General features: G+C 43.9%; 7 protein-coding genes across 7 annotated transcripts; 1 reads left to right on the top strand and 6 right to left on the bottom strand.

Moving 5' to 3' along the window:
- Positions 1–15,593: 15,593 nt before the first annotated feature.
- On the bottom strand, positions 15,594–27,902 carry wnt5a (wingless-type MMTV integration site family, member 5a). The gene is made up of 5 exons (XM_041945079.1): positions 26,961–27,902; positions 23,849–23,997; positions 21,275–21,522; positions 18,099–18,391; positions 15,594–17,521 (listed from the first exon to the last, which is right to left on the bottom strand). Exons 2-5 carry the CDS (start codon positions 23,983–23,985, stop codon positions 17,063–17,065), a joined length of 1,137 nt encoding a protein of 378 aa, XP_041801013.1. The 5' UTR covers positions 23,986–23,997; positions 26,961–27,902; the 3' UTR covers positions 15,594–17,062.
- A 1,913-nt stretch (positions 27,903–29,815) lies between these two features.
- Positions 29,816–173,740, bottom strand: LOC121612182 (ERC protein 2-like). The gene is made up of 19 exons (XM_041944894.1): positions 173,590–173,740; positions 172,877–173,427; positions 168,481–168,567; positions 167,806–168,129; positions 160,832–160,906; positions 157,954–158,109; positions 155,209–155,376; positions 141,456–141,623; positions 123,810–123,947; positions 118,477–118,665; positions 114,335–114,367; positions 113,851–114,044; positions 106,838–106,931; positions 102,513–102,665; positions 98,745–98,905; positions 73,676–73,823; positions 69,142–69,303; positions 65,162–65,227; positions 29,816–31,044 (listed from the first exon to the last, which is right to left on the bottom strand). The coding sequence occupies exons 1-18, from the start codon at positions 173,738–173,740 to the stop codon at positions 65,201–65,203; spliced, it is 2,979 nt and encodes a 992-aa protein (XP_041800828.1). The 3' UTR covers positions 29,816–31,044; positions 65,162–65,200.
- A 4,020-nt stretch (positions 173,741–177,760) lies between these two features.
- On the bottom strand, positions 177,761–181,759 carry tlr9 (toll-like receptor 9). Its single transcript, XM_041945277.1, has 3 exons — positions 181,676–181,759; positions 178,458–181,415; positions 177,761–178,341 (listed from the first exon to the last, which is right to left on the bottom strand). The coding sequence occupies exons 1-3, from the start codon at positions 181,694–181,696 to the stop codon at positions 178,135–178,137; spliced, it is 3,186 nt and encodes a 1,061-aa protein (XP_041801211.1). The 5' UTR covers positions 181,697–181,759; the 3' UTR covers positions 177,761–178,134.
- Positions 181,760–182,150: 391 nt separating this feature from the next.
- Positions 182,151–191,121, bottom strand: apeh (acylaminoacyl-peptide hydrolase). The gene is made up of 23 exons (XM_041945508.1): positions 190,951–191,121; positions 190,327–190,456; positions 190,103–190,229; positions 189,929–190,016; positions 189,655–189,730; positions 189,455–189,546; positions 188,777–188,851; positions 188,517–188,654; positions 187,609–187,700; positions 187,444–187,484; positions 187,122–187,243; positions 186,862–186,922; positions 186,670–186,767; positions 186,455–186,506; positions 186,180–186,268; positions 185,885–186,023; positions 185,418–185,501; positions 184,864–184,944; positions 183,824–183,912; positions 183,434–183,624; positions 183,044–183,146; positions 182,846–182,952; positions 182,151–182,739 (listed from the first exon to the last, which is right to left on the bottom strand). The coding sequence occupies exons 1-23, from the start codon at positions 190,960–190,962 to the stop codon at positions 182,634–182,636; spliced, it is 2,193 nt and encodes a 730-aa protein (XP_041801442.1). The 5' UTR covers positions 190,963–191,121; the 3' UTR covers positions 182,151–182,633.
- A 422-nt stretch (positions 191,122–191,543) lies between these two features.
- capza1b (capping actin protein of muscle Z-line subunit alpha 1b) lies at positions 191,544–195,077 on the top strand. Its single transcript, XM_041945654.1, has 10 exons — positions 191,544–191,621; positions 193,010–193,073; positions 193,209–193,260; positions 193,493–193,556; positions 193,650–193,856; positions 193,959–194,038; positions 194,195–194,273; positions 194,363–194,434; positions 194,598–194,660; positions 194,771–195,077. The coding sequence occupies exons 1-10, from the start codon at positions 191,583–191,585 to the stop codon at positions 194,909–194,911; spliced, it is 861 nt and encodes a 286-aa protein (XP_041801588.1). The 5' UTR covers positions 191,544–191,582; the 3' UTR covers positions 194,912–195,077.
- A 1,359-nt stretch (positions 195,078–196,436) lies between these two features.
- LOC121612812 (CTTNBP2 N-terminal-like protein) lies at positions 196,437–212,052 on the bottom strand. Its single transcript, XM_041945932.1, has 6 exons — positions 211,959–212,052; positions 211,468–211,772; positions 209,044–209,151; positions 200,887–201,138; positions 200,352–200,459; positions 196,437–198,998 (listed from the first exon to the last, which is right to left on the bottom strand). Exons 2-6 carry the CDS (start codon positions 211,471–211,473, stop codon positions 197,700–197,702), a joined length of 1,773 nt encoding a protein of 590 aa, XP_041801866.1. The 5' UTR covers positions 211,474–211,772; positions 211,959–212,052; the 3' UTR covers positions 196,437–197,699.
- A 2,484-nt stretch (positions 212,053–214,536) lies between these two features.
- Positions 214,537–219,982, bottom strand: LOC121612444 (cytochrome P450 3A27-like). Its single transcript, XM_041945330.1, has 13 exons — positions 219,843–219,982; positions 218,458–218,551; positions 218,316–218,368; positions 218,092–218,191; positions 217,863–217,976; positions 217,630–217,718; positions 217,344–217,492; positions 217,125–217,252; positions 216,914–216,992; positions 216,128–216,288; positions 215,796–216,022; positions 215,545–215,707; positions 214,537–215,432 (listed from the first exon to the last, which is right to left on the bottom strand). The coding sequence occupies exons 1-13, from the start codon at positions 219,929–219,931 to the stop codon at positions 215,337–215,339; spliced, it is 1,542 nt and encodes a 513-aa protein (XP_041801264.1). The 5' UTR covers positions 219,932–219,982; the 3' UTR covers positions 214,537–215,336.
- Between the last annotated feature and the right edge of the window lie 68,376 nt (positions 219,983–288,358).

Raw genomic sequence — 288,358 nt, forward strand, 5'->3', positions numbered from 1 at the left:
GACATATAAACTCTATAAAATCTCTCCCTCTCTGGGCTCATTGTCCCACTCTCGCTGTCATGGCCGCAGTTAAGGACACAGGATGGAGCTCCTGCTCTATGCAGCGCCTCCCAATCAGCTCTGAGGCCTGGAGCTGTTTATCTGAGAAAATAATTCCATTGTAAACCATTCAAACCAGCCCAACCCAGTCTCACCAGCCAAATGCCTTGCCGTTGTGTTGATGGAGAAGAAATGGGCCTGATCCTAATAAACTATGTATTTATGGACTGAGGGTAACAAGTTGAGTCAGAGTGGTAATTTTGGCCAGCATTTGTTTATATACTTTTTTTTTCCTCCATGGTGTAAACAGTGTGTGTGGTTTGCAAGCGCTAAATGCCTGCTCCATTAAACAATCAGATCTCTGCTACTTCTAAGAAACTGCATTGATGTGAGGGCATAAACCTAATGATAGCCTTGTGCATAAAGTTCTTCTGAGTGATTTCAGCTTGATGTGCAACAGTGAAAAGTCGAATTGTTAAAGGAAAGTAACACGAAGAAGGAAATGAAGAAGAAACGCTCCCATTGCAAAGTATATGTAAAAAGCAGTAAAAACAGTAGAATAAAAGCAAGACTATAATATAGTAAGAATATAGTGTGTGTGGTTGGAACAAATGAGGGAAGGATTTTCTTCATAAAAGAAAATACACTATGCATTGGATATGACTTCCAGAGTATATTTTCACTGTGCAAATCCAGAAAAAATGTCTGATTTATTATTCTGGGATAGGTGAGAAAATATGCCTGGTTGTTTGGATTTCTTAAGCCACTCAGAATAATCAGGAACAGCACTAAATTCACTAATGCCCTTACTAAACAGTGCTGAGGGGCTCTGCATATGGGGGGAAAGAATAATGACTTGCTGTGTGCACAATTCAAGCTTTCGTCAGAATGATTCAGCATTATCAAGTTAGGCTGACTGACTTGTCCTTCTTTCTCTTTGAAAACTGCGAGACCAGGAGGTGAAGAGGATGGAGGCAGAGCTAGACAGTTGCTCAAAGGGCGGCTCAGTCAGTGATTAAGAGACGAATGGCACCTAAAGCGCTCCAGCTGGTCAGTGAGGTCCTGTCGACACAAATTTTAACATGCTGAATGTGAGTGTGCCTGGAAAGAGGAAGCCGGGTACCAGTTCTGTCATTCTCCTGCATGCAGCAGCCCGTCAGTAGGGCCCCCAACCCCCAGGAGGCCTTCAGGCCGATGCAGATTCAAACAATCTCCGATGCAGCTCGGGAAGCCCTGATAGCTCAGGTGGTTAAAACACAGGGTTGTGATCCTGTCTGAAAACTCAACTAAATGACTTGTCTTTATTTAAAAAAAAAAAATTACAACATATCCTACATTTGAGGAAAACATAATCTTTCCATTCTCCTGCACCGCTGGAGATCCAAATTGCCGCTGCCACTGCCATTCAAACTACCACATTTATATACTGCTCAATTACCATTATGGCTTTTTTGCTGTACACTGTCCAGGTCAGGATGTCAAGCTAAGTGCAACCCTGTCTCTCAGAAATTATGTTTATATACTACTAATTTGTGTTGAGTGCCAAAGGGTTACGTAGCATAAGCAGTGTGTTATGAACATGAATCAGACTATAATTGTGGAGTCTTGAGTAGTTCCCAGATGTCTCCCCCAAAGTTGAAATGTAAATTACGCCCTTGGGTGAAGGTGAACTGAAGGTGAAAGAAGGCATAAATTGCTTAGGCACACCTCTGAATCTCTCTTTTGCTTCTCTCACTCTTGCATTGCATGTTTTTAAGTTCATTTAGCTGGTCTGGCGGACCTCCTGGCCCGGCGCCTTGTCTCCACTCAACAGCTTTGACAACAGGGGCAGGTGTGTTTGTGCCAGGTGTGTGTTCAATCACATGTGCATGTGTAAACTGCCAGGTGTGCACCTTGTCATGGGAGAGCAGGAGCTGGACCCAGCAGGCGAGCGTGCCTCTCGTCAGCCTGATCGCAACGGACAACTGCAAGACCCACCTCTAATCATCAAACGCACCTGTTGTGGAAGCAGGCGGCTCTCCAAGCAAAACTTGAACGCTCAAATGAGGAACGAAGACGAGACGGTCATCCGCTGAGTCAGCTCACTGGGCTTTAGGAGGTGTGTGCATGTGTGGATTATGGGTGGGGCAGCTGGAGCAGAGTGAGAACGTGAGTCAGTTGATGATACACTGATCTGTGTGAGCAGACACACTGTGCAATATATTATTACAGTTTTCAAGTCTAGCAGTCCACTGGGGCCTCCAGCAGTCTTGAGATTGACAATACAACGATTTGAGGTCATTCCTGAGGTGAACTTTGCACCTCATTCCCGCTCTGCTGCTCGACAGAAAAAGGCGAATGTCACCTATTAGTGTGGTTATCCACGAGTTTACTGGAACAAAGTCAGAACACTTCATTGTTGAAGATTTTAACAGTTTATAATACGTTTGTGTAGAGTCATCCACAGAATGAAATGTCCGGGCAAAGCACAGCAAAGCACAAAGTGGAAGGAAAAACAATCCACCGGGGATATTGTTATGGAGTTGAAAACATTTTGTCACTCCTTTGAATGGCCTCTCGGGGGATAATGTCTGGCAGGCAAACCCCAGCTTTTGTCTTTCATTTTTCTGTATTTGACGTCGTCATAGGAAACACAAGTCCACATATTAACGCCTGCCTGCAGAAACATGAGCAAGCAATGGATAAAATAGAGAAAAAGTGGTGTTTTCTTCAAACTGCTATCATGATTGTTAGATAACAAGTATAAATGGCATGTCAAGTACAAATATACTTTAAACCGTGGTCACACAGTCGTCTTTACTGTAGGTGTAGTTAAACTGAACGCCTGTGCTGGTGTTGAGCTCCGCTGAGCGTCAGCTGAACACCTAGAATGTGATGTTTTCATAACATGAACTATGTTCTATGATAAAATTCACCAGAGTTTATTTTTGTTAATGTTTAATGAATACCCACGTCCCTCATTAATCTCCCGGCTAAGCACAAGGAAGATAAACAGCAAAGCTGTTAAACAGCTGAGCTGTCCCACGTACTCATACCTTCTTATAAAAACCTGGAGGGCCGATACGCGCTCCAAACTTGGCACATCAGCCGAACTTTGGTCTGAGGACTTCCCGAGTCTTTTTCTCCCTTTCTCTGTCTCTCTCTCTCTCTCTTTCTTTCTTTTTTTGGAATTCACCTCCGTAATTTATTTCATGCAGGAAAAAAGACATTGTGGGCTCATAAATCAAAAGCACTTTATATAAAAAGAAATGAAAGCCGCCTGCATATGGGATGTTTTAGCTCACATTCTTAGCAATTTGACATGTAATAAAAGAAATATGGAATTTTCACCTCAGGTCTCTATCAGTAAAACAAATGTGAGCACTGAATACAGTATGCTCTGTGTTCCTGCACCCGCACCGTATCGTGACATTTACATAACGTGATTTGTTAGCCACAGGAGTGGATGTCTGCAATAGTGAGGCAAACAGAGTGCATGTACACTAGCTGTAAGCGTGATCTACACCCGTGCAAAGATAATTCTTATCGCAGCAGATATATGGTTTAAGACCCTTTGATGACCGAGTTTCCCAGAACACTAAAAAAGGTTCATCCACCGACAGGTTTATACTGCAGCTTAAATCTCATGCTTAAATCTTTTGCTCTGGACATTACTTGTATGCTCATTTTTTTGTTTCCAAAAACAAAAAACCAGATAGATAGACTAAATGCACTAGCTGAATTTTTTTTAAAATCACTCATATATCTGAGAGGCAATCAAAATAAATGAATCTTCAGACATTTCTGATGTGTTTACGCCCTTAAAGAGCCTACCTGTGGTCTAAAGCTTATCTGGGCATCATACGTGGCGACTTCATTTTATTTTCCCCTGTCAGACTGAATCTATCATTCTGCATACCATTTGACTTATAGCATATCTGCCAGTCTACTAAAGCCAGCCCTGATCACTTAAATCTGTGCTGCTGTTTGCGGGTTTTAAACGATCAAGTTGTATGAGGCTGCAATGATCTCCCCCCGTGGAGAGATCGTGTTTCTCTGGGATGCCACTGACAGCTCCTCCACTACCTTCTCTCGCTCATTTATCATTTGATGGTGCTAGATAGCCACTTATCCTCTCCATGACTTAAGCCATGCGAGGGAAAACACATGATTTTCTAGTCGTGCGAAGGCGAGAGGAAGCGCATCATGACTGATGAAAATTTGCCGTCATCTCTGCTACTTCAGTCTCGTCCTGTCACAAATGTGGGCTGTTGCTTTAAAGTGTGCCTCTGCTGGCTAGGCAGGGTCACGGGCTCATCCTAAACCCCGCTAAGGCTGGAAGGCATGTCTGTGTAGATACTTGGGAGTGTGTGTGCATGCTCGCATCGATGCAGGGTGGTGATTTGTGTTCTCTTAAAGCCCTCTGTGCTCAGGGGAACAGCCATATATTACCACAGTGGAGAAGACAACCATGTCCTCCTCCTCTGTGTGTGTGTACCCCCCTCACCCTTTTCTCTGCACAGCATAAGTTTGAAACTGCAGACTCTGTAGTGGAAATACTGTGCCGTGCATGTTATGCTCTTTGACTTTTACTGCAGAGGCTGCGTAACGCATTTGATGACACTATGACAGCTGCAGCTATACGTCTGGGAAAAAACACATCTCTGCAATGCTGTGAAATAAAGTTCTGTAAAATAACACTGTAAATGAACGGCAAAAAAGTATGAGTTGGTGACTGCAGTAGGTTAACTTAGTACACAGTCTCCCTAGAGCTACAGTGCAGTGGGACAGGTCTAAAAGGAATGTCAGTCTCTTAAAACCCTTTGGGTAAAGACTTAGGAACCACGGTCTGACTGAAAACACCTGCACCTTATAGAGGCCAGTTTACAGAGAGCTTCAACATCCTGGTCCAACATACACATTCATGAATGTACGCTTTCACGCAAACACACATGCATAGGCTAAAGCACACATGCACACACACACACACACACACACACACACACACACAGAAATATGCATAAAAGCCATTTGTGCTCACACACAGCAATGCACAAATCCATACAAATACCGCATATATAGCTTGTGTCATCTTTTCCACGGCTACCTAACCCTTTCTAACATCAGTAACATTTTTTGCATCTTTTCCTTCAAAAGGTAAAGTGCAATGAAATACTATCCCCGCGTTATAGGGATGGACAAGACCCAAAAATGCTCTACACTCCCAAAGAAACTTCCCCTCTGCTCCTTTTCAGACTTTCAGTAGGGGAAAAAAGTCTCTCCTGTAGACAGTGAGTTATTTGTACAGGTCTGCAGCATGTCTGCATGCTTGCACTGGACTGTCGCTGGGATGGGTGACTGGTTTTACTGGTCTAACTCTGCTCCCCTCAGAGGGGCAAAGTGAGCGGATCTGGGCGTAGCAGTGGAAACTGTTTTCCTGGGCAGACCTGCATGTGGGGCCTTACAGGCAACTTCCTAATTAGTGCTGCTTGCTAAAAATCCCATTGATTGCGCAGGTTGTCTTCAGACGGACTTCAGATTTATTAAGTCTGAGATTCCAACACAATGTACAGAAGCAAGCTCAGTCCTTGCATGGCAATTCAAACTGTAACACCTGGTATATTTCAGGTTTCTCTCCTCAGGACGAGAGTTTAGCTAAGTTTCAAACAACTTCCAGCATGTGTGTTTTGGTTCCTTGCCATCTAATGTGGTCCCATCCAGGGGTATAAAAAGAGGTGGCACAGCAGGATACCTTTATAATCTAATCGTTTCTCATTAGCCTTGCCTCAGGGCTGATGGCAGACGGCACTATGCATCAGGTTAACACACTGCCTTAGTTAGTCTTAGCTTGTTTTCCTGGGCAGACTGCACACTGTGGCGCTCCAGTAGTCATTAAGAACCACAGCACGAGTGATGAGCTAAAGGCTAAACTGGAGACAGGCCGGGAATCAGAGCGCTAAAAACACATACACACGGCTTTCGCAGACAGTGATGGCTGGGCCTCATCCAACACCAACGTTTGACACTGTAGCACCTGATGTACATAGCTGCACACGCATGAGACTCCACAAAGGACGGGATGAGGCCAATGCCCTACGCTGTTTGTGGACAGAGCACTGTTCTCACTCTCTTTTATGGCTGTCTTCTGTATAAACAGGAAATCATATTTCTCTTTGTTGACATCCAACAGAAAGTTTGGGAGAGCCAGGGGATAGCGATACAAGGGATTGTGTGAGAGTGGAGCACATAAAGAGTGAAAAGTGAGGGGCTGTGAGGAGAACGGAGACAGTGAGGGAAATATTGGGACCAGATATTTCCCCTGTTTTGCTGCAGGGCTGCATATATTTTGTCCACGTTGTATATTTGAGCTTCGGTGTCAGAAAGACTTTCCTTATTGCATTATCCACCGGTAGTTATTTTTACCTCCGAAGCCAATGTGACACGTGTTCAGGTTTTTATCTAAGTGGCTTTTTGTTAGAAACCGCAGTTGCCATGATTAGATTTTTCTTTGCAACGTTGGAAATATATACATTAATAATCAATAAAACAGGATAATAAGAAAATAGCATGACAGCCACATTAAATTTGTGCCTTGAACTAGTAGTGCTGAATGTGCTTTAGGGGATAATATACTGTGTCACATGCATTTTACATTCAGAATCCAAAAGTCAAACATGGTTTCTATGGCATTTACAGTTGCTGTTTCATCTTGTTTGCTGTGAAATCAGCTTCCACTGCGGCATATATGAGCTGGAGAGGAAGACAGACAGACATTCCAGGCGAATATGGGGTATGTGTTTCTTATAAATAAGATAACTGGCCTTTCTCTAAGCTCTGAGCTCAAGTCAGACTGTATGAATTCAAGTCAAAGTATATGAGCTCTCTGGACTCATTATTATTCTCTGTCAGTAATGAATAATGTTTTCCATCTCTCAAGAATGAAGACTCAGGAGAACGTTATATGTAATGATGTGCACTGCTGTGCAGTGTGTGTGTGTGTGTGTGTGTGCATGCATGTTGGTGGGTGTGTACATGCATTTCTGGATGTGTCTGAGAGTCTGGGGGACCCTGGGGAAGCCAATTTCTGGGTGTAAGAAGACCTAAAGCTGGTCCTCTCATTCTGCCTGACACTGTGGCCAATCATAACCTTTCCCTCTGTTCCCTCTGTAACTCAGATCAAGCTTAAGGGGGCCCTGAAAGCCACTCCATGTGCTTGTACACACACACACAAACTCACACACATCACCAACCCAGTGCCAGAACCCATTCATCAGACCCTCATAGCTGGGCCCTGTCAACCTCCAGCCCCAGGCCTGCAGGCCTCAAGCCAGGGGCTTGAGTTCCGGGCTCCCCGCCAGTCTGTCATGGCGCTGGGCCACGGGCCAGCCTTCCGTCAGCTTTGATGTGAGCTGCATAACCAAATGGCTGAAGAAGGGTGGCCCCTCAGCACAGGAGTTACACAGCACACTGAGCGGGTCAGTGAGCTACCATAAGCATTCAGCATGTGCATACACACACATGCACAAGCCAGTTGTAAACTTCTCCAAAACATGGTGTAGGGAGAGGTTTTAGATTCTTTTATTGAAGTTTCCATTGCATATGCTCCTTGTTATAAAATTAAATGAACGCTTGAAATATTTTGTATTCTAATATGATTAAGTGGGCTTAATTGTTTGATTTGGAGGCTTTATAGAACTCAACCTAATTAACATTGCAATAAATACTCTTTTTTTTATTGCTCCACATGCTGAGCTATAATTTGTCAGATTTTCATCATGTTGAAGACTGAAATATAGCGTTTTATGGCACTGGAGGCCTGAGAGATTGATTGCATTGGAGGAGAGCAGGCAAAGGCAATGAACTGTTGAATTATGTCGTGTTTGAAAGTAGTGTGCCAACTCTCATCTGCATAGACAGGTTAGCCCCGCTCTCTCTCTCTCTCATTCCCCTAACACATAAATACCCGCAGGCACAAAAGCCTCACATTTGCACCCGCATACGGCACAGCGCAAATCTAACAACGGATTGTGCAATGCTCACAGCAAAAGATTTTGGTGGACTAAAAACAACATTCACGTTTCAAAAACAACAACCGTTGATAAGCATGCATGCGCTGATTGACAGTTGTTTGATATTTCCAACGTGATATGAATTATGAATGGAAAAATTGTGGTATTTCGAACTAATCTGAACCACAGTTTTGCTAACCGTTGTCTGACCTTGATATTGCTAGAGGAGGAAATGATTTTACCAAAACACTGGACCGCTGCATCACCTCATATCTCCGGCTGCTTTTTTTTGTTTTGTTTTGTTTTTGGTCCCTCTCTATCTCACTTTCCCCCTTATCTTGCGGTTTTTGTTTCTTCTCTCTCTCTGCTTTGTATCACGAGGAATGTTTCTGAGCGGCTCCTCTGTCAGCTGGTTAAAACAGAATCAATTGGAGATGATGAGGAAGAACATCCATCTTCCTCTGAGGTCGGTGAGGCTCGACAGGCTACTGGATCCACCGGCTCCAGCGCGTTGTTCATAAACTCGGTTCCTCTTTAGGGAACCTGATCATCTTGTATGAAAAAAATCAAATTCTTTCCCCCAGTGTTTATCTGTAGGTGTGGTCTTAAAACAACAGCAAAGAGGTACTACAAATATGTGCCTGACATTTTCTAGACAAGCTTTCGCCCTCGCCAAATTAGACAAATAAACACGAAATACAATATGTGGGGATAAGACGGCCTTTCTGAGCCTCCCTCTAAGAAAAGTCAAAGCCAATAGGAAGTGCGAATGTTCCACGAGCAGACACAGGGCCTTACAGAAGGATATTCACCTTTAAAAAGGTGTTAGGTTTATTGGATCTAGCGGGACATTACCTGCATATCCAGCTATGCCATTTTTTTCCGTCTGCACTGTGTTGATTCATTAACCACAAAGACCTCAGTGTAAAGACCCTGTTTAAACACCTTATTTCATTAAGTGCTTTTTAATGAGGGCGCTAACTAGCCCGAGTGTCAGTCATCAGGAAAAAGACGGCCAAAGCTTTCGGAAAAATATGTTTTTCTGTGGTCTATTACATTTTTCCCGCGATGGTAAAAGTTATGATGAGGGCGTGTGTGTGTCGACTCTTCTCTAGTTCTCAGTCCAAGTGCATCCTGTGTGACCCGTGTGGGGGACTTTTTGCAGTGCTGTTCCTCAATAAAGGACCTGGCGGTGGCACAGTTCTCTCTGTTCCGTAATTGCACGGCTGGGCCTCCCTACTCACTTGCAGCAATGATGCGGTTCATTTACCGTGTTTGTTTTCAACAAATTGGTGAGTTTGTCCATTCCCTGAATTGATTTGACAAATCTTGAGGCGGCGGCTCATCTTCACTCAGGACTTAATTCTTGGCAATCAGCTTCAATCCATTTTGAGTATGTGGTTTTCCCAATGCTCGAATATAAAAAGGCCACAGGGAACACACCTGTCATTTATAATTCTAGCTCTTCCTACCATATATAATCCATTATTTCATTTTCTCATTCAGCATAACCAATTTCATGTCCGTGGCAGGCGGAAAGATTAATTCTTCTTATTGTTGTTCTGTTCTCTGTAATATATTTTAGAGCCTCTGCACAGATTGGTGGGTGGAATGAGAGTCTATGGGAGAATGGGCTCCCAGTTGATTGATTGCCACCGGTGGCCAATGACTCACAGGGATCCCCCTCAAACCTGAACTTCAACACTTCACTGATACGCTTCATTAATACGAGCATTAAAGCAAATGACTTCATCTCAGAGAGCGGCAGTGCATCAGTCACTGTCTGTCTGCTTCCTCTGCCGTTTCCCCGCTGTGTTTTTTCACATGTTCACCCCTCAGCGCTGTGAAGGTGAGTGTGTTCACATCATTGTAATGTCACACACAGCCAGAGTGGATACAGCTTTGTCTTCTGCACCTGCTGTTGTCCTGTGTCAAAATAAAGGCAGTTGGTTCTAAGAGGGACGACTTCGACATCTACAGGGCTGGGGCTCATGTAAGATGAAACATGAAGAAATGCATGTATTTATTACAAATTTTCATGAATTGATATTTCGAGGTGGGTTTGACATAATTTGTTTATAACTGACATTTCTATTTTATTATTTTGCTGATGTGAGAAAACGTGACAGTGTAAAAGGGTTGCTCATGGTCATGAATGATGGTACAGAATAATTCAAGAGTGCTGTTTCCTATGTTGTGAGTAGAGGCGACCAAATGAAATGCACCATTAACTTAGATAACATCATGTAATTCTCTGGGTTTGAACATTGGAGATAATGGGAATAATGTTGGGATAATGTAAATGTCAATAAAATGTGTAATATAGGTCTAGTTGTTTTTAAACATTTTGATATGGAAGTGTTGTGCATTTACGTGAAAAATCTCTCTCTGCACACCACCTGCTCAGCACCAAACAGCACACAGACACACCACGCAGCTAGCTGGAGAACGAGGTGGAGCATTTAGCACGTAAAGAAACAGATATGTCCCTCAGACGCTGGTAGAGACCAAACACAGAGCTAAAAGAGAGCGAGTAGCAGACTTACATTTGCCTGGTGTGACAGAGAAGTGACTCCAAACGCTGCTAAATAAGCACTGAAGGCGTAAATAAGCAACTGTTTGCTACCAAGTTTGCTGACTTAAAAGGCGACGACATACCAGTGCTGTGTTCACAAGTTGTTTCCGCTGCCCCAGAGTGGCCTAAAGAAGCAGTTATCGTAGGTTAAGATCACATAGGCCTACAGGATATATTCTGCACTGTGAACACCTCAGAGGGCTGCAAGAGAGATTATTTTCTCACGGAGATAAGTAACAGGTTGTCCTCCCAGGAGCTCTCAAATATCAGCCAGTGTTCCCGCTTATATCTGGAGACTGTTTTCATAGGTTTCATCTCTTTCAGCTACCTTTTTGCTATTTGTCGTGTTGTATAGCTCAGCTTTGTGCATCTTATTCAACCACCTCTTGTAAATAGCGGGAAGTCTGCATGTAAAGTTAGTGATATTGAGGATGAGGATGGAAAAGGAAGCTCAGTAGCAGCCGTATGATAGCCTAACCATAACTGGGCTGAGCTGCACTGATGTCGGAGCAACCCCAGGGGCCCACTTTAGTGTAATCCACGAAGGCTTAGCAAGCTGACAGAATCACTCAGCTACTGCCTCTGACCTGGCATTCAGCTCCCTGTGGGGCAGAGCTATGCACACACACACACACACACACACACACACACACACAGACATAGACACACACCACTACCACCACCAGAGAAGAGAAAAGAAAGAGAAGATCCAATGGCAAACCACAAACAAGTACGTTTGTTCTGGGCTTGTAAACATGTCTCATTGTGTAATATACTGCATGCACTCTGAGAGGAAGCCACACTAACTTGAAAATGGAGTTGTGTGAGAGCGGCGCCGTGAGATGACAGAAACGCAGAGCATCCGCGTATATAAGAACAGCAGATCAAATGTCGGACTGGAATTACTCCACCGTGAATGTTTACCTTCTTCATGAAGGCTCTGTTAAACCGATTAAAATGAAGAAAAACTTCATTTGGCCATACGGCCGTCCTGTATGACGTTCAGGACAGAATAACAGATTGTAATCTTTTACTGTCCTGTGAAGGTGAATATGTTTCCACATCTGCAAGCAATAAAGCGAGATGAGCTGCACTACCTCAGCGCTGCACTCACACACCAAAAGCTATTCTGCCGTGTTTACATTTCCAATTGCAATTATGTCCTCAATTCTGCTGCTTTGCAACTGTATTAAGTAGTAAAAGCTCTGATAGATGACTATAGCCAGTCCAGCCCTGCAGAAGAACTCACTTCTGGAATAAATGTTGTTATGATGAGAACAGTAATTGAACTGATCCTACTCTCTCTTAGTAGTCCTTCTTCTCTCACTTTCTCTCTTACACACACACACACAAAAGCCTCAGTCATGCACATTGAGAAATTGTGACCTATATGTATAACCTTTCTATTTTCAGCTGGAGTTGTGCCCCATTGAAACAACATGTGGTGCGAGTGGTTTCTGGGGGGACACTGGGATAGAACTGGCAGGGAGAGAAGGGGGAGCTGGTGACTCTGCGGCACCGACCCGTCTCTCTGATCCAGTCCAGACTGTTTGCGACGTCACGGTGCCGTGTCCTGCCCTCTTTCTCTAAAACACGCAACCACAATCCCAAATAGCTCTAAGTGCAGCTCTGCGGAGCGCTCTTATTTTGGCCCCGTTGACGCTTTATGAGAGTTTTACAGTAAGAGCTGGGGAATGGAACGAGCTCCACTTTGGCTCGGAGAGATGAGCTTTGCCAGAGCCGCTGCACTGACAGCATGTGTACTCTGTTTTCTTACGCTTTAGAGCACAAAGCACTGATCAATGGAGAGTTTGTGTTTGAAAGCAGTTGTTTTCTGTTGTGACAGTTTTAAAATGCCGAAGGTGGAGTCATGCTCTGCTGACATACAGGCCAGAATTCACCAGGCGTGAGGTAAGAAAGGGGGGACAGGTCAGAGGTCAAGTTGAGGTTTTGTTTCACAGATGGTAAAACATGGTGCAAACATATGACATCAATATGTGCAGCCTGGTATATTACAGCTACAGTACAACATTAGTTCAGCCTTTTCCACTGCAGGAACAGAATTGACAAAATATTTATGAATCTACAAAGTTGTGGTCAGCAGATCTGGCTTCAGCAGGGGGAGGTTGCCTTATATCAGCCAGCTGCTTTGTTTTAGGAAAACACAACTTGTCACGTAATCGTCCCGAAGAACCTCTGAGGAATTTTAATGCAGGGCAAGAAGAATAGAGCAAAACCACTTGATAAGCTGAGTGAACCTCAGTTTTTACCCAGCCTGTTCCATTCATCATCATAATTATCACCTTTGCATAAATATGAACACGCATACGCACGCACACAGATGCAACCAGCATTTAACGCGCAATAAATGCTTGAGTTATTCGCATATTTCAGGATTTTGAAACCTCCAGTGTTCTTTCCTGTAAACTTTGGTTTCTGTTTGTTTTCTGTGAGAGAAGGAGATTAAAAAAGCAAGAAAAAGTGAGCGCAAAGTGGGATAAATGAGGGCTCACTCAGACAGGCTGCTGTTGTCTTAGATAAACTGTGAAGTGCGGATGACAGAGAGATGCTGTGGTTTACACCAGCTTAAAATATCTGCCAAGCACCTCCTTGAGTGTGTGTGCACTTGTGAAACTACAAAGCGCTCCTGCGGTGAATGCTTAATTGTGTGTGCAAAACCCAAATCACAGCCTTATCACCCTGCGACCACAGCCAAAAAAAGACGGTGTTGTTCTCTGCAGAACAGGCGTATAAATATTTACACAGTTGCCCGCACTATCTGTCAGAGTGTAGGTGGGAGCAGAGACAGGCGCAGGTGGAGGAAGGCCCGCCAAGACCAGGCGTCCGAGCGCCACGTTTGAACATTTGGAAGCATCCGTGCCTGTACCTGTGGCTGAGTGTGTCAGGTAAGTCATACCTGTGCACCTGTGGGTTTCGGGTTGCCTCCGCCTGGCGTATCAGCCTGCTGTGCACCTGGGTTTCTGTTTATGCTACTGCTGGAGGAGTCCTGCTGGTATGAAGTCAGCCACTCACTCTGACATCCGCCGAGCCTCGTCCAGCATGTGGAAGCAGTTTCTCACCTTCATGTGCATAAGAAATCCAAAGTTGAGGGGTCATTAAATATCCTTATAAAGCCTGCTGTTGACAGAAGGTTTATGTTAAAAAAAAAAAACTCTTGCTAGCCTTGGTCTCCTTTTTACACTCTTTCTCCCCACTTGCTGGCCTTGCATCTTTCTCTGCTGCTTGTCCTTATTGGCCTACCTGACACCAATCAGAAATGTAAACACTTGTCATGATGTAACACACTTTGTGCAAGTGAGTGCACATGCACCAGCGCACACACACACACACACGCACACGGGGGCCAATTGACAGGGTCACATATGGGATGTGCTCCTAAAGTCAGTATCCTTTTACCAATGTAAATATTAGTCAATGTCAGGACCGTTTATGCTGTAATGGCAGTCCTTCAGCTCTACTTTCCTTAAAGCACTTTCTCTCTGCTCCTCTCCCCCGGGCCTCTCCTCTCACGGCCCCTCTCCTTATTATTCCCCTCTCATCCAGCCCTCATGTAATCCCCCGTTTCTCATTACCCAATCTTCTCTCCTGTTCTCTGCATCTCCTCTTGAGCTCCAGCAGTCTCTGACAAGGCCCAGTCGTCTTCCAGACAGCCCCGTTCCTCGACGCTGAAAATCCCCCTCTTCCTATTCTCCTGACACAATATGATTAATCATTCCATTAACTGATCCACCGTCGCTGGATCGCCGAGGGCCGCTTATGATACAACCTCAGCCATCCTCCTGAGAGACACCCAATCTTCAGGCCATCTTCCAAAGCTCTCGAACAAACTCTCCTCGTCTTTGTTCGCTGCACGCCTAAAACAGCTGTCATCTAATGTGGGTTTGACCGTCTGTCACGAAATCTGCCCGAGGGTGAGGAGACCGAATGAAGAAATGCAACCTAGTTCAGAAATGCTGCTAGAGTTCATAGACAAGGAAGAATTAGATGTTTTTTTGTGTGGAGTAAGTTGTCAGATCTCTTGAAACGGCAAGAGCATCTAGCTGTCTATCTGGAAGCAAGAGCATCTAGCATCTAGCTTAGCAAACGTTGATGGACGTACCCCTCATCTGGCCCACATAACAAGGTTTGAGGTGGCAAACACCCGAGGACACAACAATGCACCATGCGGTTGCTAGCTAGCTAATGAATCTTAGCTGGTTATGGTTTTTCTGGTTTTCTTCTCTATGGCCCAAAACTCTGAAACACACATACACAAGGAATCCTGCTCACTAAACAAAAAAAGCTAAAAACTTATCTCTTTAAATTAGCATTTAACTAGCTATGACTTCTTTTAAATTGATGTATTTTACTTAATTTTGTGCATTCTGTGGGATCTATTTTTACCTATATTTTATTAGTATTATTCTGGGGTTTTATTTTCCATCTCATGTATGCATCGTCTTTATTTTCATCCTTATTCTGTCTTACTTTTACGATCGAGTGGGTTTTATTCTCCATCTTATTTCACATAATTTTTTTTATCCCTGCTTTTTATGTCCACTCTGTCTTTTCTATGTGAAGCACTTGGTGCACATGATTTCTTTGTCGTAAAGCACTTTGAGCTGCAATTCCTGTATGACAGATGCTATGCAAATCAATCTCATGTACACACCAGGCATATTTTGTTTTACAGGGAAAAAAGGAAGAAAAAATGTTTTTGTATGTACACAAAGAAATTAATGTTTTTTGGCATATATTGTTGAATATGACCTACGAGTGATCTAAAAGCCATTTAAAAAGACATTTTTTCATTTCATCTGGACTTAAAAGCATCCTTTCAGGAGGATAAACTTATTTAGTCTTGTATATGTAGCGGGGAAAAGGTTTTATGACAGATTGAAAAAAAAATGTAGTCAAAGGCACAGACAAACAATACCTGAATCGTATAATACTTGAATAATAACGAAAACTGTGAGTAAATACTTCTCTGCTGGTTTTACATTAGATATTTATTGAAACAAAGTAGAGCATTGAGCCAATTTGTAAAAAGTAACAAAATATCAGCTATAACACATTACGCTTAACAAACCTCAAATTCATGGAGAAGCTTATAAATATACATAGTTGGATTGGTAGAGATAGTTTGTCAATGGAGAATCATCACAGGGATAGTGAGCAGTTAACTGAGTGGTACTGGAAATCTGTGATCAAATCTGAACATGTGTGATATATATATGTGTGTGTGTGTGTGTGTGTGTGTGTGTGTGTGTGTGTGTGTGACAGTAAAGCTGAACATGAGTGAGAAGGAAGAATCTGTGTTTCCAAACAATAAGGTGCATTTCCCTTTACAACAACAGTGAAGAGACGCATTAGTGAGAACAAAATTTTTTAAAAGTGACATTAAAACTTGGGGATGTCCGACTATGACGCTTTTCTGTTGTAAGCGTAAAGGAGGATCTGGTTAAAGAAAATAAATACAGTTTACTGATTGGTTGGATAGACATACTATATACACAGAGCATGGAATATTTCACCACTGTAACCACAACATTGCCCATATATATTCAAACCATGTTAAGTATTGTAGAATAATGTTAAATGGATAATCTGAATTAATATGGAAAAGAATGTAGGCTATAATATTGATATATTTGCTGATGCACTGTCTAAAAAAACAGCCGAACAGACACGTACAGACAGGTTTAATCCTCTGTATCAAAGTGCATAATGGTGGAGGGCTTGTTGCAGCACCTGGGGAACTCTAAGGCATCTGGGACAGCTTAATAAAAGGCCCAATCCCCAAAACAGCCCTCTTATTGTACCCATTGTACTCTAAGGACTCGTACGCACCAACAGTGTTCCTTACTCTATATGTGGTGGGAGGGGACTGAAGTAGACTTCGGTAAGGATGTGAAGGCTGGCTTTGGACCGGGCCCGTAAAAACACATCCATAGGCTACAGCACACAAGTGTTCTCCTCTCAACACAGTCATCCACAAACAAACCAGGACCTCTAAGTCAACTACGCCACAAATATCAAACTCTACTTTCGTTAGGAAATGGGAAGCACAGTCCAATTTCGCAATCAGCGTGACCCATGTGACAAGAAAAATGGCATCTTCTGAAATTAAAAAAGCGTGAGGGGGAGATTTCCAGCCAGTTTTAGGCACTTGACGGGGTTAAAATCGGCTGGTGATGACTGGGCCAGAATAAAACATAGCGATCTCAAAATAAATATTTCACGATACTCTCAGTTTCTGAAGACATAAGATTTTTTTTGAAAAAAAAAAAAAGAGTCAGTCTTTTTGCAATGGCATAATTGTTTAACTCTATAAATATAATTTATATAGTTTCTTTCTTCCATTCTCTCTCTGTGTTCAACTCCTTTGCTCCTCTGCTCATGAATACATGATGTATGCCCATCGTCTGCAAGCAAACACACACAGGCAACACTCCCCTTCTCACTTGCAGACGAATTGGTCTACGATTTTGGTGCAGCGCTTGCACTTGACGTAGCAGCACCAGTGGAACTTGCAGTGGCAGCGCTCCACTATCTGGGCCTTGTACTGGTCGTATCCGCGGCCGCAGCACATCAGCTCGCACCCATCCATGCCCTCTGAGGTCTTGTTGCAAAGGCGCCCCACTGTGCCCAGGGAGCCCGTGCTTTGGTTCTTCAGGCAGTAGTCTGGACTGGACTCGATGTACACCAGGTCGTGGCTCGTGGGAGCGTTGAACTTGCTGTGCATCTGCACCATCTTCCCACGCGAGTTGAGCTTCATGGCAGCAGCGCTGTCGTACTTTTCCTTCAGTGCGTCGCCCACCTTGCGGAAGTCAGCCAGCTGCAGCCAGCAAGTCTTCAGGCTGCAGGAGCCCGATACCCCGTGGCATTTGCAGGACACGTGGGCAAGGTCCGACACCGTCTGAGTGGGAGAGGAAAGAAATAACCAGATGAAGAACTTCCAAAAACGTTTATTCTCATGTGGCAAACTGCAGAAAAAGAAATGTGCAAGTGACACATGCTTCATATTTCCAATTTGACCTGTCTGCATAAATATTTGCGCAAAGTGCTGCTCATGATCTCATACGGCGTCACTTTGCCATAAAGGGCCGAATGATCCTCTCCATGTCTCCAGTGGAGCATTGAATAAAACGTTGTCCACTCATTTGTCCCACTTGAAAGAGAACAGCCTGGCAACAGATATCTGGCATTACGTTCTCTTAGAGGTGGTTTCAAGATGTTTGGAAAGGAAAAGAAACCCCAGAGCTGCCTCCAGTGACTCCATCTCCCCACAGATCAAAGCCTCAGGAGGGGAGAGCTGACAGAGCTGTTGCACAGATGATCAGCGGGGACCTATCTGATTGACCTGGACTGTCTCAGTCCAGCTCCTCTTGTTCTTTTTTATCACTGCTTGGTTTCATACTAGGGCCTGCAGTCTATATCTTATCTGCTGACGTCTTAAGATCTGTGTGAGCTTGCATGTAACCCTAGTTTCTCACCCTCCTTCCAGCCTCATTATTGTGCAGATTCATCAGCAGCCGGGCGCTCTCATATGAGCCTTTGGGGTAGCTCTTCTCCCTCTCGCGCGCGTCCACAAACTCCTTGGAAAACCTGTAGCCGTAGTTGAGGTTGTCTCCGCAGCCGCCCCACAGCCAGTCTCGAGGCAGGTCTTTGGGGCGAGCCGCGCGGCTGCACCCACAGCTGGAGAGCTCCCCCTCTCTGCAGGCACGGCTCACCGCGTTCACCACCCCCGCTGCGCTGATGGCATAAGTGAACGCTGTTTCTCGGCTGCCTGCGGGCACACAAACAGGATCATCGTGTCACGTCTGATACAAAAACAAACAAAGCAAATGCGAAACGTCTACATGCATGTTTATCATCTGGCATGTCTGTCCGCTGCTTCCACTTTTGTAGGTTATGTATGTATATTTTTGTTATACTGAATGTGTGTAACTGTCATTTTGCTTTAAGTGTGTGTACAGTGTTATGAGATGTGATGTCATATGACAGCATTCACCATACATTTAAGATTACAGAGCACTTCAGCCAAGTGCTGCAGGCTCCTCATCACCATCATGTTGAACAGTTGAATCTGGTTTGCTGTTATTGGGCCTCCGCCAGAGAGAAGAGAGCGCCCTCCGGTGACAGAGATCCCTCTTAACAAGCAGCTTCCATCTCACCCAAATTGTAACTGACAAAAGCTCTTTTATTTTATCTGTCATGACTGAATGATTCTGGAGACATTGCTCATTCAGTCCGCTGTTTCTACCCTCTATAGAGACAAGAGTGAGAGGGAGGTTTTGCTATCTCCGACCGCTCGATCCATTACTACCAGTGTGCAAAGCCACATACTGCAGGAGAAAACAGAGATGAGGAGATAAGGCACTATAAAACAAACAGACGACCAAACTACAAGGTTGCGTGTTGACATTGAAGACGGGGGGCTGCTACAAAATAAAAGCGCACAGCTCAAACCTTTAGAGAGTACGCTGGAATGACAATAACAGATGGACAGAGAGCGGGAGGAGAAAGAAAAGACGACCTGAGAGATAAGTCAAGAAAAAGACAGTGAAGGAAAAAAAAGAGAAAACAAATGGAAAAGGAGACACACGCACTTAATATCGCAAAAAAAGCAGTAAAAGACAATGTCAGGGTGGGGGAATGATGAATTAATAAAGCATTTGGAAAGTCTGAAAGATGCTCAGGTGGGGAACTCTGGCAGGAGAAGAGGTGTCTCATGCAACTTTTAATCGAGCCTGAGGATGTTGGCCTAATAGTAGACCTGTAGACGGACAAACAGCCGTTCTCCCACATTGCCTCCCTTCTCCTGCACCCCACCCTGGAGCTAGTCAAGCCAGCCAGGGGAGAGGGTTTGAACCCAACCACGCCAGCACCCCCTGGAGCGCCGCTTTAAATCACCAGCAGCGTTCTAAGCCAGCATACAGACGGATGGTAAGACAGGCTTCCAGATAGACAGCTACAGAGGGGAGGACGTGTTTACTTGGCCCAGAGCGGGCCGAGATGGGATGTCGGGGAGGGAGAAGAGGAATGGGAGAACGGCTGCTGATGAGGTTTCTATGAAGACTGATCTGTGCGAAGGGAGTCAGCAGCGGCGGAGGCGCAGGCAGACAGAATCACCAGGACTCATGTGAAAACATGGTCACGCACGTGTGCACGATGTCGTGCAGGGTGCCGCACTTTAAAGGGCCGGATCACTCACAGCGTTTGCCTCTTGTTGTATCGACCCACGCCGGCAGTGTCAGTACTATGTGCTGAAACTCCCAAATACAATGTGAGTGAATGAAAGTTTGTTTTTGTTGAACATCAGCCTCTCTTTCCATAAACAATGTCACTCTGGATCCTCGACGGAACTTGCCATGATCAGTTTTCAGTGGAACTGCTTTCTAAAAAAAAAAAAAAATTGTCATCAAGAAATCTGCTGACAGTGCATTCTGTGGATTATCCACAGTAATGGGAACATTATTTCTGGAAAGACACGTTGCTGTTGAGTGCATTAAATGTTATTTTTAAAGCTGTGAGCACCACAAACGAAATTCCATTCATTATTTATTCCATTAATTGCATTGGGGTGGGGGAAGAAATGGATGGATGGATATCCCATAATGTGGACAAATGTGTGCAGTCTGAGTAGGTGAGAAAATGTGGTGAGATATTTTTTTTTTTAATAAATTTGGGTGAACTGACCCTTTAAAGATGCACATCCCTCTGCACGACTTAAGAGGAATTTGAGATTCCCAAAATGTGAGCACTGGTATCAAAAGCACAAAATGTGATCCATTCACGTTTTGATGCTATGCAGCCGAGCGTGCTGCAACTCTGCTGTAATCGCAACACTGACGTTGCATAGATTCATTATGATTCACCTGAAGAGTTATGATGAATCAACAGTGATCCACCTTCACTTTAACCCCTGAGGTAAAAGCTTGTATCCCAAAAAACTTAAACAAGACATGTTAGATGATCCAAGAACAGGATTCGCTTTGAAAAGAGGATTGTAAAGCTGTTGAACTTTCTGTTACAGATCTTAGTGCACTGCATGTATGAGCACACACAAACACACACACACACACACACACACACACACACACACACACACACACACACACACACACACACACACACACACACACACACACACACACACAGCAATCTCTGATAGGTGATATATTGGTGCATACACTCACTGCACTCCCATTACTTGTAAATACAGGGCAGCTACAGTCCAGCCCCACGGTGTGTGTATCTCTGTGAGTGTGTAAGTGTGCGTGTGTGTGTGTGTGCGTTAAATGAGATTAGATTGTGTCCCATTCATCAGGGGAAAAGCAGATTCCCTGCCTCCCTCCTGCTCCATGTCGGGAGCTGGTTTAGCAGGCCAAAGCCACATGTGATTTATCCAGCAACCTCACCCACCAACTATTCCCTCCACACAGCTGCTGAGAATCAGCAGCCCCGTACATTTCACACACACAAAAGAGAGTGAGTGAAGAAAATAAAAGACACAGAATGTACAGATTCTAAATAACAGCGGTGAATATACGGCATACATGTGCGTATGTTGGCATCTGTGCACACACACTGTGGCTGTATCTGCCCCTGTGTGTGTGTGGTTTCTGAGAATATTTGCCATTTTATACATCCTTTGCTTATTTCTTACCTATTTGCATGACCCGTCCAAAAACAGAGGAGTTGTCCACTGTGCTGCAGTTCCAGCGACGATGTCTGAACTGGTACTGGCACTCTCTGATTCCTGTCTTGGCACCTTCGCCGATGTACTGCATGTGGTCCTGGTAGAGCTGGCACAGCTTCTTCTGGCCCTGCGACAGGCCCACCAGCTGGCTGCACAGAGGTTGGGCACCGATGATGTAGGCCTCCGGGATCAGTAAAGGGTTCATGGCCAGAGACCTGGATGAGGGGGACACATAAAGCAGTTGTTTTCACTCATTACGCCATTAAAACTCAAACGTACGCAAGTTTTCGGGCCAAATTCACAACCAAACAGCTGATTTCTCTTGATTAGTTCCTCCCTCACATGAATGAAGCTACACAGAAACTTAGCGGAGTAAAAACCTGCATGCTCTTGGCTCTTTATGACACTGGACTTATGGCCATGGGCTATTTCAGGCCAAGAGCATACAGCAAATGGAAGCATAGACAAGCAGAGAAAATAAGAGTGAGGGTGGGAAACAGGGGAAAGATGAAAAAAATTCAAAGTAGAGAAGAGAGTAAAATAAAGAGTGCAGGAAGTAAAAAAGGGCTGAATAAAGAGCAAATCTGACACAAACACATTGTTTTTGTCTTCTCTCTTTCTCTCTCTTTTTTTTTTTTTTAACTTGTCACAGTTTACAGCCAAGCAATGCCTGTTAATGACCCTCATTACAGACTGCATGTAATGTCTACAAGTTCAACCAAAGAGTGATGAAGCTTCTAGCGGCCTTTGGCGGCAAAACTCTCCAGTATTTTTTTTGTTTTAAAAGCAGAGATTTAAGAAAATTCTGAAAGAAAAACAGAATTTTGTGCAGCAGAAATGCGTTTCCTTCCTTTCTCAATGTGTTAAAAAGCTACCAAACACTTGCATTTATCTTGCGACTCCTTGGAGGGGTGCTGAGTCCTGAACCCAGGTGGGGAAGCCAGTCTTTGAGGAGGCATTTAGCTGACTGAAAACACTGTATACTCATTGAGAAAAAACACAAAGGCGACTGTTCCCTCACGCCAGCTCAATGCACCTCCACAGTAAACTCCACTCTGTGAAAGTTGGACATATTTTAACAATGCTACACAGCTCCATTCAATTTTGTATAAGAGAAAGAAAGAGAAATAAAAATAGAGTGGAAGAAAGAGAGACAGGGAGAAACGCAGTAGAAACAGAGAGAGAGAGAGGAACACCACTATGAGCATCTGGTTCCAGGCCACAGGACAATTAGAGCAGCCCATCCCTGAGCCCTAAGAGAAAGACAATTAGCCCCCAGTGTAACCTGATCGACTGAGGAAAGTCAGCAGCGAGGGAACCCAGACTGAACACACACACACACAACACACACGCATAAGAAAAAAAAAATCAACACACACACACACCGTTTGTGTGCTCAAACACACATGCAGACTGACACTCACACAGTCGGCCGGCCCACTGCTCCGACACTCTAAATCATTCACACCTGTGGGTCCTCTCACAGAGGAAACTGAAAGACACACACAGTTTGAGCTCCAGACTCAGTTTTCCGAAGGGGCTGCGGTAATGCGCGAGTCCTCAGCTGGGTCCGCGGTCCGACTCATTATTTGAACTTTAATGTAGCCGCCTACTGAGCTGAGCCCATTAAAACACGGTTGACTGTATAAATCCTCTTCAAATTATTTGTTTAAATTATTATTTTCATGTAACTGGGCCATCACCACATGATGTCAACACTGGCTTTGATCTGCTCATTTGAAGTAAATAAAAGTCTTACATGGAAAGTGTGGGTTTCCTGTAAAAGCTCGTCTACAAGCACTCAAACTGGGATACAAGTGCACAATTAGACAAAAACACAAACAGCCACAGGATGTAAAGAGTTGTGATTTGCTTTAAGTAGTGCTTCTATGGTGACGGGTAAACACTATTTCCCCCTATCAGAATGACTCTGTGTGTTTGACTGCAGCGTGCTCAAATATAGACTTTTCTAGGACGCGTGTCTACACACACACACACACAAACATGTACGCGCACACACAGTGTTCGTGTTTGCACATATTTGGACGGCGACTCATAAACCACAGCATTCTATGTTTTCTATAATATTCATAATTTTGGTTTGGCAATATGCGAAGAAAGAAAATAAGGGAGAAAAAAGGTCTTCCTGAAAAGCTAATGTGCAACAGTCAGCATGTTGTGTTACTTCATATGTGGTGCAACTGAAGCTGAGGAGGCTTACTTTGCAAACACGCACACTCTCTCTCGCACACAAGCCTGAAATTGACTCTGAAACTAAGTAAAAGATAAATACAAACACTAACAAAATGTTTTTTTAATCAATATTACCCTAAGTCTTCAGCTTTCTCCGTGTCTTGTTTACTCTTTTTAGGCACTGCGACCCCATCTACACACATGACTCATCTGTGAGTGAAAAAGCCTTTTGAAAGCTGACAATCTCCACCGGCCATGTTGAAAGTGAACACGCACGCAAACACGTCGTGCACAAATTAAGACACACACAGAAATACTGTACATATGGAGGGAAAAATTAATGCATACCACCATGAGTTGGCCTCCACCACCACCTGCATGAGGAGCGTGAGGAGCGTGAGGGCAAAGACACAGTGTCTGGAGTCCAACACGCTGCCAAAGGGCCAGCAAACTGGCCGACACACACAGCCCAGGCCCAGGTTCATACTGCCGCCGATCTGAGGGAGGACAGAGAAAAGGATGCATGTCAGTGTGCCTGTCTGCCTGTTTGCTGGAGGTCTGTCTGACACACAGTTTATTGTGCTGAATGCAGAAAAAGACAGACAGATATCTGGGATGTCGAAATGTATGAAGGGAATGCCGGAAAAATTCTCTCTTTTCATGCAACCAGCACCGTGCTCATGTGTCTGTGTGTGTGTGATGAGGAGCCTGAGGCCATCAGGGCTCGCACAGCAGAGCAGTCATTTGGCAGCAGGTCTGAGTGTGAATCACATAAGACTGATAGACGTGCAGCCGGAGAAGACACAGTGATCATGAAACCCCATCTAGACACATTCCTGACAGTTCACTTTACTCAGAGAAAGAGACACACAAAGGCAGTGTGTGTGTGTGTGTATGTGTTATTTTAAATTCCTTTTAGCCTGCATATTTACTGTTGACATAAAGGTTCAGAACTAACCAACAAGCATGACTGCATTTTAATGCAAAGATGGTTAACTTCACCAAAAAATAAGATTGAAAACATGATAGAATAAAACACATTTTGTTTTTATACCCACTCAGTCTATAAGGCCTGTTGTATCTGTTCCTGTGACAACATCTCATTTTGTTCAATTAACACTCTTGGAAAATAATACTAAAAATGTTGTACAAATTTAGGAATTTTGTTTTCACTCTAATTAATTTAAAACACGGTAATGGAACTTAAAAGGCATATTTATAAAAAATAAACACGCAAATCAAACAAGATTGTTAATGTTTCTTTTATGGGAACTGTGACGTATGAGCCATTAATATGTAATTTGACAAATAACGGTCGATCCATAATTATATTCTAATTAATTTTCAGATGTATCAATAGAGTGTGGATCGGACGGAAAGGAGCCACGTCAGCGGATGATGGACCATGGCCTGCTTATTTCTCTGCAGCCTTTTGATTGAACGAAAACTACAAGGAATTAAAAAGAAAAAAAAAGGTCAATTATCTGCACACAACTGCGTGGTTTCGGTGATATAGTTTGGCTGCAACAACGGCAGAAAATGAGTTAAAATAATTACCCCTGAATCTGCGAGTTCAGCCGGTGTGCCAGCCTTCCAGTCGGGCCGTGTGTGAATTTTGGGACTCAGAGCAGTTCTAATTTGTCACGCTGCGTTATTTTCCAGGGTTGAGTCGTGGAGACCTGGGCCTGCCTAACGCTCATTAAAGACGAGGCCAAGTTCACCATCGCTCACCCAGCGCGCGCATTACGCGCACACACACACGCGCTGGAGCATGTGCTTTCAGTTTGTGTGGCGCTTTCACTAATAGTTGATGAGGTTATGTTATGTTTCTTGTAGTTCTTCCACATAAATTAAAGCAATAATCTACAGGGGCGGCGGTTTTCCACTGATTTTAACCAACTAATTGGAACCGTTAAACCCACCAGGAGGCGGATTAACAAATCTGGTTTAATTTACGGATAATTAAGTTTTACAATTAAATATAAGTTTTGCACCAAGCGGTGCGCTTCATCAGGAGAAAGTCAACTGCGGGGGTCACAACTGCCACACAGGTTTCACCCTGCATATTCACACTGAAATTAACTGTCAGGATTCCACAGGTGCTGCAATTATCTGACATTCCACAAGTGTCAGCCAATCAGAGCAGAGAACAATAATTATTCGTTTCAGGAGACACAGATGCGAGGTTTTTATTTTTAGCGGCATTCAACACTGCACATTCCTTTAGATTTGATTTTCTTTTTAAATTTAAATACACCTTCATGCATTTGGCCTCCCCACACAAGCTGCGTAAATGCTGCGCTCTGTGACCCCTGGAAACGATTTGACCCGAGTGAAAACGTTCAGAGAAGCTGACTGGCTGACTGACGACTGATTTGCGGATTTCTGTGGGTAAAAGTGCCGTCAAATAGAGAACAACACGAATGATAATTTAAAAAAGGACGCTAAAGCATCAGGCGCTGCTGTTGCAATGGATCATTTAAGAGGCTATTTTTAAAAAAGGGGCCATACAGCACTAAATCGATTTACATTAATCATAAGAGTTAAAGAAAAAAGTTGCTTACAATTTATTTCAAATGAGAAAATTGTTATTGAATTACTTCAGCTGTTAGTCAAATTCGGGTCTGTCTTTTCTCAGTTTTGGTTTTCTCTGGCTCCAACCTTTGGCCCAGCGATCTAAATCATTACTACAGTTCAATCTAATAGTATTTTAATTATCTCAGCAGCAAATGGTTGTGACAGTGTGAAGGGAAAGGCATTAGTGTGCGGTGAGTGTCAGATCATGACAACTTTTAATGAATGACTGGGGGATTTTTCAGCGGCTGCATTTACAGTATGGCCTGCATCTTAAAGTCTCCGGATAACAAGGCAGGGTGACAATGAATCTGAAGTTCGGTAGGCTGTGGATGTGTGGGGTGGCCAACACATAAAAAATACATGCAAGATTTAAATAAAACGGTTTCACCTTTTCTCAAACTGCATGGCACCGTAATTTACTGAGTAAATGGTGAAATATTATCCGCATCAAATAGCGCAAAGTGAGGAGTCTCTTTCCTCCCTGCCTGTCCTGTTGTTTTAAAAAACCAGGAGAGGGAGCCAGGTACAAGGATTTGATGAGGGGAAGCAGCACAAAGAACATTGTCTGACCTTTACTGTGGACCGTTAACAATGGAAGGAGAACGCAGAGCGTGTTTTCTCATTTAGATGCATTTAAAGGAAGTCACTTATGCTTAATTTTCGCTTAATCGTTTGCCCAACAGGACACTGACCTATAGGCCACAGTCAATCAGGGGGTAGGAGGGGGTTGCAGCATGTTTCACACATCACATCTGTCAGGAACTTTTGTCCACATCCAAGAACCAGCACTAGTCCCTGAAACACGCATTTCCACTGTATAAGATATATAAGTCTGCGGCTGCATGGAAAAGAGAGTGAAGCAGGAGACCTGCAGGCTACTCACCGGGGAGCACTGCCCGCTAGAAGCTGTAATCCACTTTCTGCAGACGATATCAAACCAATAATCCCAGTGCAGGCCAGGTGGATTTAAGAGTTCCTCTTCTGCTGCACCGTGGACAAGTCTCGTCGTTTTATCCAGACCTCTTGGAAAGTGCTTGGTTGGGCGAAGAGAGAGCCGAGCTGCAGCTGAGAGCTCTTCAGGTTTGGTGTTTGGGTGAGCGCGGACGCCCAGCAATCATTGAACGCGCTCCGTGCGCCAAACAGTTCAGAGGGCTGGAATTAAGCAGCGGGATATACAAACTGTCCAAAGACAACGTGAGGAAATGATCAGTTCCTACAGCGAATCAGTGCGTGACTCTGCGGCAGCTATTAACACATAAAACCATCTACGGCAACCCAAAGTGCCACTGGCGGAAACGTCGGGTGTATGCTTTGTCGATTATCTTCTAATTGAAAGCAGCCTACTTTTACAGCCCCTACTCAAGTAAAAAAAAAAAATTGTTCCAGATTTAAGATTTAACCCCAAACATGGGAAATCTCGTTCTAATCATCAGATCCAGCCGCTGACACGCTCAGGTCATAGCGCGTTTTACCTGCGGAAAGATCCACACGGTGATCCTCGCCACAAACGACTTGTCAATTTACCTTCCATGCTGTCCAAAACAAACCAAACGACTGGGGCAATTCCTCCGCTCGGATTAAAAGTCCTCACATGCAAAAAAGTAAGTCATCCGCCTCGCAAAAAAAGAACCAAAAAAACAAAAAAACAGATGCCACAATTAATCGGCTCCAGACAGTATGCTCCAAAAAAACTTTCCGCGCGGACTATCTCCAAACAGTGCGGCTTGGCGAGCGCGCACGGTGCCAGGGGGAGGAAAAGAGCACAGCGTGTGAACAACAGCGGCTCTGCGGAGGCTCCGAGTCTGTCGTCCTCCCACACCGTATGTGTGCGTCTCTGCGCGCTGGAAGTGCAGAAAAGTCTCGCCGACTATCCCTCCCTCCCTCTCTCCCTCTCTCTCTCTCTCTCCCTCACTCTCTCCCTCACCTGCTTCAGTCGCCTCCTCTCACAGACGAGCACACTGCAGCATGGATGCGCAGCGCAAAGCCTTCAGATGGCGCATGCGCTTCGCATTTATCCACAAGTCCCCTTTTTTCTTCTTCCAGTCACCAACTTTCACGAACCGAGGAATTTGAGTGTAGGTAAAATTGGGGGGAGAGAGAGAGACAGAGAGACAGAGAGAGAGAGAGAGAGAGAGAGGGCGGAACAGGCTGTAACAAAACAAGCGTCTCTATTACCTAAAATAAACTTATAAAGCACCCGAGGCTATTACCCTATCCATACCGCTGCAGAGTTAGGATTTTCACCAGCAGCAGATCGAGTTACCACTCAGTAAAATCAAGACAAGCGGCTCCATATCGTGTGCTTATACAGGCTGCTCTCATCACCTGAAGGCCTGTGAGCATTACGGTCATTACGGTAATTATTATTTTATGGTACATTATCTGAAAACACGCTGCAGGAATCCGCCGGCTCGAAGTTCGATATGTCTCAATGAACCCGATGATGAGTGTCAGAGGGCAAAGTGTTTAATAGTTTCACGTGTGTCACTGTAGATTTATCAGTCCGCGCACACTGGAGGCATTCAGGGGCGAAGGCCGTGTTATTTTCAATCGCGCCGGACAGAATTTCACCCGGATGGAGGAAATAGAGATGGAATAACAGTCGGCAAAAGAAGTAAAACAATGCTAAAATTAATGGAGTTGGGCAGTCACCTGAATATCTGGCTGCATGCCCGAATAAAGACTTGCTTCAGGTGATGGAGGGAGGAGAGGGAGATTAATACAGACATTTTTATTATACTGATCTTGTTGTAGGCTCAGTAACGTGCAGTCAGTCTTATAGGTGTGCCGCAGATCTCATTTAAAACCAGCAAAAGCCCCTCAAACCTTGTTTAAATGACGGGAGAATCAGTGTTTGGTTGAAGCAGCACTCAAGACAAGCTGCATTTACCTGTACATGCGCTGTATATGGCCACTGCAATATTGTACAATTCTGTCCATATCAAACAGAATTATACATGAAAAAGTTAATTTTAAGCCCCTCTAGTGTGTCTGGAATGGAGAAAAAAAGAAGATCAGCAATAAATGACAAAACAGCTGATTTCAGCCCTCCAAAAATTCTTTAACATAACTCCTAATGCTTTTTCAAGAGGCATCATTTTGCCACACTTTCCCACAAACTCTTCATCTCCTTTAGGAATGAAACTCTCCGTGCGACTGTGAATACCTGCGGCGGAACCGAGCGCGAAGCGCCCTGCAAATCCTGCGAAAGTTCTGTTCCCAGCTAATGTTACCGCAGTGGATGCTGGAGGCTGCGACTGCGTCAAAGAGCACTTAAAACATGCTCAGCCACATTTCTGATCCCTCACCATGCCCCGCTGCCCCTCCCGCCTCCATCAACCCCCCCACGTTCCCCTAGGAAGAAAACTGGGCAACATCTGGCTGAGTTTATGAGAGAGAGAAAGAGAGAGAGAGAATTGGTAGACCATGAAAACTGGGGAGAATTCTTTCTTGGGCAGTGCGAGAGTCTATTGTTGTAGTTGCCATTAGTGGCGGTGAAACTTTAATCTTGTGAAAATACCCATTGTTGCACTCAAATTTACCAATAACACCGCCGATGTCAGTGTTCACATTATTGTCTTTCTGATAAAACACATGTTGCAGCTCTTGTGAAAACAACTTTTATTCAAACAACAGAAACAAGCTGACCACTGCAAAACACTGTGGAACAAGTCAAGGGTGAATAAAGTTACCCCCAAACTTTCACAGTCCTCACAGTCACGAAACCGCACACGCACACACACACACACACACACACACACACACACACACATGCTGTACAAAAACTGTACATATTAGGTAAGGGCCAGATGGAAACAGTGTTACACTATTGAGTCGAAACACAATACTGTACGTTATCGTCAGGTCAACCTCCGGTACAGTGAAAAAGTAATGACACAGTGTTTTAAAATGCAAGTCACTTCATTATAAACAGATTAGCCACTCAGATTCACAGGATCATTAAATAGACACCAAAACAATACGTCGCTCATCAGCATAAGTCACACACAGCTGTTAAAACTTCCCAAAAAAAAAGAAGAAAAAGAAGAAGAGTGGCACTCAAAACGGTTTTGGATGTAGAAAAGCAAACAGAACATGATGTCGGTCCATTAAACAAACGCACAGCAGGCTAAAAGAACACGAGGAGAAACGTATAAACAGATTGTTCTTAACAGTAAGCTGGCTGATTTGAGGTCAGCGATGTTTCCTTCCCGGTTAATAAAGGTCCCGATTTTTTGAGGAGGCGTGAGCCGATCCTCAACCTGTTTTTGTGGGGCATCTTTAAGCCTGAATTAGCCTTTCCTTGCTGATCTCCCCACAGGGCGGGAGAGTTAGTCAAACAAATGCGGAACTAGGGCGGTTTTAGTGGGTAGTCCCACGTCAGTAATTTGTTACAGCAGACAGGGTTGTCTCCTTTGGCACAGTACATTAAGAAGGTCTCTGTGGATTGTGGATCTTGAGGTCCATGTTGTGATATTTACAGAAGTTTGCTATTTAGCTGCAGATGTAAACACATTCATGCCATCATAAACCAGTCCGGGATTGGCATGGGTTTACTGCTAGTTCCACTGGCTCAGCTTAGCCACACTGGTAGTCGACAGTGGTGGAGTGATTGTCGGTTGATGTGAAGCCAGAACTCTGTAGCACCGCAGTACTGTAAAACGAATCCAGCTCCCAGTCAATTGAAAACAGCTAGAGAAATGAAGGCAGTGGACTGCTTGCCAGTACCTTGAAGCTGCACACTGACGCTCTGGTGAGGGACATTCACCCACGATGGCCTTCGGTCCTCGGTGGGCCACTGCATTTGTCAGTGAGGGTGACATTCATCGGTAAGGTGGGGACTTTCTGACTTCGAGAACATGGTTATGTGAACGTCTGTTGGTCGTGATGGTGGGATGGTCCAGGCCAGAGTGTGCATGCTTGCAGTTGAAGCTCTTGAACCTCTTGGTACCTGGCTCTACAAGCAGCTGTGGAGAGAAACATTGAGAAAAAATAATCAGTATGAGAGGACAACCGCAAAAGAATGAAAAACAAATGCTACAACCCACACAGGGATATGAAAGATGCATCATTTAGCCAAGGATCTTAAGTTGTTTTTAATTTCCTCCGTCGTCTCCCAAAAGGTTACATCATACAATTACATTGCTCGGTAATGGACAAAGGGAACTCACATCCAGTGTAGCTATTCTGTCTTTTTCTTAGCTTTAGGTTGACCATTTTATTCCTCTAACTGTCTGGCGAGTCTCCAGAGCTCCTTAAGAATGCTCTAAATGCAGTTGGCAGCGGCCCAAACATCAAGTGCTCATTAATAAAAAGAAAGGGAAAAAAAAACTCTGTTGGAATGTGTCTGTTATTCAGGCCGCACAGCAGTCAGCAACAACTCACTTCTTTCCTGAGGGTTAGGTTGTGAAAAAAAAAAGGAAAACAATGATGTATGTCTAGCTCGCTGGGGGCGCCTCATTGGCTGAGCAAACAGGCCCCAAAATAACTACCAATCACTGAAGACGTTATCATCAGTCACTCAGAGAGGGCATAGCGAAACAACTTTAACGCAAACTTTGCATGCAGGAGAGCAGACGCGGTCACAGGTAAAGTTGGGGAATATGTCGCGTTTGAGGTGATTTGAGCCGTGTGGTGACCCCAAAACTCTTGAGCATAAGGGGATTACGAGTATTTAATGGCATCTTATGTTAGTGTGTGTTGTGTATAACGCGGAATGTCAAATCGGGCTGCTCACACTCTTCCTGTCTCCCTCTGATTGGCTGCGAGGCAGAGAAAGACCATCCATTACAGCCAGGAGTAAATAAACACACGCAGCAATTAAAGTGCCATCATTTGTTATGCAACACAGGGCTTGGTGTGTGTGTGTGTGTGTGTGTGTGTGTGTGTGTGTACACATAAGGCCGCTTGCGTGTAAGTGTGGTCGAATGTGTGTCTGCGCGTGCTTGTGTGTGTGAACTTGTGTGCATGCGCTGGACGCCACTCTCGGGTTTCTTCGCCGTCGTCTGCACTTAAATTAATGATTCGGGGGCCAGAGAATCAACAAATATGGCCCCCGGCAGCGCATAATGGAGAGCACGACCTGCCTGCGGATGTGTTTGAAGACCGCTCCTCTTTCTTCTCCGTCAGCACCTCACTACCTCCACACAACAGACGCATTCACCACACAAACTCACGTACGACGCCCGCGCTCACGCCGTTAATGAGGAAGCGTGTGTCGCTACTAGTCACCAATGTGTGTACGCTTATCGGCCTGTGATCATTTTACGTGGCGGCGTGCTGTGACAGAGTGTTAAAATCACATGGGATTTTATGTTCCTGCGTTTGCGGCCGTGAATACGCCCGCTTCAGAAACATGTGACAAAGCAAAGCATATTATATCGGCCGGGAAAGCTACAGCCACACTCCGGATAACTCAGTGAGCTCGAATGGCTCCGACAGGCTGCTTAAAGCCTTTTCAGCCCAAAGGTCATTGTCCACAATTTTCTGCATCATCAGCTGCTAAAGGCAGCAAGAAAAGCCAGCTACATGCACAGTACTCTGCAGGGCACAAGGAGAGCATTTCACACAAGTAGGTAACTGATGCAAAGAAAAACCTGAAATAAGCAGAATGTGATTGAAAACAACTGAGCTTGTTTTTGTTCCTTTAAGCGACTTGTTCCAATGGACGCTTTCCAGTGCTGGAATGATGTTTGATAGAAAATACCTGCAGATAATTCTTTAGGCAGCAATTCACAAGAGAGGACATTTGACACAGAGTCATAAACACACATGGAGATTCCATCTACCCAACAGACAACGGGAGATGTGAGGCAGTTTGGCTGCTTAAGGACTGTATGGGTAGCAAAGTGATAAACCGCACTGTATTATTCAAACCGTGACCTGAATCTTCACGGGGACAGCTACTGATAAAACTGACATTAGCACTTGACACTCACTTCAACCCTCCCATTATCACAGCGAGCCACTTCAGCTAACGCAGGCTTCGGTGAGGGGGGGGGGCACATGTGCTTCCTTCGCACACACACATGAACGTACATATTTCTGTTTCTTTTGAGGTTTGTTTTAGGTCATCAAATTGCTGCCATATCAATGCTGGCAGAAAAAAAATTCCCTCTCGCAGCACTCAGCCATCATCTCTCTCTAACTCAAATCAGCCATTCCTATCTTCTACTCCCTGCGTAACCCTCATCCTCCTCCCCACTCCTCCACCCTCAGCGTGCTTGATGGTGGGATCAGACGGGGTGAACACTTTCTCATATTAATACTGGCTTAGCCAGCGTCTGGAGTCAGGAGAATGATTGACTTATCAAAATTTGTAAATGCCCTTTTCAGAAACAGAGGTCTAGTTAAGCTGAGGAGCCATTAATACTGCCTGGCAGCCCTGTGTTAATTAGAAAGTGTTCATATTGTGACCAGTACTGTGTATGTACATACACAACATATAAAGTCTATGCAAGCAGATACGTGATCTAAATGAAGCTTTAAGACGTGGACTTTTTCGTTAGTCCACCGATATTTCTCACAAAACGTATGCTTTGTCTCTCTGTCCACCTGTCTGTCTTTGTCCTGAGGGCACAGTATCAAGCCTGAGAGTCAGGACGTGAGCACCTGAACCCTTCTTGTCTCTAAGTGCTACTAATATAAACCCTGTGGTAAATGAATGCTTGCAGAGTTTTCAGACCACCAATGTTAAAGTGCTGCATGTTCACCTGGAATTACGCTGTGGTTGGTGTCACTAACACAGAAAAAGAGAAATGCACCAAATTTAATAACCGCATCCCACCCCCCCAAAAAAAAACCTGTCTCACCTCACCAGGACAGGTATAAAACAAGCCATTGGGTGGTAAGAAGGGACAGATACTGGGGTTAAAAACGGGGAGTTTCTGACTTTCTCACTGTTCTGTCTGAGTAGTCATACATATTTCTTTTTGTTGAGATACTTTGTGAATGCAGGCCTGGTGTGCGACCACAGAAAAGATCATGTTTCTAATAGGATGGTCTATTTAACGTTGGAAGAGAAGGTCAGAAGAGAAGCAATTTTGACAAAATGCCTTGCAGTGAAAACAAATCGCTGCTCTTATCGTATGTCTGATTTATTGAACGCACTGAGTGAATGTAATGGAGATTCAACATGCTCATTGACTGTGAAAAAGACACCATGCTGGTAATTCATACTAGGAATAAAGTAATTCACATTTGATCCACTTCTAATTCATTGATCTGAGGTTGCAAGTTCACATGAGCTAAAAACTGAGATTATGTATTAAATGGGTAGGAAAAAAAAGATCTGCGAGCACATTCCCATCCAATCATTCTGAAACCATAACCCTTTAAAACCCTGAATAAATGTGGTCTACATCAAGCCGTCCCGGGAAGACAGAACATCTCTGCAACAATTGCTTCAAGAGTTTGCTCTTTCTCCCCTACGTTTCTCCCTTTTCTCCCTCTCTCGTTCTTTTTTTCTGCCTGACTTTTACAACTTCCTCCTGGTTGGGGCTGCAGCTCTAACCCAAACAAAACTCCATTTTTTAGTTATTGGCCCTCATGGCATGTAATGGAGAATCAAGCTAATTATCCCTACAGCTGTTTTCACTTGCTTTTTATGTAAGCAATACCTGGCTGATCCAGAGAGCAACAGTGAGGCCCTTCTTAGCGCTCCAGGCCTCCAGGCCGGCTGGAATTAGAGAGCAAAATGCCAGGTTTTCCTCCCCCCCGATACTGCCCATGTGTACCCCTGCACCCATCTCCAAGCACACAACCCGACCCAACCAAAGGCCAGCCCGACACAACCCCCTGCACACCCAGAGCTTCCATTTCCACTCCCTCACACACCTCTCAAAACTCCCCCTTTGATGTTAAACAAAGCTTTTCTTCAACTGCTAACATGGATCTGTATGACAAGCGCTCATTTTCTTCCACTGATGGTCTCTGACAATTAATGAAGGAGGTGAGCTTGGGCGTGGCTCGGATTAAATTGAAACCGTCTCCCGCTGTCACAGGACTAGAAAGAGAGCGAGTGCGGGAGAGGAGGAGGGAGGGGAAGAAAGACAGAGAGGTAAAGGCGGGAGAGTGGGAAAGAGGGGGGTAAAGAGTGAAAGAAAACAATCCCTCAAAGGCTAATTACATAATTTCCTTCATCTGAGCAAACACATGCTGGGTGAAAGCAAGTGTGAGCAAGCCTCACAGATGCCAGGCGAAGAGGTGCTGAGGAGACCTTCTATCACAGTCCACAACTCCTCTGCCTCTGTGCCACAGAGGCAACATTACCTGCACTGTTTGTAGCTTCTGTGGGACTCACATCCAAAACCTTTGTATTGATCCTCTATTCTGCAGCAATCTCAGCATAAAGTGACTCCATGCAGATAAACAATTGCTGGTGTAATGTTTCCCTCATTACCGTTCATTCCTCACTGCAGCCAGAAATCTGTTCAGTCCAAACACCACTAGGTGGAGTTGACTGTTGATGAAAAAATAAATAAATAAATAAATCTCATGTATCAAACCCATTAAACTCCTATGGAGGGGCAGCGTGCATCCGTAAGTGAGTCACATGCCATTTCTGAGAGCTTGATTCTTGTTAAAACACTAGCGTGCATCGACTCCTTGTGCCTCCTCAAATTGACATCTGGTTTGATAGTAACAGAGACGGAGAAGGAGAAAGACAGAGGGAGACACTGGTAGCAATTTTAAGACTTCTATTATTTCAGCTAAATTATAGTAAAGACTCTGCCAGCTACAAAAAGTAAAAGAGCAATCCCTCCCTTGAACCCTCTCCCTCTCCCGTTCTCTCTCTCTTTTTTTTTTTTGTCTCTAATCCTGTGAGGAATGATGGAGGGCTCTCTGTGGAATGGTGGTGAGTTTCCCCAAGTCCAGCTAAGGTGTGCCAATGTACAAATGATACGGGTGGAATCTGCAGCACCTACTCCTCATGTGGACGTTGTTTTGACATATTTTGCCCACACAGACACAAGTACCCCTGCACCCACATACACGCATGTGCGTATGCTTGCATAAAAACGCACACAAATGAGAAGGTACAATCATGAGCGTTATTGGCAGGTCACGTTCAAATCTTCATTTATCACTAAAAAGCCCCAAGGTGAAAAAGAAACTATGTTAATAAAAGTGCATAATGTTCATGCAAGTCCAAAATACAGGTTTGCGCAACAACAATAAAAGGTGCATGGAATTCTCCCTGCTCCCAAATTCCTCGCTCCTTCTCCTCCCCCACTCTGTCTTTCTTGATCTGTCTCTCTTAGCGCTCAGAAGTTCCTCTGATTAATCTCACTCATTTACTCCTTCAAGCCTTTTTTTTTTAATCTTATCACAGCATTCCTTCTCTTCTCCTCTCTCGAGTAGCAGTGCTTATGTTATTGAGAGAAATGCTGAGAGCTCTACTGTGGGCCAGCTGTATGTGTGAGTGCCTGAGTATACAACCCACCATTGCACCTATTTTTCATAGTAAGAATAGTCCCTGGTGAGCTTGTGTCTCATAACAACACCTTGATCATCTGGAAGAAGCCTCGAAGTGGAGCAGCGGCGGCCCAGAACCCAGGCTGATGAGCCCTGAACGCGCCTGCATCCTGACACCAGCGCAGGCCCAGCCAGGCAGGGGAGACGAGTGAAACCCGAGCCCACATTAAAGCACCTCCATCAGGTAGGAGATCAGGGGAGGCCTCCATGCTCTCAGTGTCTGCGGGGGTCCGGGCCTCTGAGGCCCTATCTCACCTCCATCTGGAAAGAGAATCTGAGGGTAGCGTGATGGTCCGATAAGAGGCCATGCCGACTGACACGGTAACAGCCTCTCACCCCCATTCGCAAAAACCCGACTGGATGCAAGCCTAGCTGTGGTGCACTCTCATGCGGGTATGGGAGGGAGGGTGGAAGGTTTGGTGTGTGTGTGTGGGGGGGTGTGGGTACATGGTGGCATTCGCTTTGCTTTGAAGGTTTGACCCAGTGCCCTGAAATGTGTGTACAGGCGCCACGCTTGCAGAAACAAGTTTACAGAGTAAAGTTCAAACATTAAGACCTTCTCTTGAGCTTTCTTTGCTCTCAATGCATTGAAACACAAGAGTATACACACACAAATGTGGGAAAAAGACATGACGGACATGATGTCATAATTCATATTTGTGTTTTATGAGGGAGGAAAGTTTCCATGCAGGAGATACAGTGTGGGCTGGAGTCAAGACCTCGTTCCCAAAAGATGGAAAAGAAGGACAGAGAGCCAGAGCGCTGGTGGAAGGCCTACTCTGCACAAACCGCAATGTTACCGAAACAGATCTTTATTCGTGGAAGTGTTTCATCTCTACTATCTGTCTTTCTTCCTTTTCAGAGTTGTGTTTGCATACTGCAAAAAATATGACCGTGCTCATTCAAGCAGCCACTCCTCCGTTGTTTTCCAGGGTGCTATTAATGCTCCGCCCTCCTCTTGATGTCTTCTCAAGATGAGACCAACTCCACTGACCCATCAGTCCTCACTCCTGACCCGACTCGTTGCTTCCTCTCTCTCGCTGCCCACAGACTCACAGTTTCTCCATCTGTTTTTTATTGCCCGTAGTTCAGTTCCCTCTCTTAACTGATTTGCCCTTCTACCAAACCCGGCTGAGGACATCTTTCTTCCTGATCGGTGTTTCTACAGTATAAAAACTGATTTCTAAAAGCTGAGACTGAATGCACAAACCTGACAGAAAACAGACAAGAAAACACTGCACCTCACATTTAATAAAGTCCAGCCTGACTGGTGTAACACTCTGGAATAAGAAAAAGGCTGATTACTGAGCTGCGTCTTGGCCATGGCAGTAGAGATTTTTGGACATGAGCCTAATATGTAAGTAGACCTGGGAGCAAAGTGTGTGTGTGTGTGTGCGTGTGTGTGTGTGTGTGTGTGTGGATGTGTGCTTGCCACAAATGGGCACAGAGACAATGAAGCTGGAGCTTTGGATTTAAAATGGTTTGGTTTGGTCTGGTTTGGTCATCTCAGATCTATTTAGGATCACTTGAACCAGTTAAGCAAATAAATGTGATCCTTCAGATCTCAATCTGCTCCGAAGGAAAAACAGGCTCACCTTTACATAGGTGTGTGTTGGTGCGTGTATCTGCCCCTGCATGTGTGTGTTTGCCTATGAATCTGCGTCTGTGTGTGTGTGTGCGGGACACTTGTGTCAACAAAATCCGATAATAATGTCTATTCAGTAGCTACAAGTATTTGAGGTCGACAAGTTCAGACAGAGATTTACACAGTCAGCTAAGATTCGTGTTTGGTCATCAAACATTAGAGCCCATGCCCATCCAACGTTAACAATGTGTTCATTTATACATCCATCCCACTTGGACGAGGGATTAACTGATTTTGTTTTGTGGCTCATTCTCTCTTTAGTATGCGTGCGCCTCTGTCTTCCACATCGCGGCTAAGCTCTGCATATTTTACCTCTATTTTTGAAACCACATGCAAAACGTGTCCACAAACCGGATCTGAGACGGAGTGACAAAGTCGAGGCTGATGTCAAGTGGAGCGAGTGTGTTTGTGCTAGCACAGCTGCACTGCGGTGCTTAATACTATTTAAGTCCGGTCTCAGGAAGAACCAATCATGTTGTTGGCCAAGTCTGTTTGGTGCTCCTGGGGTCAGTATAGCCTCAGGACATGAGACACATAGGATACATGTGGGGATAAAGGGGGAGGCTTTCACATCGCCTGGTGGTCTGCGAGAGATCTCTAACTCAGTCTGACCTGTGTGTCAGCGGATGAGAGGAAAGGGGTGAGCGAACACTTAAAAAAGATGCAAAATAGCTGCTTTTAAAATGGCTAATTGTGAGCGGTGAGATGAGCTGCAGGTAATGAAATTGCTCCAATTTAAAGCAATTAAATGATAATTGATAATGTGCTACTGGTTTACCAGTAGATTCCTCCAATAAATTTAAGTGCCACATCAAATGGAGGGGGTGTTTTGTGTGTCTGTGTGTTTGTATGTTTATGTGGGGTAGGTACACCAGGTTGTGCGGTGTCACTGCCAGCAGGCATGCTGTGGGGCAGTGAGAGGAGTGAGAAGGGGATAATCAGAAAAGTGGTAAGGGGGATTTTTTTTTTTTTTTTTGGGGGGGGGGGGGTAACCAACCTTTGTGGTGGGGCAGATTCAGCAAGAGAGAGAAGGGGAGAGAGAGATAGGGTGAAGTAAACCTAATAGAAGAAACACACGTTTAAGAGAAAAACAGTCGAGCCAGTTATGATTCCTGAGACTATCCTGAACCATAAAAGGCCTCTGGAACGCTAAACCCCAACACATGTAAATTGTTCGCAGTGACTAAAACCACCGACACTCCTCGTGCAGCCATCTTGAACCTTTAACAACCTTCTGGAGTGCTCTGTGCGACACTGTGGAAGGCTCTGCCAGTGAAACTTAAAGGGAGATCCTGCGGATCGTAAATATGCATCGTAGAAAGTGACAGAGGTTTGGCTCTGTGCGCAGATAGAGAGTAAATAATCCTCATTAGTTCTGACAAAGCGACTCATAGTTTTGTGATATTTACTGCCAAAACACACTGTACCCATTAAATAAGCACTGATAGAGCCATCCACACTGACAGCGCTAAGGCTTGCACTTAACATTTAGTCCTGCTGTGGGATTAATGCAACAGGTTATGATGCACTGGCTAGGCAAATGCTCTTTGTTATGATAGCCTAAGATGATATACAGTGGAGCTGGGACTGCAGTGTCTGTAAACCTGTCCTCACTCTGTTTGTGAAAGTCTGCGATGTGGCATATTGATGTGCTGGCTAAGTTAGGGATCACTTTTCAACTCATTGGACTCAGATAACTAAAACTCATAATGTTTTCTTCCAGACATCTCACTGATATCAGGACAGAAAAACAGATCCTGATATTTCACGCTGAAACGACCTGTGAAAAGTGTGCGCAGACTTCCAGAAACTCATAAAATTTGCAGTATGAAACGTCGGGGTGTGTGTGTGTTTGTGTATGTCTGTGTGTGAACTCCAGTCCATTTTGTCTGGGTGGTGCTGGGAATAGTATCGGCTTAAGGCTGAAAGAATTCAGGCCTCCCAAGCAAGGTCATGTGCTGATGTTTAGTAGGAGCTTTCTCAGGTCACAGACTGTGACTTTCAACCATCACTCACATTACCCCACATCTTTGAGTAGTTCTGTTGAACTGGCATACCCCACATCTCTCCCCCAGTTTGCTGTAATGACAGGTGACAGCCGTCTCAGTCCACATGCATAGTTGAAGGAGAAGTCAACCCAAATAGTTGGTAGACATAAAATGGACATTGCATAGTGGATTTGGTAGCCTATGGGAACTTTAGGTTGGGCAAACATTTGAATTGAACTTTAAAACGTCTAATTTTAAATTCCTGGAAAGCACTTTCATGCCCAATCATAATATTTCTGTATTAAATAAATAAATAAATGAATGCAGAAAAATGGTTTCTGGTCTCAGATTCATTTTTGATTTTAATTTCCCTCAATACATAAACACTTGAGGCTAAAAAATACGGCTATTGATGAGTATGATATGATATTAAAGCGGTTGGGCAGTGCACTCAAACCTAAACAGCAGTTTTTCCAAGTCTGTCTTAAAACAATACTCATGCCCATATGAACATTGAAACAAGTTTTGCTTGTTTTAATCATTCCTCTTGTTCACACAGGCCGTTTTAAGACATTTCTTCCGAATGTGCTTTCTGTGTAACTGATGGGGGGCAAAATCCACAGTCCACATTTTGTGCAAAAGTGCATTCAAAGGTTGAGCTGAAGTCAGCCTTCAGCAGTCTGAGTAACACAGAAAAGTGGGAATGTCTTTTTAGGACAAAATTTCCCTTTTTGTGTTTTGCTGCACAGTGTTTTATCTTGCTGAGCTACAGCTGATGGGCAGTAAGACTAAAAATCATAGTAGAAAGAAACCACGTCATATTGGATAAACACTTGATTTATCTTCAGCTGAACGTTTGAGTATATTTTGGCACAAAAGGCCTTAAAACAGCCAGTATGAACAGGAGGAATGATTAAAGCATGCAAAACCTGTTTGAATGTTAATATGGGGTATTGTTTTAAGACAGACTTGAGCAATTGTAAACCTGTATCTCTGGCTACACAAGCCCGCTGAGTGGTAAACGTGCACAGTGGTGGTTGAACAAACAGGGATTGCTCTCTGAGGTGCCCTGGCACAACTGTACCCGCTGCTTAGCTTGGCATCACCTCTGCTGCACTCTGTATAATAATGCTCCACACCACTGTTCTGATTCCTACTCTTTTGGTCTAAGGAACGTCACCATTTCTCCCCCCCAGTCCCTTCAACTCCCATTAGGTCTGCAGAATGGAGCATTTAACATAGCACAGCTCACCGCAATAAATTAGCATCAGCCCCTGTAACTGCCGGTACACATGTGTACAGTGTTTGTGTTACATGGGTAGTGTTTCACAGGCGTAATTGCATTGTGTCTCTCTCCACCTGGACTCTGACACATGTTCAACAGCTCAGACAGGCACGCCCATCCTAACACACTAAGGTCAGAGAGGGAGAGGGAGACGTTACGCTTCTCACGTCTTACCTGGTAAGAGTTATAAAGAGACGCTACATGTCATTTCTCACATCCATGAATACACTCGCGCATTCAAGAACAGACGCAAACATGCAGCAATAGCAGAAATGTCAGGTGTATGATTGTATTAGGTTTAATTTCACCTCCTAGAAATATGGATGTAATGATAAAGGAGAATAAGCAACATGTTTAATTCCATACCTCCCTCTACACATCTGTTCTTTAGCAAGAGCATGGGTAGCCTTGGCTTTGACTGCAGGAATAAGTGGCTTTTTGTCTCCAGCTACCACTGAATGCAATGGCTTCCGCGGTAAATATTACAGAAAATCCCCTCCAATTTAAGATTTATGTACCCTTACAAGCACATTCATAGCACATGTAAGGAGGCAGCAAATGACAAAGACAGAACAAGACAGGGAGAATAAGAGAGAGAGGGAACAAGAGACGGAGACACAAACAAGGAGTGATGTTTAAAAAAAATGAGTGTAATAACAGTGGTTAGGGCCTGCTCTTTCATTGAGTAAATCTGGCCGGGGCTATTTCACACTGCAGGAATCTCCTGTCGACCAGATCAAAGGCTCGCCCAGAGACAGGGCTCGTACAGAGCACAGGGAACAGGTGACAGCTCCGACACAAACGGAGGCATTTACACATGCACACACAAACCCTCCATCACCAGCAGCACACACACACGCGCACACGCACACACATATTTGATTGAACACACAGTGAGATCAGAAAAAGCAGAGAGTGACAGCTCCTTTGTGTGTAGATGAGCCTGTGGGGAAGCCTTTCTGAGGAACCCATACGTCTATCATCTGAGCTTCAAAAACCACTTAAAGAGACTCAATACAGGCTACACACGCACAAACACATACTTTAAGTATGCAGCGGGTATGACAAAGTACATTCAGGCTTTACAAGTATGAGCGTGACATGTACCATATGAGTAGAACACTGATGAGACTAACATATGTACAGTGGACATCGAGCTTCGAATGGTATAGGAAGCATGTGGGACTGGAGTGCAGCCTTATGATGGATAGATCTAATATAGAATGGGCCATATCCAGAGGGGGTGAACATAAGGCTATGTCATCACTGGCCCATCTCTCTCCATACCTTCCATCACTTTTCACTCCCTCCCATAAACAGCAGGATGGGGGATACTGTAACTCCCACACACAAGGACACACAAACACGCGCGCGAACACGCATACACTTGCAGGAAAACACGCGGGGATTCAGGCGTGTGCGCGCACAGACCCACTCCCTTTAATTGCAGAGAGTGGAGTACAGACGTGCACACAGACGCACGCATGCATATACACAATAACATTTTCACAAAGAGAAATTAATCCCGGGTGGTCTCAGACGCAGCGATGTTTCCACTTGAGAAAGCTCTGGTTTTGAAATCACGCGATCCAGTACATAGTGGGTTCAAACTGCATTCACACACGCACGCACACACACCCACACGTGCTCACACACACACACAACTGTCGAGTGATTTCAATGGAATAGAATAAAAAAGAAATAAATGCGTACAGTAGAGCATGGAGACAGAATATATGACTGCAGGGCTTCTGCTGTACACCCAACATCACACACCCCACCCTCTGTCTCAGTCCCAGCCCGTATCAAGCTAAGATGCTGTATGTTTAACACGGGAAGGTCCCACCTTAAACAAGGCCATTACGGCCAATAGCTTTGGCTGTTTTCATAGAATATGAGAAGATTACACAGCACTATGACAGGCCAATTACGTCCTTCACTAAAACACACCTCTGCACCAACAACTCTCTAATGATGATGGCTTAAACGTTTTCACCAATAGAGCCCTTTCAGCTGCCCTGGCAGTCACACACAAACATACTGCTGGTATAGTTAAATACACACACACACATACACACATACACAGCCACAGATGCTGACAGAGTCAAATTGAATCCTTGTGTTAAGTGTATAGAGCATCCCTCCATACCACAAAGGGCTGTCTGTTTTTGTGTGTGTGTGTGTGTGTGTGTGTGTGCCATCCCCACGGGCCAACTTCTGCAATCAGGTCAAGGATTGCTTAGTACTGGACCAGAGGAAGAAAGAGAGGGAAACTGAGACAGACTAGAAGTGCCAGCCTTCCTCTCACATCTTCTCAACATCCTTTCTCCATCCCCCTCACCACTCAGACCTGCGCCACCTCTGACCCAGGTCCAATTCACTACTGTCATTATGCAATTAACACCAATTAAGTCATTTGACTGTAAGAATGTGTGTGTGTGTGTCTGCATGTATGTATGCGCATGCTTGTGTGTGTGTATGCGTTAAGTATGTGGATGTGTGTACGCGCGCATGATAGGGCAATTACAGCAGCACAAGGGAGCCTTTTGGAAGCGGAGAGCACTGCAATCAACCAATCAGCCTTCAGATGGCTTTGACATGAAAAGAGAGCGTGGCCCCCGCTAACCCCGGGGGTCAGCCCCAATTTACTCTATTTACCCACTCAGGAATGACTCTCTGTGTGTGAAAGAAGGAGACACAGGGAGGGAGGGAGAGGGAATGATGAATAGGTATGGAAATATCGAAGTTAGCGAGTGGGAGCGAAATAGAAAAAGGGGGGGAGGGAGGGATGAGAAGCCTCAGGGTTGTTGGGCAGGTGAATTGTGGTGGGTGGGAGGGTGTGTGAGGTGGGGCTGAGAAGGAGAGAAGGGGATGTGGAGAGAGGCCTTCAGGTTGTGTTTGCAGAGCTAAAAGGCCAGCAGTTGGAGCCCATTTGCTAACAATTTCCCCTCAGAGAGTGGCTCCACACACACACACACACTCCACACACACTTTTCCTATTCTACAGAGCACAGATGAGGAATGACAACTTTACACTCGGCTGGAGCTGCTAAACAGTGAGACGCTCCATCATGATAATAGGGCTGTTTCTGCTAAACAAATTGTAAAAAATTGCTAATACAACAGCAAGAGATTATTAGATTACGCCAGGTTCTGTCAGTTGTTTGGATCCACCTTGTTTATAAAACCATGCTTTTGCATGTTTTATCCAATTAAGCTCAAATTCTATATACAAATACAAATCATATTTACATTACAGCTGACCGTTGTCCAAAGGATATCTTAAGGATTTAGACTGATTGTCGATCTTATGTGTTGCCATGTGATATAACTGTTGTATGGAAATAAGCTTGGAAATACTTGAAATGTGCTAGAGACATGTAATCCATCTGTGAACAATATTTTCTCTTTGTTTGTTGTTGTTTTCTTTTTTTTTGGCAAGTTGCATTAATGTTGGTAATGTATTTGGATGCAAGGACCAATTTGGAAGTTCTACTCGGTGATGCATTCAAGAGCACTCCAACAACAAAGAGTCAGCTGCCAACAACCTTTGAATTCATGTGCTATGCAGTCAGAATATTAAACTCAGAAGACAAACAATAAGCACACAAAGAGGCTGTAAAAGGGTAATGCAAATGTGCTTGTTCTGACATCCCAGAGGATTCTTGAATGTCCCAACTAGAATGAGTGCTTAAAGCAATCACTGCATTATCATGCAACAATGCAACCGTGACAAAACATACAGACATAGTAGATCTTCTATCTAAGACACATTTGAAGCACTTTAGGCTTAAATGAATGGAAACCAATGCTGGCTGCAAATAGCAAAAATAGTTGGCATAAATTTAACTGTGTGTTTTCTAGTGTCTAGTGGCTAAAAATGGCAAAACCACTGATATGGTTCTGCTACAACCAGCTCTCAATGAAAGTCTACAGAGGAAGAAAGTTTGTTTCTTTGGTCTCAAATGGGACACTAGTACACCTGTAATGATTCTACCATTGAAAAAGTCACTGTTTGTGTAGCTTTCCCTACAGAATAAACCAACCTGCTGATCAATAGCCCAGCTGTGAGGTCTGGTGCCAGGGCTGGGCTGCAGAGCAGTGAGTACAACAGGACCAGTCAGCCCCTCATCACACCAAACAACCTCCTGGCTACAGAACAAGGGAAGGAAGAAAAACCAGAAACAGGCAGAGAAACTTAAAGAGAAAAGGAAAGAGAAGTAAACACAGATGCTCAGTATTTCCAGTGCTCCTGGTCAATAATATCACATATCTGACAAGAGGGACACAGGTTATTCTATATCTATCGTGTGTGTGTGTGTGAGCACGCACGCACATGTGTGTGTGAGTGTATCGGAGCAAAACTGTCCTGCTCCAGGGGTCTTAGATGTGGACTGTAATCAGGACCACATGACTCTGCTACAGGAAGTCCTCCAGCAAAGGACAGGAAGCAGGAACACAAGGACCACATCATTAGTCTCGCTAGTCCCAAACCCAGCAGCCAATAGGAGCTTTGGAGGAGTGGGAATGGGCGTGGTTGCTGGTGTGTCCACAAGTGTGCAAAAGAACCATATGTTTGTATTTGTGTGTGTGGAGCCTGCAGGCTGGTATTAATGACTTATTTGTTTACTGAGTGTAATGAATCCAGGTTGTGTGTGTGCTTAGTAGAGTAAGAGCAAAACTCTGGAGTGGGGTTGGGCCTGCAGCCAGAAAACTGAGGCTAAATAGCTACAACACACACACACACACACACACACACACACACACACACACACAGAGAGAGAGATATCCCCAGACAGTGAAGACAAATGAGAAACAAATGGTTCCATTGTATGGTATATACCTTGTCTCCCCTTCTCTCTGTCTTATGATGGCGCAGTGAGAGAGCAGTTTTAAAATGGTCCGTCCAAATATCCTGCGCGCGCACACACACACACACACACACACACACACACACACCTCTAACCAACAGCCCTCCTACCGCATTCTCACCGCCCCTTCCTCCTCTGTTCTGCAACCCATCAAGACTAAAGAGGCTAATTTCTGTCGATGGCTTACAGGTGGCCAGTGCAAGGTGAACCACATCCACTCTGCTGGCCGGCAAACACACACACACACACACACAAACACACACACACACACACCAACACTTTGAAAAAAAATTCATGCCTCCAACCAACTCTTTTATAAACCCAATGCCAAACATCAAAGGGAGAAACACACCTTAACACACCTCAAAGGCACCGGAGACACACAGTTCCGCATATGTGCAAACACACACACATGCACACACCCACGCACACATTAAAACATCCAAACTCAAACATATGCACACTCGTAAACCTTAAAGCATGAAGGATTTCCAACAAATGGTTTGAGGGTCAATCCTAGGCCTGGGACTATCTCATGTTTCCAAACAGAGGAAAAGCCTTCCAGTGCTTTCATAAAAATCTCGTAACTGTTAGAAATGTTCAAGCTCCTCAAAGACCTTTGCAACTGGTGCAAAAAAAGTTATCAGCATCAATCTGAAAATGAGGCTTTGAATCTTATCTTTATCCTGGAAAGTTGCCTTTTGGAAATAGAAATTCTTAAGCTGACAGCAACAATCGAGTGAGTGCGAGGCGACTGTTACAAATGACAGCAATATTATGTGGAATGAGGTTCGCTCCAGCTCTTGGCTTTGTGTAATTCGGTTCCCACAATTTGCCCATTACCTCTGAAATTTCATCATTCTTCCAACTTAGCACATGTCACCTTCAATATCCGCGTGCTGCATCAGCCAGGGTGCATGACGACACACAGACATGCATAAACACACACAAGCATGCACACAGTTACATGTAAAAAATATAAATGTTTAGTGCAAGTCTCCTATCTCTGAGTCTGAAGACAGGAGAACTGCTGCAATGTTTTGTTAAATTTATCAGGTTGTTCATTTTATGCTTTCATCATGATCCACTTTCTTGGATGTCCATCTGTCTCTCTCAGTCATCTTATAAGGTTAAGAAGCATGCCGCTAAATTACAAGACCGAGCTCAAAGTATTACATTCGTTCCAACCAGCAGAGGTGCTTGTGTGTTGTGTGTGCATGTGTGTGTGTGTGTGTGTACTTCTGCACATGTAGATTGGATTGCAGCTCTTTGAAGCCATGCCCTTGCCTTCATTAAACACAGTCCCAGAGCCTGGAACAGCTTTCTGGGAATGTGTCGATAGCTCACACAGACACACACACGCACACTCTGCAGCGCCAGTAAAAAATGACCAGCTCTCTTTGAAGCCTGTGTCACCGTGCAAAGTGATAAGATGAAAGCTGATCATCCCCCTCAAAGAATCTTGCAAAGCCTCGAGTGAACACTGCGCCGACAAGCCTGCACCTAGGCCAGCAGGGCCTGACGGGTGCCAAGCTAACTGCTACATGCCACACTTATCGTTTGCTATCTGATTGGACGGCGATTGTCAGCTGCCACTTGGCAATTCTAGATTAAAAATGGACAAGCTCTTCTGACAAAAAAGTTGCTTTGAAGTTCTGTGGCGCACATGGATTCCAGATCCAACTCTGACAAACAGGTAAAGGGGTGAGATTGAAAGAATGTTAGGTACAATCTCTGGAGACAAATACATTTATTTGTGTGTGCGCACATGTCTGCGTAGACGTGTGCTACTTGTGTTGTGGGGACATACACTTGTTTACAGAGTCACACTGTGGGGACTCGTCTTCCTTAATGCAAGTCTCCATAGTGTAAATCATTACATTTTAGGGTGAAGACTTGGGTTAAGGTTAAGGTTAAGGTTATAGTGTGTGTGTGTGTGTGTGTGTGTGTGTGTGTGTGTGTGTTTGCATATCATGACTGGGAGCTGGGAGCAGACTTATGCTGATTAAATTGAAACCTGCAAAGATTACACACTCGACACATAATGACCACCACATTTTTTCAGTCCTGACAATCAGAAACAGACATATACTGAACAACCAAGTAAATGCAAAAAAAGAACACAATAAACTTCCATTTGCAACAGTTTGCTGTGATTTATCTCTAAAGGCAAAGAAAGAGAAAATGTAACATTTGGAAACTAATTTCACATTAGCTTGCTGTGTTCAGCCATTTAAATTATTATCATTATTTCTCCTGCTACCTTATGTCAGCAACTGGGATAACAGTCACAAAAATCAAACATGAAAATAAATAAAATCTATAAAAATAATCATGAGAATGACGAGCAGCAATCTGATATGAATATGAACCAAGTGCCAAATCTTACTGTGACTTTAGCAACAATCATCATGTGTGTTTTCACCTTTGCTGATGCCCAGCAAGCCAGAAGAGTCTGACACCAGAGAGCGTAATCCTGGCACTCACACACAAACGCAAAACTGAGAACCAGGGAAGAGAGAGTGGACAAAAGAGATTGCGAGTGGGAAAGAGACACAGAGGAAGGAAAGATACAGTGAAAGTAAGGAGGGGTAATCCCTGCTCTCTCCCTGTAGAGGCGTGCAGGCAGTGATGGAATGGCCTGCTCACACGCATTTAAACAGAGGCTTATCCCAGCACTTTGATACACCTCTCTATAATTGCCTGTGTACATTTCTGTGTGTATGTTTAGAGTGTATATGTGTGTGTGTGTGTGTGTGTGTGTGTGTGTGTGTGTGTGTGTCTGTGTAAGCGCACAATGTTGTCTTGTCTGTCAGTCTTGCTCATTATGCTTAATCCCGGGGATGACACTCCCAATCCTCTCTGTCAACCTGGGCCTTTGCAGCGGCACTCAGGCGAGGAACTGGGTTTAGCACTTGCTCACTCTCTCCACACACATACACACACACACACACGCGCACACACACACACGTACATACGCACTTGTCAGGCAACACCAAAGCTGGTCACAAAGAGAAGAAAGCATTTTTGCTTGGCAAGAAAAGCAAACAACTATCCCACATCTGTATGTGTGTGAGAATGTGAGAGAGAAAGGAGAGAGGGAGTCAGAGGGAAAGAAGACACACACACACACAAACGCACACACGCACACACACACACACACACACACTTCAGACACAAAGAAAGAGGAAATCAAGCAACACTTCCTGTGTTTGGAAATTCAAAACTGCCACAAAGCGATGATAGAGAATGAGTACAACGAGTTACACCGATCACTGAACAGCAACACAGTTGGAAACCCACAGAAACATCTATAGCTATTCATTACTCTGCTGACTCCCCCTTTTTTCCTCCCATCTCTCCCCAATTCTCTCCTCTCTCCCACTCATCTCTCCCCATTTTTCTTTCCACCAAAAGGGAATCCGAGAAATGTCCACAAAACATCTTTCACCAGTTGTTAATACTGTTTCTGCTCTGCCATGATAAAGTCACGGTATGTTGCCTCATTCCACCCACCCACCCACACAGACACACACACAGACACACACTCACACACGTATACAACAAAGGTAGAGCTCATGCGTGCAGGCATATAAAGATGAAGTTATTTTGTAGTATGAGGATCAGCTCACAAAAGCGGGTCTTAACCCATTGGAACAGTTTAAAAACTCAAAAATTCTGAACTTCTGGCTGCTTTGTCCAAAATACACAAAATTGAATCAGTCTCTCCTCTCGCTCTCTGACATCAGAGCATCAGATGAACATTTGGGTGTGTGTGTGTGTGTGTGCGTGTGTGGTGGTAGGATGAGGCAGAGGTAGGGCTGACCGAGCTGACATAACAGCTGACATCACTGATAAAACGTTTGGCCTGTGATCTCAGTGCGTGTGTGGTGCTGGACTCGCCGGTTGGCAGCAACAGCTCAGACCTGGCAACCCCTTAGCTGATCTGGCAATTACTGGCCCCTGTTGACCCCTGATATTGAGGGGAAATATGCTCTCAGTAGGTGGCATGTGTATGTGTGTTACACTTCAAAAATCCTCCCGCAAGATCAATGAGGCCTATCAGTACGAACACAATGCTGCCCGGTGTACTTGGACATTACTGGTGCACAGAGGCAGTATTTTGCGATGCCTTTTTAACAGTCAGTTATTCTAATTGCTGTTTTGAGGGAGCAAACGGAACGGGAATAAAGGTGAGAGAGAAACGAGACTTGGGCAAGAAAAGAGACAAAAAGGCATTCATTTGTGGATGGCTCGCTTCCAAGTTCAAAGGGGTCGGGGCTTGTCTTTATGTGTAAATGTGCAAAATGCAAGAGAGTTATTCCTTTGAATGTGCACACGCACACGCACACGCACGCACACACACACACACACACACTCAGATGTGCACGCAGACAAACATACACACAAACAAATTATGGCTAAGCCTAGTTATTACCTAAGCAAACAGAGTTAGTCTGAATGGAATGCCTGCTGTGAGACACACCAGTTCCAGACACAAAGCCTTGCGTTACAACAGGGGAACAGACACACACACTTTACACACAAACACTGTCTGAGAGAAATAACTATGTGTATATGTAATTAGAAGGCAAAAACAAAGCAAACACATGTTTGGGTCTTGTTCTCTGGCCTCCACTTCAGTTCATTTGCACTGTGGTGCAGAAGGTTCTGCTAAGCCATTGTTTTTGGTGCTGCTAAACACATGGTGGAGTGGCAGGAGGCTGAAGTTGGCCATGGATGAACAAGCTTGTGTGTGTATGTGTGTGCTATGTGTGTATGTGTGTGTATGTGTCAGTTGGCTGGAGAATATTATTAGCATAGAACAATAAATGCTGTAAATATAGGTTTTATCGAGCAGAGATTGTTTGGATTCTGTTCCCCAAAAGGTTTTTGGTTTTCTTTTGTGTTGACCCAAACTAGAGCGCACACGCTCACACATGCACACATGCTGTCCGCCAGCAGACAAACTTTATGAGTTAGGAGCTGTCGCTAATTAGGAGCTATGTTTCACAGCTAGGAGGTATTTGTCACATTTTTGGTGCCTGTTCACAAATTCTTCTTCTGAAATACATCAGAAGGAAATTCAACCACAGGGTTCAAATAACTTTAAGCTTACATTATCAGTTACAAAACATCCTCCTAATGAAACTGATGTCAAACTCAACTCTACAAATTGCCTCAACACTGCTCTGATTCACCAATTGTTGAGCATTTGTTGAATAATTACGCCGCACAGCCATCATTTATGGCGAGAGATTAAAACAGAAAGAGAGGGAGGGGGGAGGAGAGAAAGAATGTGACCGAGAAAGAGAGGACGGCTGAGAAATTAAATTGAGACGCAGAAGAGAAAGACAGATTGCGTCCGCTCTGGAATGCCATCTTTACGATCTGTCTGTGAGAGAGCTCGCGAAATTGAACTCAGGTGTAGTGTGATCCCGAAAAAGCCATTTCCCCATTAGGGCTATGGAATCTCACATAAACAAATTACACAAATACTTTCTCTACAAAGGAGAGGGTGAGTTTTCTCTAACTGTGCAGTGAAACCTGAGCGGAGCCTTGTTTATGTGTGTGACAGAGTGTTTACATTGTCCTCCGCTCCCATCCCTTCAGACTGGGAGAACGCCAGGCCTCCGACAGCTCTACTCCTGTCACACTACCTGTCTGTCTTTGGGATTTCTGTTATGGAGAACATGTGCTGGTTCTGTGTGTGTGTGTGTGTGTGTGAGTGGGAAATGCCAACCAGAGCTCTGTCCTCATTACAACCAGCTTAACCACTCAAGAGTGATGAGTTCAAGGATGGAAGGAAAGGTAGGAAGCCAAGGAAGGGAGAAGAAAAACAGTGACTAATGGCCATGACTCTGCCCGTGATTATGACTCTCCTATGTAACATCACGCACTCGTCACAAACATGACAAAGCTTTCTAACCTTTAATTTATCCAGTAGGTTTATTGGTGCCAGCAAAACCTTGCCTCACCTCTCCAGCTGTATTCTAGCTGACTAAAGCAGCGGTCGCACCAAATACGCTCCCCAACTATTTCATTTACATCCTCCTGTGGACTGATTCCACCTCATTCAAAACAGCAGCTCCAATCGCAATGAGGGCGAGACTGACCTTTCATTCGGCGGGTACAGATTTTTGCCTTTTCATGTTTGCATAAGTGCACAGTAAAAAAATAACAAGCACCATCTGCTTGGCTGCCGGTGAGAACAAGGACAGGGTAAATCAAAAGTTTGATAAAAAACATGGATCGATTTCAACTTGTGGAATGCTAATGTTAGCTGGCTAGCTTGTGCTTGCATTCCTGCCCACACTATATCCTGTCCCGCCCGCTGTTTGCCACAGCGAGCAAGTAAATTTCACCTTGCCAGTTCTGGTCTGACCGCGGCATAATGCAACCGCAGCTTTCGAATGTTGGCCACTGAGCGGTAACACTAGAGCTCAGGCAGAGCCCATTTACCCAGCCAAGTCTTCCCAACGAGACTGGGGATTCAATCCAACAACCTTAAAGTCACCAGACCCGTCCTCTAGCCTTGAGGCTTTTCTCTGATCGCTAGATCACAGAAACAACTGCACTATGTAAATGTATTCAAAGCAGGCCAAACATCAAGTACAATAAGCTTGCAATGCTCCGACACAAACCTCAGTGACCTGACCCGATTCACAATCCCGACACCTAGAATGAGTGCGCAGTAAAGTGCGATGCTGCTCGGGGATCAGCAGGAGGAGGACCACCCAGCAGTGGAGGTAATCCCATAGCTGCAGGGTTGAAGCCTTGCTGCGTACACACTCTGACAGGCTAGGCCACTCCTGGATAGGATATTAGAGTGGAGCGAAAGTACAATGGCACCTATTGATGACTGGTGTTAGGTTTTATCCGGCATTGCTCTACTCTGCTTTTGGTGAGACAGAATAATCAAGCGAGTCTCTCTTGCTCAGTTACCTTTCTCTCTCCCACCCTCTGCCAGCTGGTGTACAGTTCAACAAAGTTTTAATTACAGGTGGGTGAGAGCAGTGTTTTAAAGACCAGGTTGGCTGTCCCAGGAAGGTTAATGTGGCCCCTCTGAGAATTCTGATATCATAAGTGAATATCTTATTTAGGTAATTATAATATATTTAGGTATTTAAAATACATGCAAAAATATATTCAATATAGTCAGGTAAGTATAATGTATCTGATATTTATAGAGTTTTTTAAGTCTTCTCCTGCCAATAGAGTGTAGTATCAATGAAATACTACAGTCAGCATTATAGTTTTGAGTCAATTTTTCAAAATCAAACCATCAGACATTAAGTTTATAGTCAAACAGACGGACAAAGATCACTGACATCATAGAAATTAAACTGGGTATCGCCCAAAATGTGTCCATAGAGTACCAAAATCTGTCATGGAAAGCTGGATCTTTTTAGATCTTGTCATTCTTCTGAAATACAGTGCCTAAAAAAAAATCATTTTACAACTCTGATTTTTTGTCTTTAAGGATGGTGACATTACAGGCTGATGGAAACAGAGGTAAAGAGAGGATTTCCAGAACTTGGCATATCTTGGTTACTTAACCATCATAGGCACCAGGACTCCCCTGAAAGACGGGTTTTGAAGAAAAGGATGTTAATTTTTCTCATTGACTTTGGTATTGGTACCAAAACTCAGGTAATGTAAGAACACTGGAAATTTAAAATTTCAAACAATATTACGATGTAAAAGGCACCCATCAGCATCCCGAGGGAAAGCTGAGAAACTTCATGCAAATGTCTGCTGACACAATGCTTGCAATTGTTAACAGCTCCAGTTGGAGATCACTTCCAGCACAGATACATGACCATGATGCCAATCAGGCCAAGGCGTCACTGTTGTATTAAAACAGTTTCAGTAATGCATGTGGTTAAAAAAGACAGAAAAAAGCTACTCTTCACTTGATAAACAAAAGGAAATGAACATCTTATTTATGTGTTGTATGGCGGCTACGTCAGGAAACAACTGTCCAGTCGGAGTATGAAGAGCATGTAAATTACGTACTCAACGCAACGCGGCCACAGAGTTACAGCTTCATGAGAGGCCAGAGTCTGCCTACTACTCTGTCTGTACAAGCAAATGCAGCGCAAATCAACACAACAAAAGCACGTTGTAATTGACCACTTAGCACCTCAGGTTACTGTGAGCAACCACCTCCACTTTGAGCCTCACCAGATTGGCAGACACGCAGAACAGCCTGCTGCTGGTTCTGCTTCAGCCCGTCAAACACACTCAAATCAAACACTCAGCCGCCGGCACTCTGCAAGATACAGAGATGGACAGAGAGAAGAAAAGAAACAGAAAGAAATAGAGAGGGAATGACAGAGATGCACTGATTCAAAGCAACCCCCAAAGTGGAAGCCTGGGGATAAACAACCAATCAGGGGACGGTTGCTGTCCAATCAGAACGCATACCAATGAGAATCCTCTCCAGACCCAACCAACTAACCCACGGAGGTATGCACAAAAAACATGACACATGCACACAATGTGACCTAGATATACAGCAGCGAACTATCTCAGGTCCTGACAATGTCTGGCCTTAGCATGACTAAAACCCAGAGAGTCTGTCTTCAATCTGCCCTCAGTCTCAATCCCAGCTCTCGACTCTAACTGCTCATCTCAGCACAACTGCAAACAGTGTTGTACGTACGTGAGTTTGTGAGTGTGTTTGTGTGTGTGTGTTTGTGTGTGTGCAGGGGAATCCATGATTCCATTGCAGACAGATGGGATTGGTGTCTGGGCTCATTCCTGGCAAAGGATAGCCTTGTTTCAGGGAGAAGAGCAAGGAGGATAGTTGCGGGATGCATCACAAAAGGATGTCAGTGTGTGTGTGTGTGTGTGTGTGTGTGTGTGTGTGTGTGTGTGTGTGTGTGTGTGTGTGTCTGCGCGCACATGTATTTTTTTTTAAACCATACTTTTGGGGGCAAATTTCAGACTACAAACCAGTTAAATGGGGACGGCTTGTCCAATTGGGGATAAAATCTACGTCCGCAGTTGGAAGACAGCAGGTTTGTGGGTCCGTGGTTAAGGTCATGGTAAGGGTTAGGGTTAGGCAAGTAGTCGTTATCGTTAGGTTTAGGGTAAGTCTCAAGGAAATGAATGAAAGTCTATGTGATGTCCCCAAAAGTGAGTGAGGTCAATGTGTGTGTGCATGACTGTGACTGACTTGGAGGATACAGACTTCCGTTGGTTTGGAGTAAAAAGCCTAACATGCTAAGAAATAAAGGTGCAGGGATTTGAGTGCGAGGCCGTGTGCACACAAACAAGTTTGTGCTTGCCTCCTTGCAGTATGTGTGTATGTGTGTGTGTGCAGCTCTGTCTCTGCCAGTGTTGCATGAGAGTGTGTGGTTGTATAGATCCCCTCTTGGCAGCGGCAGTGTAAGCCGAGGAGGGTCTTACATGGGCTTTAATCCTGTGCTGAATGTCATCGTACAAGTGTGGCTTTTCCGCGGGCCTAGATAAGAGAGAGCGAACGAGAGGGAGAGGGAGCTCGGCTGCACATGTGTTAGTCGCATGCATGCGTGCATGCGAGTGTGAGTGCGAGTGCATGCATGTACAGGAAAGGCACCCTTTTAAAGCAGCCTGACCCATTGGTTTGATGTCAAGGATTACAGCAGTGACATACAGAAAGCTGTGAGGGACAGACAGAGAAGCTACAGCACTAATCTGCTTGTCTGAGCTGATCTAGTGACAGAGAAAGAGGCCATACTGGCATCCAATTCTAAGGTTTCACTGGAAAACACAACCTGGCTGAAAACACACCACTCAGCCCAACAAGCTGAGCTGTGTTGGACTAACTTTCGTTCAGGCCAAGGGTTTGTACACTTTTTTTCAGCGTGGGGCCCAAATGAAAGTTTATTCTGTAGCTCTAAGACTCAGGGGCTTTAAAACATTTTACTACCCATGTCGTACGGGTACCCTGCAGCAATAGGCCGGTGACCCAATTTGGGATTTGAAGCCTAAGCTCAACAAACATTATTCAGGTTTGAATAGGTCACTGATATAGAATGTCAGCAGATCTTATTTTGAGGAAAATAACGCCATCATAACTAATTACACTGCAAAACATCAATTACGGAGGAAGGTGTCGTTGTTTTGACAAATGGCAACACAGCACATCTTGCTTTTTACAAGCTTCCGAGACGTGGATGACCTTTGGGAAAGTGTTGGGCTAGCGTGAGAAATAAACTGCAGCCTACTGTTATACGAGGCCTAATTAGTGGTCAGCCCTTAATTCTGAGTGGCAGTCCAAAGGTTGTTGATGTTATTACAGTAGCTCCCCGATAGCCCAAGTTATGAAGCCTCTCCGCTGACTCCGCACTGGGATGACTTTCAGCAGGAGGAAACAGGTAAATTCCTGTTAGTTTTCCTCCTCAATTCTACAAGGAGTGTCCGATAGCAGCTCTGGCATTTCTAGAATAGGGAAAGAAAATAGTGAAATTCCTTCTGCTATTACTTATTAAAATAGATTTAGTGTTATTGCTCCGCCACAGTGGTTCCGTGGGTGTCAATCTTGATCAGAAATGTTTGCTTTCTATTAGGCAATGTAAGTGCATGTATGTGTCTGCCTATGGGTGTGTGTGTGTGCGCAGGGGTGCCGAGGCATCACGAGTGCTGTATGTTGCAGGGTGTGATATCTGTAACTGTAAGTGAAAGGTACAAAATCAGTAATGGTCAAGTGTCACATGTAGTAAAGTCAGCAGGTGTGAGTCCTCTAGTTTGTAGCAACACCCTCCCCCACCCCCTGCCCCATTACCCCTGCCTCAGAGCGGTGGGCACGTCTATGACTGGCAGCCTAGGGGTGGTTCTATGTGTTAAAAACCCAGTTTGGGGAACAACACAGGACTTACCCAAGACCTGAGGCTGTGTGGTGCTTTTAGTGGTTTTACTGTGTGTGTATGTGCATGTGTCTATGTGTGTTTGAGGGAGAGGAGGGGGAGCACAGGAAGTCTGAGGAAAATAACAGGTTTAAAGTCAAAAGGCTGTGATTCCCTTTTCTCTGTCTCCAAATCCCAATACCTCCCTCCATCAGTGCCTCTTTGTGGATGCTCAGACTTTCTCTTTGGGATGTAATCCAGCTTGAACAGGGGATCTGACCTCCAGAGCATCCCGCCGAGAGTTCTCCTCATGCACAATGATTTTGCGCTCTCTATCTCTCAAACATAAACATATACGCACGCAAACGTTCACAAGTGCTTCCCCAGGTGCGAGTTTCTCCCGAGGGAAGGGCTTTTGTGTGCTGCCATCTCCATAAGCTCACAAAACACCCTCATAATCCTGCCAATCTCTCGCTCTCTCTTTTTCTCTTTCTCGCTCTTTCTTTCATACACGCACACACTCGCAACTGGCTACGCAGTAACTAACGCTAAAGACGTGCAATCGGCCTGTTTTCCCCCATTGACCTTGACATCATATGGATCCAGCACAGTGTTAAGATACGCATTTCTAATTCGTTATCCAATTTCTGATCTATTCTTGATCTCTGCCAGCCAACCACATAAAATACTTGGATGTATCTTGTGGCAATGGCGTCTGAAGGAGCAATAGAGATAACTGATAAAGAGTAAAACAGAGCAAAAAAAAAAGGAGGGGGTGAGAGGTGAAAAATAGCGACAGCTTGAGGTGTATTGATTTACGACTGTGGGCTGGCTCAGCCGTTTCTGCACAGAGGGCAAAACCAGAGAGGAGCTTACAGACACAGACTGAATCACACCTGGCATGTTCAGACAGAGAGGGGAGGATGAGGTGGTTCAGGAAAAGTATTTCAGCTTATAGTTGTAGACCTAGACAAACTTTGAACGTTTCAACACAAATTTAAAAAAGTCATCACACTTCCACACCATGTAAAATTGCGTGTATATGACCAGCCAATCAGGAAAGGCCAATTATTTAGGGTTCATGTTACTTGTAGCGTGTTTTGAGATTATGAACCTGAGCCAGTGAATTAGTGGTCACAAATGAGAAAGCACTATAGTGTCATTTCAATTACATACTCGAGGAAGAAAAGTAAATGCTTATTGTCCTCTGGCAGACGTGTTTGCACACTTGAACTGAAAACCCCAACAACAATGACTGGGAAAAAGACTTAACTACCACAATGTAGCATAATGCTTTAATAAAACGAGTGCGGTCAAAGCACTCAGCGGTGCACGGTACAAAAGCAGAGACAGGCACTCAGATTATTTGTTGAACCGGGAATGTCGACCAAAGTGTATAAAATACAAATCCTGAAAAGGCACCAGGATATGCTTGACCTAAAATGTCCTGCCTAGTTTATTGTTATATTGAATATGTAATCCACATTTACTTAAAGAGCAATACCTCACAAAACAAAACTGGAACTAAACTGTTAATAAAATGAAATCCCTAAACAATATCAAAGCAAAACTCATTTTAAAAAGTGCAACTGAAATAACCTTGGGTGGACAGCATGACCAGTGATAGCCTCTGGGTTCGTGGTCCAGTGCAGGTGCAGAGGACGCCGACTGAGGCCGCCACCAGCAGGCTTCTAGAACACAGTGTTAGAGGACAGGCCTCCTGCAGTGTGCCATCAAGTGGATAGCAGGTCAGCTGAGTTAAGGCAGAGGTGGGGCCTATTCAATGAACTGGCTCAAACATGTCGGCTGTGCTGCCCTTCACCCACCGGGATGCCTGCATGGGACTGCGCAGATTCATTCTGATTAGATGAGCACACACATGCAAAGTTTCACTGCATGGATAAGCACTAATGAATAGGGATTTACCGGTGATCATAAAACTAGAATTACAAAATCTAAGTATTAGTCTGTGCTTCTCCACATTGGCACGTTTGCACGAGTGATTGTGTGTGTGGCCATGTCTCTGCGTGTGTAATGAGTGTGTTGTGGGTGGGGAAAGGGAGTTTACTCAGACAAACTGCCTTATGATCCACACATCAGGTGTCTAACTGTCCTCTTCTGTGTACATCTTCAAGAAAACCACAAAAAAAAAAAAAAACATGAATAAACTTGTCTGCCTCACATTGCCAGCCCTTCCTTCCCCCACCTCCTCCTCCTCCGTCTCCTCCTCCTTCTCTGTCTGCCGGGGCTGAAGAAGCGTCTCTGGGTCCTGTCTGTCTGCAGCTTCATAAACCGACAGCGACAAAGCAACTCACCGCTCTCCATTTTCCTACTTAAATAATAATGTGCGCTGTTTTTTAAAACAGCAATGCATCATTGTCAAATTAATCATGATGCCACAGTAGAAATGCAGTACATAAATACTGGAGATGATTAAGACTGAGGCCCTGTCTCAAGCCAAAAACCACTGCTTCCTTTCACAAACAGGGTTTTCTGATGCCAAAAACTGTGCTGGTGAGAAGAATCTGAGCACCTTTAACCTTAATGTTTTGTAAGCATTCTCAAAAGCTGCAGCACCCATTAGTCGTGCACTTGTGTGCTATCAGATCATCATGGGAGGTGTCATTTTTTTTAATGCTAACAGCTAACATAAAACACCTTCAGCAGCACGACACTTCACAAGAAAAGGGCCCTCTGGAGAAATAACTCAAGTGTTGTTTCAGAATGGACTGAAATAGATACAGCATACAGCGCACACAGATGTCATTGCTCAGGTGTTGTTGAGTTATTGACTTCTCTCCACTCATGTTCAACCTGGTGGAACAACCTCTGACCTCACAGACTGATGATGCTGACAGCTGGCTGAGGGATGGCCTCGGTCAGACGCCTCTGCTGACCCCCGAGCTGTGGTTCACTGGTCACCAAAGACCACATGTGTTAGGAGGTACCCACATCCCCAAATGCACACACACATGTATGTACATGTGCACATAGGTTGGCAAACAGTCACACTAGTAGACTACAGCTTAGACAAACATATTCTGAATAATCAAGTAACAATAAACCATTGTCTCGTATTCCCTCCTGAATGTCTAACAAGCACCAGTGTACTCATTAATTAACACTTAAATGAGGTGTGTTGATTACATGATTACAATATGTCTTCAGGTGACTTGTAAATTTATGTGCCATCAGTTTGCAGTGATTCATGCGCAGGGTAATAGCTGTTTACGCTGGAGACTCTACCTGGCACACTGTGCAGAAAAAGCAGCAGGGCCAGTTTCAGATGCTGTCGGCAGACTTTTCTTTCAAAGCCGACCTTGAATCAAAAAATTACCAATGACAATTTGGTAGACCTGATATTTAAAGCATGGCATTTTGTTTACTGTTGAAAGGAATGTGAACACAGCAACACTAAAAACACATGTGAGCTGCAAGCTGCCATTATCATAACTGTAAAATTGTGGACAGTCATTACTGTGGGAAATGACATATTGATATTGGTTTTGAGGTTTCATTGTCAACCTGAAGATAAGAGAACACAAAGAAGAGAAGCCTCAGAGCCTGCTGGCTGTCGGGGGGTTGACTTTTGTTTGTGGTTCCTCTCCCCCAGCCACTACAGCTGCAATGATTATTGGATCAGTTGTCTGTCTGTTGTCATCTATTTTTGATAATAAGAATAATAATAAGAATGAAATTATATTAAATTAATAAGAAATAATCTCATTAGTTGCAGCCTTACCACTCACTGAATAATGTAATAAGTCATACTGTTCCTAAACACAGCATAGAAATTCCCAAAAGCATGCCTTTTGAATCATAAAAAAAATCTGACCATTAGTTGAAAGCCCTGTGAAATATTGGTATAACATTACCAACATATCCCTGTCTTGACTTGAGAATACTGCACTACATGAAGTACCCTTGATTTATCATATGACATGCGTTCTTTTGGGAGTTTAGTGAGCGTATGATATTTCTCTCATACAGAATGATATTAGGATAATACTAGTTTCTCCAGATATTAGGGAAGATATTTGTCTGCCAGTTGCTGCTGCAGCAGTCAAAGCTGAACCGAGTTAGCAGAGTATTTATAAAACCCTACATCAGGATCACCACACCCAGCCTGGCCTGGTTACTGGCCTTTACTACTAGTTCACCAGCAGGAACAAGGAGCCAATCCTCACAATAATCTGCCGAATGGACACAATGTCAACATCACTTCAGTGCCAAGGAGCGTGCACGCCACAGGTCTGATCAGGTCTTCATCAATAAACAAGATTTTACTCTGCATCTTTCTCACTGTCATAATTTTGACTACAATATGGATAAAATCAGTTATGTTTAACTAAGAAAATTTCAGCCACAAGATCCACTAAACTAGTTCTCTGTTCCTGAACTAGCTCTGTATGTTCATCAGTGACGCCTGGTTCAACCCCATGACGATGAGTTATTCAGTTGACTACAAACAACAACAAATACAAGTTAATGTCCAGTTTTTTATGTCCACTGCTCTCTGTTTCATGCTGGAAACCTACGAAGGACTGAAAAAATGAGAAGAACACATGACAAGACAAAAAAAAGCCTCTCTGTCATAAGACGTCTGTGCACCAGATTTTTGTTTTCTTTCCATTTTTGCAGCTTAGCCCTTGCAGACTGTAGACTGCAGTCATCATCTGAAAAAAATCTGCCGCTGCTAATTCAAAACGGGACACGGATCTGTGTGAAATATTTTATGCGGCTTATACATTGCTCATTTACAGTATATCAAAGTAAATCTGTGAAAGATCTTTTCTCAGTGTTTTGAAATGAATCCTAAAGACTACTGAGCCCAACAAAACAGCAAAGCAAAACAAAGGTCACAGGGCCCTGGAGTTCATTTGGGGGGTTGCTTTGCACAATAACAGTGAACTGTAATAGACGTGCAGCATGTCTCTCATTAACCAGCTGCTATGACCACAGACTTGACTGACTTTACCAATTTGTATGAGGATGTTTAATGTGCATTCTGCCTTTTATTCAACTTTAACTTCACAGAAATGCAAATTCAATCAAGCCTATGTGGCTAATGGTTTGATATACAGTGAGAAATATAATCTTCTAGCATGATAAATCCTAATTGAAGGCTACATATGTTTAGCGGGATGAACACCTCATAGAAGGCTTATCTGCACAAGGCTCACAATCAGTTTTCTACTTCCCCACAAAACTCCTGGCAGAAAGACAGAAGAGGGGCCACCAGGTGCCTCCCGCAGTCAGCCACTGGTGGAGGGGGATCTATCGTCTTGTCAGCCAAATTCACAGTTTCCTGCTTGCTTTGCTCCCATGGCTGCTGCAGTTTGGGCTCATGAGTCAGCTTTGAAGTCGGTTTTGGTAGGGAGGAGCCCTTGGACTCAAGGGCAGAACCAAACAATCAGAATCAGGCTGAGAGACAAGCACAAACATTTCTGTGACACTGTAACTAAATTGTATTTCAGAATAATAAATGGGATTGAGTATCTGCTGTCCAATTTCAGCTTCCCACTGAACTCAGACCCCTTCTTCTCGGCTTGCCGCACACAAAAGAGTGGGATACTTACTGGCATATACAATGTACACATACAAACACTGTATTCAGTGCAAACACAGCATGGGCAAATGAAAGCCATCTTCTTGACTTGTTTTAACCTGAACAAGGCCTCACTCCTTCCTGCACGCACACACACACACACACAAACATATTTCTGTCCCCGCTTGGAAAGCCTCTCAGCTTCTTTTCGCTTCATTCAGTACAAATAACTTCACGGTGGGATAAAAGCATAATGTTTCCAGAAAACCTCTTCCCCCCGCTTTCCTTCACTCTTTTGGCCCCATGCTCTCTTTCACTTTTTCCTCCAACCCCCTTCTCCTGTGCTCTCTGTCCAAAAGGACATTCTTATTTCATTAGAGGGGGGTCTGGGAGGCCAAGAGGGTAAACAAAACCTCTGTAATCAACAGCAGGACATACACAACCACAAAGAGCCAATCAGAGCCCGGCGTCCTGTTAGACAGAACCACAGCTAACCAATACAAATCCACACCTGGACGCTCAGAACTTGAACTTGCCAACTCAAACTCAGCACGTAGGTTTGTGCAGAATTCAAAATGTAGCCTAGTACCAGGAGTCAAGGTTATCCATGAGAAACACCAATCATAGCGAGCATGTACGCCTGCAAAGACACCGATACATGCACACAGATCCCCGGCTATTTGTCTATCGGTGCTGTCATCTCTGTTTGCTCATATTAGAGAGGGCTCACTCAGGGACAGGATATGGGGATTAGGTCTGGCCTTATTGCGCTGTAGCTACACACCGCTAAATGGCTCCCATCTGTTCTCACATAGAGGATGGCTAATACACGTTAGCTGTGCTCGCATCGTGCACTGCCAGAATAACAGCAGTGGATAGATGAGTAGCACTGATATCGCTAGCCACAACACCACTCTGTGCTAAAGGCTAATGTGCCGGGCTTATTCTATTAGATTGGGATAAGAGGCACTAATACACACACACATACACGCACACACACCATCGTGGTATCTGATTGGAGATACCGAAGCAGTAGGCTAGTCACCGGTCCAACTCTAGGTTTACCTTGAAGGAATATACAGTACAGAGCAGGGCAGGCTGAAATCTGGGGAGAGGTGGAAAGAACAGGAGTGATGGAAAAAGATGGAGAGATGGAAAGAGAGGGAGAAAGGGGGCAGTGTGGTCTCTTTCATTACGGTGAATCCTGACACTGCTGCATTCTCAGCACACATGGACTGGATTATAGGCTATGTGGGCTGCTCCGGCACTGTATGGCTCGGCAACGCTCTCTTGCACACGCACGCACACACACACTTGCAAATGCACACACAAACATCATAGCTAAACACACTAAAGCTTTGCGCTGCAGGAAGACAAACCATTTGCTCACACACAAGCTATAGGACTCTTAATCCCAAAAGCAGCATGAGGGCAAAGTGCACAACTACTAAATCATTGAGGTTAGAGACAGAATCTGCTTGTGATGGTCCACCTGTGGATTACTGGGGGAAAAGAATGAGATGCACTGGAAACTATGAGTGTACCATGCTGCCTGCTTTTCTCTCCCCTTCCCACACAAATACATACACGCATTTCCTCTCTTTTTACATCTCTATCTCTCATCTGTGACAAATACATTTATACACCTCTCTTTGTCTCTCTCTGTCTCACACACACATTGTAGCTCCGAGCAAACCATAACCCTCCCTGCACAGAAATCTTTCCGCACATCCGCTTTCAAAGGCATCCTGAGTCTATGGGGGGCTTCGATATAAAAAGCCCAAAACAGGAATTATCCTTTATGACTCTACATTCTTCGTTTTATGCTTTTTCAGCTTGCAGCCTTAAAAAAAGAAAAGAAAAAAAAAGCTTCATGTCTGTTCTGTGCTGTATTGCAATTAACTACCCCACACACTGGCTCACAACGGGGTGGGGTAGCGCGGTAAAACTTTAATACGACTGAAAAAGTGGGGCGCGGAGAGACAGACATGTCCATCTCTGGCTTTTCTCACTGTGTCGTTTTTATCACCTATGGGCCCTGGTACGCTCGCTTGAGGCTGCTGGGTGTGTATAGGTCTAATACCACAGGGTTACCTATACGGCCACAGAGTGCACACACAGCACGCGGCACAACCAGCATACGAGCACTTCACAGAGGGGCAGCCATAAACCTCTGAATAAACTGAGGCTCCTTACTCGAATGAAATTCATAAGCATTGGGAAAAGGAGCCGGGTTCTATTACACTCCCTTCTGTCAGAGTTGGGTAATGCTGTGGTTATTGTGGTGCCATCAGTGTTCCCGGCTAATGGTTACTTGAGCCCCCTGAGGAAGCCTATTGTGTAGGAGATCATTAAAATATTTAGAGCAGATATACAGAACTGCATCCTGGCAAGGGGCGTATTAACTGCAAAAAATGTTGTTCAGTAGAAACTCACTGTGGACAAATGGATGCAGGGTTACCATGGTGATCGCCATCATGCCCATATTCCCTCTTCATCATCCTGTGGAAAAAAAAAACAAACATTATTGTAATAACCATCAGTTTACAGCTTGTTGATACTTCATGTCAAATGTCTCCAAACCTGCCTGTGTGTTGTAGAAAATGGCTTTCTTTTTAGACCAAACTATTTACTGTACAAACTCTGGCCCAGTGGTTATGTCTTCACAAGTATAGTCACATCGCCTAATCTTATGTTCCTCCAAACCCCCTGTGGCTTTTAATCAAAGCAATCCTGTCTATGTTCCTCACTCACAAAAGCTGTGTATGATATCATGAAATGCTTTCCTCGGTGTGATTGTTAGGAACCAATAACTAAACACACAAGGGGTTTCCTTAGGGCTGAAACTGTGCAGGCAAGAGCACTGCTAACGGGAAGGCTAATTCACTCAGACACTAACATTACAATGGCTAGCATGAGCTGGCAGCTCACAATAGCCAAGCCCTTTCCTGCACAATGCTAAACTAGGCTCCAACAAAGCGGAGTCTACGCTAACGCAACACAAAAAAACATGAGGGCCTTGGCTGCAGTCCACAGTGGCTTTGGTTGGACTGAGTGGTTGTGACAGGCTCAGTAAACTCAGTAGGCTAGACTAAGCAGCTAAGCTATAGATGTAATGGCCTTTCAATGGAACATGCTCGATGCTAAATGCTAACATGCAGTGAATGGCTGTGACAGGCCCTGTAAACAGAGCCAGACCTACAGTATAACGACTCATTCTGCCAGGTTAAAAACACACACAAACGCATACACACGGAGATGCACACACACACATGCACACGCAAACAGGCCAAATACCATGTGCTACTTCTCATAAACGTGAAGCAGGCAGCATGTTGAGGATTAGAAAAAAAGAACAACAACCCCAAAAGAAAAGGTTGTTTAATTCTGTCTCTGATAAACACTTTATGGCTGTTTTCTATTTCCTTCCGAGGCTACTGCCAAGTATCTGGCAGTGGTGCTGGCATGGCTAAATGAGAACAACATGAACACAACATGCCCGTCAAACTGCACACACTCCATGCAGAGATACGGACCTGGGGTGCATCTCAAGAGGCTAAATCGACTTCCAGTGCTTGTCTCCTCTCATTAGATTTCACCTGTCCTCAGACTAAGTCCATCACAGTTTAAGTAGAGGACAGGGAGTATACAACTGTAGTTAGAGGACTGGGATGGACCCACTAACTGTAGCAATGAGCTTTGACTGACTGACTGCGGTTTGGCTCCCTGAAAAACTTTGAAGTGTGTTCTTGTGTTTGTGTGTCCACTATTCCAGCTCATGTGCTCATGTGCCTTAAATGAGCCAGTTGGGTGTGCATGTGGTATGTTTGTATAATGCAAATGCAAATGCGACAAAAAAAAGGCATGTGTGGTCACTGTTATGTTATTCATGGCACTAGCTGTATCTTGGAAAGGCATTGTGGTCTCCAGGGTAAGCGTGCAGACCCTCTTCATCATCATTATCATTATCATCATCAATCATCCTTCGAGTGGCGTCCCTGGACCCGGCAATGCACTGAACCACTGGCCTGGCCGCACTTGGATATTACATTTGAAAGGGGAAAAATGAAGGGAGAGAAGGGACTGAAGGAAAGAATGAAAGAGACAGGCATGGAGAGAAAAATTGTGGGTGGGAAGGAAATAAACCAGGAAGGAAAGTGATGTGAAAAGAAGAGACAGTAGAGGTTTGATTAAAAAAAAAAAAAGAGTAGCAAAAGCATTGTAAGAAGTGGAGAAAGGAAGAAAAGAGGTAGAGGAGAGATAGTGTCCATCCAGGCAGTGTGACCTGACGTCCACCATCTGCAACACACACACACACACATACAGACACACACCTTGAAGTCCCTATCCTGACCTTTGCTGAACTTCCCCATTAGGTCAAAGATCAGATATGAGGAAAAGCCACGAGGTGATTGGCTGACCTCTATCAACAGGGTCTGTTGTTTTTGAAGTGTGTGCGCTTGACACAAGAGGGTGAGCGACAGAGAAACAAATTAGCTAAATAATGATCAGTTTGGCTGCTTGAGGATATGTTGTTCCTATGCTAAATCTATGCAATATGAAGTATTTGTAGGCATTGTCTTTTATCTAACCTACATTTAATGTATTTCTATTTTTTCCCTTTAAAAAACAATTCAACTTTAGTTTCCCCCCAGTTGTTGCACACAGAGTGTGAGCCATCACAGCTCCCTTTTATAGACATAAAAATTCAACTTTAATAGAAAGCATAATTCAGCCAATCGGCTCAGATTTATGAGTTATTTTGTTATTCCCCACATTCTCAACAAGATTTCCCAGCAACCCTAATAATACTTTCTTTGCAAGGCTTTTTCAGTCCAACTCGAAAAGTTGAAATATCATTTGCACAGAGCTACTGTTTCATATGTCAAACTCTATAAACACTGCTGCAGTAAAACAGCGCTGGTTAGTCATACTGAGGGAAAGATATTTATAAGTGCAAAGCAAAGGAGAGTAATGTGTGATACTACACACTGACCCCCTGCAGGTTGCAGTTTCATGTGAAGCCTGCTGTGGTTGTAAGTGTTCTACAATACAATAGAACAATGCAGAGACTTGATAGCATTCTAATATTATTTCAGCAAGTCAGATGCAAAACAAAACATAACCTAATAACTGCAAAACTAGAAGAAAACTTCCACACACTGAAGCATATGCTGCAAAAAACTTCAAAATTAGATGTAGATTCATTTTATAGTTGAAAAGGAGGCAAATGTTAACATAAGTATACCCTTCTGTAATATATAGCTCAGAGGGAAACTTGTGCATATGGATGTCAATCAAAGAGCAGACCCTCACATTACTTTAGGAATCAAAAATAGAGTCTTTCCACAGGCGTAAAAGGTCGACACAATGTTAAAACCAGCTATTCTGTCCTCTTGCATGTTGCCAAGGTGTGTGTGGGGTGATGCGTGGACATGATTGTGTGCATCTGCGTGTTGGCGAGGCATTAAGGACAGGGGATCCCCTGTGCATGTCTGACTGCAATTTAGGCAGCAGTTTCAGAAACATTTATAAAGTCGAGAAACATGTAATAGTGCATTTCAAATAGAACAGATGTGGGAATCTAGAGGTGGAAATCCCCAGGTATTGGTCTTAAACCCCCAAACACGCATTCATACACACACACACCCAGACACACACCCACACACGCCTCATCTTCATAGCTTGGAATCCCCCCAGTCACAACCTCTTGACAACAATAGAGCTGTGATGAGTTTATATTGCATTCAAATAACTCAAAGCTTTTTTTATCAGCTAATGGAAATACTGTGAAATCATCTCTGTCTTTCTTTGAAGATTATGTTCTCCCGTTAGCGATTTCATCTGGGTGCGCAGTATCAACAAAGACTCAGGTGTGCGTCTACACACGCACACGTGCAGGCATGCACGCCCGAAGCATGCACACATGGATGCATGCAAGCTCGCACAAACACACAAACATTTTGTGCTGATAACAACAACAGTTTGCCCTTCCTCAGCTGCCTTCAAACAGACACATCAAGTTTGTCCTCGGGGCAGTGTGGATATGATCCCCAGACAGAGAGAAGAGGCTCGTATGAGAGATGAGTGATGTATAAACTAATCTCGCACACAAATCCCATCGATCAAAAACACTCATTTGGCAGCTTTCCCCTTCAGGCTCCTTATCTAACTGATATGAATAACTCTGACTTGGCAAGAAGTAAAGGGGCTGAGGACGAAGAAACAGAGGAGAAGAGAGAGGGGGAATTTTATGCTGTTGAATCCGACCACAGCTGACTGCTGGCGGAGACAAATATGAAATTGTATCAACTTTAAAAGCATGGAGACGAGAACCCACAACATGTCAACTTGTGTAAACAAGCCCAAGCTTTGAACTGGTCGGCGTGGGTGAGTGTGTGCAGATTCATACTGACTTGATCCATAGGGGGTCGGTGGTTGGCGTGGGGGGGTCCTCTTGGCAGGCTTCGGTGATGCACGTTTGCTGGATGCAAGTGGTGAGAATGGTGGGGATGATGCTGGGGATGGATGTGATCTTCCTCGTAGTTATCCGCTATCAGCTTCATTCTGCTCTGAGTCTGCCAAAAAAGAGGAGATAAACAAGAAAATTTATAATGCATAATTACAACACACGTACACTGGGCCATTTATTCTTACAACACTGCTTATTTGTTTCTCAAAAATGTTCGCGGGGTCTTAGAAAGATTAGGCTGAGGGATTCTTGGATGGGGGGAAAGCATGTTGAAAGCCATCAAAGACGATAAAAACTGTGCCGCTAACAACACTTGACAGGTCATAAATTGAGTGAGTCGGAGTGCCTGATGAAAATATTGTAAGTCTGTCAAATGTCATCCATATTGCAGATTATCATTTAATTGGATTAGACGAGTCCTAGTAAGAACAGTTAGCGAGTGTTTCATGCAGCCTAAGGCCACAGGCGTTCTGGCCCGGCTGAAGTAACCTCATTTTAGATGTCATTGATTAAAATTACACTCAAGTATGCATGCCTGTAAATGTGTGAGTAAGACTGTGTGTCCTTTGTTTGTGTGTGTGTCTGTGCATGTGTGTGCATTTGTGCAAGAGGCTGTCATCCCTCCAACTTCATTGTGCTGGAGAGAGATAACAGCCTAGGCTGACTAACGTTAACAATCAGCCTAACTCCAGCGAGGCCAGCTGTCTGGGAGACAGACAGAGACAGAGTGGGTGCAGATATATTGACAGGCTCAGCTTTATTCCCTCAACTGCGGATACTTCCCCCGAGGGCGGACATGACTGCAGAGCAGGAGGTGGGATTGTGTATGGGATGAAGATGATTGGAAGGAAAGATATGCGCACGTCTCTCATCCCAAATGTTGCGGCTTTCCTGGTTTAAATGAGAGACAGCCGTGGCAGGAAGAGACAAAAAGCCTGAGTCAGCCGTGAAGATGCAAGGGAGATGGTGTTACAGTAGTCAGCAGCCTGGGGCCATCGCTGCTGAGATAAGGAGCTGAGGCCTAATGACTGAGGAAACAAGCCAGTCGGGATCATAGAAGAGGATGTGGCTGGTATTAAAGGGGTTAGCAATTAGCTTAAATTGGCGTAGACCTGCTTAGTTAAGGTGAGAACTTTGACACCGTGGCGAGACTGGGAACAGAGAGAGAAAGAGAGAGATGGAGAGTGAGGGATGGAGTAGGGCTCAGACAGACACCAGACTGGTGGTTAGAGCAGTTAAAGGCTAGGTTGAGGTGTACGGCCCTCCTTGACCTCAGGTATTGACACTAGCAGGTGTGACTGGGTGGGGCTGGCTTCAATGCAACAGTTACCGAGCTGACACCTGTCATTGAGGTGAGGACAATTACTATGATATACCATGCAGCTGATAAAACTACTGTACTTCTACAGAACACATGCTGTAGGCACTTCCACACAGACTCGTCCCCGACGCTTAACACTGCAGCTTAATTCTCATAGAGCAACATTTTCAAACTGGATTTGTGGCCGAGGGTCCAAAAGACTAATGTGTGTTTAGTCCTTGCCGCTAATCTAATAACAAACATGTTACTTCCTGTTCGTGTTCATCTAATACCAACCATATTTGGTAGGATGAGAAGCAAAGCTTCCTAGAATGTGTTTGCCTGTGTGTGTGTGTGTGTGTGTGTGTTTGTGTGTGTGTGCACATATTCAATATTTAATGACCGGACACACACACACACACACACACACACAGACACACACGAATGAATGAAGTGATGAATTGCTTCTGGGAGAATCTGACTGTGTGGTCAGAGCAGCCCACATGTGGCCATCCAGTTCATTCATACAGACATACACACACATGCAAAAGCACACATATGAGCGCTCTTCTTACAGGCATACTCCTGTGTGCACGCACAAAGAAGCGGCGCGCATATAAAATGCGTGTGTGGTGGAATGTGTGCGTTTTAATTAGTGATAATTAGGGGCTTTGCAGAGTAAACAGCTCCGTAATGACCTCCAGGCCTGTTTCAAGATCAGGAAGCCTGGAAGAGACACAGGTGGCAATCCTGGGGGAGGCGAGGAGAGAGGAGAGTTCTTCATTGACATCTCTAACCATAACAGATTTGGCCTGTACTGTGTGTGTGTGCGCAGTGAGTGGTCTCTGCATGTGTATCAAAGTGCAGCTGCTGGTGTAAACATGGCAGCGATGATCCCGCTGCTGTGCTCACAGCTGCATCCCAAACCTCAATCCGAGCCCTCTGTAAATCACAAGCTTGTCCTGATTAGAGCGGAGCTGTATTAACACATATGGACACAGGGGCCTGACAAGAAAGGCCTTAAACAAACAGGCAGCTGGAGAAAGGCTGCACAACGTTCACAACACTTAAACACACTGCTTTGATCGAGTCTGTGTGTGTCTGTGTGTGCGTAACGTCGCCATGCTATCCCCGCGAAACGGAGCGAACCCGCTCCGAGCAGGCAGATAGTATTACATGAGCTGTTCTAAATGGCACACCTCTGAGAACACAAAATCCATCTTTTCAGCACAGAGAGAGGATGGATGCTCCAGTCAGTCCAGAAAAAAAGAGGGAGAGACGGAGCGGAAAAGGAGAGAGAAAGTCACCAAAAAGTGGCACACCACGGACAACTCCAAATCCATCTTTTCTCAGCTTCAAAGCACCAATGATGTTTGGTCATCCATCATTACGAATGAACCACTGAGAGAATTCCCACATGGGGACACATTTGTTCTGACTCTCTCCTAGAGAAGTCTAAACACTGCACCCTTCATGTGATGTCTGTGTGTGTGTGTGTGTGTGTGTGTGAGTGGCTGTATCTTTGTATATGTGTGTTTGTCTGTGCTGAAGAAGGCCTATGTCTCACAGGGAAGCAAACTGTCTGAGTAAGGAAAGTTTGTCTTAGACCGCTGGCTTTATGCACACACACGCAGACACACGCACACACACAAACACACAAGATCTTCCCAAAGAGGGATGTAGGGAGGTCAGACAGGGCACTGCTATCTGTAAATCTATCTGCTGTCTACAGATCAGCTTTCTCCTATGAGACTCTGAGTCCCATAATTCTTCGGCATTTCCTGGTCAGTTTCCTTCCGCCATTGGCTGGTGAGGACCTGAGGAAGGCAACCTCTCCTGATATATGTGTCAATGGGTCAGAAGACAGAGAGCCGGTGTGTGTCATGTCGAACAACATAATCTCCGGGGAACTTACTCTGTGGAATGGATGGAACCCAAGTAGTGCAAAGACTCCCTACTTACTTTACAACCTCCATAACATTAATAGATGACCCACACACTTTAGGGCCTCTGTGCAAGGTGGCCATAGCACTGCCTGGTACACCTTTCCACTTAGCAGTAGCACTTACACAGATTTATACGCATTTGTGCCGGAGGACTTTTTCAGAAAACCAGGCTTGCACGTATGAGAAAGAGGAGGCAGGTTTGTGTAACTGCTGCCCATTCCTCTCCCATCCCTTCCTGTCTTTTCTTCTCCTCCTTTTTCTCCGCTCAACTGCTCCAGGCCCGGAGGCCACATCGTTGCAATTAGAGCTCATCACATCATCAGGTGGACTGTAACCGCTGGTTACCCAACGGGAAAACATGACGCATCCAATGGCGATAAACAGATAATAGGCTTTCCTTGAAATTCCTTGAATAGAATTGCACCCCCTAGGAACTGTTTACCGTTTACGAGACACGAACAAACATAGGTCCGCTCTTAAATGCACACCCAGCCACCGCATCTGTTGACTTTTAAATGCACCATGTTTCCCAGAAGCCCCTGTGACTCAGGAGACTGTATATGTAGACTCCCTGCTGTTGGCTCATTATCGTTAGCATTCACGTTAGCTCAGTCACTGATGTGGTCTGACCAGACCTTAATGACCCACATACCTTCATCAGCCTCAGGTTGTATTAAGAGCTAGGGTAGTATGGGAAATGGGCGTGTGCACGTCAGACTGTGTGTGAGTGTGTGCTGGGATTTATATCTGTTTGACCAGAAGATGTGAAACTGAAAAAGTCCGCCGCTGACTCAGCAATGATACCTACCTTGAGTTCATCTAATAACTCCGACTGCAACGTAATTGTTTAGAGAATAGCTCCGCTCATGTGTTTATGTGCCTGGATTTGGAATCACAGCTCCCTCTTGACTGGTTTTGGCTTATGATGACTGAACGCAGTGAGTGCGGTTTGAGGCGGGGAAGCCGACTCTGCTAACTACCAGGAATTATTAACCTCTATCTGTTCCTGGTTTTAAAGTTCAAAGGTCTGCCCATGAGGCTGTTTTAGTGCAGGGCTTCACCATCTGCAGCAGGTTTGAATTTGTGCTTTGATTCACAAAGTCAGAGCCAGTCCTAAACGGTGACCACAAGGGCCAGGCTCCATCGCCCTCTTAGAACAGGAGTGCTGTGAATTTAATTCATAGTTTATATGCCCATATAAATAGCTTGGTGGTCGCATGTGGTGGTTGTACCTGTTGTTTGAGCTGGTGCATGAGCCTGTCTTTCTCCCTCTTCAGAGCCATCACTTCCTCCTGGGCTTTTTTTCGTTTGGAGGAGGATAACTCCAGCAGGGCGATGTTAGCATCCTTCTCACTGATGGCTGCCAGCAAAGCCTGCTGCCTGAGGGGGTGAGAGCAGGAAATGTGGAAGAAAGGTGCAAAGGGTAAGAGGGAATGTTATCATACATGAATATAATATACAGATAAAAATGGTTCATATTCACTCTGCACAAAATTTGTTAAAATCTGTTTTACAGCCAGAAGACAGGTGGACACACAGCACCAACATCTGCAGCTGTGGGCCCTTATATGTGTGCAGATGTCACAGCAAACTCCCTCATTCCAGAGCTCCTTAGACTCAGACAGAGATTCCACAGAAAAGAAGCAGACATCTTTGAAGTGGTCTGCTAAGAGCTGTCTTAGTGGTACCTCAGTGTGACTCATGGACATGTCATCATGTAATGGGGCCTAATGGAGCAGGCTGAGGAGGATATGACATCCTTCCTCTGTCACCGCTGATACCACAGTGCATGTGTGTGTCGGCGATTGCGTGTAGGAACGGGGGTGGCAACAAATGACTGTCTACAGGTGCAGAGGAAATATACCACAGAGCGTCATCATACACACACCCAGACGTACAAATTCGCACCCACAGGACTCGAGGTCCTTGCGTAACCCCTTTCGAAAGAAGTCTGAGTCCTCGGAGCAGATTGGTGATAACTATCCTCGTCATCAAGCAGGATGTCGTAAATCCAATGTTGTGACAAACACACGTTATCCGCCCACTCATGTAAACACACTCAGGAGCACAAACATGTCCTCATAGACAGCCAGGCACACACACCTCTTCAACTATGGCCATTGACCCCAGGCACACTGTAAAACACACTTTTATGTGTAGTTCTTTGTCTTTGCAAAGGTCCTCTGAATGACCATCGCAGGAGTCTCAAGCTGTCTAACTAGTGTAGGCACTGACGCTATTTTAGGCTGGCTAAACATAACGTGGCTGAACTCCAGACTCTTAAATCGAATTGGAAATTAGGAGGGCATTAAGCCAGCATGGTTAAGGTAATGTGTGGGTTTGTGCGAGGTGAGGGGTAGAGGAAGAGGAGAGAGGGAGGGTGCATTCAAAATACACTTTGGACTCAATTAAAAATTGACCTGCATTGGAGTGTTTTTATTTCATGATTTAAGTCCCTGCAGAAATAACTCAATTGCGAAAATAAACATGCTGAACTCCGAATAAAGTCCTGCTGGCCTGAGACTCCACATTTGGTGTTTTTAGTACAATTATCTGCATGCCGCATCTGGATTCTCCCATTCATGGCCATTAATAGGCCCCTGTGTGTTCGTGTGTGCTCAAGTGTGTGCATGCATGTTGTGCATGTATTTGTGCGTGCATGCATGTGGATTCTGACATGGATCAGCAGCTAATCACACCATTAATCACAGAGCAGGGCCGACGTGACACTTTTCGTCTCCCCACACCTCCGCTGTTATTCCTTTTAATGCTCACTGTAATGGGAATGAACACACACACATACACTCACACACACACTCACACACACACACAGACCTACACTAGACTTGTACCAGAGCAAGTGCTTTAGACGAAGTGCTTTAGACTGCAGGCTTATTCTGCTTGACCTGGCCAATCACAATGTAAAATTGGGAAAAAAAACTCTTAAAGTAAAAAAAAACACATCAAGAAATCCACAGTTAAAATCCACAAATCAAACACCAGAGGGATTGGTTTTTAAATCCCTCTTCATACGGTCCAGTTTTACACCCATGGCCTAACAAACCCAATGATGAATTTTACATTTTAGAGCGTGGCACAGCAGCAATCCCACTTCCACTACTTTATCTTTGGCTGTGTTAAAGAGAGCAAAGAGGTGATGCCTCGAGTCATATATGGGCAAGGAACGCAGCACACTGTGTCACTGTTCATAAACAGCGTGTCAGATTAACACCTACTCGCAGGATGGCCATCTTTACACCACACTACCAGACATGGAAACTCCAACCTCCAGCCACATCCCATTAGTCTCAGAGTCACACTTCTCCTTATCTAATTTTGTCTATTTCTGCCAGCGTGTGACTGTAAATGCACACAGCAATACTGCACACTGAGTTGGAAAAACAGTCAATGCAGGGTCAACTTAGTGGAAGAGTGCGGCCAAAGGTTAAGGGAGCTAACCCCCATCCCAGTTTTAAAGGGGAGGTTTATCTAATCTGTGAACTCATCTGAAAAAGACAAACAGAGATCCATCTCCCTCTGACCACCGCTGAGTCGCTTCATCAAGGCTGGTTACACTCCCATTCATCAAGTTTCCTCTGCTGAATCAACTAATGAAAGACACAGTTTCGCTGTTTGAAAAAAAAGAGAGATAAGAATGATGTGATGCTTTGTTGATTCCAGCAATTGCTGCAATGAGACACCGCCTGGTGCTCCAGCTAAAGAAAAAGCCACACACTAAATCCAAGCTGTGTCTGTACAATCTGACGTTTTAGCCTGTGGCAACAAAGACGCTATGCTCAAAGAGAATGACTATGTTGTCTGTCTATGACCAGAACACGTGCAGCTGTCTGTGAAGACACGGCTGTCACGTCCGTCTCAGCTGCATTCCTTCGCACAGGTACAAACTAAAAATTACTGACTGACCCCGAGACGTACTGAGCCCGACTGAATTAAACCTCCGAGCCACAGTGGCTGCCATGCTTCAGTGCAAGCTAAATCACTTCCAGGCTCTAAATGAACACAGCAGATTACAGAGCTGTCTCTCTGTGGGTGCTCTCTGACTGGTACTGCAGGATTGTGCTGAGTGATGTCTTCCTAAAACAATAAAAAAGGGGACATTATTGTGATTAGCCAGCCTGTAAACTTTATCTCCCACATCCTCAATCAGTGATTGTGTGTGTGTGCATGTGAGTGTTTGTGTGTGTGTGTCTGCGTGTCTGTGCTGATTAGTATTACTAACAACCTTTGAACCCGAATCGCACAGGAGTATTTAATCACATCTAATTTGAGTGGCCATTTGGCCTTGGTTGTAGAAGACACTCACAAAGTACATGAATCTAGCAGACAGGATTCATCTATCAGTGACGCAGACACACACACACACACACACACACACACACAGACAAAAGCTCGTACTGTATCTGCTGGCTGATCTTGAGTGGGTGAACTCTCTCTCTTTCCTCCCCTCTTGTCTCACTCCCTGCTTAACTTTGACTTGGCTTGTCCTGGACAAACAAAGGATTATCTTAATTTCCCTTCTGACTGAAAGGGCGACAATGAAATGGTTTTTCATGACAAAATTGTGATTAGTCTTCGTAAAAGTCAGACCCCATGCACTGAGAAGTCATAAGGCATTCCAATAAAAGGACAAATAAATCCCACTGCTGCATCTCCGGTGTCAAAAATCTCATCTACTTTAGTTTTCCTAGTCTGCGAGGTGACAGTATTTTGGCTGACAAGGTAAACATGACGCTCACATAAACAGTCGTGCATATCTCACATTGCTCATATTTACTTTCAGTATTATAAAGGAGGATAGAGAGAGCATGCAAGGCTGAACTGACATCTTATTCATGAGGGGTGAAATTCTCAGCTCGACTACAACATATGATTCCAATTGAACCTTCATGGTCCCTGGGACATATTGAGACATTTGGATCTACAAAGGTGGGAGATGGATGGCTAAAGTACATGACCATGCGATGAGAGGTGAGAGTGGGGGTGGGGGGAGATGATATGGAAACAAAAAAAGGAATGCAAAGAGTAGAAGAAGAGAAGGGTAAGGAGACGTGAGGCGGAAGGAGATAATTCAGGACAAAGGAATGACAAACGAGGAGAGAAGACTTTGATGAAGACATCTTTGAGGTGCGGCTGCTGTCGAAGGGACTGTGCAGGCACAGGGCAGATGATAGACTGGCAGGAGGGTCGCCCAGATTTCTGGGTGACGAGGGGTTAAGATGGGGTCAAGAGTGAGCATAAACACACATGCGTACATTTACCCAAGAAAGAAAGAGGATGTTGGGGGGTATACAGTGGCTGTGAAGGGGGAGAGAAAGCACGGAGAGCGACTGGGTCAAGGATAAAAATGTAAAAAAAGAAGACAGGGCAAGAGATGAAAGTAATAGAGGAGAGAAGAGAATGTGTTTGACAAGAGTGACTGCCACCTGTGCTGCAGGAGGGAGAAAAGAGTGAAGAAAAGGAGAGCAGGAAGGGAAGAAAGGAGCAAAGGTAAAGATTTAAGAGTCCCAGCCTACCCTAAATCAGCTCAGCGCACTCCATGTTGTTATTCCTAGGCGTCACGCTTGAGGGATGTGTGTTTATAATTTGTGTTATGACTTACTTGAAATTATGAGTGTGGAGAGTCAGCAGGACAGAAACAGATGCGTCCGCGTGATGCCCGAGGGAACCATCAATACTGTCTGCCCCTAAGTGCAGTGTGTGCACGTGTGCGTGCGTTCGCCTCTCCGTGCACACGTTTGTGCTTTCATGTCCTCGTGTGCACGTGTGATGTATTTTGTTAGCAAGAACATGGGGAGCCCACTAATATCTGTTCCCAGAACATCCATTATGAGGTCTTCTAGTTTGTGATCATGCCTTTCCACCACTTAACTGTCCAGCGCTGCACAGACATTCCACGGGCACTTTATGGCCGTTCCTTGATTGTGAGCGCGTAAAGGTGCGGCACAAGGCCGGGGGCCCCTGGCTAGGCGGTACTAGAGGCCTGTGGTGAGAGCAAGCAGAGGACATGAGAATGGGGCATGGTTGAGTGACACTATTATTTATGGCCTTGGAACACTGTGTTATTTACAACTGAGAAGGTACGGAAAATGTCTATTTCCAACATAAAACACACGCGCTGGCTTCATTTGGTAAGCTTACTGCAAAGCCAGTTAAGATGGTAAATCTGTGTTTCAACTCTAAATGTGGGTTAAATGTATTTTATGAGGTCCAACTTTTGGCTACGTTAGGCAGGATTAGCTCCATGCTAACCTGTAGCTGCTAACCTGAAGCCACATGCCAGATGCACCTATTACCCACTTCCCTCTGTGCGCCTGTATTTGTCCTAATCTATGAGATAGGATTTGCCCGTATGCCCACAACAAATAAAACATGCGTGCCTGTCTTGTTTGAAAATTCACGTCAACTCCAATATTCCTCTTGAGCAGCTATATTAGACAGAACATGCTAATCCTGAGCTTCAAGCAAGAATGATAAACTTTACATGCTAACCTTGAGCTGTGCTTCCCGAGAAAGATCCATGACAGCAGATGGTTCTCCCAGAACTGGGCCAGGTTGTGTGTGTTTTCACTTCACTAATAAAATATACATCCCACTTACTCTGCTCACCCCCCCCTCCCGGCTCCCACACTAGCGCTCTGACCGGTGGAAGGAGGGGGTGGTCTAATTGAAAGAGTATGCATCAGTTTTACAGCAACAAGAGGAAAAATACAAGGGGACAAAAATCAACAAATCTGCCAAAACTAGCCAAATGTTTAGAGTGGTAGCAGGGACGAGGAGAGATGGCTGACTGCCCCCGGAGATGAGCAGGACCAGACGGCCACCGCTGCATTCCAGCCAGAGGGAGAGAGAGAGAGAGACCCAGAGAGAGAGACCTGAGAGAGAGAGAGAGAGAGAGACCCAGAGAGAGAGACCTGAGAGAGAGAGAGAGAGAGAGAGAGACCCAGAGAGAGAGACCCAGAGAGAGAGATAGAGACCTGAGAGAGAGAGGGAGAGAGAGAGAGAGAGAGAGAGAGTGAGAGAGAGAGAGAGAGAGACCCAGACAGAGAGAGAGACCCAGAGAGAGAGAGAGAGAGAGAGAGAGAGAGAGAGAGAGAGAGAGAGAGAGAGAGAGTGGGAGCAGGGGCAATAGCTGGTCTGGCTCTTTCCAAAGTTAAAAAATATGCTTACAAACATCTCTAAACGTGACTGTTTTAACAGTGAGGTTGCCAGGTTTGACACCATCATGCCTGGACACAGACCATAATCTGAAACCTGTAATCACTGACTGTATTTGACAACGTGCACTGAGATGCTGCAAGAAGAACTTGGAGGATGGGTAAGCTGTCAAAATAGGCTCCCACACTCATCTCCTCCTAAAAAATGTAGACTAATGTTTTAATGCGTTCTGTTCCTGTAAGGATTAACAAAAATACATTGTGATAATTAGCAGTGTCCCCCTGCCCCCACTCTTTATTACTGTTGATCCTCTCATCTCAATCTAAAGCAAATAAACGTCCATAAATTTACTATTCCCTCAACAAGCACAAGCACTGGCTGCAGACAGTCTTTAACTAGTGTGGTTAAGTGTCCTCTCTCGCTCCATTGCATCACCTTCGGAGGATCAGCGAGGGGTCGGGTGGATCCCTGTTGTTGTAAAAACAGGAAAGATAAATAAACAAGGCCATTTGGTCGACCTTGGGTGTCTCCATGTGTGCGCGTGTTTGTATGTGTAACTTTGGTCTTTCACATCAATGCACAAAAAACACAATCCACTTCAGTCCCCAGAGCTGTCCAGCACAAGGCCCACCTACACCGTCACCCACCAATAAGGTGAGCTGTGACCCTAAACCTCCAGGGATCCCGCCAATAGCTGAGCAGCGTTTTCCACTCTCTTAATGGGGAGGTTTGTTTTCCGCCTTCATCAGCGCTCAGCTGACTGACAATGTCTCCCCGAGGCACAAGAAACGAGGCTGGGGGCTGTACTGTACCACACACGTGTAGGGCTCCCCTGCCTAGCAGTCAGAACAAGTACAGACACACACTCACACACACACATATATACAGCAGCTGGGTTGTTTAAAGCTCCCTGTCATCTGAGAGAGAGGTGAGGGTCACAGAATGAGTAACACTGCTCCAGTCACACTACTGTAAGATCACACACACACACACACACACAAGGAGAGAAGGGGGAACATACACACATATGCAGCCTGTTACGAAAGAGCACTAAGGCCTCAGTATAAACACTGATGAGCTATGCACCCCCCCCGTCTGACTCTGATCCAACCAGAGCACTGTCCCACAACCCTCTCCCATCCATTTCTATTAGAAGAAACTACACACGCAAACGAGAGGGTGTTTTGTGGAGGTCAGATTAGACAACTGCACAAATAAATGCAGAGCCACCTGCCGCACACACACATGTAGCTTTGATAAAGGATACAGAATAAGTGTTCTTATTACTGATTTATCATTTAGTGCGTAAAATGCAGAAAAATCCTTGTTTCCTAGTTGTATGTCCAAACCTTCAATATCCAAAGAAAACAAAGAAAAACAGTGAATCCTCACATCCACACAGTCCACACAAAAGTACAAAGAGAGTTATTCAATATCAGATTTATTGATGATGAATTTTCTGTCGACCGACTGATTTATTATGCGGCTAATCATTTCAGGCCTAAACACTTTCACTTCAGTTCCCTTTCTATCTGAATCAATCAAAAAACAAAGACAGTAAGATAACTGCGAGACACAATATGCATCTCATTAGAAGCATAACTAATTAGGAGCATAACTCCCACGCTCCCTCTTTTTTTTTTTTTTTGTACCAGGGTGAGAGGAGCTACAGTTGAGCCTGTGCTCCTCACTGTCAGTAATGTAAACTGGAAATACCAGAGGACGCACTCTGCTTTGCGTCATTTAAAGCGGGGGTCCTCTGCATTGTCCCGTGTGCTCTCGCGTGTTAAAACAACCCTCTGTCAAACAGTTCATCACAGGCCCTCGGACAGGAAGGCCACCACAATCTTTTTCTCGCTCCATCCTCATTCCATCACTCCTCCTCTCCTCCCTTTCTATCGCGAATCAAAGAGGGGAGCCACTCATCGGAGGAGAGAATGGAATCACCTCCGCCTTGGACTTGGACCTCTCTATCATTTGACTTCTCTCTCCCTCTATCATTCTCTATTTGGCTCCGTCGTGCCCTATACTCACTCCAGAGTGGGGCTAAATATTAAGTTCAAGGAGGTTATGCAAACACGTTGAAACAGCCATCCTTGGCCTAAGTATTACCCTGAACCCTTCAATTACCCGCCTTGCTTTCCTCTCTGCTCATTCCTCCTGCCTTTCCTGTCCTCCGTACGGGTTTCTCTCACTCCGGTCATCTAACTGCAGCTTGGAAATACAGCGCACACTCATGACGTGGGGCCAAAAAGCCTTAAAATATCAGGGGCAGAGAGTACAACATAGTGGCGCACTATTACCCATGCACGCACACACACTTATTCACACACAAATGTGCACCCAAAATACACACGTACGCACAAACGATGAAAGACGGGTCCAGAAAACAGTGGGAGCAAGTACCCCTGGTGTATTTTCTCTGTGTTCCAAATGTAGGGCCTGGCGGTGGACCACAGCTGAACCACAGCCGACATGCGGTGGAATGGGAGGCCACCACACTCACTTCCCTTAAAGGAGCCATAGAGACACACACACGCACACACACATACAGGCGATCGCGGAATTACACACGCACACACACGCGCTCAGACACACATGTTCAGCAATTTCCTGGATAGCACTGTCATGACGATGGGAGTCCATGTTTAAAAAGTGGTTTGAGGTGAAGGGACAGATCTGTATGGGCTGTTTCCCACAATGCTTTGCCAGACAATTACACAACCCAATTAATGTGGTTACTACAGCACAGCGAGGACTTTACTCTGTGCAAGCAGAGTGTGCGTGTATGCGTGCGCCACACAGAAGATGTGTGTACGCTCCTTTGGCCCGTGTTACTCCTTGAATTATAGCTTTCCTTGGAGCTTGGACCAGTCGATTTCCCGTCAGTGTGTAAAGGACACACAAGGTCACACTAACATTCACCCCACACTCCATCAGCCAATCACAGTTATTTCCAATCACAGCCACATGAGCTCAGCGATTATAAAAGCTGCATACCCGGACAACTACAATACCCACAATGTGTTGTGTGTCTTTCCAGCAGAAAGCTCCATTTCCTGAACTATAACTAAATGTTGGAAGAGATGTTTTTAAAGAGTAAAAAATGGCTTTGAAACTGAATTATACATCGTGGTAAGATGTCTTATTTTTTACAGTTACTGTATATCCCTGAATGATGTGCATGTAAGAACATATAAAAGACACTCTGTCATGCTCTATAATACAGGGCTTCAAAGACTCAGATATACACAATGGTGAAGAAAGCAGGTGCTGCCGGTGTCTTCCGATAGGTGTTTTTTTTTCCATTCTTATGTTTATATATACATATATATGGTACCGGTGCTGTTGAAATTGCTGTGGAAATTAACTGATGAAGGTGATAAGTAAACCCTGTCGACATCATCATTTCAGTGAAAGAAGATTCCACAATGTAAAAAAGTACTCCATTCCATCTGATTTAAGTAATAGAGCAGTATCAGAAGTAAAAGTACTCATTCTGCAGAATGACCCCAATGTTACATTATATTATATGTTACATTTTTGATTAATGATTGTATTATTTTGACTGGTGCATTAATGTGTCGGCAGCATTTTGAATGTTTTAAGATGGCTGAGGTGGTGCGAATCTAAATTAATTTAAAAAGATTCTGTTGGGTGGGTTGATATATGACAAAGCATCATCATAATCATGACCTGATCATAGATTTGACATGTAAAATCTCCATCTGCAAAGCAATTTGTAACAATAGCTCTTAAAGAAACTCTGTAGTGGAGTGAAATACAGTACTTCCCTCTGATATGAAGTATATAAGTAGTGGAGTTAAAAAATTAAGAACCTAGCAGAGGTATGAGTATCCTTAAGTGCAGTACTTGTGCAAATGTACTGCATATACAAAGCTGCACGCGTGTGGACTGAGCATGCACATACATACACACACACACACACACACACACACACACACACACACACACACACACACACACACACACACATCTGCTTATAATTAGCCGTCCTCTGATTTCAACCTTGGTTAAGCATTTTCTTTTAATGAAGGATGGTAAAATGTAAGTAAAACAGAAGAAAGCTCAGAGTGCTCTGCTTTGTGTTGAAGCAGCAGGAACCACATGCTTTCTTTACAGTCTGCTACACAAACACACTGCGACCACATACTAACTTATACAGACTTCATTAGCCCAGCTTTCAAGTGCTTTAAAGTGCACGGGGGGAAAAATATATTCAAAGCAAGACGTTATGAAAGAGAGGTGCAGACACAGAGAGACAGACAGAACGTTGCGCACACACACACACACACACACACACACACACATACATACTGTACACACTGTGGGCTCAGTGAGGGTGCTGATTAGAGGAGCTGTTGCCAGGTCTGGACAGGTCTGCTGTATATTTAGACAGATCAGTGAGGATCATGGGATCAAAGAGTAACATGATTACTACCTGGCCTTCTGATAAAAAACCTCACTATTATTTCCCTGTCAATACACACAGGAATACACACGTTTCAGAGTACACACATATCCGAGCACACGCACACACTCAGATAAACTTGGGTCCCAGCTTTAAAAGACACACAGCGTGCACACTGATAGACATAAGAAGACACACTTGCACATACTGACATGCACATTCTCTCTCTCTCTCTCTCTCACACACACACACACACCCAAACACAGACATATACACCCACGCCGCTCTATAATCTGGGTAATTTGTACGTTGAAGCTAGTGTAGACAGATCATGCCTCTGGTACATCGAGCCTGTTGTGTCATTGCATTTGCTTGTTCATCAGTTGGTGTGAATTCCCAATAGAGACATACCCTTGCTTGTAAAGTATAGTGGTTGTGAATGCATTTCGTGTAAAGAAGTCGCGCTGAAACAACTTCTTGTTGGTGGAATACGGCGCGTGTGTGCGTTTCTACATTTTTACGAGGGCATGAAAATTGAAGCCGCGAGCGGGAACGCAGGAGCACGTGCACGCAAGCATGAAACAGCAAAAGTGTGCGCCTTGTAATCACTGCAGCAAAAAGTACACTCACTCTTTGACCTTTCTGCTCTTTGCCACAAGTTTTCTTACTGGAGTCCAGCGTCCTTTCGCCTTTACTATGTTTTGTCTGCAGTCTTGCTTTTTTCCTCACAAGCATGCATAAGAGTAGAAACGTATCCACAGTCAGCGCACACACAAACGCAGACAGTTGGGGACTGTGGTAAGTGCTCAGCTGGCCCTCCCACACACCTGTGCGTGGATTCCAGCAAACGTCTGGTTTTTAATAAAGAAACCAGTGGTAGTGTGCAGTCAGATGCTGCTGACAGACCCACTGATTTCCAGATAGATAACACACACATACATACATACATACGCAGGCCCGCTAGCTCCCTTGGCAGATTACATCACGGTTATTTTAACAATGGCTTCCACTCAGTCCATTTGCTGGCTATGGTTACACACAGCAGTGTGTGTATGTGTGTGAATGCATTGTTTTGTTTTGATTTTTTTCCAGCTCTTGAATCATTTGAATGTGATGCTTAGAGTTTGAGTGAGAATTTAAGTTATAATGCTGCACAACATATACAGCGGGCTCCTTAAGAGGGTTACATAGAAAAAAATATAAATATGTGTTAGTGTTTATATGCAGAAGAGGGACACGGCTTGATGTATCTGCCTCTGTGTGTGTGTGTGTGCATGCTGTGACCAGGCTGTAAAGAGTATTACGAAGTGTTGCTCTGCGCTCCACTGACATTGCAGGGTTGCAGGTGAGAGTGGACTCATTAACTAAATGAGTTCCTAATGTACCCTCACTTTTGCACTGTTTTTAGACACACACACAACCAAAGCTGCTGACTTACGGGGGCACTGCACAGTGACCTTACATCACTCCCCTCTTTGTGAATGCCATTTAGACTAAGACTTAGATTTAGACTCCATTTCCCTTTCTATAAAAACATCATTCTCACTGTAAAAGAGTTTAGCTTGTTTTATGGTAAATCTGACAGGACTTTGCTTACAGATATTGAGACTATTTGTGATGATATCCTGATGACAGCAGCGGCATAGAAGCTGTTAGAAAGCGAAGTCAGAATAAAGCGCATTTAAAGTGAAACTGAAGTGAAACCAAGAAACTTTCCAGTTCTGGTTTGACAATACATTTTTGTATTTATTTATTTATTTTTGTACTTTTGTGTTCCATTCTTTCGTCTGTTAGCAATTATCTGAACAGACAAGCACCATGATGCCGTTTTGCAGGCTCTAAAAACACTAGTGAAGACATAAAGACTCGAAGTGTATTAAGTGCTACTGTGCTTTCAATGTGCTTTTAACTTTAATTGACTGATCTACATATTGCAAAATCACACAATTGACCTGCAGTATATACAGAACGTCTTCTTTCTGAGCGGTAAATAATGCTAAATCCAATTAGACTGTACAGACAGACCCCCCCCCCCACTGTGTCTGTATGCATGCATGGCTTTGTTTAGGTCTGAGTGAGGGTGTTGTAAATACTGCAACCGTGGTGTCTGTTTCAGGGTTGTTAAGTCTCCCGCCACTGTCAGAGAGAATGCAGGTGTGTTTCTGAGATACTACAGAAAGAGAGAATTACAGAGAAAGTGCAGATATGGCAAGGAAGGGTCCAGACAAAGAGTGTGCTCTACTTACAACTCATTTTACAGCCACGCTGTGATGACATGGCACGCATTAACAAACAGCTCTCATGTTGGAGCAGAGGATGGGCCGGAGACCACCTCAGAGCTACAGCAGATCCAAGAGAAACTCTGCTGGGAGGGGAACAGACACACATGCAAACATCCTGCGTGTGTGTCACAGAACAGCAACTTTAAAAGGAGGTGACGGGCATGCAAGGAACACAAGTTAGCAAGTAAGAAAGATATGTTTATTGCTCTTTTATCTGCAGTCATGCAGTCAGACATACCAGGAAGCGGCTTAGAAGTTTGGGGAAAGACTGGCACGAAGCACGCTGTGACTGACATGTCGAGATGTCTGCAGTGTGGCATGCGTGCAGACAGAATGTGGGCTTGTGTTTCTGTGTGTATGTGCATGACCGCTTAGTGTTTATCCTGCATGTGTACTGTTTTTGCTAATGTGTGTGTGTGTGTATATACGCGTGTGCATGTGTGTTTATCGTACACTGAGCTCCCAAAGTGACATGTCAGGACACTGATGTCAGGAAACTGAGACACTCTGAGCCTGACAAACAAACCATGCCAGGAGGAGGATCTAAACAATGTGCCGCAATTGCTTTATTACTCAGTGTTTGCCCTAGGTGTCATGTTACTTTAGCCTTCAACACCATAAAAGCCTTCTCTATGGTTCAGCACTGTGTTTGTGTGTGTGTGTGTGCTAGCTCTGGCAGAGGCTCCCCTATGACTGGTTATATTGGACATGCTCAAACAAAGCCAAACACACAACAGGAGCCGCAAGCAATTAGGGCCTGCCATAGTGCATAACTCCCTCTGGTTCTCCTTTGCCATCCACCAGCCTCTTTCTCCTCTAGCACACATTTGGATGATCATGCTACCGTGACCCTCCCTCCACAACACACACACACACACACATCAGTCTCATCAACATTTGCATGCTCAGTCTGCGCTGGCATCCTGTGTGGCAACACCACTGTTTGTGTGTATGTCATCTTCAGGATTAAATGGTAACCTCGGTGGGCAGAACATCACTGACTGGCACGAGGACTCCTGTAATGCTAGCGGGCAGCCTAATCTTCTGGATTAAAACACACTCGGATGGTTTAAAAGAGAGCCGGGTGGGCCCCGTGTCTCCATTTCATCCTGTCATTTGGACACATTTGTCTCTGTCCACATCACGACGATACGGCCGCTCGCTCCCCTGACCGTGCTGTTGTTTGATGCGGTTTAAAACATACAGTGTGTACGTTTCTCATCATGGTTCTTCACTCACTTCTGCACAAGAGATGATTAAGACATCCTCTCATAGCAGAGCAAGGCCGGTCATAGTGAGTGATGGACATCCAGTTCGAATCAGATCCTCTGGAGCCTGAGCAGAGGGTGATATCTCACTGCCTGTGGCTTGGACAGCAGACACGGTGAAGATCTGTTTCAAATCAATGTAAGAAAAATGGGTAAACTCAATCTGGGTCAAGCTCTTTCTCCCTCTGCTCCCCCCTAAGCCCCCCTCCTCTTCTCTCTTTGTTTTTCTGCCTCTCTCTTGCTGTATTTAGGTGTCTCTTTGGCCTTTTGTCACTAGACACCTCATAAGAGAGACGTCTCTTTCTGGGAAAAGTGAAGGAGGACAGGATAGAGATGGTGCAGTGTTCCAGTTGCAGAGAGATTGTTGGGCAGGGTACGAGTGTGTGTGTGTGTGTGTGTGTCTGTGTGTGTGTGTGTGTGTGTGTGTGTGTTGGGGGTATGTCTGTAGCAGTTGTGTACTAATAAAGCTAATGATTGCCATCTGTGTAACAGTTATTTGTAGTCCAGTTTTTTCATGTCACCACGCCATTATTCCAGCTTGGCCCGTGAGCCACTTTTTTAAAGCAGACCATTACTTACTGCTTAAGACCCAGTTGGAATGTATAAAATGCAGAATGTGCTCAGATGACACTGACGAAGCAGAACCATCAATGTTCGGTATGAGTGTTTACTTCTGTGGATATGCATGTGCACATATGCATGATGCAGGAACTATGAGCAATGACACAGTCCTTCTTACACCAGACACACACGCAGCAGAGTTCACGTGTGCAGGCACAAGTGCATGTATGTGCATTTGCACCAAAAGTTGCATCAATTTGGGAGTATGTCAGGGGACCGCATACCACTGTGTGTTTGTCCTATGTGCGTAACCCTTTTGTAGTGGCCTGCGTAGCTCTCTTGTTACACATGCACATGTTCTTTATGGGCTGGCTAATGGAGCTGAGCTCTTCCTGCCTCTGTGATGTGGTTTACTGTTGTTTGATGTGCTCAGGAATCCTGCATAGGAGAGCACCCCGAGCCGATCTTATCACATAAAAGCCCTTGCAATGGAAGAGGACACTCAACTCTCTTTTTTAACTTAATAGAGATCTGTGTCCCTGCGAGGCTGTGTGCGTGTGTGTGTGTCTGTGTGCGCGAGCAAGCGAGCGCATGTGCACGTGTGCACCATTTCTCTAATTCAATCGAGTGTGTAACCCAAGGCCAAACACACACATTTGATTTCAGTAAACGCTGAACCCGGAGACCTGTGGCTTGAATGCACCAGAGACATGTCAGATATGTCAGTGCACGTTGAGTGTGTATGTGTGTGTGTGTTTGTGTGTGTGTGACAGAGGCAAAGTAAAGGTTTGAGGAAAAAACAGACTTCTGTTGTTTCTTTTGAGGTTTTACATAGAAATCATATAATATGTGATGACTGTGTGTATGTTTACGAGCAGAGCTTGGCACATATTATTATTTTCTCAATAAGTTAAACCAATCAAAACCCGTTATTGAGCCTCTGAGTTGTACTACAATTTACTGTAAGTTTGGGTTTTACACAATTTACAATGGTCTGTATGAACATTCAAATGTTTTCACCACACAGTAATTATCTGGATAAGAATGAACAGTGAAGACTGGAATGTACAATAAAAACCATGTGAACAATAACACACCAAAGGATTATTTTGCCACTCTTGCTTTCCTTTTATTTCCACACTGTTGAGGACAGACACACTGTAAATAAAGCACACTGATCGACAGCTTGCAGAATTTTTTGGTTCTTTCACACTCACAGCTTCTGATCAACGTCATCAACTCCATTGATTTTTAAAAATATCTGCTTATTCTTAATTTGAAGCAGCAACACGTCTCAAACAAGTTGGGACAGGAGCAACAAAAGACTGAGAAAGTTGTGAAATGCTCCAAAAACACCTGTTTGGATCATTCCACAGGTAAACAGGTTGATTGGTAACAGGTGATAGTATCATGATTGGGTATGAAAGGAGCATCCTGGAGAGGCTCAGTTGTTCACAAGCAAGGATGGAGCGAGGTTCAACACTTTGTGAACACATGATTGGATAAAGGATGTTACTACATGGGCTCAGGAACATTTTGTAAAGCTGTTCTTGGTAAACACAGCTTGTTTGCAAATTATTGCATTCTGTTTTTATTTACATTGTACACAGTGTCCCAACTTTTTAGGAATCAGGGTTGTATATGAGGTAAAATGTAGCCATTAAGTCAGTGAGATAGCTGTAGGCTACACCTACCAGCATTAAAGTATACATTTAACGATAATGAGGGGAAAAATGTTACACGGACTGTATTTCTCATTTCCAAAAGCTGTCACTGACAGAGTAAACTCTGCTGCTTCCTGCATTGTTTGTAAGGCATCTGTGCGTTCCACTTCGACTGAATTGTGAGTCTAAATGTGTGGTTTTTGCTGCAGGACGCATCAGTGGCTGCTACAGGTTAAGCATGAACACGGACAAAAATGACAGGAAACACGCCACCACAGTGACGGTAAAGTCAAACTCGTGCTCTCTCTGAATGCCTCACACGTCATAATAACGGAAATTGATAGATATTAAACAATCGACTGAGGTTTTGGTGACAGTAATGTCAGGATACACACATACCGTCTTGCTCAGACTTTGATTATTGTATGTTAAAATGACACCACGTGTTCCTCAGTTCTCTGATCTCCTCTGAAATTACTCCAGACATAAACACACATACGCTCACATCAATCCACTCACTGTCTATAGTCTGTGTTTCATCGACAGGCTGAAAAGTCGTGCCATTGTCTTGTTTGCTCACACTCCCTCTAGCCATTCTTGTCTCTGCAGGATCCCTGTGTTGTTTATTTAGTGGTGACCAGTCCTGTCTCTATGCAGTCTGTCCGCCCACATGAAGGCCTTTTCTGTCTTATTGATGCTAGCTTTAAAGATGAAGGACTACGCAGATTAAACTGCGGTTGTCATCTTGAATAGATGTGACGCTCGCTCCAAATAAACTCTGGGTTTGAAGTTTGTGTGTGTGTTTTTTTTTCTCTTTCTGTCTGTTTTCGGTGGGTTCTGCTTTGCTTTTTCTTGGACATCAACTCTGATATCGTAAAAATGAGACACAAGTTTTATTGCGGAGTTGTGAAAGTTAACAATGTCTGTGATGCTTGTGAATTGTAATTTCTCTCCGCAAACAAATAAGACAAATGTAGTTTTGGTTTTAATGAGATCTGAAATCCGAGCGGTGAGTTTAACTCCAGTGACCCCTACTTTCTCTCCTGATTTTATTTCGGTTTTCTTCTTATTCTCTTTCCACCCTTCATTTCCTCTTCTGCCTCTCTTCTCTCATTTCTTCTTCTCTCCTCTCCTTTCCAGTCCTAAACTGTGGATACCCACTGGCCCCCGAGAGAACAGTCATGTTTCCAATATGTCTCCATTTAGCAGAGACCAAATGAACAAGAGCAGGGCCAAAACAAGAGCAGGAAAAATCATCACATAGCCACTGGCACAATCTGCTTATCTTTCACTGCTAATAGCTCTCATGCTCTTCACATCATTGCTCCTCTGTGCACACATGCGTGCACGCACGCACACACTAATCGACAGCTTCATGTATGCACATGTTGTTCGTTGCACACAAACACATTCAGCGCGCAGCAGCGAGGATACACACGCTCATCCAAACTTGCTTGGGCTGTTTCCTGCCACTGCCGAGAAGTACATAATGATAATTACAGTTTGGGTCTACATCCCTGAATTAACCAGATCAGACACACACACAATCCAGAAGTGCCAGGGGCTGCTGTGGTGTGTACGCTGACTGGTGTGCAGTGTTGGAGCAGCCTGGTGCTGGGAAGTGGCCCATTCTACTATTGTTCTCTATTAAAACCTCCTGGGAACCATCTCAGCAAGACAGAGAGACGTGCAGCGCCAATAAAACTCCAGTCAAACCAACAAAGAGTCGCAGACTAAGCCCTTACTGCGGGCTTCATGAAACAATATATTACTCTGATTGAAGAAAACTAGGTGAGAATGTGAAGAAGTGAAACTGCAGAGAGAGCTCTCAACATCCCGCCATGAAAGCTGCTTTTTTTTTAAACAGACACAGACGGATAGAGACAGAGAGACACTTATACCCAGATAAAGTCAGACAGACGTAGTCAGAGAAGCCGCAGAGGAGAAAAACAGGAGCCGGAGCTCAGGTGTGTGTGCCAACCACAGAGGCTTGGAGGTGTTTACAGTGTGTGAAATATATGCCAGTAAGCCCCATTGACTCACTGGTGTGGGTATACCAGCATTTCATGTGCCCATAATGGTAAACCATGAGGGCATTTCACTAAACCACTGTTTTAATGGTTGTTTTACAGCGCAACAACACATTACATACAGCTGCATTTAAAATAACTCATCCCTTTCTAAAATCTCCCACTGCTGCGAATTCTCCTTGGGCTTTCACTTAACCCTTTGTGCTCCATCTCTGCTACTATTTATCAATTTACTCTGTCTAGCTGCATATCTGTGTATTTAAATTCAAATTTACTTAAGTGGCCTATCTGTCCATCTACACTGACAACACCTCCAACCCCCCCACCGCCCTTCTCCTCATTCCTTTGGTGACCCCTGAGGGCAGGACCGTCGTTCAGGAGGCCGCCAACGGTCACCTCTGGGTCCCGTGTCCTGGGCTGCCTCTTTACGGCTGCAGGGCCCACCTAATCAATCGCCCACTCATGCACGCACTTAAATGCTCTGACACACATGCGCGCACACACACACACACAAACACACACACACACAGACTTCCAATCAATTAGTCTTGAGATTTATACAACTGGGTAAACTTGGGGGTGTTAGTCTCCCTGAGGCCAATCAGATTGGGCTTTCCCGAGACTTCTACACCAGTCAAATGACACTAATTAGCTGTGTGTGTGTGTGGGTGTGCGTGAGTATGCGCACGTGTATGTGTGTTTGCGACTGACACTAATTAGCAGGGCTAGTGCACCTACTTCCTCAGAACCATTTCCTGTGATAGTAATTATTAGGTATGTGTGATAAATTCCAGGCCTTCTTCCACCCGTCCAGAGATAGAACAAGAGTTAAAAAAAAAGACAAAAAAGAGAATGAGGGGGAGCATTTAATAGTCAGAGGAAGTTAAAAGTGGGATGAAGTAAAAATAAGAAGAGGGAATAAAAGAATGTTTTACTCTAGTTGGACAAACTGTGACTCAGTATGGGAGCTGAAAGATGTTTCCACATGCAGCATCTTCCCATTGCCTCCTTGTCATGGCCACCCTATCTCCTTCTCTGGATGTCAATCACTGCACTACTTTTTGTTTTTGTGTGTCACATTCACCCCATCTTTGCTACGTCAATCTTGCGTTCAAGACAAGAAGTTCTTTCCGTCCGTGGAAAGACTCCTCCATCTCCGTCTATCTGTCTGTCTAACCAAACACACACACACACGCTCTGCCCCCCCCCCGCTCCACCAGTGTTCTCCCAGCGTCAACGTGTCTTTCAGCTCAACATCAACTTCACAGGACAGCTCCAGCCTTCCAGTCATATGCTCATACTTCAGGAGACAATGCCACTTCACTCGGCCACTCCACGGCTCACAAATCCTCTCCGCGATGACAGCAGCGCTGCAGTTACCGTACAGCAGGCAAACAGAGGGTGTGTACGTGTGTGTGCCAGTGAAGTCAGGGTTTACATGCAGTACGGGAGCTAAAAAAAAAATCCTCTTCATATTTACTGGGTGGGCTGACGCATGCCAAAAATACTATGTTCATATAAGTGCCAATAAAATATTAATAAGTCGTGATAAAAAATAACCATAATTGTTGCTAGAACAGCCAAACCCTGAGAGAAGTGAGTTCAAGACATGACGCTTGCATGAGCGCAGTCCAAGAGAATGACATGCTTGGGGGAAAATGGGTCAGAAAAGTTACATTTGAGGCATTTGTCCTCCAGTTGCATTAGCTTAACGGCGCAACAGTCAGTTCAAAAGCTTCACACCAGTGTATCTCTGCACTGTCCTCTCCACCCTTGACGTTTAAAGCATGGGACCCAGGTAAGTTGTCTGTCATGACCCTACTGTGCTGAACAAGGACTCAGAAAAGTGTGATGAAGCCCTCCATTGACAAAACCTGAAAGGAGGAGGAGTAGGGTGGAGCATGCCACAGCCCTGGCATAATAACACGCATACGGGCCCGACACACATGTCGAAGGTAAACACGCGTGTCAGAGGGCACGGGCGCACAGACAGACATGATGAATGGCCCGAAGTTCCCACGAGGCGACACGCACACAAACCGGCTCGCAGCGAGAGGAAAGTGATGTGTGGTCAGCCCCCTCCTCACTCGCTGCAATACAGAGAATCCCATTCACACACCGCACCAGCCTCCTACGTCTCATCGTTGCTTATCACAACAATGGCGCCGTAACACCATACGTGTCTGCGTGCGGCTGGGTGAGTGTGCATACACGTGTGCATCTGCTCTGAGCCCTGGCAGACGTTTCCGCATGCTCGTACGGGATGCTTGAATCCGTAGAATATACGAGTGTGTTAATACGCTTTTTCGGCGCACATGTGTTTCAATGAGTGCGCGTGTGAGTTTGCCAGGGTGTGTATGTGTCCAGGCCCCTCAGAGAGATCAGTGAGCGGGGACATGACCTTGCCAGTACAGCTGGTCTCTCTGTGTGTTTAGTCAGAGTAACCATGGCAATTGCACTGTGCAGACAGGATGTCTACGTTGGGGATTTGAAAGTCATAACGTCGCTACTGCTCTAAGCTTCATTATGCCATGGATTACTGTAACTAGCCAACAAACGGATACATGAACACACGTCACAGACAGAACTGAATTTCAGAGTTACAGGTTAGGATTTTTTTTAGATTTCCACCAAATAGAACAGCTGATTTGCCTTTGTGAGAGGGTGCTGAGTTAATGACATGATGTGCAAATGAGTGAGAATTACACAGTTGAGATATTGCTTAATTTTGCTTTTGCAGAATGTCTCTAAAAGTATATTTCTCTCCAATTAATCCACAAATGTTGACCACATGTCCAAGATTGTAGTAAAAGAAGTTGTGAAAATGTCAAATACAGTACAAATACAATAGTTTTTTTCTGTGAATTATTGCTAAGCAAATTTTGAAGGCATGGGCATATGATGTTACACTGATTTATTAGTTTTCTTTGTCTATGTGGCCTTCTTGAAATAGAAAACCATGTTCAGAAAATCTGTTTCCACTGCCTTTTTGTGCACTCTTCAGCTTCAACAATACATTCTTATTTTCAATTTCTTGAAAATGCAGATGCAGAAAACACAGAATTTTCTATTAAAAATGGAATCAACTGTAAAACTCGGGGTGTTGGATGTATGGACGGAAATTGCCCAAACGTGGACGCAATTCATAAAAAAATCAGGGTTTTCCAATTCCCTTTTCTTCACAGCACCTCAAAAACTATGCTGCTATGTTTTGGTCTCTCTCTCTCTCTCTCACACACACACACACACACACACACACACACACACACACACAGTCATGTCAAAGAGGTCCTCTGAGAAAGAGGCAACCACATCAACAGACGCGAGTTCATTGCAGACTTGGTGGCTGGATGTGCAGTCAGATATTGTGTTGGAAAAAAAGAAAAAGCTCCGTCCATTTCTGGTCAAGCATTGTAAACAAAGAGGAGCGCTGCCTCCGTCAGCCCCGCTTACCTGGTGTGTTGGTCAAACGATCATGTACATAGTCATTACATTTTGAATATCTTCTTATTGAAAATTATCCATTAATTCATTTCCAATGACAATATGTGCTTCAATCATAAAACACAGAATTCAGAAAAAATTCAGAAAACGGAAAACATGGAATTTGGGGGGAAAAAATGATAGAAAATGTGAATTAGATTAAACAGATTTCATAGGGCCATACTCATGTGAAAATCCAAATGGGAATGAACAGGTGGATGTTCTTTATTGTCGGATGTGGTGCAGGTGTTTGCTGATGGTGTGTTGTGTTTAGTGGTTCAACCTTAACCCATTCTTCTCCCTCTCGTCTCGACTAACCAGACTCCGCTCCCTCCCACCCCTTGCAGCCCTCCTCGATCTTTTCCCCGCTCCTTCTTCCACCACTTCCTCCATCATTCTCCTCCCCCCTCCCTCCCTCCCTCCATCCATCACCCCTTCCATCAATCACTCCCTCACTCTATCATCCCTTTTTTTCTCCATCATTTACTATTTCCTCCCTCGCTCTGCGCTACAACCTCTCTCTTTCCCTCCGTCTACTGTCTTGCAGTCTAATGTTTGCACGATTTTCCCCTCCATCTCTCAAATTGTCAACTCTCCCCTTCCCTGCGCGAAAAATTTCCACTTTGTCAACTCCGCGTCTCTTTATGTGCCTGCCTCAAAGTTGCCGCTACATTCTCTTTGCTCTATCATCATTTTCCATCACTAAAATGTAAACAGAGATAATATCAGCGACATTCCCAGTGTCTACAGGAGGATCAGGTTCAGTAAGCCACTGCAATGTTGCGGCATGTAGTATTATCCCATTCAGACTATGGAAACATCTCAATGAATAGCTATTCAAAATGTCCAAACACATAATTTCTCTATTGTGCACCTACACCCCGTGACCCTAGACTCATTTAATGACTAGCTCCTCTGGAGACCATCTGTGTCTATGTGTGTGTGTCCATGTGTGTGTGTCTATGTGTGTGTGTGTGTGTGTGTGTGTGTGTGAGTGCTGTACAGTATGGTGGAAACTCAATCTGGTGTGGGGTGATAGAGCAGACCTGCACCACTCCTTATACATCAAGTATTCAGCTCTATATCTGAACAAGGCAAATATGAAAATGCTCTCTCTCTCTCTCTGTCACACATACACGCACACACACACACACACACACACACACACACACACACACAGACTACAAACTAGGAAACCCAGCATGCAATGAGAGGATATTGAAAATGATTTTTTCCCCTCTTGTCTCTTTCATTAACAGTGTTGAAAAGCCAAGAGTCTGTTCTCTCTCTTTCTCTCTCCCTCTGGCTCACACACACACACACACACACACACACACACACACACACGCACACACACACACATTAGAAAACACACACAGAGAGCTCCCTAGTTCACTGGGGAACGTGCCTCACATGGTTTGCTTCAGCTGGTCTTCTTGACAAATGCCACATTACAGCGGGGAGAAGGAGAAACTTGGCATGCAATCAAACTTCTCTCATGATTTCTAAGATTTGAAATACTTCAGTTTGCGTAGCCCCTCCATTCCATTCTCCCCTCCCTCTCATTTTCTCTGTCTCATTTTTTTCTTGCTTTCACTCTTAACTCCCTCTCTCTCTCGTTACCTCTCTTTCTCTGCCTTATCTTTCCTGTTTAGTTTTCCCTGTGCTAACTTGGACCAGAGCTGTGCTGTGGGAATATGGCCCCTTTTAAAGCAGAAAGCCAAAGTTTGTGTAAGTATATGCACGTCTGCAGACGTGAGTGATTATATGTGAGTCCCACTGAGGTTGTGTGTACATTCTGCGTGCGTATCTTTGTGGCTTGTTCAGATGTTAAAGTCAGTCTCACGAAGCTTCGCCCCTCGCAATTCAACAGTCCTTTAATCCTCATCATCAGTGACCCCAAACCCCTGCCTCCGACCTCTTCGTACACAGAGACACACACAGAATCCGGCACACAAGAGACCACACACACACTCGTGCCCCGTGTGCCCCCTCCATTAGCTCTTACCAGTGTAGACTTGCATTCAGTCAGAGTCTCGAACACAAAGGAAAAGAATCCCATCGACTTTGTTGCTGTTTATGTCAACCAACCATCACACTAACCTTCCTCCTCTTCAGACCTCTTTCTAATGGTAATATAATAATGATTTAAGCCTAGTGCCAGTGAAGTACAAAAGTATCATTCACATGCCAGGTCCGTGAGCGTTTTCCTAATTTCACGTACATACCTAGAAGCATGGATTGTGTCTGTATCATATGTAACACATTTCCTCTGCTAAACATCCCTGGTAATGTTTGGACGGTGGAAATTGGAGCAGACAGGAAGATGGTTTGTATCACAAGGGCGCGTGTGTGCTGCATGGGAGAGGGCGCTCGGTCTCCAGCGCACCGTGCACGTACACATGCCGCAGGCGCACACGGACGCGTGCACGCATTCTTTCAGAGTTAGTGTGATCAGAGGGGCTCGTGAGGCGTAATGGATTTTAAAAGTTGTGTTTTCAATACATATGTGCCAGCCTTCCCTTTTGTACTGCGCTGAGTGGCCGACATTAAAGGCATTTCTCTGCGGCACATGACAACCAGATATGTGGCTCCATGCTCCTTCAATCAGAGCGCTCAAAGCAAACACACATGTAGGCGCTCCACTGACAGATCACTGAACTCACTCACACATTCATGCATACCCGCCGACACACACTCACACATGGGGATTGTTTTTTTTTGGTTTCCCCCTTCTTCTAACTCTCTCTCTGTCACACACAGACATACTGTACAATATATATATATAAAAAAAAAAACAGCTGCACACACATTCTTCTGACCTGCTGTCTAAGACTGAACCACCTGTCCTCAATAAATGTAACTTTTCACAAGGCAGCGATAGACAACGGCTGATCCGGCTGCTTCACAACACACCTCAGCGCTGATGTCTATATAACACTCATGCACCGACACACATGTGAACAGGTGAGCGGATAAATGTGCTTAATTCTAGTGTTAGGCACAGGTTTCTGCTGCAGCAACGAAGCTGCTGTGCAGGGTAATGAAAATGCGCCTGATGAAGCACTGCACGAATCATGCCAATGTTAATAAAAGGTCCTTCATCATATACTTTTAAGAGCTGGGTGTGTCAGTCGCTACGGCAAACAGTTGCAGTTTATTTTTTCTGACTGCCAGTACTGTTGCTCTCCGTTTCACATTGGGCTTTTTATCTTAACATACATACAGTTTAATTCATTCATATTGCTGAAAGAGCTAAGTTGAAGTCTTTCATTTACTGATTAGAGGAATGCATAGCCTTAAATGTACGAGATATAGCTACAGAGTATGTAATTGTCATTGTGTGTGGCCTGATTAGCTAAGTAGGGTGATGAAAGCAGAAACATTGTGCAATGTGAGACTAACTTCATCTCCAGAATCTCCTCCAGCTGTTTGCGTCTCTCCTGGCGAAGACTATTAAGGTGTCTGTCTCTCTCATGCAGGGACTGCTGAGTGGAGGACAGATGCATCTTGGTGGCGTCCAGCTCCTGCCGGGTCTTCTCCAAAGCCCCCATCAGCTCCTCCAACTATTCAAGGGGAGACATACACACACGGGGTCAAATCATGCAAGGATACTCACCCACATGGCCCTGTTCTCAAACATTAAATCATATAACATGTTACATAAACTTCAATATCCATGATGAATTGTATACTTGCATGCACAGGCACACGCACGTACACATGGACATGGTAAAGTAATCAGATGCACATTCATGTGCACTTTTATTTGTCTGCATGCATGTATTTCAGTGTGTGTGTTGGAATGCTGTGATGAGGTGAACTGACCGCCTAACCACTAGAACAGAAGGCTGGTTGACATCGATGAAAGCCGCTTAGGCTCAGAGGTTAGCTGACCCTTGTGCTGGAAACAAGTGTTCCCTCTCCTCTCCCACCTTTCTCCACTTATTTTATCTCGCTCTCAAGTGTGGCTCTACTTCAGCACAGGTGAGAATAATGCTCAGCCCCTCAACTACATCTCCTCCCTCTGCACACCCAGGCCCTCCAGCCATGCAGGCCTGCGTGCCCAACCTGAGTGTCTGACATACAGGATGTGACCTCAGGGCGTCATTATCCTAAGACAGGAAGTGTATAATTGTCTAACAACAAGTGCTTTACAATAGGATGCAGCACTAGGCAGGTTTGTTCAGACGGTGTAAATGAAGAACTGCGAGAATGTGAATTTATCTTTGTGCAGTTCTGACGATTTGCAGATTTGTGATATGAGATAGTCAAATAATAAATTCTGAAGTGTTGGATGTCAAATGAACAAAGGGAAAGAAAGTGAAGGAGAAGCCAAAAAAAAAAAAAAAGGCATTAAGGGAAAGCACTCCATGGGGTAGGACATGAAAAAAGGAACGGGCCTCTTTTATGAAGGGGCCAAATCGTTCACACATTTTCAGGACACTCTCCATCTCCGCCGGTTTTCTAGGTGTGTTTCACAGATGTCAGATAATGTGTTCACTGACTGTTCATGAATATCACATATGGAGTGAGAGAAGAAAGGGTGAAAGCCAAGCGCGTGGGGAATACAGAAATCCGAAATGGTGGGAAAGTGACAACTTCCAGTCATAACTTCCTCGCATTGTTTTAAATAAAATTCACTCCACATCCCTGCCAACAACAACTGACCTCAGTGGTATCCAGCAGGTAATACACCCAATATTAACATCCAACTGTCCAAAATCACACCATGTTTCATGTTTGATGTCTTCTCTCAGGCTTAAAACAATCCAAAAACAGTCTTTTCATCTTGGGAGTCAAGGGTCACGCACGCACAACTCCATTTACGGCCAACACATGTCTATCAACCCTCATGTGCCAACAGCCTACCTCCCACTCCCCCATTAGTCCACCACCCAGGCTAGCCCTCACTTCACAATCACATCATTAATAAGGAATACAATGCATTTTAGTGAAATTAGGGACCTAATCGGCTTAGCGGTGAGCCTGTGCGTGCTAATTTAGCTCAACTTCAAGGCAAAGCCCCCCAGCCGGGCTCAGGCTCGCTAAGACTGGCCCAAAGCCCCTTTAGTTGCTAAGCTGATTGGGGGCTCAGAGGTAAGGGCCAAATCCCTCTTGTTCATTTGCGTCGGTGTTGCTGGTTCAAAGGCCTAGTTCAAACGCCACAGTGGGGGGAAAGAGGGAGAGAGACAGGCACAGAAATGGAGAGAGAGCGTGGAGATAATTGGGCGAGACAACTTAAGAAGGCAGATGGGAAAGAACGAGGCCCGGGATAATGGGCGGACAGTAGAAACGATGGCAGGAGAAAGACGAGAGACAGAGAGAGGCCGAGACGGAGTGAGAGACTTAGAGAGCCGGGGTGTGAAAAAAAGTGACCCAGGGCATTACCCATGCTCCATTTCAGCAGCTCAGGCTGATGGAAGACTTTCAGCGCATTACACATCATGAGACTGATTACTCTGGGACAGAGGGGAGAAGAAAGAGGAAAATCAAGGAAGGAGTGAAGGGGAGGGGGCCGGGATGTGAGAATGCGAGTCTGGCAGGGCGCTCTGAAACAGTGCCAGGGTCAGGTGATGTTTCAGAAGGACCTGTCGCTCTCTCGCTTTTTTCCTTCGAGGCAACAGAGCCAGTTGACTGACGACTGTGTAACTGCACGTTAATGGCATGTTGACTCGCCGCCTCCTTGTGCGATGACGTCATGCAGGCTCGCAAAGTCGTGTTGACAGCACCTTGCAGTGCACATCAGCCACTGAGCAGCTTGAGTGCCAGGCCAAACGGGGTATCTCGCCCCGAGTCGCGACTGCAACTCTGTTCTCAATACGTGTCAAGTGCGGCCGCCAGTACGACTGCATGCCGGCTCATTACGTTCTCTATGTGTAGGGTCTGGATTGAGTTGAAATGAAAGTAAGTCAACGATGGCTTTTGGGGTCAACGAGTGCTAACGTGTCACACGTCAGGGAAGGATTTCCATGATTCTTTGGCTACACACGGGTAAACTTAGGTCAAAGCTGAATCATCCACTTCTATGCGTGCAAAAAGTCCCACAGACATAAATATAATTTTCTTTCGGACTCCTCAGTGGATCAGAATATTGTTTGATAAACACAGTATCCATGCTGGCTGTAAGTCGAGCGTGGGAAGCACAGACATTGAAAAAAAAAAAAAAAAAAAAAAAAAAGAGGAAAAAACAAGCCACAGTTAGCATTGGCTCTCACTGAATTTTCTAAACTGAGTTTGACCTTCTCTCACTCTGTCCACCAATCTCCGAAAGTTATTCTCATTATCAGCTTCTGTCTTCGAATGTGTGTGCGTGTGTGTTTGAGGCAATACAGCCACCATTCTGCCTCAAAATGTTAATTCGTGTTTTAACCACAGATTGCTCTCATATTACTTGTGGCACTCATCAGTAATGCGAGGTCATTCTCATTCGAATGCACGCTCACACCAGGAGGAAACACACTCCCTCGCCGTGTTTCTCTTTCCCACCACAGACACACCTACGCTCACACACACACACGTACAAATGCACACACATACACTCTTTTGGAGCCACTTAAAGACGTAGGCCGACCAGCTGGCAGTCGGACAGATAGATAGCAAGTCGTACAGAGTAAAAGGGCGGCCTGTGCTCCATCAAGGCTACAGGCCTAAAGTCTGCAGATTTGTTAATGAATTCTGATTGCATGCACATAAACTCACAATATGTTAAACATTATGCTCAGATTTTCAAGCATGCAACTGCAAAGTTAACAAGAGACAGAAAATGAAACACTGCAAGTTTTTGTTTCAGGTTTAACTTTCAGTCTAGAGGGAGAAAATAATCAACAGCATGTTTAGAGAATAAAAACTCAATTAAGAAGGAAAGGAAACAAGAGACAGGAAACAAAAGACAACTATCCATCTTGGAATAATGATATTTGTTGGTTAAGAGCTACATTTTAAGTGATTAAGGATCATTGAGTGGCCACAGTCTGCCTGCAGTTACACTCTTAGCCACATGGGGGTGCAGTTAAGTTCCTCACATTCCCTCAGTGGTCTCTCAGTACTAGGTGAGCTGACACCTGCACTGCGCATTAGAGGTAGGCCATGCTGCCTGTGTGTGTATGCGTGTGTGTTTATGTTCACGTCGTATCTGGAGTCTTTCATCAGTGTGTGAAACATCAGGTAAACCTGTCTCTGGGCCTGAACACGAGCACCCTCTTCTTGAGCCCAGAGAGCTTCCCTATGTGCGGAGGTGTTCATGCTCTCCCTCAGTGCCCTCTCCAGCTCCCTGATCCGCTCCGCCGTCTCCCGCATGGCATCCTGGGAAGCTGAAAGAGGAAGCTGGGGAGCAATAGGAGTTCAGAGGAGGAGGACGAGGAGGAGGGTTGGAAGCAAAGTAGCAAAAGCCGGGGAGAGAGCGTTTTTCTTCTCTCAGTATATTTTGTTTTAAAAACTCATCCAGTGTTTCTGCATTGGAATCATGCTGTATTGACAAACAATAATTTGACAAAAGGTGTATCTGTAGGTCCGTTTGCATAAATGAATCCAGCCCATGCAAAAGGGAAACAAAGGAAAGACTTGAGGAAGTCAAAAGCTGTGGTGAGAGAAGAACAACACTTCTCTCAGAAAAAAAAAGAAACACAGCCAAGACAGAAGAGAGCGATAAGTGATGGAGAGAGAGAGTGTGTAAGTGCTATGACCTTTACCGACATCCGTAGGAGTGTGTGCATGTGTGAGTGTGGGTGTGTGGAGTCGACTGTGCGTGTTCACGTGCACAGTTTGTGTGTGGCCTCTCTGACACCCATGGTGAGTGGGGGGAAAAGGATCCCTCTCCACACTGGGTGATGGAACTGTGAAAGAAAACACCGGACAGAAATAATAACCCCCCTCCCTTTCTCTCTTTCATTTTTTTTTTTTTTTTTTTTGAATTTCTCTCCAGCTCCTCAAAAGTTGACTCGCCTTCAAGTTCACACGTTCACACTTTTGTGGGGAGCGTTGCAGGAGTCACATGGGGGAGGAGACACTTTCAAACTGAACAAAAGAGTTCAGTTATGCTTGTTGCAAACAAGGGGATGTGCCAAATGGATACTCAGCAACAAAATGCACGCTAAACATCATGTAAACACGTATACAGCCACAGCTTGTGAAATCTTACATGATAGAAGTAGCAGCACTGGACACTTAATAACAACGGCTACGTTGCATGTGAGCGAGAACAGCAGAGCTGCAGTCTAAACAAGGTGGCAGAATGCAAAATGGGGGTCTTGAGGGTTTGAATCGATGCTGGACGCTTCAACAAACACATGAATACTACACAGTGCAAGGGGTGACCGAGCAACACACACTGCTGGAAGCAATGAGGACACATAGAAAACTCAGCAAAAAGAGAAGTAAAACAGAAAATTGTAAACGTTGTTGTGAATTTTTTCACTGAGCCTCAGTACAAACTCTTAAACAGCTCAGAATGCTTGCAGAAGCATCGATTCAGAATGGCTGGAAACAACTGCAGCTTTGAAAGCGTATGGCTGATATATGGAGCTCAACGTGAGTGTGTCTAACGTTATTACTAAATCTGTATATAGACTCATTTTTTCTATTGCAGAAAAGGAGCTCCAGGCTAAACAGTACCATGACTCACACATGGTGAATCTATTGTGACGGCAAGTCAAGGTCATTTTACGAGAGACTGTCATGAGCATGCAAGATGCATATGATGGTATCTTAACTGCCCCTAGTAAATATTACAGGGGAAAAAATAAGTTGGCACCCGTATCATGCATATAAATACTTAACGCTGCGGCATCAAGCCAGCTCACCAATATCAAATGACTTGGCTCCTTCATGTAAAAAAGACTATTTATGACCAAAAAGGCTAATTATCCCACTAATTCAGCGATACTGACTGAAACAGGAGCAACAGGATTATCCCTGAGCGTGGTGAAAAAAGTGCCAAGCCAGCCAAATCGCAGGCGGATGCTTGTGGCTCGTCACGTCAGCACGACACAGCTGGAGGTGAGCGACAAACACCCGCACACACGCGCACAGAGGCAGGCTGTGTGCGTCAGCAGTCCAAAGCTGTAATTGGATGTGACAGACGGGCAGTAATTCGATGCACCAGAATCAACAAGTACTGGTCTGACCCCGCCCAACAGACAGAAACGCACACATGCACGCACGCACACACACACGCACAAACACACACACACACACACGCACACACACACTCATACTCACGCCCCACTGAGATGGGGCTGCCACCGCTGGACCCCCGAGTGAAACCTGACCAGAAAGCTGTGTCTGCCTGTGTGTGTGTGTGTATGTGGAGTATATGTGTCTGTCTGTCTGTCTGTGTCAGTGCATATCTGTGTGCTGTGCAAGTTTTATTAGTAACGAGAGAATGTTGCTGACTTCTAGAGAATATAAAGAACGGGAGAAGGGGCAAGAGAGATAGAGAAATGGAGGGAGTGGGGAGAAATGGAAAGATAATTGCCTCTGCAGCGCCAATCATCACCTAATGCCCTCGGGAAGGATCGTTATGGAGTCTTTCTTTTGATGTAGGGATTATAATCACTAAAATAAACTAGCGGAGAGTGAGAAAATGCACATTTTCAGCAGCTGTGCACCTAGAATCCTCAGCTTCACGCACACGCACACACGCAAAGCATCAACTTGTATGTGTCTTATTTCATGATTCAAAAAATGTTAAGTACATGTGCATGGCCAGATATTTCATATAGAGTTTCAATGAAGTGCACAGACTGTGGGAACAAGCTGAGAGCAAATGAAAATCCTCAAATGTGTCCATCCTCTTCAACTGTCCCCAGATTCCATAAGTCGCTGAAGCCTCTCCGTTATAGATAAAAGAGGAATAAAAGGCCTGTGTGAAGGCTCGAAGTGAACATTTCCGATGCGTGTTTTCTCTGTGTTTGTGAAGTGCAGCGTGGCGCGATGGAGACGATGGAGCGGAGAGATGCTATCGCTCCATCCCACATAAACTCTCCTGGACGGACGGATGGACGGGGGTGGGGGGCAATGAGGGAAGGCCCTGTTTGTTTGTGTTTACCCTCGAAGCGTGCTGTGTTCCTGATGGGCCTGGAGATAAACGGGGGGGGAGCAGGGGGAAGAGAGCGAGGTAGAGGCCACAATGAAACCAGACTGCCGAGCGAACACAACATAAAGGCTGAATGCATTTATAATTTATTAACATCATAGATAGTGAGCCCGGACATGTGCTGGTCACTCTGGCTCTTATGTGCTGCAGTATTGATACTAATCTTTTTAACATATCACTGCTGTATTTTAATGATGCAGTTTTTAATATTAATGATATTGAATTATATTATGTACAGGCTGGTCAGGGTCTTGCTTATTTGTTCAACATTTTATACTTTTATGTGGATTAGAGCCAAATGGATAAGATGATCAAAGATTACTGACATGCTGTGTATGTTGACTGATAAGAACTAAACACAAAAGAAAAAATTGCAGTTTTGACAGTTTTGGCATGAAATAGTTGATTAGAGAGCATAATTAAGTTTATTCTTCAACTTGAAAATGTTACGCTCACAGCACATCTGATCACCCTTTTTTAATTAGCAAATTTACTTTTGTTAAAAATGTTGTGCAAGAATCTAAAGCCAGGCCAGCAGCTCCGTGAGGCTGCTCTTAGGCACAGCGGTGCTTCGAGCTAAATGCTAACATGCTCACGATCGCAGGATTAACACATCTTAGTTCAGTGTGTTGGCATGTTAACATTTGCGAATTAGCACTACAAAACTAACAATAGCTGAGGTTGTCCTTCAAGCATTTGGTCAAGGGTTGGACAAATTCAACTTTTGTCCTGATGGTGGCGCTAGGTGAAAAGTCAGGGGATCATCACCATCATCATTTAAAATAGTTTTTAAGGTGAACCAAAGAGGTGGTGCCATAGCACCATGCTGCTAGCGTGCAGGATCAGCTGGGTTTTGGTATGGATGAATGGAAATAAACTTGAGCTTGGATCCCTGCATCTGCTCTAACACTCGTACCACCTCTGGTCAACATATGATAATACTATTTGATAATACATGGTACCAATTATGGTACATGGTACGTCAAGAATCTCTCTCCTGCCTGGTTAGACTCACTCGTTCCCATGTGAGCCATCAGGCCACCGCTGGCGTATGGAGCTGATTTCTGCTGGACTAAATGCCTGTCTTTTCCACTTAGGACGGACTCTGAGATGCACGGAGGGAGGGAGGGCAAGAGACATGAAAGAATGGAAGAGAAGGGAGCTCTCTCTGCTCAGAAGAGCAGAATTATGCAGGAGTGAGAAGAAACGTACAGAGATACGGGAAGAAGATAAGATTATCTAGATTACCTCTGAGGAAGAGGTGGTGAGGAGAGAAGAGGGCAGGAGAAGCTCAGGATGAGCCAACCTGCCCTCTCTGGGATGAAGAGGTGATGAAGAGCTTAACTAGAGGCCCAGGAATGTACAAAAGTGCGCGCACACACACACACACAAACATTCAAACCTGCGATAAAGAGTGCGGATGTCCATCAGTCAGGGCATCCTTCCTCATCTCGCCCGGCACCGTCTGCTTCTGGATGTTTGGAGACTTGATTTGCCTTCAGACAGAAAAACAACAGACAGAGATGCTTAATAAATGAATGTAAACCAAACATTAAAACCATGGAGTACAAACAGATGTGTATTTCACAATATATGACCATGGTATGTATCCTGTACGTATGCAAACACCCCATGCACAATATACAGTGGCCCCATTTCACTCTAAACACATTTTTAACCCACAGATTTGAATTTGTGGTGCTTTTGTTGGCCTGTTATTAAATGCAGTGTTATTTAAACCGTATATATAAATGATGTTGTTTAACTTTATATTCAGAGATAAAGCAAGGCCTGGATATTGCATCACGCGGATAAATGGCAGGGTTACAGTGTGTGTAGGTAAAGCAGAGAAGCACTGTGCATACGTCTAGTCTCAGTAACATGGCAGACTGGGGCAAGACAAGACTTGACCGATGGAGGTGAGACACTGCAGCGTAAATCTTTCACCGGCGCGGCACACAAACACACGCAGACAGGAGACGCATGCACATGCACGCACGCAAACACGCACTCTCAAAAATAGATATGTGCAAGGGGTTAGTCAACTGATAGGAAGACACAGACACACACACACACAAGGGCTTGTGTTTTTATAAAAGAAATTTGGCGCAAGTCTATAGACACTGCAAGAAACACAACACGGGATAATAAATCTGCCGTCAAGGTTGCTGAGGTACTGATTACAGAGCTACACCATGTATTAACCAGCCAGGATGGCTGTGTATTTACTAAGACCTCTTGTCATTTACTGAACTTACTTAGCCAAAGAACTATGACACACACACACACGCACACACACAAACTTACTGGTAGATACACATGAACCAACAAAACCCATGCACCATAAGACACTTAGACACAATCTATATCTTCTCACAAACACTCTCAAAAAAGAGTCAAAACACACTCTTTGAGCTCCCAGTCCGGCCTTCACACATTTAAAGAAAAAAAAAAGTGCGAGGGAGCTGACAGTGACAAATTAGCGCTTAAGAGAACCCTCCGACACTGTAAACAGGCTGCGACCAAGCAGCTGCTAAAACGCGCCACATTATTATTCCATATCCACACTGGTGTGTTTACTCTGGGCAAAACCTACAAGCTGCCCCCACATACGGGCAAATATTTGCTGTCACAACCTTTAGAATGGTGTGTGTGTGTGTGTGTGTGTGTGTGTGTGTGTGTGTGTGTGTGTGTGTGTGCGCGTGTCAGCTTTTATGAGTGATGTTGGTGTGTAATTATGTGAGATAAAACCAACAAGATGATGAATAAATGTTGTACACACACTCACCTTGCCCCACACACACGTACACACACGTACACACATGCACAATACACACACACACACACACACATACACACACACACCAGTTCCTTTAAAAACCTTTGAGGAATTATTTGTTATAACAAGTGAAGACAGAGCAGGACGGGAGTACTTTATGTCAGTATTTATATCTGATATTACGCATCCTGTACAAACACACACACACACACAAAGACATTGGTCAGTTTATCAAGCTTGTCATTTCACTGGATTGTCTCTGGTTTACTTCTTTTATTTCTTTTTTAATGACCCTGCTGTTGATTTTACAAGTTATTTTTTATCATTTTTACGAGTGGGTTTTGAAAAGCGCTGCGTAAATAAAGATAATCATTCAATTCTGTTACCATTATGGACGAAGTGTAAGTACACACATATGCACATGTGCACACATATTTACACAGTGAGAAGGAGGAGGAGGAGGAGGAGGAAGAGGAGGAGAGGAATCTGTTTATACTCAGATCTTTGATGTCTGTGTGTGTGTGTTTTTATAAACTCAGAGGCATGTCCATGGAGAACAAACCTGCCATGAGGGCATATCAGCTATCACACACACACAGCCGCTACTGGTACAGGTGTATAAACCAGCACCCTGGGCCCTTCTGATAGCTGATACACCCCCATCGACCCATCAGTGCAAAATGAAGTAAGTGTTTTGACCAATGTGAAGGCAAATGAGGGCACGGAGAGTGTGAATAAGGAGCAGACGGGCTGGGCTGCATGTGAGTGGAAAATATGAAGGAGAACTGTGATTTGTTGATTGCCGAAATGAGCAAATTCATGGGGGGAAAATAGTATTTTATTGCCGTGACATTTTTTAGAAAGATGAAGTGAGAGAGAGAGAGAGCACTGTGCATGAGTCCAGCCATTTCCTAAACCGAGCGTAATAAGTAATTTTTCACATTTCCTCTTGCTTCTTTCACCTGGAGCACTCCACGCATCCGCCTTCCAACACAAGCAGCTCCGCTTTACTTCTGGCTGTCAAAGCGCAGCACTGTTTTTTTTTTTTTAACCATGTATATCTCCATACATACTTCTTTTATTCTTTCTTTCCTTCTTCTACTCTCTTTTTCCCTTATCCCTTGAACGTTCTTTTCCTCTTTTCGTTCGTTTCTCATGTTCTGCCTCTAAGAACGCGGGGAAAAAAAATAAAACGAATGAATAAACCTCTAACCTCCCTTGAGGAGTATGCTGACGTGCCCTTGAGCAAGGCACAAAGAGCCGCTGAATGGCTCCAGTGGCGCTGCCGAGCGGCCAACAGCAGGAAGCTGCGGTCACACTGGGACGCCCTCAGATCTGAATGTGGGAAACTGCAAATATTAAGTAGGGTGTTTCTGGCAAAGAGCATGCATTCTCGGTTGACTTTTCCTGGGTAAATAAAGGTCAAAAGGAGTAATAAGCTTATTAGAAAAAAAAAATCCAGATTTTTATCTCCCCTTCATAACTCTTAATTCTTATTCTGCCTCTTCCTCTTCTCTTTTATTAAACAGAGAGTGGAACAAAATCGTCTGATTTCAAGCAGACGGGGACACCCGGGCAGTTACTACTCAGGGTTGTGCAATATATGGGACAACAGGCTGATATGATCTGAATTAAATAGATTTTCTCTGCAGCGCAAAAAGAGAAGTCCAGGAAAAGGAGAGAGGAGGAGAAAATGAGGGACTATGTAAGTGTAACGCGAGGCGGTTGGATCAACACTGGAGTTTCATCTGACGCTTGTCTCGATGCAGTGCTGAGAGATCCAAACAGAACAAGTCTGTTTATTACTGATAGATGCTTTACGGTGCTTGGACGTGTCTTATCGCAATACAAATACAGTTTCACTGTTGCTTTAATGCGCTGTCTGCGTATGTGTGACAGGGTGAAACAGAGAGGAGGTTAAAAAGGAAGAAGTGCTTGTGTGAATGTGAGAAAACGTAACGTGATTCACTGGATGCAGAGCATTGTGCACGTATTTGATATTTGTGTTACGCAACACCTCCGCTCTGGTGCAGGTGCGACTTGTCTATGTTTCCACAGTAAAGCAGGAGGTTGACGGGTCTTTCCCAAAGCTTAAATGGCCATTTAAATTGTATGGACACCTGCAAAGGCACAGAGAAAAGCACACAGTTTACAAACATTTTCATTTGGAAATATTATATACAAAGCCTTAGGAGGAGATGTGTGTATTGGCGTTCATGCATACAGTGTGTGTCTTTTCCAAAGATTGATGCTCTGAACATCTGGAGTTTGATTATGGTCATAGGAATAAGGCCAAAAGTGATATGTGTGTGTTTATGTGTGCAAATGGTTGTTTGTGAGAGTATGAATGTATGTCAGCCAACAAACGCCGATTCCTACCAGCCAGCAGACCCTTTGCTGACTCCACTAGCAACATGTATTCTCCTCAGTCTCACCCTAGACACACACACACTCACATAAATACTGTACATACGTACATACATACATGCACACATACACACACACACACACACACCTCCCTTTTCCTGAAACCCTCCCTTACATACCAGAGTGCTTACCACGTCAATAGCTGTGATACGGTGAGACTGGGAGGCTGATTTATGTCTCAGAGTTTAGCTCCCACATCACCACAGAAACATTAAAACTATAGGACTGTAACAGCATTAGGAAGACTGTACAAAATAATTCCACCGCTTCACAATATATAGCCACGAAGGAAGGGGTGGGGGGAAAAAGAAACAAGGCTTTATATTCACCCAGCATATAAAAAAAATACTTGAATCTCAAATTTATGAAACTGCAGATGTTTGAATGCAACAACCTCTGAAGAATTGGTCTTGTTTCAAACAGACCAGTCACTGGGCTCATTCTCTTGCTCTTTCAATACCATGTTACCAGCTACATAAATTGCAGAAACACGATGGAGGGCGAACACTCAACGCATTACTGAATTAACTGCACAGGGTAAAGATTAGAATGCTTCACTCCCAGTGTGCCATACTATCCATTTGAGTCCACTATATCTGCAAGAGATCAGTAACCATGGCTTTCAGAGGTCTACTTAACAAATCCAACTATTAGCATTAGTGTTAACAGCTGATACGGATGCTTTCCACAAAGCCTGTTCCGTGTCTCTGATCACTTAGGCAGATTAGTTTGGAATTACACCTCCACACACAGCAGTAAATAAACCACCAACAATAAACTACCTAATGTTATCTATGATGACTTGCAGTAGATCTCCAGCAGATCTAAGCTATATGAAATAGCTGTGAGTGAGTCTCCCCTGTGCTGGAATGTATTTATTACAATGACCTGCTGGCTGCATTCATCTTTGACTCGCTCCGCTTCGCTGCCAACAGGATGAGAAAGTGTCTGTTTCCTCATCTGTTCTTCTCGCTCGCCATCTTGATAGCGGTTAATAGGCCATCTGACAGCGTTCCAACAGAAACACTCTGATTAAAAAGACATTCATCTTCCGCCCAGACACATCTCGCACAGTCTTACACAGAAGTCCAATCAGTACATGGAGACACTCGTCCGCCCATGCTGTCACATAACACATGTGCGCAGGCACATGTGCAAAAGATTCTTGTGTCTGTTGTATGTTTAATGTCTTTGGTAAATCAGAATTTCCACTGATAGTGAAACTACGAGAACTTGATGCTCCATTATTCTGTACAGCAGCCAAACGCACCTACAAAAAAGAGCATGAAGCACATGCTCATCTGCTTTTAACTTATTCTATTCTGTTCTTCTGTATGTGTTTTTGCAGCCGGAGTGGATGACTGCAGTGCATCCTCTGATAACCTGCGGTTGACCTGCATGTGACCCCCGACCTGCACACGCTGACCAGAGGGGAGGGGTCAGACTGATAGGACTGACTGGCTGACACTAATGAGACAGCCGCCCCGAGAAGATGGACGAGCTGAGGTGCAAGAAGCTCTTCCAAGGCTCCATCCCGAACACTCTTCGTCTCGCAAATGGCTGTGCGCGCTCACGCACGGAAACTGAACGCGCAGATTAACACACACATACGAGCTGCATGTGAGTAGCAGACACATGTAGAGGTAGGGGCGTGACGCATGCACGCACACATGGAAACAGAGAGTAGACTGTGTGAACGAACTCCGCGGGAGCTACTGTATCCCTATTATTCTTGATGCTCATGCGTTCCCACACAATTTGAGTCAGCACACGGTTTCCATGCCAGAGCGGAGAGTCTGTAAAACGGGTAATGAATGAGGCAGGAAACTGTGCTGGATCCAGTACATGCAGCCCATCCAGATACATTCTAAACCATTCAGGACCGTAGCGAGCGTTAACACACCTGATGGGCCAATGTGTTTTAAAAAATTGTTCTTTCACATACCTTTTTCACACTCATGGCTTCTTCTGTGCAGTTGGCGATCCACCAACAGAGAAACCACCCACTATCAATCTACTTACGCAGACGAGGCAGCCAGCATACAAGAAACTGCTCCAAGTAAAGATGCACTCGATGTGCACACACACACACACATACAAAAACATGCCTCTTGCTTCTTTTTCACACATGCACGCACACAAATATGAAGTAAATATACACGCAAACACTCACATGCAGTACCTCTGCGTTGGCACTGAATAACCACTCATTTGGGTACATACTGTATATACACACCATGCCAATCCATAAATCAGATGATAATTGAGTAGCACTGTGCCAGTAATAAACAGAGTAGTATAAACAGCCAGTGTCTGGGCTGGATACACCACCTCCCACTGGCATGCTGCTGGCTGCCTGCCTGGCAAAGTCAACCTCACACACATGCACACACATGCACACACTCTTGCTGTATGCACTGACAGTAATGCAAAGACAGAAGCAAAACCATTTACCTGTTGGGTTTACAGACACATATGTGAAAACACAGTATGATATGATGAAAAACATGCATGATAGCACTCATGATAGCAATGAAATGTGAACAAGCCTTTGCAGAAGTCAACACAACAGAGAGGCTATATGTCTCCGGTGTTATAAATCAGGGAAACATATAAAGTCTCTCATTCTGTTGTTGCTGCGACAGCAATGACGACCAGGATTGTTTGCTGTAAATGCATTGTACATTTACTGTCCCACTGGGATAGTCAAACCGGAGCTTCCTGGAAATCAGATTTGAGCCAAAAGGCCTCAAATTCCAACTACCTGGGAAAGTTTGAAATCAACCCAACAACCATGGCATGATGTCAAGAGTGACGGCTATGGACAGTGCTGGTGGTGGTATGACGGCATGTTTAACAGGCACACCAAGAACTACTCACCCAGGTCTGCTGATGCTGATACACGGAAACAAATGATAAAACAGTAAGCCCGATGATTAAAAACAACACGTGCACATAGGTCACAGTGTGCATTTATAGAGTGTGGTTACATCAGGCAAGAAGCATGACAGCGTGGAAGTGGTTTCAAGTGCTGGGAGGACACAATTTAGACAGTTTATGTCTCGTGGATTACTCCTTTATAAATAGAGCACTTAGGAATGAATTGAGATCTTACAAAGATCCGGTCACTTGGAAGGACGCTGCTCGCTGAGGACACCCACATGGTGTCTTGTGATGGATATGATCGTCACTGAATTTTTGACCCTCACCTCTCAAGATCGGCAATTTTCTTCTCCTTGCACGATTTTTCAATCTCAGCATCCCTCAGAGCCGCCATTAGCCTCTCCACCTCGGCTTGTGACTTCCCAGATTCCTCTCTGTTGCGGGCCACTTCCTGCTCCAGAAGCCTCAGACGGTCTGTGATGTCCGGACACTTTCGGGCTGCCTCTTCTGTGTTTTGTGTCTTTCAGGGGGGACACAGAGAGGGAGTGCATTTGTTAGGTACAGCTCCTGCTCCTTTTTTTTTTTTTTTTTTAGATGATTGTCATACTTAGCTAAACTTTCAGTTTGAATGACAGATAGGTCAAATGGATGTTGAGCTAAGCGTGACAAAGCACAGCTCCCAGCAATTAAGGTTAAGCCAAGTCTGACAACAGGGAGCTGAGTGAGTCGGAGAATTCCTATAATGGCCTCTGCACACACACACACACACACACACAAGCACAAATAAACGCGAGGCATAACAGAACCTACCGTGGGGCTTCCTGCTGGCACTCTGCCTGGCACCTAGAAGTTAATACAAAAACAGATCAGTTTTAGCATCGAGGACTGAGAGACAATCACACAGGGGTACTTGTGAGATCATCCTGCATGGGTAGCTTTGAAATCTAAAGGAAAAGGTAAGTCAATCCTAAAGATGTGGTTAGGGTCACAATCTAGCTCAAGCAGAGCCAATCTGTACCCTGATCTGCTGCCTTCATGCTGCCCCCCCAGTTTCTCTGCTGCCTGCTTTTCTGTGGTTTGCTTCTATCAGCTGGCTTCCCCCGCGGCGTCCGCCATGTAGAGTTTGGAGTTCAGTCATTATCATTATAAAATTACCGTCTCTCTCTGTTTGGCTGCGATTTTATGAGACCACCAAACATCTCCAAATTCTTTTCTAAGTAAAATGTTGAGAAAAAAAAAAAGAAAACACACAGAAAGGTTACACTGCTGAATTCTTTGTTCTCTGAGAAAAATATCCCAGAGGAAGTTTGCAACCTAGAATTATCTTTCTTTCGACTTCTCCCTCTTTCTCTCGGTCTTTACTTCTCTCCGTCTACCGTGTTTGCGAAGATAGTTTAACTTGTTGAAACAGCTGAGGCCAGTCGTTTAAACATCATCAAGTGAGCGCACACTAACGCATCCACACACACACACACACAAAGAGCAATTTATTGTCTGCATAAGTCTGGGACTGTACATGTTGCTGTGCTTGAGTCTGTCATTAGAAAAAAAACAAGGAGTGTCTGTTAACTATTACCACTGGCTAATCCGAACAAATGCCCTCTTCCCATTAAAACAAACCCACGGGATCAACCGTTTGCATGAGCAGGCCCCTGCATATGTTGCATACAGCCATGGGCACAGCATATGTAGCACAACTAAATGACTGAAAGGTCTCACTTCTTGCATGCACGTGTAAGCTTAGCAGAACACATCTGTAAATGTTAAAATACTGTACACTCAAAATGTTAATGATGACATTGTTGCAGACCACGTGTTTCAACATTTGTGTGCAAAATATGCACTCCTACTGGATATGTGTGGCCATGGATATGAGTTTGACTAACCTGTCTACACTATATGTGGCGTCATGTGACCTTCCAGAGCCCCATAAGCTTGTCACTGTATGCGTAAACCCACGGGCCTGTGCTAAAGGATTAAATACTGTCAAAAAGGGAACACTTGGCCCTCAGGAAGGCAAGCAGAGTCATTGTTTACCTCGTGTTCACCCCCCTTACATCCACACCTAGCCTCACACACTCATGCACACACATCAAACCAAATCTAAGCTTGCACAAAATGCATTAGGCCTAAGTGGACAAGAGTTTGTTATGTTCTTTTAGGGGAAAACACAGACAAGAAGAAAGCAGGGGCTGAGAGCACGGCGGGTCCAACAGGAATTTGTGATATTATGACAGGAGGGGGAAGGCCAGTAAAGATTCGATTACATATATGGTCAGTGAAATTATTATTATCATTCCTGGAAATGTCTCTGAAGTGTAAATATTACAAATAAGTTAAATATGTGTGGCCACCAGGATCTGCACTGGGTTATTCAACTCCTGGTCAGAGGATTCCCAGCCAACGCAGAGGCTGGGCAGCATCTGAAAAAAGTTCTGACTGGGAAAGGTAATATCTGTCTCTAAATAGATAATGACAGCACTGGAAAGGTAAGAAGATATGACATCCGCCTTCTTTGAAAAGACCAAACAGTCTTTTGAATAGGACTCAAAAGTAAGCTGTAAGGTAAGATGTGGTGCCTCCTTGCTGATTTAAGCCAACCCTCTGTGGAAAGGTCACTGCCTTCCCTCAGGATCTTTGCTGTTTTTCTCTTTGAAGAGCTAGTGTTTAGTCCCAGAAGTCCTTTATTAACCTCGGAATCAACAAATACTGTTTTATGAGAAGAGGATGAGGATGCAGTGATGTCAACAGAGCTCTGAGGTCAAGATAAAAAGCTCCGCTAACAGCTTGACTGAGTCAGTAATACAAACATCTGCAGATACAGTGAGTGGGCCACTGTGTGTACACGACCTCATGGCATACACAAACCCAACATCTGCAGGCGAGGTAAATGAAGAAGTGGCAACGCAGTTAGACAAAGTTTTTGGAAGTATACATTAAATGAGGCCACTTCTCATACAACTGTTGGATTCATGTAACACTTCAAAAGCATTTACTCAACATTAAATCTCATTGAGAGGAAAATAATGTTTTCCTGAAAGGCGAGCATTGCGCCAATGCAACCATTTCACTCACCAACAGCAGTATTCTAGTAGCATTAACACAAGTGACAGTCAGAAAGAAGAATTTAGGTCATTTACTATACTAAATAATATCAAGCACATTTTATGCTTATACATGTACATATGTAGCATAACACATTTTTAAAGTAGTACAGTGAGGAAATGTCCTAGATAAATAACCCAGATGCTTTTATCCAAAGCAACATGTAAGTGCACTAAAACTCAAAAGACACAAGAGCAAGTGAAGAGTTCATTTGCAAAAATAGAAAATGCACAATGCACAAAAAGATATCAGTTTTGCAAATTAACATTTTTAAGTGTATGCTAGCATGGGTTGTCCAGGTATAATCTGGAAAGAAGGGTTTCCACCACTGTGAGCGAGATGAGCGACCGCAGGGCCTTCAGAGCGGCGGCGCAGTAAATCGCCGCCCGACGGTCACGACGAACTGCGGGGTTTGACGGAGGCTGTCTGTTTTTTCATTTGACTATCGTGTGAGGTTCACCGGCACTGGATTCCCGCCATCTGCGGCTCCAAGTGAAGCTTTTGCTGTGCAGAGCGTACTGGATTTCGCATCTAGACCGAAAGCACACGTGGCTGTCAGTGGCGGATGGTTACACAGCGGCTGACAACACTGCGGTGAACGCGCGCGTGTGTATGTGTTTGTGTCTGTGGTGGGTTAGTTTGATCAGATTCTAATCTCAGGCACGGTGTCGGTTCACCTCTGACCTACTGAGCATTACAGCCTCACAACCTGTCACACTCCGCTGCACCACAATGGGATCAAACACACAGACACACATCAACGGTTAGCTCTGCGCCGGCATGCACGCACAGGCACACAGGCAGAAACGCACACACACACACACACATGTAAACATGCAAACATCATCTGTCTTTTTGAAGAATCTGTAAGTTTACATAACAGGTCTGATTGCTGCTGAGTACACAAAATAGTCCAATTATGGCAACACTTCTGTCAGAGTGTGAATCTGCTCGCTACAAAGAGTTATTGAGCTGCTGTCCCTTTCATGTGGTGCCGCGTCAACATTCAACAAGATATCATTTCACAGGAATGAGATGTGTGTATGCTTTTTATGAGTATAAAAGAAAACATTCTCATAAATTCTGGCAGGGCGAGAGTCTGTCCTGGCTTGTAAGCCTGGGAGAGGAAAAAAAAGGGAGAAAAAAGACAGCGAGGCCTCTGACTTGGCACCCGAACAGGGATACAGGGATCTTTTACGTCCATAAATCACTCTCTCTTAATTCATCCCTTTATCCTGTGGGACAAAGTGCAGGCAGGCCCTTTGCTAGGGAGTTGCTAACAATACCGTGGATGCTCACAGGGAGGTAAGCGAGTGGAATTACTATTACTGTAGATGTTAGCAGTTTAAATACAGGGTACAAGTAGCACATTACAACCACTGCAGAGCGGCTGTAAAAGTAAATTCTTTTAATTCTTTTTGTACAATAAAAAGTAATTATAAAGTGTCATGTTGTTCGTTTGAAGTGCTCAGCAGTTAAAGGTTGTGAGAGAGCTACTTTGTTTTATGATGTCTGTGAAATGACATTTTGTGTACGTGCGCACACCATGCAGCTTGGCACAAATGGCTGCATGGTGTGCGCACGTCTGTTATGATGCGGATAACGATGAAATATTGATGGCAGTCTGCACTCGGCGCACATACCAGACCGGGAATCTCGAGTTGTTGTGCACAGCGCTCGTAGCGACATGCACACAGTTTCAGCCATGTTATGTTATGTTTTGGATGTTTCAGATTTAATGTAATATTTGGAGAATGATTACAACAATAGCCAAAACCTACACGCATGTTATCTAGATAACATCACTTCTTAAGGTATCACAACGACATCGATAATTCCCCACTGACCTCTCCATCAGGCCTCTGGTTCTGGGTTGGGCTGGGGTTAGCAGGCTGACTCTGGGACAGCTTCTGGGGCTGCAGGGCTGAAAGTTTGTCCTTTAATTCCTGGTTCTCCTTCCTCACCTGCTCCAGCTCCTCCAGTCGAACCCTGTCCTCCCGCTCCCTCTGCTCGCGCAGATTCTCAATCACTCGCTCCTGAGATAATGAGAGAGTAAAAGAAGATGGAGAAAAGAACGTTTGGTGAGAGGTGTGGGGATACAGTAAAGAGCCGAGAAAGCCATCATCTGCGTAAAATCTTGTTCCGATTTAAGGATTGTTACAAAATGGATGCTGTTTTGCTTCCATTGGCCAAAGCTTGTCCGCCCTTCCTGATTACAGTTCTTTCCTATCATTATTGAAAATGTTGAGCCAGCCTCTTCGCTGAATAGGTTCGCCAGCGTGCCTCTCAAAACGAGGCCAAAGACAAACTCATAAATGCCCGTCATAAATAATACCATCATAAATAATGGCCGGGACGCGAGGAGATGAGAGCCAAACAGAACAGAGAGAAAAGATGCAGGAAGGAGGAGAAGTGTTGAGAGACAGAGACAGATTTATTGAGAGGATTGGACAGTACTGTAGATCACTTCCTTACAACTCCACATTGCCTTCTGATAAACCAGACTGGAATGTTTACATCATAATTTTCTCTATTCTCTAATCACAGCGGACAACAGGAGGACCACGGCTTTGGGCATTGGCCTGGGACCAGGTCCACTTCATGGGTGGCGGAGCACGCAAGGTGTGTGTAGTAGGTGTGCGTTGAGGTGTATGTGTGTGTGTTTAGGTGTGGACTGGAGTGATTATCAAGGTGTTTACTCAGGTGTTTATTTAGGCGCAGAGCACAGCTCAGCAATGAGGCTTTACGATGTGGCATCGCCGCATGATTGGCAGCTTTAAACCCCTGGGTAATTGGACAAATACACCCACTAACTAGACCTGGCACAGCAACACACTGCATAGTGGGCTTTGGAGGAGAGGGCGAGGGAGAAAGAGGGAAAGAAAGGAGAGGGAGAGAGACCACATGGTTAATAGGTCCTGGGTGTTTTCCACACATTATGAAATATCTCTAGGATGTTTGGGGTTTAGGGAAAGAAACCAGGATGTGATAATAAAACCTGCGTCTATGAAGCTCAATAGTGGAGTACACGTAAGCACAACAAAAACTCACACACATAACATCACATACTGGCACACAAACATGCACACACACACACACACACCAAAGAGCAGGGCTTGGCTTGGGCACAATGCCCCAGCATGTTAATTAGAACCACAGCACTGTGGCTAGCGACTGGCTCCAAGAGCAGGTTTGTGACAGGGTGTGTGATTAGCAACACACACACTCGCTCTTGTAAACACATTACACACACCCTGTGTTGACCACAAAGTCTGAAAAGCTCGCCAATGTTCTCCTCATCACAGCTGAATTATATGTAGGCTGCATCAGAAGTGGTTTCTGTGTAAACAGATGGGCCGAGGCAGAAAGGGGATTTGCAGTTTATTGTGCCATTATGCTATTCATTTCAAAGTCCGTCGGCAACAAAAACAAATTTAGGTGATAAAAGATCATTTTAAGTGAAAACATCTACGTGCTGTGTTGGTCCATGTGTTGCAGAGAGAATGAATCACACTTCAGCCAACATCTCGCCTATTAATAGATGGATTTCTGTGAGCACAATGCAAATGATTCTGGATTGGATGGATATAAATTAAGTGTTAAATTGATGAAATAAAATCCAACACAATCAAAGGAAGTAATCGCAGCCTAGTACACACACACACATCTGACCCCACCTAAGCTGCTTTCCCATGACCAGTGTCAAAGCATTTGCCATCGTGTTGAAGTTGAAACGCTCAGATTTGAAATTGTCTGAACTTTGACCTACTTTAAACATCTCAAAATGTCCCTAGTGAAGCCACATCTTCTGCAGTTGGGGTCAGGCGGTCGTCGTGCAGACGCCAGGACAAAAGAGTTTCCTGTGTAAGCTGCTGGTCTGTGACCACTCTGTCAGCTCTCCATTAAAGCCTGGTTCTTAGCTACGGGCTGCGTTTGCTTACAATTAAAGATGGCTACGCTGTTGTTGGCTATTTCTTGGTTTAGCCTCGCTGTTGTGCTGTTGCTCCTCAGATTCAGTTCATGATGAGCATTCATCACTGGCATTTATGGCTCCTCCGTGCTTGCAGATGATGCTGCACTGCTGGCTGCTCAGATTGCTTTTATGCCACTGAATCTCTGTATATGTATTTGCAATCTGCGTATTCATTTGTAGTGAATGTGTACTTATTTCCATTGGTGTTGTTCAAAACTAAAGATCATGTGGCAGTTGAGCTTGTTCTTGCGGTGCTGTATGAGAAGTGCTTGCCTTGTTGCTAATGCCCACAGTGATAATTTGGCATTTCTGTGTGGGCTGAATTGGTCTTCACCATATTCCTCTCCTTGTCTGAAGTTGTTTTCTTGGTTTTCTATGAATGCATGGTATTTAGCTGATCACCAGAGAATATAACTTCCTCAAACCTTTATGGTTTATGTTTATTAGTGTCATCATAATGGACTCTAGAGATAAAAATGTGGTCTTCTTTAAGAGAGGAAAGGAGGCTTGGCTTGAATAACAGCATGTGTTTATATACTGTACATAGAAAATATTTCCCTTGTATCAAGATATTAGTATTCGTTCAAACTTTATTTAAAATCTCGAAAAAAAAATCATTGTGGCCTCACTTCCACTGATGTTGTGATATAATATGATAGCTCCTTAAATCTGAACACTGTTAGCATCCTGTTGTGGGGATGGACAATTAATCGATGTTGATTCTGGATACAATTCCGACCCTTAATATTGACCAAAATTATTGTGATTGTGATTTTTAGCACAATCCAGCAGCCCTGTCCTCCACATGTTTATCTGAGGGAAGCCATGATTTTGTCTGAGCTACTTCTCAGACGAGAGAGGCTTTGCAAACATTCAAGGGAAATCGCAACATAAATTCAGGATGCCGGTTCTGCTGGCTTTTGGGGGATTAGCTCTCTCAGCAGAATCCTCGTCGCTGCTCAGATTAAATCTTTTCCATCAAATCTAATGGGAACCATTTGCTATAAACAGTCAGTTCCTCATCGTGAGTTTCTCTGAGTTATTGGCATCAGCTGTTTGCAATATGCCTCAAAATAATTGGCTCATTACCAGCTATGGCTAGTAACACCTAATCATACTCATGCAGGAATACAGTGTCGATATTATAACCTCAAACAGCAGAGATCAACCAGATCACCACTGGCGGATCTATGACAGGCACCACTCAAATTTTGTCATGGCGGCACCTGTGGAATATTTTCTATTGTCCCTTTTCCTTCAGTCCCTCACACAAGTGCGCTCTTAGCAGGCCAAAGCACAAGCAACACAAGCTTAAGTAGCAAACAGCAATATATAACAACAAATGTAAAAGCACACACATACACACGCAAGAGTATGTGCACAACGGAGCCCATAAAAATGTGGCAACCCCGAGAAAACAAGCAGAACAGCTGGACATCCACATCTGTCCTAACTGGGAACTCTATAAACCCATAAGCAGCAGCCAGTGCCAACAAAACATAAACCAGCATCCATCTTTTAGCCTGCAGTGCAAACAAACATGTAAATGGGAACCATTTTTTAGCCCGCAGCGCCAAAGCAATCGTTTTTTTAGACTGTAGTACCAACAAATGTCTGCAAGCAACAACTTTAAACATGTAACAAAGCTAAGCAAGATGGAGTCACTCTGAAATGAAGCCAGTCAGTTCAAGGCTGAGTGTATATACTGCCAGACTAGGATTTGACATCTCCACGGTCATGGTCAGTTCTGTATATAACATCAAATCTGCCCTGTGTTCAAGCCTGTCTCCAATTAGAAATCACTGGCAGCCTGTCACCGTGAGGGCAAATTCATAAACACACAGCTAAAGACTTGTGCAGAGGGGAAAAAATCCACCATTAGCATTAGCTTTCCAGCTTCTCCAAAGCAACTCGTTTACCCAGGAATCCTGCAAAATCTATAGGGCTTTAAAGGGTAAATGATATATGGAATCCAATGCAGTGCATTGTACAGCAAACACCGCAGTAGCCAGCAGGTCCATCCATCGTTAGTGTCAGCGGCAGTGCTAGCTCGGCAGTGTTGAGGGGAGGGTTCGTGGACGCCAGCTGCTCTCTGATGTTGCCAGAAAACAACAAACACTGAATGTTTACGACCAGCATCCAGCCCGTCCGCTCACCCGTCCACCCATGTGGAGTGAGTCTGCTCAGCTCACCTTGACTCATGTGGCAGTTGCAGCTCTGCCATTTTACGCCGCAGCACGTCTACAGCGCTGTGCTCGTTACACTACTTGCTGAGGCTGTGGAGGCTGCTTCGTCCAGCTTAGAAAAGCAACGACTGTATTTCCCAGTGTTAGAGCCACTTGATCAGGTCGGCTGTTAGACATAAGCTTCATATTTTACTAATGTTACACCGACATCGAGTCTGCACTGTCTCTCTCATTATGGTCACTCTTGCTGATTTTTTCCTCTATATGTGTGTGCGTTGTCGGTCACTGAATTTCCATCCCTGTCTGATTCTTTGTGACTGTATTTTTTCTCGCCAGCTCTGTTCTTTCTCTTCTTCTTTCATACATCTTGCAGAAGTTACTAATTTTTTACTCTGCCTCCACCCTTGCATTCCTTGACCTCTCCCTCCCTTAATTCTGAGGCCACCTCTTCCATCAGGGCTGTACCTCTTCTGCCATTCCACTTTTCCATCCCTCCCCCCCCCCGCCCCCACTTTCAAAACTTCTATCCTCCCCTTATTCTATAGATCATTCCCTCCCAATGTTCAGCGCAGTTACAGACAGGGACTAATCCTCTGTCTATGCTCACCTTAGACCTCCCTTCTCCCAGTGCCTCCTTCTCCTCCAGAGAGGACCTCATCTAGTGTGGCCCAGGGTCTATAAATCAGGAGGCTGTATCAGTAAATTATTGCAGTGAGTCATAGCGAAGCATGCAACTTAATTAAGCCATGTACCAGCTTCCTGAAAGACCAGTGTGCCTCAATGGGTAAAAATTTCCAGGCCAAGTGGTGGTCTAATGGTTTCATTTTGTGAGTTTTTATTGTCTACGCCTGACAAGCAAGTTTTCGTCTCGTCATTAGCAGCGTGCGTAATTCTTCACTCCATCCATCCAGCAGCTCTTTTCTCAGCAATTGCTGTCAGATTTTCTCAACCTCCAACTTTTTTTTGTTTTTTTTTACAAGCCCATCCTCGCCCGCCCTTCATCCCTCCCTCTGTTCTGTACCTTTTCTGATAGGGCTTCCTCCAGTGTGGCCAGGGCTGTGTCCGTGTTGCTGGAGTCAGTTTGAAGTCCCTGGACCCTTTCCCTCAACCCAGCCAGCTGTTTGTCCTTATCCTTTAACTGCTCCAGCAGGTTCTCAATCTGGAGAGAGAAGGACCGACAGAGGAGGAGAGGAGCTGGGGTTAGGAGCATGTTGATGTGAAAGAGGCACATAACAATCACAATAATTAATAGAATCATGGGCAGAGAAGCTGAAAGGTTAAGTGGCATTTGCACAATGTACCCAACTGGAGTACCATGACTGGAGACCTTGTGGTACCAAACTAGTTTGAAAAGGGATTATCCCATTACCGCTGATTCATCGAGAAGATGAATCTCGACTGTGAATCGTGTGCTTAGCCTCTGGCTGCATTCTCCAATTTCCTGCCCTAATGTCTTCCATTCTGCCAGGCATCTCAAAGATGAGCAGCAATGAAAGCCTCCGCTGTGCAGCTTGGGTAAAGACAATTATGGCTGGATCCATGAAGAGAGAATAAGTTAATTCTGAAGAAGTGGAGAGGTGTGAAGAACAAATACAGTCGCCGGACAGTGTGGCCAAATCAGCTTCAGGACCAGCTCAGCAGGTTACATAAAGAGTTAATTCAGCACATTGACTCACGGGACCGTGTCCCTGCATCTGCCTTTCTGTGGCTAACCTCATGTCGCTAAAGTGGTGGTGTAATAGCCAGTTGTGGTGTTCAACAGGCTTTATCTGATGAACATCCACAAAACAGAACACAAACACACACAAAGACACATGCACAGGCACAAACACAAAACGCTCCGGGCTGCACCAAACAAAACACTAGCAGATGCAGCTGGAGCAGGGCACAGTGCAACGCAGTGAAACTCCAGAGGTCTGCGAAAGTAGTTTCAAAGGGACATCACATCTGGTGGCAGGACACAGTGTCTTGCTTGTGGCTTACAATTTCTACAAGATCACTCTACATTCCTTTCAATTCCAAATTTATACCATCATGATAGACAAAGGTAGTTCAGTTTGAAAAGCTGATGGGCTCCCTGAGATTTTTTGAGAGCTATACACCAGCAGAGCGGGTCCACTTTCCTGACTCCAACTCAGTCTTCTTTAGTGGTTTTTCTACAGACGGACAAAGCACCATTCACTCACTGCTGCAAAGCATTAATGCCACATTTGACCCAATTGGTCCTCTCTCAGATCAGGGCTTGAGCTTTACAAAAGAAAGGCACAAGCACTGAAAAGAATTCATTATTTAATGAACATGAGAATCCAATAAAAACAAGAAAAGCACTTCAGGCCATCAAGAGAGTGCGTTTTAACTGAAATGGTGACAGGGTAAAAAATGTCCAGTGGGAAGAATAAGCTGCATTCCAGTCATGGGTATATAGATAGATAATGTCCAAATCTCCACAGCTATTTTACAAATGAATCCAATTATACTGGAGACTTTGGTGTTCCCTCCTCCCTGGAGGGCCAGAGCGAGGATTTAAAGGAGCCATCTTGGTTTTGGCAAAGGAGGGAAAGTGGCAGGAGGGGGTGGGAAAAGCAGCCAGGACCCTTCAGCAGATCTTGATAGGTTAATGACAGTCATTACACAACCGAGCTAAAGGCTCTGATAGGTCAGTCCACAAGCGATAGGGACATTAAACCCTTCAGGGAATGATGGGAAAGCTTCACACCACCACAGTCATATAAAATTCCCAGCAGTTCATGATTGCTCGATGGAATTACAGGGCGGACACTGTGAGAGAGAAAGGGACTCAGACAGGCGAGGTTAATATGGGGTTCTTCATTTTTCTCTCTTGTGTTTCTCTCATTCTAAGTGTGTGGGCTGAAGAGGTACTTCTCACTTATTTTCCAAGGGATGTAGGCACTTGAGCGCTAAAGCTGGACACATTCTAACATTGACGATCTCCACATCATGAAACACCGATGAACCCCCCCACAGAGTACACAAGACTGGCGCTGGAACGTCCTTATCTCAACATGCAGTAAATACAGGAGGAAGTACAAACAAACCACATATCAGGCTTTGGCCTCTGGTTGCACCGGCCCAGTAGCTTCGACATACCTTGTTCTCCTAAATACGCACCGAAACATATACATATGCAGTCATGCACACCCTGGCTCCCTGTCTCCACGGGCACCACATGGTCCTGTTTCAGGTCGAATTGAGCATGTCGCCTCTGGTCTTAGATAAATGATTGCATTCTTCACCATGCTTGAGTTTGCTTTGGCCTGGCCGCACAAAATAACAACCTCTTGATGAAATATTTAGCCTCGTCGCCGGGCCTTCGGTGAAATTGTGCAGAAAAACGTTCGATGCAACTCGAACGTTATATCGTCGGATGAGAGCGGGCCACGTGAGTCGCGGATATGGGAAAGAGGGCGAGGAATTCTGTCAGAATTCTCAAAGTCAAAACACAGGAAGAGAGAAGTTTTTTTTTTTTTTGCGGACAGGCGAGGCGCAGGGCAGCAGTATGCCTCTCTGGGAGAGAGGGGGGCCTCCCTTCCAGTAGCTAGATTGTTATGATGAGAACAGCAGTCATTCATTTTATCTCTCAGTGTATGAGGCTGCCTCAAACTATCCTCCCGCATCTGTCACACACACACACAATCAAAAAGACACAAAGCCAGACACACATACACAGACTTTTATCATTAAACCGCTGTGCATATGTCATCCCACTCTCCAACCGCACACACCTCCCGCTGAAGCAGACCACCTACGATAGGCAGCTACCATGACTCTATGGGCCAGGCACTGCGGTGTGGACCGTCTCAGTGAGTGTGTATCCTCCTGAGAGACCATGACGTCTGTCTCAGTCCTCTCCCACACACACGGCTCCCCACTGTTTAGAGCCATACTGTTTTGACTCTGATAACTTTATCGACAAGCTGATAGGACGGGACCAGGTTCTCTTTAAGAGCGGGAGTGTTGATGCGTGGTTGCCTTTAAGTGACCTTGACTTCACACAGCTGCAGCTCCAAAATGGAGCTGAATAATAAAGCACTTTAAAGAGATTTAATTACAAGTGATTTTTACTAATCAGCAACTTCAACAATTGCCTACTTGTCATTGACATGATTGTGTTAAAACAACACAAAAAAAGAAAATATGGGCACAAAGATGGTTTACAAATTCTACATATTAACTACACTTGGTGATGCGGGTTATAGTCATATCGTTTAGGACTAGTTGGTGGGTTAAAAGTGTGCTGTGATATTGTCATCAGTGAAAGAAACATGATTGACTACTGTAATTTCAACTATTGTTGAAATAATTATGTGAAAAAACATATTTGTTGCATTACTGCAACACAAAAATGTGCTGTACATGTGAAAATGTGGGAACAAAGATGGTTTATAAATCAACTTTTAACCTTGGTGCTGCTGCCTACAGTTAGAGTGTTTATGTTGATCAACTAGATGGTGAATGTTGTGAGTTAAAAGTGGGCTGTGATATAATATTTTAAATGAGGGGGGGAGGGAAGTTAAAAAGTTAATGACTGTCAGCAAAACGGTTTTATTCTCCTTCAAATTCTTTGGGAGCCTTGGTGTTGCATTGCGTTTGCAGTCTGTAGAGTATGATCATGATTAAGACAAGCTGAGGTCTAATGTAATGGGAGAGAAGTTAGCGAAGCAGTATCAGACCCTGTGTCTCTGGCGAAAAATCGTGATCTAAAAGCGGCTTTTTCCGGAGCAGAACCACAAACCCGGTCGACCCGTCTGTCCTCCATCCAAAGTAGGAACTAGAACTCTGTGGCCTCCAGAGGAATCATTTCTGCAGAACACAAAGGAGACCAGCGTGGAGTGTGACCACCATAAAAATACAATCATTTGTATTTTTAAAACTCTTTTGGACCAATAAAAATACCAAACAATAATTGGTTGCCCTTTCTGAAAGGCAACTCATTTCTCTGCGCTTGTCATCGCCTCTGAAAATATGACAGGGACAGTTGTAAAACCCAGAGATCCTGGCACCGACACGTACGTGCATGCATGCACACACACACACACACACACACACACACACACATCCACACACACACAGCCACACACAAATACACAGAGGGACAATAACCGCAAACTGAACAATATGTAGTAACACAGTGTGTACTTCCCCAGAGAAATCTAGGTCACAGTCAGACAGAAACACGATGAAAGACGACACACTGGAAATATCATACTGCTACTTCAAGTCCTCCACAATCACATCCTGCGATCCAAGCAAAGCATGTACATATTAAACTTGGAATTTTGTTATGTTTGTGTGTGTGTGTGTGTGTGTGTGTGTGTGTGTTGCAGTATAGTGAAACATGCACACCTGCATGCTGTTCTCATCTCCAGCCATCCGAGCTTGTTGATTCCCACATTAATAAAGGGCGTCCTCCCGCTCCTGAGCGCTCAGATGTGGCTCTTCAAAGAGAGGCACAGTTTGGTCATGAAGCTCAGGGAAGACAGTGACCTTTCCAGTGTGAGGAGGGTGTGCCTGCACTTCATTTAACCCCTGTCCCGCCACCATTTCCCACCACCACCCCTTCTTCTGCCTGTGAAACACAGAAACACGGGCAACACAGGCAAACAGTGGAAGCATGGATACTGTGTAAGCTGGCGCCCCCGTGTGGCAGTTTTCTGCAACAGGCCCATTTATCCACTTGTGACAAGTCGCAAGTTCATTCAAAATGAAAAAAAAATGTGTGTTTATATCATTGTGTGACAGCATACAGGACAGCAGACACACAACCACAGAGGAGACTCAAATTCCCAAAGCTCTTTGAATAAGTAAAGTCCATATTTATGAGGTTTGATACGTCACTTTACAGAGTAACACTGAAGAGATATTGTCCTCTTTGGTCCCAGATTTTACTCGCACCATTGAGCGAGACACTAGCCTACCTCATCATAAGTTTCCCTGAAAAAGGGCAGGAGCTCTACATAAAATTATCAGGAAACATTACCTTGCACAATGGAGTTAGCTACTGGAAGGAATTGCTGCCATATACTCATAGCTGAGAAGTCCCCGCCAGGTCTCTACAGACCGCTGAGTCGACTGGCTGGGAATGTAACGGGACAATATGACACAGAGACCCTTAGAGCAGAAAATGACACCTCTCCCCTATTCCCCTCAAATGACCTTCCTGATGTCACGCTGCTTTGCTCGAGGAGTCATTACTCATCTGTTATCGACCAGAACGACGGCACACAATGACTTCATAAGACGAGTGGTGCCCAAGAGGGGGAGGAAGAGGAGGGAGGCTCAAGAAGCACGAGGCTCAGGTTCTGAAATCATCCACACTTTTCTCAACAAGGAAGAGTAGAGGCCATTCTTTATTTCTTTCAGGGAGCAACTTCGCTTTTTCCCTCTATAAAGACAGCAAAAGAGAGTCGCAAAATCTTTGTCCCCAATGGAAGAATGTACTTTTTTGATCTGTTGGTCAACACTTGCCTGCAGAAGAGGCACAAAAACACGCACTGTGCCACTGTGTATCTGCATGTGTGTGCAAGCGTGTCTGCACGTCTCTGTATACCTGCTGTGCTATTCTCTACCAAACTTTTTTTTTCTGCCTCCAAACCAAAAGGGACCATGCGAGGCAGGAGCTAGGGTTGACAAGCCAAAAAGGCAGGCCCTCGCCCATCCTACAGCCAAAAAAAGATTTGTCAAAGTGGAACTGGGAGCAAACGAAAGAGACAGAATTTTCTACGGGTTTCACTACGATTACGACTGAGGCCTGTGAGTCTCACAGGCTCCTTAACCACCAGCGCCTGTTTAAAAATACAAAGGTGCTCTGTGTCCGCACACACTCTCATTTGAATGCAGTCACACAGGCGCATAAACATGCACAAAAGCAGAGGAGTACACTAAATGAATACAGAGAAGCAAGCGTACAAAACACAGATGATGCATGATGAGCATGATGTCACTTCTCTTGTATATTTTCACAAACAAGCATTTGTTCAGATAAATGAGGTTGTCAGCAAGTAGACAGGGATAAATCCCAATCACATGACCTTTGCTATTAATCAATAATCGTGGCAGAACCTCAAAAACATCAAATAAACAATAGCAGAACACCCACAAAGAGAGAAATAGAAATAGCTGACAGACAAACAGCTAACACAAAACTGTTCTGCTAAACAGACACGCATTATTTAGTATCCAAAGTGCTGGGGATTGTGGTTTACAAAGGTTGTAATTCAGCAACAAGTTGCAGATATCAGAAATATAATTTCATTTACGAAACGTCACACGAAGTGAAACAACAATTTCAACTCATGAAACTTGAAATAAAAAACCAAATAACTGCATGCAGACAAATCTTCAGGTGGGAGCCAAGGAAGTGCAGATAAGATCTCCTGAACAGACGAGCGCAGCTGCCATCATCAGCGAGGTGCTGAGGAGGCAACGGTTTACTCAGCTATTTTAACATTGCGTGTAGGCTAAAAGCACATTACAGTCACGTTCTGCATAAGTTAAAACACAGCCTGCCTCAACGGGTTGGCATTTGTTTGCTCTTAATACCAGGAAAAAAAGCTCTAACCTCAGTCACTGAACTTAGAAAAGGCCTTCACAAATAAAGTTTTGAAAAACCCACAGGCCATAAAGAAAACAAGAAGTGAAAAAGCACAAATTCAAACACAGAAACAATTATTTTCTTCACATAACTGCGGCACCAGAAACACTTCCTGTAAAGTAATAATCTGTGTTTGCACTAAACCATTCTTGTCTGTTTTAATACGGTCAGAGGCACAGTGAGCAACAGATGCACCTGAGTCCATAAGCTGCAATGAATCTTTCTTTATGACATTAGCCAACTAGAGAACAAAAACTGCTCAAAAAGCCTGTTTAATCACTCCTCTAATCAATAAAAGTGAAAGATTACCATGGAAACACAACACGAATCCCAGTTTTGGACTCTAGTTTTTGTAAACTTCTGTTCAACGACTGAAAAAGTCAAAAAAACAAACAAACCAAAACAATGACAATCCTATTTTATGGTTCCTGAAAGAAAAACATTGAAGTAGCTTGATAAATGAGCCCCAATGTTTGTGTATGTGCATAAATGCATTCGTATAAGGATGCACATACACAAACAGGAAGCTGTATCACTTATCTAATTTTGTCCGTCCACTGTAACATTTGGCTTATTTTGAACATACAGTAATGATCTCTGAGGAATACACACACACACACACACACACACACACACACACACACACAATCAGGCTGTGATTATTATCATGAATGTCGGGCCAGGTTCAGACACATACACACACATGACGTGCAGACGTCCTCCCCCTCTCCACCACACATTCCTCCAGAAAGTAATTCCCACAGATACAGTTAAAATACTGCATCCAAACATATCAAATAGACACCTGCACACAGACGTGCACGCACGCCGCAGATGCAGGCGCGCACGCGGAGAATGACAGCGAGGCGGCGAGAGAGGCGAAGCGGGCGTTGCTTTCACAGAGATTTCTCCTGGTTGACCACAGAGCGAAATGAGCGGGGAGAGACTCCTGCGAACCCAGAGCTGTTCGACAAAGACAGATTGCACTTGTGCGAGCTCAGCTGTACGTGAGCGCGAGTGTGTCTGAGTGTGTGCCGGCCAAGTTGATCCACGTCCATGCTCTTTAGGCTCAAGACCGTATCTCTGCCCCCCTCAGCTGCGGAATGCTGCAGTGATTGCTGGGTAATTACCCCGACGCTTTATTCCTCCGCTCCCAGCGCCATTAGTATTACTTCGCTCCTTTTTCTCCTTCTTGGAGAGAGAGAGTGGGAGCCCTTTGATCAGAAAGAAAGAGAGAAAGAAAGAAAGAGAAAGAAAGAAAGACAGACAGAAGGACAGAAAGAGAGAATGACTGAATTCATATGTGGCCACCCAGTGGGGACCACAGCAGCCATGTGTCAACCTGTAGTTTCTGACCCGGACCCATTTTACAGTGATCAGGTCAGACGGGTCAAATACATCTTACAGTCATACGGTTCAACTGAGAGACAGAAGGTCAAACTGTGACCCACTTTCATCTGAGTGGGTCTGACAGAAACTGAAGTGCCTGTCTCAGATCTTCTGAAATACTAACACCTGACTGCCAACAGGTCAGGTCGAAACAGGTCAGCGTGAGTTATGGCTTGTGTCATCGCCAGGATACAGTCAGGTTTAAGTTCTTCATCAAGTCGAACACGTCTGATTTCTTGAAGTGAAGCGCACGTGCTGTGGTCAGGAAGACGACGGACCTGAATAGCTGGGGCCTGACATATGGCCCAACACTGGGTTCGTCTTGACTGATGTGTGTAGCCTGGCTCCAATCAGCCAGCCTCGGGCTCTCACCATTAACCCCGGCTGATTGCTGATAGGAGCACAGGGGGATACAGGGGGGCCTATCACAGGCTGTTTACCGGAACCACCCCAAATCCGACGGGCTTATCTGTAGCCATGTCTCTGCGCTGTGATTGGTCAGATGGAATCCATTAGGATGAAAGGCATTGGTGGCCTCATCACAGATCTATCAAGATCACACACACGCTCACACACAGGAACGTAAACACACAGTGAAGAGTTATCTGTAGAGATCTCAGAGAAATACAGCTGTTACAACCACACACACACACACACACACACACTCACACACTCACACACACACACACACACACACAAACACACACACACACAATTACTCACCTGGGATACTTAACCCTAAAGTGTATCTTTTTATTAACTTATGTGCCGCACAACATCCTCATGAAGCTTCAAATACCGGATGAACGAATAAAAAACTTGGGACGCCGACACAATTTGCTAATTTGAGGACAAGTGATCTTTCATGACTTAATGCTACCACACAAACTGTACATATTGTTTGACCAGGGCAATGCATATAGACCAAAGTCAGACATAGAGGCACTGATTTGATTCTGCACGTTTACTGCAGAAAGACAGGTGACAGCTTCATGCAATCAATGCTAACTCTTCATAGCCAGTAGTAACAGTCAAGCTACGTACCTCTACTTTAACATTATTTTGGGATTAAACTACAAGTAGTAGTAGCATAGGTTAGGGCTGGGTGTCTTTTGGAATTTTTCAATGCAAGTTTTTAGGAATATTAACCTGTGTCTTCTACTTATCTACCTATCAATGCATCAGTATTCAGTGTTATCTTAAATGAAGTAGCAGTACAAGAATTTATCTTAGATGAAACTGAAATTAGCAGCTTCCTGATTCAGATCAGGAAATATCTGAGCAAAGATTAAGCAAACAGGACTAAGAATCTGAGAACGCATCGGATGTCACATTGCAGTCACTACTCAAAAGTATTGGGGTTTGATACTCAGCCTTTCGTAACAGTGTGTCATTGGACATAATGACCATTTTAGGCGCCAACATTTATTATATGACTGTTTTAGGAAGTAGTTTAAAATTGGAGAAAGCAACATCATTGTCCATCATACACATCTGGACACAAAAGCAGGAAGCAATGAACATATTTGTTTACACACGGCACACATGCGCGCCCACACACACACACACACACACACACACACACACACACACACACACACACACACACACACACACACACACACACACAAAATAACCGCTGTACCAATGCTGGACTAATATTTTCCTTTCGATCAACACGCAGCACTTCCCCTCGCTATCCATATGCATCAAAATCAAAAGTGCCAGTGCTGTTTTGGGGCAGTGAGCAAATCATGTGGGAGGAGGGAGAGAAAAGAGATAGAAAAGAGCACTTTTTTGACATGAACACAGGAGTGTAGTTCAACAGAAATGAAGGCTCATAAAATTAGGAAAAATGGATGGACAGGAGAGCAATTACTCCACAGAGAGGGAGATCAAAGTGGGGGAGAGGAAACAGAGGAAATGTAGAAGGCCGGGGAACATCTCTATTTATCTCTGTATCACTCTCTCTCTCTCTCTGGACTTTTCTTCGCAATCAAAGGCCATGCCGTGCCGATGACACCGGGCCAGAGCCAGTGATGACACTGGGCCAGAGCAAGTGCTGAAAGAGTGGCAGAGGGTGCATGGAAACAGAGCTGGGTTCCCCTGAGAAAGTGTAGGGGAGACCTGCGAGACACCATCATCACTAACAGAGACCCCTGTGTACGGGGCATCCCTCTATATAGACACACACACACACACACACACACACACATAGCCAATGCAGCCCAAGCAGACGTAATCGAATCTCCCTGTCTGTGGTTGCTATAGGGAGGGAACATGATAGGGGATACTATACTTCCATGCACACAGCCAGCCTTTCTGAAAGCATGAATATGGATTGGGACGACCACAATGTTTGAACATGAATAACACATGTATGCCAAAACCACACCACAACCGGCCCTGCGTGTGCACCTCCCACACCCCTACCCCCCCAGCCAAAGAGAAAAAAAAAAGGGGGGGGACCAAAAATGAAAAAATAAATAAATAAATGCATCATTATGCATTGGTCATGGTCTCATAGACCAAGGGCTCGAACAGAGCTGCCACTGTTCTGTGTTGTGATACGTAAGACCAAAAATGCCTGCACAAACCTCGCATACGTGTTTTCTTTTTTTCATTTAAAGACCAGTTCCTCATTATTTTTAGTTAAATTCAGCCTCTAACTATTAGGATCAACGCGGGGCTCAAACTACAGCAATGACATCATGGTACCGCGCTATAAGTCACGGTGACTGTCCACAGAAAGGCCCCGAGGAGAAGATACAAATCCTCATACTCTGGCAGACAGAAAACAGGGCAGCAATGAGTGATGTGTTCTACAGTTTCAGCTGGTCTCTACAGTGCTGAGCTATTATCATTTTAAAAGCATTTAACACTGGTGTGCCTGTATATGTCCCCCAGTGTGGGAGGCATTTCTCCAGGATGCCGAAGAGGGGCTGAAGAGGGGCGCTTTACCATTCAGAAGTCCCACACTTCAAAAACAGATGGGGAGGCAACAGACCCTTAAGCTTGAAAGCCAGAGAAGTCAGAGTGTGGCTTTACTGACGTACTCTCATTTGAACGTACATGAAGTCATTTCTTGACGCTTCAAATATATATATAACTGTCGAGTCTGTTAAAGGCGAGTAAAGCTAAAGGAGTCAAGCTTTTTAATCACATGTATGTCAAATTTGAAAGAAAACAAATATAAAGTCAGTCCAGTAAAGAAAACAATCCAAGAATAAAATGAACAACCTTCAAAACAACACAGGGACGGGGGAGAAAGGTATGATTTACTAGTCAAAGAATACAAAACTGCAGCCTGAAGAGATTCACGAAGTCCAGTTTGATCCACCAAACAGACTCCCTGTTGTTATTTATATTATTTTTTTTACTTCTTCCGTTCCATTTTATATTACACCCACATAAACATCCTGCAGACTGTTTTTGCTCTTAGTTCTCCAGATGTCAATTCCTTATGACTGGGATAACACACACACACAGACACACACACACTGACAAAGTCAGAAACACACTATGACACACCAGTTGACCTTCATCAGCCTGTGTCATCATCACCAACACTCTCGGTGGTTTGGGACTTGGACCCGTTTGTAGTGAAGATAGAGAGCTTGTCGTAATAACGCAGATGCATCCTCTTTCCCCTCAAAGCTGTCCAGGAGGATGACACAGGTCTGTGTGTGTGTCTGGTATAGATGTTGAGCCTTTTCATCAGTGGGGAACATATACGAGAGATTAATAGCCCTATGAACTGTTTAGTTGAGTCATTCAGAGCTGATAATTTTATGAGGCGGAGGCCCACCGCATCTTTTAAATAAGCCCAGCTACACCTCATCCCATTGTTGCTGTGAAAGCAACAACAGTCCTTCTTCACAGCGTAGGTTTTTCAGTGCGCAACTCATTCAAAAAACTTTCACAAGCCTCTCTACTGACCCGCATTCAGCTGATCTCAACCTATCTTAGCTTTCGGTTTACAGAAAGTTTTGTCATATCAGTAAAGTCCCCCTTTATTGAGGGAAATGCACCCTTCCTATTTAGCTTCAGGAAGTGTCAGGCAAAGCTTGATCCCGGCCTGGGAAGACTTCAAACATGCAGGGTCGGTCTTTGTCTTCTACGATTGCAATGCAATGACTTTTACAATATGGCACCATGAAGAAAACATGTTACGTTCCAATCTGCACTCCTGTCTTTTCCTTTGTTTACACATTCGTAACTTCTCTCACCCTGGAATACAGACAGTGATACTTTGTGAGGGAAAAGGTTATGTGGCTCCTGGAATAGCCGCTTACAAGCAAAAAGAGGATTTTTCTGTTTCGAAATATTACGCTGGAATGGTTAGTCAAGAGTTCCTCACATCCTCTGGAGGTATCGAGCGGGACCGAGAGTTTCAGTATAATTTGGCCAGGTTTTCTGGTGCCACCCAAACACAACAGAGATGAATGGAATTTCATTTGTGGTGCTCCCAGCACTGAAAAAATACATTTTAAAAAAGTCCACAACATTTCTTTCCAGAGACAATGTCCTGCTTACTGTGGGTAATCCACAACTACTGACTACTGAAAAAGATTCCCCAAAAAAACTGCTGACAGCATGTTGACAAATAGATTCGTTCCTAATAAAATCACAACCAAACGTTTGTGACTGAATATGAAAATGAGGTGAACAGCAGTGAGTTTTCTTTTTGTTTTGTTTGTATTTGGCCTTGATGGTATAGAGGCACACATGGGAACCAAGGGGAGACAGACAGGGAGGATGACATGCGACAAAAGGCCACTGCTGAAATCGTTTTTGAGCTCTTCTCGATCTGTGTCTCTCTCTTATCTCTGGGAGCAGGCAGCTACAACCAACCACGACTCTTGCCTATGTTAATATTTTAGCATTAAGCAGACAAGGTATTGTTGAAACAGCTGAACAGGGGTGGGTAGTAACTTGTTTCAAGTAACACAAATGAGTAAAAAGCAGGTGTTTTTTTTTTTTGAAAAGACAACTTTATTACCATTCTTTTTTTAGTTCCTGTTTAACACTGTACTTTCACTTGTCACTGTAATATTTTGGGGTCAATAAACTACTTTAAACATCACTACATTTGCTATTTGCATGCAGTTATGCAGGAGAGCTTTAAAAAGTCTCCCTTGCTGTACAAAAAGACATGTGAAGGCAGAGTTAAATGGTGTAAAAGGCTCCACACAGCCACTTAACTACATTTTGTTAACGAGTGAAGTGTGTGGAAACATTTGTCACCCTTAAACAAATACGTTGAATTAAAAAAAGAGACTTGATGTTTGCTGTTTTTAATGCATTGAGGAGCAATTTGGTTTAAATGTAAACATTTTGTTTGACTTTGATCTGCTTTTGTGAAGGAAAACAAGAAGTCCAGCAGCTTCAGAGAGACATGATTCCTCTGGTCAACAAAGCTAACTGTCTCCTCTCCCAGGAAGAACAGATCCGGGAGAACAAACAGGTAATGGTAACACATGACTAAGTTTGGAGTGAAGAGATGCTCATAAACATGGAAAGACAAAGACTGATCAGAGAGAGAGAGAGAGGCCTTTCAAAGAGAGTGTGCTCAAATGGCTGAGGTCAGGAATACCTTCTGCTTGAAGATGGAGAAAATAAAAAATGAAAGAAAAGCCTTGAAGAAAGAACTCAAGGCACAACAAAGGAGAAGGAAGGCCCTTACTACAGAAAGAAATGCTGTGTGTGAGGAAAGAAAGGCCCTAAATATAGAAAAGGAAGAGATGGCCATGCAGAGAAAGGCATACACTCAAGATAAGTCAGACATAGAGAAGACGAGGAAGGCTTTCCAGTTGGAAAGAGAGAACATGAAAAAAGAAAGTGAGACATTCGAGAAAGAACAGAGGCTTCAGAGTATGAAAATTAAAGCCTTTCAAGCTGAAGAAGATGCCAAGAGTAACGACAGAGAGATGTTCAAGATAGAAAAGGAAGAGATGGCAATGATGAGGAAGGCCTACATTCAAGAAAAGACAGGCATCCAGAAGATGAGGGAGGCTTTCCAGTTGGAGAAGGAGCACATGGAAAAAGAAAGAAACCTGCAAGAAAGAACTTAAACAAAAAAATGGAATAGGAGAAATGCTTTTAACGGGTGGGTGGGGGGCTAAGTTTGAGAAGAAGGCACTTGTGACAACAGGGAAATGAAGATGAGGAAAGCCAACTTTCAAGAGAATTCATCTCCCAGCTTGGTTTTTCATTGGGCCCTGCAGGGATGAACACGGAGACTGCAGCTGCACCAAGAAACAGAAACATCAAAGCTGCAGAAACGGAAATCTCTCCAATGAACTTTAATAAACATTTTAATTTTTCACTTGAATATACATCCACCTTTTAATGTCACTGTATTTTGATTATATTGCATATGTTAAAAAAAATAAATATTTGTGTTGTTGTGCATTGATGTTAGCCTTAACATTCTGAGTCCTTAGAAATGCTCAGAAACTATTTTCAGAAAATTAGAGGAATTTTTCAGCAACAACCCATCAGAAATTCTTCCCTCATACAACATATATTTACATTATTGATTGTAGAACTGCACAGTGCTGTAACATGAAGAACTACCTGTCAGTCATTGGAAGAGTTGTGTGAGCACGACCAATAATTTAGTAAATTGCTTCAGTGCATCAGTGTGGTGTGTAATGATGCAATTCAACTAGAAATTTCCATTTCCCTTCTAGCTCACCTACCTGTCATCACACATTTCACATACACTGCAGTGCTATTTCATGAAGTTTCTGGACTTTATTCAAATCAGATGTGATATTTATGCATGTGCATCCTTTCTGTTGATTTACACTGTCAGTGGAACAGTCACACTGGGTAACAGTGGAAGGTTTTGTCACTGCTGTTCACTTTAAGCATCATTTAAAAATGTCAGAAACATAAATAGAAGTGTTTGTTTCACTTAGCAGAGATGGGTTGACAACAAGGACTGTATCGTGCCAAAATCTGAGAAAAGTTCATTAAAGCTGCTAAATTGAGCTTCAGCCTGAGGTTGGCCTCAAGACATTTCATTTACTTTGCTGGATATGTGATCAGTTTTAGCACTGAAGAACCTGCAGTCACCCCTTAGTTTGGAAAGACATCGTTGGCATTTAGATTTGTGTCTGGGGAGGACTTCATACTGCTTGCGAACACACACAGAGCTTGTCCGTGTATTTTAGCATAAGCCAGCAGTCTCTTAGAGAGAATGAAGGCCAGAAAGGAAACTAACTTTGACTCCTAGCTCCACTCCCGTGTTTCCCTTGGGACACAGCACTGTAAATTATAGCCCCCAGGGACTGTTGGGAAATAGGAAGTTTGGAAAACCAATCAGATTGTGGTCAGTGTATACAGTGTGTGGCAAATGGAGTGAAACACCTGTCAGTTCACAGTGTAAAATGGTCTGGTTGTTCATTCAAATATCATTATACAATATAAATGTCAGTTCTTCCATTTATTTCATGTTAACACATGTAAGAAACATTATATTATGATGCTGCATAAAAATATGTTCTATTTTTTGCACATTTACTGCAACTCATGTATACTTTGCATTGCTGCTGACCATTTTCCTACGTGCGCTGAATCACTGCTGGACTTAAAAAATAAATGGTGGCTTGATGATTGAGGAAGAAGGATTTTACGATTGGGGGCAGCATGTCAAAGGAGAGGTAGGTGTCCTGGAAAAAAGAGAGGAAGAAGGGGAATCGCACAGGGACACAGAGGAAGACGTAGATGAAAAAACACTGATGAAGGAGCGAAAACTAGCTAGTGATAAACCAGACATCGATGCAATGACTGGCAGCACAAATCAAATATTTTCCAATTCATCATCCAACCTAATCTCACCTCTGAACCTTTCAGTAAAATTGAACAAGAGCACATAGCAAGAAAAACATCTTCACAAAAAAGTCGACTCAAACTTCAAACTTCCCACCAAATGCATCCAGAATGAACTGGCAACCTACAGCAAACATTTCTTTGGCCATGAAATAAAGTTCAAATGAAACATGAATGATATGTCAATAAGCAGAAGGGGCCCCATTTATCTGCTACAAACTAGCTTATTAAGTGAAAGCTATAGGTGGAACCCAAAGGAGTACAGCACAGGGTGCACATAAAGGTCATCTTTACACTTCTCACACAAACTTAATAATGCATTTGAACATATGCATGCACTCATATACGCTCACACACACACACACACACACACACACACACACAGATTGACGGTGCTGCATGTGACCTTTGGAGCCCTTTTTCATTAAACTCAGTAAGGGGGATGGTGGGAGGAGAGCAAAGGAGATCTAATTTGAGGACATGAGAGGAAACAAGGAAGTTGAGAGGGGACCTTTATGTGTGTGTAATTGGTCTATGGAGGAATTGCCAACATGCGCACCACAGGTGGCCACAGGCCCTGCCTAAATAGCTAACCTTATAAAAGTCATTAAGACCTCTGAGACATGCCGGGTGTGTGTGTGTGTGTGTGTGTGTGTGTGTGTGCATGAGCAGGTGTGCATATAGAAGGATGTGTGTGCTACTCTGGGACCAGAAATAAGATGCTGTTTTCACTAATCTGTCTCATCCACTGCACAGCACATGATTATGTGTGAAGGTGTCTGTGTTGACTGTAGGTAACAGTGATCTTACTAGGCACACATTCAGTGATTCACACAATATAACAAACACTCTTCGTCCATTCATATCTATATAAATAACACCTGAAACATGATCTTGTGGCCTGAACCAGAACTGATTTCCAATATGGCCGATTAACTAGGGAAAGGTACATGATGTGGTGACAGACAATAAACCTGTCACTGATCACACATCTACACTTCTTTGTTTCCCTATAAAAAAGTGATTTAATAGCTATGTTTTTCCTGGCAAATGTAGGATGGAAAAGAAAAACACTACAGTCACTGAAATATGCTTTTTTATCATTGAATATAACCCTATAACTATAATCAGGACTTGCTTACTCTGTTAAAGCAGTATCAACTGATTTTTTTGTAGTTTGGGGACAGCTAAACAAGTTGAAAACCCAATATTGATATAGTTTGACTTCATAAAGTTGATACTTGTCAGTAAAAAACTGCATACTTACATACAGTATATGACAGACACAGAGCAGCATTTTCAATCATTTGGAGCCATGGGTCTGTCTAACCGTCCTCGAATATTCACTCTTTTTAAATTTATGTTTGGTCTCCAATGGCCTCCTGCTGAAAAAACACGGCTTTTTACTATGTTCACCAGCTGGGTGATAACTTTTTCTGCCATTTGGTGCTGGACAGGTATTGTTCAATGGGTTTACTGGAACTTTTTTTTACCAAAAAAGCTGCCTGCTGTGAGTGAAAACTGATGAGAGTAAAACAAAACACTGTTGTGGGACATTAAACCACAACATCTGACTGGACCTGCAGAGTCAGGTGATGATTCTTCGTGGTTGTGTCACTAGAAGCAACCCCTTTCACATACACAGTCATTTTATCCAATGTTTATATAAAAATACAAATGAGTGCAGCTCTAATAAAATGTTCTGCTTTGTGAACTGGTGAAAGACATGGCCTCACTAGAAGGTGTAGACTAATTCTTGACACATTTGACAAATTGCATACCACATTTACCGATACTGTGATGCTGTAACTAGCTGGACTCGCTCACCTTCTTCTGCAGGACGTTAACCTTCCTCTCCTTGACGTCCAGCATGTCCTTCATGTCTCTGATCTCTCCTGTTAGCGTGCTCTTCTCATCTGTTAGATCCTGCAGCTGCTTGGTCTTCTTCGTCAGGAACTGCTCCTTCTCCTCCAGTCGCACACGCAGAGCATCTACCTAAAAAAGACCAAGACAAGAAGCTAAAAGCACATCCAGAAGTTCAGAAGTCAGACAGAAACATGAACAGACAGACACCAAGAGGAAGTTAAACTGACATATAGTCAGAGAGTGATCACGAGGGAAAGTCAGAGTTTAGCCTGACAGGCAGATGGACAGGCGAGCATATAAGTTGAACATAAACTGTATTGGACTTTAATAGAAAGTTTGAGATGACAGACCAGATTGACAGCCAGGCAAAGATGGAAAAACAGAAACACTTGTAAAAATACATAGAAATACACAAAAAAGAAATGAAAGCTTACACCATGATTTTTCCCCCCTGTCCTCAGTCAGGTGGCCCATATGTTATCATTCAGTACTGGAACTGACATGTCTCAACACATTTACTTGTTGACATTTGGAAGTAGTAAAAGTTCAGCTTTGACCTACTGTCCATTATATGAACCACTGCGGACTGACGCAGTAAAAGTGTACGTGAGAGAGAAGGAGCCTGGAGCCTGTCCCATCATTTGTTATTGAGAGTGCTGTGTGATTGGGCCAGCGCTGCCATAGATCAGACCGCTCACACACTTCACACTCACACATTAAAATCCTCCGTATCTGACTGTGCGCAATGAGATGAGTGATGTCTGAGCTCACTCCAGTACTTCTTATTGGACATATATCAGGGCTGCGCTGCACCGCCTACAGCGACACACACGCACACACACACACACTCTCAGCTGGCTGTCATGAACAGACTATGTGCTCCTCTGTTCCTCTTCAACACCTGATTACATTTCCAGCACTTTTTTGCCATGGCGCAATGAGTGAACCCACTTGAACTTAATTTCAAGTTGTGCGTGCGTGTTTTATATGAATTCAAGACACACACACATAGTGTAGCTAAAGGGAAGCAGCAAGGGAGGGCTTGTTAACAGTCGTTTTAACAAGCGATACTTGGACACAGAGGGGACGGTGTGAAAACACTTAAAGCACAGGCTCTGTTGTGCTCTCCAGCTCATCTCTCAACTATTTCACAGGGTACTTAAGGAGATTCATAAAGGGAGGAAGCAGTGGAGGAAAGTAACGAAGTACATTCACTCACTCTTCTGTATCTTAAAGCACAATCCTAAAGTACTTGTGCTTTACTTGAGTATTTACATTTCATTCTACTTCATATTTCTACTCCAATACACTTTAGATGAAAAGATTGAGAGTTACAACACCTTTAGTTAACATATAAAATGATGCACTGTCATATTGTAACCAACAGGGACATTAAAATGCTTCCTACAGATGAAAGTAGTTCAACATTTTGGGGAAAACACTTATTTCCTCTCTTTAAAACAGTTGTATGAGAAGGTCAATACAAGGATGCAATTAGCCTAGCTTAGCATCAAGACTGAAGGCACGGGGAAGAGCTAGCCTGCAATGTTTTCTCCACAATTCAAAATGACACCTTGCAGCACCTCTCAAAGTTGACTAATTAATATTTTGCTATTTTACATTTCTGTTTGTGATTCACTACATAAAGTATGTACATGCATGTACTTCAACTTAAAATAAACAAATAACACGGGACTTTAATGTATGGAATAGGGTACGTGTACATTGTGTGTTGCTATTTTTACATGTAAATAATATAAGTACTTCCTCCACCACTTGTTGGGAATATACGAATGACAGATCACGGTCAAGGAAAACAAAGAATGAGGCACTAATACAGAAATGGAGAACAACACATCAGATATGGTGGGAACATGAATGAGCTGCATGGCAACCGTTGGTTCCTACCTGCCTGGATGTGTGTGTATGTGCATGTGTAAAATGAGAGTGCAGGTCGCAGACACACAGAGGGCTCCTCTCAAGCAGTAGCATTAGAAGCAGGCCAGGACCCCCAGGTGTAAGATGGTGAAGTATTTATCTCATATTGCTCCTCTGGCAGACAACCAGAGTCTAATACTGAGCCCTGCTCTGTCCTCCTCACTCCACACAGGCGAACTGACACACACACACACACACACACACACACACTAGTGGCACCGCTAATCCGTTCTACGTACAGTACGTTAGTGCACACACATCATCCTGTGCTGATGCCCATGAGTGTGTGCGTATGTGTGTGTTCGTCATTGTGCGCATGAGACAGAATAAGGGTGAAAGAGAGACCCCCCCCCCCACTCCAGCCCCACCTGGCAAGGAGCAATTTAGCAAGAATGTAGCAGAGAGGCCTAACAGGAAATCCCTGCTGTCTCACCTGCACTGGCCCGCTAAGCTGTGATAGTACTGTACAGGCGCCCTGCTAATACCCTCTTAAAGCACTCACCGCTGCCAGGCACAGTACACGAAAAACAAGGACAGAGAGATGGACAGATGAGGAGGGAGGGATGAAAGGATGGAGAGGAGTAAGGGTGAAAGCAAGGGCAGAGAAATGAAAGATTCAAAGAAGGTGGACAGATAATGGAAATTCTTAACATATTATTGGATGTGAGCACATTAATACCGCTGACATGCTGCTCCTCCACTGGCTGAAACGACTACTCCATCAGCAGGTCTGTTACAGGAAATGCTGTGTGGCTTTATCAGCTGGCACACGCTGAGATGACAGACAGCTAACAAGTTGAGATGATTAACCTCTCTCCTCTCCTTCAGTTTCCTCTCCAATTTTCCTTTCCCTGTAGTCCCGCTCTTCTCGATGTCATCTTCCAACAACACCTCCGTCTCTCACCCTGCCACTACCACCTCTCTTTCAACACTCCATCCCTCCAGCCATGCTTCAAACTCACCAGGAGTTTTCCTACTGCTGCTTAGAGGTGCAGGTCCTGAGGCGAGACAAAGTGACGTGTCAGTGTGAGAAATCCCTCAAGTCCTCCAGCAGCAAGACTGCCTTTGGGAAAGGTAGTCTTTTTCTTGTTTTGTATATGAAAGACAAAGAAAGTGAAAGGTGACGGAAAGAAGTAGAGGGGCTCACTGCTGTCCAGTCTGGCTCAGTTCAAGTCCAAAGGGGACATTAGAGATTGAATTCAAGCGTTGCTTAGATAAGATGAATTAAAAACACATCCATACTGTATCAGCCCATATTCCCCCAAAACTCCACTTAAACTTTCCAGCCCTTCACTCAGCACCATATCATTTAAAAAAATGACCTTGATATGTTTTCAAGATTCTGTGGTTACAAAACTATTAACTCCTTGGGATTTCTTTAAACGAAGGCGGTCACAAACTAATAACCACTCTGAAGTGTGCATGCACACATGCATGTATCGAACTGTTTTCTACATGCACACGCGCATGAACCAGCAATTAAACATGCAACCTTGCACACACGTATACATAAACACACACTCATTCTCCTTGACTTCCTCTCTCATGCTTGCTATGACAGCCAAATGTGGATTCTGGACACTGGTTAGCAAAGTAAAACAGAGGCTCAAAGAAAACAGCTTCTCTGTTTGTCCTCACCTCCCTTTTTCCTGCCTCACATTTCATCATAAAAGTTTTTCTGGCAGGCGAATCTGCAAAGGTATCAGGCCCAGCGTAGGCTCTGGGCCGCAATAAACAACACAGGGACTATATGAGTAGACCACAGTCAAAACGGCAGAACCAGAGACGATGGGGAGACCGCAGCAAAGGCCTGGGGACGCACCAATACTTGCATACTGGCACACTAACGGTTGCACTCTCCCTCACCCACTTGGGTGCGAGTAGAGTCATAGGTTGACCAGAAAAACGTTCCTAATGTGAGCTCCTATCTCTCGCACTAGCTTTCTCTGTCCATCTTAATGTTTCTGTTCAGCGAATAAGTTTGAATGACACTTCAGCTGACAACACCACCATAAAAGTTGTTAAATCCCAGGAGTGGGTCTGGTGGAGTGTATGCAACGTCTGAACTTCTGGGCTGCTGCGGTGCACTACACGCAGCTGCGTGAGCTATACACTTCTCTGGCTGTATCACGTCCAACCGGCCTGTATAAATACAGCGGAGAGCAGCCATTAAACTTAATTTATTTAAAGGCCGGTGCTGTGAAATGAATCATCAAAATTTATGAAATTATATTCGACTAATTCATGTTTGTCTAGCCGTTAATGTGGCCACGTCTGGATTGTATCACTACAAGAAGGGAGGCTATTTCATTTCAAGATGACGCTAGACCACCAGAGATTCTCCCATATCAGCTACAATCATTCGAATATCTCTTTTCCTTCAAACATATGCATGAAAGAGAAACCGAAACACTCACATGATAAAGAAGGAGGAGAACAAATGTGCACTGCTGTGTTCAGCCAGCTCTTACTTATTATTACAGATTGGTGAAAGGTGACTGAAAAATGTTCATTCCATCTTATAAAATACATATGTTTACAGTATATATGCTATACCGCCTCGCACCAATGGTGTATAAGCACCTGACCGTAGGTACCTTTTACTCACACAGATGTGAGAAGGAGGGGTGTTAAATGATCCATCGTTTCCTGATGAGGCAAGACAAACTTTCAGTAGATGTCAGGAGGTTGCTGCTGAGGGTTGTGGGGTGAGACAGCCTGAAGACCAAAGTGGGATTTTTCTCATAAGAGCACATTCATGCATGTTGGCATGTATTTGTGTGTGTGTGTGTGTGTGTGTGTGTGTGTGTGTGTGTGTGTGTGTGTGTGCAGGTGCAGGGGGAAGTGAAAAGTCCAACAGAAGAATGAAGGACTTCACACAGCAACTGTGAACAAGGGCTAAGCTTCTCCAGACCCTGCACACACACACATACACACACACGCGCGTATGCACATATACTGTATATGCAAGCATATGCACACACAGAAGATTTCCCCCTGAGCTCACCACACCAGACATGACGACACCGGCGCTGATCTCTGCGGAAATGAGGGACGTTCCCTGTCGTGGTTCTTAGGCTGGGTGTCATTTGATGATGTGTCATCAAAGCCAGGGATAATGCAACAGTCAGAGCTCCGATCAGGAATCGTATAATGGTGGATCACCTAAGGGCCAGCTGGGGATAATAAGCGGATGTAAACTGCCTCACAGCAGGGGCTGCAAGGTGGAGAGTGGGGCATAGACTCATTGTACGCTCCGACATCTGTGGATCAAACTGTGGCAACACAGCTGTCTGCCCACAGGCTACAGAGGGAACATGGGAAAAGACAAGGACTCAAAGACACACTAACACAGATCTCCCAGGATCCTCTAACAAAAGGATCCTTGTCAACAGAATGAATGAATGTTTTCTGCCAAAGCATAGAAGCCAATCATGCCATGCTTTTGAGTTTGTACCAGAGGATGGATATATGACACAGAAAATATAGGGGACTCACCCTGAGTACCGCCACACTAACCCTCACGGCGCACAGCTGCTTCAATCTCTCTTTCGCCCTCCATCCATCATCATTACCTCCTCCAACAGAGATGGACACGCGCACACACATGCACAACACACACATGCACGGCTTAAGGAGGAGACGCTGCAGGCGTTCCCCCTCATTAACACTTGCTCTTTCTTTGATTATTTTTCCTGATCATTTCCAGCACCGCACGCCAGTTGCTACATCCTGTTTCCAGGGAATCCATTTCCTGTCAAACCACAATGAACAGTCACTCTGGCAAACATGTGCAGAACAATCACAGGTCTGCGGTGTACAGTAGATGCCTGAAAGCAGCTAGATTTCTGTTTGATCAACAAGTAGAACAGCTCGTTCTCTGTAATTCTGTAAGTCTGTCTAAAACAAATCCATGATCTTGTAGAGCAGAAAACACTGGGTTGTCACTATAAAAAAAACACTCTGAGCGAATGAGACCTAACATGCAACCCAAATCCTGGATTTGTTGGATCATGTGATGAGTCAATAACGTCTGTGACAAGTGATCATCCTCTGATGAAGCCCATGAGATGTCGCTAAAATCTGTGTGTTAAGATTTTTTTTTTTTTTTTATCAGACTTGTCAGAGGTCAGTCTTAACTTTACATTGTAGAATTGACATTTACATTCACTGGAGCCTCCGCTGCCTCGCTCCACAAGCTAACATTGGCGTAAGATGGTAGTATTTTAAAAAGACAGCTGACAGCCTCATATTTATCCAGAAGGCCATCAAATCAAGAGGCAAGCAAGAGGGAATGCAAAAGATCATGAGAGCACAAGGGACAGCCTGAAATTAATTTGGCATCATCATTATACATCAACAACAACAGTCTCGTTGTTCCTATATGAATGGCAACTAAAGTTATAAAATTGGGGAACTTGTGCTTGTTTCATGTTAAAAAAGATATTTTACAGAGATCGTGACTTCCTTCCTTGTGCTATTTAGTAACATCACAATCAAATAATTTAAGATTAACGTGTAACAAAGAATTTCATCATATCTAGGTACGTTCCCAAAGACGTCAGAGCACAGAGCTGTACTGCCACATAAATGAGAATGAGACGATGTCAGGTTCTTATGCAACATCCGAAGTCTGTCACTGCAGCCTGCAATGTGCTCTGTTCTGCCGAGGTTTCTATGGATAATAAAGCAAATATCAATCACCTGCTAGACTGTAGTCATGCTGGTGGAACCAGTGAAAAGAAATATTTTTACACACAAATGCATGCAAACAGTCCTATTTTGTATACTGTGTCTGAAGAAAAAGATTAAAACCCATGATAGAACCCAACATTTATGGCCCCCTTACCAATACTTCCTGCTGTGAGTAACATCAATCATTCTGTATCTTTTAAATTAAAAATGCCTCTGCGCAGTTTACGTAATTGTCTGAAGGAGAAGCCTTTTTGCACACAAACCCGCCAATGCTAAATACAAAGCACTGTCGATAGGTGAACATCATGAACAGCCAATGAACTGTGTAGAAATCGTAGCCCTTTTTCTAAATATACCCAAGGGTGAAAAGAGCGGTTCACCTGATATGGATGTTAACACTCCCAAACACCCTTAAAGCTGAAGGCACTACTTTAACCTCATAGACATGGTTTCATTTCAAATGAAATGTGCTGGACAGGAGCCAAAGAAAAGAAAAACACATCATTGTTCCCAAAAAGGAAGAGAGGAGACTCCTCGATACAGTCCATACTGTCTGATTCAATCGTCCTGTTGAGAGGCCTGCTATTAACAAAGATTGAACTTTCTGTGGGTGGGAGTGAAAACTCTTCAGCTGTTTTCTTGTGGCACTGGATGTTTGTGTGAGGGTAGCTTTGTATGTGTGCGTGTGTGTGTTTATATGCGTGTATGAAATTAGAGGTTAAGTGGTCTGAGCAGAGCAGGGTGACCCTGAGGGGAGAGGAGGTCAGAACAAAAAGAAAGGAGAGTATTGTCTCTGGCGGCCTCTATCAGCACCTCACTGCCTACTGGTTAACCAGCCACTGACTGACAGCAGACCAAGCAGAGCCCTCATTACCATCTGTGTTTATGTGTGTTTTTGTTTAGTTTCAAACTGTGCAAAAATAGAAAACGTGAAAAAAATGCAGAGAGAGTGCGCACACACACTTCCCAAAGACATTCATGTGGGATAAATCATCACACAACTGAAATTCACCTCAGATGTCCTCGAACTTAACGCGCCATTTGTGTTGAAGTATGCCTGACGAAGATTTGCATGACAACACTAATGTGCGTGTTTTCACGCGCGCGTGCATAAGCAGCTGTGTGCACACACTTGTGTTTGTCAGCTCCTTCGATCGCGCGTTTTTACCTCGTTCCCTGTGTAAACCATTAAATATCTCATCCCCATTGTGACCCCTATAACTCCACTTTATGGCTTTTCCACATGGCCTCTGAAGAACTCGCGGGGGCTTTATTTTGGACCGTGCCATGTTTGTTCTGGGGGGCCCTGACGCTTTGCTACTCCCACTGCATCCCAAACCGCACCACCCCAGGAACCCAGGAGCATGCTGTTGGGTCTGCGACTGGTGACCGTGGTCAGTCAAGTTCAGATGAGGTCATATCACAACTGGTCTGCAATGGTCAGTCATCACAGCAGCCCCAGGGTTTCCATGTGAAGTTGATAATTAGCAGTCAGCCTAAAACAGGAACTGTTTTCCACCAGCTCAAACACCTCACTGTTGTTTTTAGTGCGTTTATCAAGTCCTCACCTATGTTAAAACTGTCATCCGCACTGTCTTGCGGCGGTTCTAACAGATGGGGAATAAGACTGGACAGAGGCGAAGGAGAATTAGGCCAGAAAATAGGGGGAGGGTGGAAGACAGATGGAGGCAGATAGAGTGAGGGAAGAGAAAATATGGACAGAGGGAGCAAAAGGGAATGAGGCAGAAAGAAAGACAGAGAGTGAGAACACAGCAGGGGGAATACAGGGTGGAGGGTAACCAGGTTGAGACCACATCTTTTCTCCGCCTCACTACCTAGATGAACCATCAATCAGCGAAGAGAACAAGGAAAGATCAACAAAAATAGTCCAGCAGGGACCGCAGCACACCGTACCATTGCATCACTCACTGACAAAAGCCCACAGCCTTCTACATCCATCAAGCAACTCTATTCTCTCACTTTTCACTTCCTCCTGTCGCTCCATCAGGTCATGATTCTTTTCCCTCTCCCGCTCCAGATCCTTTTTTTATCATTTTCCCTATTCATCACCGTCGCTATGGTTGATGTTAGCAAGTCACTTTTGAGTCATTTATATCTCCTTCAACTCATTACACCTCCACCTCAGAGTAAAAACTCCGCGGAGGTCCTCCAGCAGACGCGCTGCAAACGCTAGTGATGAAAGAAAGAACACAAGATATTTGAGGTCACATCTGAGAAAGTTCAAATGAAATACCACAGCCTGCTGTCTGTAAACACAGACATGTTGCCACATCGCAGAATGTGCATTAAAGACGTGCTGCTACGAACACTTCTGCTGGCATTTAGTGAGGAACAAACTATCAAATGTTATATTACTGTGTTATTTATGTGCCTGATTCAGACTTTGACTTAAGCACCTTGAACCTACTTCAGATCTGGATTTCCCCTGTGAGGGTAAGTGGCCACCTGCAAATTCTGTAAATCAAAGCATATCGACCTTCACAAAATGAAAACCTTGACTAATATCTGCCAAAGAAACTACATACAACATGATTTGTTGCATTAAAAAAAATTGAAGCCTATAACCGAGATTATGTGACTCTTAAGGATTTAGAGTAACCACTAAAGAAGACAGCAGAGGCAGTAATAACAGTTCACATGGAGAAATTATTGGTGCTAAGACACATGACTCACTGTAACACCCTGTTCGCCAGTGAGCCACAACACACACAGTTTATTTCTTGCTGAAAGCGGGGTGCAGCATCACACACAGATGGAAGTGTTGGGGAGGTTGCATTTCTTGTCACTTTTTTTTTCACTGATGAAAAAATAAAGTCTCTTTTTGTCATAGATACAGCATGTAAGTTGCAAATCTCATGCTTTAGTTTCTGTTAAGCAATGACTTTGAGATTGACTTACTGAGATTGTGGCCCCACAACAACTAAATAAATAATACTAATAAATAAAACTAATAAATGACTACTGTCCATATTAGACTACTGGAAAAATTGCAGAGATGCTGGCCACGCAGAACGGGTTAGATCACTGGTGCAAGGCACGAGGGTGGTCACACAAAGACAGTGTGTTTGTGTTGCAGTTTTGAAAGACAGTTGGCTAGTAAAGTAACTGTAAAGTAAGGACAATAAACTCAGTCAGGTATAATAAAACTACTTGCTCAGTTTGTATGTCTCTGGGGTATATGAATCACTATGGATTTTGCAGGTTAAGCAGATACCAGATAACTGTGGTTCGTCTTAAAAAAGTACTTATTGTACGAAAACCAAAAGAGGAGTTATTCAGGCCACACAATGCCAGAAGATCACAGGAAGATAATAACGGCCTAGAAAGGAACCAGAGGAACTGCAACCTACTCACTGAGAACCATCTGAGAGACAAGTATTTAAATTAAATTAAGCATAACGGGGAAAGAAGTTAATAGCACTTAGTCTAACAAACTTGGCAGCATTTAACCCTCTGATCCTCACAACCCACTGGCGGGTTTGAAGGGCATGTTTTCTTTTTAAAAAAATGGCAAAATTACACCATTTATCATATCTACAAACTGCAAAAACAGAACCATTTTCCATCAGGAAAAATAACCAAATCTAACCTTAAAATAGTGATATTTCATGACTTTATTTTTCATGTCGCATTTAAAATTTAGCCATTAACTGTTTCCAATAACGAGATCCTGTAAAAACACAGAAAAATGAAAAAGAATGACTACGGTGAGACCAACAGTCACATGACGACAATTCAGTGGAAATTCGACTGAACTGCAGGAGGAGGAGCCAGAAGGAGAGGACAAGAGACCCCATTTGTACAGGTCGCAAAAATGTAAATATTTTCATATGTATAGCATGTGGAACCTCCATTTTTTTTCTCCATGTTGGTGAAAATGCATATATAGACTCCACTTTTTATTTATTTTTTTGTTAAATAAAGAATAAAAAACTGACTACTTGTTTTTTGCTTTTTTATGATTTATGGCATCATGACTGTGTTACACAGCACAAAAGGCATTTTTCATTTCTCAGTTCTTCTAGCCATAATTATGCTGTTTCCATAGAGGTGTACTGTTTCCATAGACTTACATGTTGCAGTGAAAAATGAGAGCGCAGTGAGTAAAAATGTCACAGGAGCAAAAACACCTTGAAGAACTGCTTGGGTTCAGTTAAGCCATCCATCTATGTTTAATTTTGTCATTACAGCTGTATGAGCTAAATGTTAAATGTAAATTGGGTGCCTTCTTGAAGAATGTTCCATCTAGCACCATTGTTTTGTAATGACCGCACTGTATTTTTGTTCGTGCCCTATTCCATGCAGCTTTGGTCTTGAGTCAATAAACTCTGAATCTGGAGGAATGTCACTTTGTCCTGGAATCTCAAATCGAATCAGAGATGAACACGCCAACACAAAAAACGCCAATGCACAGCAAATAATAATCTGACTGGATGTGCACCTCAGCACGCCATCACAGAGACCAAGTGCGAGAAGGAACGGATGAATCACATAAACAGGCCCACGGGCATCTTTTACTGTAATGGTAATATTCAAACAAAACTAAACAAAGTCAGAGCGCATGCAAGCCCCCTTTTCCACCAGGGTTGTGGCCTGTTTCTTTGTCGCTGGCTGATTAAATATGCAGCAAGGTCTCTTATAGGTTACCTGATCTGCTGGAGTATAGTTACAGCCCTGCATTGTCCTGAACGGTGCAGAAAAGACACATACACATACTGTATTAAAGGGTTACGTTTCCACAGACGTGGACAGCGGACTCACACACAAGCGCACACTCATTATTTTCCACATTTTCCAGTTATCGTATTAAATCACAGGCATTTAGAAGCTATCCTTAACTTTGACTGACAAATAAATACACTTCCATTTTCTCACAGTGCCTCCTCTGTTCGGTGACTGGTCCCTCCTTGGTCCCATCCTGATGTCAATTGCTTATAGAGACAAATGTCTGTGAGACGAAAGTGCTCCTCAGCCCAGGCGGACACCAGTCTGTCTCTGGGGGAGTGGACTACTGTACCAATCACTGTCATTCATGATGAGACCTACCTGGCACACACACACACACACACACACACACACATATATGGGAGGGGTATGATGGGCTTGTAGTCCCAGCGGTAGGGAATCTGGTGCCCTTGAGGAATTTTAAATGAGATGCAGAAACAAACTGCTGAAGGGATGCAAAGGAGTAATATGAATGGATGGAAGGAATGAGGTAAGAAGGGAGATCCTGTGAGAGTGGCTGTGCCTTCTAGCCGAATGATTGACAGACGGCAAAGGAATGCAGGGCCATGGCTGCCTTCAAATAAACTCAGTATCTGTACTCATCCTCTGGTGTGCCCACTTAGGCCGGGAAACCCTAGCCTTTCCTAAGCGGGGGAAAATGCCACTTCAATAGCAGGAAAAAACTACTTGAGACCGGAGATGGGAGTCCAGCAATCAGCACTGACAGCGTATGTGTGTGTGCATGCGTGCGTGCGTGTGTGTGTGTGGTGATCAAGACTGTCGGATCTGATTACAGCCGGCCGCAGTAGCCTATGAGAAATGTAGAAGAAGACAGGCTACAGAGCTCAGTGATGTGCTCAGTGTCAGGAGCATTACAGTCAATTATAAATCACTCCCTGTCACGCAGCCACACATTAATGCATAAACATACATATGCGTCATATTAACATACACAGACACACACACACACACACACACCAACTGTGCACTCATTGCAGAGACATTTGCTGGCTTAAGCAACGACAATTATAGGTGTTACGCATACACTACTGTATATGTAACTTTCTATATTAACTTTTAAAGATATAAATTCATGCATTTGAATTTAAGAAATGTTAAAGCGTTTCTTTTTGGGGTTTTTTTGGAGCAGCAGCCATCCTGCCAGCTGTATTCGTGACTCAGTGAGGAGAGATTTAACATCTTGAAACATCTCATAAGCTTCAGGTTAGTAACCTTTACTAACCCTGCCTTGCACCCACCCACCCACACACACACACGCACACACATTCCCAATAATGCACTGCATCCACATGCCTACAGAGGTTTAGATACATTGCCTTTCATTACTGTTACTGATATTGGCTATATGTCAGATTAATGTGAACAAACCTTAGCCATCCATGTTTCTGGGCATCATGGCTAATAACTGACCACAGCTGCACATCAATGTAGTTAGCTTTAGCTAGCCATCAATGGTGATAACCATGATCGATGGCAAAAGGACACACATTTCTTCACATGCCATTTCAGTAGGACACACAAACAAAAACATCTACACGCAAAACCACCCACTGAAGACCAATTCCTTTAAGTATGATGTATTCAGCTAACTGCGAGGGCCAAAATTCCTTGCACATGTATGGACAATTAGGCCTAATTTTGGCCCAAATTGCTTCCTGTAATGATGAGTGGACATAGTTAGCAGGCCGCTCTCAACTGCCTAACACAAAGAGATCTAAAGTATCAGTTCCAAGTCTAGAGAGTGATGGAGAAAAATGCTAAACGCTCTCCGCCCCCAACCTACCCCACACACATGCACACCTCCATCTCTCCACATACAACCCGCCTCCGTCCCTACCAGCAGTGATAAAATCATTAGAACCACAGAGTTTAGAAACTTCAAAGATGAAGAAGGAAAAGCTGGCAGCTCTCTCCAGCCTTCTGACGGACTGACCCGCCCACGTGTACAAGCCCACTGGTGGACTAACACGCGGACACACTTTTTTCCACCCACTTCAAAGTCCGTTAGAGAAAGAGAAGGAAAACAAGGCGCTTTGAATCAGAGAATAGATGCATAACATCTGAGCTCCTTGAACGTGTGTGTTTGTGATGACCTCTGTTGTCTCATAAGCATCTGTATATGTAAGTTGGTCATAAAGGCTGTTTTTTCAAGATCAGCGCTCACTGATCGTCGTCACTGTTATTGTGCCAATGTTAGCCAAACAGCTCATTTTCTCTGTTGTCCCTGGACTACAAAAACTCTAAAGCAACGGAATATGTGTTTGTGTGTGTTAGTATATCTGTGGATTCTGTGTGTGTGTGTGTGTGCGCTGACCTCTGTCTGCAGCGTGTTGGCACGCTGCTCCTTGGCGCTGAGCGACTCCTTCAGCACCTCGATGTGTTGCTTGCAGTCTGAGTTCTGATTGGTCAGCGTTTCCAGCTTGGTCTGCAGGGCCTGCATCTCTGACTCCTTCCTGTTCAGCTCCTGCTTCAGCTGCTCGATCTGACAGTCACACAAACACGAGCGGAAAGTTGTTATGAAAACCTTTTAGTCATCGCTGAGTGAACTGATAGACTTGCAGATAACAAAAACTCTCAAAGTGAGAAGGGAACCGCATTTTTCTCAAGCAAACGCACACACACCACATGCACATCTCATGCAGAAACACACCAGAGGCTTAAACATGCTGTTCAAATAGAAGTGAGCAATACAGACAAAATTAGAGAAATTTAATTAGATAATGAGATACATTAATAGATATCTCATGATTCAGAGATCACATTGTAAATACTGTAACCTTTTCATTGTGCGTAGTCAGATTGTTTTATTATAATTGAGGGGTTTTTTTTAAATGTTTCCCTCCTGTGACACATTTTGGCAAAACTGAACTTTTTTTATCAGTCATTTAGACATTAAATTGTAAACTATAATGTCTAAATATGTCAGTTGTGTCATGATCCATTTATCTGGAGAGATGATACATTACAATATTGAATTATCACCGAGCCCTACATTATCAGTCCACACTCAGAAGAGTCCCAGGTCTACTGTCTGCTTTATGGACACACCAAGCCAAACAGCCAGAGGGGGACAAATACATGCAGGCAGAGTTATGGGGAGCGATATTACACTCACATAGCTGACAGATTACAGATTGTTTTAAAGAAGGCCATACAGGACAGGACAGAAAGCCACAAAGGAAATCAAATGCACTAACAGAGGGAGGTTTCTGTGCTGAGGTTAGCTATGCGCAGAAGATTGCCATCTGTCTATCGGTGCCAAAAATGCACAAAGCTGATTGGAAGGAGAGATTTCTCTAATTGTGTGAGCAGGGTTCACCTCGTAACAGGGGGGTTGCTGACTGGACCAGAGCTTGGCCAATCAACCCTCACTCACAGAAAGAAAGAGAGCAGGGAGAAGGCGGACTGAAAAATGGCAGACTGTGGGGCCAAAGGTTTTGGCTGGAGACTGTGTGAGACATAAACGGAGAGGTGAGACTGGGGAGAGAATAGTAAGTCATATAATTAGAAGCTGATAGAGCATTACAGATAAAATAAGGACCAAGGAATTCAAAGGACAGTGAGAGAAATAATGGGAGAGGAGAGAGACTAATGAGGGATACTTCTGCTTGTTCTGTGATCCAGGGCTGCTGGGTGGGGAGAAGGAAGGTGGGAGCTGTTCTGATGGAAGACACACGTGGGGACAAGGCCTGCTCCTACGGAGACAAAAAGACAAGAGAGACAGCGAGCCACTAAACTACGGCACACAGCCAGCTGGGAAACTGTCTTAGGTTTCCCAGCTGGCTGTGTGCTCCTCCACACTCTGCACCCCTCAACCACACAGCTGAGGCTTCACAGTGTTACACTTGGTGAAGCTCTGCTAGGAACGACTATCTGGATAAACAAATTCACCTGCTCTAATACCCACTTATCATACTTGGACACATTTTCATGTTCTCAGTAGCCACTTTCTGACGTTGGAGCGAATCAAAGCCCGGAGAGGAAACCGGAGACGACAGGGACGCTGTCCTCGCTGGTTCATCTTATCACAGTCTCACCTCAACACCAGCCACCGCCACCGCTGAAAGACCAGGACCCCAAACACTTCAAGGATATAGAATGAATCTGTGTGCCTGTGCATATCCACGTGCGCTGTGTCTTTCTGTGTAACGCAGAAAGATGAGGCACGGGAGAGCGAGCCAGGGCCATCGCTGTGATGTATATCATCCCGGGTCAGTACGGGCGGGGAGAGAGCTCTTTCCTCTGTCGTTGTAAGCTCACATTCATCTGTCAGGGCCCCATTCATAAAAACATCTCTTTTATGATTGCATCAGGAACTTCCCCGATGCAATGACAAACGGGCCCGACAAAGAGTCCCATTAATGAACCACAGAGAAACATTTTCACATGGAGCACTACTCGTGGGCCTTAGCCATCATACACACTGAAAGCTGAAACTACATTTTCTAGCATGGCTCCTGTACATTATGTACATTAAAAAGCGTGCATGTCAGTCTGTGCACTGCTGGCGTCCCAATAAATAAACCATCATACAGCCTGGAGCAGAGAAATCTTAGTCAGGCTTTCCTAAGGTCTTCCTGTCAACTGAAGGTAGGGCAGTAAACAGACACGGTGCACTGTAAGCTGATAGTTTGCTCCGTCAGGACGGTCAGCCGTCACAGACAGGAGAGCAGCGCAATGCTTGGTCATCACACAGGTAAGGCAGGTAAGGCTCACAAGCATTTCATGGGAAATAAGGAAGAAACAAGAACAACTCTTGAAATGTTTTGATTTAGAATCTCTCTCTAAAACTGAAATAACAAGCGCATTTACAGTCGTGGGAGTTCTTGGTATCCATGCAACACGGGAGGCTAAGAGCCTCAACAGAGCAGGAAAAAGACACGACATAATGCAACATGCAGGCTGGCGTTAAGAGTTCTCCACTTATGCTTGCAAAGGCGACATGCAACATGCATGCAAAAGATTCTCACACAGTCGTAATTTAGGTGTCAGGGAGAGCGTGCATCACTCAGGTCATGCAGCGTGAAGGCATCTCGGGTGGCGTGCACAGACATTCTACCTTTGTCTTCATGAATTTAGAATGGCTCTTGTAGACCTCCACCTGCTTGAGCTCGTCCTGCCTGTCGTCAGGGTGCAGCAGGCCGCTGGTCTTTAACATCTGGACCTCATCCTCTAAGTCTCTGATGTTCCTCTCCAGGGAAGAGATCTTGGTGTCCTGCACCAGCAACAGCAGGCAGGCAAAGAGTGAGCAAAGATCTGATGTTAGCCTCTGGGCTTAAATAAGGGCTCACCTGTGTCACTACTGTTTAGACAATGATCTGTCTTTTAATTTCTATCGTTTTGTGTCTCTGAAATGTAACATTACATTCAATTAGCTGATGCCTTTATCCAAAACTTACAGTAAGAGCATTCAACCATGTGGACACAAGTGCTACAATTACTAACAATAAGGTCTTTTAGTACTCCTGGGCCAAGGTAGAGTCTGAACGGATGAGTTTTCAGCTCGTGACAGAAGGCGTGCAGTGTTTCTGCATTTCTGAAACGTCATTCCAAAATGCACAGACACAGGGAGAGAGCAAGTCAACTAAAAAATCTGCCGCTACAACGGGGGGCGGTTGCTTTAAAAATGGGGCTATCGGTGCACATTTTCAGACAGTTTCTCCTGGAAGACATTCATGGTGCTGCACTCATTTGTTCAAAAGACAAATGACAGAAATAGCTGTGCAAAGAATGTAAAAACAGAGCTTATGGGAAAAGTTCAAACCCCAGCTCCTTTTTCACCTCCGCACAGCTGACCAATCACAGCGTGAACTGACTGTCCGATTGTAGGTTTTGGAAAGTTACAGAAATTGTTGAGCACAGCCTCCCCGATTTGGACATCTGAAAGGTGTTGGGGGAGGGGGTTTCCAATGCTATACCATCAGACAAGCAGTTCTGATGAAACTGGCAGCTTAATCACAAGCAATATCAGCACGGGTGACTTTGAAAGGTATTTGGCTAAAACAGCACCAGCAGTGATTCAGAACATCCACAGAGGAGCTCACAGTCTGCTGTATCTGGATTATAACCCATTAATGTGCACCCCTATTTCTGAGTGGTTAAACAGGGCAGACAGTTGTGTGCAGCCGAGCTGTTTTGCTTTGCAGTATATATGAGGGAATGGAAGCGTCTGTCATGGACAGGTCCTGAGGTTGTTTAGCTGCATGGGTCCAGACGTACGTTAAATGCTAAACCTTGGAAGAGACGAGAAAGGTAATTGAATAAATGGAAGCAGATTGCATGATGCCATCAGCACAAACCACAGGCAACATGTAAGCATCTGACCTCTATTACATCCTCTGACATCAGCCCTGCCTAGCACACGGTGCAGCATACACCACCCTAAACAGGAGTGTACACAAAACCCACCGACACACAAAGAGTGTATGCAATGACTTTCAATGTATGCCCAGAAAAAAGACAAGGTGGGGTATTCAGGCATTTAGGGAAATCCCTCCACCTTACCCAAATCACACACACACAGCCACACACACAATGCAGAAACAATGCTATTCAATCTTAACGTTGATTTCTGTAGTATAAGCTATACTGTATCTTTAATAACTGATTGCTATCTGTTTCTGCTCCAGAGCACAGAGAGAGAAAATAAACATCACCCAGAGGAAGAGAAACAAGGCAAACCCAAAGAAAACACAGAGGGTAATATCAAACACAACATTCAGTACAACAGGAATACATGTAAAAAAAAAAAAAAAGCAAAACGCTGGGCCTCAAAACCGCTGAAACATGAACTGCTGCAGCATCAGAACCCAGGAAGAAGTTCTGATAGAGGAAAGCGTGTTTGAGGTGAGCACTCATTACTGTACCTGCCAGATAACGTCAGGATCAAAACAGAAAGGGGGGTTGGTGTTCTGGAATCACAAAACGAAATGTACGCCACTTAGAAAAAAAAAGCAAGAATGCAGACACGGGAACAAATGCTGAGGGAGGCACTCACATACAGTTAGATCAACACTCAACAACATAAACGGGACAGTTTTAAAGAAGCGACAATGCAGGGAAATATCTCCTCCTCAGTGTCAACATCACCAAAGGAAAACCGTTCCCCTTCATGTGTCTAATCCTTCTGGCAATGTTTGTTTTGCCTGTTCTAATGAATGCAGTCAGATTTAATTGGGCCTCTCTCGTGCATTTACAACACTCTGGGCATCCCGGGCGAGCACATGTGCAGTTTGTTAATAGGCAGACAAATCACAAAGTATGTGTGAAAAATAACTGTGGTTTTGCTATAAAGGAACCACTTTTAAAACAAGCGTTTGCTGAATGAACACTAAATGTGTGTGTGTGTGTGTGTGGGTGGGTGGGTGCACAAGCAGACACATGTGGAGTCAACTGCATTTTTCACAGCTCCAACGACTTCAAAGGGCTGAGATGAGAGTGAAAGCTTCCATATGTGACATTTGAAACAAATTGAATAAGTGCTCAACTCTGCATGGGCCAATAATGGCCTTTACTCGGGCATGGCCGCCATGCAGACACGAGGCAACAATAAGACGGTGTTTTTTCGACCGTTTGCGCGTGTATGTTTGCGTCTGCATTTCCAGGCGAGCCGGAGCCAGATCTGCTGCTGCTCGAATTACGGCAGCGCTCGTCAATAATTAAAGATTTGTTGGTATGAAGCTGATATCAGACAACATGCTGCAACTGAAGAGCAAACTACACTGCTCAAACGAGATCACAGCATAATCCTTTAATTTGAATCACACACACCTACCACAGTTTAAACTGTTCTCTCATTTGTTTGGAGATATACTGGCCAACGCAATCCCTGCAGCTGGTGTCGTAAACAGCAGAAAACACTCTAATCTAAGAAGCCGAGAAGCACTCTCTATTACTTCAAATGTTGCCTGCTCTCATTGATCCGCTGTAAGTCCTACCTTCATATCGATGACCGTCTGCAGAGCCCTGGTCTTGGCCGGATCAGCCTGGAGCTGGTTCCGGCGATGAAGCTCCTGGGGAGGGACCCGGTAAAAATAAGCCTGGCGGCTCATCATCTTTAGCACTTTCTAACACCCACAGCTTCAGATGAGATACACTGCTCAGTCTGACCAGTCCCAGTCTCTATGCCTTTTTTACTACCTTTTAGCAGTATCCTTTGTTGAATATGGCTGTGTTATCCTCGACTGTACATCCTTAAAAATTCTACTTGTGCAAAAAGAGAAAAAAAAACTTTTCCCACGAGCTTTGAGCTGGTCCCCTGAGGACTTCTCTCCGTTTCCACAACCAGGTGCTGATGTTGATTTTCTCTGCTCTGTCTGCCTCTATTAGCAGGTAGGAGACACGCTCAGCTATACAGCGGGTCATATGAATCTGTCTCTATCACTCTCTTGGTCTCTATCTTTCCATTTCTAACTTGTCTCCGTCTCTCTCTCGCAGATGTCTCTGGCACGCTAAAGCTCTTGCTTAGCAACGCTTTCTGCCAGCACATGCGCTACACTTCTTCTATCAATAATTAATGGTAACTCTGATCTACAACTATGCCCACACAAAAGCACGCACACATTCACGCAAATGGGCGCACACACAAAAACACACATGCCGACACGCAGCAAGTTATACATACTTGTTGCACCCTGCAAGTATGAAGTCCATTTATATTTTCAAATATAAGCATGAGCCCTGCAATAAATGTAAAGCACTGCAAATTATCACAGCATTCAAAACCTGGACTGATCATTTTCGTGGTTGTGTCCAATTTTGTACGACTGTCTCATAAACAGACTGGACAAAATTAGAAACTCCTTCAATATAATGAAGTCAAATACAAAATCGGCACTTAAAAAAGCCTTTAAAATGACCACAGAGCTGAGTCAGCACCTCTCTGATAGAGTGCCAGCAAAAACTAGAGTGAAGCCTGCAAGCCAGTTCAGGCAGCTACTTCATTCACATGTGAATCACTGCAGCATCCATCCAAAGCAACACCACCATCACTGCTCCCGGTTAGCTTTAATCCACCTCACACCACCTGTTGTCTCTGACTCTGCTCTCGAGGAGAAGGTATCAGCTATCACGGCAGCTATCGCATATGCTTCCAGGAATCGGTGTGTGCGAGAGGTCAAGTAAGGATGCCACACATTAACTATCCAGCTGTAACTCCGTAACTGTAACTTTTTTTAAAACCTTTATTTAACCAGAGACGCATTGCTGGGAGCAATGCTCTCTTTGTCATGAACGCCCCGTTCACACCCACACAAGCCGCAAACATTCACACCCAGAGGTCTCCCAGCCCAGTCGCTGTCTGATCTGCTGGCCACCGAGCAGCTCCAATGGAGCAGCTGGGGGTTGGGGTTAGCTCTGTTGTGGCACTGAGGGAGTGGCCCCTTGCTCAAGGGCACCTCAGTGGTGGCAAGGGCTGCTCTTTCGATCCCCGCCCTGATTTATCTTTAGTGAACTGCGGCCTCGTCAAAGCTTTAGGCCACCACTTAAAGCTTCGGAGGCAAGGTTGCAGCAGCAGGTGCCAGAGCAAACAACTGCGTAGGCTACATCTGCACACAAGGTGAGAAAAGCGAGAGCTGCACGCTGTTGCTGCCTGATTATGTTATCGGCAGCTGCTGGAAAGGGGAAAACATGCTCAGTGGGTTTTTCATGTTCAATAAAAAATATTCACATGAGCACACACCTAATAATACCTAATATAATCTATGTAGAGCATGTACTGTACATAATCTAGCACCAAATCAGACAGGCACCATGTGGCGATGGTACATTTATATTAAGGCAGCTTAGAAAAACATGCACACACATACAGGGAGAGGCAACAGGTCACCGTGATTTCCCACTGCTCCCATTCTTCCCAGTGAGTTGAAATGACAGGAGACAAGGGCCTTATCCTTGTCAGTTGTGGATAAGAAGGGATTAATGCAGTCAGAGCATGCCTCCACCAGACTGGCATATCCACTGCAATCCTAATCTTCTACCGGCCATATGTGTATTAATGTGTCACAGTGAGCGCGTCTTTTTGTCTCCCTGTGCACACTCACGCATTTGTCTGCCCCGTGGTGAGAGTGCCTATTAACTCCTTATCAACAAACGGTTAGAGTACAGTTAGAGTACAATGGGGGAAATTAAGTCACGCAAGAGAGCATGTCATCAAAGACCGTCTTCTCTGCTCCACATGTGTCAGAGGGCCGAGCATATGGAATGAATAGGATCAAACGTAACACTATAGCAATAAGTACCGGCATCCTGAATGAAGGATACGGTCAAAAGGTTCAATTCTAGCCTGAAGGCAATGGTGTCATGTATGCCATGCGCAGACTACAGCATGCACAGATCCTACATAGACACACACATACGCACGTTCATCAATCACATTCCCATCCCTTCTCCATCAGTGAGAGAAAAAGGAAACACATTTGCTTGCCACAAATGGGAAAAAGTGTCCGCCTCTCAGCTCAATGGCTCAAAAAGAGTTTGAAAAGACAAAGGGAAAATCAGAGGGAACGCCTTGCAGAGAAATAGGGAGGGGGCGAGGAGAAGGTTTGAGGGGTGTAATTTTGTCCCGATAAACTTTTCCGCTCAAACATTCTGGGAGATCAACAGAGCGTGGCGAGTATGTGGTGCCCGGGGTGTGGTGGAGAGGAGGGAGCATTTGTGTATGTGTGTGTGTGTGTGTGTGTGTGTGTGTGAGTGTTTGCTGGTGGTATTTACAGTGGTCTTCTTATGTTAGCTGAGAGGGGCTTCGTTAGCAGAGGCTGAAAGTAGCCAGTCAAGAACGGAGCCCTAAAAAGCCCCACCCGGGACAGGCTTTTCACCAATTAACCTAACCACAACAGACGGCATATCAGCCTGGGGAGAGAAAGAAGAGAGAGTGGGAAGAGTTGATGGACTGAGAGACGTACACAGACAGAAAGGCAGGTGAGAAGGGAGCGGGGAGAAGACGTCGAAATGTTGCAGCTGATAGGCTGGCGGCAAGCGAGCAAAAATCAAAAGCAGGAAAAGAGATGACAAAAAAGACGTGTTTGCTGACATGAACTTCCGCTTCTCCCTCAACATACTGGCACTCGAAAGGTTTAAAAAGCCACATTTCTGAAGTTTCATCTGTGTTTGAGAGGGGATTGCGGGGGCAGTCAGAGAGGGCCTGCCAAAAACAGCAGCAGGACTTCTGAAGCCAGTCATACTATAGAAAAACGGGGGAGCCATAAGTGCTTTGCCCTCTCAACACCTGAGCTGTGCTCCGTACTCATCCAACACTGAGTGAGACAGTAGGGGCCCTAACTCTATCCAGAGCACCTAAGGACCATATGCAACCTGCAGTACGATACGTCTGAAAGTAGATATGCCACCTCCAAGTAAAAAAATCTCACAGTGTGAGTGTGCATGTGTGTGTGCACACCCTTGGCAGCAGGTCAGGGCCGGGCAGGAACAGACCAGTGGTGCGGCTGTTATTATTGGGTCTACAGGGACCTGGCGGCTGGGGAGAGCCGATTAGGCCCAGATTTATGCCTCTCAGCGTGTGTGTGTGTGTGTTAGTCCCATCACACAAAAGTTAACTCACAGTTAGTGCATGGGGAGCCACAGTAGTTAAATTCTAATAGAACACTGCCACTTTGTGGACACTACTAGTACTGCAAAAACTTACATTTGCCAGTAAACACTATAGAAGAGAGGCTCCTTGAAAATAACTCAGACATACTGATTATTATAAGGCTTCCATATTATTCTAACAAATGTTGACCAGTCAGGTGTAATCATTTTATCTCAAGAGCCAAGTGAATAGGCCGACATAGATGTGCCAGTGTTTCGATGCCGGGGTCTGTGAAGCTAAGACAGTCTGACAGCTGACAAAGACGAGCAGGAAACACAAGCGAGAGAGCACCGCTGCACACACACCATCCCCTGACAACACACATCAGCAGGTGAGGGAGTGACGGCGTTCTACACCCATACAAAAGGCACGTCAGCATATCGAGCACAAATAAAGCCAGACAGCTGGTTAAAGTAACTTCACATCTGGCTATAGGCTGTACGTCCTGAGAGAGAGACAGAAAGAGATTTCAGTTCTCTTACTCAGTTCTTTGCATCATACAAAGCTACATGCTGTAGGCTCATACGTGGTCACACTCTTCTCCTCAACCTTCTTTACAGAAATATATAAAAAGCATGAACACAAAATTTAAGGTGCTCATTTCTCTTCAAATCAGCAAAGAATGCCAAAAAGGTCCTCAACCACGCGTGAAGGATAAATAAAAGCAGAGGTGAACTAAAACTGGGGGCATTTATTATCCCAGCTCAAGCTAAACAAGCTGCGTCATTTAAAGGAGAGTAATGGGTGCAGTAATGAAAGGCAGTCGGGCTTGTTTCCTTTGGAGCTAATCAAAAGAACTAAAAGCAGTGCCCCCTAATAGAGGCAATAGCTGCACAACCACCACCGGCTTGCCTTCACTAACCATGACAAGTGCAAGCGTGAGGCTAAATTACCACTCTGACACGTAAACAGAGCCGAGAGGCCTTCACAGGAAGGAGGCTGCTTCTTACACTTGAATAAGAGCATATAAATCCTTCAATTAATCTGTATGCAGCCCTGCCTTTAACACTCAAATTCCACAACAACCACAGCCACATCAAACTTCAATATTCTTCACCATAATGTTAACAAACTGCATTTTGAAATCCCCATCCAATATTTTTTTCATGTTTTCATTCATACATTTGTTGCTACATTTCTACAGGAACCACTTTGATTTACCATTTATTTGCTGTACATAAGGCAACAAGGTCAGTGAAGTTGGACAACACATTTTGTCCATCAACACGACATCGTTCATTATTTTAAATTTCAAGATTTTCTAATCCTCATTACAATACAGTTTGAGACTAGCTTGGTATTTTTTTAAAGTACTTCATTTCAACTTATATACAATGGAGTGTGCACAGTGCTAAACATAACTACCATGTGACAACTACAAATAGCGACTCCAGAGCATATGAACACTGAGTCTGGTATGATATACAAAAGAGTTTGTTTGTCTTAAACATTGAAAAATTAGTTGCTAAAAACTACTGCTGTATATATATATATATATATATATATATATATATATATAGTGAGAGAGAGAAAGCCTCCATCACCCCATGTCAACCTCAGAGGGGAGGAGGCCAGGAGGAGACGAAGGGAAAAAACGAAAGAACAACAATCGCCTCTCTTTTCAATCAGGGCGGTCAGAGTGTTTTCCCTCATTAATCATACATTAATATTCAGACAAACACAGCTTGTTTTTCTACCTTAGAAAAACACTCCTTTCTCCCATCTCTCCCACTCCCTCACCTCACCTCTCAGACCCAGTCACCCCTCCTCCTCCGTTACACCCACCGTATGTGTTAAGCTGTCAAGCAGTTAAAAATAGCACAGCACACGGAGTGTGTGCGAACAGGTACTCACCTCTTACACACACAGCATGGTAAGGTCCCATACATTACACACACAGAGAGACGCACACACGAGTACACACATGCACGGCGGTGGTTGCATTAGCATGGGCTGAAGCACCCACGCTCCCCTCTGACAAAATCATCACAGTGACCAAACACCCGGCATGGGTGGATATCCCATCAGCCACCGGCAGCCCAGCAAGGGAGTGTCCTTGCTAGAAACGCTAAGCCGACAGGCCCCAGATGTGCACGCATGTACACATACACACACACACACACAAACACACACACACACACGCAATTATTCTGACCGGGCACGGCAGACATAGAAGCAGACAAACAACACATAGACAGAAAAACAAGAACATCATGACACAAACAATAGCAGAGGCTGTGCAGACTTACAACACACACACACACACACACAAACACACACACACACACACACACACTGACAGAGAGGTGGGGAAATTAAAGGCTAAGAAGATTTAGGAGTTAAAAATAAACAAGGCAGGAGTGAGGAGCACAGAGCGGCCAACTACTACTAGTCCTCCTGGCAGAGGATATAGAGACACCTGTGCTACACTGCCGCTCACTGGAGGGCTGGTACTTTAAACTCCCAATCAATAAAACTGAGTCTCTGAGCAAGGCAGAAAAAAACAGGAAAGAGTGAGGCATGAGCATACAAATACCAAATACATTTTCTCATATTTTATCTGAGTTTGTGATAGGCTGAAATAATTTTTCCGTTCCACTGCACAACAGGCTCGCTGCACGGCACATGCTGCAGAATAAATGCCAAATGTTATGCACCACGCACAGCAAGTGGCATATGAGCAACTGCCATATGAACATGTGCATACCCAGGAACACACACGCACACACAAATATGCATATGTAGAAATATGCTGACACACAAACACACACGCGCGCACACACACACATACAAACCAAATGAGTCAGATTGTAAAACTGCATGGCTGAATACAGGCTTAGAGCTCTCCGTATGTTAATCTGGCCCATTGATAGGACCTGCTGAGCTGCTTTCTGCTCCCACACTCTACATAATACCGACACACTCATAGATATATATATACACACAAACACACACACACACGAACACACACACAAACAAGTACGACATGGAAAAAAACATATAATTTCAAACATTAATATATAGATCACATACCAGTTTGGTTATAAAAATCACATGACTGAATGATGGTATGTCAGTGTGGAAGCTCTCATGTATTTCCACAACCATTCTGGTGAAAATCTAACATAGTAATTGCATTGTGTTGTAACTAGGCAACACAACTGTGGACTATGATTCACATTAATAAAAAACTGCCATGATCCCATCAAAGTGATAAATGATAAATAACAAATGGCGACATACTGCCCAGCCCTGCTGTTAAAACCACTTTGTTACTATCGATGAATAGATACATAACCATTCACCCCTGGGAGGAAAACACACCTCTCTCACATGCATGTTCTCCAGCTGCGCTTCAGCCTCCTGCGCCGCCATGGTAACGATGCCTGTCCGCTGCCCTCGACCCCAGTGTCCCTGACCTTGACCTTGACCTTGGCCCTGAAGCATCTCCAGCAGCCTCTGGATGCTCTCGTCCCGGGCGCCCAGGGTCTGCTTCTGAGAGTCGATTCTCATCTCCATCTCCTCCATGGTCTTCCTCAGCAGGAACAGCTCCTTGGCCTGACGGTCGTGCTCTGACTGCAGCCGGAAGAAATTCTCCTCTGACGGATCGAGAGGAGGAGATGAGGAGAAGCCGTCACAACCGGGCACCTGGCAGGGGCTGCAGGGCCGGAGTGAACTAGAGGTGGGCGCTACCACCGGACCTTGGCTGGGACTGTAGAGGGTCTGATTTGGGCTGTTCCTCGGCCCAGGCTGAAGGGTGTTGGCTGGGCTGATTCTCTGCACAGCTACAGTGGTGTTACAGCCATAACCAGGGCTGTGAATGATGACATCAGCTTCCTGTTGCCTTGGATTGTAGGTGTTGGATGGGCTGGCTCTCGGGCTGTTCCTCAAACCAGGACTGTGCAGGTTGCTGGGGCTTTGTCTGGGGCTGTGGCCAGGGCTGAGCCCCCCTCTGTGGTCCTGGTCCGTATGGAGTTCTCGATAGGAGCCAGAGTTCGCCTGCTGTCGCTGTTGCTGCATGCGACTGTTCATCTCCCTGTGAGCCCTCAGCTCCTCCTGAAGCTCCTGAACTGTCAATGGAAGCTGCTACAAAGACAGAGTGCGATTACCCGCCCATTCATCCAATAAGCACACAAACATACCAAACACACAGACACGTATTAAAAATTCCTAACACATGACGACAAACACATATAAAGAAAATACATGTTGGAGTACATAAAACAGACCTTGTTTCTCCTAATATCCCCAGGCTGCAGCAGAGAGATGTGATATAAGAAAGACACACATACATAAAGCCAAAACAGAAAGTAGACCCCCAAAATATCACAAATACACAGATCACTAAAAGCTGTTGGGTGGTGTTACATGCTTTGGCCACCAGGGGGCGTATTTGCCTTTAAAACACAGGAAAGATGCACAGGGCGTACCAAGCAAAAGTGCTTGTTTGCACCCAGATGAGCACCAAGGGAAGAAAGGGCAGGATACTGGATGATGTAAACAAATTCACAAATTATGAAAACAAAAAGAATGAAATTTTCCAAATGCACAGCTTTCCCTCAAGGAAAATAAGAGATAATGTATTGATAATAAGACTAATAATGACTCATTTATCTATTGGTAAGTAAATTCCCAGCACAGTTTCTTGGCTGTTCCATCATATAGAACAGAAAACTTTAAATGTCATGTGCATCATCAGAAAACACTTCCTGTTATTCTGCACATCACGACATTTAAAAACAATGTGCCTTGAATGAATATTTACAGGTTTAAACAATGTTTGCCTGCACAGTGTGAGTGCAAAGACGGACTCATCAGCGTATAATTAGTAGAGGTTTGCTGATGCAATGACTGATTGTTTTGTCAATTCATTTATCACAACTGATTACTAAGTGACACAAATGTGCCTGATAGAGCCTCACTGGGGACATTTCACTCAACATTGCTGCTTTTGCCTCATGTTGCAGTGCAAAGTAAATCAAAACACAATATGCTAATTTACATTCACAGCTCTCCGTTTTCCTGAATGGCAAATGGAAATTCATTCTGTGCTTGGAACCATGGACACAGTGCATTATTGATGATTGACTGAGCGGTGCGAGAAAAGGCCGTAAGGAAATCAAACACAAGGAAAAAACAGAAACATACACAGCATCTTACTCAGCACGGAGTATGTGAAAGATTCATTGACACAAACACTAAACGGAATTAAATTACTAATCTTTCCCTTTGTGTGAAGCTATTACTAATTTTTCCTCAAATATTCTTACTCCTCTGCTCGAGTCCAGCAGGTGGGTAGCGCCAAGGACACAGAGTTGAGATGTAGGAGGAAGGCGAGGGTGAACACGGATAATCAATGCAACAAGCTAGCACTGAATATCAAGTCAGAGTGGGTGGACAATCCTCCACACAAACACACACACACACAACCAGGACTGTAGACACAAATGCATTCGTACAAGTGTGTTTAAACACACACACACACACACCAAACAAACAGATGGTTAGGGGGCAAGTCTGGTCATTGCAGCTGAGACAAAAGGTGACATTCTTTATGCTAATTAGAAAGTTCTCTTGACAGACTGAACTCTTCCCAGAGTGTCTCCAAGGGCAAAAAACAGGGGAACGGGAGAAGACAAAAAGAGGAGAAAAGTGACCATCTGAAAGGCAAGATGGGGGACAGAGGTGATCTGGGAGAGTGCGGCGACTGCAGATAAGGGCTCAACTGCTGCGCGAGGCTTTTGTGTTTTCAAAATGAACGACTGATAGAAACTGGGCTTTGGACTGATTTGATATGATGGGGCTGTAAACACTGTCGGAGAAAGTTACGGTTAAAGCTGAGAAACAAAAAGACTTGGTTTAATTTAATGAGTGATCAATATTGCCATCAAAAGTCGCGATCATTATCAGCTGGAACTGAAATAGCCCTTGGTGTGTGTGTGTGTGTGTGTGTGCGTAAGAAAGAGGGAGGGAGAGAGAGTAGGAGAAAGACAAAGGAAGAGAGAGTGTAATATAATGTTTTATAGTGAACACTGCTTTGCTAGCAGGAGATGCTCAGGTACATCGAACTGACTAGATTACAGAACAACAGAACTGAATGGCAACTGATACTAAAATTGGACGCATGACTTGTGGGTGTACATCACACTGATTTTCAGTTTGAACTTCACTTGTATCAATCGTGCTAGAAACAATAAATATAGTGTGAACCACAGAGCTGGTTTAAAAAAGTTGGCGCTGTGTAAAACATAAATAAAACAGAATGCGATATTTTGCTAATCCCTTATGACATATACCCAAAGACAATAATTAATATTTAACCTCATCATCTTCATTGATTTTTGTAAATATCTGCTCATTCTAAATTTGATTCCAGCAACACATTTCAAACAAGTTGGGACAGGAGCAACAAAAGACTGGGAAAATGGAATGCTCCAAAAACACCTGTTTGGGTCATTCCACAGAAATCTACAGGTAAGGTACTGTGACGTGTTTAGTAGATAAATGAAGATAAAATAAGAAAATGGTGAAGGTGAAAAGACACAACACAAGAGTGTGTTTGAGTGGGAGAGACAAAGGAGCAGTATTACACTAGTTGTATGGGTCTGTCGCCAGAAGGAGCAGAACAGAGACAAGCACATACATCTCTCACAGATAGATGCACAGAGACTGGGAACATGGAGTGTCCTGCTCTGCTTTAATGCCTCAGAATGATAGGACTGTGCAACATGACCAAAATCTCACTCCTTGATATAAATAATTTCTTATCCAGATAACGACTCATAGCACACTTTCTGTAAATTCAGTGGATGCGTTTACATAAAATGACCACAAAGGCCTATTTGTTTTTTAAATTTTGAAATACAGACTCGGCAAATATAAAATACTCACTCATACTGAATTGTTTTTCTGCTTCTTTTTCAAACCTTCAATTAAGCCTGTAACAAAATCTATCATACTATGCTAATATCGTTTGAGTGTCTTGTGGGGGCCGGTCTGCGGCACAATAAATCGGAACAGCATCGTCCAAGTGACGAAAGAAATCGTTGTGAAAAGTGTGATTTGCTACAGAATGAAATAAACAGGCATTATATGAAACAACAGACGTTTTCTTTTAGTCACACATTACATATTGTCATATCACACAGCCCTACACACAGACATGAGAATCTCAGCAGTGGCAAACGCATTCATTGTCTATAAAAGTTACTGAAATATGGCAGTTTTATGGGTGCTAAAAGACGTGTATGTATCTTTTTATGTGTGCCTGTATGTGATTGGTGTGAGCTTTGCACAACGACTGGTAAATGCAGATCTTCATGCAATTTTAGCATAGATTTTTTAACTGAAAGCTTTTTTCAGTTTCAGTTGCACAGCAATTGCAGCGTTCGTGAAGGAACAAAGTTAGTCTGTCAGAATTTTCAGTTTCTACTTTTATAATTTTGGTTTTATCAGAAGAAAGTGTGTGTGTGTGTGTGTGTGTGTGTGTGTGTGTGTCACAGTGTCCTCACACTGTGTGACAATGTGAGATGGAGAAGCTATAAATACAAATGCAGAGGTGGCTCCTTGGTTACAAGAGGGAGGAGTCAGATGGAAGAGCACAGATATGATTTGATTATGAAGTTTTTGCATGCTTGTGTGAGAGAGATGAAGGCCGAGAGAGGGCAATAAACAGACTCAACACAGACACAAGCTGCATGGTGCAGGATGAAATATATCTCATGCAGACTTCCAGGTAGTTTCCTCAAGACAAACACTTTTGTTCTCCCACCAGACGATCACAGACACAAGAGGAATTAAAATGCCACATAGACAATGGAGACACAGAGGGCTGGCCATGAAAGAACAGATATATAGAAGCTACGCAGTGAGACAGACAGATGGGTGATGCCTCAGAGTGAGTGGGACAGACTCCATGGAGAGGTGGCACAGGACAGACCGGTCACTGTCCCTTCAGGAGGAGCTGTGAGCTTTTTCAGAATCTGGCCAACACTTGGAACGGCAGGTTCCCATGGAAACACAGACAGCGCTGAGCCCAGAAAACATCTTTACAAATGAACCACACATGCAACCGTGAAGACAGGAACAAAAGGCACAATGTGAGAGGTACGATGTGCAGAGGAGACGGGCGGGTCAACACAAAAAGTCTCATCGCGATGTGCGGGCGGACAAATCAAAGCGTTTAATTTCAAAATGAGATTTCCACTTTTTGAAAAATGTGACGTGATCCCTGATAAAGGCTTGCTGGTGTTAAAGTGACTTAGTGTTGAATACTGAACTTGCTGAGCATTTGATGCAGTAAACAGTCACGTTTCAGGGGATGAAATTGCTTGTGTTTTGAAGTGGAAATATATCATTTTTGAAACAAGCCCCTCAATTTGTCATTTTCTCTCACCTGCAAATCCTCTTGGTTCGTCCTGTACTGGTCCTTCAGAACCGAGGACCTCACCCCCTCCTCACGCCTAACCCCCTTGTCTCTTTTCACATCTGGGGTCCAGAAGTTGACATTATTAGTGCTGGGGCCCGTCCTTCCATCCCTCCCTCCATCCAGTTCTCTCCTCAGGTTGTCATTCTCCCTCTGCAGATCTCTGAGCTGAGCCTGGAGATCACCGGTGGAAACCTCTCCTCGTCCAGCCGGATCTAGTGCCTGTGGATGTCTCCCAGACTGGCGCCGTAGACTGGAAGTCCCTGCGGGATGCAAAGTTTGATCTCCATAGTGGTCTGACGGGTGATGCAGCCCATAGGAGGTGATGTTTGGGCTGCTGCCCGTGGCTGTTGTCCGGCCAGTGTAGGAGGAGCGGCTCGTGCTCCTGCCCAGCGTCATGGTGCCCTTGGGGTACCCCCCGGAGGGTTCCAAGGAATCCCGCTCACTGGGGTACATGGTGCTTGAAGTGGCATAGGCAGCACTCAAAGACTGGATGTTTTCCATAGACAAGGTCTTGCCCCCTGGCGCTGTGGCTGAACCACGAGTTACTCCTTTGTCTGCTGCTGTGCCAGGTTTGATCTTTGATCCTGGCCTCGACACCGACCCTTGACCTCCTCCCAATTTAGACGCTGTTCCAGGAAGAACCCCCGACACAGAGCCTGGTTCTAGCCCTGAGCGGGAACCTGGTGCTGAGCTTGCAGCCTGTTTGCCTTTCCCCTGTTTGGGGGATCTGGAAAAGCGTGAATGAGATGTGCCGCCATCAGTGTGCCCAGTACTCTTTGGACCAGCAGACAGCTTGCTCTGCGAGGGCTTAGCTCTGATGTTTAAAGGCATTTTTTCATATGGCAAAAGTCGACTTCTGAGAGGAAACGGTTAAGGTAGGGAATATTTTCATGTCCCTCTATGGAACCAGAATGAATAACAGGGTTGAAATTAAAGGCCACGTCTCGGCCTCTCAGGTTTCACCTGTCCATCCCTGATTGTTTAGGGCTTCAGGCTGAGTCTTATTTAGTCCTATTAGAAGAAAGTGGCACTGACTGTTTGCTAGTGGGCTCCTAGACACACAGGCCAGAGGTCTTGTGGTTTCAGCTACAGCGCAGGACATCATGGATTCTAGACAGGTAAAAGAGGGACAACGAGAGAAAAAACAATTATATTGAAAAGAAATGACATAAGCAGCATCACCACATGGTTCATAGTGCTGATTACTGTTTACAATACTATTACAAATATAAGCAGGGGTGCACATCACTGGTATGCAGGTACGTATGCGCGACAAAAACCACAAGTGTGTAATGCCAGTTGTTTGGAAATACCCCTTTGCGTACAAGGCAGCAACTGTCAATGGTCATCAGCACACATTTCTCTTCTACACGCTTTTCTATCAACACATTTGACTCAATGAAATACCCTACTGTGAGAGATGTCCAAAAAAGAAGCGTAAATCCAGAAGAAAAGACTCTTCTCTGAAAACGAGCTCCAAGGGGCTTGAAGCTAATGACAAGTGCACCAAAATGTGACGCAATATACGTTGTTTGTATCCACATCCAGCAGGCAAAACAGGTAGGCTTTATACAGGCTTAAAGAATTTCAGTTATTCATTAAAAGGAGGAAGGCGCACATGAATGTGGCCCAAGCCAGTCGAGCTGAAAAGTCCAGACGCCCACTTGCTCAGCAGATGGACCTGTGGATGGAGACAGCTAATTGGAGGCTCAATCAGGGACTGGGAGGTGCATCTTCATCATCTACCATGCAGGAGGCAGAAGCACAGAACAGTGAGGGAGACACAGAGGTTTTTTTTCCTCCACAACCTCTTTTATTTTTACCATAGAGCTTCTCAAATGTCAAATGCTGTCTAAACATGAGCCTCTGTGCTAGAACGTTGCCTGATTTTTTTTAGTTTATATGAGCAGAATCATCAGAATTCTGATTTGAATACGGAACTACAGTATCTGCTCAATAACAAGAACAACAATAAGCAAGTACCCACGCCTACAAATCTCAACAATTTTCTGCTTGCTCCCCAGCCCAGTATGATTCAAGGTAAAACAAAATAATTAAGACCTTATAGGCTTTAATTCGACGCACTGAATAATCCAGAGAGACATTTAGTAAATAATGACGTTTAGCAAATGATCTAGGTGCAGTAGTTTCCAACCCTGCTCATGGGAACCTACAGCCTTGCTTTTTTTTTTTCATCTTTCCTGCTCAGGTGTGGCCAGTCAATTTTGTTAAAAACTTGTCTCACTATTACTAGAGCACTTAGCATTCCTCTCTCTTCCTTATTGGTGGTTGTGAGAGTGATGGAAGGACAGGAAAACAATGTCTGTTTTACCCACCATGTTATGTATAAAACCCCTCGTAGAGCCATAGTGACCACAGCTGATGGTGCAAGGGAGCGGGACCAGCTTGACCATTTCAGCACCACGGACAGCACTCAGTCTACATCATAAAGCACATAGCCTGTGATGTCTGCTCAGGTCTGAAGCTAATGGGGACAAAACACTGTGTAACTGACTATGGCCATGGCAGATTGCAAAGGGAATTGGAAGACCAGTCTTTATTATCTGCCATCCCTCTGGGACACTTGCAAAGCTCATCATCAGGCTTTATCAGGGCTGAAGACATACCGGTACCTTAGGCTCTGACTAAAAATAGGCACTTGGAATTTAGGCTAAATCATACTTGGAAAGTACAGCATGATAAAACTGTGCCCATATTAGGATAAAATCATCATATAAAAACATTAAACTACATGTCTCTCCTATATATACACAATCAATATTTGGTCATTTGTGCCTCATTTCAGGCAAAAAGCTGTACATTAATTCAAGTAGGTGGAAAAATGCCCTCAGGAAATCACAGTAAACACAAGCCAGGTCATGATGGAGTAGATATTGGGGACTGTCTGCAAAGCAGAGGCAAATCCAAATCATAATCCCTCCTCTAATCCAAGAGGATTGGGTGCTGGGAGTCACTGCACAGGATGCAATTGAGAGATTGGTTAAGTCTGCTTGTCAGTCATAACATAGCTGTCAATCCCTTATCCATCATTGTTTGAGACAATGAATTTTAGCCTTATGTGGTAGCAATAGGGACATGAAAACGGTGGATATTTTTGGCACATCGGATGTGCAATTCTACCCAAATTGGCTGCGAAGACTGACAATTATGATAAACAAAGTGAAATCACAACGATTGCTGTGTTTAAAACTGCAAGTTGCTACTGAAGGGTACATATATCATCAGCATTACGATCGGGGTGCCAAAGTCAGTGTAAGCGGTCAGTTTCGACGGGCACGCGTTACGCAGCTCGCCAAACCCCAGTGACAGACCGAGAAACTGACAAAGATGGACAGGACTGATGGAAATGCTCGAACAAAGTGCCGCAAGTAGGAAAACGCCTCACTTCAAAGCGGCCTCAAACCTCTGCACTCACTTCGGAGTTGGCAGCCAGCTGTTGCCGCGAAGAGCGAACTCGAGTCACCGCCCAAACAAGCAATAGCGTAACTTACATGACAGCGTTCGTCCACATCAGACGACCCCCTCTCATACAGCTCAACATGTTGCCGACCTCCAGACTGAACCGCGCTGTATTCCGCGGGTGGCACGAGTAAAACGGCCGCCGCGCATGTGACCACGCAGCCCGGACACGGACGCCCGAATGACTCTACTACGACCACGGCATGAAGGATTAGTTTCTTGCTCATAATGCACACGGCTACATGAGTTCGAGCTAGTACCTTACATAATAATTAATCTGCCACGCAAACTGAGAGCACGGACTTTTATTTGTTTGGGTAATGTTGCCCAAACGGTGCCACGAAATCCAGGTGTGCCCGCAGCGCGTGGGCTCTGGCTTACCGGACAGGCGCCTCTCCATCACCGCGAAGTCCCAACCGAATCCCGTCCGACCTCGGCGCAGGCTCCATGATCTCGTCGGCTCAGCTCTCTCATGACCTGTCCTGCCATCGGGTCCTCGCGGGCGCGCTCTCCACAAGCTGGCGCGTGCGCGACCTACGCGGCGTGATGGGGCAGCACGAGCAGCGATGATTGGAGGGTTTCTCCCTTTCGTACACCTACATGAGCGCCAGTTGGGCATGGCACATTCAAGGTCTTACATCCAAATTTGAAAGAAACAAACTGCATCATCAGGAATTTAATCCCACGCGAGTGAGTTTATATCAGATGTAGAGACAAGAGAAATATTCTAAAATTACAACACATGATTGGATAAAGCAGCAAACCTACTTTCAAATGCAACCCGTGGAGCTGCATCTGTGCAGCTCACTGCTGATTCACTAAAACTCATCCACAAAATGAGTAAGAATAACCACCTGGTGTCAGAGGTTTCACTCTCAGATGACGGGTGCAAGGAAACAAGCAGCACTGCTCCAACAGCAGGTCTGGTTGTTTCGATCTGTTCTGTTACTTTTAGTGGTCTTACATGGGCTCCTGTCAGAGTCTCCTCTTCTGCTCAGGAACCTGCAGAGTGATCTTAGTTAAGCTTCCCACACATTTTGGCACGTTAGTGGTAAATCGGTGTAGCTTGACAACAGACCCGTCCCCAGTTTTCCTCTTAAACACGTGAAACTGTTTATGAGGAAGCGGTGACAAATCACAGGTGACTTATCGTACTTCGTGGCTGCAGCAGGTGAAGCTGTTTGTCATCTGTTGTCTGTAAGAAATAATCGTTAGTTTCATTTCCTCCCAATATCTAAGCAAAGAGAAGTGAGATTTGGAGAGTTTGAGGGTGGTGGTGTTATATATTCAGGTACTACATTACTCCCTTGTAATACTTATGAAATCAAGCTGGTCAAGTGAAATCAAGTTGAGTTTATTTGTATAGTCAGTATCAGTGTCTCTATGTTTATGTACAGTGTCTCGATTCACTTTGCAGGCCACAATAGCAACATGTCCAAGCTTTCTGAAGGCAAGGGTTAATTTACTAAAAAAGATTAAAAAAGAAAAAGAAACTTTAAAGAATCAGCATCAAATTTTGTCAGAAAAAACAACAGAACACAGTCTTGATTTGTATGATATGTACATAGAATTGCCTTTTTAATTTTAGAAATATAGTCAAATCTTAAAAATATCAACCAGGTATCATTACATACACAGTTGGGGCAGGGGATGTTTGTCAAAATGAGGTAATGGAAAGATGGCAAAACTTTTAATGACTAGGACTTCTTTCATCAAATTGCTCCCTATCAGCCATTTAAAGGCAGTTATATAAAACTTTCACTCATGTTGTTGTTATAAAAGTTGAGGTTATCTGATGACAACGCCATTCTCACTTGGTTCCAGAAGAGTGGCTGAGCCCCTGGGTTCCTCGGCCAGGACAGCACAGACTTTCTGCACAGCCTTTTCCTCAGCTGAAGGTACTTCAGTTTGGGAAACATCTCATCCAACAGAACCAGCACCGCCACATCCACCTGGTTGGGATAAAATCAGAGATAATTTGGTGCTGTGAAACCATGGCAACAACTCAGCAGGGGTAAGACACACACCCACAAAATGCATGTGAACATATATGGTTCATTTTACTAACCTTCTCATCCAGAAGCCGCTGCTGAACCATGAAGAAAGCCTGGCGGATCACGCCGTTCACTGTCTCGCCACCGGTGGCCCCACTGGACAGCACAAACACTGTCTTCACACTGCTGTACACTGCATTATGTAGATTTTCAATACAGGAAAGCCCAGGAATCCAGTCCCTCTCCTCCAAACAGAGGCAAAACCTCCGGTGACCTGAGTTCTCCAGGTTGACAATTAACTCATTGTAGACCCAATCCCTCACAGCCTGGTTGCTGGTGTCAAACACCACAAAAGCATCGTAGTGATACTGTGCATTGCTGCCAGCCAGCTGGGAGTAGCCCTTATGTCCTGCCCAAAGCACCTGCAAGCAGTACCACAGATCCCAGCCATAGAGATGCTTCAGCAGGGGCAGAACAGTGAACATCACAGCCAAGAAGGAACAGACGAGGGAGGCTACGCTACCGTATATGTCCTGGCAGGAACGCTGGTCCATAGACAGTATGCTCACACCCTGTTGGGACTCTGGGTATTCACAGTGTATTTTAGTGGTGAGATAAGGAATCTCTACGGAAGTAGTACGCAAATAGTCCGCAAACCAAGACGTATCGCAGTCACATTTGAAGGGGTTGGCATGCAGGGTGAGTTTCTGAAGCGCGCTACCGTTTTTAAAGGGGGCAGGGAGAAACTGATGGTTCAGCTCCTTGATCTGATTGTGGCTGAGATACAAATTTTGCAAGGATTTCGTGTCACTGAAGAAAACCTCAGGTATATAGCTGAGGCGATTGTGACTGAGGTCCAAAAAAGAGAAAAAGTCCCCAAATTCTATGACTCTATGAGGCAAATAAGAGAGGAAGTTTAGACTGAGGCTCAGCTGACGTAGATTTCTGAGTGCTGAGATGTTTTGCCATGGGAAATAGTTCAGCAGATTGTTGCTGATGATGAGGGTCTCAATACTTCCTGGGAGGCTACACAGCACTTCTGGTGAGATTGACTTCAGTTCGTTGTTCGAGATGTCCAGGTAGGAGAGGTTGGTCAGGTTTTGGAAGAAATGAGTGTATCTGTTGTTGTCGGCGTCCCACATAATGTCCAGGTGATTTCCATTGAAGTAGAGGCACTTCAAAGAGCTGCTGATCAGCCCTCGATCTATTCGCATCCCAATGCCATTGTTTGCCAGACTTAGGACTTCCAAGTTAGTCAGGTTTTGAATGAACTCCAAACGATGACCCATGCCCCTCATTTTGAAGTGAAAGTCATTGTTGCTAACATCTAGAACCTTCAGAGTGGTTTTAAGCTCACTGAAAGCCTCTTTATAATAAAAATCAAGTCTGTTGTAGGACAAATTAAGATAAACTAGTTTTTTCATGCCCTCAAACGTCCCACTCCTCAATGTCTGGCTCATGTAATTGTAGGAAAGGTCCAAACAAACAGCATTTTCCATGCCCACAAACACCTCTTTGTTAAGAGACATAATGTCATTTTGAGACAGGTCAAATGTGAGGTTGTGTCGGCAGAAATCGTCCCACAGTGATGGAGACTCACCGTCCTCCAACAATTCCAGCTTGTTTAACTGGTTGGATTCCCAGGTGTCACTTCCAGATGTGACTTCTCGGCCTGTCAGCATAAGATGTGGCTCAGGAATATTATTTGTAAACATGTTCTGGTTCTGACAGCTGTCCTGTGCCACAATCCCCGATGACGGACTCGAGCAGCACGGAAGGAAGGTAAGCATGTTCTGGGAGAGGTCAATTTTGATGAGAGACGGTACCTGTTTCAGAGCTTTCAAGTCACAAGTATGGATGAAGTTCATTCTCAGTTCTAGTTTCTGCAGCTTTTGAAGTGTGGACAAGACATTGAGGCTCTCTTTTGATACAGCGTGGAAAAAGTTGCCACTCAGAAGGAGATATTGCAGACCGGTTATATTGCCAATATGTGGGGAGAGGATTAGTTCTGGAAATGTCCTCAGCGGTTCATAGTTATAGATAAGGCTAATCCAAGTGAGGCCTTTCAGCTCTGCAAAGAAGGTGCCATTCCGTATAGCATATGCCAGGAGGTTGTCAGAGAGGTCCAGCCTCAGTAACTTCTTCAGAGGTCGGAAAACACCCTGCGGAAATGTTCTCAGAGAGTTTCCTCTCAAGCTCAGGAAGGTGATGGAGCTGTTCTCAGCGTAGAATGAGTTTGGATGCAGCTGTAGAGGGAGATTTTGTGGGCAAGGAAAGCAGGGCCTGGCTGCATGGTCACAACGCTGGCAATTCCACTCCAAATTCAAATACTTGAGCTTAGTCAGGTTGGCAAATGCTCCTTCTAAAACCTCTGTGATTGTGTTCTCTTTTAAATCCAGACGCTCCAGTGAGGACGGCAACCCTTTAGGGACAGCTGTCAAATTATTATACCCCAGGGTAAGGTATTTGAGTTTAGAGAGCTCTCTGAAAACCCTCTCGCTGATGTAAAATGACTGGTTGCAAGGGTTTATATAAAAGCAGTTCTTGGAGAGGTAGAGCTCTTTGAGATATGGAGTTTTTAGAGGTTGGACAATGTGGAAGATGTGATTATTCTGCAGATCAAGAACCCTCAAGCTTTTAGGGAACCAGGGTATAGCGGTGAGGCTGTTTCCTGACAGATACACTAATTGAAGCTTTAATAGGCTCCTGAAGGCATAATAGTGGATCTCCAACTTGCACGAGCGGTCCTCCAAAGCTCTCAGGCTACCCGGCTGACAATTTCCCATTATTTTCAGAGTGTGAAGGTTTGGGAGACCCGATAAAGCATGCTGCCCCACTTGCCGTATCTTAGTCCGACTTAAATTGAGCGACACAACAGTCATAGACTTAATGAAGGGGACGTGCCTGAGTGGTCTGTCAGAGCAGTCTACTGTGGTGGTATTCACATCAGTGTCACATGGAAAGAAGGCGGTCGTTATGTTACTCACTAATGGAAGAAGCTGACAAAGGATGAGGATACTTTTCAACATAGCCTAAAAAAAAAAGAAACTTAATTTCAGTTGTTGACGGTTTCGATAGCGATCTGAGCAGGTAATTTAATTTTGCATAAGATCAAGCATCAATATCATACCTATAAACCTGATTGCTAAAACAGCTTCAAACAACTGCTAAATTTATCACTTTTTCTTGCCTTTCCAATCAGCCATTTCTGTGTATGATGTAACAATAGAGCATGCACATCATTTTCTTGTAATGCTTTTTTTATGGAAGAAAAAAATGTCATCTTACTCACCATAGTGGATATAGCATGCATCTTAAAATTCACATCAGCAGCCAGATGAAGCAACCTTTAAGCCAGGAGGGGAAAGATAATTATCTAATAGTGTGTGCAGTGAAAAGAAACTGCATGCATTTATGCAGAAGTGAAAACATGTGGTCATTTGCAAGTCATATGACCTGAGCTAAACTCATAAGTTTCAGGAGTGTTAGATATAGACATCACCTCAAGTGATTTAAAATAAAAGATTTTACAAACAGCATTGTCCTTTATGACAACCACTTTAGAATATAAGTCAAAAAGGAGACAGGCCAAAAGAAAGAACAGAGAGAGGAGAAGGTTTTTCCACAGGTGAACAAAGTTGGATGACTTTCTTAATTCATAACAAGTTCTAAAGAAAAGGCATGAGGAAGTAGTTCATCGACTGCTTCAAAAATTCTTTTCAGGACAAACAAATGCACACGTATCCAAAGATCGCACGCTGCTTGTATTCTCACACTCACTTTATTAAGTGCACTGTATCATAAAATCAAAACAGTATATTTTTTAAAAATCAAACAGTAACAATGGGCAGAGAAAAGACTGATCATGAAGCTAACCCTCTTTGTTAATATAACCTCAAACACAACTACAACACTGAAAAGCCCTTAAGTTGGACAGACTGCGAAATAAAACGTCCAGACTGTATGACTAAAATGAGTTCCTGATTAATCCAAACCGCTTTTATTCAAGTGCTGTTCCACATCCACTTCTTTGGAAGTCATTGTGGCAATCACCACAGCCACAGATAGATTACAAGTGAAGTACAATCATACAAAGTGTGTTCTGGTTGGAGAGCACTTTTAATGCTTTGGCTTTGGATTGGTCCTCACACTGTCCTGGAAACAGAAGCAGAATATCCCTCACACACAGTAGTGTCCTGCTACCTTTTCCTGGCTGCACACACTACCATGTATTTATCTGAAATTTACCATCACTGACACAAGTGCTGAATCATCCACAGAGCGATGTTCATAAAGCCATCAGACTCAGCATCCACCTTGGAGAGAGAGTGATTGTTCCCTGGGTACCACAGCAACCTACACAACGCACATCAGAGCATTAGTGAATGAACAATAAAAGCCTTGTTGTGCAGCGCATATCTGATATAACTGTTAAAACTTGCTACTCAGAGAAGCCGCTTACCGCACTGGGATCTGCCTTGCTTTCAGAGCTCTGTAATATTCAATTCCTTGCTTGTTAGGTACGCGCTTGTCATCTTCCCCTAAGGTAAGCAATACTGGTGTTTGCACCTAGAGGAGAGACCAATCAGTACTATCAGTATATCAATACTAATGGAGTCCCATCCACATAGTCAAGAGACATGCACAGAAATACCCATACCTGTGTAATGTGTTTAATTGGGGACTTGTTAAGCATCTGTTCCCAAACAGCAGGGTCAGGTAGACAGTCTGTACTGTAGTCGAAACCAGCCTCAACCAGGCACCTGCAAAAATCATATGTAAATATCAACAGGAGGGAAAAAAGCACCGAATGGCTTTAAGATCTTCTCTTCCTGCAGTGTTTGTGTGCATTACTGAACACTTTCTCTCTTTACAGTGAGGCAGACACATGCCCTTTATCCCACTCACTTGCTTACAGCTGTCAGAGTGGAATGTCAGGGATACAAATGATAAAAGAACAAAGGTCGATCGGTTGTGTACAACTGACGCAGTTATGTAGCGAGTAAACGGATCTGAAGAAGAGTGTGGGAATGTGCATGCCAAGGCGTACCAGTCTGGGATGTCAGTGCAGCCGACCATAGAGGCCAAATTGGTGACAGGGTTGCGAGCCACACAGGCCTTGTAGAACCCTGGGTACTGGCCAATCAGATGACAAGCCAGGAAGCCACCATGGGAACCCCCAGAAACTGCCACCTTCTTCATGTCGAATTCGCCACCTTTCAGAACACTTTCAACAGCAAACTGGTGGGAAGAAAAACACAGAGACACTGTAAGACAGCATTTGTAGTGGTAACGAAATATGATAAAGAAGCGCCATAAAGCAACACTGGAAGTCATTTCTATACCTTTACAGTTAATCAGTTTCATGACTTGAAAACTTGATAATCGTCATTTTAAACAACATTTGTTGTTCAGTCAGTTTTATTTGTTTCATTCTTACTTGAACATCCTTGACGTCCTGTGTGCCAACATTGCCAGGTAATGAGAGGATATTGTCCTGGCCGTAACCCAGAGAGCCACGATAGTTCACTAAGATAAAACAAAAAACAAAAAACAAAAAAGCAAACAAAGAATACATCTATCAGTGCTTGACATTATCATGCATTCTTATACAATTAACACAAGTACTTTAAAGCTGACAGAAACCTGGAAAATGGCCAAAGTATAGTAGTATAATATAGGTTGTTTTTCGAATTTAGACAGTAAGCAAACAAGAAGGCTGAAAGAGACATGTCTCTAATTACTGATTATACGTTGTGGCGTGAAAGCAGCAAAAGATGTGTTAATCAACAGTGCTGTGTGAAAAACGACAGCAAAGGGGCTGGGAGACGAATGACATACAGGTAGAAATGACTGCGTATGAGACGGGGTGCGCTGATCTGCTGTTAATATATAATTTATCTAGTCATAGAGCAGTGTACACACTGTACCGCCACACACCGAGACAAACTGACAATATTCTTCATACAAAGACAGAAAAACCTATTACATATGCTGAATTTATAATAAGGGAGAAATAATCAACACGTGTCATAGACAGCGTTTCACAAAGTTTATAAAGTTTCGCCTAACTCGACAATTCACAAAAGCCTGTGATATTCTTTTAGGCACACTGGGGCTGACTTACTGCCTCCTCAAATTACTGATGTGCAGTTTCGCCCTTGAGGGCAGACATCTGATCTCAATCAGGACAAGAAGACTTTAAAAACAACAGGCGTAAATGCAAAGGCAAGACTGGATTATAACGGATCCGGATACAGATCCCAATTTAATACCAGGAGTAAATGGGATGTCAGTCAGTAAAACATCTTGAAGTGGCTAAGATAATGTATAATAAATACCTTTCCTTGTCTGGGTCACTGACCTGAGCAGGAGACAGCATGTCATCCTCATTTACACACAGATCACCCTTTCCACGGATGGTCAACCTTTGAGCAGGTGTCACACATGAAAGCACATCACATTCACATATGGACTTACCCAGTAATACAGCAAAGCCCATCCTGCACAGCACAGACGAGGACAGAAGCCAGTCAGCTACAATCACTGAGTGAGGACCCCCTAAGTTAAAGAAACAAGTTATGTGAAGCACAGAATTAAAAGCGATCATTGTCTTCATGTTTAACAATGCATATAGACTCAAACATTTTGAAACATCTCAGGATGGTTATTAAAGACCATTCTTGATTTTGAGAATATGATTAAACATTTTGCCACCAAGGGCACTATCGTCATAGCAACCACTGCTGGCAATGCCAATCTTATCTGTGGCAGTAGCTGTTGACTGAACAGGAACAAATCCCGGCACAGACTGACAGATTTAATCCTAACAATAAATTCAGCTTGGATTAATTGCACATTTCTCACTTCTCAATGTAAGCGAATGAATATAGAACATTTCTAATATCAACTTGGCTTTTTTCTGGGATGCTACATTAAGCAGAAGTTGTATAACAATAAACAATTACCACACTAATGCTACCTGACTGTTCATTTTGTTTGCACACGACAGAACCATAAGGAGAGTGACCAACCATGAGGAGTAACAATAAGAGGCAGCTTCACTCCATCCTTAACCTCCTTTGGTTTGATCAGCAAAGCTTCAAAATCAAGGCCAGCTGGAATACAGAAAAATGTTAGTCCCCCTCTGTTCACACACACTGTTCTTCAGGTGGCCTATAGACAGCAAAAGCTTTTCAACCTCGTCACGTCAGGAGCTTCCTCCTGTGAAGCCCTTTACTCCGTCTCCTGTTGACAGAACTGTGAGAAAGCTCAGAAAGTTGATTTAACAGTCTGATTAGTTTTAGGCTGTAGATAGTGGTGCCATTGCACTGGACTGCAATGTATGTAGCAGTATTTCTCACATCGCCTGTACCATTCATGTCTGTGAAAGAAGGCGGTGACAAAGACCAGTTGACAAAAAAAAAACAATGTATTTTAGGTCCTCCTGGTCTGACTCCTGTCTAAATACTACTAAAATTAAGATTTTTTTCATTCTTACGGTATTGACTGTTGTCTTGCTCTGGCGGAGGAGTGAAATTCAAGATCTGCCAGTCAATATCTGGCAACGTCTGAGAGTCTTCCAGAGTAACCCAGACCACTTCCTCCTGAGAATCTCTGGCTGGAAGGAAACCCACCCTCTGGACAGAGAAAGGAGGTTGCAACAGGTGACACAGTAGCTTCTTCATCACATGAGTTTTTGGTTTTTTTTTGTGAGTACTAAAACACTTAAATAGCACAAAAATTCACTTAAGGCAACAGCATACTGAACATGTACTACTATATACTAATCCTACCAGACTTGGGGGGCAGTTTGGAGAAGAGCAGCTGACCACCATCAGATCTCTCTCTATGTTCAGCAGACACCAGTTACCAACATCGGACTCTACAGACAAAGGACATTATCAGACTCAGGTCGGAATAAGCACGTAACACTGATGGTGTCAGCAAATTACCTCTTACTGATGGTTAACACCAAATTTTAGTCAAAAAAGAAAAAAAACTGTCGTGAGCATGTTTTGTCAGGCATTTTGAGCATGAGTGAAGCTGATGAATGTGTCTAGTGACTCACGTGAAGTCAGAGAGGTGATGCTGCCAGTGCTTATATCCACCATCAACAGATCCTACAAGAGAGACAATAACAACTTTTTTTTACAGTCAAAACAGTTGCCATATTCTCACTCTAAATCCTTTCTATGTGCAAAATATATATTTATCAGAAAAGACAACGTCTTATCGTCTAATTTTTGTCATAACAACAAGGCATTTCCCATGACTTAACTGTACCTTGCGGCTGCGCTGAGGACAAGCAACAATAATTCGCTGGCTGTCAGCTGACCAGCACTGAGGAGACAACTGAGAGCTGTAGATGCCAGTAAAGCCGTCTGTAAAGCCACAACAATACACACAGATACAACTAAGCTTGGTATATAGTGGGGAAAAAAAGAGGCCTTCATTCATTTAACAAGTATTCCTTACCCTCTCCAGGTCGCTTCACCACATCCACCACCACTGAGGTCTTCTTAGTATACCAGTCATACTAGCAATACAAATTTGCAAGCACAGATGAAATCATGTGAGAAGTGTAGTTTTGTATCTTACAAATGTATTTCTGCTTCAACAAATCTAGGTCTCTACAGAAAAAAAAAACAAAAGATGGTGCATTATGTGAAGAAACGTCTCTTCTCAGGGGAAACTAAATGTGTCGTATGTGGAAAGGAGGCTCCATCCTGACTTACCATACAGAGCCTGCTGCACTGCATGTGTGGCCCATAGACAGAACACTCCAGGTAGACGATCCGACACTGGTCTGGGCTCAGCCTGGGGGAGCACACTGCATTGGTGTCTGATGACAGCTGCTCTGAGGAACACAAACAAACAAATACAATACGCATGAACATCTTGAGTACAAAAGGATCATAGTTTCCAATTTCATTGTCCAAGACAAATGGGAGAAATTCCAGTAAATAAATAAAATAAATAAATATATTTACATAATAGACAGACTTCAACAGATGTTCCCGGTAAAAAATGGTAATTACCTCATACATTCACACTTACCACATTTCCCGCCCATAAGATCCACATAGAACAAAGACGACCTGACAGAGAAAAAGGAAACAAGAATGACTTTCAGTATTAGCCTACGAGCCTAACTAAGAAAATTTCCAATTTTTACAAAGCCAGCTTTTATGCTCGTCTTTGTTCGGTGCGAATAGCAATCACCTCCTATTGGGGCAGTGCTTGAGGCCAAGTCTGAACGGCTCATGCCACCAGCCTATAAACACCACACCTGTGTCACCTGGAGCCCAAAATGCCTGCAGAGAGACAGAGACAGAGAAACACAAAGTCAAACAGAGAAAAACAGCAAGAGAACAAGCGTATGAGCACAGTGGACTGGACTGCCCTTTGGACACCACTGAGGATGTAGGTGAGAGGAGGATGTTAGCCAAGCTAACATTGATCATGGACAACCCCTCCCACCCTTTGCATGACACAGCGGGGGCCCTAAGCAGCTCCTTCAGTAACAGACTGCTGCATCCAGTGTGTAAGAAGGAACGCTACCACAGGTCCTTCATTCCATCAGCTGTCAGATTATTCAACTCCAGCACCACTTAGCATAAGAATGTGTTGATGTTGTTTGACAAATTAAGCTCATATCCAGTTTGTGCAATATTACATATTTACTTTTACATTTTGTGCAACATTACATATCATTTACTGTTTTGTATATTTTATTTTCTGTGCAATAGTAGTAACATTATTTATTATTTTTAATCTGAGGGCAGCTTACATTGTTCTTTTTCCACATCTTGGGGCAGTACATACTTTTTGCATATTTTTTTAATACATTTTTGCTACATATTTTATTTTTCTTTTATATAGTCAAATTCCATTTTGCTTGTATAATATGTAGATATATATATTCCAATTTTACTTTGTATTTTGTTTGTTTTTTTTTCGAATGTCCTCTACCTCTGTTGGTATTTTTCTTCTCACCACTATCACATGCTGCTGTAATGCCCAAATTTCCCCAGCTGGGGATAAATAAAGTTTCATCTTATCTTATTTTCTTTTATCTTATCAGTGGTGTGCCCAAAAACACAAATCATTGCACAAGTTGCTGTACCAACCTGTCCAGGCGAGATATTTTCAGGCACTCCCTCCAACACAGAGACGTTGTCACCCTCGATGTCCAGAACACAAAGCACTGGACAGCTCTTACCGACCAGCGCCTCTCCCCAGTCCTCATGGAAGACAAACTGCTCCCCCTACAGGGATAAAAAAGCAATAACACTACAACTTCAGCTGGAGGAGGTTGTAATTTTGACCTGTGAATTAAACCATTGAGGAGAGAAAATATTTTGTGTTCAAAAGTTTTAACTGCACTCACTTTTCCAGCCTCCTTTTTCTCCACGCTCATGCTCTCCTCCTCATCCCCGATAGAAGACAACTCTGGTGAAGCAGTCTACGAACAGAAAATGAGAAACAAAAACAGTTATTGCCTACGAGTCTGGCCTTTATATTACACTTATCCTATTTACCTATGGGAAATGGTGAGTCAACACTAAATCTCTCATGGCCACATCCCGATCATTGTTGTCAAGGTATGTTGTTTCTGAAAGGCGAGGGAAAATAACTGGGGTGCATTCAAAATGAAATCATTTCCAAGTGTCCCAGTTTGCAACACCGCTATGATTCAGTGCTAAGCTTCCTTCCAATGGTGTGCATCAAGATTTGAAATGTATTTCATCCTGGTTTGTGAATGCGAATCTACTCTAGGCATTACTCAGCCACCTAGGGTCATTTTGCATCATCCAGCATGTTTTTAAAGCTTTAAGATTAATTTTCAAACAATTCCTTTAAGAGTGCCACAAACAAGCCAGCAGCTTGTACCAGTGACGTAAAAACACTTCACTATGCTCTGAGCAGTACTGAACACATCCCTAGCAATGACATCGGGGAGAATCATCATGCTTGATTTTCAGCCTATGGAGAGCAGTGAAGCAGTTCTCTGTTCTATGTGATTCAGTGCTGATTAACCGTCAAATATGTTTTTTTTCTGACAAACCTGGAAGAAGGATTCTGCCTTTGGTCTCTTTCTTTCTGCCACATACAAGAGATGGGTCTCGGAGTGGGACCACACCAAGCAGCCAAACTGGTCTATGGATGCAAAACACAGCGTGATTAACATATGCACAAGTAAAGGCAAAGTTTCAAAGAAACTGGTGAACAAATAAAACATGCTGATTCTATCTGCAGATGACTCACCATCTTCATAGACTTTACCATGCTTCTTTAAGGCTGTTAGATTGATGCTCTTCATCTTGATGTTTTTACTCCAGACCTAAAGGGTCACAAAGAGGTCAGGAGAAGAGTGAAGTCAAAGGTACCGGGTTCAAAGTCACATGTGGTGTTTAAAAACAGAGCAGAGCCACAGATGATTACCACACAGGGGGCAACAAAACAAAGTAAAGTGGCACAAAGACATTTATCAGGGCAGGCGAGAGACTCAGTGCTGAGTCGCAGCCAGACAGCCACACACCTCCAGAAACTGTTTGTCCTCTCCTTTGATTGTGCACTCTCTGACAACAGCCTTCATCTCACCCGACGGGGAATCCTTACATAGCAGCCTGACAGGAGAAACACAGCGATGAGACACTGCTTGCTCAGGGTCATGCGTCTGAAATCCAGATAAAATGACAAAACGTTCACATACTCTCCTTTAATTTCAGTGCAGTTCCCAGAGGCTCCAGAGTAAACCACAGACTTGTCATCGTGGAATACGATGTACTGTCGGCAAAACTTGACATTCTCGTTTCTCTCCAGGTCACGCTGGCTCCATTCTGCAGAAGAAAGTAAATAAGAAGTTATTAATATCAACGAACATACACAGAATACACAGACAGGTATGACAGCTTAGTATGACGCAGAGCAGTCTACCTGAATAGATGTTGCTGTATTTGCCTCCATACTGAGAGGTGACGACAGGTCCCAGATCTGCTCTGTTCAAAGAAGGGAAGAGACTGAGCTCTCTGTAGAGCCTGGCAATTTCCTCAGGGTTGGTCATCACCTGACAACACGCAGCAGAATAACTCACACTACGTCTCAGTGACACAATCTGGCCAACAGCAAACAATGCCCTGTTCATGCCCTAGCTAGGAAGCTAGCCGGCCATACATAAGTTGGTATAGTTATTACAGTTTACTACCAAAAAACAGCAGTCAGTTTTTAACGTTAGGCATTAGCCAATACCGTTATGCAGACCAATGAGGTGACTGCTGTGAGATAAATAAAACAACCAAATGAACAAGCGCGTCTGTTTCTAGTAATGTTGGACGGATTTAAGGTGACCAGGAACTTCCTGTAGCAGCTGACGGTAAACAACCGCTGTCAGCTTGCTAGCTTGACTGGAAAGCGGCCAAACTTTAACGGAGTTATTAGCCAAGATAATCACAGTGTAAATTAACGCCAGCTATAAATTTGCACCTATACAGGATTTGCTTTTGTTGGTTATGTTATCTGTTCAGGAGCAAAGAATACGTAGTCAGTTAAGTCTAATCGTACCTGTGATTCCATGATAGGGATGGTCCGTCTCGCTAGTCTGCAAATTTAAAGTCGGCCACAGCAGTATCAGAGGTTGCTCCAGTATAAAAGCTAGCAAAAGATAAACGTAACATCTATTACAGCTTCCTAGTGTAACATCAAAAATAAAATACGATGGTTGATAAACCGTTCCAGAGTGAAGCAAAATACCGGAATTTAGGAATCAATAAATGATAAATAGGAATTAATACATTATACACAGTAATCTACAACATGAGCCAGACAACTTGGAATGCTGACTACCAAATAGAGCAGTTTATTCAAGCAGTAACATATGGCTATGCTTTTATTTTGTAGGCATGTGACCTCTGCAACACCCAACAGGAAGCAGAAGACAAATAAAACAACTGAGCGTTTATCGCCCTCTTGCGTTGTAAACCGTAGTCTTCGGACTATTTTACGTTGTGCTTATCCAAAGACGCTGATTTTAATGTGTGGTACTCTATGCCAAAGCACATATTATATATATATTGACGAGACACGTTTTAAAATCACTTTGTAGTTAGTATTCATTTAATTTCTGATGTATGAATGACAACCGCCGCACTGTTTCTGTTAGTCAGCTGGGGTAGGTGGGGTCACAAAGAGCCAAGATGGCTGACTTTGAGGAGACGTTGTCAGATGAAGAGAAGGTTTGGAGACTATTTAATTATTTTCTCAACGCCAGTTTCTCTTATTTGTAGAGAGCTACGCGTGTTATATGTTCACATAAATTAATGGTCAAGTTTTGGAAAGAGAATGACAGTTTTGGGTAACGTATCGAAATGATAAACTTGTGTTTTCAAGACACTACTAGCTAACTAGCCAATGCTAGTTAAAGCTGATAGTTGGCTAGCGGTGAAATCAAACGCCGATAGAGGGGTTTAACCACAGGACACTTGTACTGAAAACTTAAAAGTAGTTGTGCCTAGATTACTGATAATAGAAGTACCGACGCACATTTCTAAAAGTGGATTTGCAATATCCATGCTAGTCTGTAGTAACTACAGTGTGGGCTACGTATTCTCTCTCTTAGCTAACATTAGCGGCTAACGGTACTTTGCTTTGGATTTCTGGGTCAAACAGATTCAGTTGCAGCTCAAATACTTGTTAGCCTCACATGGCTTAAGATCAGGATATGGGTGCCTACAGTTTAGATGGAGCCCGATAGTGACACCCCCGTAATACCAGCGGCAGCGGGATACATTACCCGCTGGATGCAAAGCTCAAATTATTGTGAATGACCAGACTGAAGTGTTTCTGCTGCAGGCGAGAATTACAGTTTCCGTGTACTCTTACAAGACACTTATCTGAACATCAAGAGGGTTTCATAGCTAGAAACAAGAGTGGCGACATTCTCCTGATAACATCGAGAGACGTTTAAGATAGAAGTCTATTGACGGTCAACCTAAAAATTCAGGGCAAGCTGATGCTATGATTTTATGGAGACATGACACATAGTCTAGACAAGCCGCTGCTCATGCAGTGTCGTTCTGTATTCTTAAAGCAGTGGAGTGTGCACTGCTAAATGTCTTGATGTTTATCTCCCCATTTCCCTTCAAATGACGAAAGCTCTTGTGAAAATATGTCACGTGTTATACTCTCTTAAGTGTATTATTATTTCATAAACATGCTTGCTGCTGCTTGTGCAATTGTTTACAGATTTTTTGTGTGAATGAAAGCTATAGTCATTCATAGTTTAAGTAAAACAGATGTAAACTGAAACGTTGAGCTTGCTTCATCATAAGAAAAGGGCCCACTACCATTGCAAAACAAAAAAGCATCTTAATAAAATCTCTGGCAATGTGTTAAGGCCACAACTGGATGCCTAATTAATAACAAAATACCTAACAGATGTTTACATTATTGATTGTAGACCTTTGGAAGTTTGCATACAGATTTTTTTTTCTTATTAAAGAATGAAAATCACGTCAATCATAGATAAAATATTACTTTGTAGTGTCACTCGGTACTGATTGTACAGCAAGTTGTTGTGGTAGCTGAATTAATTGGTTAATTGGTTTGTCATTTGCCTCCATAGGTCCGCATAGCGGCCAACTTTGTGACTCATGCCCCTCCAGGAGAGTTCAATGAGGTCTTCAATGGTAAGAAGCAGCTGACTGTGACAAGATGCCTGTCATAGTAATACTGTATTTAAAACAATATAATTTGCCTCTGATAATAATTTATTGTTTTGTATAAGAGCACTACACAAACAGTGGTTTCTTTTGTCTTGCTAGATGTGCGGCTTCTTCTCGACAATGACAACCTCCTCAGGGAGGGGGCGTCAGAGTAAGTAATGCTCAATTTAAAAAAATGTCATTAATTTGAATTCTCACAATTTACACAATTCAAAAATCCTGGGCCTCCACATGGGGGATATATACATTTGCAAATTGTGGTATATTATGCATTAAACATGAATAGAAGTATGGCCTGTGTTCTCAAACTGATCAGTGGAAAAGCATTTCGGTGTCATATTATGAATGCCTAATGTGCGTTTGTGCCCATTTTATTTGTCCAGCTCCTTTGCCCAGTACAACATGGATCAGTTTACTCCTGCCAAACTAGAGGGCTACGATGAGCCGGTATATTTCATCATTCTTGTCTTTTCTGTTGATTTTCAAAAGATCAAGTGTTGAAGCCAGACTTTTTCAATCTTTCCACTCCTTTCTGTATAGGTCCTGATCACAGAGCATGGTGACTTGGGTCAGGGACGCTTCTTGGACCCTCGCAACCGTTTGTCTTTCCGCTTCGACCACCTAAGAAAAGAAGTGAGTGACGTGCAGCCTTATGAAGGAGAGATGGCCCTGAGAAGCTGGAGAGATGCCTGTGATACTTCCCTTAGTGCCTACGTCAAAGAGCACTACCCTACTGGAGTTTCCACGGTAAGGTGCACAAACAATTTTGACAGAATCCAACTTACTTAAGCAATATAGACCATACTTTTACCTATACTCACAATTAATCATACCATTTATGTGTTGCAGGTATATGGGAAAACGGTTGATGGTCAGCAAACGATCATAGCCTGTATTGAGGGACATCAGTTTCAACCTAAAAACTTCTGGTACAATGACCCTCCCCCTCCCACAGCTGTTTAAAATAAAATCTTAATATGTGTATATGTGATATGATATGATGCTAATTTTTTAGTTAAGCTTTATTATTCCCAATGCTGCTGCTTGATTGTAATGTGGGGCGTCTCTTCATTTCTCTCACACAGGAATGGTCGCTGTAGGTCAGAGTGGAAGCTCACCATTGGTCAATCCACTGCTCAAGTGGTGGGAGTGTTGAAAATCCAGGTATACAATACACTCATCTGCATAAATGATAAATTAGTCAAGGAGGAATATTTATCAAAAATCCAGCTTACTTACTCTTCTGTCTCCAGGTGCACTATTATGAAGATGGGAATGTGCAGCTGGTTAGCCATAAGGAGGTAGAGGAATCGATAACAGTGACTGTAAGTAAAATGCATATACATAAGCTGTCTTTCAACAGTGGTTTAAAACGTATGTTGCTTACGTAGTATTAGGCTTGCTGTGTCAGCTCTGGGTATATACAGAAGTGTCATTCATGTATTAGGTGGCTATAAGGTGGTGATTGTATGTGTTTTTTTTAAACAGAATGAAAGCCAGACAGCCAAGGTATTTGTTGAAATTATTGAGAATGCGGAAAATGAATACCAGGTAAGTTACCTTTTATTCACTACATGTTTTCTATACTAAATAAAGTAACATTTTGAAATATACAAATGGATCAAAATGTTTGATATTTGTTCCCCTCCGTTTTGCCTTAGACTGCAATCGGTGAGAACTACCAGACCATGTCTGACACCACCTTTAAGGCCCTGCGTCGCCAGCTGCCTGTCACACGCACTAAGATCGACTGGAATAAGATCCTAAGTTACAAAATTGGCAAGGAGATGCAGAATGCCTAGTGGAAGGTCAGGGACTGACCAGGGAGACGCACTCTCCACTGGGCCCGCAACCCACCTATACATGCGCAAGGACTAACCAAAGCAAAACTATATCAGTATGGGGCAAGGAATTAATCTAAAAAAAAAAACAAACAAAAAAATAGTATAACTGAAGATTTGCAGACTGTTAGGCACAGATATCTGTCTGCTTTAAGGTTGCAGTTATGGAGATAATCATGGTTTTGAGAAAGTGGTTACTTCTGGATGTGTGTTGTGAAAGAGTTGTGTTGGGTCAGTGTGCAGGGCTGTGCTCAGGACTGCTACATTAAAGAACTAAATCCTCCTTTGGCTGGCTAAGGAATTACAGACCTCAATAGATTCAGGTGTCAGAAGTTACAATATTGCTTTTTTAGTCAAACTGATACAGAACTGTGATCATGTCACAGTAAAGATCACAGCACACAAAGAAAAGAACCAAGGCAGCTGATGAGAGAAATTAAGCACACATTTCAGGGTTTGATTTTGGACAGGGGAATCTGATTTTCGCGAAAGTCTTTGTTTCATTGTTGTTGACATGTATGGTGAAATTGAAAGTCAGGTGCATCAGTAAAATTGGGACATTGACAGGAAAATGAGTAGCTGTCATCTGATACCTTAGGTGGTACCAAGCTTTTAGTGCTGCTGAGCTGACAACTTAGTAATACGTTGCCAATGAAATTGACAGTGTTTCTACCTGTTGTTAACATTTAGGAGTAGCACGATCCTCAGCATAGCTCTGTCCCTGCACTGTAGACATTTATGTTTGTTGGTGTCTGTCAGGGCTGAGGGAATGTTAACTTGTTTTCTGTTGTGCTCCACTGATGTACGTGTCTCCACCCATGCAAGCTATGATGACTGATTGACTGATGACTGAAGATAAAGCAACCTCTACGCTGCTGCATCTTTAATGCATTCTCTGTTCTCTTACTTTGGCAACACCACCTCCATTGCTGTACAGCTTTTCCTTTGTGAAAGGGAAACATACTCACATTAACCAAGATTTATTTGCCAAAATCTCTTTCCTATGGTAAAGAACTCCATCCTCCCACCCATGTATGCAAATTTCTATTTTAATACGCTGGTTTATGTTGGAGTCTTAGAATATTGCACTCCTAACTGTAACAAACTGTATTGGTCAATGCCAATTGAACGCAAAATAGCTGCCACGCAAGGCAAGATCATATACTGTATATGTTACATGACTTCTGTAAGGCCACATCATACTGTATGTGTTACATGACTTCTAAGTAGGGTGACTCTGGATCAGTTACTTGTTAGCTATAGTATGTGCAGTGTTCAACCCTCACACTATACTACAACTGTGTGCCGATCAGTTATAAAGTTCAAGACTGTACTGCCCCATTCTGTTGTACAAATAAATGGATTGAACATCTTGGCGAGATTGTTATATTCCTCTCACACTGTGACACACAAATCCTTGCATGGCCTGTTAATTTAGATTTTGCTGAATACTGTTTTAATAGAGAAACTTCAACACACTGTGAACTCTAAGGCATGGGCAATTTATTTGAAATAGTACTAGATGTTGCAGGTGTTCATGATATGCATATTTACTAGAGACAGCTGAGGGACATTGCCTCTCACAGATAAGTGATGTGTAACTACAGGTTTTTAATTAATTAGGTAAAATAATGACTTTCAATCAGTTCTTTGTTTCAAAGCCAGAAAACACAGAAAGCATGGTAAACATTAACTGCTCATAGTGTAGAGCAGCATTAGGATTAGACACGACACTAAGTCAATTATTGGACAGATATAGAAACAGTTACAGCAGCAAGATACAAACCTGTACTCCCCATTATGTTCACTGTTGGAGTAAAAGGGTTTTCATACATGCATGATGCATACTCCTTGGTTTGGGTGGAGCAGAAATTAGCACTCCCTGAACAAAACATTTGAAATTGAAGACATTAGGTATCTTACAGTAATGTAATACAAAGTGTGCCGACCCTTTTCAAGATAAGATTCAGTGTAGTCGTGACTTGTGTAATAGAAAAAAACAAAACCAAAAACAGCACATGCATGTGATATTCTTCATTCATAGAGAATCAACAGATTTCTTCAAACTAGTCAACTACTTGTACAGTTGTATATTGTTTTCATGGACAATCACAGGAACTGCATAAGAATTCATTGGAAAAACCTTTAAAATCTACCCACTAGTTTCTTGTGAAATGGTGATAGCTATACATTTGCTATACTCTACATCCATATGTTTTTTGCCCTTCTACTTGCTATACAGTTTTGCCTCTAACTAAAGTTGTCTTTGTTTATTCTAACAGGACTGGCAATTTGAGCATTAAGGGAAATGAACAGGAGTGTTGTGGTATAAAATCTCATTAACATTTTCTTCTTTAGCTTGGTTTCTCTATATATAGGGTTTCTAAACACCCTTAATACAGGGTTGAAGTGGAAAATAACATAAATATTTTCATTCTAACTTTCATTCTAACTTCAAACTTACAAAAATTTGATATAAAGGAAAAAACACAGGAACGTTAATAGAAACATTAATTCAAATAAAGAAAATCCATAATATACTATATTTTATTTCAAATAGCTCTTCTCCGATTGTTTCTCAGGTTGTCGTATAGAGGTAGGGCTGCGACAAACTCCTGGATTCATCTGTTTGAACCAGCCCAGCTTTGTAGTGTCGATGCTATTCATTATGTGTGCGCCATGAAGTGGGTATAAGGGCTGGCAGAGATGAATGTTACAGTAACTATGAACTTAGGCCTGACTCGTTTAGTTAGCTACTAGAAGATAAAACCAGGTCTGGCTCCTTGGCCCCCTCCTGCCCACTGTTACTGTGTCCACAGTTCCCTGTCAGCTCTGGGAACAGGCTGGTCCGAGCAGAGTGACTCGGGGAGCCCGGAGTCGGACTCATGCCGGGCTTCTTGGGAGGGATCGGAGGCGGGTGGATCCTGTCTGAGCGAGGAGTGAGGGGGGAGCGGATGCCTGGAGAAAGAGGCCCTGAGGAAGGTGACCTCCCCCCGGGAGGAGACGCTGCTACATTGCGGTAGTCTGTACCAAATGGAGAGCTGCTGATTGGTGCCAGCTTGACGCCAGCCTGCTGGCTGGTGAAGCGGGACAGCACCTGAGTGACAGTGTTGCGGGCCAGCTGCTTAGCTGTGCTGTGCTCTGGTGGGGGAGGCATGGAGGAGGTGGTGGGGGAGAGGTCTCTCGGAGAGAGCGGGCCGTTTTGCTGCTGCTCCAGCTCAGCCTGGCTCTGGAACTTGTGCCTGGCGGCCTGGAATCGCTGGTTGACTCCAGCCTGGTAGGAGGACTGATGGAAGCCTGGGCTGCCCAGGCGCTTGGCAAGGACCGGGGAGGAAATAGGGGAAGAGGAGAGGGAAGAGGAGGCTGTGCTGGAGGGAGAGTGAGGATGAGGGTGAGGGTGAAGAGGAGAATGTAAAAGCACTCCTCCCCCATTCTCTACCACCCCTCCATTTTCTGCTCCTCTCCCTTCCTGCGTCGGCTCTGTCTCTTTATGAGCGTGACAGCCATTGACCTTTGACAGTGAGGCAGATTTAGGAGCGACAGGAGTGATTTTTCCATCCGGCTCGGTCTGAACGGAGGTGGACACCACCATCATCTTGGAGGCTGACTGTTTCACCTCTGTCACGGCCTCCTTTACCTCTTCTTTACATCCTCCAGTTTCAGCCAACCTCTTCCTCAGCTCCTCCAGCTGCCTCTCGAGCTCCCTGCTCCTCTCCTCCTCTTTGCTGATCCTGGCTTTCATCTGCTGCCGCTCTGCGTCAAACTCGGCCAGCTGCCTCTCACGCCCGGCCTCTAGCTGTGCCGCTCTGCTCTTCTCGTCTTCAAGAAGCCCCCGGAGCTTCTCCAGGGCGCTGGTCTCCTCTTGGAGCAAGGTGCTAAGGTGGGACACCTTCTGAGCCTCCTCCTGAGCCAGGCTGCTGGCTTTCTGGAGCTCCAGAGTCAGAGATGAGGAGAGCTGCTGCTGCTGGGACAGTGACTCCTCCACCTGGCTCACTGCCTGAGCTTGTTCCTTCTCTAACCTCCACACTGTTGCACGCTCCACCTCCAACTGGAATGACAGGGGGAGAGATAGTCAGTGGAAGGTAGATTTTCCATATTTGACCACCAGGAGGCAAAAGAACACTGCTTTGTTACATTAAACCCAACACAGGATGAGAAACTTTACAGTTGTTTTTAAAAAAAAATACAGTTGTACAGCATAAAACATTTGGATATGTATTTTTCAGCAAACTCATTACAACTGTATACTATAACTGTTCAAATTGACCTTATTTCTACCTATTATAGGTAAAAGACAGTGTTTTACATTTTTTACATTATTTGCCAATAACATCCATGATACTGACTCTAGTGACTCCATCATTTCATTAAAATGGCTCAGTTGAAACAGATCAAGTGGTATAAAATATCTGTAATTTGTTTTATCAGACACAAAGCTTATGAAAATGGGGATAATACAAAGCATTGAGTTTCGAAAATTGCTGACATCCTTTGTAGGAAGTCAGTATCAGTTTCCCTCCCAGCTCTCTGGCTCGTCCACACAGTGTCTAATCAACTACATTTAAATGAGGTCCACTTGAATCATACAGAGTTAGGAAAAGGGATGAAGGACAGTTTGTGTTGTTTCAGAGTCAGAGGAGACAGCGAGAGGGAAGCCGTTGGCCATGTGTTGTTAAGGAATTACCTGTTTGCAGGGCATGTTTATGGAAAGTTCAGTTTGCCGTGAGGTCATAGGAGGGTGACTGCGCTGCTTAAAAGCTTTGATGAGTAATGGAGGGAAATGGGAGGTGATGAAATAGAATCTAGTGTATAAGATTAGTGGACAAAAAAAAACAGCACAGGCAGGAAAGCCCAAGGAAGACTGGGAGACTCTCAGGAACCAGTTCTTACATAAGGCCCTTGGGCGAAGTTTGTATAGTGGTTGATTGTGTGCTCACAGTGTGTGTGCGTGAGCTGACCTTGCATCAGACATGGACATCCATTATCTCAGGTTTCCTGGGGCCATAAAGCCCCATGGCTGTTGGACAACTAAACAATGGCCTCTTCCTCCTCTGTTTCCTATGGAACAGGCCTGTGCCTGTGCGTACGGTGCCTGTGTGTGTCTGCACTTTAACAGGGCAAGCCCTCTCCACCCTACTGAGTTACACAATGGGATCCACTGCCGCCTCCCTGCTCAGTCGCTGGGTTTTAAATCACCTCCACCACTATGAAGAAGGACACTGTGCAGACAGGCAGAGGAGAGGGGAAGGGGAGCAGAAAAAATCTCTTCCACCAGATGTGCTCGTCTATCAGCGAGACAGAACTATGAGCACCAGTTTCGCTGAGGCCTTGCCATTTTTACTGAGCACGCACGGCACAAAAGCACGTACACTTTACATCTTTTACTGCACGTCAGTCATACCTGTTGCAGCAGTTTGTCTCTTTCTGTCTGCAGCATGAAGGCGAAATCATCACTGTGCGCGGAGTCCTGGGCATGCCGTCGTTTCTCCTCCTCCAGATCAGCTATCATCTATCAAACACACAGCCTGATGAAATTCTGTGACAGGACACTTGTCCCCTGAGTAATCGGACGACGTTGCAGAACCTCCCCTTCATTACAAGGTTTAGTCAGTTTCATCAAGTTACACTTCACTCATACACAGTCTATAGCTTTGTGTGTGTGTGTTTATGACTCCAATGAACTCTCAGGCTCCATAGTGCCCCTAAGTGGGGCAGCGGTCTGTCTCCCTCTGCTAAGCCAAGTCTGCAGGAGAAACACGCAGACCAATAGATACATGCATACATTTGCATGCACAACAAGCCTGTTGTACAAGTGTGTGCCCAGTCTGACACTGGCTGAGTACTCTGGTAGTCTGCAGAATCGTCACTAAATGCAAATCTGAGATGAGTGAGCCGGAGAGCTCACTCAATGTGTGAAAGCGTGCGTTGCCTCTTACCCTCCTGTGTCGGCTCTCAGCAGCAGCCAACTGTCCCATCATCCTCTCCTGCATCCTCTTGCAGTGCGCCATGACCAGTTTAAGCACAGCCAGAGGGTTTGGGCCCACCGCCCGGCCGTGCAGGTGCGCATCAGGCTGGGTGAGCGTGTTTTGGCGCTCCTCGGACTCGCTGTCCCGCTGCAGGGCCAGGAACGGATCGCTGAGGTCGTACTGGCCGTAACGCTCCTGGACGAAAGCATCTCTGTGCTGCGCCTGATAGATGCACACAAACACATAGCACACATGTAATTGTGTTGTTCAGCCGTTCCATAGTGCATACACATGACTAGCTCAGCAGGCCAGCTAGTGCTAATGAGACAGCAGGTGATGTATGAACATCCGTGTGCATGTTCAGTCCTGACTGAGCAGAAAAAATGAGCAGTGTGTTTGTGTATGTCAGTATGTGAGATTCGATAGGACGAGGTCTTCCACACTGCAGCACAGGAAAAAATGTGTTAAGAAGATTACACGAGGCTCAACTGCCAGTGCCAAGAAAAACACAAGTAACTGATTACAAACATACTGTATGGCAGTACACACACACACTTGAGCACATCATGCGCAAGAGAACTTTTAGACACTGAGCATGCGTATTCCACCCCCCATCGATCATAGGCCCGGAAGTGAGTGTGTGTCTGCGTGTGTGTGTACGCAGGAAATCTGTGCGGAGTGATGTTGTTGTCAGCGTGAGCACAAGCAGATGGTCTTTCGCCTCAACCCAAACACAAAGAGGTGAGGCACGGCTGTCCAACCCCCAACAGGGGGCAGATGTTAACTCCTCCCCAGGGAGGCAAGGGTAAAGGGCCGGGGCCATGAAATCACACACACACACACACACACACACACAGAAAAACATGAAAACATTAGATGGTACCTAAACCAAAAATAAAATGAAAAAAAGTGATAGCACACTTGTTTAGAGGTAAAAATGATTTCCTAAGGGACAAACATTGTAGTTAACTAAACTAACCTCATTTACCATCAACTATTTAGTTGCTTGAGAGAAACAGGCTGGAATGACAAGAAATGGAGTGAAACGTGATAGGGCCTTGTTGACCTCGCTCCGGGTCACCCTGGGGGTCTCATTAGCTGCATACAGTGGGTAGGTTTGAGTTCTGCAGGCATGCAGGGTCAGCTGGCAGTGCTAGTGATGTAAGCACATGCCAGAGGGTTCGCTCCACGTGCCTTCGGGACACCCGTCGCTGTCTCCTCAGGCAGTCCTCATCAGACACCCCGCTCCTCTGGCCCCCTTCGTCCCCCTGCCCAAACATGCATGGCACTGCATTCCACTGCCTGCTCATCATCATTTCTCAGAAAACGCCTCTCTCTACTTCCGCCTCTCTGTCAGCCTCTTTTTCTCACATGCTCTCAGACTGTGGCAACACAAACACACACACACACACACCCTGAGGGCATCAGTAAGGAGGCAGTATTTGAGGCTCTTTCTCTGGCTGAACAAAGAATGTGACCCTCAGTGAAGAGATTACAGGACTCCAACAAAGACACTGTCTCAATGCCTTCAGTCTCATGCATTGTCTCCATGGCTGACCCAGTAGGCTTCAGTGTGTGAGAGTGGGTCCTAGTGTGTGTGTGTGTACTATGTCTGTGTCTCTTTTTTCCCTTTTTACGTGAATATAAATGTGTATGTGTGTGTAAGGCGTTGTATCTATGTTTACCTGTGGCTGTAGACATGTGTTTTGACGCTGGGCTAAAGCCGTAAAGCTTCGTCGTCAAATAGGAGACCAAACTGCAGCTTCCTGAGTTAAATAGCTGTTTAAACAGGACATCCAGACCGTGTGTGTATGTGTGTGTGTGTGTGTGTGTGTGTGTGTGTGTGTGTGTGTGTGTGTGTGTGTGTTTGTGCGTGTGTAACAGTCCTGGTCTAGGGTCCAGCCTCACATGGTTTTCTCTGGATACTTCTTATCATAATGACAGAGTGTGCTTTCCTTTATGAGAGGGCACAACAAGCAAACCCTCTCTGCTGCAAAGCTCTCATTTCTGCCCAACTACTGATGACAAATGTCTCTACAACTAAGTCATGGGAAGGGCTATGTTGCATGCTATTAATATCCTTTTTGAATTTGCATCAAGTATGTTAGAATTCCTCTACAGTTTCATGCAGCGTTGTGGCGGGTGTGCCTCAGCTTGTTTGGGTATTGCCTTATTCAACAGCCTGTATCCTCTAATACATCCCCGCAGCTGTAATGAGGTGTGAAAGACAATCTGATGCTTTTCACCTGGGAAAAGTCTCCGTCAGTCAGTTATCTACAGCCTCAGGGCACAATCGTGTGCTTGTGTGAGCTGAAAAGAGGCAGGGAGTCCTGTTTCCTTAGCGAGCCTCTGTAATGACTGTCGCACAATGAAGTCAGCAGCTAGAGTGGACAAAATTACAGCTCTGAATGGTGCTGGGTGCATATCTCCTCTTACAGAATGTATGGTTTAGCCCTTAATGTGACTCCTAAATAACGCTGTCGGTGGACATAATTGCTATCAAAATGAGGATGAATGCGTTTGCGTCTATGAGCGTGCAGCTGCCATGTGCATGCCTGAGTGTGTGCGCACCAAGCTGCATAAAGTTCTTAGCATAACCGGCTGTCTCCAGAGTAACATCTCAAATACAGACGCTTTGCAGTGGGGGTTATGGGAAAAGGATGCATTCCTGGATTAGTCCGCTCTTCAGACGAACAGTTAGACAAAAGGACAGCAGGACCAGACCTGTCAGATATGAAAAGCTACTTTGGAATTTAAGGAGTCCCGTGCAAGCATCTTGGCAACAATAGGACAGAGGACAATGCATCGGGATGCTCCAATCTTTTACTTTTGTTAAACAGCAAAATAAACAGGTGCATGACGGTGTCTTTGAATTCTGTTATTTTAAACCAAAAAAAAAAAAAAAGTTGTTTATTTAAAGAGATGCTTGCGAAGGACTATGTCAGATCATTGTCTAAGAGCAGAAAAAGGACTGCAGGTCAGCTGCAGACCCTCCAGTGTTGGCTCCTGTTCAGATTTATGTCTCTGGTGTCAGTGTTTTCTTGGATGAGGAAGCAAGACTTTGGTAGTGCAGTTTATCTCCCAGGGAGTGGGCAACCACACTGCTCTACTTAGTGGAGAGGGAAATATAGTCAATGAATCACTTGTCGGCCATGCTGAACAACAGGCCTTGGCAGGTGAGAGGTATCAATCCACTGGCAGTCACATCTGATTGAACAGAGCTGGGGAGGCTGCAGACTCACACCGACACAAGGCCTATTTTGTTGTGTGCTGGTCATTAGAGCATTAGTAACTTACAGAACTGGCTGCTGGGGAACTTTTAGCGAAACGGTATCCATGGTTACAAACAAAATAAAAGCTCCAGCTTGCGGCGTGTTACCTGTCAGCCACGTGGATGTACTAAGACAAGCGCTAAACATCAGCCATATGTGAACTGTGTGCAATGAAGTCTCTCCCTAAGGAACCAGTAGAGAATGACCATAAGGAATAATCACATATCACATATACCAGCCCTGCATTAGTTTGGCTGAACACTAGAAATGGAGATTGGTGTGATAGCCTGTTGGTGGAGACTAACGACTAGCCAACTGGGAAGTGAGGACAACACAATCATTAGCTGGACAACACCTTGACAGGATAAGAGTATGTAGCACTGTACTGGGAGAACCCAAATTTCAAATGTACCTACTTAAAGTTGCAATAATTGATTTTTGGCAACTTGTAGAGGAACTGTAAGACAAGCTAAAAAGCATACAAAAAGCATACAGCTGGTTTCTCAGAGCTTGTTCCTTGCAAAAATAACAGGTAAATCATTACTGATTTGCTCATGTTCTGTATCATTTATGTCATTGCATCTTTTGCTCAAAGAGAAGTAAATACTTTTTGTGCAGGGCAAGCCACGTCAGTAAAATGTGCATTTTTCACACTTAATGTGCATCAGCCAAGATGTGAATTTGTAGCAATGCATCCTAAACTATTAGTACATTTACTTCAGTCACTTAAACTTACAATGATTGTGTAGCTTGTCCAGATGATGCAGAAAGCAGCATTCAAGCCCCTGGAGAAGTGTTTCCAGCTTCAAACACTATATTGGCTGTCTGGAAAACTGGTGAGGGATCATGCCATTGTTGCAAGGTAATATAAAGGTAGCGCAGTGATTTTCTCAACGTTGTGTAATGATTTTGGTCACTTGGGGTCAGGATGGAAAAATGGACTTGTAACATAATTCACTGGTAGAGGGTACATGACCCAGCGGCATGCTTTTGTGCTCCAAAAAGAGAGAAAATAAAAGAGAGGAAGAGGGAGAGAGAGAGAGATGAGATTTTAAGTGGTTGCTTTTTGAAGCGTAAGCGAAGGTGTGCTTAAGGCTTAAGCTGTATCCTCCACACCTCCCACCCACATATTAACCACAGATGGCACTAAGATAACTTGGAAGACGGCAAACAAAACCTCACTTTACTTTATGGGCCGTGCAATGAGACAACTTCCAAGTAATGTTTAACGGCAAGAGATGCTGCCATCAGTGGTTAGTGATGAAACATGACGGCAGGTGCTCTCGCACTTTGGTCAGGCAGTGCTTTGGAGAAGTATAGCATATCATTATAAGGAACAAGGAAGTAATATGGGTTTTCTTGAAGGTGAGTCGAAAATGAAACAGCAATAATTAACTGATGATGACACAAGTGCAAACTTCATTGAGGAAGCAGTGATTTTTCTTATCTCAGTCTTGGCTTGGCCTGACCTTCTTTATCGCTATTTTCTTCTTCGTTGCAGGCAAATACTCTCCAGGTCAGTGCAAATAGCAGCAAAGGGTGGAGTTCATTACCATGACAGATATGGCACTTTATGTAAGAGAGGCGGCCATAAAAAGGCATCCTAAGGAAATCTATGGCGCTCACATGGACCAGCCATTGCTGAACTGTGTGTGTGAAGTGTAGGTTTGTGTTTGCGGGCTCTCATTTTCAACAACAAAAGCGAGCGAGCACCTGAAAATGCTCAGATGACATCAAAGTACCTGATGTTGCCTTGATGTCATCTGAGGATATTCAGGTCAGGGAGCTTCGCTCTGGCAGGCCTCAGGCTCAGGCTGTTGATAGGTCAGCACTTCACTGACAGCGCAGACCAGTGTGCATTACAGTGTTATATTGGGTACTGCTTTGCTGTTAGGTTTCTGCTCCTTCTATAACCCTTCTTTCCCCTCACCAATCTTGACAACACGTCCAAACTGGGCAGGGATTCTCGTGGAGTAGCAGAATCTACAATCTTATCTGAGCAGCACACTCGGGTCAGGCAGGCCGGCATTGTTTCACGGAGTCAGGGAAAAAAAAAGTCAGTCCGCAAAAATAGACAAAGCATTTTAGGATTACAGGATATGACATCATGTGAAAAACAAAACAGGCCCTGCTGAGCATGACTGCGACATTTTAACCACAGAAACCTGGTGGGCCCCGGCTAAGCAAAAACAGCTCAAACCTAATGTCCAACAGCAATATCTGTTTCACAGACCACAAGGCCTTTAACAGGAAGGTGAAGCAGGCCTTCGGCGCAGACCTGAGACAATATCACGCAGTTTGTTTAAATGCTCTGTTTCCCACAGAGTTCACTTGTTTACTCAAGTGTCTTGAAAGTAGCAAAGAGAATGAAAAGGATGTAGTGTGTTTAGAGCTGGCTCACTGAGTATTTAAGGAGGTGTAGAAGTCAAGGCTCTCACCCACTGTAGGTCTGTTTGCATGTATTTATCTGGCGTTCCTTTGAGCTACCGAGAGCTTGGAACTGGATTTATGCCATTTATTGCTTGACACAGTGAAGACAGTAATAGCATTAGCACCCGTATAGACACAGACAATCAAAAAATATGCCACTCCTGAGGAATGCAGGACCAGTTTCTGGTGTCGTGTTCTCAGGAATGTTCCCTCTAGTAAAACTGTTTATCTGTGTCCTTAGTGATGTGAGCTGAAAACAGTACAGTCAAGAATCTGTAGAGACAAGTCTCAGAGGTGAAGCCATCTTATGAGAAAACTAAGCAAACACTGATACAGCTCTCAGGGCCTCCGGTGAAGGAAGGGTTAAATAGTGCCTGAAGGCGGTTGTCCAGAGCAATCTAAAGGCATCCCAAGTACTCGCTGCTGAGAGGAGGAAATATTTGAAGTTGGAAAAGAGTGGCGAGGATTTGAGAGCCTCTCTGCCTTTTTCGCAACCGTCCAAACATGCAAGTAAACAGTATTGACGCACAGTGAGTTCGATTTACGTGGCGCGATAGCTGACAACACGGAGAAGAGAGCTCTAGTTGGAGAGGGACAACGTTTGTGGCGTACCGAGATCCAGGGAGAAATCACAGTGGGGAAATTAAAGACCAGCTAAGACAGAGAAGGACAGACGCAGAGCTCACACTAGACACATTCGCCTGCTATCAACCCCTAACACTCGCCTCTGCAGCCACATGTCATACACACAATGTGTCCTCACATTAACCAGTCAGTAAAAATGGTGTCCAGGCCCCCAGCGGCAACAAGGGAAGTCAGTGATTTGAGCCTACAACTCTGTACATCCTCTCCACAATAAACACTGCAGCCTCTAACTGGCCCACCAGAGACCACCAGAGAGACAGAGCATGTGTGTGTGTGTGTGTGTGTGTGTGAGTGGGCAGGCAGGACATGGGTCATGGGCTAAGATGAAAGACCCCCCGTAATGTGGCTGTGTGTCAGGAAAAGAGAGGGAAGAAAGGAGGGAGAGGGGGAAAAATGGCTGCAGCTATAGCCAGAGATATGGAAAGAGGAAAGAGTACAGACGACGAGGCGTCTGCACCTTTATCCTCAGGGGATGACTCTGCATGCGCGCTGAGTTTAGGCTCAAACCCTGCATCTATCAGATCTGGACAGTTGCCATCTAAGATGCAACTGAGCTGGTGCGGTTAAAACGGCTTCCCCTCAGGCCCTGGATGGCACTGGAATTCTCTCATCACGGCAGCCCCACTTTCTCGCCAGATAAACTTCCCCATCAAGGCCAGCTTGTCAGACCGCGACAACCGTGGCTGCTACTTGTCTTCATCACAACTTCAATCACTACTTCAGACAATGAGTCAAGCATTCTGGGCCTAAGCAGCTTCATGGAGCAGCTGCTGTGGTCATGAGTGTGAAAAGCTGCCAGAGGCACAGAGGGAGCCAATCAGGCTAGACTCAAACACTGCGAAGCATTGTAGCCGGAGGAAAGCTACGCTCTTTCACTTGAATATAAGTGAATGAGCTGCGCAAAAACTGAGGATTTAAGGAAGGGAAGAATACTTTTCAAACATGAAGACGTCTGAAGTGCTGTTCGTAATGTGCACTTGGGATTCAGAAAAGATTGGTTGTCTGGGCTGTCCACATATTAAGCACAGTGGTGATGCACATTCATCTCTGACTGCCTTGACAGACCGCATCTTTGTCGTCTTTGTTTCATGTTCAAAACACAGTTGGAAGCAGCTGATTTGCCAGAGCCAAACGACTCTTAGAAGGATTTGAACTATGCACACTCGGCAAGATACCAAGCAGCCACCAAAGTCCTTCCTTTGGGCCGAGGGCAATTTTGGTTTCGGCTTAGCAGCAGCGGGAGTTTCCCCAGATTAAAACTAATGTGAGCACAAACGGTCACTAAACACACATTTCAGACACCGGGTATGAACTGAAGTCTGTTTGAACTGGGTGTAGACATAATGTGGACATATCCGGGTCTGAATAGTGCTTGAATTGAGTAAAAAAAAGGTGAAAATGAGAAACACAGATTTCGACCGGTCTGACCAGTTAGAATATCAGTGCTCTGGTGGAATGAATGGCCTGGGAAACCAGAATCCTGTGCCATTGTCTTTACTAGCTCTGTTTCCGTACTTTCCTGTTTACACATCCCCTCCCTGCTAGCTCACATTCTTTTTGGGGGTGTAATGCTGAAACAGGTTAATTTTAGTGTCTATGGATGCCTTCAGTCAAGGCACACAAAAGAGTGTTTTTGTTTAAGGGGTTGCTTGGATGGCTATTTTATTATTTTTCAGTTATTAGTATATATGCATGCTTGTACATGCGCACGTGGTGTCCTGCAATCTGCATTACGCATGAGTCCATAGGCGGATATGTGTGTTATCGGTGGCCAACTCACCCTGAGGGCATGTATGACCACATCCTGGGCCTCCAGCTCGCCCTCCAAGATACTGAGGAGAGTCAGCAGCTCTGCTCTGCTTAGAGCCTCCACATTCATCTTCTCATCCTGAGGAGACACAGACAGAGAGAGACTTAGAGAAAGAATATGCTTACTGGTTCTTTTTATGACAGAAGAGGAGCAAATGGACATAAAATGCTATCAGAATGATGGACCCAGTCAAGGAATAAAAATGCTTCTGGGTATTGTAAATGGATTTATGTGTAGCATAGCTCTTAATGGTGGCTTGTCTTGTCTGAGTGCATTTTTCAGTGAGTGGCACAGAGCTGATATGGGATGGGACTCAGGGTCCCATCTGTGGCCTCACTGGGTTGTGCTCAGGGTTATAAACAGGAAGTCATTAGCATATCTGCATGTTAAGTTGCCGAGGGACCCTGCGGAGGTTCGGAGTGCTCCAAGTACCAACAGACTGGGGCCAAGGGGATTGTTTGAAACATCTTCTGTGGCGCACACTTTTAAGAGCCGAGCCACCCCGCACTCCTTCCACCGTCTCCTGTGATTCATCAGCTAGATCCAGTCTAGTCATAGGGTCCAGACATGACACACTTCAACCCAGCTGACATCATCCTTAAAATTAAGACAAAGACAAAGCACAGCTGACTTCATCTTTCAGTGTCGGGGTGAAGCCGCTTTCAGGTTACTGTCAGTGCCTCGTAATACTGCGGCTGCTTCTCAGGAGTGTTGATCATGAGTAAATAAACTGACATCAGATGACTAAAGCTCAGGGCGGGATGTCTTAAGAGTTTACAGTAAGCAGTATACTTGCGGTTTAGCCTGTGGAGATACAGATGGGTGTCAAACTGAAGCAAAAAATCCAACATTACGTGTCTTAGTAAGGTGGTGGGCTGCCAGAACAACAAGGGAAGAACACCTTTCTTGCAAAAAGATTTTAGTGTTTTGATGAAGGTGATCGCTGTCCAGAATTTATAGGTGTTCAGTTGCGATGAGATCTGCTCTCTACAAAGGACGTAGCATAGGATTCTTATCATTTCCAGTCTCATCACACCATTCGGTGACCCCTCATTCCGTGTATGGAAGCATCTGCATTTATTCATGTTTTTCCTCTCATTCGTTCTGTTTTTTTTTTCCATGAATTCGTCACCCATGTGTATTCAGAGTGAAAGCAAGTGTCTTCTTGGCTTGAAACAAACCTCTCCTCTTCACCACCAGAGAAAGTTGAATCTCAAGTCGACTGTTTACTTTCTTGCAGCGGCGTCCAAATTCCTGTGCGCTCTGTGGCCTGCCGCACGTCCAAAGCCACAAAGTGTGAATCAGTAGTCGCCGACTTGACGTGTCTTTAACACACACACACACACGTGTTATGGTATATGAGTGTGTGTCGGAGCTGTAGCCTGTCAACGCAGGCCAAACTTGCTATGTGTCACATGATATTTGTATTCAGCTTCCATGGAAAAACATTCCAGCATTCCAGGGATGCCCACACCATGGGAATAATCACTTAAGAGTAAATCCCTGAATCCCACTCTGTGGCCCTCAAAGGTTTCAAGTGGCAGTGTTGCAGTTTGGCTTGGTGAGCTCTGATAGATGAACTTATAACCGACCGGTGCACACATCGGTGGCACATTCATGCAAATCAGCAAATTATGATCAAGTCAATACATAACACTAGTCAGTGGTGAGTGTCAAAAGTGGCTCTGTTACCCTGCCTCACACACAATTCACTGTTTTCTGCTCCTTTTTTCTTGCCCTCCCCCCTTTGTTTTCTCGGTACAGTAAATTCAATCAGGTGACAATAGTCTGGGTTAAACTTTACTCATGGTGGCTGAGGAACCAGGAAGGATCTGCGCTCAACGTGCAGGCCAGGCTGCTCAGCGCCTTTGCAGCAGTAAATGATGGCAGGGGAGCAGCAGAGGATCCACCTGCCGTCCTGGGCCTTTGTCTGACACAAGGGACTGTCACTGCTATCTGTGTTGGCAACATGCAGGTCAATCGCTCAGTGTCACACACATCACAAAATCACCAAATAAGCTATTATCTATAGAGATTGTCTGGAGTGATAATGGCAAAATCAATACTGCATCAATATTACTGAAGTACACACACCCATTAGCCTGAAAATGAACTCAACATGGGGACCAAAGCGATTTTTACTCTCATCTACTATCTGAATACTATTTTGGCGTTCATATTTAACAAAGTCCGAGCTTTTTTGCTGCAATGGTTGTAAAGTTTCACTTAACCAGAAATGGCAAAGCCCCACACAGTGCGAGCTAATATGAGACTGGGTCAGAGACCTGTCTGTGGACTTTTGCATTTTGCTTTCTCCCTAAAAAGCACGAACAAATTGGAGATAGAATTTCTGGAAGCCGGCGAATATTTCCACAAGGTTCCGTGTAAACATACCTTCATGCGCTCTGCTCTGGCCGCATTAATTGTTCTCCAAATCCCAAAATGAGGCTCCACAACAGCATGAATCAAAGCAGCCCACTGTCACAGGCGCTCTGGCTCCGAGGCGAGTAGGAACAACAGACGCTCAGTGACGAGGCCGCCAGCCAATCACAGGAGCGTAGTGCAGCAGTTTGACCAATGGCATGCGGGATTTTCGCTAGGGGGCGGGGACAAGGGCGTTCCCGGCTCTGTGGAATAAACCTCTTTGTTTCGGACGTCCAGTGTTGATTTCTGTCCTCTCTTACGTCCCAGCGTGAATCCTGTCAAGTGTTTATACATTTTTAATTAAGTGCATGTTCACGAGTTATGACAGGTGGTTTCTAAGTTTTAAGTACACTAGTGCACCCCAACTGTAAATTTTGCAATCTAGAAGCCACAGTAAAATAAAAAAATCAATTAAAAATGATTGCGAATCATGCTCCTGCGCAGACAATCCGTCAACTTACTTTGAAAGCTCAGGTTATTTTTCAAAATCCCCCTAAAACTGACGCCTCATGGGGAAGATGGCTTGCATCGTCTGACACGGTGTTTCAACTCCCCTTAATGGCCAAATGACAGTAGCACAACACTGTCTGTGAGCTCCTTGCTGTGCACCGTATCCTGTGGGTGTGTCAAACATGCCTTATAAGATTTCAGCATGTTTCCACAGTCAAGTGTATTCCAACTATTAATTCATCTAATTTTGCAGCTGTAGGATCAGGGAAATCAACCTGTACTGGCATGTTACTGAAGCAGGTTTTTCATGATACAGTCATAAATTAAGGTAGGATTTAGTGGAGCTGATTTTTGACCATTTGTGTGTGTGTAATGTTACACACCTGTCATGATTTCAAATGCTGAAGCAGCATGATGGGATTCAGCCCCTTGAAACATCATCCTATATTTTAAAAGCAGGCCAGTTATTCAGTGAAATAGAATAGAAAGAGGGCATTGAATGGTCTCATTCACAGTCCTATTGAAGAGTAGGAACAGCTGAGAAACCTGATAGACTGGATGTTTTGTTCAAGGATCTGATCCAAATTGCACAAAGTCATTGTGGCTGAAAGACTAAAATTTCCACAACAGTATTCTCACACTGAAGCCTGCATGTGTTTGTCAGCTGTGTACACACTAGGCGGCTGATAACATTGTCTGTAGAAAATATCAAATGTGCTGTAAATCCAGGACATGTGATGATGACAAATTTCAGTCAAAGTTCAGTCTCAAGTTCCCTGACTTCCTGTTGTATTTCGAAAGACACAAAGCACTGCAATTACTAGCACAACAATCTCAGCATTAGAGTTGGAGCTTACTGGCTCAAACAGGTTCTATGTGCAATATTACACTGCTGGTGGTTTGTTGCACATCATCATGCATCATGCTACTTCACTGGCTTTGTATTTTTCCAGTACAGCTGATGTAACATGATGGCACAAATGGCAACAATCTTAAGCTTACTGTTGGTGGAAGAAGTATTCAGATCCTTCATGAAAGTTCAAGTAGAAATGCATCCAAGTAAAAAAAAACAAAAACAAAAAACCCCACTCCATTGCAAGTAAAACTCCTGCATCCAAGAGTTATTCATTATATTATTTGAATTATTAGAAATTCATTTTATTTTTATTGCTGATGAATTCATGTTTAACTTAGCAGAATTTAAATGTTGTAGCTGTTTAAGGTGGGTCTAATTCTAATTTAATCTTTTTTGATGAGCAAAGTCACTACCAATTATAGCTGTCAAGTATTCATAGTGGAGTAAAAAATACAATATCTGCCTCTTAATGGAGTACAAGTATAAAGTGGCATAAAATGGAAAAACCTTAGATGACATGAGTAAACTAAGCACACTGAGTTACATTTTACTAAATAATACACAGCTATAATACAAAGCAAGACAAGCACCACAACAACCAAATTAAATGTGAGCATTTCTGTTAGATACACGAACAACACAGTCACAAACGAGACGCAACTTATCAGCAATGTCCTTGACACCATGAGTGAACTGTGTTGCACGAGTGTGTACTGACACGGAATAAATCAAAGATACAATGGCAGTTGAACGGCCGGGGAAAGGGAATGAGATCATGCCTGTTTATCGTTTCCTGAGCCCTACCCATCCAGGTGCACTTTGTGACAAGCCTTAAGCTGCACCCTCTCTACCTTGTGACGTGAGGAGCATAGAGCTCAGCCAACCAAAAGACATGAACAACATGGAAACGAGCCAAGTTGCATAACAACAGTGGAGCATTTTTATAGTCTCTACAATTCTAACCAAGGAAAAATAAAAGTAACTACAAGGGCACTCCCCCGAGGCCAATAGGCCACTCTGCTATGAAATGCAAATCTGCCAGCACAAACTTCATGGTCAATATTATTGCTTGTTATCGTGATGAAGAAAGTCCGAACATTTTTCTGGTGGAGTTCATTACACTTAATTCTCATTTGGATGTGACTAAGAGTAATTAGTAGCATGTTATGTGTGCATTTACCTTTCCATAGCCACACCTTAGTTTGAGAGAAAAGCATTAATTGTGGCAATGTTCCAATTGTACTGGAACGCCCATGACAGTACTGTCCCCAAGCGCTCCATAAAGACTGAATTTTGGATGAAGTTTGAGCAGCTACACAGCTAACACATGTGTCAGCTACCCCAGAGGGATACTTGTGATTGTGAATTGTGTTATGGCCTCATCCTATTTCTACAACTGCCTATGTTTTGTCACTATTCTTTTTTATTTTAATCTACTGGATTTTAAGACATATCACATTGTGCAACTCTGGCGTTGTTAACTAAAGTGAAAAATAATTTGGGTGTGCACCCAGATCCGCTCCAAAATTCAAAGGGTTCTTCCCCGGGCAGTGCTACACCCTTCCACCAAGTTTCAGGAAAATCAGGCCTGTAGTGTTTCCATAATCCAGCTGACAGACCAGATTGAAAACATAACCTCCAACAGTTGGCATGTGTGCACACAGTGGTAAGATACTCCAATTTAATCCTGTAGCATGTGCGGTGAGGCATTTAGTACAGAAATGATGCTTCCACATATTTAATGTATTCTTTAATATACAAGGCATAGAAAAGATTACAACTAATGATACAGTCTATTAAAATACATGGAGGAAAAAGTCAGTAAATCACAATGACAGCAAACACCCTGCTCCTCCAAGTCCCCAGCAACAGGCTCTCCACCATGGGAGACCGAGCCTTTTGCTTTGCCGCACCACGCCTCTGGAACAGCCTCCCAACCCAGCTGAGGGCTATTCAGAGCCTAGACTCTTTTAAATCAGGCCTGAAAACTTTTTTATTCAGAAAGGCCTATGAATGTTGATTATGAACTGATTTTAACCTGTTTATTGTTTTCATTGAGCATTGCTTTAACTTTTTTTTGGTTTAAGTTTTTAACTTTGTAGCACTGAGATCCTGCCGATGAAAAGTGCACTAGAAATCAAATGTATTATTATTATTATTATTACATGAGCAGCGGTTTAATGAGTAGAACCAAGGTTTTGGAGCCAGGCTGTCGGCTCAACTTTACATTCTGTCTTATTGTGAAATGTGTAATGCATAGTAAAATTTTGATTTTAGGATTAAAATTATATGCTGAATGCTTGAAAAATAAAGGAAACTTAAAATTCTGTGACTGGAGCCTTGACTATTGATATATGCTCCATTGTGAGAGGTAAACACTACAGTATTCAGTACATGCCTATTGATGCATGGTAAGTTTGTGCATGTTTAGCTCAGATAATCTTATTTTCGGAGAATATAAATGTTTTTTGTTGCTGTTGTTGTTTTCCGATAAGAGTTACTCCAAGTCAGATCAGAGATCAGAGAATCAGCTTCATGAAGAATCAGCAACAGTTGTTCTGGGCTCCAGCTTCAGCTTGATGGGATCCTTGGGTGTAGTAAATCCATCATTTGCCAGCACCAGTGGAATCTAGGAAAACAAGAAATGCATCACAAATGAAGCCCCACCAAAGCTCCACGCACCCAGTCACCCATAAAAACCTGTCACTGTGTTATTTCAAACAATGAAAATGTCTTCTCACTGTCGTCTCCTTGCAGGTGACAAAGCTGAAGTTCTGAAGGATCTCCACGATGGCCAACTTCATCATCAAGAGAGCAAATCGCATGCCAATGCAGTTCCTCGGCCCTGCTCCGAAGGGCAGGAAGCCATAAGGATCTATGTTGTCTTTGTTTTCTTTGCTGAACCTGAAAAAAAGATGAACAAATATTTTAAGTCGATAACTAAATCCGAGTTAAACCTGACCTTAACCGTGCCACGAATCCAGCAGAGTACCTTTCAGGTTTGAAGGCGTCCGGCTCAGGCCACAAAGCAGGGTCACGTTGGAGGGTGTAAACAGGTATCATGGTGACAGTTCCTTTAGGGATGGTCACACCATTTATTTCCACTGAAGTCTTTGACATTCTCTCTAGCCGGTTAGCAATAGGGTACAGCCTCATTGACTCATTCACCACCATGTCCAGGTATTCCATCTGCATCAGCGCTTCATAGGTTGGCCGACTCTGGAGGGATGTATAAAGTCCTTAATAGCTGGTAGAACAGAACCAGTAGCTCATGAAAAAAAACTAAATGAGTAAATAAAGAAAGAAAGAAAACCCTTAAGTAACCTTTTTTGGGAAGGTTTCATCGATCTCCTCTTGCAGCCTCTTTTGGATGTGAGGGTTCATCGCCAGGTTGTACGCTGTAAATCCCATTGTGCTGCTACTGGTTTCATAGCCAGCGAAGATGAATATCATGGCCTGAGAAAGGATCTCATTATCAGTCAGCCCTGCAACACAAATACAGCACGATGTAACTATCATCACCATCATGACAACAGTGAAAGTAACAGCAACATGTGGCACTTAAAGGTTTACTTCTACTTCCTTACAAGATCCCAATTTCTACTCGTCAGTGATTGACAGCACAGTAAGCAAAACATCCTGTAATACACACACATCCACCCTGATGCAATCACCCACTCGAAGAACAACACAATATATAAAGATGCGCGACACATTAAAACAGCAGCGTCAAAGAACTCAAAATATTAACTGTACAGGGATCAGTCTCTGCACATCAGATAATTAGTGACTGTAAAACAAGAAGTACATCAGTATGTGATTCCTCAACTCTCATACTGACACGATTTTCAGCAAGTCAATATACTGCAACAGCTTAATAGAGTGAGTAAAATCCGTTATGGCTCTTGGCGTGCTAATCAGAGATTTTCATTGGCCCCATCTGGCCACCGCTATGAAACATTTCTGGTGGCGCCACTGGGGCACAAATTAAAGCAATTTGTTTTTTCTTTGAGGAAGAAAGTGACCCTTGATATCCTGAAAGCCATCCCTCAGTCATGACTGCAGAGAAAATCATTCATTTTAATTCCTCCATCTGGCTTGTCTCTCTACCTTTTAGCGAGCTTGGATCGTCTTTGCTGTTCTCTGAAACCTGAGCGTCAACCATCAGCTGCATGAAGTCCACTCGGCTCTGAGGGACGGAAACAAGCAGAAATTGTAGTTTGATTTGTGTTCGAGGGAAAGATTGTGAACACAGAATCTAAAAAAATGGGTCAACAACCAACATCCAAGCCACTGCTGCCATGCACTGTGTACACATTACTTTGTGATGATTCTTCTGCCGGTCTGATTTGATCGTCCCTAGAAACTTGTAGAAGAATTCCAACACTTCGGCAGGGAAGAAGGAGAAGTTCATCTTTTCAAAAACTGGCCCCATGAATGGAAACAGAACTGAAATGAACAAGAATAGAAAAGATGTCATTAATCCCGGGCTCAAGAGGACTAGAAAGACAATCTGGTCAGAGCATAAAGTTTGACATACCAGTGATCACAAGCAACGGGTTCAGAAGGTTGAACTTGACCATTTTCTTAATGTTTGCGACAAAAGGATCAGAGGGCCGATTGATGGAATCAATGTCCACACTGAAGGCAGTGCTGGTCACAACATCCATACTGTAGGGTCCAAATACTCTGCAAAAAACAAACAAAAAAACATGTTATTCCAGTTGGCTGATTCTGGAATAAGTAGTAGGAATAATCAATCAAATCAATAACCAGAACTGGACAATAGAAAAATCTGTGTTCAAATCTCATGGAACATTACTCACTCTTTAACCTCAATGACTTCATCCGCCTTCACTTTCTTGTGAAGACTCTGGATCAGGTTGCTTGAGTGCTGCTGCATTATCGTGTACATCTGCCCGAACAAGCAAATAACGAAACCATTAAATCGTTAAATATATTTACGTACAGGTGTCATGAACCCCCCCCGCTCCAGTGCACATGTGAAAAAAAGTGCTGCACATTAAAAATGTGTTAAAGCTACAGCGCGCTTTTTAACCTCCTTCAGTCGTCCGCTGGTGAATGATGGAGAGAGTATGGCGCGAATCCTTTTCCATTCCTCATCTTCTACTATTGATACAGCATCGCGTAATGGTCCATTTAGGCCAAAATCCTAAACCACACACACACACACACACAGAAGATGCCTCCTTTACACTGTGCTCTTCACTCAGTGCTAAGGTATTAACTTGGGTAAATGCACCTTTAGCAGTTTTTTTTTTCCTTACGCGTCTGTTGGTGAAGACAGAATAACACTCCTTAATCAAGATCGTTTTGATCATAGCTGTGTCCATTATGGCCAACACCGGCTGCCGGCCATCGTACAACCTTGTAATGCAATAGCAGATATTGCAGCCACTCAGTTACAGCCTGGAGCATTGCATGAAGAATATATGGTATGGCATATTCTTTCTTCATTTGTAACAAACAATAGAAGCACACGCGTACTCACCCCCACACCCTGCCATATTTCTGAAAGCATTCTGTGTCAAAATTGTGGATGCCCTAAGGAACAGAGCGAGAGACAGAGGTATGAAGACAGCGGTATCTGCAGAGCATCCGCTTACGATCACCATCTGGCCAGTATGTCTCACCTTTCTGTACTCCAAAAACGTCCCGATAAATGGCAAAGGCTTGGGCCCACGGATGCCTATTTTCTTGAAAAAGCCATATGGAGCATATCCATATCTGAGAATGAAAAGCAGGATTAGAAAACAGAGAAGAAATCCACCTGTTGTTGCAAAAGTAACTTTAACTGTTCTCCTGTTCTTTAGTGAAATTCCCCCAGGCTTATTTTCCTTTACTTATTCTTTGTACAGGTTTTGTTTTATATTGCCTGTCGCTATCGTAAGTACACGGAGGTGCCTGTCGTACTGGAAAAATAACCCTGCTGTGACATCATCCAGCTTCAACACACGTTGAAGTTTTTTGACCAGTGCTTTTCATTTTCTTAACTCAATAGTAAGGTCATAGACTTAATATTTGATCCTGCAAAGCATTTAAAAATAATTGATACATAATAAAACTGCCTGGTAGAGAGTTTACAGCCCTTATGTAATTTAAACTTGATGAAGGTCCACTTTATCAGTCATGAGTCCAACTGTGTTTCGCAACAGCTCAAAATCAATAGCAGGACTATAATTTCAGTCCACCGCATATATTACTATTAAATGACATGTCACAGTGCCTGCTGCGAATATGCCCATTGACATTTAGTGCAGCTTTTACTATGTTTTTATTCATTATCTTATTACAAATGACAGTAATCCTTATTACTACATGGATTCTAGTGACATTATGCAATTACCAGGATAACACTGCCTCACCTTTATCGTGACCTAGGCTCTACTGACATTGAATGCGGCCTTTAATAAATCAGCAACTCTCTAAGTTGAGCTTGACACACAGCTCTTTTCATGGTCCTCCTCTCAGGACTGTCTGTGATTGTGTACTGACGGACATCTCCATTTCTTTTCCCGTTCTTTTGGCAGCACCTTTTGGCACGCGGAGCGCGTCCACCTCAGTGTTTGTCCTCAACCGGGAGGGTCTCAGGAGCCAGAAGCAAATGTAAACTCCTGTGTTGATGTGAGAGCCTGAGCGTGTCGACGGCCAATGATTGCCTAAATGGGACTACATTGCATAACAGTCTGTTTCTATCAGCCGACAAAACACTTGACAAACTTCATTATTAACCTGCGGGAGTATGAGAACGTTTCTAGATCAGTTTGTTTCGGAAGAAACGGGAAGTTAAAGCTAAAACCAGATCCACTGCAGTAACCGCTGAGTCTGAATCTGTTTGCGATTTTAAACTTCACTTACATCTTAAAGTAAAATAAAACTAGGTTTAGAAACACTCACACAGTCTCCAGCCGCAGGGCGAAACTAATTACTTCCACTTCTCTGTTGACATGTTGAATTGTGTTTGGAAACTGTATCTCGACGCATTTCAAAAGGCGGACAGACAAGAGCGCATACTTACACTGCGATGAGAGTGATGACAAATGCTATTAAGGCCCAGGTCTCGATGGAAAGGTCCGGAAGAAAGCCCATTGTCCCACCGATCCACATCAGTGTTGACTGCGGTCAACTGCCCCTCACCGTGCGGCATTTAAGCTCCGCACAGAGGCGGCCCGAAAGCGCGATCACGTGCAGCTTATGTAACATTTCTCGTCCATCAGTCCGAACAGGCCCAGACATGAACTTTTGCAAATATTGCGCAACTTAAGTGGGAAAATTGTAACCTATCAAGTAACCATTTGATTTCTCAGTTATCTCTGAATGATTTCAAAAGGCCTGATAGTTTGATATCCTCCTGATACGCATGCTCCCTTTTCACCAGGAGTTGAAATACTAACAGTATTCCTCACTGTTTTGGGAGCTAATGCATATTTATCCCTCTTAAGTGTTAACGAAAGGCAACAGGTGACATCAAGATTATTATGACTACATGCCATGTCAGTGCTGTGCATGAGTTACTGGACTGGGAACGAGGGGAGAAGCGTGCTCCTCCAGCTTTGGCAGGAAAAGCCTTTTATTCTTTCTTATGCCAGAATTTGGTTCAGGCCAAACGGCTAATGCAATGGTAGCGATAAAGCAGATGCCAAGTGTTTCGTTTTCTTCCCCCAAACAAAAGCAGAACTGTATTAAAAGAAGTGCAGTGAAAATAAGTGATGATGACAGACAGTGACCCACAAGGTACCAAGTCTCCGAGTCACCAGATGTTCCTGTGAGAGTGACATGAAAACATGGTCGAGTGTTACGCAGGCCCTTTTTCACAGCAGACATTTGGATTAGTTCTAGTTGGAAAAGCACAAATGGAACTAATAACATTAATGGTGGCTCTGTAAGCCATGACAGCATGCACAACACCAGGGTGCTGAAACAGAGGGAGCTGAATGGAATTCCATCCTTATCTACACTTAACCCAACTTTATCTATATAGCAACTTTCATGCAAACATGCAGTGCATAGTGGCTCAGATAGTAAAACTGAAACAACACAGACAACAAATGCAATGTGACGCGATGTGATGTAAATGCCTTTTAAACACCAACAAAACAAAAAGAGGACAAACAAACATCACAAGTGACTGAAAGCTATTGAGGCTCCTCCTCCTTGGTGACAAATGAACAAAACTGATAGCACACCTTTCCAATTTTATTCAAGCGTGTTTAAGAGAGTTTTCTCTGGATCAAGGCCACAGATTTACCTGTGGCACATTTATGGTGTTACAATGTTCAGTGTACCAAACTTTGGTCTGTTTCCAATCTATGTAGAGCTAAAGTTACCTATCTCACAGCAAGGTAGGCAAGTAGGCAGGTATGCAGTAATTGTTGACCTTTAGTCATCTATGTTATGCTGTAATTGCTGCAATCAGATCTTCTGTCAGTCACTTTATGGTTATACCGATGGTTACTTGGTCAAAGGTTTTGGGGAAAATTGCAGGACATCGATGGGTTAAAGTTGCTTTATTTTGCCTTTCTGTTACAGCTCTATTAACTAGGACGAGAAATGCCATGTAAAAAAGGAGGAGACCACTGAGAAAGAGACAGTTATTTCCCATCATTTAAAGATGATCTCTCTCTCAGGTTATATATTATAAATATTTGCCATATCTCCCTGTGGTATTGCATAGATATGTAGATGACAGCAAAGAGCAGCTGAAAAACATCAGTAGGAGGCAGATGGAGAGAGAGATGTCCTTTCTGCCTGGCTTGGCACAGGAAGACAGACTACAGGTAAAAGGATCTCGAAACATTTGAAAACACCATCACCATGCTCAGCTCTCAACATTTTGGCATCGAGGACCTCCACAACGATGCACATCAGGCCCATATTTGATGAGACGTAGTCTCAGGGATTTAGTTATTTCAGATCTGTCTATTTTGTAGATTGGTGGATTGACAGTGGCATGACAATTGACAAATGTTCTGCTTGGAGCATATAATCCAGCAACAGCACAGAAAGACAGGTTGGTTATGTAAATTGTTTATGCATAATCTCATAAAATCTGCATTTGCATCCTACAACAACAGCCTTGCGCTTGACCCAGACATACTGTAGATGAACAAGTACAGACTACCCAGTGGCATTTCCTGTTTAGCCTTTTCTTTGTGGGCATCTATCAGCGTGTCCCCTAACTCTCCAGTTTCCTGTCAACCGCACAATCCATCTCCCTCTCCTCTTAGGAGACATTTTCCTTTCCTTGATTTTAGAAATAAATAAATAAAACAAAAAGGGCGGGGATAAACCTCCATCAAGAAGTCACAAAAAGACATCCCCACCTGACAGCCCCATTGTGATGCGAGGAGGCCGCCTTCGGCTGCGGCTGGGTCAGCGGAGAATAAATAGAGTTGTTTTTCTCATTTCGTCTCTCGTATTTCTGCGATCCCATGTGAATGTATCAATGTCAACGCGCCGTGTGAGCCCGTGTGTTATGTGCCCACAATTTTGCAAATGCCTGCCCGCAGCGCTACACTGAGCAACTGGCAATGCTACTGCTGCTCTCTGTCTGGCTCAGATCAATCATGTAAAGATGAGTTTCCAAGTACTAGTCAGAGAGAGCCACGAGAGACAGATAAGGTACTGAAGCGAGGCCATAAGAAAGAGACAAAAGCTGATGATGAGGTCTGAACACAAACTAGGAGGAAGATGGCGAAGAAGGCACAAGTGTATCTAAGAGACTACAGATTGATATAGAGTTCCTCTAGAGTCCAAAGCTAATGCTTCTGACAGTTGTTTTAAGTTGCTCCTGGGTGCTTTGCCAGTCAGTATTCAATTACACACCTTAATGCAGTTCAACATTCAGAACGAGTCGAAGATGGAGTCATTAGACTGCAGCTACATCGTTTTTGATGCTATTCTGAGGGGAAGGGAAATTAAGAGGTGTGTAATAGCAGCTGGGTGGCCAGTGTGTCCTCCAGATGTTGTCTGGGAAATGTTAATTGACCTGCTAATGAAGTCTGGGCTCCTCCTGTCAGCTCGGAGCCTCAGAGAGTCTGTGACATTGGAAGGGACACCTGTCTGTCTGACACAATGACAGCATGCCTGAGTTGGAATGAGACACGCAACAAACCGCATCTCCCTCGCATGGATTCATGCACGCATATGTCTGCATGAAAAACAGGAAATCCATGAAGCCCATTTACAAATCAATCTAATAAAACCTCTGGACTGTTGCCTTCTGGTTTTGACCCTTGCCTGCTTCACGTTCTTGTAAGCTCGTGTGCTTCAGTTTATATAATTAAATCACTGAACTGCACCAGATCTGCCTCAGTTGTCTACATTTGGGTCCTTCCCCTGCCTTCCCGTTCCCCAGCTCCCTTGCGTTTTTATGGAGAGTTAGCAAAGATTTAATCACTATTACACTTTAAGTGCTATTACAATTTGTCAGTCTCACAAATCTGCGCATACAGAGGTGGAGCTGTCGGGAGGCTCCCAAAGTTAATTGCATCCTTCTCCGGCAGCCATGACCAACCTGGCTTGCCTGGTGATTTGGCGGGCAGCCTGGTGAATGTCACCTCTATGAGCAGTGTGGGTGTTTGTGTGTCGCCCCCTTACTGCCACGCATGTGTAAGCGGTTCATGGTGAGTCATGCTGAGGAGAGGTGGGAATGTCTGGCCGCAGCTGTTGGACAGGAGGACGAGATGTTTAAATTGCAGCACGGAGAGAGGATGCAGGCGACTGTTAGTGCCAGGTAGTTTTGAAGGTGAAGGCAAAGTCACTTTATAGCACGATCGCTAACTCAGAGCCACAGCCAGAAGCCATCCGGTCTGCACTTGTTGTAGAAAATGTTTTGTTCTAACTGCTTTTCACTGCCATACACTTCTCATCATATTCTGTCCACGTAAGACTTGTGTTTTGGTTGAGTTCACCAGCAGAGGGCAGTGCAGGGTAACCTTTATGCCGGGCACGTCAGACAGCAGGGACTTGCTGGAAGTTAAGATGTAAACGGCCACTTGTCAGCAACAGATAACCTTTTCCTGCTTTTTAAGAGGTCATAATATGGTGCCTTATTCATTTTACCTTCACCAACTCTCACAATTTGCTCTGATGAAAAGAAATGATGAGACACACACTTTTTAATCAGTGTTCTTTAGCTTTTAGCAGCTCATTGCTCTGCAGCTTTTCTCTGCAGGCTGCAGCACAATTTTTTTTAGTCCTCCGAACATCAGCCAGGCTGCAAAGCCCTGGCCGTACCAGTGAGTGAAAGATCATATTTTTACTTCACTGCAGTGCATTCATCTGACAGCTGGATTTTCTTTTCAGATGCCCTTGTCAGATGCCTATGAGGTGTCAGCAGCTTCACCAAACTGATTTCACCTCTGAAACTTCTCACATGTGAACGTGCGTGTGATTTGAGTGTTCAAGGCCATAAGAGGCAACATAATGCAACATTTCATTGAAAAAAGTAAAGAAAAGTAAAAAAAATTCTCACATGTTTGTGTATCAAAGCTCCCACGACCCCTCAGATTTATCTGGTGATCCTTTGGAGGGGCTGGACCACCTTCAGGATGGGAACCACTGGACTAAACTATTAAGTTTATGGAAAGTAGTTAAAACTACTTGACGAGCTGGAACTGTAATACTTTTGTGCTTCTACTTAAGAAGATTTTGAATATAGAACTTTTACTGTCAAAGGTTTTTTTTTTGTGGAATTGATATTTCTACTTAAGTAAATGCTATGAATACTTCTTCCAGTGGTGCAATATGTCTGTACGGCAGCAGGTACAGGAACCCCTCCACCCCCTACCCCCACCCCAGGGAGCTGAGTAACATTGTGACTGTGTCCCGGCTGAGCTTACTGCAAAGTCACACGGCTGCATTGCTGTGACGGCGCACCGCAGAGTTTGGACCGACTGTCTCTCCATATTTCACACATTTGTGTGACAGAAAATGCAGGAGTAGTTTCTCTGAGAAGGGAAACAGGAGGAAGAGAAAGGAGGCAGGAAATCTGTATGCATGAATGACCCAGACACTGATGCAGGCTTCTGGGTGTGTGTGTGTGTAATGTTTACTTGTTCGACGCCAACTCCGGTGTCCAATCTATCCCATTAATTTAGACAGGAAATCATGTCCTCCGTCTGGCGGCCACTTTCGATAACTTATGGCTGCTCGTCCAAGCGAGCTGTTGTGATGAAAGGCAACTTTGCTGGGGAAAAGCGCACCAAGAAGCAAGAGAGCACACACACACACAGATTTACAACACACACACACACACACACACACAGTACAGTGACAGGGTGATTTAGTGGCTTTTAATCATTCCTAAATTGCCTGTCGTTCCTTCTCTTACAGCAGCACTTGATTACACACACCGGTACACTACATGAAACAAGATTCTACTCCAGTCAGGCAATGAGAGTGGCCTGGCTCTGAGTTTTGTGGGTTTCGGGGTTTGATCGCTTGAGAGTCCATCACGTTGTTTCTTGTCTGCCACGAGGAGTCAGAGGAAAGTGCAGAGTGAGCAGTGAGGGCAGTGAAGCCTACATAGACCTCCACTGTAACAAGTAAGACTGTGAAGACCAAAACTCCATCACTGCCATCAGTGGCGTGCACTAAATCTCTGAATCCACTAAATCCACTAGCTTCACATTCAGCTGCCTGTCCAAAGGATTTCTGAGAGGTACAGACCCGGTGTACTTGTGATTCTAAATCCCAGGTCCACGCAGTGCCAAGCTGATGTTTTAAACAGCCCGAGGGTAGAAGGCTTTGGTCAGAGCTGTGTCCTTATCTGACTGCTATTATAATGCACTGCTACCATTAATTCTACAAACGCAGTGTCTACAGAGCCGTCATTCCAGCACTTCTGCAGCAACCGCACCATCACAAAACAGCACCTGTTATAGAGAAATGTGTCATGAAGAAAACCAATATTGATTCATCATGTTCGAACATCTGAATTAAATCTAATTATTTGGCTTTTCTATCTGAACCTTTTGAGAATCAGAAAACTAATATTTCCATTAGATCACTTGATTTTTTTCATGATGTACATTATAGCATTGTTTCCGGCATGAACAGGTCAAAATCACCAGAAGTTTGCAAGGATTACAGGAAAGTGAAATTTTGTGTCTCTGGTTACATTTTAATCATATTCCAATTATCTTGCACCCCTTGGGGATTCCTGACCCCCAGGTTGAGAACCATTGCCCTAAATCTGTGAACGTGAACCAACACGTGAATCAGCCGTAGGCGTTCAGCTTCGAATCGCATATACAGTGCAGTCTGCTCAGAGCAGATGTAAGCAGTTATGAACCCTGACTAGCAAAAGCAACATATGTGTTTTGGCTGCAGCTGCAGCTGCATACACCCAGGGCTTTTTAAGGTCATATTTGCAGATTGCTCTTTAATACTGAGGGCATTTTGGAATGTGTGAAAGCTGCTTGGAGATGAGAAATCGTAATCTCTCAATCCATCTTTGGGTTGTTTTGAAGGGTTTAGAGTTTTGTTGGTTTGCTGGACACGCGCCTGGTCTGAGGATGCGCGACCACCGACTGGCTACTGACCCTTCTTACTAGTATGGCAGAGATTAGCACAAACACCCACACACACACACACACACACACACACACACACACACACACACACACACACACACACACACACACAGCCGCACTAAAAACACTGTTAAATGCCAATTACACGGGAACACAGGCGGATGCACAAAAGAAAGTGTTCCGGCATAAATCTCATATGAGGATCTGCAGGTGGGGCCAAAAGTTTACAACACCAATGAATAATTACACGATAGAAATTTGCCTTAATTTCCTGAGATTTATTTTGTTGTCATGTTTATGTGTGTGACATGCTAACTTGTAGTGTAAAAGGAGAAAAAAGAGACATAAAGTCAGAGAGCACACTTGTTCATGTCAGTTAGCATCTGTCTATAGTTTACCAGCTTTAGCCACCATAAGCTACTGGCCATAACAGACCAAGGAAGGCTGTATTAAATGTGAATGAAGCCACAGTGACGGTTTTCTTTTTTCACTTGGCTCCATTTTGGCCTTGTGGGGTATATTTTGAAATGTCATCCCATATTTTTGGAGGTTATTTTAAAGGATACTGCTGGCATCTTTGTCATTATGAATGAATATGTCACCCAAATGCAACATCATGCCTCCTTTATGCGATTTTAATAGGTTTTTGATGACAATGGAGGTCTACGGCACAGAAGTATAAGCAGCATTTGGTTTGTGACTATAAAGACAAAAATCTTTAGTTGGAATTATTCATTTTTGATTTTTTCTTCGTTGGATGTGTTGGTAATATGAAAACCTTGAGCTTTACATTGGAATCAGCAACATATGCAGGGCATCTTTTGTCACCAGAGAAATATACCAGAGAGTTGGTAGATTTCTATCACAGGCTGATTCTGAGAAACCGGTTCATGCACTCATCTCGACCTTGACTACTGTAATGTTCTCTCTGCTGAAATAGCGAGCACCAGCTTGTTCAAAACACAGCACCTCTCACCTCTCCACACAAAACTGAACATATTACTCCAGTACTTAAATCACTTCACCAGCTCTCAGCACAATACAGCATCAACTCGAGCATTCTACTAAAAGTGTATAAAGCACTAAATTGTTTGACTCCCCAGTACATTTAGAAAACTTGGTTTTCTAACTGCACCTAGAATAAGATCCAGATCAGGTGAGGGTGCTTTTATTTTGGTTAATAATAAAATGCCTGACAATCTGAGATCCAGTTCAGCCGTGGCTGCAATCAAAAGTAAAGTGAAAACTCTTTTGGCAGGTGAGTAGGTTTTTCTTGTTATTTGGCACAACTGTGCAAGATGCAGTCATGAAACCTCAAAGGTGTGCAGTTGAGATCAAAATGAAGGCTGAGTTCAGAGAGGGATGTGGTCCGTGCAAAAGCTGCAGAAGTTGGAGAGCAGGAACTTCTTTTTGTATTACTGTGTTTTTATTGTATTTTATTTATTATAATCTTGAGTTCATGTTATTTGTTGCTGTGTATATATATGTTAAGTTAGCTTGCCATTTAAATGAAGACCATGGACAGAACAGTGAGGGGACAGTTCTCAAATATTATCAAATAAATTGATCGGACGCAATTAAGGAGACTTTAATTTGATGATATGTGATATCTGCTGTGCCATTATAAGCAATCAGAAAGATGTGCATGGTGTTGCTGGGTTGTCTGTGCAGACAGCCATCGCCAGCGTCAACTGCACTGTGCCAGCGACACCACCCTCCAACCTCCTCCTCCCCATTTAGAGCAGTATTGAATCCCATAAAGGACAGTGTCTATTTATGTGTATGTCTCTCACCCTGTTACACTGTGCCTCTCTCCCTCTTTCTCCTTGCATCTGTGTGTGTGTGTGTGTGTGTGTGTGTGAGTGCGTGTGTGTGTGTGTGTGTGTGTGTGTGTGTGTGTGTGTGTGTGTGTGTTTGTGTATCTTCCCTGCAGCTGGTGTGCATGAGTCTGGGGCTTATTGAGATGTATAGGATGACACAGCTGTTATCATACTAAAGCCCCCAACTGTGTCAGCCGTTCTGACATTGATCCTGGTTGAGATTTTCAGAAATCCACATCGAATATAAAATACACACATCAAAACAGACACATGGGCCACGTTTTCATCACATTGTGGGGACACAAATCTGTGTCTGCGTGCGTGCTCGCGGGTGGGTGATGTGTGTCACACTCATCTCACTTTGCCCTCAGAGGTAGGCTCTCTAATCCCCAAAGGAGGGAGCAGAAAGGCCCTATAACGTGCATTAGTTGGATTTGGGCTCTGTCACTTGTGCAAACCCGACATGGATTTGCTGATGGAAAATCTCGTAATTCTCTCGTCTTTAGCCTCATGACCAGAGAGCAGCAAACACAACGGATTAGAGGCCGTCCAACGCAGCCAAGTTTACCTTGTTAGCTGCTGATGTTAGAGTCAATTACATATGTCAGAGAGCATAAGAAGAGTTGGAACAGAGGTAACGGTTCTGTTGGAGCCTGGGTGCCTAAGTCCTGTATCAAAGCTGACAAGGCTCAGATAGTGCTTTGCCTGCATTCACTTTTCAGACCCCTTCGTAATAGTAATTCCGGTTTGTTACAACTTGGATCTCATTTTTGTTGCTTTTATTTTTTTTGATAAATCTATTGCTTAAAAAGAGCATGACAGAGGAACAAAACCGAGCAGTCGGACAGTCATCCGTGGAAAACATTCATCACAGCTTACAGATCGACTTCCGGGTTCATCTTCAACTGACTGCTGTTTGCTTTGTCTAATGTTGTGGCAACAAAACTCCCAGATCTCAGCAATTACGTCCCCTGAAACGGTGGTCAAAACGACAAAGACAAAACCTAAGTTGTAACAAGCAGAAAGGACAGTATCTTCCCTTAGAAAGAAGCCCATTGAGCCGTTTCATACACTGTGCTCAGCAAATTGCCTTACTGTCAGCATGGAAACAAGTGCATTGTGGGAAATGTGTATATATTGACGATTCATAGCAAATGTTCAGAGGATGCGGGGATTCATCACACTCCAGCCTTGCCTGTCAGTGTGGTGACAGACTCAGGCTGGTCATGGACCACACAGCCTCCCATGCTGACCCACCATCCATTATCACCATTGCCATATTGTAGGAACACATCTGCAGCAGTGGTGCTCACACATACACACACACACACACACACACACACACACAGAAACATTAGCTTTTGACCATTATTTTGAAGGCTACACTGCTATATATTCATCTGATAGAAAAATCTGATAGTTTCCCGTCTTCAAATGAGCCAGACAATAAAAATATGAACAAACAATCGGCATCACATCCATTATTTCGAGTGGATGACACCACTAGGCCGGCATCTCATTCTTAATACAAGGTCAGTATCAGCATGATGGACACAGATGAGTGAATGTTTGTGTGTTTTATCCTGTATTTTTTTCTGTTTGGACAGGCAGTCCTTGACGCAGTGATGTTCGCGGAGTCTTGCTTCTTTGTGTGTGTGTGTGTGTGCAAATGTCCCTCGCTGCTCCCGAACACAGCGCGCAACGCTGCGGCAATTGCCGATGTGTGCGCCTGTGTTTCAGATATAAGGCCATGTTGTTGACTTATTTATGCCTCTCTGACACTGCTCTGCTGCCTGAACAGCCCAAGGTGTGAGAGAACACAAGAACACAAGCATAAATAATTGAAGGTTGCAACACTAGACACGCGGCCATAAAATTATACAATAAAAGAAGCAGCAACTAGCCAGACAAAATCTGAGCAATGATCAGTTTTTTCACAGCAAACACTTTTATGTTTGGAGGCTATGTTTGAGCAATCATTCCACATAACAAAAAGAAAATGTGCTGTCTTGTTTAGAGTTACAGTAAAAGGGCGATACCACCCTCATATCTGTCAGTTAAACATAAGGCTACAGCCAGCAGCTGGTTAGCTTAGCATAACGTAACAAAAACCATCGACCAGCAACTACAGCAGTCCGACACATAACCCACATTACTGAGTTTTAGAGGTGGATTTTGTTGCATGCCTGCCTTTGCTAATAGTTCTTTATGTACTGCATGTTAAAGATTTGCTATTGTTGAGTTTTGGTCAAAGGGTAATGTAGGGCTTTTCCAGATTTCTTTTCAGTATGAAGTCAATAACAATAACAATAAATCCTTTTAGAGTTGACTACATGTGGTGCAAATGGTAACTCTTGGTCATTCTTTGCAGGAAGCATAAAGTAATGAAGTGTCCCGTTAGTTGAGGCAGAGAACTGAAGCTGGGCCTGTATTGGCTGATTGGCATCAGTCATTTCATAAGAGAAGATCAACTTTATTTAGCCCCAGCTGGGGAAATTTGGTGTTACAGGCAGCATCAATAAAAATAGCAACAGCAAAGGCAGTAGAAAATAAAAAATACAAAATAAGAAGTAGACTATGTATATGTACATTTTATACAAAAGACTATAGAAAAAATATTACCAATGGAAAGTACTTGAGAAATATTATTTACAGGGGTTGAAACAAAAATTGCACATGCATATGGATAAATTAAGTACAATATTTGCTCTATTGTACAGTTGATAAATATATGTATATGTGTGTCACAGCGTAGATAAAAATAAATATGCATAGTGTGGTATTTAAAGAAAAAGGAATTTAATATTGCAAAGGTTATAGCATGTATGAGGTAGAGGGATGTTTTACAGTAGTGCAAAGAAAAATCATTGTGTATGTGAGCACAGTGCTACATTATACAGTGCCTGAGTTGAATAACCTGACGGCTGCTGGAATGAAGGACCTGTGGTAGCGTTCCTTCTTACAGAGTGAATGCAGCATTCTGTTGCTGAAGGAACTGCTGAGGGCCCTCACGATGTCATGCAGGGGGTGAGAGGGGTTGTCAATGATGGATGTCAGCTTGGCGAACATCCTCCTCTCACCAACATCCTCAATGGTGTCCAGAGGGCAGTCCAGGACAGAGCCAGCTCTCCTGACCAGTCTGTGCAGTCTCTTTCTGTCCCTCTCGGAGCTTCCACAGCCCCAGCACACCACTGCGTAGATGACTGTAGATGCAACCACGGTCATAAAATGTTTTTAACAGTTCATTCAATGAGGGGCTCATTCACTGCTGTGCAGTTGCATAATAATCAAAGACGGTCGCTGCAGCTCTCTCCATCACTCCAAGCTCCGACTAACGTGCTTTACTATGGATGTTGATTTAACTCAGATTTAAAGTATGAAGGAGGAACAGAATCCTTCTTGCTGCTCAGAATCTTTTAGCAGCAGAGCCTTTTCTAACCATGTGACCACTTGCTATTGATGGTCAATTTCTGGTGTGTTTCCACCTGCACTGTGTATTGGTGGATGTGTATGCGCATCACTGTGTGTGTGCGTGTGTGTGTGTGCGCTTTTCACATCAGCGAAATGAGGAATTTGTACACGAACACAATCTCAGACTGATGAACTACCCTGCCAGAGTGACAATATTGCTTGTGTGTGTGTTTTTTCTCTTTCACAAAGCAGTTCCTTTGTAAATTCTCCTCACACAGTGCAGTTGAGCAAGTCCTTCAGGAGCATTATAATGCATTGAAATGAAAATCTTTCAAATATATTGTCAAGTAAAGAGAGAGATTGCAACCAGCTTTGCTTGCTAGTGTACGGTGCAATTAATAAACTCGTAACTCCAGTTATTTTGCAACATCTTACCAGCCCTGCTACAGAGGTTACTGTATAAAGCAGCTGACTCACCTTCAAGTTTCAACAAATTTCATTGATTTAAGTTGAAATAACTTTTGGATTTTGGAAAGACTTTCTCACAGAGCTGTCATATTTTTCTGCCAGCTGTTATCTGAGGGGGAAAGTGATGATTTTAGTTAGAAATAAGTCTCTACTGGGGTGTCTCATTCTGACATTTGACAGTTTTTGTGTTTTTCATTTTGACAGTAAATCAGTCAGTCTGCTGGAAGCTCTGCTCTTCGTATTCCTGCAACTCTTTTGGGGTATTGGCTGTACAGTTGTTCTTATCCATGGCAGGATCTAGGAATGGTGATATCAGTCGGTGTATGTGCGGTTATCTGTTCGTCTGTCCAACACTTGTGTTACTCTTTGGGTCAGAGTGCAAGGGAATCTTGTGTTGTGGCGTTCAAGGACGATTCTTTGGGGATGATTTCGGTGACCCACATCAGGTCACTGACTGTTGCTGTAGGAAATTAAAATTCATTTAACACAGTAAATTCTGTAAAATAGACCTTCGAGAGCTTCCATTTAGCGTGTAAGCAAGAGATAATAAAAAAAAACACCCACCTGAGGAAAGGAAGAATGATTTAAAATACCACACATATTTTTCCTCTTAACTTTTGGGGGGTTTTTTTTAGGTTTTACTTGTTGTCATGTGTGAGCTGGATTCTTTCTTTTAATGTGCCTCTTGAAGAGAATATTTTTTCAGGGCAGCTTCTTGTGCAGTCCAGCCACGTTCCTCGACTGTTTCTCTGTGCTCTTTTCTGTTGCATCACTCTGTCACTGCAGGCACACACACAGCCCCGCGTGGAACATACGGCGAGATGATTACTAATTACGATGCCTCCTGCTTAGCAAACCTGTCTATTACGCATACAAACGCACCAGAGCGCACACACATGGATGTTTCACACGGGGCATTTCGACATGTGTGACACACCGGGACTCTGCAGGGGGCTGCCGGAGGTGTCGCTAACTTTAATCCCAACATACAGTGATGCAACAGTTTCTGATCTGATCCATCTTGGTTGTCAATAAAGAAGATCAAAGGATAAAAGCTGTCTTCTCTATAAAGACATCAGTCTCTCGCAGCCCAGGGGAGAGTCTGCGCTTCCGTGACCAGAATAAACGATAGGCAGATATAATCAGTGAATGACCCAGAGCCATGTTATTGCAATTATCTCTCAGTAACCCTGATTTTCACAAACAATCTGTCCTAATTCTTGCATAAACAGGAGCACATGTGGGACACCTTTCTTTTATTATTAAATTCTAAGATTCATTATTAGATGTTAAAAATGGTAATGAAAAAGTAAAGTTTGTGTTGTTCACAACAAAACTCTAAATGCCCAAGCATTGGAGCTGACTGTATTTTGCAGGAAAGCCAGGAAGTAAACACTATATCCTTGACTCTGCTGATCTCTTTCATCCTTGAATGAGAGAGGGAGAGAGAGAGGGGGTGGGGTGGGGGTGAGAATACAATGTTTTTAAGGGATAAAAATCTTCTGTTGGTGGAAGATGAGGGAAGGGAACGGAAAGAGGTCTCCGCAGCTCCATCTGTCTGCTGTTTTTTTCGCATGGTTTTTACCAGCGTGAGTGAAGCTATGAGAGCGAAAACGGGAAAGATTGTAGATCCGAGGGTATAGATTGCTATTCTGTGTCACTCTCATCTCTCCATGGCCAAATCTATTTCCTCAAAGGAGCCTGGAAAAGCTTTTAGCTGGTGCTTGAAAATGTACAGCACAAAAGACACAGTCATGCTGTGATCGAAGGTCATGCTATAAAGTGTCATGTGGAGAGGCGAGCCTTTGCAAGGTGCTCTCAGCCCACTGCTCCGCTACCAAGACCTTTCAACCTTCCAGCTCTTTTTCCTTGTCGCCATAAGGCTCTAGTTGTGAGGCAGTCACATGGATGGTACCACAGCGCTGCCATAGTCTATAACTCTTGCCCTGTAACTTGTAAATGATGTATGGCCTGCAGGTTAGGTTGTAAATCATGTTAAATGTTATATGGAACCTGGTCTCTGTGCCTCAAGTGGTTTTAGATGATAAAAAAAACACAACAAATCTGTGTAAGCTTGTATGAAGGACTTGGCTATCCACTGAGTTGTCCAAGAAAGAACGAGGGTTCAGCAGGACAGATGAGAGAGAGAGAGAGACTCAACACCACAGGACAGGAGAGACATTCGATTCGCAATTCCAGCACCAATGTTCACAAAGGGGACAAGGCTGGTGGACAATATAACTATCTTTGGAAAGTGTTTAATCATTCCTTTGCATTGCTTGAATTCATAAATTGATTCACACAAAAACTGGAGAGGATGAACAGGCCAGAAGAGTGTCCAAATCCGGTAAACTCACGAGACGCAGACAGACAGGGCATGGACTGAAGCACCTGAGCACAAAAAACAAGAAGTCAGGAAGGCAGGTAAGCAGACAGGGAAAAGGTATCAAAAGTGCTTAAGTGATGCTCTGAGGTCTCAGTCTTTACCACACAGGTGAACTGACGATTCGATGAATACTGGAAACACCGATGCTTATATACTGTGCAAGCAGGTGAGTCTTTATCATCTATTGTCTAATCGTGAGCAGGTGTGCTCAGTAGAGGAGGAGGCCGGACCGAAAACTGCAGTGAGACACTTTTCTCAGCTTCTTTTTAAGCAATACGCACGAAGCCAACAACCCAGACACATTTGCAGTCGCTCAAGCTGCTCCGCCCAAGCAACCGCGGCTGGATTTTAATCGTTCGGCTCCGTCTCCTGTGACCCAAGGACAGCTTAACAAACTAATAGCATGGTACGCTCTGGATGCTGCCTCTCTCTGGTGTCGAGTCACCCGCTTTCAGGCAGCTGGTTAATACTCTGCCCAGGTGGCCGGCAAAAGGCCAGGAACACTTTTTTCAACTGTTTGGATATGCAGAAATAGGAAATGAGCAACTAGAGTACATCTTCACCACTGCAGATGTTTGGTCTGTCCGTGGCAAGGGCTGAGAAAAAAAAGCTGGCACAGTACCACTGGCAGCATTTCAAAGTAGTAATGCATTACTTTTGGTGGAAGTAATCACTAATGTAGTTACCTTTTGAGTACTTTAAACTAGTATCTGTGACTAATTACTATTTTTCAGTAACTAGCACAACACTGGTGCAACACATACTGTATATGCACCTGTGCACACTCGCTCGAGCACAAACAAACACACAGAAGCTACACATGCTTTCAGGGAAAGGCCGAACTCATGGGAAATCACAGCAGGAGAATAGAGGAGGCGAAGTCATGCGGACTGATTTAAAGAAAAGCAATCAGCCAAGTGTAGACATCTGGACTGATCTGTATTGCCCAGGCGGCCTAACCGGTCCGCTCAAGGTCTCATTATGAAAACTGAGCAGAAGAGCGGAGCAGGAAGATCACAGCAGATAAAGCGCTGCTATTTCGAATGTTGGTTCAGCTCAGCGAGGGCATTCAGTTCAGTTCCAGGTGAGTTCAGTTTGATTAAATTTGTAAGATCAGGTGAAGACATTTGAAATCGATTGCATTCAGTTAACAACTCAGTCGACTTAGCTGAAATTGAATGTTTGCATCCCCGTCAGTTCAGACGAAGTGAACAGTAGTTGCAAATGGACATTTTTTTTCACAGCAGACACAGCAGCACGAAAAGCACAACTGTAGCGTTTCCAAGCTCAGCTCCATCCCAGTGAGCCAGCATGCACAATAAGGTCCCTGGAAGTGGCTCACCTGGGTGGCATCTGATGTGAGAAGAGTGGTCTATTGTTGCATGACACCTGATCGACATCACTCAAAGAACACGCCACCTTCAGAGGTCGCGTAACACAATACAGCATATTGCTTCTTTATGTCTTGTTCAGCAGCGGCTTTTTTCTGCCTTTGTACTCCACAATCATTCTGTCATGTCAGAGCGCACATCAAAGCGCTGCGGCTCATTGGCAGCAGGGGGGTCGGTAGCACAGCGGCACACGGCAGAGTGACACGTCGCTGTTTGATGGGCGCTGGACAACACAGAAGGAGTTTGACATTATCTGACCGTCTGCTCCCGTCCTCTCCAGCCGATACAGGAGGGCCGTGTTGAGAGGTTGTAGAGGTGGAAATTCTGAATCACTTTGCTTTATATGAATATTTTGCTCCTGTTGAGTTCAAAGATTTGGAGTCGCTGGCCATGCCTTTTTTTTTAGTTTCTTTCTTAAGCTAAGTGACTGCATCTACAATGTTGGGTTTCAGAGCCAATTCTGACCCTTTAGAAGCTGCAGCTGGTTCAAACTGTTCACTTCAGTGCAAAACTAGGCCCGTACAAGCACCTTTTAGCGCCACTATGAGGTTGGCATGTTGGATCAGAGTAAGATATCTTCACATTTCTCGGGTGGATTGCCATGAAATGTGGTTCACACATTCATGTTACCCTAGGAATGACGAAAAAAAAAAAGAAAAATAATGACACATTATTCAGCTACAGCAGGACTTTGTTGTTAGCATGCTAACTAAGATGCTGATGGTAAAATTAGGTCTACTAAACACCAATGTGTTGGCATGCTGACATGAGCATTTGGCTCAAAGCAATGCTGTGTCTAAGGACAGCATCACAGGACCAATTTATCACATTATAATTGTTTCTGTGGCTTTCCGCTTTTTTTCCCAGCATCCCATATATCATGTCACAGCTGATAACAGTGCTTTCAACCACCTGCGGGGGGAGCTCCACTGCTGAAAGCTAAATGTGGTCCATGACATGATTCTTCACTATAATCAGTTCAGTTTGAAGATTCCGTGTTAAAGACTTGTTTGAACTCACTGGCATGTTTCACTGATGTACGCAATGGCGTCCGCCCGAGTATCACGCCGTGACATCGTTGAGCCGACCGCCGCCTCGGCCAGTAAATCAAATGCAGTGCTTTATCTGACTAATGAGGATGTGGCATGTGTTGTCCCAGTCAGGCCATTCATCTCCCCTTTCAGAGAAAAGACGCAGCAGATAATAAAACTGTCACGTCACCTGAAGAGCACAGACACACAGAACCTGTTTACTGCTTCATCAGTGCTGCAGCGGCATCATCACGCAGTCCTGATTGAGATTCTGATGACCTGTCTCTTTTAATCCAACGTGCCTCCACACCCTTTGGCTAATGTAATATTTGTGGACCCCTGCGACTGTCAGTTTACCTCGGTTTTGGCTTGTTTGTCGATGTGAAGTGTCCCTGGCTCTGTCTTTGAAGAAAATGACAGCTGCGTCGTAATCAAATCAGCAGCATTACCATTCAGCGGGCGAGGCTGGAGATAATTGTCGTAACATTTAGCAAAAGGTCTCCACTCTCAGCTCTCTGACAGGAAAATGGTGATTGTGGTGCAGAAATCTGATGGTGGGGAATCGGTCCAATGGCTGAAAGACCTCTCTTGAAATAAAAAAAGCTGCATTTAAGGCACTGCATGGTTTTCGGAAATAAGTAAGCTGAAATGCTTCTCTCTATTCAATTCAGAGGCTTATTGTCAGCTGCGAGGCGTGGTTGACCATATTAGCTTGGCATAGCGGGAGATTTGCCTCTGCAAAGCTTTCTAAAGGGCCAAATAAAACAGCCTGCAAGCATTCACAGCGATTTAAAAGGGCCTCTCAGGTGTTATCCATTCATATAACAATCCATATCCCTACAAACAAAAAGGGAGCTAGGCTGCCCACTGTGCTTAAAGTAAAGAAAGTAATGCCCTGCACATTTAGGATTACACCATTAAAAACATCTCTTTGAAGTGCTAAATATATAGAGAAATTATGTGTGTCTGCAGCAGCTTCTGAATATTCAGGGGCTGAAGTTACTGTTCACCCTCATGTGCGGCACTCATTGGATATTTGCAGTGCCTGTTGTAAAACACAATTCAATCACACCAGTGAGTTCTTGTGTTTGGACGCTCCGTACGTTCAGAAAAAGCCACATTTGCTGTCTTGCACGGTCTCTTTACCCGTGTGTGTGTGTGAGAGACGGCGTGCTGTATGCAAACACGTGTGCTGAGCGTGTGTCGTAATGCAGGTTGAGGGGCTGCAGCTCTGTCCCTGTCTCCCGCCTAAATCTTTAATACACTGATGGATGTCTAGAGAGCAGAAAGGTGAAGGCTACTGTGTCTTAATAAGACAACATGTGAAAACACACACACACACACACACACACACACACACACACAGTCGTGTTTCTGTCACTTTTGAGGACATTACATGGAATTACATTCATTTCCTGGAGACTTACATTAACCCCAACCATAAACTCACCTGACCCTTAACATTCACCCATGCCTTCACCCTAAAATGTTGCGATTCCCGTTACGGGCACTTGCGTTTGTAGCCACAACATGAGTAATACGCAACCCCACACACAGAAACCGAGACACAGCATACGCAAACAGACATAAATAGGCATTGTTTTTGACTGTAAATTCAATAACATAAGGAGAAGTAAGAGACAATAGCGTCATGAGCCATCGCTTCTGCATTTTCAGTTCTGCTCAGTTTCAACTGCCGTTTCATTGCTTGGCACCCTTCCTTGTTTTTCTTCCTTTACTCTCTCTCTTTACTTTCCCCCTCTGTCTCTTTCAGTTTGGAGGAGCGAGTCGGTGGCGTCAGCAGCCTAACTTGTCCGTCTACTGCGTTGTCAAAGGCCTCAGAAGACAACTGGTGACTTGTTGGTATTGGATGGAGCGATTAGGAGGAACGCTGTGTGTGTGCGTGTGTGTGCCGGAGGGCATGTCAGGTGAGGATGGAGAAATGCCACGTTTTCCAAGCCAACCTTGCGTGTTAGACACGTTTTATTCACACTGTTGATGATTCAAAGGTGTACGTCTACAAATACTGCACTCTATCTGAATGTATGAATGTATGTTAACTGTTTTTACGTGACAAATAATGAAAATCGGAATAAGCAGCTTACCAGGAAGACTTGACAGCAACACGTAGTAAGTACCAGGATTTCAGACCTACAGTGTGCTTTGATCAACTTCATTATTAAATCAAGATGATGGGTGTGTTTCATGTATACAGTCTGCATTGGCTATTGATTGATATTCCTCTTTATCTGTCAGTCAACAGCAGTAACATCTGATTGGTTGTAATCAGCAGCACGGACCTACAGATGATGGGAATGAATCATTTTTCCTCCTTGGCACTGATTTGATACGACTGTACTGTTTATAACAGCTGGCAGCTTTTGATTTCAGACAGAGGAAGACAGCGCCGAGGGTGAAAATCAAGCGTGCTACCGTTCGAGAAAGACTCCTTCTGTGCAGCCAACTTCTGTCAATCCAGCGAGGGGGATAAATCAAAGGCGTTTCTAAATTTAGCTCTGACATAGAATTAGTGAGACGCTCTGTAGTAGAAAGCAATGGACTGGTGGTTACTAAGCAACTGGTGCTAGGCAACCTTGTTGGTAAGCATCGATTGTGCTTTAGGGGAAGTTGGGGGCTGATTGAGGGTGGGGTGTCTTCAAAAGCTAAAAAAAACCCTGCTGCTTTGTGTAATCTGAGTGTTTGCGGTTGCTTTTCAGGGAAAATTGGTGGATGTGAAAGCTTCGGATTGCATGGTGAGCTCCTAATAGCTGTTTTCCTTGAAGATCTGTTAGGACATGGTGTCTCTGACAGAAAATAACCAAACAGACAGGAGAATAATAACTGAATTGCCGTGTTTCAGACGAATGAGCGCCTTTAGTAATGGCATTTGTCATCATCTGCTGCGGAACTGATAACGTCATCAATTACCAACTCATTTCTTAAGAGGAGATGGGCTGTATTGCATACTAATGAGGGAGTGGAGCTTTGATGTGGGGCTGACAGCGTGCGTTCTAGTGCATCTGCTGTGCGTGTGCGTTTGTGTACACAACTGCGCGTGCACGTGTTGGAATAAGCTGTGTGTGTGTGTGTGCGTGTGTCTCCCTGGAGAAACCAATCAAACCCTTGATTTGTGCGAGTTGCGACAATGACTGATGAGAAAGACAGTGAGTGGGCTGGTCTCTCTCTCTCTAAGATTAGAGTCTGGACCTTTCTTGTTACAGAAGAGATTTGTTTATGCTCAAAAACATTGATCGGGCTGTCAGAGGCTCTAAGAATAACAAATGTGAAATTTTAAATCATGTTTTTTCTCTTAGCAGGTAAGCTAGAGAGACAACCGGGGCCTTTTTATAGAGCCGTGCAACATAGAACGCTGCCAAAGAAAGTAAGAAATGGCTCAAGAACATTATTGCTACATGCATGAATAATACAGAGCATTAACAAGCAGACACGACAGGCCAATTTTACTCTTATTAAAAATTCACATTTTTGTGAGGAGGTCATATGTATGTTGAGACGTAATGCTGTTTGAGAGTGATGCCACGGCCAGCCGGAGTTGTACAGCAGGGACCAGAGTGTCGCTGGAAGTCATTTTCAGAGACCACACACACACACACGAGTACATGGACACATACACTTAAAACAGCTTCCAGGAAACAAAATTTCTATCTTTGCTGTCACTGTGTAGCACACATGCCGTTGGTATGGCCCCTAAATGGATGTCTGCTGCCAACGCAAGAGGCCGACAGCACCACCTGGGCGCCACCTGTTATTCTGGAAGTGGTTAAATGTGAATAGATGCCCCTGTGCTGCTGTTTGTTGAGTTTTGGACGTCAGCTTTGATCAGCATTGTTGTTCATTCATCAGTTCGAGGAAAGATAAGAGAAGGAGCGATGATGCATGGGAGCAGTCTGACAGGATTTCCAAAGGTTTGTTTTTGAAGGTAAAACGGGGGGAAAAAAAGGAAGTGGTCAGCAATACAATGTGAGAAAAGGAGAGTGATTGGAGGCATTTTGTTTATCAGAAGCCTTTGATTTGCTACGCACACACACACACACGCTCAACAATACATGAATGTAGAGCGAGCGTCATATACGATGCATGTGTGATGCAGTGCCCAAGAACAGTCATTACAGCAAGATTAGACTCTCATCCCCTGTGAAATAGGCTATTTCCAGTGTGGTGGCTGACACGCACACTTCTGATTTAGGAGGTTAAGACTCTGGCTGCACCGTAACACAGAGGTCGCAAGCATGCCCTTTATGCTTGAGGAGTGTGTGCAGGAGGGCAGTGGTGATTGCTTGTTATGAAGGGCCCCGTGGCGGGACCAGCTCTCCTCAGCCTGAGACAGCACACATACACACACCAACATGCCTTGTTATAGACAAGGTCCTGGACTTTGCAGGCTATTTTGTGGTATGGCATCACATTGACCAACTATCTAATAACTACGGGAAGGATTGCAACGACATTTTGTGCAGAGATTCATCGTCCACAGGAGATGAATCAGACTCTATGCACTGACTGATGCCATGACTTTTCCTCTTATGCCACCGAGAGGTTCACATTTTTGGGGTTTTAAGATAAGATAAGATAATGTTTTATTAAGTGTCTCAACAATTATTGGATGTATTGCCATGGAATTTGGTGGCCACCCATAAATTCTAATGACTTTTGTGATCCTCATATCATCTCCTGCTGTCATTAGGTCAAAATTTTAATTTGTGCAGCAGGTTTATGGCCAAATATCTTCAAACTATGGTAATTCCATCAACCTCAGCTGTAGTGTTTAATGCTAGTTAGTAAATGTTAGCAAGCTTTATTTTCTGGAAACAGAGACAGGGTGGAGAGCTGGAAACGGGCTCCTTTTGTTTTGCAGTTGGAGCGAGGGATGGATAAAGGGCCGAGATTATCCAGCGTGTATATGCTATATAGCCTGTTACACATAAACAACCAGGAAAAAGAAATGCTAGACTAGCCTTAAAGCTTACAGGCTTGTGCATCAATAGTTTTATATCCTTCTTTAAGTATATGAATTTCTGTTTATTCAAGAGTTAAGAAATATTAAACCGGCTAAATTCCACACCAATAGAAGCTTTTTTCAAAGCATTATCCATTATTCATACTTTGAGAACAAATTACCGCACCTAGGAGGCACAGGTAAGCCTTTATCCATGCGGCACTAGTTTAAATAAAAATTAACTTTGAAGCACACAGATTCCTCCACATCAAAGCGATTCTTTCTCGTTGCATTCAAATGATGACAATACATCTACTTACCATCCCTCAGCGATGCATGTGATTTATTCCTGCTGCTTCCCATTCAGAGCTGTGCGATTGTGATTCATAAAGCCACTGTTTGTGTTTGTGAAAAAAAAAAAAAAAAAAAAAAACGGCTGCGGAGCTTAACAGAATGCTATCCATCCTCATTAGAGTGACGGGAAGATCACTCATTTTCCTACCCGAGAAAGCGGCGGCGCACTGCTCAGTTAAAACAGCCTCCGCTGCACAGCACTCGGCACAATGCACTGAAATACACCGTAATCACTGAGCACCTGTTTCATCTCACAAAAACAACAGGAATGGTCGTTTTTTAACTGGCAGTAATGTTTTCGATTCTACAAGCAAAGTGATATGATAATCCTAGTTTATGTTAACCCTTATGCACAGAGCAGGATATCCGGCAATAACGAGAGCGTAGCAAATACTTGCTGACACTAATACTTGTCGAAGTCATTTTCGAACAAATAAAAAACAGCAACAGATATCTTAGATCACACACACATGCACACACTGTTTCCTATTATCTGTCAATCCACAGACAAATGAGATTGGATGATGTATGTGTGGAGGGAGATCACCCCAGCTTTAGCCCGCTATCTTGTGAATGCCAATTGGCCTTGATATCCAGCCTGAGACAGAGACGGATGAGGTAGGATTGTTGGATTACAGTGGTGTAACATATCTGTCCCCATACACGTGTGCCTGCCCACATACACACACACACACACACACACACACTGACTGAAGATAAACTCAATGCATTTCTATCTGTTCATTTATCCTCCTAATCTGAGTACAAAGGCAAATTTGGGTTTTTGTCCCCCAGATGACCTTGATATGTCATAGACCTGTTGCTGCACGGGTGGCCGTCTTCTACCATAGGATTGTGCCAAATCCATATACGGCTTTGTGCTTAATTTGAGTTTTTTTATCCTTTGACCAGATTATCGATCATTGGTCTACAGAGAGAGAGATCAACCTGGATTGTAAATGCACTTTGTGACGCTGTACCCTTTTTTGAACATTGTTACCTGAAATGTATGACTCAATATTTAAAGAATACAAATGATTGATAGCCTCATCTGAAATGATTCTATTTTGATGGCTAATACCCTCGTTAATATTCTGTAATGAGTTTTACTTTCAGGCCAGCAATCACTGTGCCGGTGAGGGCGTCACATCTTTTAAATGGTGGCTGTCTCATTTTGGAAAGGAGCTCTTCTTGTGCCCTTTATATCATGTTTAATTATCCTTCTCCTCTTAGTCTAGCAACACACACGTGCACAGACAAAGGTTAGATGCATGTATGCTCGCACACACACACACACACAGAGGAGAGAGCTGAATGTCCATGTATTATATTATATGACCTCCTGTCACTGTGGGGCATTTCTCAAAGGCTCACACCAACTTCTTGTCAACATGTAACAATATATTATAATTAACTGGAGGCAGATCTTTAACATGCCAGTGAGTAAACAAGGTAGTGTATCATTAACCTTCATTCTCTTGAGAATTAAGTCAAAGGGCTCCAACATAAACAAGGTCTATTGGATAATTATGCACCAGAAGCAATCTTTCAAAGCATTTTCAGTGAGCTTGACAATGATTAATGCCTCTTGTTTATAATGTCTGTATTGTGTTGATGATACAGGGATAGTGTTCACATCTTTTTTCCCCTGACAGATTTTTGTCTAGCCATTAGCCAAGGCTGTGGCATGTGGGCTGAATGGGTTGTACCTGTCTTTTCATGTTTTGCGCAGTGATCAGACATCTTTATTGCCTCCATGACCTTGTATTTCTACCTGAAATTAATCACTGTCAACGGGAAAGAAGTTTACAAAATATACAAGGTCAAAAGCCTCCAAGCTCTTAAACCTTTTAGCTCCCACTGTTGGTGGGATGCTTGGAAATGTCTTCAGTTCACTGTTAGAACTGAACTGCTGAGAAAATACAGACAGGAACTTTCTGTAGATTTTATACACCTACACCATACCCAGAGCTATAAAGAGTACCAGTTGAGATACCTCACATGAAAGATTACTCAGTTATTTTATCAGTAAAATATATATAAATATAGGCTCAAGTAGTTGAATTGGGCTTAAAAAGTCAAACAATATCCTGCACAAAGGTCTCTTCATTAAGACGGATAAATGAAATGAAATGGTCTGAGCTTGCTCTGGTTTGATGTACCTCTCTTGTCTCAGAGGGGGAATTCTTTTTATTCATCTTCAACAAAAGATGGTTCTCATAGTTCTTGCCATCCATTCCAGCTCTCCTTGGATTGAAAATTAGGCCGGCGGTGCCAAAAATCCACTTAGAAGCAGCAGATGCAGGTAGAGGAGCATTACGCCTTAATGATATCTTCAACAGAGGTGGGAAGGTTTTCAGGATACCCACGTTCTCAGCAGTACACACCACATAGCCATTAAAATGGTTTGGGGTGTTGTGTGAATGGGTCGACTTCAGTGTCTTGAAGAAATCCTATTCCTCTGATAAGTGTGTTATTGCTTTTAAGTCAGTTCGGTAATGCAGCCACAATCAGCTCAGGGTCTTTGTTCCCGAAGTTCACACATACCAGGATTGCATCTACCATGGGTTTGCAAAGTTTCATGGATATCTTGGCTTGTTGAATGTTAGAAACCATGACGTTGAGTGTTGGTACAAGCCAGCCCACGTGTCCGTTGGTCTCTCCCTGCAAGATTGCTTTGGCAACAAGGGTCATAGCATATTAGCACAGAACAGACAGTGACACATTCCCCCCAAACAACAAGCCTTTCTGCAGGATTGAACCTGCGAAAGAGCCATCTTTTGATTGAAACAATGCACCTACAATTTACAGAAATTGGTTATTTTTTTATACTTATTAAACTTATCAGTGACTCCTTGCTGAAGTGATTTTGAGTTTCGGTCTCTCTAATTTTCAGTTTTTTGGTGATGGGCTCCATGCTCTTGTTTACATTTTTCCTTCTCTTCTGTATGATGGAAGGCAGCCCTGGATATTTGTTTATGTGATCAATATGGTTTTTCTGTTTTAAAAAGCAACAAACAGCAACAATGCTATGTCTCACCTTTATGTATAGTATCGTATGTATAGGTAAGTCAGGTAGTTAACATAAGCTAACATCATTGATAACATTGTACAGCAAAATGTAGCCTATATCAAATAGGTTCTTAAATTGCTACAGGATCTTTGCCTGTACTGACAGCTCTTAACTTGTGACGTAGACTCAGCTATCTCTTGCCACAACTTGCTTTATCAATTTGAAGATGAATTCTTGAAGGCACTTATTTTGTTGGGTCTTGGCAAACAAGACATATTCTTCATCCTCAAACAAACACATTTCTTTTAAATGAGGCCATGGATGATTGTCAGTGCTGGCACTGGAAATGCCGGCGGCAGCCATTGTCCTCAGCTCCCTGATGAAACACCTGCTGCTGGGCTGACGGAGACGTCTGCCAAATCGCTAGCTGCAACTGCACTCAGGTTCACATGGTAGCCCCATAGACATGTCTTTGGGCGCCAAGGCAACAATGCGCGAGATTTTGCATGCTCAGTACCGTCAATACCCTGCAGGTGGCGATATTACCACTTCTGTCGCAGAAACAAGCCACTGCAGAAAAGTTTGGGTGGCATGCAAGACTGTTGAAATATATATGAGTGAAAAGTGTGTGAAAGTTCAGAAGATCATCGATACTCAGTCAAAGTACACAGTTGCCTAAAAGATACGTAAGTCGGCTAAGTGACAAATTGCTGTACATTTACTCAAATAACAACAAAAAATCTGGATGAATATATGATTTCTTATCTTTAAAAAAGTGGAGTAACCTAAATAGTCTTGATGAAAAGTAAAAAAAAAGATTTGGTGTCTCAGCCTTGCTCCAAGAAAAACAAAAAGGGAGAGACCACACATCATTTACAAAAGAAAAGGTTTAATCTTCGGAAAAGAAGCTTTATTAAACATTTGAAGCTGGGGGAGAGATGTTAAATGCCTCTGCATAACATAACCTGATTTCCCACTTCTGCTACATATTCGGAGGCAGAGATCAGGGCCGTAGCCAGGTTTTTAGAAATACTGCAGCCATGACAAAAATGTCTCCTTAAAACATCAGTGAGGCTTGTCCATGAATACATCAAATATATATACTGTGGAATATTTTTTGCATGAAGGGTTCAGAGAATATTTATAAGAACATGTGCTGGGAAGCTGACTGAGTACCACAGGAGGCGCTGTTTACAGCTTCACCGGTGACTCACTGGTCACAAAATGCAACTTTGGCCTCTGTGAGTAATTTGGCTTGCAGGGGGGGTCAAGGAGGTGAGCATGACAAAGGAAAAAAGAAAGGCCAAGCAGAGAGGAAGGAGGAGGAGGAGGTAAGCAAGCAGTGGGGAAAGGGAGGAGGGAAGGAGGGCCAGGTGGTCAGAGGGAATGACTGAATGAAGAAGTCAAGGAAGGATTAGAGGAGATTGGTAAGGGGAATGACGGTTTGAAAAAGAAAATGGACTAAAAGAGGGGAAAAAGAGAAGTGAACAAAGAAAAGGGCGGCTAGAGCAGGAGAAAGGAGGAATAAATGATAGCAGATCGGCAGGTGTGACGCAGTGTGATTTTTCTGGCAATCAGAGCAAATCTGTCTGATTGGTAGGTTGCATGGCTGTATGAAACTGGGTGATGCAAGAAGCTGTCCGCCCAGTTGATTTGGCAGAGGTAGGGCCACATTTCTGACAAATGGAGGCAAGGAAGGACAATGAAAAGGATGAAAAGAAGTTAAGTTGGGAAATTGAGACAAAAAGGGAATGAAAACAAGAAAGGAAGAAGGTCAAAAGGGAGGCCGGGGGGAAAAATGGAGCAAGGAAGGAAAGATGAAAAAAAGAACGAATGGAGAAAGAAAAGGAAACCCGGAAAAAAAAAGAATGAATATCGAAATGACGGCAGGTCGGCAGGTCATTCAGAGGAAGCAGGTCAATATTTCTGGATAGCGGGCTGAGTCAGCCTGATTGGTCGGTTGTTTCTGCTACAATGCCCATATTTTCCATTCAATGCACACTGTTAATCCTTTGGTTAGCTAAACAAATCCTTTAAAGCAATATTGTGTTTTCACTGAAAGTAGGCACAGCCAGCTGTTAAAGTGACTTGAGTTAAATGACTTGCCTACTGTTAACCAGTCAGCGCAGAACACAGCAACATCATGGACGGCGTCTGCCCAATCAGCTGGGTGTTGGTTTGCGTGGCGTGCTGGCTCGTCAGGCTTGATCTTCACGCTCAGCGTCTTCTGCCTGACACACTCTCCCTGGATCTCTTGTTTCTTCGGCACACACACAGAAACACACCAAAGCACAGCGAAGTCCAGCAGCTTCAGTGTTAATAGCAGAATAATCCTGCAGCCTGAGTTCATCACAAGTGGCAAAATACATTTTCATTGATTTTTGCAGAGCTATACCCAGAAACTTTTCTCCACTTTCCGATGGGAAAAATCACAAAAGGGTTGCTGCTCTTGATGTATACAATCATATTCTCACATTCTGGAATAGGAGGTTTTCATAGTATTGACACATGAAATACAATTACCATGAGGTGTCCCATTAATGTGTGGCCAGTGTTACAGGGTGTGATGGAGAACGGGAGGCCAGTCTTGACCACCAGTCACCTTTTGCTTGTGTTATTGGCATATGACTGCAGGTGGGCTCAGGTTTCGCAGTGCACGTCATCTATGTCACAAGGATGTTTGTGCCGTTTAGAAGCCACTTGGCCAGGCCAGTGACCAAGTGACCATTTGTTTTTCTCAGGACCCACCCGCTCAGTCCAAAGCTTTTTAAGGCTCTCTCGCTGACACTATGATGCTCTTAATGGCTTTTTCCTGCAGCGCACCTATGCTAACAAGGAGCTTAAGGGCCCCATAGAGAGTTTACCCTGCAAAGCCTCTGCAACCTCCATTTATGTGCAGGCACCACAGCTGCATCTGGCACTCGACTACCAGCCTCCATATGCCCCCATCCAGTTGTCCGGCCCACCAGAACCACCTGACATGCTTGTTTCAGACTCCCCAACTACATCTCTGGCACAAGTGCGGCCACTGCTGTGTGCAGTTCAGATGATTTCTCAGGTGGGCCTTCGGCTGTCAGCTGTCTGCTTTAAAGGCTGCACTGACTCGCTCTGGCTGATCCCTTCGCAAATAGTGTCTGCTATCACCTTTCACACCTGATAATGCCATCAGTGATAGTGAACATCTTTGAGTGACAGGTGAGGATGTCCTCCAGGGATCTTAAAGCGCAGTGGGCATGCTTATGTGTCAGTCTCGGCCCAGCAGAAGTGGCAGGAATCCACTAGGCATACGATATCCACCCTCTTTGTTCCAGGTTTCAAAAACATTATATCCTCATGGATTAAGGTGATTGTTGAACTACTGCCAGTTGACAATCAGTAGCTTGTAGCCCTTTATTTCTTTTTAAAGGCCATGCACAAGTAATCAATGCATAATTGCAATGTTGACATATAAAAAGAAAGTTCTTGCCTTTTTCAAGGCAGCTCCTTGTAATTTGTTGCTAGTTTTGCGTTTGCTATTGTCTGATTTAGCTCTAATTTCCAGTCTTAAGGTCAACACAGACAACAAAACCAAAGTTTGGGAATGTACACTTTTCTTCTTCTCCCTGAAGCATTGCAAAATGAACTGTGACGTACACACATGAAACCATTGTGAATACCCTCTGACTGTGGACAGCAGCGCTCGGCTTTAGATAATCACAAACTGGTATTGTCATAGATCCCTTCGTTCCTGTCTTTCTTTTTTTTTTTATACCCGAGCCAAGACTTGCTCTTTGCTGCAGGAGTAAACAAGCAGTGTATTATGCTGGGATGCTGCTGATGCCTCTGTGTTAGATTTGAATAAAAGCAGCCAGTGAATGAGACATTACACAAGACAGGGCTCAGAATACGATAACGTGAGAGAGGGCCAATGAGACTTTAAACTCCTGTTGACTCTCTTCCTTAACCTTCGTCCTACCTGTCTCTACCTCTGCGTTCGTGTCAATCTATCTGCTCAGTTTGGTTATTGGGTATGTTTTTGTGTATGTAGAGTATGTGCGTGAGTTTGTGCATGTAAACAGGTAGTGGTTACATGTTCTCTTACTTAAATAATAGTCTGTTGCGCACCTGATCACCTGCTTTCCTTACTCCTTTACTAAGATTCAGGTTACACCAGGGCCACAGGAGTCTGGAAGGCTTTTGGCTGGTCATCCTGTCAGTAACTGAGACTCTGATAGTCATGAGTTATTCCTTCAGTTGCGTAGATTTTGATCCCTGCCAGCGTCAGTTCACTTGTAACGCAATACACTGTGGTTTAGATTGTCTCTGTTTTGGTAACCAAGTCATATCCAGTGCCAGCCTGACCACGCTCACATACACCCAACCATCCTGCAAGAGTTTGGTATCCGACGCTGCAGGTCTGTGGCTGTGCCCTACTTTGATGCATGATAAGCATCGCTCCAGAAATACTTTTTTTATGGCAGGCATCATCACAGGGCACTCAAAAATAAAGATATGCACACTCATTCCCATTAACACACACATATGCGTGCGCCCAAACACAGCCTCAGTCCAGACATCAAAGCGGTGAGAGGAGGCCTCGCTGAGATGAGCCTCCATAGGCCCTGTTCAGCAACAGGAGACAAGCAGCCAAATAAAACATTTAAAAATCTGGGTTACTGGCACGCATGAATATCTTAATATCTTATGCAGCTCATTTTATGTGGGAGGGTGACACAGTGATTTGAAGCAGGGGGAGAGATGTTAAACGCCTCTGCATAGCATGACCTGATTTCCCACTTCTGCTACTTATTTGGAGGCAGAATTCAGGGCCGTAGCCAGGATTTTAGAAATACTGCAGCCATGGCCCTGCTGGGGGGTTCTGGGGGTATGCCGCACCAAGAAAACTCTGAAAAATTGCATTTTAATACATGTACAGAGTAACAATAATCACTTAGGAAATAATGTCAGTGCCAACACAAAGATGAAAACTGGACTAGACTCCTACACAAGAAGTCACAAATGTGGCCAATTTCAGTTTTTTATTGCATTCAAATCAGTTTCACTGTCAAAGAAATTGAGCAGAGGAGCACAACTTTCACGTTTAGCCTGAAAGATACTGATACTGTGTTCTAGCACTCATTAATCAAGTTCATTCAAACAATAAGACATAATCTAAAAGATACACGTGGCATGACAGTGAAGAATTAGCATATAAGATATAGTGGAACAAAGGGAGAAGCTTAATAAAGATATATGGCTGCTACGGCCAGGACCCCTGAGCTCAACCACAACATTAAAATGCAAGATAAAAAGAGATCTTTTTTCAAAACAGATGAATGAATTACTGTGATAAATGAGGCATCACTGAAACATTTAGCTAATAATCATTGTGCACATAACTTTCTATCTGTGCATCATTTCCTGTATTTCCTGTCTGCAAAGATTCTGACACATGAAGGCGTAACATTAGAGAGCAAAAAGAATCAGGAAATCTTGTCACTCCAAAAACGCCATGACCCAGAAGAGCCTGACTTCTCTCTCAAAGATGCAAACATATTTACTTTGGACATAGGAAGGCGAGCCCTGACACCGGCCACCTCTGGAGAAGGCGTTCATGGCCAGTGTGACTGCAGCGAGGTGGACTAGCTGTTTTTGAAAGCTTTCCTTCTATGAATATTTTTGCCACTGAAAATGTCAAAAACTCCCAGCATATTCTGTGTCAAAAAAGTTTGGACATATCGCTTTTTGAAAGCGTATAGGTTGAGCTCCGATCTTAAGTGCAGCTTCTGCTTCTGCTCCTGTGCAGTAACTTGTAGTGACTTGTTTTGAATGTGTTGGTCAGGTGGAGCGCAGACTATGGAGGCCTATCTTTCATGGCACCGACCAGTCTTGCCTCGAGAGGGGTGGCTGTATAACCGGAGCACCCCCTTATTATTGCAATTCATATATTGTTAAATTATTTAAGAGGATTCATATCGTCCATTCTACCAGTACCGCATTGGTAAGGCCAGTCGTGTGCAAAGCTAAGTCGTTTTAGAAATCTGTCACACTAATTTATGTCAGGGAAGGTGGGAATTTAGGGGAACTATGGGTTGAACCGAGATGCAGACACCAGGGGCGTAGATATAACTTAACAAATGTATTTAACACAAAGAAAACCAGAGAAAACCAAAACTCAGGGAACTATGAATAAAGACACACTAGGGTAAATGGGTTCACACAGAGAACGAAGACAACACCGGGAAACAATGAATAAACACAAAACACACAAACTCAATGGAGCAGGGGAAAAGACTAAGACAACACAAGAAACTCACTAACACAAAACGTGGCAGGACTATAGATAAAGACAAGACTAAGAACAACTATCAATGTACAAAATAAAGAACAGAAAACCCTCCCGAAGGAGGAAGAAACCAACGGCTAACAAAGACCTTAAGAACTTAACTAACAAAACAACAGAAACAAAAATCACTCCTGAAAACCCGGAGGAGAATAACACTGCTAAGAAATAAAAGCAAAACCAAAGAACAATCTAACAAAGAACTGAACAAAGAACTGAAAATCGGCTATAACTAGCAGTAACCAATACAACAAAACTAGACTATAGAAATTACAATAAAAGGAAAACTCACAGGGAACACAGCATGGACATGAACACAGACAAACCAAGGGATAACACAGACATGAACAGAGATAACGCAACAAAGAACACTCACTATAGGGCTAGGGCTATGGCTATGGCTATGGCTATGGATATGGCAAGGGAAACGCAGACAGCAAGGTGACGAAGACAACAACCCGACAAAGGGTGGATCTCATTTCTCAAAATTGTCGTTTCCTCGCTCCTCGATCCTCGCTCGAACCGGAAGTACTTCTGGTCCGCCATATTGCCGGCCGTCCCAAAGCGAAAATTGCGGCTCTGAGGAGCGAGGATCGAGGAGCGAGGAGGGCTCTCGGAGGAGCTATGAGCGAGGATACATCAGTGCATCCTACCCGGAAGTCTGTCAACTGAACGGTATGAAGACTCCGCCCCCACAGCTGGCACGTTTGAACGAGGTGGAGAAAGTGCGCTAGTGTAAATATCCTGCAGTGAATGGCTGTAATTCAGATGAGCCTAACTGAAAGTTACGTTCTCCAAAGAGCGATAATACAAGAACATGAGGATCCGTCATGTTTCAATCACGTAAGAGATGATGTATAGTGAGCAGGGACCATAGGAACCTGCTCACTATTATCCCGCTTTGAACTCTGCTCACTACTAAAGCATTCAATATAAAGTGACACAAAATACTGATTAAAACATATTTATTGATTTAAAATGAGTCTACTCTCGTCTGTCATCGCTCTCACTGCGCAGCGGCTCTGAAAGCAAAACACTTACGTTGCGTAACAACCGCCTCTCAATGTGCGCAGGTCGGCAGGCGGGGAAACTTATTTCTTTACAGATATTCAGAGAAATCATGTCAAATGTGGAGAAGAGACGGAATATCCCAGACCTGAGAGAGACGTAGCTGGAGACAGAGTTTGGTTTACCGCTGTTATTTCTACTGATGGGTAAAAGTCCCGCAGCAGCTGATTTCTGCTTTCAGCATCATACATTAAAACATCTGTCTCCAGTTTTGTCTCCACTCAGCAGTCTTTAATCTACAACCTGTTCTAACACTAACACATCGGCCTCTCGTCACTTTTTCTGCGTGTTTTCTGAGTGAAATAATGTGTTTCATGGCTCGTAGGTTTGTCTTCACTGACAGGTCTGAAATGTGTCTCATTGAACGGGACAGAAGACACAGCGAGGCTGATAAAGTTCAGGTCAGAAAATGACACCTGTTCACCTGAAGAGGCGTCCAGCCAAGAATGAACTCATTAATTCTCATGTGTGTTAATAAAAGTGTTTCATATTTACTTGCTAGTGCTGGAGACCTTTTAACAATGTAAATATAAGTATGAAATGTAAATATATCGAGGGCGGGGGGCGGTGGGGGTGTGAATATAACGGTAACTGCAGCAGCTCCAGCTGTGTCGCGTCATCAGAAACAGACGTCGCTTCACGTGATGCTTCAGAGGAAAGGACGTCTCAATTCTCATAAAACATGTTTCCTCGTTTCTTCTCTCCTTGCGTGGTTTCCTTGCGTCCTCTCATGCATCCCTGGTGGGAGGGACTAAGACGCAAGGAAAAGACGCAAGTGAGGGAAACGAGGATGCAATTTTGAGAAATGGGATGTACCCAAAGACTGGGGGGAAGATACGGACTTATATACACAGGGCAGGAACACTAATGACACACAGGTGAAACACACAGACAATCACAAGGGCGGGAAAACACAGGAAGTAAAGTAAACAAAGAAACATAACAAAAACCTTCAAAATAAAACAGGATGTGACAAAAACCAGACAAAGACAACACACAAGGGGAAACTTAACAAAAAGCCGGCGTGCACAGCACGGGTCATGACAATTTAACATTTTAAGAAATATTTATACTCCAAAATTTAATAAGACCCTGAAAAAATAAGGAAGACATGACCTCAGTTCCTACGTGGTTGCTGCGGGCCCGGCAGAGATATCTTATTCATCTCATGTGAACTGTTTGTCAACATACAATACGTATAGTATTGTGCCCAGGGGGCTTTACAAAAGACGTCCATCAGAGCCATGTATTTGTTCTAAATACATCCTTGTTAAAAACTCATCCATTAGCTGATGAAAAAAAAGAGATCTAAATGGGTGCTGCAGCTCCAGTCAATTAGTCATCTAGTCAGGAAACAGTTGCTAACAAGCCCACGGGCAGATTTAAAATGGTAATGTTGTTTACCTGGCAATCAATCATCTGTGAGAGGAGCCAGGGCCAATCTGTTGAGGTTGATCTTTTCTGCTACCCTCTGAGACTTGCTCACCAACATCATTCACTGCTGGGGATGAACAGTGTGATTCGGGCTTTAGCAGAAGATTACATTTCCTCTGACTGGGCGTGAGTGTTTGGTTGGAGCACACATGGGATGCTCTCACCCACCTCTCCTGTGTGTTAAAAACCTTTCCACCCAGACACAAGGCATTACATTGCTTTTGTCAGAAACGCAACATTCGCAGCCACAGGATTCAAACCGAAGATTTGGGCCACACGTGTCAAAAACAAGAAAAAAAAAAAAGAAGCACTTAATCGTGCACTTTGGATTAAAGTCAAAGCTGGAAGCAAAGATGTATTCAGTCCGGCCTTGAATATCTTGTGTCATCAGAACAAACTGCATTATATAATAGAATAGGAATGAGAAATGAGGTCAGTAGCTACACTGGATCTCACAGTGTATTGTTTTTTTGAAACAGATATAAATCTAATCTGCCAGACAGGAAATTTGGTGCTCTATGCATCGTGTATTTCCACTACAAGCATATTTTAAAAATCTATCTTCTGTTGTTATGGGCCAGCAACAACGCAGCAGAAATTTAATGGAGAGCTGGCAAGTTTTCTGATCATTCACACTCATTTATGAAAACTATTGTGTGAAAAAGTACAGAGCATGTGATGAATAGCAGAGTGTAATGCAGCTCTATTATGGTCTGACCCCGATTCCCAAGGAGTTGGGACACTGTGTGACATGTTGCCGGCATCAAATTCAGAAGTTAATTTAAACACAAGATACTTGTGCTCAAAAAGAGGATTCATTCTCAGTGAAGAACCTTGGAGCTCTAATCTGCCTCTATACCTGCCAAAGAGCAGTGATTCCTAGCACGTCTCTGGGGGTCATCAGGTGGAAACCTCCCTTCAACAGTGTTTTGCCTACTTAGTCCCACTACACCTCCAGGAGGTTAGGCAGTGAACTCCGGCGTCCCAGAGTCACCCCCCCTAGTGCCAGTTCACACTGCTCCTACACAATCCAAACAGCACCGCCACGTTCGACTGACCCAGAGATGCTCCAGGTAGTGGCCAGTACCGATGCTACCATTTAACTATTGCTAATGCTAATGCTAACCGCTAAGAAGAACAGAAGAAGACAATACAGTTCCGATGCTACCATTTAGCTAATGTTACGTGCTAACCGCTACCTGCTAAGAGGAACAGAAGAAGACATTAAAGCTAGATTCACCTATACTGTTAATGTTAACTACTAGCTACCAATACTAACTGCTAAGATACTATCATACTCTCACCGCTTTAGCTATTGTTAGCTGCTACAATGCTACCACAGGCCTAGATGCCACATGTAGCTGCCGATTGCCACACTGCCATCATCTACACCTGCCTCTCACCAACTGCACCAAAAAAGCGGGGTGGGAATACAAACCCTGGTTCGGGTAGGGGGTAGAAAATAAAGAGGTAGAGTCAAAAGATGAAAGTAGGGATTGGATACAGACCCTTGTTCGGGTAGGGGGTGGAAAATTTAGAGGGTGCTGAAGGCACCCTCTAAATTTTAGACTTTAGACCTGCTTTATTCCACACTGGTTTGCCTGGGCCAAGCCCCAAGCCTCCCCGGCCAAATTGAACATTTCCTACTATTTCTGCATGCCTAAGAGCTGCCTCTGCCTCCTGCACTGCTGCCCTTGGGTTCCATTTCCTCCAGAGCATATATTTACAGAAATCAATGAGGCTGATTAAATATGTTGTCTTTGCACTATTTTAAATTGAGTATATGTCAAAAAGAATTAGCAAGTTGTCACATCCTGTTTTGTTTATGTTTTGCACAGTGCCCCAACTCTCAAATTTCTCATTGAGACTCAACCATCACCAACCAGATGAGGGGTAAATGGACAGCATTCACACAGTTTAGCACTTTTCTCAGGTTGATTTTGACACTAAGAGGAATCAAACCCCCAACCCTGTGATTAATCATGCGTTCATTATTAGGACCTGCCCCTCCTGCTGAGCCACAGCCACAGGCGCTCGCATGGTGCAGCCGTGGAGCAGTCATCCCCTCCTGTTCCCACCAACAACACGCTGGTGGACACAGCATTCCCGTTTTACAGTGAAGGGACAGTGAGGCCAACCAACACCCACAAAGATTTACATACTGAGCTAATTTAGAAATGTCAGTCTTCGTCCTCCTGTAGTGAAGGAATAAATTACCGCCGCATTTCATTGGCTCATAAAGCCGCAGTGATGAATGTAGGCTTAGCAGGTATTTTACAGCTAGTGTCTTAGTAAGGTGTAGGAGGGTGGGACTGGCCTTTAAGATAATGTAGTCCACCTTCTCTTTGATCCTGCGGGGTGGGGGACAGGAGTCTGTTGAACAACACCACACAACCTCAGCTTTATGGTAATGTGACTCATTATGGGAATGACCTTGAAGGCACAACACCGCTACGGTTGTGTATGCATGAGAATGTATGTTTGGTTGTATGAGCAAGCATGGGAGACATGTGTGCATGCGTGTGTATGTGTTTGTCATTGTGGAGCTGTGCAGCTCATATGAGGCTTTATGCAGATATGCTGCAGCCTTCGGCATTCACAGATCCTGGATTATATATCCCACACCGATGCTACACATTCTTGTGCTTCCTGCACTACTCATCACTGTCTTCTTCATATGAAGTCATTCAACATGTCTCTTTGTCTTTTGCTCTCCCTCTGCTGTGTTTTCAATGTCCCCGCATGCATCAATGTCAGCCGCCCTCCCCACCGGTTTCTGATTTATGAATCCTATCCTGGTCTGTCATTACTGCCTCCAGAAGGGAGCATTGATGGACCAATATGTCGAGTCTGTCACCAGGAGAATCACCTCATATCCACAAACATCATGAATATTCTTCTGACAACCTGTAGCCTGCAGCATCTCAGATTTAGATGATACATTAGCAGATGTTATATTAAGATGTGACAACAAATTTTGGGTCAGTTCATTTTGTAGGTATCAATTTTGGGGCAGAGGCCCTCCCACACGAGCGATGCTTGATAAGAAATATTTCTGTGGCTGTCATAACCCTCCATGATTTGTTCTCAATTTATCTGTGGATCCACACATGATTCTGTGGGGCTAGTGTAATACACCTGTCTGCATGCTGTTCAAACCCACTAAAAGAAGATAAAATGGGCAATAATTGCTTTTTTAAAGATTTTTTTGGGGGCATTTCTGCTTTGCTTTCAATAGTGAAGCAGAAAGAGAGACTGGACAGGCAGGGGAGGGAGTGAGAAGGGATGACATGCAGCAAAGGGCCCATGCTGGAATCAAGACCTCAGCCTTCTTTCACAGTACATGCTCTACACAAGGTGAGCTACCATAGTACCCCCAAACTTCGTCAGGATTTCTGTTGCAATAATGTTTGTGGAGCCGGTGCCATCTTACTCACTACAGGGAAAGTTTTTATTACCAGCTGCCAATCCCAACCATCATAGTGGGCATTAGAGAGCAACCTGAACTCTAAAAATACAGCGAGCCCCATCAGTCTCTGGTGTTTCTTTCATAAATAACAGTTACCCACAGTGTGATCTCAATGCTTAGCGCTCATACCTCCACGAAGCATTGTTTTCTCCTGTAACACCACCCATTTTCTGTCTGAAATTACCCCTCTGAACTCAACGTATTCTTGTCGCAGACTGTCATTTGGCTTACTTACTCATAGACTTCCCTGTCAAAACAAAAAACGAGTCTCCATCTCTTCATCTTTTTGTGTTTGTGTGCCTTCGTGTGTCTCTATGTGCACACATCTGCCTATTTGTGCGTGATCCTCCCGGCTTACTTATCCTCACATGAACTGAAACCTTAGAATAGAAAAGTGGCCATTTGCGAGGGCAGCATCTGTGCACACCCATCGGTCTTCTTTTCCCTGTGTGTTTGTATGTCAGTGTGCCTGTGCGGGAGTGTGTGTTTGTGTGTGTGTGCACAACCCAATGTATGTCCCAAGGACGTATTAAAGCAGATTTATGCACACCATTGGTGTGTGGGGTTCGCTTGAGGCGGCAGACTCGCAGGTAAACTCTATTAGCGGGCCTTTTGTTGCTCGGATGTCCTCGATCTGTCTGCAACTTTTGCTCTCCCACCACTGACATTCTTTAAAAGTCTGGATGACAGAGAGGTTTGTTTCAGCCTTGTTTGAAATATTGATTGGGAAAACTTTCTTGCACTTCTGTTTTCGTTTTGCCAGGCAAGTTGAGGCTACCTGAGGTGAAAACCAAACCACACCTTCCAAGCAGAACCCAGCACCACCAGCACTGATGAAATATTCAACAACTCACCAAGCCCTGGCATGGAATGGAAGAGACAGATAGCCGCAGGTTGGGTGTCATCACATCGCCTTGCATTCACATGCATGCGCAAAAGTTACAAAGGCCCAGGCATCACACGCAGAGAGACACACTTAGAGCTCAATCAAAGAAAATAAAACCTTCGCACGCACACGCATTCCTCCATCACCGCTTCAATACGCACAGACCTTGTCAGTATTTAATGCCTCATTCTCTCCCAGGGTGGTATCAGCTGTCATTCAGAGATAATGTCTCAGATGTTTCCATACCTTTCCCTGTCTCAGTGCATTCACCACACTGACGCAGATACAATAGCCCAGAAGATAGAACCAATGATATCCTGGCTCCCCTATTCAGCCCCTGTCCTCCTCTCAAAGACTCGATTATGTGTAACCCTATGCCCAGGCACAACATCGCAAGCTTGGACCCATTCACCGCTGTTTCCGACAACCTAGACGACAGAATTGCTATTCATCCACGAGCCTATGCCAGCCTCTTTTTTTCTTCCCCCGACCCACCCACCTACCGCGGGTGGCATGGACAAGATGGTGTAATTGATCTGTCAAAAGCTTCATGCCAGAGGGTTGCATTTGGGACTCAGACGGCCCTTCTCCCGTGCTCTAGGCAGCACTCCCCTTGATCAGGAATCAGGCCCGCTATCATCTGTAACAGCGGCGATAGGATTGCTCGCCACGTCATGTTGTGTCCCTGACAGCCAAGGAGAGGTGGAGTCATCGCCTTCTTCAAAAACATTGTCGTTGAAGGAGCATTTTCTGCTCTTTCCTCCAAAGACAAAAGGCAGAATGTTTAAATTACTTGATAAAAGGAAATGTTATCTCAAACTTCAGCTCAGCTCATAAGTATTTGTGATATTTACCACATGAACGTTTTCTATTGTGTATATGATTTATATGTATGTCATAGAAAGTTCTGCATCTTCAATAAAAAGCATCAAATAGTTACATATAAAATTGGCAGCATACTCTTTAAAATGAATGAGAAAAAAGCCAACAAAGAAGGTCGACACTCACGCATGCACACTCATGCTTTTTCTCCCCTTGATAGGATTAAACTTCATTCTGCTTTTATACCATGCCAAGATTGTTTTCCTATTTTATTTAGTTCATCTTACACTGAAGAAAACACATTTATCATTGCTGACTGTTTTCCCTCAAGGTCTCTATAAATGTTCGGCATGAACTGATGAGATCAACTTTACATGATTTTAGCATGAAGCTGATTGCCAGCAATCCTGCACACCTCTCGCCAACACACCCGCAGGCTGTTAAAGTTAATGTAGATCTATAGATGGTTGAGATAAACAAAGCTGATATTTGGTGCAGCTAATTGATTCCTTATCAGGTTTTTATCAGATTGCACTGGCATGTGCACTTCCTCTTCAGCTCTTCCTCTCTCCCACCTCAGTCGCTCTCGCGCTTCCAGCTACCGGCCCAGGATACACTTTTCCGGGCATCATCGTTAATATTCAAATCACTTCATTTTCTTGCGGCTTTTTCAGCCTCAAAGGACCTCCCACTTGCCCGTTCAGCTTTTTGAACAGATAAAACCCTTGGAAAAACATGAGAGAATATTAATGGGAGAAAGTGATTTCAGAGTTGAGTTGCTGAATAGAATTGGCAGAATGACATGATTGATTTCTCTGTCCTCGCTACTTTCTCTTCCTGCTTTTTATATATTCTGATTCACTTGAAACTCTTATCCAAATAACAATATAATAGCAAAATAAAATTCAACATTTAGGGAGACTCATCATCAGGAGTTTTGATCTGCATTCAGTCATCTACAGCATTTATATCTTAAATTTGCACCAAAAGGTGAAGCCAGATATGGAGAATTCAATGAAGAGGAGAGTGGGAAATTATGTAGATTACTGAGTATGTGGTCAGAGAAGCAATTCTGGCTCAGACATTATTTGCCTATTTAGACTCCCCTCAAGGCAAATGTTGGAAACACTCACAGTGTGGAAAGCTGAGACAAAAGTTGACCAGCATAAACACAGAACTCCAAACGGGCCGATATAAGACATCACATCTCTGTACTAGCACCTCATTATTCCTAATGACAGCGTTTTGAGTCATTTAACTGTAGCTATTCTTATTTCATAATGCTCTTGTCAAAGTCTAACACCCAGCAAAGAGAGGGATTGGTTACACGTTCAGCCTCAGATTAGTTTTCTTCATATTAATCCAACAGATCCAGGTCCACCAAGATGCTGCACTTGGTCCAATCCTTTCACCCCATCTATATGCTCTCCCTAGGTCACATTATTCAAAAACACAACCTCTCTTTTTACCGTTATGCTGATGACACCCAGGTCTACCTGAGCCTAAAGCCTTATAACTACAGCAGACTGACCGACCTCAACAGCTGCCTCCTGGACATAAAAATCAAACGGCTGTAAGCTCACTGAAGTCATGTTCTTTGCAACTTTTTCCCCATCTGGGCACAATGTCCCTTTTCGTAATTTTTTATCATTGTCATATTCAATTCAGCATTAAAGTTAAACAGATCAATCAGGTTGTCAAATCAACTTACAATTTGCCTTGCTTCATCTTAAAATGCACTTTTACTTGTTGGAAATGCAACTGCGCTGAACCTAAATTGCTTCTGTATTTCCTTTGATGCATGTGTAATTTTCCACTGTATTTTCTGTTTGCTTTCTTCTTCCGTTTGTTCTGTATTTCTATGAGAGCAGAGAAGTGCCGTAAAGCTCTTTGGATTAAGTGGGTTGTGAGTAAAGTGTGCGGCTATATAAATGAAGTTGAGTTGAGTTGAAGCTTCATGTTTTCGCCGACACTGAAGTTGCTCTGAAAACCACAATCTGGCCCAACAATCTGTACGTATGTATCTCTGAAACAACATGTTCAAATCCCCAAATATGCCTCATACTGTTTGTAGAATTGCGCTGCAAAGTCTCCAAGCAGCTGAGCTACCCATCGGCCAGGTGATGCCGGTTTATTTTCAACCCACTTACTGGCATCAAAAATAATTAAAGAAAGGACAGGTTCAATGAGCACATCCCATCTGCCTGCGGAGTGAAAACGACACGTTTAATATCCCGTTCGTCCTAGTATAGCAGATGTACAGCTCCACCTCATGCGCTGGCTGCCGCAGAAAGGGGGGAGGCTCAGATCCAATTAGAGAAGAAGTTTCATTTACAGAAACATTCTAAAGACTTGCTTCCTAAATGGCGATGAAAAGCGTCAGAAATGTCATTTGATGTCTGACGCTGGGTAAACTGCAGCCTTCATTCAGGGTGATAAAGCGACTTAATATCCACTGTGTCTCGGCTGCTCTGTTCAGTGGTGCCAGGAACAATTACCATCATCAATAAATGATAAATGCCAGAGCCGAAGAGAGGCTATTTCTCCACTGAGGAGTTGGATCTCAGTACCGATGGATAAAGGACTTTCGCTCTTCTGCTCTCAGTGATAAGTGGAGGTTGAGACATTGGAGGAGAACGGAAAACTAATTCATGTGGGGATAATGATCGGGAAGAAATGCAGACAGTGTTGGCCTCAGTCACGGCAATATTAGAATTATGATCAATGCAGGTGGCAGCAAACTGTGGCTATAATTGCCTATTAGCTAGCTAGCGAGCTTTAGTTGCATGTAAACACAATATTCTGTATGAGTGTTGGCAACAGGGCTGAAGTGATATAACAATGAGTCACCTCAGATGTAACACCTGCATCAATAGAGCTCCTGTGCCTCTGAGCAACTTCCAAAAGCCAAAATTTAGACTTATGGTGCAACATAGTCACGCCAAAGTTCTAACAATTGCACTTTTGTTTCACCGCTGATGATTTCAGTCTTTGGAGGCCGATACCCATCCTGATGGACTGCATCATGCTCTGTACATAATGTACCTGCTCAGAACAGGGCCTTTTTTTCCCAGCTCACTGGATTTATTTCCGCTTCTCCTGAGGGAGACACCACTATGCAATAACTGTTTCAGCCCCGCTCGGAGGTGCAGCGTGGCTTTATGATGACTGTGAGCTCAGTTCAGCAATTAGTGTGCTCACTCAACGCAGCAGTAGAACAGCGAGGTACAAGAACACTCTGCCATTGAATACAGGTGTGTGAGGGACCGTAGCAGGTACGAAAAAAACAGATCGTTATGATCATCTCTGCTTGACACATTAGTGCAGGATTAAATGTTGCTGTGATTCAGCAGTAACGCAGGGTTTTTCTTTAACTCAGAGGTAGAAAGCAGGTAATGGCAGCAATCAAAGCGACAGCTTGCCTACAGCTGTGCATATTAATGCAAATTCATCAGGCTGAGTGACTTTCAATGGAATACGTATGTTCTTTGTGTCCTCGACACCGCCGACATCACCCTCATGATGCTGCAGGGGGATATTTGTGGACCTCAGTGCCACCAGATTTTACCCTCCATGCATGTAACTGAGGTGTTGCTGCTGCATAGCACTCGGACAAAAAGGCCTGTAATTTGTGTCACAGACGCGAGATGCACCTCGCCATTCCCTGACACCTACCTCATCTCTCTGCGGGAGCGGCCGCTCCGGCCTGCAGAGAGATGTTCGTCACTTCACTCCGTAACACGTGTCGGTACGTCTCATCTCGCACAGTCTGCAGCTTAATGAGAAGTGTCAGCCATGTGCTCACGCCCGGCACACCTCTCATTCTCGCTCACATAACATATACCCAGTCTATACACACACACACGTACATATGACAGACTAGCACGCACACACATTGGAGCGTGTGTGTGTGAGTTCAGACACACTCACTTCTTTGCCCAGACTAACTTCTCAGACTGTACCCGTAACTCATATAACTCAGCACTCGGCTGCTGTTTTATCACCTCTGTGTGCATTGTCATGGCTGCGTTTCCGCTACACTGACATCGGAAAATTAGACCTGACACACTTTAATATTTGATAAAGCTTGCTTACTACTTTGCCGCTTGACTTGGACTTCAACACAGTAGCTGGAAGCTAGTAGTTTGATGAAAAACTTGCTGTTGTTGTGCACCGTGCCTCTCATGTTGTAAATAAACCTAAGGACTGTCATTTGCTTTTATTGACCAAGACCATTTTTCCTCGATTTCATTAATTTTAAATGAGGCTTTATTCACTTTAGAGCCTGCTTTGGGAGCCATGTTTTATATTGTTTCCAACGTTTTCACATTCAGACACATGGGTTTCTGCAGACATTAGTCTTTTTTAAAGCCAAGCAGTGAACCATGCAGGACTGTGTTTCCCAAACTACTTTTGAAACTAGTTTTGAAGGAGATCCCGGAACTTGTTTCAGATATTGGATAGCTGTTTTGTGTCTGAAAACATTTCCCAAGCCTGCTGATCGATTCAGTTGAGTGTCACCACTATTGGCTATGACGTCAATGACCCACAGGCTAAAGTGCCTGCCCGGCAGCTTTCATTCACGAAACAATTTGCACAGCACCCGTCAAACGAATGTCCCCCTTGTCACAAATATACTAGTAGAGTACAGACATATTCTGCAGGTCGGTGTTTTAAGTTTTCCTGTCCGTGATAAACCACGCCACTGTCTCCAAGGAGCACAAATCACCACTAACAATAGTAAACAGACACTATACATCAGCGGAGGCGGAATTAGCATGCACACAAACATGCAAACAAGGTAATGTTCAATGATGTAACATTAATTATTGCACTCAGCTTTAAAAAAAAAAAAAAGGATGACAGCTGTTTTGGACCTGCTATCCAAACACTCGTGTTGTCCAAGCAATTAATGCGAGCTGCCAGTGTTGGCCTTTTGTCAGCTCGGTGTTTCCTTCAGCTGACATTGAGGATATGCAAATACTGGGTGTTACTCATGAAGCTGAATATATCTTTCTCATGTAACAGTGAACTTTTTGAAGTCCAGGGCAATTGTTGCTCCCCTGCCATATGGTCAGACTGAATGCAGCGCTGTGAATAAAGACAAGGGTGAAACACACACACACACACACAGAGCTCCTGAATTCCTCATTATATTCTATATGACGTGAGGAAAACAGAGATGAACCAACGATGGACTTTACCAAAACAGACATTTACTGTACTGAAGCATGATTTTAAGGTGCTTGTACTTTACTTGTGTTTCAATTGTATGCTGCTATATTCCCCCAGTCCGTGACATTTCAGCAGGAAATGCTCCTTACTGCACTACATTCATATGACAGCTCTATTTACTTGCGATTTTGAGCATTTACATAAAAAACAAATAATGAGGTTGTAAAATGCGAAAGATTAAACAGCCCGTCTTTAGCCCAGCCGTAGTAATTATGACAGGTGCAAAGATGGGAGTCATGTGACATGGTATAATGAACAAACACAGGACTTTGCCTCACATGGCCACTCTTTGTATCCCATGTGAAACCAAGCCATAGTGGAGGTTTTTTAACATTAACTTATTTAATGTATATAATAGTAATCCTTTTAATCCAAACCATGGTCCTTTCCTACACGTTACTAAGCAGTTTTGGCATCTAAGCTCAAGGAAACTGCAGCTGTTTTGTTAACCACATGATGACAAAGGTGCCGGACGCCTATCGCTGGTGCTCTTCGTCGGCCATATTGACCAGACATTGAGCATTGACCTATTCGGCCATGCTTTTGGCTTTTTGGCTTGTGATCCCTTACATAAAAGCAGCTGGCAGTGTGTAGTTGGGGCCTTTGCCATGTTTCAGATGTCTACAAGCTGTTAGCAGTTCTGCCAGAGAATAATTTTCCCTCTGAACTTCTCAGAAAATTATCCAGTATTTCACGCACACACATGCACACACACACATGCACACACACACCCACACATTAGGAAAAAGTCCAAAAATTGAATGTGAATTTGCGTGACAGAGCTTTTTTTCTTTTCTTCTTCCCTTCCCCATTAATCATCTAACGACCCCTATAGGTTGAGAGCCGCTGGACTAAAAAACCTAACTGAACTGTATACAAAGTAATTAAAACTTGCTCCATCTCACTGACAATCTAATAATGTAATATTATTTTCATTTTCATTTTGAATGCAGTCCTTTTGCTTGCAGTGGATCATTTTCACATTAAGGTATCAGTACTGTTTCAGTTAAGGATAAGAATGCACCCCACCACTGTGCTCTGCTCTGAGTTTTTATTCAACTCATATAACACTGAATACAGTAAACAGGTGGAAATGGAGTTCCCTGTGTTTGTCACTGAATGCATCTGATCTCTCTTTTGGTCTTTTCAGTTTGATTTGTGAGGAAACTCCACTCAGCGCTCCATTCAGCATGCACACAGCGCACACAGACCTGTCACTCAGGCAGAAAAGAGTGGCTTTACACTCCTGAGTCAGTTCCACTTTCTTTCCACCCATTTTTGCATAACTACACAGGTAGTCATTTTTCATTCTGGGATTGGAGGCTCTCTCTCGCTCTGTGTGTGTGTGTGTTGTGTGTGTTAGTCGTGCCTGTACATAAATGTGCCGCTGCAGTCTTAATTTATTTCATGGTCATGATTCTGTATTCAGCGGAAAAAAACCTTGTTTATATATTATATAATGAGTATTAAGTAAAAACAATGACACATTTGGAGGGAGATGCCTGCAGCTGATGTGATGTGGATCATGATTTAATTTCCCCACGGTCTAAATCAGAGTCCTTGGAGACTGCTTTGATGGACAACCACACTGTGAGCTGTTTATGCTCCAATGAAATAGATTTCATTAGCAGACTTTAAATGGGTGTTAAAAAAACAAAAAAAAAGCTACTCTTGGTTCCAGTGGAGGGAGCCCACCAGCCAGATTGATGTCTGTCACAGTGCAACATCCTGTTCTGCTTTGAATGCTGGGGCATGTCCCAAAACCCGATGAATATTCACAGGCATTGTACGGCCCTTAAAGGCCAGTAAGGGCTCTGTTTTGCAGCCAGTGCTCTTGGCAGTGAATGACAGTGTCTCGCTCCATCCCCAGTGCAAGGTGATGGAGAATGGGTACAGAGAGTGGATAGCAGAAGGTATCTTTGTCAGCTGTTGACAATGTTGCATTTTCTCCATTTCAATGTTTTGAAATATTATATCAAAGACACAGAGTAAAACTAATCTTTTATATCCGTGGTTCCATATGCTGCAAAAAGAAACATAGAAGTATTCACATTATGTGGCATGCAGGATTCGCACGGTGTATTTTTAAGAGCAAGGCTCAGAAAGGGTTGTGTGCTTGTGGGTGTGCATGGAGATGGCAGATAGTGGGTCAGTACAGTAACACAATCGTCTAAACCGACACTGTAACCAGGAAGCACAAAAAGCAAAGCAGCTTCATTTTGTGACAGTATGTACCGTTGCGCATATTTTCCATTTTGCTGGGTTTTACAAGCACACATGCGAAATGCATTTCATTTATTTGTTATTCAGCGTGGGTGCTCTGCGCGGGCTTTGGCCTAACACAATAAACAGGAGAGTGAAGGGGGGCAAATTCAATTTCACCTCTCTTATACCTACACACTTACAGTGAAATGAGGACACACATAACAAAAGAGCGCTGCTTAAAAAAAAAGTCACCCTATTTCATTAGATTTCTATTTGGGCTCGTATGTGCATGTGTGGGCTGCTACACATGTGCAGATATGGCCACACACACACCAAACCAGATACAGTAGGAGTGTATTATTCAAGCTGCTGAGAACTGAGAAGCACAGTATATAGATGCTATTATCTATATCTAAATCTATATATATTGGTTAGCTTCATCTTTAGTAAAGCCTCCATGGATAGGGTCACGTTGCGCCGCTGTTTTGCCTTGTGTTGTGCAGCCTGGGCACAATCGGTACATCTGTCAACTGCTATAACAACAAACCTAAACCTAATTTGGAGGACTTGTTGCGTACGTCACACCTAAATCATCAGTATTAAATCATCGTCATTCCACTAAAGAGTAAATTTGGTCATTGTCTACATGAACGTTCATTGCTCTCTCCTCAAAAAATGTGAGTTAATACCGTTAACTCTAATCCTTTAATCTCTAATTTCATGGTTAGAATAGGGAATTAAGAGAAGACACATTACACTTTCTGATAAATTTCTGTGCTATTACAATACCAGGCACGAATATTAACGAGAAACATCCTTCACTCGCCCCGGTCTGTCACCGATACAGAGCTCATCTGTGAAATATCGACGCTTTCCTTCATTATAAAAGAAAGACAGGGCCCAGTCAAGCAACTCACATACCAAATATAAGCGATTTTCATTCAGAATCAATGAAATGCACACTGCTGTTTCGCAGAAGGGATGCATTTCGATCCGTGCCCATCAACATAAATTGACAGCAAAAGCGTGTGTGATGACAGTCCACTTGGGGAACTTCAATAAAAGCAAAGCCCACAGGTGGATGCAGGTGCTGCAGAGCGAGCAGGTGACAGTGATGCTTCAAATAGAGCTAGCTGCTGGTGGCAAGACAGAAGCTCACCTGGCACATTGCCTGAGACAGAGCGCTTCATTTTGAGCGATTTCAGCTTCAGGACTCGGTTTATGAAGTTTACTTGATAACACACAGGAATGATCCAGGTCTTATTAACTTGATTCATGAATCACAAGCAAGGAAATGAACACAGAGGGACTCAAGGACATCCCCTGAAATAGTATGAATGGATTATCATATGGGTTTTTGCATAGTGTAGTTTGCTTGTATGGTCCATGCAACAGACACAGTCATTCACAAGTTGTCAGTTGGCCATATTATAATTATCGTACATGCAGCTGAATACACCACCCTCCTGCACCATTAGAAATATCTGCTGCATCATCGCTGACAACACATACTGCAGTAACCACAAATGCTTGCCAAAAGGTCGCTGGATGGTCAGGAAGAGCTGAATGCTCAATCTGCATGTGTTTCTGTTATTTAACGTCTGATACAGTAACTCGGCCCAGATGCTGAGGGCCGAGGAGCTTTTTCATTCGTCTTTGTCATCCATCCAAAGTTTGATGGAGCCTCTGTGAAGCCGCATTCTGCAGGAAGAATGTGGTGTAATGACCACATCCTTAAACAGCGGCCATCATCTATAAATGTGGCTAATGGAGATTCTCAACATTTTGATAACCGTGGCAGAACTAGCGCATCATTCACGTCAAGTGCTGTAATTTTTCCCTCTGGTATTTTCTCTGTCATTACCGAAGCCCCTCTCGACTATTGTGATGTGTTTCTGGAGTGAGAATCGACCTCTCCCCGCACTCACATCTGTATGCCTCGCTGGTCTTTTCACTTTAATATTCACCAAACATTTTGAATATACCATGAGGCTTATGCTGCAGCCCGACTGCTCTAATTGCAGAGATATAATGTTCCTCACAAGATTTATGAGCTATTAATCTGTTCATGCGGAATGATTCATGAGTCTCAGAGTTGGGAGACATATGATTAGAGTTATTCATTTGTCATGGCTGCCGGAGACATAAGGCTGTAAGCTACTGATATTTCATCCAAACTGCAGTGATGCTGGATCCCATCCACAGTACCCTCATTTTTACTTCTTAGCATGTCAAGTCATGAAAAAGTGACATCTCTAAAATATGTGCATGCTCATTGTACTATTTTTACTTACAGCTCTGCCTCAATTGTATTGAATGGAACCATTGCAGTTCGACCAAATCAGATCAGTCGTACACTTGTTGCTGCAACACCGCACTCAACGCCCCCATTTATGTAAAAATATATCCTGTTATACAGTGTCGAGTGTTAAAAAGTTCGTAATGAGAACTGCCTGCATGGAGCAAAGTCTACAAGCCAGTTCGAGCAGATAATTGAACAAATGAAGCAAAGCCTGTGAGCTAGTTCAGGCAGTCAACTCCGGTCTGCTGCTACACACGTCCGACGCAGCCATGTCACTGTGGTGCTGCACGACAGCCATCGGTGCTCCGCTCACTCTTTTGCTCCCAATTAAACACAACATACGCTCTTTGTATTTGTTCTCAATAATAAGACATATGAGCGGTTTCAAATCTGACACTACTATTGCAAAAAATAAAGCCTCCACACAGCTATGGCTAAGGTTTGGTTAGGTTTAGGCAGAAAACGTCCTGGTAAGGGTTTTGGAAAGATCATTGTTTTGGTTTAAGCTGATTAATGTGACAGTAAAATGTTATGGTTGTAAAGTAACAATGACTTTCAGGAGATAGTTAGAAGCTAAAAGCAGTTTCCTTTACCCAAGTTTGACATCCTGTTGTCCACCTGACCTCTTCTCTGTGTTTACCATATGGCTCTATAGCAACATCACACTACACCCTCTGTGGCTCCCTGTGGAGCAAAGCTAGAGTCAGAGTTTGCTGGTGGGACTTTAATTTAAACATATTGTTGTTTGGCATTTGCTGAAACAACTGTTTTTCTCTGGAGGACACTCTCCTTTTGAGGCCTGCTGCCACACTACTCATTTGAGAGCTATGCTGTCACTTGCTGCTGCTGCTGCTGCTGGTGTTCATTGCATTTTAGGCCCGCCTCCACCCCAGCATCCACCTGTACACTCAGCGTTTCTGGAGGGGGCACATTATTATTCCATGCTGTGCTGAATTTAGTGTGTTCTTATGGGGAGTGCTGAGTTCAGAGCCCAGAAACCAATACAGTGCTATACATACTCCACAATCACATGATAATCTGTTCCACGTGAGTAAGCTGACTGAGCTTGACATTACACACTCAGCACTCAACATACAGCACGTCCAACAAATGAGCCATCTGTTTAAGGTGACAACGCTCTGCCCACTGTTCTGCCATTAGGATACAAGCTTAATTGGCTTTTCATGCGCCCCACCTTCACCTCAGCATCCATTTATAATTGTTAGTCCCCATTCTTCTCTGTGTTCAGCTTGCATGGATCCACCAGACCAGCGATCAGACGCCAAACACGAGGTCCAGCCTGTTTTCGCATGCTGTAAGGATGAATCTGTTCAATATCAGCTGGCCGACTGAACTACAGATTCTGCAGTGCAAAGCTGGATGTGCCTCAGGATCTATCTTTTATTTAAGGCTCGATATTTGGGTTGTTACTTAGCGTTCTAACAACTTTTCATACTGCTCGAGAAAACCAGGACATACATGTCTATAAACTCCAAACTTATTGCTCTGATTGGGTTTAAAATCTATTGCAGGATGACAGTACATTTTGTTAAGAGAGTAGCTTTAACTTGGACTATTCAGACCTGCCCTGGTACATGTCCCATACAATAATTCCACTGATGGTGTCATCTCATATTACAGTGTATTCCTTGCAGGGTAGAGTCCAGATACGGCACATGATGTAAGAAGGTCGAGATCTGGAGGGGCGCTACAGCTCACCAACACAGGAGCCTCTTTCTGTCCTTCCTCTGACAGCTGGGAAGAGGGTCTCTCACACTCCACTAAACCCCTTCATCTTACAGCGTAACCCTGTGACACACAATGGCTTACACACACACACACACACACACACACACACAAATGCATGCACTGCTCTTCTAAACTGGAATTCTGGGATGGTTTTTTGCTCTTACTCAGTCAACTTACAACCGTGTGAATTTGTTTTCTGTCTGGTCCTGACCTGTTTGAAAGCGGGCTCGTTAACCGTGCTTCGACCAAGCACGTCAGAAATGGCTGATGTTAGGTGGCACAGAACAAGATCACCATCGTTGTTAGTTTGAGTGTTGTTTTGCCTACGTTCGGCCTCAGGTTCAAAATGTGTCAGTGGTCATTTACAGCTTCTATTTGACAGAGTGCATTTGATGTTACCAGCAGTTTGCCCATTGACTCACAGTTGATATAACACACTCTGCATGGATCACGATTTCAGTTTTAAAGGCAATGTCTAGTGCTGCACAGCCAGAAACCAATTATGTCACCAAAGTCACATAATTAAAGAACAAATTAACTTGTGCAATGCTGTTTTTTTTTTTTTTTTTTTTGTTAGCCAGGAGGAAAAAATAAACTATTCAATAGCATCTGACATAATTCAGCTGTGCCCACTTGCTGAGATAAAGAGCGTTCATTCAGTTTACAAAAGAACGCACAACACAATCAACACTCCCGCTCCTGATTTATTCCCTTCACCTCGAATGGCACGTTCTCACCCGTCACACTCGGACGTTAGCTCCGCCGTCATGTTAGTGATAATAAATATGCAACGTTCGGCTACACTTTCAAAATAGAGCTTTCAGAGAACAGTGATAAATATGTGGTTCATCAACATGAAAAAAAGTCTGGTTAGATTCAGGGTTAGGGGTCAGGGGTTAGGGTTTGGGTTAGGGTCAGGGATTAGGTTCAGGGTTAGGGTGACGCCAAGGGGTCCTGCCCAAGGGTCCATATGTAGCGAGCTGGGAAAGAGATCAGGTTGCTTCTAATGCTTCACCCTGCATCAAAAAATTCTGCTGTTTCATCTGATATCTTAAATGGTGTGAAAAGTAGTCTATAAATATCCAGAGTTGGGCTTGTGACGAGGGAACGAGGAGAGGAGAGGAGAGGAGATAAAAGTGTACTAAGATCTGGAACAGATTGTCAGGGAGACTGCATCATATTCTGTTGGTGAAACTGCCTGCTTCCCTTAATTTTGGTCCTAAGCTCACAATTAGCATGATAGTTGAAAACCAGGAGAGCTCTCACGCTGTGATAAAACCCTCCACGCTGTGGTATAAAGCCACTCTCTCTCATCGCCACCAAAAGACCACTGCAGATTAACCGTTGCTCTCGCCTACCAGAAAAAGAGAATTCATAACTCAACAGATCTGTCAGGGCATTGTTAGATCAAACACACAAGTTAAAAGAACCATAAATAATTTTTAGAAGCACACCTTCGCATCCCATCAGTGCTCACATTTCTGCAGCTTCTCCGCTGGCAGTTGGCTAACCAACACTGACTGAGCGAGGCTGCAGTGAGCGCTGGTTCTCTGGTGGTTACTGTGGGCTACCTTTGTGTAGACCGAATAGAACATCTGTGATCTAATAATATCCCTTCTACCATGCATATTTCATGTGTTTTTGCAGCTATTTCTCAAACCTGCTTTGGTGAGTCATTTAGTCATACATTTGGATGTCACTACATACCTTGGCAAATCAGGTTCCATTTCCATTTCCTGCACAAATTACTGCTCATGTTTAATTCACGGCCGATACATACATTCTAATTTGACCATGCTAAATTATTAAAGTAAAAGATGATAGATGACGGGAGAAACGTTAGCTCTGTGACTTAATCATACCAAAGAATTGAATGCAGAATGTAAACTGAACATTTGGCCACAATAATACCAATGACATATTACTCCCACTGGAATAAATTTGCAAAGACAGCGATGTATGAAGGATTATCACTGTTTCAGAAATCAGTGCAGTGAATGATTAGTCTCAACTAAGCCGTGCTTTGTACCATAGGGAAGAGCAAAGTGTGAACATTGTTATCCGATCACACTTTAAACCATCATCCTTGATCCTGGATAACTACTGTAGATATTAAAATACATGCTTTTACATTACATAGTTTTGCTTTATAATTCTACTCATAACTTTATAAATATTCCATAATCAGAGGATGAAGCAGCTAATCTTTTTCCTTGCAAGGCAGCTGGATACACAAGATCAGGTGATGTGAGAATCCATCTTGCCAGGCACACTCGTTCTGACCAATCATCATCCTGTGAGGAACTACTAGCAGCTACAGGTGGGCGTGGTGACGGCTCATTAAGTAATTAGCATAGATGCTGCTATAGCATCAGTTACATCAGAACTAGAGAGTAAGAGCAAAGAACAGCAACGAAGGATTTTCTTGATGCAACAGATGTTTTCGCTCCTCTCTTGACTGGCAAGCGTTTTTCTCCATCTGATTGGTTGAAGTCATCCTGTGATGGACAGTGACAGACAGATGGCTCTTCCAATCACGTACAAAAGTTTTTTTGTTTTTTTTTTGTTTTTTTTTTTAAAGTGCCTGCACTTTTCAAAACAGTTTCTATTAATGACTTCCCAGATGGTTCTGTGTAACAAGCCATCTGGCGCGTCAGGTTATCTAATCTTTTCTCTTTGTTCAAAAAGCTAATTTATTAGTTTAAAAAGTAATGAGCGTAGTTGCTTTTCCAAACACTTACTCAGCCAGGCAGGATGAGCTGGCTCAACCATGTGACTCATAACACTTCAACATAGCTGCACTCTTCTTCTCTTCTGGGGCAGCATGGTAGCTCATTTGTGCGCTCTACCTAACGCTTTGCAACATGTAACAGTTGCATTTATTTCTGCCTCTAACAGGTTCTCTGTGGGACTGAGGCCAAGTGGCTCCACTGACTTGCTGCAAGAAGATCATGCTGACAACTTGCCACACACTGATCTGATTACCTGCCACTGTGCATATAAATAAGTCAGTCAGGGTCAGAGCCTCCTTCAGCCATTAATAGTGGAAAGCGAGCTGACCTCATGTTATGCCTGTCAGTATTTAAGCACCAAGGTTCACAAGCATGACTAATGCAGTGAACACTGTCAGCCTGTCACACTCTTCCTCTCTATCCGTACCTCTGACCATGTACCCACTTCCTCAAACCACTCTTCCTATCCACCAGATACCCTCGGACATCCCCTCCTATTCCCTCCCCCGGACTGCCCCACCCATCTATTCACCTGATTCCACTTCTCTCATCAGCCCTGCAGCAGCCCCCTGACCTCACCTGTCCCCACATTCCTCATCAATCCTCCAGCAGATTTTTCTTCACCCCTTGTCATTTCTCCCAGTTGCAATGTTGGTTTCATGCTTTGTGTGTTTGCTTTTGAGTTTTTAAAACCTCAACCATAACTTGAACCTGGACCTGCACCTACCTTGTTATCTGCGCCTGCCTGTAAGCCTTTTAAATCAATAAATCATTGGAAACATCCTGCCTGTCTGCACTCAGCTCCCCTGTTGTCGCTTTCCCTTACTGCTGTGACACAGCCTATCAGTGTCTAGTGTTAAAACACTGTCAGCACAGGTGTAAACCATCTGCATTACACACTCTGAGTCGCAGAACTGAGCTTACCTGGAAATGTACCCAGACATGTCCAACAGACCAGATACTAAGTAGAGAGGGGTTTTTCACCAGACCATGACACACACACATTCCACTTACTGTAATATGGCTGCTGATAAATATCTGGTGATAATTATTCTATAGTTCTAATAGGGAAAGCGAGTTTTCACTTGTCTCTTAAATGTCTTAAGTGCCTTATAGTGTTTTGCTGGCTCCAAAGCAACAAGTCCACCACATTACACAGCAAAATATGTCATTTGTAACGTAAGGTGTTTTCTGATTTGAGCGTTTGTGCCTTTCAAAACCGTTCCCCATCATTATCAAGGTTTGGTTAGGTTCAGGTGACCATGGTTACAGTAATAACCACAAGCTTAAGGTTACCAAAGTTAGTAGTCACGGTTCAGATGACCATTGGCAAATGAAGAGCAGCTGTTAGAGCCCGATGTTTTATTGACCCATGCATCCACCCTGACCTCCGCCCTCTGCAGGCTTTGTTCTTTGCTCTGTAATTAGGTCCACTGATTTCCTCCTTTGCTCCAGTCACAATTGCTAAGGCTGCTAGAGGGCTTTGAATGTTAACATATCACTTTAGCAATTGCTGGAACAACTGATTCAGCCCTTTTTCCTGAGAGGACAGTCTCCTCTAAAGCTAGCAGAGGTAAATTGCTGTGCTCAACACCTAAACTTGTTTTGCTTGTGAATTGTGGACACAAACAAAAGTGGTTAAGCAGTCCTCTGTGTCTATGAAGAGAAGAGGCCCTAAAGACTGAGAATAACCTTCTTTTTTTGTCAGGGACAAGTGTTGTCTCTTCCCCTCCTGGGGCTATGTAGAGCAGCACAAAGGTGACAATGACTCCATGGGTAAGTGAGGGTGGAACTGTTTAGTGTCAAGGGAGATGGAGGCTCTAATTGTACCATTAGGAGATCAGGGGTTACTTTCCACATATGCTGCGTTCAGACAGTGGGCGAGGTCATGACACATCCTGCAGCTTGGATGAGTTTAACTGTGTGATGCAAAGTCAAGATTGTCAAATTAAACAGGGCTTTTGCTGAGTGCAGGCTGGGACGGAACGATGCCAGACAGCCCCAGGTTGTTAGTCGCCTTTGCTGACTGCGCTGCCAGACGGATTATGTCTCCTACTCCCTGACCAACTAGCCAAGCCAGGCAAAAATTAACAGCTAACTGCTGAAAGAAGTCCCCCTTTATGCACATGCACTATTATATCAGTGATGTTAATTGGATCTCCCAGATGACATCCAGAATCCAAAAGTGTCTCCTCTGTTGCTGGCGCATAAGCATCCTCCATAGTTGAGGTGCTGAAGGTGGGAAGGAACTGCCAGCAAACCCACAAAGACACTCTGATGACAGTCGGGCCCATACTACAAGACAGCTCGGCACAGCTTTGGGGAGCAGTCAAAATGGTTTCAATGGAGCTGATACCTCAGAGCAGAAAGAGCCCAACAGGCTGTGCGTTTCCAGCTGCTCCACTACTCCCCGAGACCCATGCTCAGCAGTGAGCTGCTCAAAGCATTGCTCATGGGAATTGACAGCAGTGATCAGACTGCGTCACGTCAAACAAAGCCACCCTTGAATAAGTTGTCGTCGCAGCCATCAAAGTCTGAGGCAATGACATTGAAGTGAGAACCACCAAGTGCAAGCAGTCTTATCTGGCCGGTCACAATAAGCAGGAATGTAATTTCACACAGCCACACGGTGATGCCGCTGGCGCTGGCGTGTTTCAGCCGGGGAGCGCTTGATTATCTTGGCATGTCTTCGTACACACTGTACAAAGGCATGCAAATGACATGTACAGATGATAAAGACAGCATAATCAGATTAATCATTCAGAAGGATGTATTAGCATTGATATTGTATATACATTGACTTATTAATGATGCAAGTGCAAAATTATTTCCTGTGTAAACCCGTAATGAGGGGAAATATGAACACTTGTTTATTCATTGACAGACTGAATTTGTCTCATGGACATTAATGTACTACAGTGGAGGCAGTGTTTTATTCCACTATTTTGTATTGTGCTGAAGATGCTAATTCAGGAAATGATGAATCACTATTTTTTTTTACTCTGGTATTAGAGATGAAGGCATTGCAACTCCCAGTTGACCTGGACTCAGAGGGATGTGATATAGTCATGGGCTGCCTGCCAATGGCCTTGAGCCCACCCAAGGTCTTCTCCAGAGAACATGTTATTTTGGTTGCCTATGCTGTGGTGTTTAGCAGCTGTTTTAATTCTACCGTGCAAATGATCGGTCCTCACAAGCAGTATTGACCTCCTGGGCGACATTGTTGCATGTGCCAGTTTTGGTGAAACATTAATGCCACTGCTCCGCCACCAGTTTGCCACTACCTCAACTTGTGCACTGCTGCATACGGAATAGAACAGACACAAGCCGGCATCTGTTTTCCCGCCTCTAAATGACAGTTGATGAACAGGTGGTCCAGAATGGTAGTGGGCCCGTTCATTTCTGTGGCCTCATGCAGGGAACATGTAGGAAGTCAGTGTAACACGTACCTGCGGTCAATCTCTGTGTAATGGAGTCATAATAATTGCTTCCCCAGTCATAAATCTCAATCAGACAACCCAGGCACAGTTGCACACTCTAACTGTACCGTACGTATGAAGGTGGATAGATAATGACATAATGAATCATGGAGAGGTGATAATGATGAGAATTATGGTGACAGCCCAGGCGATGATGATGGCGATGATGATGACTATTGCACATGTTTACACATTACTGTCAGAGCTCAGTCGAGACATACTAGCAGCATTTTTAACTGATCGCATTTGTTAGGCTTTTCCTGAAGGTGAATGCTAATCGGTGTATTCTCCTGAGTGAAGTCTCGAAATAGAGTGGATAAAAATGGCTGGAAATCAGTGACCTGACCATTGTGCACATCATTGCATGCAACGGCTGTGAGCTGTATCACTTGTCGGTGTGTGTGGTGGTGTTTGTGTATGTGTGTGTGTGTGTTTATTGGGTTGCTGCTGTAATCAAAAGCAGCATATGGAGAGGGATGGGCAGTGTTGCAAGTTCGGTTAAGAGGAGTAGCCGGCAGCAGACTGAGATTGGATAACTTCAGCAGAGAGGGAACAGTTGCTGATTTCTTGCTGCCACTTCAACTATATGATCACAAGTCTGCTGTGACTGCTGTATTCTACCTGCTGCACTCTAAATATCAATCTGCAACAAGACTCAGTGGTTAGATGCACAATTATATATGCATGATCATACACAAGTAGGCTAGCACAGACAGGGCGGTACTACATTAGATTTATCAAGCCATCATTCACTTTAACACTGGTGTTAACTGTCCATGTGTTACTTTTATGCTGCCTGTCATTTTTAGCATAATTATTTTAAACATGATTGATATTTACAACAAGAAATTATCATTGATAGCAAGACAACAAAGAGGCTGTATTTATTGCTTTGAGCTAACTGCAAATGCTAACATGCTACCTACCATTCCACAATCTTACTTAAGTCTGTTATTATGCTAACATCTGTTATTTGCACTAAACATAAAGTAGAGCTGAGGCTGATTGGAATAGTTTTGCAAGTATTTGGTCATCATTTGGTCACACCAGGCTTTAGTTCAGGGCAACAGCTCACCCGATGTTCATCGACCCTCGCCAAATTTAGCATTTTCGTCTTCTTTTCGTTTCCTTTGCAGCATCACCAGAGCTCAACTCAACATGAAAGAATCCATGTTCTCGCTGGACTTTAGTGTTTGCCTCAGCGCTACAATAATCACAGCCTGCCTGTCACCTCTTGTACTGTCTGTAATTACTCATTCAATATGTGTATATTGGTGGAAACAGTCTTTATGTCTGCTTTGTCGGGAATTGTCTTAGACTTTCCCCAGCTTCAGCTGTCACTGGTGGAACTGTCAAAACAGACCAGGACCACACACACACACACACACACACACATACAACGAATCTATTCATTTGTAATCTCCCTAATGATAAACTGGTTTCCATTTGCATGCATTACGTATCATTTTTACCCTGTTTTTTCTCTTGCCATTTTCTCACTGACAAAGAGCCGAGAACATTGTAAAGAAGGCTAATTATCAGCTCTGTCGAGAAGGTTATGAAAACATGACCAGTTCTGATCTGATATGTAATTATGCTCTATGTGCCACATATTAATGATCAGTCATGTGTTATGATGAGCTGTTGTGTTGTGGTGTATATCTGATTCTGTGTGACAAGGGTCACACAGAGTCCCACGTGTATGCTGACATGGCAGTGCAGGCCTGACAGAAAGTGGTGGAACTATTTTTCACTGTTTTAGAAAGTCAAACCAATGTCACCGTGTGGCTATTGTAACAGATCCAGCCTAATTTGCCAGTGCAAAATCTCATGAGCCGCTTGATTATGTGGGTGAGTACCTATCCCTCTATTCTGATTTATTCGGCTGGAGTGGGATGAGGAGAGGGGATAAAGGGGTGGTGCAACAGCGGCATGGTGGGATTGATGAGATGGAAAAAGAGAAGTCAATCCCTGACTGAGTGCTGGATCAGTCAGCTATGTTTGCTTCTCAGCTTGGCTTCACGCTACACACTCGGACACTGTACACATTGTACAAAGTCGCTCAGCGGGCTTTGGACAAAGACGGTTCTCTCACAACGGTTGAGTCGACTTCAGAAAACATTCGAGCGAGACAAACAGGAAGCGGCCACTGGTCGCACAGTGAGATCAGGGACAGCATTAATGAATGATTTTTATGGTCTGGTTGAGAGTTCTGAAAAACTGCACAAATGGAAAAGTAGATAGTCTTTTCTCGCTACTGCGCTCTCTCATCCCATCATCTTCTGTTTCTGCAGGGCATGGTTCAAATCTGAATCACCTGTCTCAGAGAATGGTACGATCCAGGAAAAAATGTGAGTTCGGCTTTCCAACTGAGATCTGTCAGTTCAGTGCCTTCCAGTGTATTTTCCTGGATTCAGTCATGTTCTTATTTCAATCTCGATTGTCCTTCTCTGCTGCAAAGCACGTACACTTAAGCACTGAAACATGGGGATACATACTTACATACATATTATTGCAAATACCTGGAAAATACCTGCGAATCTGTTTGGACAGATGTCTCAATTTAAATATCATATTAGTCCATATCACCATCATCTACCCTGTCCAGACTTGACCCCTTGTACCATTCAGCCCTAACTTATGTCACAAATTCTAGATTCAGGACCATCTCTGAACCTCTTACAGCATGGTGGGATGGTTGCCCCTCACGTTGCACAGACTGCAACATTGGTACATCTTGATCTATCGAAAAGTTTTTCATTTTTGCAAAGCTGTCACAATCCACTCCCCATTCAGAACACTCAGAACACAGTGTGCTCAGATGAAAATGAAATGCAGAAGGTTATCTGACCTTTGTAAAAGTTGATCTATTAGCAGGACGCAGAGTTTCGGATAAGCACTTGTGCTTGCGTTGACCTATTTAACCCAAAGACTGACAGCTATTAAACCTCTAAAGCGTGGCACCACCTACGGTTAACAGTAGCTGGCAACCCACATACACTTGAGCAAAAATACAGACACAGGAACTCACTGATTTGCAGCATGAGCCCAGCTCTGTGGAGAACTCTCAACAGTTATTAGTGTTCAAACGTTTCTCTATATTATTTTTGACCTAACATATCAGGGCCTGCCAGTTCACCCTGTGGAAACACCTCAGTATTCATGGCTATGATGTTGCTGTAGAGGACTGTACATGTTAAAGTTTGGATGTAAAGAGGTTGTGAGTAGGCAGAGGTGGTTACATAAACATCTTAACCAGCAATGTAATGTATATGTGTCCATTTACTGTATATTTGCCCACGTTTGATGAGGACAGTGCAGTTTTACATTTGAGTGGCGGCTGATCAGATTACATTAAACATAATGCGTCCATTACAGGCAGTTAAAGCCATAGTGGCCTGGACTGGTTTTTGATGGACATTGCAGGCCTTTGCCAGTGTCAAGTGGACAGAGATGGCCTGATTCTGGTTGAAGTGGGAAATAAGGTGACTAATGCTGGTAGAGCAGACACACACTCACCTGCCAATGCATTCAGTACGCCTGGATAAAATCAACCCGATCTAACACCAGCGCTGCAATAAAAGCTACCTTCAGGAAGGTCATAATGTGCAGGGGGTTTTTTTGTTGAAACTGTTTTAAAGAGGTGTTGATTCAATTTCATGGTCATTTTGGAGAATGTCATTTGTAGTGCTGTTGAACTGCATTGCATTATACTGAGAAGTGTTGAGTAGAAACACCTCTCATTATAACCCAATGCAATTCAACAGCACCAACTGAATCAGCACCCCTCTACAACAGTTTCAACAAAAAAAAAGACCATTCCAACCTTCATGAATGCAGAATTTATTGCAGGACTGTTGTATGAGACTAGCAGTTGTACCTCTGTGCATTTAATAAACAGTGTTATATAGTTATATAGTATGTGTTCCTCTTAACCCGTATTTGGACAGAACAATAACAGTGTTTATGAAGTGCTCGCAGTCACAATTTGTTGCCACCTCTTAAGAAAATAAAAACTATGTATATCAGCCTGTTTCTGAAATATTAATTCCAACTGTAATCTAATTCTACCACAATATCTAAGTTCACCATTCAACACACTCTATACTGCATGCTGAGAAATAAAAAAAAGCATCTATGAGTGGTTTGACTTTAGGTATGGTGAAAACTATGTTCTCCCTTTAACAAGCCAGGACTTCTAAGACTGATAAGCCACAAGGGGCCAATACGCTCCAATACGAAGTGCTTTTCAAATGAAAACTGACAATCCAACTGACAGTCCGGCAAGCACACCCACTCCTCCCCGTGACTGGACAAGTGTGTGGAGGAGAGAAAGACAGCTGGGTTACAACTCCTCTCTCAAGCTCTCTTTCTCATTATTTTGAACACAAGATATTCTGACACGTGAACAATCGAGTGCTGCACCGTGAATGTCTTCCAGGAAAAACTGTCTGCTCCTTTATTCCCATATTCAAACGATTATCGTGTCTCGCCTCTCCGTATGATGGCCGGCTTTTCAACCCGCCTGTGAGAACGGCCATTCTGAACACTTCGAATTGTCGTATGAACTAGTTCTCACCAAGCCCTGAGGCTGAACTGACTTTCATTCTTTTGAGACTTTTGTTTGGTCTCTCAGCCCCTTTCCTTGCAACTCTCTTCCTTCAAAGAAAAAAAAAAAATCATAGGCAATTTTCTCCATCTCAAATTCCCTATCTTAGACCTCTTCCACACATTTTTTTTTTTTTTTGGGTCAATTCTTTTCTAATGGCTGACAGTATTGGGTCAGTTGAGTGTTGTGAGACCTGCATTGTGACAGATAGGACTCCCGCTTCCCTAATATCCGTCTGCAGGAGACACCATCTCTGGCAGGATGTAATGGAAAACCTGTGTTTTGTCTGCAAACTGACCCCCGTGCTGCTAAAAGAGAATGAATGCTCCTCACTACACTTTGAAATCACACCTTGATACCATCTGCGGTCTGGAGGAGGACCTGCAGGAGGCCCTTGGGCAATGGTCGGCGTACCCTTCTGTCTCACTCTCAGTGTTTACATCAAAGTGAAAAATGTAAAACCTGGAAACGGATCAGTGTCTGGGGCGATAGCAGTCTCACTCAGGCCTCAGCGCCCACAATGAGAGCTTTAGCCTACGCAGGACATAAATTATGTAATATTGATGTTCAACATCCAAAGTTGTACCAGCGACCGCTGATAATTGTAATCAGGGCTGGTACAAGTTTAAAGATGCTTGCAGTTGTTTGGGGAATGCTCAACTGACTTTCCAATGACGTATAAGAAAATATAGTGAAGCAATGCTGAACATATGACAGACTTGGAGTATGCTTAGGCTAAATTAAGTTTTTTTTTAAATCCTTCTTATTCACAGCCGCATGATTTGACTTGGCACAATTTTGTTCCAAGTGGCTCCTTATTTGAGTGTTTCTCTCAGATAAGCTTTTGAAGAGTTGTGTCCCAAGAGCATGATTGAAAAGAGTCCTCAGTCAAAGCTGCACTGGCTCATCTGGACCCCCAACACATCCGCACTCGGGCTTTCAGCATTCCTTTTCTGAGCTGAAGAATCAAATTGAACACACACAGACTACGTTAGAGGGCCTCGCTAAGGAATAAAATATCTCCTCTTCAAAGTGAATCAGGTATTGTGATCCCTGCTGAACTAATCTGAAGCTGGTTCTTGTTCCTTGATTCTTGTTTGTGATTCTCAGCATATGGTTGATTAAAGGCAGACACCGTCTCCGTAAGATTGTTTTCAACAACACTTGCCTGTCTAAACAGGCAACAAGAGCAGGAAATTTAGAGGATTTTTTTGCATAGGCTTCCAAACAGTGACTTGCCTTCATCTATCAGTTAGTGTGTATCAGTGGTCAGCTATATAGGATGAGCCTGTGCAAACGGGACAGAGCAGCCATCAGTGTTTTCCAGCCACAGCCAACGACAGCATTGGTTTCTCCTGCCCCGGCTCAGACCTGCATCAGCCATGCTTTAAATGCCACACACCAATTTTGATCACTCTCCTGTCAGCTTCCAGAACTCACAAACTATTTGCAGCGCTTCCCTCCCGTGGTGCTCCTCTGCGACAGTGGCATCTTTTCCCGGCTTCATCCTCCAAGATGGAATGACAACCTGTGACCTCAGCCGCAGTCAGCGTCCATCAGATAGTGCTCGACCTGACCAAACAGAGAGAATCTTTACTTCCATTGCCTCTCATGAGTCCCTTATGGATGGCCTTTTGCATCACTCCATCTGTGTCTGACTGCAGGCTGTGGTGCCCGCTGTTACACCGAGCTGGAGGGTCCTGACACCCTTTTGGAGCAGCTCCTCTGACTTATTTTGCAGCTATCTCTCAGGCTGTTGTCATTTGAGAGTCATGGCTGCTTGCTTTAACTTCAGCTTAGACACTGAGGGGCTCATGTGCCCCTTTGGTCACCCCAAACTGTGTGCTCGACTGAGGCTGGTGCACATTTCAGAGAACTTGCTACAATATGAAGGGTTCATTTGCAAAAGCACTTATCTCCATTTTTATTTATTTTCCGAAATCATGTTTTTATTTTTGCGCACTCCAGGGAAAATCAATCAAACTGGTGTTGGGTTGTTGTGATAAGAGATCTCATTTTTTTATTTTCCTATATCATGTTTTTTTATCATGCACTTAAGGGAACATCAGTCAAACTGCAGTTGGCTTATTCGTTTTACAGCTTTTATCTGTTTTTGCAAATTAACTCTTTATTTGTACCTCTTGCTCTTCTTTGTGGATGTGCACTGCAAAAAGTGTACACTAACGAAGATAAAATATCTTCAATCAAGGCAATACATGTTTGTTTTCTGTCTGACAAGACAAATCTTCTTACCTGGCAGTTCATATGTTAGAGCACTTGACTCGTTTCAAGCTTTTTTCTCCTTATTAATCTTAATTAGAAATCTTACTTTCTTATTGAGATTTTATAATTGGTTCTGAGTAACTCTGAATGCTTGAAACTAGAATTTCCAAAATTACAAAAGGTACAAAACTGCAACATCCAGACAAGTCTGGTACACTACTTTTAAGATAACTGTGTGTTTTTGAGGTTAGAATTTTTTACTTATTACAAAAAAAAATGGTAAGTGAAATTTCCTGTGCTGTTGGCAGAAATTCTGCTTATTTTAAGCATTATTTCTGCCATTTAATTACTTTTTTCTTGTTTATGAGAGCTGACTTTTTGCAGTGTGCAACCTTCTCATAAAATATTATTAGTGTTATTTCTTGATTTGGTTAATTCACTAACTTCCACAAGTGGCACACAAATATGTTCAAAATTCAAAGGTATTAGTCAGAGGATGTTTTCACTCTAGAAAACTAGATTATTTTTATTGTTTATTTATTTTTTGAAAGGAGCATTATGGTGAGACAAAAATTCTTAAATCCCGTCATGATAATTCTTCAGGTCTTATCTGGCTGAAAGGTGCAGGCATTCAGAGTGAGAGAAAGGAGAGAGACAAGTGAAGGACATCACTTCTGTAATTTCATGATAAGAAACCCATCTTTCAATGCACTGGAGACACGTCGTAAAACTCCTCTCGATATGAAATGTTTGGATATCAGACACAAACAATGGTCTGCCATTCAAAATGGGCTCACAATTGAGATCCACACATTAAACCCTTGGAGGAGCAGCGCTGCCTCATGCTATACTAAGACAATACTGATGACATGCCATAGTGTCCAAAGTACCAAAATTTGCATACAAGGAGACTTCAAACACCAGGCAGGCAGCTAGTTAGTAAGCACATAACATTTCACATTAAAGCCTGTGTCAGTGTTAAAGCTGAGCTGAACTTCAAAAGCTGTTTCGCTCAGGCTTGTCACTCTAATTGCCACTATATCTGACCGGATCTCTAGACAGACTTAGAAAATGTCAGTTACCACCACATTTAATTAGTTTTAACAAGAACACTGAGGGGAATCAAGTTTAATTAACTCAGATGAATTATTCCAGTGGCTAGAGTTAATTTGTATTTCACACAGCTATATTGTTTAGCTGGTGTTGTGTTATTTACTGTACGTGTGAGCTTGTTATGAAATTTGTTTATTGCGGTTGGTGTGACGCAGATTGAAGTTGACATTTGAGCATTATGCTGTAATTTCTTGCAGATTATTGAATGATTATCAGCAAAGCGTATGCAAAACACCCGTAATGTGTTACGCTGTAAAATTGTAATCATCTGCTTATTCATGCTGCGGTTTAGTTAAAAAGACTGGCCTTGGTCCAGTTATAATCATCAAAACAGAGAAGCCATCTGAATATCTAATATGATACTATGCAGAGTGGCGCTTGCATTGAAGTCATTGCTATTTGTGCCGCCCTTACAGTTCATCAACAGCGTGAAACTTCCTCCACTTAAACTCACACTTAAATTTGACCTTGCACGTCCCTGTGGACACTCAGTCCACCTTTAGCTCCTCTGAAGAAGTCTTGAGAGACCTCGCTGTGTGATTATTCTAATTGTTTTGACCTCATCACGAACTGCCTGCAGAATAGATTTCAAACGTTGTACGTGATTGCATGCATATGAATGTGCATGTGACACAGCCCTAGGTGTTCAGTCTGCAGCGGCATCGCTCCGATGTTCTTGCTCCAGATGTCTCTCTGCAGGCCAGGATGTGCGCATGTTTGTCTGCGTGCGTGCTTGTGCGTTTTATCTCCTGAGAGCTTCGCAGCGGGGAACGGCACCAGGGTGGAGGTCCACGGTGCTGCAGAGTGTGACGTCAATGCACAGTGCTGTCCGGGACCTGAAGCAATGCACTGTATTGTAAAAGGTCATGCATGTGTGTGTGTGTGTCTGTGTGTGCGTCTTCAAAGGTCTTTTCCTACATTTTGGCAAAGATGCACTGATTACAATCATAAGGGTCATAAGATGTCAAACTAATTTGTAGTGACGTATTACTGCAGGCACAGACTTCAAACAATACAATACATATTCCTTCACCATATATTATCATTTACTGTGATCCACGTAAAAATAATCATATCAAACCACGTAACTCGTGCTTGTGTACTAAAACACTACTTCTAGAATAGTGTGAAACCATAGGCAGGACGGGCGAACATGTGCTTCGTCGTGCATGCATGAGACGAACAAAGTGGTACAGCTCCATAGTGTTACTAGGAGTCAAGAGCTCAACAGGGAACCTTTAACTGATGAGTGTTTTTGCACAGATATACTTGAATACATTGATATTCCAGATGACATGTAAACAAACATGTCTCAGCAGTTGACCAGACGTCTCTGAAGCGCTGAACTGTTTAAGTGTCCTATGCGCTGCTTCCTGCATTCCTGTTACCAGACTTTCATGTCCAGCATGTTTTTACAGTTTTGCAATACTTTTATTGGCCCTCAGTGAAGCCGTTGAACAGCAGTTCGTACAATGTGCAAAAGAGTCTGGTCTGCAGCTCTATGAAGATTTCAGCAGCTTTTCAGAACATTGTTTGAGTTCAGCACAAGCTGTCCCTTTGATTTCTACATGTACAGAGTTGGAAAAATATATTCCTGTTTGATATATGGTTGAAAGGATTAAATCTTAAAAGCTCTGTTGGACTGTGGTCATATTTTCCTTTGTGAATTCATTTTTACAAACTTATTTTGTATGGATGACGTATCTTGAAAGAATGAGCATTAGTTGATGGATTTGGATTTTATGGTTGCAACTTTTGATAATATCCTTGCATATTTAGGATTTGTGGAATTTTTTTTTATAATCTTGTTGTTTGAACCCCCCCCCCCCCCCCCCCCCCCCCCCGCCCCCCGTCTTTTGATATTGGTGAAATCAGGCACGTTTCAGTCTCCTGTCTGGTTTCTTTATTAGATTCCTCTGCTGGGATTCCCTCTCACGTTTCCATGTCTTCATGTGACTCCAGACGCCACATGCTTTGTCACACGATTTTCCTCAGCAACGACGAACACGTGAACTCAGAGAGACATCGAAGTAAGTGCACTGAATGAGTAATCTGTAGAAGATTCACCCGGGAAATTGCGAAAGAGCAACATGGTTTGAGTCAAAAATCTGAACCTTGACAGGGAATTAACATGCTTATACTTAAATTCTCAAGTCTAAACCTATTGTCATCTTACTATAATCCTTAAAATACCATTGACCTAATTTGAATGGACACACTTCCGGGAAACACTGAAGTTTTAAGCCCTTAATCTTTCCTAAATCCTTCATTACAATGGTGTATCTGTATAGAGTTTGCAGTCTTTTATGATGATAAAGCACTGTCCCCCCTGGACTGTGATTAGTTTACTCCCCTTTAGACCTTCAGACAAAACTTTATTACAGTTTAATTTCTGACCAGGGCCCTTCCAGGTAAGAGCCCTTGTCTAGCCAAGCATGGTGCTGCGGTCTCAGGAGGACCACAGACAGTTAAAAGTCTCAACACAGTGAGCAGTGTCTGGACGAATTCAGGGGGCCTGGGTGCATTCCCCCCCACTATAAAGCAATGATAATAGTGAAATCTCCAGGGGAGGAATACAATCTCTAGATGATCAACCACTTCAGTGTATGGGCCAGTAAAACTGACACCCACCTGTACCAAGGCACAGGTCCAGTCAGATGGAAAAACATGTCTTTCACCTTGAGAGATGACAGGATGGGACAGAACAGAACTTTCCCTTCCATTAATTCTGCTGCAGCGTAGCTCCACTGCAGTACATCGACTCCCTGCTTTGCACAGTCAAGACATTTTCTATTCCTGTAAAGCATACAGTACATGAGCATTTTATGAATAACATATTTCAAGATTTATTACATAGCACCAGGGGGCATAAAGCGTGGATCTGATGAAATATTCTGTTACTTACTCAAATGTTTCTGAAGTAGAAGTTTTAGGACTCAGCTCCTCATTTCGGACTTGAGTGTAGATTTGTCAGCTTGCTAGACATCACTCTACATGACTCTGCTGAGATGCTCATGTTGCTCTGTCTCAGCAGTTGGTAAGCTGATAGTATGTCAGACTTTTGCATGCATGCGGTTGTTTTTTCTTCCTTCCCCTAGTGGCCAGCAATTGCTTTATGCAGCTTTAACAGTTTATATTGCTTTTTGCACCATAGCAGCCTGTAAACTGTAAACAGCCCATAACCACCATGTGTCATTTTTACCCGTTGCTTTTTGGATTAAACAAAAGAGAGTGAGCTTTTGAGGTGCTGGTAGGAGCACCTCTAATGCAGGCTAGCTCCCAGTGTTTATGCTAAGCCGAGCTTTATATCAAAAGACAGATTCCTCTTTAAGTCTCATGAAGAAAGTGAATCACCACATTTTTTCCCAAACTTCGAGCCATTCCTTTTATGCATGTTTAATGTCACTTTACCTTCACAGGGTTGATGCAAACAGAATTTATGAGGAGGCAGTTCTCGATGCTGCACTGAAGAAAGTCTTTCACATTTTGCATCTGCAACAGATACCATCTGAGATAG

Source organism: Chelmon rostratus, chromosome 10, assembly GCF_017976325.1.
Source record: "Chelmon rostratus isolate fCheRos1 chromosome 10, fCheRos1.pri, whole genome shotgun sequence".
NCBI classification, from domain to species: Eukaryota; Metazoa; Chordata; class Actinopteri; order Chaetodontiformes; family Chaetodontidae; genus Chelmon; species Chelmon rostratus.

Coding starts and splice junctions, on each gene's coding strand:
- wnt5a (XM_041945079.1), bottom strand. CDS start 23,985: ATGAACCTGGGCCTGGGCTGTGTGTGTCGGCCAGTTTGCTGGCCCTTT. Junction 21,523..23,848: donor GTGGAGGCCAACTCATGGTG/GTATGCATTAAT, acceptor CCCCTCATCCAG/GTCTCTGGCCATGAACCCTT. Junction 18,392..21,274: donor TGGACGGGTCATGCAAATAG/GTAAGAAATAAG, acceptor GTGTGCCCGCAG/GCAGCCGAGAAACAGCGTTC.
- LOC121612182 (XM_041944894.1), bottom strand. CDS start 173,740: ATGCCTTTAAACATCAGAGCTAAGCCCTCGCAGAGCAAGCTGTCTGCT. Junction 118,666..123,809: donor AGGAAGCCCTATCAGAAAAG/GTACAGAACAGA, acceptor TCATTATCTCAG/GAGCGAGTGATTGAGAATCT. Junction 73,824..98,744: donor GAGGAGATTCTGGAGATGAA/GTTAGTCTCACA, acceptor TCACCCCCTCAG/GCAGCAGGCTTTGCTGGCAG.
- tlr9 (XM_041945277.1), bottom strand. CDS start 181,696: ATGCATGCTATATCCACTATG. Junction 181,416..181,675: donor TGCATGCTATATCCACTATG/GTGAGTAAGATG, acceptor TTTTTTTTTTAG/GCTATGTTGAAAAGTATCCT. Junction 178,342..178,457: donor AGCGGCTTCTGGATGAGAAG/GTTAGTAAAATG, acceptor TATCCCAACCAG/GTGGATGTGGCGGTGCTGGT.
- apeh (XM_041945508.1), bottom strand. Junction 190,017..190,102: donor TGCACTGAAATTAAAGGAGA/GTATGTGAACGT, acceptor TTCTCCTGTCAG/GCTGCTATGTAAGGATTCCC. Junction 183,147..183,433: donor TGCACTGACATCCCAGACTG/GTACGCCTTGGC, acceptor TGATTTTTGCAG/GTGCCTGGTTGAGGCTGGTT.
- capza1b (XM_041945654.1), top strand. CDS start 191,583: ATGGCTGACTTTGAGGAGACGTTGTCAGATGAAGAGAAG. Junction 191,622..193,009: donor CGTTGTCAGATGAAGAGAAG/GTTTGGAGACTA, acceptor TTGCCTCCATAG/GTCCGCATAGCGGCCAACTT. Junction 193,261..193,492: donor CTCAGGGAGGGGGCGTCAGA/GTAAGTAATGCT, acceptor TTATTTGTCCAG/CTCCTTTGCCCAGTACAACA.
- LOC121612812 (XM_041945932.1), bottom strand. Junction 201,139..209,043: donor TGGTCATACATGCCCTCAGG/GTGAGTTGGCCA, acceptor TGCATCTATCAG/GCGCAGCACAGAGATGCTTT. Junction 200,460..200,886: donor CTGAGAGCCGACACAGGAGG/GTAAGAGGCAAC, acceptor TGTGTTTGATAG/ATGATAGCTGATCTGGAGGA.
- LOC121612444 (XM_041945330.1), bottom strand. CDS start 219,931: ATGTGGATCGGTGGGACAATGGGCTTTCTTCCGGACCTTTCCATCGAG. Junction 217,719..217,862: donor CCAGCGGACGACTGAAGGAG/GTTAAAAAGCGC, acceptor TTGTTCGGGCAG/ATGTACACGATAATGCAGCA. Junction 217,253..217,343: donor CCCGTTGCTTGTGATCACTG/GTATGTCAAACT, acceptor TGTTCATTTCAG/TTCTGTTTCCATTCATGGGG.